We start from the raw sequence: 288,358 nt of genomic DNA, 5'->3' as shown, positions 1-288,358 counted from the left end.
CAGATTTTTGAAACATAATAGCAAAATGCCGCCTCAACATTTCGTTTAAGCTTGGCTTTCGGAATTATAAGCAGACCTCCGTTCGAAGATCTAAGGTTACAACTTGGAGTGTAGGGGTACAAGCATTCCAAAATATAGGATGGGGGAAGCTTATTTAAAGCTTTAGAAACCATTTAGCACTATTTTAAAGTCAATTCTGAACAACACAGGCAACCAATGTAACAACATTTAAACTGATAAGATGTATCAGATTTTCTTTTTCTGGTTAAGATTCTGGCTGCTGCATTCTGCACTAATCTGATCGACTAAAAACAAAAGTACCAATTCATTTTTCAACATCTTGAAAAGTTATAGGAGGTCTAACTTTTGCTATGTTCCTTAAGTGAAAAAATGCAGTCTTCGTAATCTGGTTACTATGTGATATAAAGTCTAGGCCAAAGTCAATGATTACCCCTAAATTCTTTGCCTCCACCCTGATTTTAAGCCTAAGGGACAAGTTTATTTCTAATGCCCTCACTTTAGCCATGTTTGCCACTCAATAAGATTTCTGTTTTTTCCTAATTTAGTTAGAAAAAGTTACTACTCATCCATTCGGAATTACTTCTAAGACATTGGATCAGAGAGCCAAGAACAATAGGGTCATCAGGAGTTATTGATAAAGCTATGTGTCATCTGCATAGCTGTGGCAACTCACCTTGTGCTTTGAGATAATCTGACCATATGCAAGAAGATGGATTGAAAAGAGCAGCTGACCCAGAATAGATACTTGTAGTACATGATATATTATATCATGTATATCTGAAGTACAATCACCACAACTAAAAAAAAATTTTCTGCCTGTTAAGTAAGACTGAAAGAAATTTAAGATGCTGCTTGAGAGGCCTACCACTTGTCTATGGCAATTTATAAGAATATTGTGGTCTATGGTGTCAAATGCTGCACTAAGTCTAAGAGAACAAGAACAGTTACAGTTGTGCTTGAAAGTTTGTGAACCCTTTAGAATTTTCTATATTTCTGCATAAATATGACCTAAAACATCATCAGTTTTTCACTCAAGTCCTAAAAGTAGATAAAGAGAAACCAGTTAAACAAATGAGACAAAAATATTATACTTGGTCATTTATTTATTAAGGAAAATAATCGAATATTACATAATTGTGAGTGTCTGTTCGAAAACCTGTCAAGAGTATAATGCTTATTCAAGTAATAATTAAACTGCTTAATTACTGCCTTTTCTAGAATTTCACTTAACAAAGACAGGATAGAAATTGGTCTAAAATTGTTAAAGACAGAGGAGTCAAGATTATCTTTCTTGGGCAGAGGTTTAACAACTGCAGTCTTTAGACAGTCAAGGAAGACTCCCATATCTAATGATGAGTTCACTATGTCAAGCACACTATCAGTAAGGACAACAGAGACTTCTTTAAAAAAGCCTGCTGGTATTGGGTCAAGGATGCAGGTGGAGGGTTTCAGCTATGAAATTATTCTTCATGATTTTGGGTGATCTATTCCATTGAAAGAATTTAACTCATTTAAAGGGCATGCTTAGATTCAATTGGATTAACTTTGGAGGAATATACTATATTATGTCTAATAGAATTTACTTTGTGTTTAGCAAATATAGCAAAAGCCTCACAAGTTTCAGTAGTAGTTTTTAGGAAGCATTCCATTGAGTGAGGAGGAGGAGGAGGAGTGGTGAGCTCGATTTAAAAGACGATCAATAGTTGAAATAATTTTAGAGAAATAGGACTGCTCTCAAGGTGAACTGCATTGTTATATTCAGTTATTTTTGCCTTCAATACTTTATAGTGGATTATCAGTTTAGTTGTTCTCCATGTATGCTTAGTTCTCCGGCATGTTCCTTTAAATCAGACACACTTTTGGTTTTCTAAAGTATATTAGTGCTGGAGGATTTCTTAGCTGTCTTTTCAGTGGCAACTATGTCAATTGCAGATCTCACCTTAGCATTAAAATTTTCTACCTTAATATTTATACAGTACTATTAGCACTATTGAGGAGCACTACAATTGGACTAAGTATTTATAATATTAGCAAATACTGAAGCTGCAGATGTATCAAAATAAACTTTTTTAATAATATGCTTCTGCCTAGTGGAAGTTATCAGTATTTCTTCATTAAATAATATGCAAAAATGGTCCGATATACATACATCCATGAGCTGCCTCACTTCAACCTTTAGTCCTTTTGAAATCAAAAAAATCCTCCCTTGTGTGTGGGTTGGCTGACATTATAACTAAGATCAAAGGAGTGTAGTAAGTTCAGGAAGACTCTTGCTTTCAGGTCCCACTGGTAGTCCACATGAAAATTAAATTGCCTACAATTAGGAACCTGTAATTCCTCAAAAAGAGTATATCGTGGAGGTCTATAAATAGTCAATACAAGATATTGGGAGACTCCTTGAGTAATAACGGCAATGTACTCGAAAGATGTGAAAGTACCAAAACCAGGCATTTTTAATGTTTAATCGACTTGTCTAAATAATCACTAAACCGTTGCCTTTTATTCCTTGGTGAACTAACTGAAATAAGCTGTAATTCAGAGGTGTGCTTCAATTAACACTACTGTACCATCTCAGCTGAGCCACTTAGTGAGAGATTTTCCTATCACTGACAAAATCGTTAATATAAAAATTCTTGCTGGCTAACGCTGTAATATTTAGCACAGCCACATTTAAGGTCTCAGAAGAGCAGAACTGAATCAGAGTATTACGAAAGCTTGAAATGGTAATAAAGTCATTTGTATTAATGTAGCTTTCTGCAGATTTTTTTCTTTAATCTTTAGTCTGTTGTTATAGTTTTAATACAGAGCACATCTATGGGTGAAATGGTAATTAAATTATAAACATTTATAATGCTTGTCCGGGTTTTTAGTTAGACTGTGGCTAGTTATTATAGTGCTAATACAGTGTACAGGCAGTCCCCGGGTTACGTACGAGATAGGGACTGTAGGTTTGTACTTAAGTTGAATTTGTATGTAAGTCGCAACAGGTACATTATTTTAATAAATGCTGTTGTTGACCGACTGTAACCAAGTGCTCTGCCAATGAATGATAGAGTTTCACCTCTTTCCGACCTTTTTATTATTTCTATTTTATTTTCAATGGTGATGGTTTTTGTCTTCTTTAGTGTATCACCAGCACTTGCATCAGAGTTATGTTTCAGAAACATTCCTGAAGGGTGAAGACAAAAGGTTAAGATGAGCTCTTCTGCACAGCACTGTACACGTTATCACAGCAGGAAGACACCCGTCCTCAGCACGTCTGATGTATAGGGTGGGCCAGATATAATTATGCAATTTTCATTACGCTATAACTTACTCAGTTTATTATATAGAAAATCACCTGAAAAATCACGGACCATCGAGAAGTGTGAGAACTGAAGACATGAAGAATCATCTTTGCACCGAACTGGAATCGTCCCTGCATAAATCAAAGTCATTCAGAAGATCTGGATCTGCATTATTAGATCTGGGCCACCCTGGACTGACAAGAGACAACTTCCTGCTATGTGCGTAACAGTACAAGTAGGCTTGCTCTTGAGAATGAATGGGGGCAGCGATGGGCGGGTTATCACCAGCCCACCTCATAGTCACCTCCACTACAGCATGCTTCCTGCGTCTGCAACACCACCGCCCCCATTCAACACGCAGCCATCCGAGGCACACTACAATGCTACCCCCCGCCGCACTGTTCACCCTCAATGGCCTCTGTTCAGCCACAACCGGGTCACCACTTGTAGCATTACCAACAGCCCACCTAGAACGAATGGGGCAGCCGTGTGTGGTGGGCAGGCAGTGAAACCACTTGCCGCCGGGAGCCACCCGAGGGACACTACACTGCGCAAGCAGCCAAATCGCCCCCCTCCAGCCTCCATCCAGTCACCGCTTGCAGCATCCCATACCGAAGATGGCGGAGCAACAGTTACTGAGGCGCATGCGTTGCAGCTGAGGCTCCGTTCGTATGTCGTAGGTCGGATGTACGTAACCTGGGGACTACCTGTACTTCTAAAGGTGAACTCACTACTGAATTACCACATCATAACACATTACAGAAAACATTTAAAAATAAAATTATGTAGTCAGGAAAGACATATTACCTTTTAGATGTTGACGGAAAGGACCTGGGCACTGAATTTGTTAGGATGCAGACCATCTCATCTGAAGAAACACGGTCTTTCCCAGAAAAGATCCCAGTTGCCCATGAAACCAATGTTTTATCTCTTGAAGAAGCCTCTCAACCTGTGTGACCCATCGTTCAAAGACAGTAGTTGACTGTATTCTTCATTCAACCTTCTAACCAATGGCAAAGGACCTGAAATGATGATTCTCGCCTCTCTTTCGTGGCAGGAATTAGTGCTGCAGTCAATATCGAATGTCGTTTACGCCCACATGGACTACGAATGTCCCAACAAACCTACCCTTGTGCTTTCCGAAGACTGTTGGTGCTCTTGTGAATTTCTCATACTCATGCATTGGGAAAACAAGAAACAAAAGATTTCTGTTTAGGGCATGAAATATTGAGGTTGTGTACAATTGAAGTTATGATAACAATTACATCACCAAAGTCTGTCAGCACTGTAGGGGAACGGAGAGAAATGCTTGCCTGAGATGACAAAGATGATCTTGTCTTGAGCCTGGCCTGCAACGCTGAAACAAACAGATTCCATTGTCGTCATGTTGAGTAGGAACAGGGGTAAAACTCACTTGGCCTAGTGAGCAAGTGATACAGCTTGGGGTTGATACTGTCTTGTCAAGATGAGTTACGTCAATCTCAGATGCTAAGGTGCTCTTTTTTCATAACACACACCCTGAGGTGTTTGGCAAGGATTTACTGAATCTGGGTCTTAAGGACCCGGAGTTCTTTGTCAACACGTTGCAGCTCACATTTGTCCATCTTCCACTTCACATCATAGGATAGAGAGAGAGAGCTATAGAGAGGTTCAGTTGGAACCTTTAAAGTTACTTTTATAGATCATGATGGCCAGAAGACACTTTTCATCACATAAGTCTTCTTTGGCTCCTTTCTGACCGTTTCCCCTTAAACAGTAATGCCCTTTAAAGGATGCTGCAATCCAGGTCTCCTCCCATCAACCCCTGCTCAACCCTGCTGACTACTAAGAATTGGAGTCCTCTTCGTAGCACTACAACAGCTTCATCTCAAAAATGTTTATAGAAAAAAACAATATGCAGCAACACTCCACTCTAAAAGTGTAACAAAATGATGATTTAACTTTTTACACCACAATAAACCATTCAATATCAGACCTCACTGCTAGATACCACAAGTGCCTGGAAATGAGGGCTTCACAAGGAGCAATTAAATGGACACTAGGGGCCTCACGTATAAACAGTGTGTATGTACAAAAATTTTGCATACTCCCATTTCAACGCTCAAATCGCAATGTATAAAACCTAAACTTGGCGTAATACCGCATACACTTTCACGGTAGCTCAAACCCTGGCGTACGCAAGTTCTCTCTTTGGTTTTGCAAACTGGCAGCACCCAGCATCAAAGCAGTGCTTTTGTTCCAGTGTGGCTTCCCTTTCTTTTTTAGATCCACATCCCTGATGCAGCTTTATCATATACACTGAAATTAACCGCATATTGTTTATTAGTTTAAGGCATCTGATTGTAATTAACCTGTACTAATATAATGGTCCACAGAATAGCAAAACTATTCCAAATACCATAGCTGTTTAAGCATTATTACTCTCACGGCACCTTCTTCTTTCAGCTGCTCTCGTTAGGGGTTGCCACAGCAGATAATTTTTTTCCATATTACTCTCACTGCACCACTCGGAGTATTTATATCACTGTATCTGAGTGTGGAATCACAGCACAGCAGCTGATCTGAAAGTGAATTATCAGTATACAGCATCAAGCACACGCTGCCTCAGCCATGCTGCCTATTTGAACTGCTCTCATACAGCAATTACTTCAGAGCCTTTCCTGTACTGACTTCGCAGTTCAAAAACAGTTTCATCCCAAGAACTATAAACTCACTCAATCAGTCCATCAAGTGTTCCTTGTAGAACTGTTTGTACTTATAAGTACAATTACCTCACTGTAAACTTGCAATACAGTTATAATATTGCACAACCAGAGCCACTTTATAAAGCGCGTATTTACATATGATGATAATATCATTTTTAAGATGAAATGCAGCAAAATATGTTTATTATATTATACAGATAAAACTTTAACTTCATTTAAATAATCTATATTGTTAATAATTAAACATGGGAACACGGTGGCGCAGTGATAGTGACGAGCTGGCGCCTCATCCAGGGATTGTTCCTGCTTCGCGCTATATTCTTGCTGGGGCTGGGGCGACACTGGAAGGACAGATGGATAAAATAATTAAACATGTACTACAAAGATATTTCAATGTTCCTTAAAAGTTTTTAAAAATCTGCGTTCTCAGCTTTCAAATGGCTTTACATATATTACAGAGCTGATTATGTGGTGATTGGGTATTTGGAAAAAGAAAAGGAAGGACAGGAATTGGGGGTTAGTATGTTTGAAAGAGACAGTACTGCTGCAATAAATTATTTCATTGAAGGTCGCACAAAGTGCAGCAAGTATCTTGCGTGAGACATGAAAATGTCATCTCTGGATGAGGCGCCAGCTCATCACTATCACTTCACCATCGTGTTCCCATGTTTAATACATGCTTTAATTACTATCATCATGAAAATGATAACATGTATACATCCCAGTATTTAAATTATTCAGAGAGCTGTAATATCACAAATGTAATGGATTCTGTGTCCTGTCGGAGGAAGAGAAAGCCAGTTTAGGAAACATGTAGTGATTCACACACATAGAGCACATAGAAAAACACATACAATACAAAGCATTTAATGTGCTACTTTAATTACGATGAGATTTGAGAAACTAGTAAATTAAACGATTTTAAGATGAAGTTGATGATGTTCTACTTTAATGACAAAATAAACTATGTGATTAAAGTGGAAATTTCAAGATTAAAGTTGGCATTTCGTGCTTTTTTTCCCACTGTGTGCCTATTTTTCTTTTCTCTGTACCCTAATAAGCTTTCATATGACACTCAGACGGTGGGCTATGACTCGCCTTTTCACTGCAACTTTGATATCTGACACCTTCTTTTTTATTCCAGGCACTGTGCGACTTTGTGAACTTGAGCTTTCGAGTTTCTCTGACACTCTATGCCACTCGATCAACTTCCTTATGTTTTTTATACCACTGTTTAAACCAACAAATAGTATGTTTTTCCTTGCCTCCTCTTGGTATTCGCTGAAATTCAATTTTCCCCCGTGCTTTTCCCATTGCCTTTTCACAGAACGCTGAGCTTAAGGGCTATTTATATTGACTGGGAGGAGTTTGGGGTGGGGCAGCAGGCACGTGCTTGGATTGGATTGGAGTGGAAGAACGTGGAAGTTGGCAAACGCATAGATTTATGCATCTGGATTTTTTTTTGCATATGAACATTTCCGCTTTTAACTGTACGCTGTGTTTTAGTGTGAATTCTACGCCTGGCATTATGCATGAGGCCCTGCTCATTAAGCACCTTAAACAGTGATACAGTATGAAACAGTGGAAATAATGAACTCATCACAAGGCAAATGGGCTCAATATCAGATTCTGATTCTATAAGACTCTTTTGCCTGATTAATATTTTAACTTTTGTGGATCTTTTCCCTAGACAGAATGATCTAACAAAATTTTAACAATAAAACTTGGGCCCTGTGGTCTTTCCAAGGATTATGTTATTTAGACAGTTAAAGATATGACAAATTTTTATTGACAGTAAAGACTATTAAAAACTGTTTTGCTCTCCTTAACAAAAAATGCAATCTACCAGTGAAAAACTAATTACCAATGTTATAATTTCTTTAAGCAAGTAACACCTTTTGAGATAAAAAAGGACAATTTATTTTGGAGTGTCTCCAGACACCTCTGAAGCAGAATAGTATCAAATTTAATATCTAATGTACCCACTTCAACTTAGAAAAGAGGGTTTAATCATCCTTGCTACAGAATGGGAGCTGGATAACAAGGGGGGTGTTTGTCTGGTGCGCACGCCCATTCAGTAGCTCAGACTGCATCCCTTTGTTTATATAAAGCAATTTTTAAGGAGCACAAGTCCCTTGGCGTATAGAGCATGCACACTTTTAATTTTATAAATGGCACCTGGTGGGTAACAGTACTTAGTATCATCAGAGTTTGATGACTTGGGGCCTACTGTATCCGTAAACGCAGTCTTTATCAAATACACTGAAATTAACCACATATTGTTTAGAAATTTAGAAACACAGCTGCTTTAGTGTTGTTACTCCCAGTGCACCAAAGTATTTTAGCTCATTGTATATGAGTGTGGAATCACAGCTCTACAGTAGCTGATCGGAAAGCTGTACGCGTGCAGAGAATATTATTGGAATACAGCATCTTTCCCTGGAGAACATTTATATACCAGCAGCATTTGCATTGATTTCACTCAGCCATGCACACATTCTATTTGAATTTCTCCCATTCTTCAAATGCTTCAGAGCCTTTCCTGCACGGACCTCGAGGCACAGAAACAGTTTCATCCCAAGAGCTATAAATACACTCAATCAGTCCATCAACTTCTTCCGGTAGAACTGTTTGTACTGATAATTATCTCACTGTAAACTTGCACTACAACTGTAACATTGTACAACCTGAGCCACTTTTTGAACCATTTGCACTATTTATACTTATGTACGTATACTGTATATTGTACTTATGCTTTCATACAGTATATTTTTCAGCATTTTGTATCGTATTATTAGTGTTATTTTATTATTTTATACAAAAATAAGTTTATGGAGGATTTGAATATTGAATCTCATTATACCATACAATGACAATAAAGGATTTCAATTCAATTCAATTCAATAGAAAAGAGTGCATATTTACAGATGATGATAACTGGTTTCTAAGTCGATTTAGATTTCCAAGAGCTGTCCTCCTGGAGCGCTGTGCTGCTATAATACTAGGATGAATACTTAATATCATTTTTATGATGAAATTCGTTAAAATATGCATATTACATTTTACAGATAAATTGTTAACTTCATGTAAATAATGTATACTGTTAATAATTAAACATATGGGGCACGGTGGCACAGTGGTAGCAATGAGCTGGCTCTTTATCCAGGGATTGTTCCTGCCTCGCACTTGATGCTTGCTTGGACTGGCAAGACCCTGAATGGATAGAAGGATGGAATAATTAAACATGTACAGTGGAACCTCGGTTCACGAGCATCTCAGAACACGTACAAATCAGTTTACGAGCAAAAAGATTTCCAAACTTTTGCATCTGTTCATGACTACAGACTCGGTATACGAACAAGCCTATTTCCCTTTTGGTTTGTGCTCGTCGATGATTTCCGCACGTGTTCAGTCTCTTCCTGTGCATTCCCTGTGCAGTGAGAGAGAGAGAGAGACACACACACACACACGTGAGAGAGAGAGACAAACACGCAAGAGAGAGACACACACACACGCACATGAGAGACACACACACGCGCACATGAGAGAGACAGACACACACACACACGTGCGCACGAGAGAGAGAGAGAGAGACACACACACACACGAGAGAGAGAGAGAGAGAGAGACGGCTGGACGCATAAGGCTTGTTTTTAAAGAGACAGATCCGAGCATTGTTTTAACCTTGTTGTATTTAATGAAGACTTTTTTCTATTGGATTTTAACCTCCGCTTCTGTTTACAGCAATCGGTTCGTAGCGTGCATTGTTGCAATGTTACTTTTCTTGGTGGTTTATTAAACTAAGGATTTTTCAAATGTTCATTTTTTTCCCTGTGCTTAAAACTCATTTAAAAAAAAGTGTTTTTAGTGAGCGGCTAGTAGCGCTACAGCGCAAACTCTTGCAGTGTTACTTTTCTCTGTTGTTCAAGGTTTTCTCAGTGTTATTCAATGTTTTTACATTTAGTTTACTATTATGCTGTGCATTCTATGGTTAAATTAACTATATTTGTGCTTAAAAATCTTTAAAAAAATATATTTACATACAGTTCGTATGGTCTGGAACGGATTAATTGTATTTACATACAATCCTATGGGGGAAATTACTTTGGTTCACGACCAGAGTTTTGGAACGAATTATGGTCGTGAACCGAGGTTCCACTGTATTATGAAGATTTTTAGTCTACAAAAAAACTTGTAATCCCGGCCCACCTTAAATTCCTTCACACCTCTATTAACAGTGCAAGCAGCAAGCAGCCTGCTGTCCCATCCCCCACCTTGACAGAGCTCAGGTCAGGCAAAAAGTTCTCCCAGCTAAAGCCAAGGCTCCTTATCTGCGTGTGAGGTGATGTGCCTGTTGTATAGGATAAATAATATAGTATTTTGTTATTTGGAAAACATGCATTTCATGCGTGTTCCATGTCTTCAAAGATCGAGTAACTGCAGGATGAAAGGAAATGCAAGAAATGCTGAACATATACCTAAAGCAGAAACGTTTTCCATGTTATACTAATAATGACAAGAACTGTATAATGTGTATAAGACTTTTGTCTAAATATCACAAAAATACAGTGTATCCGGAAAGTATTCACAGCGCATCACCTTTTCCACATTTTGTTGAGCCCCTGAGACCAGTTATCATTGAGGGTGTGGAAGTGGTGCAGAGATGCAAGTTCCTTGGGGTTCACATACAGTGCATCCGAAAAGTATTCACAGCGCATCACTTTTTCCACATTTTGTTATGTTGCAGCCTTTTTCCAAAATGGATTAAATTCATTTTTTTCCTAAGAATTCTACACACAACACCCCATAATGACAACGTGGTAAAAAGTTTACTTAAGGTTTTTGGAAATTTATTAAAAATAAAAAAACTGAGAAAGCGCATGTACATAAGTATTCACAGCCTTTGCCATGAAGTTCAAAATTGAGCTCAGGTGCATCCTTCCGGATGCACTGTATGTGTGCTTTTATTTCAAGAATATAACCAAAGTAAAAAAAAAACATTTCATGTACAAGTGGCTGTCAATGAGTTAAAAACTTAAGCCCAAATGTCAATGGACAGGGAGTTTACACATATTCTTGAATGGTGTAGAGGTAAGAACTGCTGCATTATAACCCGAAGGTCCCGGGTTCGAGTTCGGGCGCTCTGTGTTTTGAGTAGTGAGCTACTTATTGTTATAATTTCTACAATATAATAAAAACATACATTTGATTTGAGTCTGTAACACTCTGTGTAAATGTTGGCTACTTGTAAAAGTTACCGCTTGTTTTTTTATTCAGTTTTATTCTCTCAGTGGTGTTCAAGTGGTACCACGAACTTCCCTCTTCCTCTCCGAGTTGATGGCATTTATCTCCATTCAAGAGCAGTGATGTGGCAGATGCCTGCTCAGAACTGTTTATTGCAGTGGCAATCAAAGATATGATGTCTTGTGACCGCTATCAGACTGGACAAAGACAGGACCATGGCAACAGACAGCTTCTTCACAGTGTTTTTCCTGGTTAATAAACTGCTCTGCATCACAACACAGTGATGAGACACACACACTGCTTGGCACCAGAAGTAAAATGGGACTTCCACCTGCAGCTAAAGTCACTTCAGTATGCAAGCAATTCACCATGCTAGTGTGTAGATCTGACAGCACCGTGCTGATGGTGTATAGTCCCAAACTTTACACCAGCTGTTACAGATGAAAAGGCGTCTTCTTTTTGATAACTTAGTTGTAATCTTATAAAATAAGAATATTTAATCCATGTTTTCCTAGTGACCACTTATCGTTTTTTATCGTCATTGTTTTCAAAAGTTTTTTTTTATGTTTGTTGTATGTGATTGTGCCCTGTGTTGGCTGGGATTGGCTCCAGCAGACCCCCGTGACCCTGTGTTCGGATTCAGCGGGTTGGAAAATGGATGGATGGATGGATGGATGTGATTTATTAAGTTCCTGACATGAAACACCTCAGGCACTCAGCATTTCAGTTTATGGTTCATAATGCTATTCAGGAAAATTAAAATAATACAGTTCTGTTCATTTGTAAATACTAAATATGGGCAGGTGCTATTGCATAGTCATGTTCCGTTGAGAAACTGAGCTGTTTTCTATCAGCACGCACGCTTACACATTATCTCCAAGTAAACCTATTTGCCCTTTCAAAAACCTGTTCCCATGTCAGTACAATAATAATATTATTCAAGTCAAATAGGCATAGCATCAGTCCTAAGGCTATTGGTTTTGCTTTTCTTGGGCCCGGCTCCCCCTCTCCCATTTTGCAGTTGGCCAAATTAAAGGTTCAGGCCCAGATCTGCTTTGTGTTTTATGGCCAGGTATACTTTGAGGTTTCAGGCCTATTTTTGAGTTTTGTATACCCATGTGTCACAGCAGTATTTTGTCAGCTGTATTATTTGATTAATTAATTGCCTTCGTTACTGTAATTAGGTCACACTATAGTACTTGAGGTGCTTAAATCAGGTAAACTAAGGTGCAAAATAATTCTCAGGTGGCCTCTGTCTTCTTGCAGTGGCATTAACTTTTCATTTTCTGTACGCCTTGAAGTTCATTGACCATTTCATTTACTTTCTCCAGTTTTGGATTTCTTGATTTGTTTTTCATTTGTTAGTCATTTTTGGATAGATTTTAATTAATTGTTTATCTATTTTTCTTTATTATACTGTATTTTGTTTTTGCTTTTACAATTTATTTTTAGGTCTTGCCTTTTCATTTTTTTTCATTTATTTTTAAACTTTCTTATTTAATTATTTATTTTTTGTTACTAACACTGTTTTTGGAATATTCTTTGTTAATGAAGTAGCTTAATAATCAAGTTTTCTTTGTGTGACTAGAATTTTTTTTGGCAGTTTAATTCTTCGCTTGTGGTTTATTCATGATATTGGCTCAGTTAATTTCAATTTTCTACTCATCCCCTTTGTGATCTGATGAAGAATATAGACAATCTATTATATATGCAATGCTATGCATGTATTTTTGCATTTATAAATGTTTTTGTATACAGTTTATAGAGTTTAATATGTCCCGTGTTTTACATTTTGAATAGAAATGAATGAAGTCATTATTTCTTATTGTCTTGATTTGTATTATATTTATGCAATTTCTTACTACCCATCACATACAAATATGACAGTAATCATGCTAGATTACCCCTAGTTCGATACAAAAACCCTCTCATTACTACTTGTAGTTAGCTTCAAAACAAGTTGGCCCTAGCGCCAGGTTTTAATTTGGTTTTGAGCCATTTGCTCATTGTTTCTCAAACACTGTCTTGTCTCTTTGGTTTTCGTTGCTTGGATGCTGTAACATACAAAGTGGAATTATTTTCCTGTAGGACTCATAGAAAAGAAACAAATCCTAAGTTTATATGAGTGTTTTATTTTTGGAATCTAATCATGGTGGCATGATGGTTTCATCTTCAGACTTCGGCAATGAAACATTAGGAACTGGCATCTAAACTGGCGTTCTAGTTCCCCACTAGTACACCATTTCAGAAATTGCCGTACTCAGTTTCAAAGCACTAGAACAACATTCGCAAATAATCTGGCCACATCTTAATTAGCTATTTCATGTTTAATCGTTTCCTTGAATACCAAAAATGAGGGTGCTTTGTGCTGTTACGTTTCTATTGAAATTCACAACAGTTACTTTTAGTAATATTCACCATTTTTAAAATGTGCCTTTGCTGCAAATACTCTGTCAGAAGGTAAGTGCATATATACATAATTGTAGCAAAGTGTACACATAGTAATATGTAACATTACATTAGCATTTTATTCAATTAAAGAGAGTGTCAACTCCTCTGATTTGTATTAGAAAGCCACATACTTTTAGCTCAGTTTTCCATCAGTACCTCACAGTATACATAAAAGTACCAGAGTAGTTAGTGCTGCTACATTAATGTTTATATTGATCCTGAATGAGAAGAAACAAAATGCATGTCTCCGTTGAAAAATGTTGTGGTGCCAACCCAGTCATCCATGTTTAATTTCAACAAAATTCTAAGTAAAGTCAATGAAAATTAGGGCTGCTATGCATGCCAACAGAATGGAAGGATTCTAAAGTCAGATTGCTGTCAGGCTGCTTAATAGAGAAAGGAACTCCATCCTGAGGTGGGTTTGGTAGAAGACTGAGCACCAAATTCTGACAGCAACAGGATTTAAAGATCTCTCACTTGGCATCTTCTCTGTGCTGTGGAGGGAAACAGAGATGAAAAGGTTAGTGTCAGCACCCCATTTCGACTCGAAGCGGTGTTACATATACCCTAGATGACCCCAGAGAGTGGTCCACAGAGGTGCATACGTGACTGGGCCTTCTGATAGACTGTTATTACTTTGTGCCAAGTGTTTCTGGGATAGGCTCCAGTACCTGTGACTCAGAGTTGGGTTAAGCAGTTTATGTTTCTCTGCTTGTTAATAGTTTCATTCTTTGTTCTCTAGCACATGGGCGGGGGCGTTGCCTAAAAATTACTCATTTATGTCTATTTTTAAGTCCTTTCTAACACTGTTGTGTTTCTTACGCTCAATAAAAGCTAGTTTGTGTAAACAGACACCGACTGTAACCATTTACGATGAAGTTAGCAATACAATAGCTTGAAGGCTCCTCCATAGGTCTTTTAGTTTATCGTTTTCTGCAGGCTAATTTTAAATCTGTTACCAAAAATGTGGTAGGCTTCAAATTAAAAATCAGACTTCTACTGCCACAGAGTTCTGAATACATAGGGTAGGCATCATCTACACAAATGTACACAAAAATACATTGTTAGCAATTGGCAGAAATTCACAAATCTATACCAGCTTGGTTTGCAATGAAAATTAATTCCTCTTCTAAATCTTTTTTGTATGCTCCATTCTGTGCTCCAGTAAGTACCATCATTAATTTACCAGCAACCAAGTTGTCCACCAATTACTAAAAATATGGAAAAAATGTAGGACATGTTTCGAGGTAGAGAATACTGTATATTTTGCTCCTAATACATGCTAGTCACCATTTTATCCTTCTCAAACTACTCAGTGTTTACTTATGGAAAATATTCAGGATTATTTAGAGATATCTACATTGACAGTGTACAGTATTTGCATCTTATGAACATTTATGTTCTAAATTTAAACTTACAGCTACACATTTTTTTCCTATATACAAATTAAAATCTGTTAAAAGCAACCTACACAGTTTTCCATATCTATTTCTGAGTTAATACTGGCTAGTCTGTATGAAGATTCAGGTTGCTTTTCTACAATATCTAAATAAAAAATGTAGGTAATTTACACTTTAATTATTCCCTTAAATGATCATATGGATTAATAAAATAGATACTTTTTAATTAAAATCTCAGAAAAGGAGTGGAACTTGGCCATTCATAGAATATATTCTTGTTCAATATGTGTCACATCTGCCCAACAATTTAGCTAAAAATCTTTCATTGATCACATATTTCTTGTTAAAAATTGTCTAAAATATACCCAGGGCAATAGCCAACCTGTGAGCGTTATCATATAGCCCATGCATCACCAGGCCATATGTTTCCTGAATGCTTTACACTAACATCATTTTGGGCAAAAATCCCTGCATGTTTCTTAGATAACATTGGAATTAAAATCACTCCTAATGCATTAATGGTGATATGTGGCGTATTACCAGGTGGGGTTAGGGTTAGTGTGTAATGAGAAATCAGTTGTCATATCATATCCTATGCCATAGCCTGTAGGCTAATTTTGCTCAACTGGAAAAATCCCAATTCACCTTCTATAACTCAGAGGGAAAGTGATGTTCTGTATTATCTTACATCAGAAAAGATCAAATTCTCTTGAAGACGTTGTTTATCCAAAAACTGGCAAGAACTCTATGTATGACCTCTTATGCTATTTAGCGTTTTATCTGTTATAAAGTACTATGTTATAGGGTGCTCTCTATGTGTGTTGCTTTTTTTGTGTTGAAGAATTAATGTTGATTTCTCTATTTTTCTTTTACTTTCTTTGGATTGATTTTGAAGCATTGTACTTGTTATTTGTTTGAGCTGTGCTGTTTGTAAAAATAAAACAAAATGAATCACGGCCTGATCACTGAGTGGAGTTTGCACAGTTCCAGCCCTGTAATGTACTTTTTATGGGAGCATAGTTCAATCCCATGTTCCAAACATATTCTAGCAAATGATGCTAATCAAGCTCAGAACACTAAAAATTGGAATCTGAAGTTGTTTGGATGTGTTACTCCATCCATGCATCTGTCCATTTTCTTAACATCTTTACTGAGGCATGTTGGCGGAGCAGCTAGAGCCAATAGCAATGATCATTAGGCACGAGGCAGGAACAATCACTGGATTGATTCCAGGGTGAACACACTCACACACACAATAAGGCTTATTTAACAGCACCAATTCACCTAACTTGCAAGTCTTTGGACTGTGGGAGGAAACCAGGGAGAGCATACAAACTCCAAGCAGGCAGCACTGTGGAATATGTTAATAATAATAATAATGTTTTGTCATTTACTATTCATTGATGTAATGTTAAGTAAATGTAAACATGATTCAAAGAATTGTCTTTAAGTTTATCTACATATGAATACATGTATTTTACATGGATAAACGTGCAGCCATGTTCATCACGTTATATTATAAACTGGTAGCATGGTCAAAAAGCACCTGGGGAACAAATCATTAGTCTAAAGGTTATCATTTTGCAAAATCTAAGAAGCTTCTTTATAAAAAATGCCTTAGAATGAAATTAAATGGCAGCAACCTTTGAGGAACCCTTGTACATTGATTTCAGAAAAGTTTTGAATTCAGGGTGGTGACATGGAAGTGAAACAGATAAATTTAAAATGTAGTCAAGAGGGTCTTGTAATCTGAGTCATATTTTGTGAAATAGCTGCTGATTAGCACAGTCCACATTTTAATATACAGTGCAATTTAGGGTAGCCTTTAAACAAATGTACAAAGCAATGAAAATAAAATAAACAGATGTTTTAAATAGGTAATGCTTGTTTTACTGAGTCTATACAGTGTGTTCTATATAATAATGAAGTCGCAATTACAGTTTCAGATAATTTACGCAGTGTTGTGATCTGTAAGCATTAGTATCTACTTATTTTAAGCAAAAAAAACAAACAAAAAGCGCATACTTTGTTAACATAATTAAGGCAAATTTACTAAAAGCAAGATTTACACAAAAATAATAGCAAAGTGCCATGAAAAATCCTCTAAAAACTGTTTATCTTACAGCCAAAGTAAGGCTAGGAAGTGGTGAACATTTCTATAAAATAGGTTGTAAACGTCAAAGTGAGTGGGATTTAAGTCAAAAGCACAAATAAACAATATTTTTACCCATATTCAAAATTTACTTATTATTTATAATATTCCAGATTAACACGTATATTTTTAAGCATCTGTACTTACTTGATTGGTTAATTCAAATATAAACAACTATAAAGGTAGCGGATGAGATTCTGAGAAGGGTGCTAGAAGGTAACAAGCAGAAACTAACACCTTTACAAAGATGTGTGCCTTGTTTCACCTCATTTCCACTTTACCTGTTATGAAATGTAGGGCTCACAAACCACTGTAACAGGCTTTATTTCGAAAATTTGTCCACAAGTGTTGTGATTCTGCCACATAAACCTCAAAAATGGGTCGCAGCCCTTCACCTAGATCTGATTTCCCCAGAGTAGGCCTTACCACAGGGATCCTGACCCCACATCAAAATGAAGAGGCTAGACTGCCTGTGGTGAGGCCTACTCTTGTGATCGGTTTCAGACATTTCTAAATAACAAAAGTTTAAGACATCAATTAAAAACAGAGTAGAAACCCATAACCATCTGGTCTGAATATATTTAAAAATTACTTTGAAAATTTCAAAAATGTAAAGAGAAAATCAAGTCAGGAACAAAAATGAGCAAACTGAAAAGCAACCTACTCCAAGAAAACACAATCCAGAACCAGTACCTTAAAGCGATAGCATTGTTCAAAAGCCAGGTAATCCCAAATTCAAAAAGTAACTGCAAATTGAAAAAACTGGAATCAAAACACTACATAATCTGATGGCCCCACCTCCTTGGGGTCCACAAAAAGTAGACAGGACTGTTAATAAAAAACATTACACACAACATGAGAAATGTGCTACAAAATAGCAAAATTAATAAATAACAGTTATTAAATACACAAAATACATACAGGACAAAACCATAAACATAAATCATTAAAATAACATTCAAAATTATACAGCCATGCACTGATTTTATGGCCAACCAAAATGAGGACATTTATAAATACGGTCAAGAGACAACAGACTAAGAATGTTCTAAAAATGGCCAAAACCAGCCACTGGTTACACTTACGCTGCAAAGTTTATCACATGCTTGCAGCAGCGCTACCAGCCATAGTATTATACATTTGTTGTGGAAAAAAATGTTCTCTATCTTCAAAGAAGACAGTTACAGAGTACAGATGAGAATGCAGAAAAAAATGTTATTTGCACAGAGTTATGCACAAATGTATCAGTCCCTGAAGTGAGTCCTGAATTAAACTTGTATTCTGTTTTCCAATTACCAATTCCAATTTAATACATCACATCATCTGACTCTTAATATGCAGAACTTTATCACCTTCTCCATTCAACTAACGTCACCAGTAATTTCTGATTCTTGTTGGTTCTAACATTATTCTGAACACCACTTTGTTAAGAGGGGTGTTTAGTGGATTCTCCTATTGATTTTAGAAATATTTCATAGGTGGGGTGTAAGCCACTCCCATCACTTTATTCACGCGTTTATCTCATTCTGACCTTGGAAAATTATGTTAGTGGCTTCTCTAACACAAAGCAGAGACCTCATGCCCTTAAGCTTTAAGATACATTTAGTTAACCCTTGATTTACATTCAATAATTTTTCTTATGTTTAATTCTTTCTGTTATAGCTTCATATATATATATATATTTTAACTACCGTATATATTCACGTATGAGTCAAGGTCTTGAAACGTGAAAAATTGATCGTAAAATCAGACCCCGACTTATACGCCTGAAAATCGATCATAAAATCAGGTTACAACTTATATGCCCATTCAAAAACACAACACTTACATTTTTTTTTTTACATCTTCTTGTTTCATCCAATCTCGCAATAGTTTCTCAGACACATCGAATTTTGTTTTTCAGCAGCGCAGTTACCAATTTCTTTCGCCATTTCAATGACTTTTAATTTAGATAAGTAGATAAGGTGTGTATAAAGGTGTGAGATACAAAAAACACAAAAGAGTGCAAACATCGCTTCAGAGTAGTTTGGGTATTACCGTGTGGTCATGTAGGCACAATACATAGAAAAAATAGGAAGTGTGCTCCATGGTTACTGTCTCAGGTGGGCATTAGCATATCGTAATCTTTTTTGACCAATAGCGTGAGTTTTCCACATTCGACTTATACGACCGACATTATAAAATACTAGAAATTATACGGTAAAATCAAGCCCTGACTTATACACTTAGACTTAGGAGAACTTAGACGTGAGTATATATGGTAAATATTCTATACACTGCATGGAATTAGTGAAAGAAGCTGTGGTGGACCTGTAGAGGTAGCAGTCCTCTTGGCAGTCTGTGTTCCTGTACTGATGCTGTAACCCACAAATGGTCACAAACTACTAATAACAAAAAAAGAAAGAAGTGTCATTATTTTCACAGAGCTCCAGTCTTTGGGGCACTGATTGTCCATAACACTCACCATTTTTTTGAAGTTGCACTTCATGCAGTTAGCTCATCTTTTTCTCCGATTGGTAAAGATGATTTATACTTTTTTCTTCCGTCAAGAACATAGAAACTCCTTGTAAACAGTAATAAATATTTTATTATTATTACTATTATTTCATAGAGTTGCATATGTTCCCTATTTCTGGGTGGACTATTTAAGTTTTTTTTTTTTGCTCCACATGGATAATTTTTGTGCATTAAGCCTTCTGGAAGATCAGTTAGTGCTATTCTGTATCAGCAGTTAAAGTGACCCACAGAGCTTCTATTGCAGTGACCTATACACTTTCTGAACAACATAAAGAAAAAGAATGTAACAGAAGTGCAAATTCAAAATCCAAGTACAGCAGAAAGGAGCTGAAACAACTGTCAGTACCTTAGTAACCATCTTGCGGCATGCTGGCTTTTAAATAAAAGTAGGGACTAACTGTGTCAGAGTCCTGCAATGAACATAACTCAAAGTTAAAATATGAACTGAAGTATAAAAAAAGAATAAATACATAAACATAAATACACAAAATTCTTCTTGAAGAATAATAAACTGCAAAAAAGGAGGTCAAATTAAAAAAAAATTTACAAAGGAAAACTCAAAGAACAATAAAATAAAGAACCAAAAAGAAAATACACTTGAGCTCAAGTTGAAACTGTACCACAACATAACCAATTGCAGCTTATAATGTCTCCTTGTCTGTAAACCACCTAAATAAAAGAAATATATGATGACATTGTCTTCTTCATATCCTTCTAATTGGGTTATTTTGGCTGTTCTTAGTGGAATTTGTAAGAGATCAATATTAAAACTGAAACAAGTTAACTACAATTCTTTATTTGAGCTTTATTTTGTTATTACCAGTTATTGCTAGCTTGCATCTTTCTAAAGGACCCTGTATTTCACAAGAGAGTTTCACTACCTGCTGGATACAAGGCCATTCAACCTTCATAAAATGTAGTGGGACTGCACTTCTGAAGGTTAGAGGATGTGTTTTCCTGGGCACCTTTCTTTCATGTTTCTAGCGCCCTTCACCTGATTTCTCAACAGAATTTTTCCCTAACTTTATTTATTGTTGTATTGTGTTTTCTGTTAATTGTTAGTAATTATTTTTAGTTTTATGCAACCTCTGCTATTTGTATTTATGATTTAACACTTATATCTTTAAATGTTTGTCCATATCATGTGTTCTGTGGGGGGAATCTCGAGAGGAAGGGCCACCCTTATGTCACTGCTGCTGGAACTTCTCTGGATGTATATCGAGTCAGACAGAAGATCTCAACAGTGTATCACTGAGTTTGTGTTGGACTCATTGTGAGTACTGCTTTTTCTTTGGATGTACTGTTTTTTATATATTTATTTAATTTTTGTCATGTGACAATGGCTCACAACACTGGAGTCAATTCAGTTGTGATGGCTGATGATAGCAGCTCTACCTTTCACAGGCTTAAAGTCAAATCTTGTATAATTGCACTGATATTTAAAGGGGTTTTGTAATTATCTTAAATATAAACGTTTAGGCGTGAAAGTGTGTGTGTGTTTGTCCGGCCAGGAAATGGGAGGTGGAGTCGGGGTAATGGCTCTGCCTCCGAGGAAACAGAAGCCATTATGAAGGTAAACAGAATGTTAGTTTATATAGCATGATGTGTGGAGTACAAGTCCAAGGAGGTTATGTTCAACCTTTATAACTCACTATTGAGGCCTAATCTGGACTACTGTGTGCAGTTTTGGTCTCCAGGTTAAAAAAAAAGACATAGCAGAAACAAGAAAAAATCTAGAGAAGAGTGACTAGGCTGATTCCAGGGCTACAGGGGATGAATTTTGAGGAAATATTAAAAGAGCTGAACCTTTTCAGTTTAAGCAAAAGGAGATTAGGAGGTGGCATGACTGAAGTGTTTAAAATTATGAAGGGAATTAGTACAGTGTATTGAGACTTATTTTAAAATGAGTCCATCAAGAATGTTGGGGGTAATGTTTCACGCCAATATTAGGATCATCACCAGCGTATGAATGTGTGTGTGAATGGGTGAATGACTGTTGTGTTGTAAAGCGCCTAGGGGGGTTCTTGAACTCTAGTTAGGCGCTATATCAAATACAGGCCATTTACCAAGTTTTTCTTTAGACACAGAACTGTAGACACATAGAATAAGCTACCAAGTAGTGTGGTAGACAGTAAACTTTTTAGAGGCTTTCAAAAGTAGACTTGATGTTATTTTGAATGGCCTGATTTATCTAGATTGTTCTAATGTGACTCTTTACAATGAGGCAGCAGCACTATCGCTAATTTGTTGATTAACCTGTTAACATTAACTGTGGCCTTAAAAATTGAGGAATAAATCCCCATTATTTGACACTTAGTAACATAGTGCATTTGGGGGGCGAGCCCATCTGGCAACTTCTTAAACTCTGCCAAATATTTTTGATTCCTCTGGTTCATATTCAGTGAGTTTTATGTGTTCTCCCATGATTTGAAAGTAAAGGTGCTATTCAGGAACATGACCAAATGTATATGGTAATTAGCTCAGGAATATTCAAACAGGGTGTTTTATTTAAGCCATACATGGTTACTGGTAGGAGATGACGAAGACTGGCTAAAAGCACATGGGATCAAGTGTACGTAGGTTTTATAAATTCTTTTATTTTTTGTGCAAATGCTGTTTTTGCCTTTCTAGCATGAGCAAAATTTTAGTATGGAATCAAATTTAAACATGAAGCCCCAAAATTCTTCATATAATTTAAGGGAAGTTCTGTGATGAATGAGACTTTAAAATTGCATTTCAGCATACAAGTAATAATGGAATGACTCTGCTAGCTGCAGCAGGAGCAAAAGAAAAAAAAGTCACGGATTGTTAAATTGTACTGCTTAGTCACATACTGTAAATCAGTATTTTTTTAACTGATAATATGAGGAATGAGCTCTGAAACATGTTAAAGAAAATATACTCTATGACAAACAAATCTGGACAGCTCACAAAGGTTTTATCCCAAAAGAATGTTGCAGCATTTGCAAAAAATGGGTACTAAACATTTATAGCAAAAAGAGTCCTACCCATTCAAGTCAAACATATTTTACATCCTTACTGTATTTTAATTATAGAGATGTCCAGTTTAAATATGTACACTACATGATGTAGTAATTTAGTTTCTTCTAGTATTTGTCTGTCATTTTGCTTTGTGGTCAGCTCAGATGGAATAGCATCATTTTTCACAAGCCTTTAGATCCCAGGCCATCCCTTTGACTATTTGTGTATGCTCACCCTATGTGGGAGTTTTCCCAGGGTCCTAAGATATGTTGATAACTTGATTGGACAAGCCAGATTGACCCATTGCAAGTTGCTGCTGTAATTGGCCCAGACTCCTTTTCAACGATTTCAAAACATGGAAGGGTCAGATTGATTGATTGCTCCAAAAGTGAGCTACTCAGCAGCAGTCTTCCAGCAAAATGCTGCAAAATGTCGTGCTGTCTGCATAGGAGCAAAAGCAATTTTCCAGGAATGCTTTTAGCAAATTCAGTCAAGCTTTTTTCAGTTGATATAAATTGTAAATTGCAAATCTGTAAAAAGTATGACCGCATGAGCAAATAAATTTAAGTATACCTGTTCTTTTAATGCCCAGCATGGTTCACTGAAAAGATTTACTCTTAAAAATCAGAAAGGCACAGGAAAAAGGTTTATAGGTGTCAAGAATGGGGATTTTTTTCTACCTACTGTACATTGCATTTATAATAATATGTGCATTATATAAAGAAGTGAAAAGTAATAAAAATATTCAGTAAGAATGGCATGAAAGGTAAAATGTCTACTGGCATTGTATCTTTTGTCTGTTGTATTAGATGGTGATTTTTAAGAATATATTTATTCACTTCATTTACTGATCCTACTCATTCCGATACAGGGGTTGTGGGAATAAAGTCTATAGTTTATATAGAACCCCTGGCCATTTCATGGCATAAACATGCACATGCTCATATTGGGCCAGATCAGCATTGCCCCTTTAAACTCATCTCTTCAGAGCTCATCATATTTCAGTAGGCAGAATGTCATGGCTTCTCTGATTCATAATTCATCCAGTTTCTGGTGTTCAGTAGTTTATTCTGCACACGTCCACTATACAGTATTATAATTATTTATAAAGTGCATACAGTAGACTCAGTAGTCTAATGATACTAATTGTCACAAGCCACCTGCAGAAGTAGGCATCTGCTAGTAGTTTCTGACTGATCAGGACCGGGAATTGATACTATCGGAGGCAAAACCAAAGAATGACGGCATGAAGAAAAAAGTAAAACAGTAGTTTATTGTTTCAATCCATTGGCAAGTAAAGTTCTGGGGCAGTAATATATAAAGTGTCCATACTCACACACAAAAATTTTACAAAAAAATAAATAAATAAAATAACCCATAAACATCTGCACCACAAACGTTGTCAAACAAAAAATAGGAAAAAACAACAAAAAAAAACCAAAACAAAATAATCTAAATATGGCCTTATCTTTGAGGCAACTTTCACTTTCTCACAAGCAGCCCATACACAACTCTGCAATCCTCAATTAGGTAAACATTCCCCAGCCCCCCAGTGGCCCATGTCCAACCCCTTATAAAGCCGCTCTCATTTCTTTCCTGGAGCCGACTGTTGTAGGATGACACTAACCATATTCTGTTTCGGTGGGGGGGAGAAACACCCAAAGGCTCCACAACCACACTAACCTAACCCTGCTCACAAGAAGCAATAACAATAAACCAATAGCACTTTCCTATATTTGAAATCCGAAATAAATAACAAAAAAAAAACATTAAACCAACAAAACTCAATGACTTTTAAAAAAAAAATAACTTTCATCCCCACAGCCATCTCTTCCCAGATTCCTAAGCACGGCGCAAGCACCTGATCAAAGCGCCACGTTTAAAATGGCATCTGGACTGGCGCTCACGTCCTTAGTTGTAAGGAGATAGCTGGCGAATAAGGAACTACAATAACCCTCTCCCTTCACACGCTACCGAATGACGGTAAGTTCTCTTATTTAAAACCTTTTGTTCTCAGTATATATACAGTATATATATATAGCAAAATACCCGCTCTTCGCAGCGGCGAAGTACTGCATTAAAATTTTTATTAAAAAGAAAAGTAAAATTTTTTAAACTGAGGGAAAATATGGCAATAATTATTTGTTAAGGCTCTCTTTGTATACCATGTTGTCAGTTCGGCCCTCCGGTTGTAACATGACCAAGCTGTGCGCTGAGCTTACTCTTAAGGATGCAACGTACAGTTGGCCATGTGAACAGTAATCTTGTCTCAAATCTCACAGCTTGGAATGCTGCTGTCATAATCGGTTTGAGTTTCATGGTTTGTTTCAATTGCAACAGTATTTGCAGGATTTGTTGTGTTGAAGTGACATTCGGCATCTGTCAAGCGTTGTAAGCACACAACCGGTTTCATCGATAAAATCACATTCAGCTTTTGAGAGTTTAAACATTCATAAACATCAAAGTGTCCACTACTGAAATCATCACCTGTGAATCTAAGATGTTTAAGAGGCATTGGTGGTTGTCGAAAGGTGTAAAATATTTGGCCATTTCAGTACACTTGAAAGCAACAACCCGAACAATTCAATGGCAGCCATCAACTTACATGCAGAACCATAGGTGAAGGGCTTAAGCATTTCACTCTTCTAGTACTCCTGTGTAGTATAATTATCTCCTGTACCGTCATCAGTCCACACCTTGAACCTGTCCCAGTCATTCAATACATAAGACACAATATTCCTCCGGATATCAAGAGTGAGACTGATATGGCCGTGCAATAAGATCATCTCGATAGACATGGTAATGGGGGTTGGAATGATAAAGGAAATGGGTACCTGAGCAATGTAAAGTAAGTGTCAAATACCTACACAATAACTATAATTGTAATAAACAAACAATAAAACAGCAAAGAAGTCGTGGATTAAACAAAAAGGCTGTAGTTATCAGTAGGGAGACGTGAATCCCGTGGCGAAGCAAGGAAGGGAATGTAGAGACCGGAGCGATGGACGGCCTTATATAGGCAGGCAGCCAACAACGTGGGAGGCATTGGGATGGGGGACCCAACGCTGCCTCACACGGCGACCGAGCTGCAGGCTATGGACGTATATATGTACGTAAGTAGGATTCAGTTAGCGTTGGAAACCCGTGTACCAAAATTCTTGAAGATGGGCCCATAAGTAACAAAGACTGTTAAAAAGTTCAATATGGAGGCCGACAGTGGCATCATACCACCGAAATAAGTACGTACATTGGTTTCGGTTAGCTCAGGGAAGCCGCCTACCAAATTTCGAGAAGATGGGGCCATAAATAAGAAAGTTCAACATGGCGTACGTTGTTGACCATTATGACCGTTACGCGTATAATTTCGAAATGAAACCTGCTAAACTTTTGTAAGTAAACTGTAAGGAATGAGCCTGCCAAATTTCAGCCTTCTACCTACACGGGAAGTTGGAGAATTAGTGATGTTGGAAAATTCAATATGGCGGCTGACAGTGGCGTCATACCACCGAAATAAGTACATACATTGGTTTCGGTTAGCTCAGGGAAGCCACCTACCAAATTTCGTGAAGATGGGGCTGTAAATAAGAAAGTTCAACATGACAGACGTTGTTGACCGTTATGACCGTTACGAGTAGAATTTCGAAATGAAACCTGCCCAACTTTTGTAAGTAAGCTGTAAGGAATGAGCCTGCCAAATTTCAGCCTTCTACCTACACGGGAAGTTGGAGAATTAGTGTTGAGTCAGTGAGTGAGTGAGTGAGTGAGTGAGTGAGTGAGGGCTTTGCCTTTTATTAGTATAGATACGAAGCATTTAACATGCTACTTTAGTTACAATGGGATTTGAGAAATTAGTAAATTAAACAATTGTAACATGAAGTTATGACGTTCTACTTTACTGACAAAATAAACTACATGATTAAAGTGGAAATTTCGATATTATAGTTGACATTTGGACATTTTTTCAACTGTGTCCCTATTTTGTTTTTCTTTTCTTTGTACCATAATATGCTTCCATATGACACTCAGACGGTGGGGTATGACTCAACTTTTCACAGCGACTTTGATATCTGACCAGTTCTTATTTATTTCAGCCTCTTTGCAACTTTCTGAACGTGTACTTTTAAGTTTCTTCACCACTCTGTTACTCAATCAACTTCCTTTTGTTGTTTATATCACTGTTTAAACTAACAAATAGTATATATTTTTTTGCCTTTACTTGGTATTCACTGAAATTCTTCTATTTTTCCCCTGTGCTTTTGCCATTGTCTTTTCACAGAACGTAAAACATAAGAGGCTATTTATATTCATTTCATATTCAAAGAGGCATAATTCTGGGAGGGGCGGCAGGTGCATGCACAAGCGTTACTTTTCACACAGTCCGGGATTTATGGAGCGGAAGAACGTGGAAGTTGGCGTACTCACAGATTTATGCAACTGGATTTTGTTGTGTCTACGCACATTTCCGCTTTTGTCCGTACGCCATGTTTTAGTATGAATTCTACGCACGGTGTTATGCATGAGGCCCCTAAAGATGAAAAATTGGAGGGGAAAGCAAAAGAATAGACGAGAAAACCTATAAATAATGAAACATTTTCATAACAAAATCTTTTAAAAACAAGCATCGTAAAGTTGTTTAAAATATCCAAAACCTTGGATGCTGCACACTGGCATCTTTTATAAGGGCTGCATAATGATGTCACTGACCACACCAAGTAATGTCATTTGTCGCATCCACATGAAAAGCAACAGACATCATGAAACCTGCCTTGAAAACAGACAGAAAATGATGATATCATTAAAATATTGAATGTAAAAATGGTGCTGATATATTAATTATTTTATATTATTAATATATTATTATATATTAATTTATACAAAAAGTATTATGTATTCCCCACTCCTTTTATTAGTTCAATTGCTTTCCTTCTGTATGCTCTTAACTGCAGTTTAAGCTTTAGTCCCATGGTGCACCTGTTGATTATTTCATGTCTATTTTGACATCACATTGTTGTAGTAGCATTAACTTAGTTTTATGTTCTTCTGCTTTTTCTTCTGTTTGTATTTTTAAAAAACTGAATTTGACTTTTTCAGTTGTTGTCTTTGTAATTTCAATGTGATTTTTGCTTTTTTGTAATGAACTACTTTTGATTTTGCAAGCAAAGTAAGAGAGAAGATTGAAGTCTTCGTCCACTGGGAGAAAAAGAGACACAGAAAGAGAGAGTTATAACAAGGTAAAAGGACAAAGCAAGGGTCAAAAGCTAGTAAGGGAAAGTCAAAAATATAAAGTCTTGTCTACCTTAAATATTTTGAAATAACTAAACTTATGAGAAATTATTTTAGAAAAGGGGTTCCCCAGTTCAGTCCTGTGGCACCACCGTGGGCAGTGGGTTTTCATTCCAACTTGTTTCTTAAATCAGTGGGTCACCCTTAAGTCTCATTGATATCATTGTTTAACTGACCTTTTATCTTTTTTTATTCTGTATTTAACAGTGAATGCCTGTTTTAGAATATCCGGAAGCTTCAAACTTGGACAATGAAAAAGAAAGCTAAGAAGCAACGACATAATGTGTTATGTGACATCTCAAGTCACATGACCAATATTAGCCATAACAACCATAAACAATAAGTCTGGAGGGTATTCCATGATGTGTGTTTAACGAGAAAGCCTTGCCTAAATCGAGATGCCAGGCTCACCTAATCCAGTTTTGGTTCTAGCAAAGAGGATTAGGGCAAGTCACACTTGGTAACTGACAGTAGCTGACACTGCCTCACAATGCAGGTAGTGTGCCTCATTCAGGTCTCCATGAGCAACCGCTTATTCGACACAAAGTCAAACCAGCGGTACACTAAGAGTCCCCAAGAGACATAGTACCAAAGGAGTCCAGACTTCGTTTCAGGTCACTGGATAGCGTCCATGTCTAGCTAGACAGAAAGCACCAGGACACTAAAGACTAGGTCCTTCGCCATTTTGCACAGATATCAGGAGGGACACACACCCCTTTCCAGTGACCTCATGCTCCCCAAATCCGTCTACTGATTTCCTAGGAAGAGTCACAAGAGACATGAATGTCATTGCCGAGGTAAGTAAACCTCTCAACAAGGTTGATGCTGTTTCCACAGACAGACACAATGCTGATGGCTGTGCCTAAGAGGCCATTAAAGGCCTGGATCTTGGTTTTTATCCAGGACAATTGCAAGCCCAGACACTTAGACTCCTCGCTCATTTTCTCGAGAGCCCCGATCAGAGCCTCAATTAATCTGACTTTTTTTGCAAACTAGTAAAACATTTCAAGCTGTAGTGTTTATTGAAAAATGGCAAAATTAGTAATATATCACACTTGAATTATTAACGTCATTTGTATTCATTGCCTTTTTAGTCAGTGAAACACAAAAAGAAAATATGGTAATAAAAAAAAAGTTAAAAATGGGGTGTTCCATAATGTTAAAATTGAAAAGTTCCAATTCTAATTCAGTAAACCTCTAACATTAACGTAGTTCAGTGAGGTGTAATGTACAAAATGAAAATGCCACAGTTAAAGAGCTTTTAGATCAACCACGATGTGCTGCTGCATAAAAAAAGTCAGTGTGCTTTCATCAACCCTGTGGGTTTATCCATGGATGTCTCCATTCCTAAAAATCTGATGAATAAGGGAGCTGGGATTACCTGTAACAAATACTTAAAGGACAGAAGAGATTCCTTGGCTTTTCTTGATGACTGTATAATTGCAAAAAACAACTTTATCTGCAATTAGCTAAAGTCAACTCACCTGAGGAAATGCCTGACTATTGTGCAAACCATTTGCATCAATCTGTCTTTTTTTTGGAAAGTAAATCTCTGTAAAATGCTTCTATCCAAATCTGTATCATTGGCAGTAGAAAATGTTATTTAAGCTTCCCAAATGTTATAGGTGCAAATCATTCTGTAGCATCAACGCACTGGCCAGTCCTTTGAAATGACAATAACGTGTATAACCCCTTGTATTGGGCAATGTGACATTCTGATTAGGGCAGACTCCTTCAGCAGGACTGACAATGGGGCATTTCACCAATGATAGAATCTACTCCTTTATCTGACTGATAAATGCACAATATTATGTTTGCATATAACTGTACTATATTACCTAGTAAATCTGAACTATGTTCTTATATCCTTCTTATTATTACTGCTTTTCATCTTTTCCCACTTCTATGTGGGGTTGAGTGCTTGATCAACCTTGGTCCTGCACCTTCTCCCCAGTCCAGCCCTTTCGGTTCAGGTCTTCTTTTTTTTTGATCCATCCAACTCTGCCTTGGCCTTCCTTGCTATCTATTCCCCTGTGTACATCAAGTCCTACTACTTCAATCTGTTTTCCTGCACTTTCTTATATAACTCTTACCACTTTTGTTGTACCTTTTATTGTCTCATTTCTTATACTGTCCTTTTTTTATCTCCAAATATCCATCTCAATGTTCTCATTTTTGCTACATTTGTATCTTCTTCTGTGCTCAGTTTACTGCCCATGTCTCAGCTCTATAAACCATTGCTGGCCTTACCACTGTCTTCAAAACCTCACCTTTAATCTTGATCTTAATTCTTCAAGCACACAATACTTCTGATACCTTCTTCCAATTGTTCCATCCACACTGCACTCTATGGGTTATCTTTGCATCTAGATTTCCATCATGGGCTATCACTGTTCTTGTATAATGTGCTTCATATTGCTATTGAATTCTTACTTCTTTTAAATATTTTAAGTATGATGTTCACATGAATAATGCCATTGATATTTAATTAGACAATGCACAAATTTAGAACTGTAATGTACTTAGACATTGGTCTGATTCCCTTGCAACCTCTCTGACTTTTTGTGTTGTTATAGATTAAGTATTATTTCTTGATGAACTGCAGAAAAGACTGCCATTGTCACTGTTACTTATTCTTCTGTTTTATAACAATTAAATAAAACTATTTCACTTTTCAAAGCTGCCCGGTAATAGACAATTACATGCATACGTTTCATGTTTTCAGTCACCAGTATTCCATTCTGCTGATAACGTACCCTTCTCTGTACTTTTTAAGCCCTGAATTATGTTATCTACAATCGGGTGTTGGGGCTCACTAGTGTGCGCATAATCATAGATTGCCAAAGACCACCTTGAGTTAACAAGAAACACTTAGCATTTGTGAAACCAACTGAGCCTCAGTTGCAAAAGTAGGCTTATTCAAGCGAGGTGTACTAAGCTAAGTGTCAATTTCGAGTAATAGCCCAAAGTGCCATGAAAACACAAGTTATGATACAAATTACATTAAGATTATGACAAAAAAAATACAATAATCAGATAAAAAATGTAATGATCAAAATGGGGTGAAGATGAATTCTGAAGGGTAAAAAAAACCAATTATGACAGTAAGTTTCTTTAACTTTTTTTCTTTGGATTTTCTTTTGTATTTCCTTTTTTGCATTTTGTTCTTCCGAACTTAGTAATTTTGAATTTTAGTTTGCATTTAAATTCTTTATTGTTTTCTTCTGTTTAGTATTTTGTGTTCTGCATTCTTTTTTGATTTGTGTTTTTATAATTGTTATTGTTTTAAAGATATACATATAATTAAATATATTTAACAGTAATTTTATTTGTAGCCTAGGTTTATGTTTCCTTTTTCTTTCTAAATGCATTAATTGATTAATCTGAAACACCATTCCACCCTTTATTTTTTTGAGGGTTTTATGAAGTTGAAGTTTAATTTTAGGTCAGTTTTTAATAATGATTTTCATAAAATCTAAAAATCTATCATACTTTAGGTGGTGTATGTCTTCTTTTCATAATATCTTCACTGTTTGCTATTTTAACGTCTGCACCTCACAATTCTTACTTTATGCTGTACACATTTATGCTCAAACACAGTAAGTTCTACAGCTCTACTAAACTCCATTATACAAACTTCAATTAGCCAACCTTGGTGAACACAGAAAAGGACCATTAAACTGGCAGAGAGCGAGAGAGAAGGTTCCTGGCAACAGTGTGAGAATCTTTTATCCCTCATATAGAATTAAGCAGGTTGAGACATAAGCACTTTTCAACTCATTCTTGCTCTTCAGGGTGCTATTACTATTGGAAATCTCTCTTTGTGTTTGGAAGGGTTACATTTTACAGAACACTTTGTAAACCGTCACAAAGAAAATGTTTGTTTACTTCATTGTTTTTAAGTTTTAATGTTTTTTCTAAGAATTATAACCAATATCATGTATTTTTTATTTATGTGTTTGCTATCTACATCACTAAATTTGATTCCCCACTGCCCTGAGTTAGATTAAGCAGGTTTGATAATGAATCAAAGCTTAAATTGTGATTCCCAGTGAGCCCACTCAGAGGTTTCAGATGTTTATTGTAAGTAATTTAATGAGAATCAATATCAAGAGCTATAATTTCCACGTGAAAGGTTACTCATTCAGTTTATAAATGAATGGTGTATTTGCAAAAATCTAACAACTTGTTGGAAAAGTGTTATATGAATAAAATGTATTATTATTATTATTATTATTATTATTATTATTATTATTATTTGTTTTCCCTAAAACACATATTTCTTAAAACTGTTGTGTTTTTCAAAGTCTTGTGTGGGGATTCATCTAGAAAGTTGAAATGTTTATTACCTATTGTAATGATGTAAATTTCTAGTTTGAAATGGAAGCACTTTTATATTGCGTTTTTCCACAGTACATTGTTTATATTCATTTTACAACTGGAAATTAATTTTATTTTGGGGCCATTAGGTTATTAGGATTGGCAAGCTTTGTTCTGCTGAATGGCCTGTTCTCATCAAATTTGTCTAATGTATGTACTTTTGCAGGTGGTAGTTTAACATAGTGAGGCAGTGGTGTGTTTGAACCTCAACCTTGCAGTTTAAAGGTTATTATTTTAGGTAAAAGGCTGTAAATCCTGCCAGGCATGCTTTGGTCACAATTATCTTTTCCCTTGATTTCTTGAATTCATGGAGATATTGTTTTGCACATTTTAGTGATATTTATTGGTCACATTTTTTTTTTACTTTGGATGTTGTTTATGAAATATCTTTCTGTGGGGCTGTTTTATTTTTAGCATGGGTGCCACCGTTTTGTGCTGTCTGTGATGTAGGGTGACCAGAAATATCATTACTGCAGTCAGTGGTTAGTGTCGTACACTTTCTGGTTGTCCAGGTTTGTGGATTTGACAGAAGAATTAAAATGTAGGACTCAGGGGATATTCAGGTAACTCCTGGGGCCTCATGCATAACACCGTGCATAGAATTCACACTAAAACATGGCGTACGGACAAAAGCAGAAATGTGTGTACACACAAAATGCATAAATCTGTGCATACGCCAACTTCCATGTTCTTCCGCTACATAAATCCCGGTCAGCGTGAAAAGTAACTTATGTGCATGTGCCTCCTGTCCCACCCTATCTCCTCCCAGAATTAATCCTCTTTGAATATGCAAATCAATATAAATAGCCCTTAAGCTCAGCGTTCTGTGAAAAGACAATGGCAAAACACGAGGGAAATAGAAGAATTTAAGTGAATACCAAGTGGAGGCAAGGAAAAACATACTATTTGTTGGTTTAACAATGGTTTAAGCAACAAAAGGAAGTTGATTGAGTGACATAGTCGGAGAAACTTGAAAGTTCAAAAAAAGAAGCTGTCAGATAACAAAGTTGCTGTGAAAAGGCAAGTCATAGCCCACAGTCTGAGTGTCATATGGAAGCTTATTAGGGTACAGAGAAAAGAAAAACAAATAGGCACACAGTGGGGGAAAAAAGCTTGAAATGTCAACTTTAATCCCAAAATTCAACTTTAATCACATAGCTTATTTTGTCATTAAAGTAGAACGTCATAAACTTCACCTAAAAATTTTTCAATTTACTAGTTTCTCAAATACCATCGTAACTAAAGTAGCATGTTAAATGCTTAAATGCTTGTGTTCTTCTATGTGTTCTATGTGTGTGAATCACCACGTGCTTCTTAAACGGGCTTTCTCTTTTTCCGACAGGACACGGACTCCATTACATTCGTGATATTACAGCTCTATAAATAATTTAATTACTGAGATGTATACTTGATATCATTTTCACGATTATAGGAATTAAAGCATGTTATTAAACATGGGAACACAATGGCGCAGTGATAGTGATGAACTGGCGCCCCGTCTAGAGATTGCTCCTGCCTTCCGCAAGATTCTTGCTGTGCCATGCATGACCTTCGATGAAATAATTTACTGCAGCAGTACTGTCTCCCTCAAATGTACTAACCTCCAATTCCTGTCCTTCTTTTTTTCTTTCTCCAAGTACCCAGCTCTGTAATAGATGTCAAGCCACCTAAGCTTAGAACGCTGATTATTCAAAAATTCTGAGAAACATTGAAATATCTTCTTAGTACATGTTTAATTATTCTATCCATCCAGTGTCGCGCCAGCCCCAGCAAGAGGCAGGAACAATCCCTGAACGGGGAACCAGCTTATTGCTAGTGCTGTGACACTGTGTCCTCACATGTTTAATTATTAACAATATGGATTATTAAGTGATGTTAAAATTTTGTCTGTATAATGTAATAAACATTTTGCTGCATTTTATCTTAATATGATATTGTCATCATATGTAAATACATGCTTTATAAAGTGGCTCAGGTTGTGCAATTTTATGAGTTGTGCAAGTTTACAGTGAGGTAATTGTACTAATAAGTACAAACAGTTGTACAAGGAGCTTACGAGTATATAGTTTATAGTTCTTGCGATGAGTCTGTTTCTGAGCTGCGAGGTCCCTACAGGAAAGGCTCTGAAGTGTTTGCCATATGGAAGCAGTTCAATCGACTGTGAGCATGGCTGAGGCAGCGTGTGCTTGATGCTGTATCCCGATAATTCTCTTTCCAGTCAGCTGCTTTAGGACTGGGATTTCACACTCAGATACAGTGGGATAAATACTCTGAGTGGTGCATTGAGAGGCACAATGCTAAAGCAGCTATTGTATTTGGAATAGTTTGCCCATTCCGTGGACCACTATATTGTTACAGGTTAATTACAATCAGATGCCTTGAACTAATAAACAATATGCAGTTAATTTCAGTGTATTTGGTAAAGTCGCATCAGAGATGTGGATCTAAAAAAGAAAGGGAACCCAGCACTGTAACAAAAGCATTGCTTTGACACTGGGTGCCGCCAGTTTGCAAAACCGAGCGGAGAATTTGCGTACACCAAGGATTTAGCTAGCATGAAAATGTGGATGGCTTTACGTCAAGTTTAGGTTTTATACATCGCGATGTGAGTTTTGAAATGGGCGTATGCAACATTTTTGTGCGTATGCACCGTTTATACATGAGGCCCCTGGTCACAAATGACTTTCTGTTGACCGAATGATTATTTCGATTTGGCCCCTGTTTCTTTATCCTCATTAGTATTTGACACTCTCACTACCTAGTTTGATACACAACTTTGATTTCTCATCCTAAACCTGTTTACATCTCTGACTTCCCGATTACTATCCTTTCCTTATTTTGTTTTTGTGCTCGTCTCGTAATTCCACTATTCACCTCTGTGACCTAGTAGTGTGGTAATTACAGTTTTCACTTAAGCATACTTCAAATATACTGTATAGGCTACATTTTCGTAGTTAACCTTAGGACTAGGTGAATATTTTTGAAATATCTCAGTCTAAGAACAATAGTCAATTTACACTGTTTTCTTTTACATGTTTTTAGGTCGTATTACTCCTAATGCATGTGACCTTCTTCTTTTCCATCTTTAGTTTAGACAAACATTGTGCAACAATAAATTGAGTGTTATTTCCTTAAATCTTTAATTTTAGATGTTAAATCCTAAATTAGGTGATGTAAGAATTTTTAATTTATAATAATACTGCAAAATGTACATGCTAAACCTATAAAATACTATACTAATACTTTAAGTAAATACCATAAATACTGTACTAATTGGGCAGTTTTCCAGAAATAATGAATGCAATTTCCAAAATAAATATGTAAGCCTGTTTTGCCTAAAACTTTCAATTTATTGGTTGAGCAGTCATGGTTCCTACAGGGTGAAGTGATGGAGTAAAAATGAATGAAAAGAAAGGCTTCATGGACTGTTGGGCAGTACTCTCAGTAAACAGTTTGACTTTTACTTTTAACAGTAGCATGTCTTTCTCATCTTAATATCAAATTAATAAAGATTTAACACTTTAATTGTTGTTTACTGTTTGTCATAAAAACATTTCAAGCCATGAGTTACCCTAATTGTCTTTCTTTCTGAAGGCACGATTTCAAATGTATGGCTTCTCTCTCTCTGATATTACAGAGTTTCCAATCTTTTTTTCTCCACGCATAGGCAATCCTGTTTCTACTGTATCTGCATGACTTTCTCTAAATGTTCCTCGCTGTTAACCTGCCACTGTGACGTTGACTGTAATTATATCTCAAACTGAAATGCGCAAATCCTGCAATGATAATCGTCCTAATTCAAGCTGTTGCAAATTTATACTCAGTCATGAGCTTTCACTCAGGTCCATTTTTAAATCCTAATAATTAGGCTTACCAGAACTTTATTTCCTTAATTCTGTAGTGGAGTTCAGGTATTTATTTTTAATCTGCCATTTTCATTTTTGTGTAAGTATTAATTTTTTAAGATGACGTCACACAACTAATGACAATCATTTCAAACAAAAGAAAAAAATGACCCCTTCTCTAAATGATGGGAATGAAGTATGTCTACTGTATTGTAATTCAACAGATCTGCTTTCCTTAGTTTATCCTGATTCAAGTTTGTAGTTTGTGTGTTTACTGTTGGAATGATATGTGCAAAAGAAGAAGTTAATGTAAACTGTTAAATTAATGAATTGCATTGAACTCCCACTAGAATGTAATATTTAAAAATTAAAGTAACACTGAATATATTCTAAGGACAGAATAAGGCTTACCTCAATGCCAACTTTGTCTTTACACTGTATCTTGCTGTAAAAGCATTTTATACTGTACGTCATCCTTTTCTAACTTACAGGGAAAACTTTGGGGTTGATGGCAGGATTGACACTCCAGCCACCTCAAAAAAACTCGCACTGTCCCAGTGTGGTGCTGAGGTGTCACCCAGTGCACTTGGGTCCCAATTCAGTTGGATCATCATGTAGTGGATGTGGCAATGTGCTATCAGTGCATGCCCCCAACCTTCTCCTCCTTTTCTGTCTCTTCTGTTGTAGACTTCTTCACTTCATTTTACTGTTTGAATGTTTATAAACTAAGGGTAACCTAGCTGCAACATGAAGTCAAACTTGTCTTAATTTTGAAATATTAAATATTGTATTGTTTCTTCTATTGAAAAGACTTTCTTAGAGTGTCTCAGTAGAAAAAAAAAACACATACAGTACAGTGGTGCTTCAAAAGTTACCGGAAACATTTAGTTGCAGTTATTGCTGCAAAGGGGGGGTCACTCCAGATACAGAAAGCAAAGGTTCACATACTTTTGCCACTCACAAATATGTAATATTCAATCATTTTCCTCAATAAATAAATGTCCAAGTATAATATTTTTGTCTCATTTGTTTAACTGGTTTCTCTTTATCTACTTTTAGGACTTGAGTGAAAATCTGATGATGTTTTAGGTCATATTTATGCAGAAATATAGAAAATTCTAAAGGGTTCACAAACTTTCAAGCACTACTGTACAGGACATCTGATAGAAAATGTAATAATTGAAGATAAAATGTATTAGTTCCATGAGGAAATTCGGATGCATACAGCAGCAGAAACATAAAAACAAGGATACAGATTTACAGGAAAAATAATGCAGCCAATCAATCAATAAATAAATGAATATATAAATGTATATTGTACAGATATTTCAAAATTAACTCAATGAGTACATCGAGGGGAAGCATTGGAATGCCTGATAGCAGTGTGCAGAAAGACCCTCGGAGGCACTTCTTAGCACATAGTTTTGTTGTTAAATTAGTCTCAGCCAGCCTGGGAAAGACCCAAAAGGTACAACAAATGTGCTCAATGAACAGTGCAGTGATTTCACCACTCCACAAATGGCAATACTTGGAGTTCAAAAATTCACTATTGACTTTGTCTCTTTCTCTTTCATGCCCCTGAATGAAGCAGATTTAAGATCAGGTCGTCTTGGGTTTTGTTCTTAGATGGGAAAAGAGTCCTGGTGGCCACTAAGGATAAAGGATAATGTCACTGCTGGACACCTTACACTTTCTGAGTTGTGTAATAATGTGAGTGACACTTGGAACATGCTGCATTGAGGTACGAAAACTGGATTTTACAGTTTGTTAAGTAGAACTCATAATATTTAATTTTGCATGATATGTCTATATAGAAATATACAAGGTTATATAGATATACAGGGTTATATAGGTAAGATACAGCTTTAAACTGAATAAACTATGTACACAAGATTGTATTGTAAATCTTGTGGAGGAAGACTCACAATAATTTTTGATTGTACTTAAATAGGAGTTAAACAGGCAAGTGCCTTTTTGGATGGAAGGTTTGGTCAGTGGCCATATATATGACAAGAATGTGCTAATGGAAATGAGTAAGTGTTTTTCAAGATGAATAGATTGATGGGTTGTATGCAAACAGAATGAAGGATATCGGTTATATTGCAATATAAAAGCAAATACTGATTTAATGTTATAATTATTAGATTATGGAAAGCTTTAATCTCAGATAACATAACCAGTTGTGTGTGTGTTAGCAAGAAGATATGAAATAAGTGTTTACAATACTACATGTTGTTCTATTTATATAAAAGTAGCTACTGTGACAAGCAACAAGACCATGGAAATTATCAGATGCCCTATTTTAGCTGATGTAACTATTCCTAGCTCTTGGTTGATGAACCCCCATGGCATCATATAAAGGAAAGGATATGAAAGCATATCTTCAACATCATTGTCAGAGTAGCCACCTACAATAGCATCCCAAAACCATCAAACATCACAACTGGCCTATGAGGGATAACACTGTTCAATGGCTTGCTCTTAGTTGGATTAAGAAAATAACTGCAATAGCAAAAAAGCCCTTAAACTATTTTTTACTGTCTGAGCACAAGTTATAGAAAGACAATGTGAAAGAAATGTGGAATGGGTTGAAGACTGTATCTGACCACAAGCAGACTGTAAAACTTGCAGAGGAAAGGCACAAGTATAGAACAAATAAAATGAACCAGTCCTTCAATAGGTTTTACTCAGTCTTTGCCAGTCCAGACCTCCCCAAACACTGCTAATCTCTGTGCCCAAATCGAGAAAGTTCTGGAATCCCACCTTCTATCTCTTCCCTGCACAATCTTTCCCTACAATGACATCATACCCGTGGTCTCCAGCTCCCTTCCACTTCCTCGACTGGCAATCTCTCTGAGGAGAGAGCTGGGAAAACTCTGAAACAAGGCTGGATGAAATCTGCTTTAGGGTGCTGATAAGATGTGCCAGTCAACTCTGTGGAGTCATTCAGCACCTATTTTCCCTTTCAATAAGTTTGCAGTAGGTTCCCCAGCTGTGGTAAAATGTATTCTCAGCGCCAAAGAAAAAGCATTCCAGTGATCCCAAGGACTTAAGGTCAGTTGCTCTAACTTTATACGTCATGAACACTTTTGAGAGACTGGTCTTGAAACAGTTCCAACTGTTTTCAGACTGGTTTCAGAACATCATGATCCTCTGTAATTTGCATATCATGTACATATAGATATGGAAGAAACTCTGATCTACATGCTCCACAGAGCCCACTTGGACAAAGCCCACTCCAAAGTCAGGATAATATTCTTTAAATCTTTCAGAGCCTTTAACACATCTTAATGCCCCTACAGTCTCCTGGATCATGGACTACCTGACTGACTAACAGAAGATTGTGAGGTTCAGGTACTGTGTGTCAGAAATGGTGGTTTGTAATACTGGAATGCCAGAGGGAAATGTTCAGTCACCCTTTCTGTTTACCCACTACACAATAATACTAATGCTTGCTATCCGCAGAAATGTTCAGATGACTCCTCCATCACAGTCTCTATTAATAATGAAGACAGGTCAGACTACAAGAGTCTTGTGGAGGACGTTGTCTTGTGGTGCAGAAAGAACCTCCTGCTACTTTGCAAGACAAAAGAGTTGGTGATATCATTCCGGCATGCCAAAGAGCCCCTGAGACCAGTTATCATTGAGGGTGTGGAAGTGGTGCAGAGATGCAAGTTCCTTGGGGTTCACATACAGTGCATCCGAAAAGTATTCACAGCGCATCACTTTTTCCACATTTTGTTATGTTGCAGCCTTTTTCCAAAATGGATTAAATTCATTTTTTTCCTTAGAATTCTACACACAACACCCCATAATGACAACGTGAAAAAAGTTTACTTGAGGTTTTTGCAAATTTATTAAAAATAAAAAAATTGAGAAAGCACATGTACATAAGTATTCACAGCCTTTGCTCAACACTTTGTCGATGCACCTTTGGGAGCAATTACAGCCTCAAGTCTTTTTGAATATGATGCCACAAGCTTGGCACACCTATCCTTGGCCAGTTTCGCCCATTCCTCTGCGTGGCCAATCTCTTTAGTCTCGTGGGTCTTTTTAAGTATCGTCTGTGATCTTAAAGTGAAAATCACGTCTCGTTGCCCTACTGTTTCTCTCCAGGATTTTTTTTATAATAGAGAGATATCTGTCTATTGTTTTATTGTATTATTTGTTCTGCGATTATCGTTTTGGGTTTTTTTGTGCATTTGTCTGTGTATGTATTTAAATTAGAAAAAATAAAGTTTCTCTAAACATTAATATTATTATCCAGTTTATCAAATTCTGTTCTAATTTTTTTAAATCTAATCTGGCATGAAGTTTTCTGTAACTTTGGTTTGAATCATTCAGGTTGTATGTTTTCTTGTATTTTAACTAATAGTGTTTCATAGGTCTGGTTTCCCTGCAAATAATATATACTGGAAGCAAGGGAACTCACATATATGTCTGATTTCTCCATACCTCTGAAATCACCAGCCCTGAGGAAGATTCATGATCCTTGCCTGAGTCTGCCTATGGCTACACCCTCTGCCAGTTCCTGGTCCTTTAAAAGGACTCCACAAGTCTCCAGAAGCAAATCTGTTGCAGGGTGAATGATTTATATTGTGCTATTCTTTTATGTGCGTTTTGCAATGCTGCCAATGTCTTAATGCACCTCATTGTGTTCTTCACTTATTAATTTGTAGTTTTGTTGTAATTTGGTGTTCTGGTAAAAAACATTCACTTAGATTTTGTATTTTTGCCTTTAAAATTTGCTTTGCCATTTGGTTGTTAATTAAAAATGATTCATTATGTCTTAAAAGTGTCTGGTTAAGGGGCTGAATGTGAAATTGCAGTATAACTCCACTTCTGCCATCTGTGAAATTAAATATTATTGTTTAGAAATAAGTATCCTTTTTTGCTGAGCCATTCAGAATATATGTGTGTACAGTACTGTTCTGAAGGCATGGAGAGCTAGTGTTTAACCACAGGTAGAGGATGAGCCATATTGCTATAATGAGTGCTTTTCATTAATTTAGTGCAGGTTTAACTGGATGAATATTTAATAAGTATGTATCGATTTAGAGGTTTTGAAACTGTAGGATTATTAATACGGTGTGTTTTTTGTTTCAAGCCATTCTGACAAAGTTGTAAATTGTATCATTACTTTGAGATGCCATTTTGTATTACTTTGGGCATCACTACAGTTAGCATCCGGTTTGCATAGTTTAAGTGCCTTGCACATTGGAATGGCCATATAAACTTCATCATGTATATCCCTTAAGCATCCAAGTTTTGGATGAAAGCAGTGTTGGTGTTTGATTCTATTTGTAGCTGAAATACTCCCTATTACTGAAGTATTCTTGGTTTCTTTAGAGCTTTAATTTTACTTTTCTTTTTGAACTTGACAATAGATTGGTTTGCATTCTATGATAACTACCCCAGCACAAGCTCTCAACAAAATCTCATCTCCTGAAGAAATCTTCACTATGTTGGCTGTTGCTTTGTTTTCCAACTCATTAATCAGTTCAGTCATTACCAGAAATGTTTAGATCATACCACTTTTTGTTTCCTACTAAGCCTTCCTTTTTCTGTCAGCATGCGTTTGTTCATATTCATTTCACAGTCCAACACATCACCACAGATAAATATTGCTTTTTGAGGTCAGATCTTTCTCATTACTGATCTTAATAATATTTATAGTAGGAAAAATATTAACTGAGATAACAGTTTAAAATAGCATGAAATGATAAAGACATAATCTGATTTATCATCACAGAAGAGAGTCCACTCATTAAAGTGGGAAGGAGACAGCTTCAGTATTCAAGCAAATGTTGCAGCTCAGAAATATGCTTCTGCTGCCGTTTACTAGCTTCTCAACATTGGCTTGCTGCAGTGTTGCAAGGTTTCAAGCCTTAATTGAGGGAATGTCCCATGTAAGTCTACATCCTAAAATACTTCATGATCCCTTAACAAGACATACATGTAAATTTTTAAAATTACTAAAAATAATATCAAAATCTTATTGAAAAGTTAAACTTATAATAATAGTTATCTTTGATTAGTTCATTCCAGTTTTATAGAGGTACCATTGAAAATACTTTTGCATTTTTTATAATGGTTTAATTTGGCAATGCTTCTGCCAACACAAACACAAAGTGTAACAAATGAAGAACTGGGAATTTATATTTTCTTGAGGTGGTTAGTATGAATTGTCATAAATGCAACCATTAGTACCACCAGAAGGGTGGAGCTGCTTATAGAGAAATCCCCTAAAGTGAAGCAAAAGCCCCATCCACTGGTAAAAGTGGCACTTATCAGATTAACAAAGGGAACACCCCATGAAACACTAGCAACTAATGAGAGAAATTTATACTTGGACCATGGCCATTTCCAGGTGCTTCTTTTATTGAACCGTTGTAATGTTGCACCAGTGAATATCACATCCTGGTCTTCCCTCCTTCCCTCTGACTTCTCATACCCTTCACTTTCGAACTTGTTCTCACCTGTGTTTCTCTCCATCCATGTTCTTGCACCCAGTCCTCTTTTTTTGATATACTTTGTTAATCCCAGAGGGGTCGTTGTCTTCTCATATGACTTTTGGGGTTTAGGCTGCAGGGTCAGTCATTGTACAGTGAGCAGGAGCAATGTTCAGGTTAAGGGCTTTGCTCAATCCCAACAGAGTTAGCAGTCTCCCTTTTTCCTCACTTTTTCTTCTCTCTATCTCCTCTGGGTGTCCAGCTCCTTGAACTGTATATAGTAATTAAGCTGCCCAGAACGTCTTGTATGTCTACAACAGGGAGCAAGCAACCTTTAGTTTCATCATTATAAGACATCATCATGTTACTCCAAGTCTCACCTAACTAGTTTAATGACACAGAAAGGAGAAGGCATAAACTTTTGTCTAAGAGAAGAAACCTTTTCAAACATGCAGGAATTTCCTGGTAAATTCCTGGTGAAGTGCATTTGTGAAAAAGAATCCCAAAAAAGTTAAATTGGTAATTTTCAATGTCAACACTTTATGTAATTAGTAAAGTTTTTTGCATTTTGACAACTGATTAAACAAAGCTAAAACATTGTAAGGTAAATTCTAGGACCTTAATTTATAATGCACTAACATTAATGCAAGTAAGGGAATCATAATAGAGTCAGATAATGATGTATCAAATGCAGTTGTTTAGAATTTCGTTTTCTCGTGTTAGTTTTTAGAACAGTGTAAGGTAAGATTAGTGCAGCTTTCAGGAATATTAAAATTAAAGTTTCATACAGTTCATCTTTGTATCCTTCTTCCTTCATGTTAGACTCTGCTTTTATTAAATTTCCAATCAATACCCATGTGTATTCTAATCAAATTCAGAATTGCAGGAGAGCAGAGTATGTTTGCAGTACTTGGTACAAAGCAGGACAGCAGTCCTTTGCAGTCAAGTACATTATACAGAATAATGCATGTCTTCTTATAATAATATGCTATCGTCGCTGTCCATTTGTCTGTCCAGGATTTTAAATCACCTATAGCTCACAAACCTAAAATTTGGTACACATATACTATGTGACATCTACTATCCACTTTCAAGGTGATGATTGACTATTTTATCTTAATGTAGAATCAACTCTTGGCAGTGGCCATCAGGGCAGCCATGTGGCACATGCGTATGGGCTCCGTTCTTATCCCTACCACCTTCACCGTCACTTCCCCTACCTCTACATATTTTAAATCATTCTAGAGGCAGATTGAAGACTTAAGTGCCTGCTTAAGTGAAAAATTAAAGAAAACGTACTAAATAATTGCAACACAAACATTGACTTAATCAGTTTTAACATGAAAAGATGCAGACGAAAGAAGAGAAGAAGCAGGCCACTGGGGGGAGAAAAGAAGAGCTGCTCAGGAAGCAGCAAGCACATCAACCTCTGAGCAAACAAATGCTAAACGTACAGAGAAAGAGTATGAAAACTAGGAATGCTCAAGTCAAGTGTATTCACTGCACGTTACCATGCTGTGCGCCGTTACTGGTATACAAATGATGCAACATATGATCATTGCTTCCAGCCTATATACCTGTATATATTTTAGGCAAGAAAAAACAATACTTAGTGTATCTAAAAGTCTTGCAAACTTTATAGTGTCCATATTCCCTTACCTGGAATGAAATGTTCAGCTTTGAATGAACCTGGTTATTTCCTGGGTAAAGAAACAAATGTTTTATGTGTGAAAGAAACTATGGAAGGATAAGGCATGAAACTCCTACTTCAACCTTTTCTTGAGTTATTGATTTTGTCTGCACTTGTACCATACCACAAAATATGCAGTGGATTGATGGTCTCTCCATCATGTCTTGCCATTAACCTGCCACACTATAAACAGACAGACAGATAATTACTTATTGAAAAAATAATCAACCATACAAAAACCTACACAGCTTATTAGACATATTTATGTTAAATATTTCACAAAACATACTCAAATAGACAAACTATCCTGTAAAACATTATTACAGTCACATTATATATAGGGTGGTCCAGATCTAATTATGCAGATCCAGATCGTCTGGATGACTTTGATTTATGCAGGGACGATTCCAGTTTGGCGCAAAGACAATTCTTCATGTCGTCAGTTTGCACACTTCTCGATAGTCCGGGATTTTTCAAGTGATTTTCTATGTAATAAACTTAATAAGTTATAACATAATGAAAATTGCATAATTAGATCTGGACCACCCTATATAATTCACACACTATACAGTTTTAAACTTTTCGAAATTCTTTTTAATTTGTAAAAATCAAAATCTGCTAATATTCTATTATTTTTCACAGTACTTTAGAAACACAATTGAGACCTGCAGACCTCACTCCCCACTCCCCAGTTTTCCATTTACTCACCGAAGCCGGGTGACACATCTAATTTTTCATTTGGCTAATTTACTTTGTCGAATAATAAAGTTTTGCATTGCTTTCTTTTCTTTTTATTATTTTAAACCCAAGCAGGAAGCCGCCCTTGAGTACACAATTCCTGGTCCCTCAATAAGCTTCTCCATTAAATCAAACATAAAACAATGAAGAATTGTGTCTCTTTCTCCACAAAAAAGACAGGCACTAAAAACCCCGTTTAATAAATGATGAAGGAAATCACAGATAAGATTCCATGCTAGACCCTCCACTGAAAATCGCCCATTCTAGTGGTCAATGGTCGCTTGTACAGCAACCTTCAGGTTGGTACCATGCATTTAGTCTTTTTCCTCCATGGTCAGGTAGTGTTTTCAGTGAATCTCAAAGTTTAACATTCGCACAGATCCTTTATATTTGCTTTCCTGTAGTTGTTGGAAAAAGGCAGTTCCATAAGCCCATCAAATGAAATTAATTTGTCCTGTTCAGCCATTCTCCGGTCTTCTGCAGGAAGCACCAGAAGTATAAGAAACTCATAATGTTTGGATAGATAAGTCAGTTCACTAAACATATTTCTCAGGAGGGTGAAGCTCTCAGCTGACAGTGTTGTCTTGCACCAAAAATGCCTCTGCCACTATCACAGTGAATGCTGTTTGATCTCTTTGGCAACTTATTCTACATTCTTACAACAGAATTTTTCGCAATCAATGACATGTTCAATTTAAGTACTTCCACCACTTTTATGGTGATTAGTAAAGTTCTGAGAGAGTCCCATTGAAGTGTTGACCTTTAGGTACCTGACAATGAGCTCTTCACAAACCAAGAATAATGAGAGACTGTCCTTATGTCTGTCTGTTAGCTGAGTGACAACCTCCAGGCTCTAAAGAGGCTCTTATATAACTCAGGTATGTCAGACATATTACATTTATTCACCTGACACAGAAACAAAGCTTTTTCAGATTTTCCTTATTTTCAATGTGATCAAAAAAACTTGTGCAAAATCCATCCAAGGCTATTGTTCAGATGAATCCAGCCACTTCTCTATGGTCTTTTGCTGGAATGCAGCAAATCTCCTGACCACATCTCTGAGTCCTTGCCCACATTCCTCCCGTGGCTGAAACAGAACACTTCTCCAGAGCCAATATAGGCCAGCCAAAAAAAAAACCAAATCAACTAAAACTTCCAGTATACAGTGAAGTGTCTGTAAAGGAGGCTCTAAACAAATGCACTTATACCACAAGCATGAGGCTGCAAGGTTATTAATGATTAGAATCCTACCCCTGTAAGACAACTAAAGAACAATCAACCTCCGCTGTAAAAGCCAATATTTTACTTTCTATATTATTCTATCCAAGTTCTTATGTATAAATTGTTTTTCCCAAAGAAACCCCCCTAAATATAATCCTCTAATGGCCCTGTGTAGGCCACCAACAAGGTGTGGTGCTCTTAAACCAGTCTAGTTTCCCACTAAGGCAATTTATTTCAGCAGAAGACACTCTTTCAGAAGATCTCTGGCATTGAAACAAGTTGTCAATGCCCCCCTAGTTTTTATTTTCTATAATGACGTCATCAGTATATGCTGAAATTTTAATAGGCTCCTCCGTACAATTAATTTAACTAGAAAAGGCAGCATGAAGAACATCTAAAATAAGGAGCATCCTAGTCTGAATCCTCTTCTGACATTAAAAGGTGCACTACTATTGACCTTAACTACACCAGAAAAAGTCACTACATAAAAGCCTAATATATTTAACAAACTGGTCTCCAAACCCAACATTCTTCATCATATCAAATAAACAGGAATGCCTGACCTTGTCAAAAGTCTTCTCCTGGTCCCTAGAAACAAAGCAAGTTCTAGCTATAGCTCTGATCACTTCATTCTTTCGGCCAGTGCTTTTGATTAAAATGTGTAATCAGCACAAAGAAAAGATACAGGTCACCAGTTTGTTGTATTGTGTAAGTTTTTGTTTGGCAGAAGTGTTATGACTGCTGTTCTGCAACTCTGAGGTAACACATACATTTTAATGAAATGAAAACATCTAATAAATCTGCGCCAATGACATCACAAAATTATTTATCCAATTCTATTGGAATGCCATCAGTGCCTGGGAGTTTATTTTTTCCATCATTGAACTTTTTAATTGCAGCAGCAAGTTCTCCTAAGCACAACTCCTTATCCAACTCCTTGGAGTCTCTATTAAGAAGCTGAAGCAAATCTTTCCAAAAAGACTGGTGTTCTTCATCATCACCTCCCTATGCAGCAAACAGAGTATCAAAGAACCCTTGGACAAGCTGTCTTATCTGACAAGGGTTTTATGAATCCTCACCGTTTTCTTTTCTTATACAATAATAGATTTAATACCGACAACTCATTTTCATAAGCCCAAAAAAAAGTATTATTTTGGTGCATCCTTGTTAATATTCTGTTGGAACTGAGGTCCTGCTAGAGCCCCATGAACTCTTATTGCCAATAAGTGGGTAAGTCTCAACTTTTTTACTATGAGAGTACCCAAGAGTTGTTCTTCTGAACCCTGCTCTAAAGGCTGCTGAATCTGAATTACTACTGATTTTAACTGCAGTTTCAGTTTGTAATGACTTAATGATATTTTTGCTGTACTCTTCACATAATAAATGAATGTGGGTCTTCCCAAAATCCACACTTTGCAAACTGATGAACTACTTCTTCATATATCTCCACCCTTCCCAAAGATAAATAAATAAGTATTTATAACTTTGGTCTTGAAGGAGAAACATATTAAAATGTCAGTAGGTCATTTAAATACAAGGCTTGTACAGTGTGTACTTAATAGAAAAGTACAATACACTGTGATCTGAAAAGCTAAATAAGCCTATATGGTACTTAAAACATGCAATTGAAATAACTTCTTCCATTCATCCTCCACCATCCTCATTTTTAACCTCCCACAGATCTTCTAGTCCTGTTCATTGCTTTCTCCACTTCCTGCGCTGAGCATATGTGCGATTCTTGCCCATTATTTCTATCCTTCTGTGAAACAAGTGTACAATTAAAATCCCCACCCAGAACCACAACTTCATTTGTATGACATTGTGCTAAAACACCTGTCAACTTAAAAAAAAAAACATTTTTCATCTTCAACGTTAGGAACATATACATTAATAAAAGTAAATAAATTTTGACCCACAATTTAAGCAGTCATCTCTTTACTATTTCTTTAAAATTACAAAAAAACTGTTTGTAAATTTCATGAAAATAAAGCAGCCACCCCATCATACCAATACAACCAACTAACCAGCACTGTTATCTATATGCTTTTTGTGTGAAAGAGTAACTTTTACATTTGTTTGCTTTATAAACAAATATGGCCAACTTCTTGCTGCTCCATCAGTAGTATCCAGGCTTCCTACATTAAAATGAGCCATAATAACAGAATGTAAAACTCAAGACAAACTGCAGATCTCAGTATAAAAAGCAACCCTGGAGATTTTCTAGTTGTCCTATCCATAATTACTTATTTTCTATTATTTGCTTCTTCAGAATTTTTAAATTTGTTAGCTATTTGGCACTACACATTACAGAAGTGGATTTTTATTTTCATTGAGATGAGAAGCTCCACATCTGGAAAAAAACATAGAAACATATAGGCCTTTGTTACCACCTGCAGTTTCCATCAAAATATGTTTGAGCATTGTACCCTACTCTTCTTTAGAGTCCTGCAGGTTAGGCACAGTAAAACAATTAGACATGTTTCCCTCCTCCTCTTCTCCCTCACTTATCCCAGCTAAATTCTTATCAGTAGCCTCAGCGAGGTCCACACAGCTCCCCTTTTTAATGTGCAGAGCTGCGACAGGACCCTCGCTTTTCTCAACAGTGCATTCTGTGACATTAATGTGTTTCCGCACAGTTCCTTCTGCCCCGCACCTTGCCTTTTTTCAGTTGGACATTTAAACCCATCTTGTTTCTCATGGGCATTACGGTCCCTTTCTTCCAGTTTAATTTTTTCTCCACACACTTTCCGGTACTGTACTGTAATCCTGCAGTGTATGTTCAATCCCACAGCCACTCATTGATGGTGTTCTGTCCACTACCATATAGCAGTTTCTTCAATTTATTTTTTCACTTTCCTTACTCCTCACCTTTGTTGGTGTCTCTGTTTTTTCTTCAACATTAGCAACTAAAAGGAGATCTTGTATCTCACCATCCTTTTCATCTTGTTCTACATGCTCAGCAGCCCTATTCTCTCTCTTTGGGCAGTTTGGGTCTCACCCCAAAAACATTTAATTTCATATAAGCTCACAAAAATCACATAATCAAAACAATCTACTTCCAACCTTATCGCAGCATTTAAACTCTCATCCATTATGTTAAGGACTATATAAACTTGCCTCCTAAAAGACATAACATTTTTTAGCTCTGGGGATTTGGACCCCCATAGAATATACAGTATTTTTGACACTAATATGATGTAACGTTCCAGTTATTCTCAAAAATGGGTGTGCATTTGATAATGTTACCAAATGAGCCGATGCTGCCAACGGAGACACCTGCATGAAAAAACTATCGATGCCTTTTTCACTGCTTTCAGTACCAGATCTACTGAGCTTAAACATAATATAATTGAGTTGTTTATTTGTGAAGAAGATTAATATTCTTACATCCGATCACATTCCCCACCGCACTGAAAGAATGAAATCCCCACAGAGAAGTTTTATCCCACGACATTAGCTCAGTCATTGTAGAACAAAAGACTTTATTTAAAGGACCCTAAAGTCCTACTGTCTACCACATTACTTGGTAACTTATTCCATGTGTCTCTGGTTCTTTTTCTGAAGAAAAAAGTCCTAATGTTTGTGTGAAACTGGCCCTTAACAAGTTTTCATCTGTGTCCCCATATTCATGATGAACTCATTTTAAAGTAACAGTCTCAATCCCATGTACTAATTTCCTTCATAATTTTAAACAATCATGTCTTCTCTTAATCTTCTTTTGCTTAATCTGTAAAGGCTTAGCTCTTTTAATCTTTCCTCATAATTCATCAGCTGAAGCTTTGGAGTCAGCCTAGTTGCTCTTCCCTGTGCTTTTTCCAGTGCTGCTATGTCTTTTTTGTTGTCTGGAGACCAAACCTGTACACAGTACTCCAGATGTGGTGTAACCAGAGAGTTCTAAAGCATTCTAAAGCTTAAGCATCACCTCCTTGAACTTGTACTCCACACATCGTGCTATATAACCTAACATTCTATTTATCTTCTTAATGGCTTCTGATCACTGTCTGGAAGTTAATAGTGTACAGTCCACTATAACACCTAAGCTGTTCTCATAAGGTATTCTTTTGATTTTTAGACCTCCCATTGTGCATTCAAACCTCATAATGTTACTTTCTTTGTGTAATACTTTACATAATACACAAAGCACATATATGATACAAAAAACACACATAATACACAAAATAACTACAGAAGTGAAGAAGACTTTGGACTTGGCTAAAGATAAAAGAGAAGTAATAGTTACACATTATAAATGTGTATTGCCTTAGGAATGAAGGAGTCCCAGCAGCATTTCTTGATGCACATCTACTGAAAAAATCATTGGCAGAAAGGACTCCATGTTAGTATGTAAGAGAGAAAATTTGCAGAACCATTCAAAATGGCACTCAGGTTTGTCTTCATTCTGTGATTCACTGTTACCTCCAGTGAATCAAGAGTTTGTCTTATCACTGAGCCTTTTTACTTAATAAGGTTATTGACTCGGTGGGACTCTCTTCAAGTGATGTTATGCCATTGTGTAGAAAATTGCACCGGCCATCACAGAATCATGTAAAGGATATCAGGACACATAGTAAAGGAATGCAGTGGCTACATAAAGGGCCTATAAAAATTATTCTCCTCTTTGGAAGTCTTCACATTTTGTTGTTATACAACTTTGAAACACAGTGGATTTAATTTCGTTTTTTTAGGTCAAACTAAAAACAGATATCTAAATCATTTATAAGTGTTTGTAAAATATATGTCTTTTAACAGTTATGACATAGCAAGTAATGGCTTCAATAATGCTCATTTGAAATCAGTCAAGCCATGTTTCACAATGAGAATACCACACATCAAGAACAATATTATATAATATATTATAAAACAGATGGAAAAAGCTGCAGCAAATATTGGCAATTGATTTAATGTATCTAAACACAATGCATTATTAGAAAAACAGAAAGAGAAAATGAGTCATAAAATTAGGTATCTGTTTTTAATGATAATAACAGAGTCTCAACCAATATTATATGTTTCACGCAGCATCGAATAAGTGGGAGAGTTTATTTGGGCATTTATAGGACATTCTTATTTTGGTAAAGGGACACAGAGAGCCACATCCTATCACCCACACTGGGCACAAGACAGGACCAACACTGAACAGGATAGCGGTCATCATGGCACATTTACCTATAGTAGGCTAACTTAGAGTTGCAAATCCACCTTGCTTACACATTTGTGATGTGAATATTTTTTAAAAGTATTATTACATTAAATGTTTGAATTGTATTACTCTACTGTACATATTTCTTTATGAAATATAACTGAAATAATTAATGGGAGTATTTTCTGCTGAAATGACAGCAAGGAAACTTCAGCATTTTTGTCACTAAAGACTAATTTTGCTGTTCTGTGTATGATGTGTGCAGTTTCTTCATTTTATTATTTTTTTTTTACTTAAGGTCGTAAAGATTTGTTGACCAGGAAGTGATTAAGAAAATTTCTGTGTGTGACTTTGAAATAAGTAAAGAAACACCATGAATTAAGCTGAACAACTACTAGTATTTAAACCATCTTTTTCACATTAAAAAATCACAAAGTGGCTTTACTTGCACGACTGTAGCAAGGCTGGAAAATGAAGTGCTTCATTACAAGACAGTAACAAACCATATATTAATATTATGAGAAAATTTAAAAAAGCCCTAGTGGGTCTGTTCTTTTTCCTATTTATTTTTGCAAACTCTTATATTTTTGGGGATTTTTAATAATATTATACAAATACTACTAAATATGACCTTTACAGCCCTTTGACATAATCAACAAACATTTCTAAACCACTAAACTTAAACCACTAGATTATAATTAAATGTTTAACTCAAGAGGGATCAAATTTGCTGTTGTTGTGCTAATAAAAATAGGACTTACTGGAATGATATATTGATAGAAAATGAAATAACTGTGCCTTCACAGCAGCTCAAAATATTCCCGCAAGCTAGAAAAAAATCACTTTATTGGTTAACCACATAAAATTGGCCATCTGTGAACAAAAGATTCATTATCTCAGACACAATCATTGTGAAAAAGAAAGTGACTAATCTCATAAGCCACTGGGTCCTAATTATAACATATAGTTCTTATGTAGGTACTTGATGTCAGGAGCAATTATGGTACCAGGAAGAATCACTTTCATACATGAAGCAAATGTCTTTGGGTGTTAATTAAAAATCTGTTGGTAGTAATAAAACTCCTTGTTCCCTGAGTACTTAGAATCTGAGGTATGAAGGGGCACCGACTCACTGCTGCATCTACTTCACTTCCTGCCACACTTAACTGGAATTAAACCACCAACAGAAAAAGTAGAGCTTAACTGCCGATCAGCACCACCTACAATATTATTAATGTACTTTCTTTTGTCAACGACTGGCCTTCATTTCCTGTGAAAACATCCTACAATTTCAGGAAAGTTCACTGCTGCCCTTAATTCACCTCTAAATGACTGTCTAAAAAGTACCATCCTCTTGTTGTGTCCTTCTTGATTCTTTCATATAAATTAAGCAATAAATTCTCAGAAGGAGATAGGGTTCCTTTTAGATTTTTAATTTCCCACCTGCTTTTATCTATAAAAAACAAAAAAATGTAAAATATTAGAGAACCTGATGAATAATTTGGCTTTGGAAAGCATCTGTGAAGAAACCATTATCCTAAAATTAAAATAAAAAATAACGGTGTAAGTACAACTGTATTTCTCAAATAAATTAGCTTAAATATCATCTGAGAGAGAGGTTAGGAGCACGCACTGACATTGCTGCACCCACCACACGACAAATTAACTCAGGATCCCAGATTGGGACCCGAGTGCAGCCTTGCAACGGGTGGCACCTCAGCACCACACTAGTTCAGATGGAGTGGAACAGTGTGAGGTTTTTTTGTGGTGGCTGGAGTGCCAATTCTGCCACCAACCCGAAGGTGTTTCCCTGCAGGTTGGAGGTCCTTCATGCAGGGGTGGATGCATATTAACCTCATACCCAGGATGGAGCATTTGCTGGTTAAGGGCCTTGCTCAAGGGCCCAACAGAGCAGAGTCCCTTTTGGCATTTTACGGGATTCAAACCCGCAACCTTCCGATTGCCAGTGCAGATCCCTAGCCTCCGAGCCACCACTACGCCCAAACATCATCAGGCCTACATTATATTTGCCAAACCTTAAAAGGGTGCGCAAAATTCTGAAAAGAAAAAGATGAGAGAAAATAACTATAAGTATAGTAAATGATTATGCATACAATCTTTCACATGTAACACTTACAGTAGATACAGTGACATTACTTATGAATAAATTGACCAGACTTTCAGGGCTTGTGTTTCATCTCACCTCTGCAATGTCTGAGTGAGTTGCATGGCTGCACATGTCAGTATTGCAGTACCCATTCTTTTGAGTTATTGTACAGTATTTTGAAGCTGTACTGTGGCTTGTGGAACTATGCAAGGATCATAAATCATAAAGTAAAATTGAACAATACGTTTAAAGAACAATGAGGTATGACCAGCTTTGTGTGCACTTCTCAGAAAAAATTATTTTGCAAGTCATTCTGCAGCCCTCACTATCAAGTTGATTCTCTGGCTTGATTTTTTCCTCACATGTATGTGGACCCCTTCTGAAGTTCTTAAAAGACATAAAAATGATTGTGCTTGAATATCCTCCTCACTACCTCAGAACTTGGTTGAAACTTTAAACAAAAAAATATCAGAACTAAAAATAACAATGTACTGCTTATTACTCTTCAAATGCAGTCTAATCATGCACACCAATATCTATCTATCTATCTATCTATCTATCTATCTATCTATCTATCTTATCATTTTTACCGTAAGAGTTAACATTTACAGCATTTCCCTTAAATTCACTTCAGGAATGCAAAGTCAATGCCTGGATTGCTAGGGGCTGAATGTAACAATGCAAGTGTAAAACTGGCAGATTGCCAACAACAGTCTTCGACTTGATGTATAAATTGTTGTCGTTACCAAGGTAAAATAAATTTGTGAGCAAAAAAGTAAAACATTCAAATATTTTCCAAACACCCTCATATGTGCTTTCAACTCAGTCGCCGGCTCCATGATGTTTTAAAATATGATTTCTAACAGATGTATAGTTTGACATATAAACCCCTACAGAAGGGCTGTGATATAATAAGCAGTTAGACTACTTGTCCAATCTTTGCAAACTGACATGATGGTGGAACTAGTAACAGATGGAAGTTTTTTAATATAAAAAACACTGTATTCAATGCAGATGCCGACAAGTAACGACTCTCAATACCTCCTTGTGTGAAGAAGGAAGGGATCCACTTGATGAAATAGCCGGCTTTTTAAAAAATCCTTAGCTGCTACATTTAGGAAATAATGTGAAGGAAAGGGAATTTAGAGGAAATGCAAAATTTACCAAAATATAAATCAAATCATGTTTGCCAAAATAAGACATTTCTAACATTTAGGTACATGTTAAAATTAATATTTTGTATTTTTGCTTTTATGAAATTTTGTAAGGCTTACTATTCCAGTGCAATTACACTAATAAGCTGATAAAATTTAAGGAGCTAATGTAAGTGCTACTTAGTCATTCATAATAATCTTACCTTAGTACAAAATATCATGAATAAAAAAATGTTTGTCAGTTAGACTAAATCCTTCAAAGCAGAGGAGGCCATTCAGCTCCTCAAGTTTGTTGTGAACTATTCTGTAGTATCTCATGTGCAATTAGAGGATAACTACTGAACTTGGCTGACTGTAATTATACTCCAAACCAGGGGTTGGCGCTGTCACTTAATTCCTCTTCTCTTCCTGCTTCTACAGATAGGACAATTTGCAGACTATCCACTGATGATGTTACTTCCAGATTCAGGCTACTCACATTTATTTAGTGTATTTTCCCTTGAGATCTTGCAGTTATATGGAGATCACTTCGGTACCCCAAACTTTCATGAGCATTCTTGTTTTTGTTCTTGCAACCGTAGATGCCCTGATGTTGCTTTAGGGTCTCTGTTTCAGCTGCAAAACTTCTTATGACTCTTTTTGTGAACTAGTCCTTACAGATTTCTGTCCTGAAAACATGACTAGATCAAGTTATTGATGTTTAGAAGGGTTGTGAAATCCTGGATTAGATCCTAGATGGCACTGGATTGCAATAGTTAATACTGCTGCATCAAGGATTCAAAGATTTGACTTTCAGCCAGGTTGTTATCTGTGTGAGGTTTTCACAATTTTTCCCTTTGTTGACTTTCCTCCATATAAAAAGACATTCAGGTTAATCTAATGGACATTTACAAACTGACATGATGTGAGTGGATGTGAGTGTGAGCATGAGTGTGTTCTGTGACTTTCTGATAATAAAAGCTGAATTCTGTTCTGCCTTACTCTCTAAATTGCAGGTACAACTTTCTAAGTGTCTGAAGTGAAAACTAAGGTTTAGAAAACAGATGGATGAAGAGTTAAGGCCCCTCACGGAGCCTTCTATGTTCAACACTGAAGAGGTTTATTTCCCTTAACCGGTTGGAGCGCAATATACCCTTTGTTTGGTTGATCTTTTCTGCACAGCTTCTATAGATGCTGTATCTTTTTTTGTAGTTACCACAGCTAAACTTCGGTTTGTTATCATCAGAATAGTATAGTGTCTAAACATAATATACTTTTATTTTAATGATTAACAGTCTTACAAGTTTATTTGCTTTCATTGTTATTTCTTGGAAGGAATGCTGTATGAAAATAACTCCCTATGTTAGCGTCATCTTTTAAATGTTTCTTTGCTTGTCTGTTCCACTTTGCACTTCTGTATGCTAAAGGTGAATACCACTTTTAAAGACTTTGTCTTTCTGAATTACCTTTTTGCTACTTCCTTAATATTTGCTATCCCATTTCTCTTTAGAGATGTCTGCATATACTGATCAGACGCAACATTACAACCACCTGCCTAATATTGTGGACTCCAGAAGGACTTTGATGGTGTCCTATGGTATCCGGCACCAATATGTTATCAGCAGATCCTTTAAGTCCTGTAAATTACAAGGTGGGGTCTCCATGGATCTGACTTGTTTTTCTAGTACATCTCACAGATGTTTGATTGCTTTAAGATTTGGGGGTTTTGGAGGCCAAATTAACATAATAAAGTTTTTGTCATGTTGGTTGTCCTTCCTTGGACCACTTTTGATAGGTGCTAACCACTGCAAACTGGGAACACCATGAAAGGCCTGGCACTGTTGTGCTGGTGCAGTCATGAAGCCATCACAATTTTAATATAAATTATGAAGAGAAACAGTTTAAGAACAAACCCCAAGAGAAACTCCACAGATAGCTTAACTTCATGTAGAGCATTTATATCTTAGCTGAATTTGAAATTCAGTTTTATAAATTACCAATGTCTTACCACTTCACAATTAACCTTTGGTATGGATCCAATTCAAAACAGTTTTTTTCAGGTCAAAGCAAATTATATTAAAAGCATTGCTTTTGTGTACTGTTCAAATAGCCTTAACTAGCATGAATGACTGAATCTACAGATCTAAACCCATGCTAGATACCATGATAAGATTTAAGTAATTCTTCAATCCTTTGTTTATTGGGGTGTCCCAATTTATTTTAAGATAACAGTCTATTGCCAAAAACGGTTATGAAAATAGTTTCAGAAGTTAACTTAACTTAAATTCTTTTGGAAAGATAATTTTCTAGTTAATATGTGACTATAGCGTCCATTAGTTGGCACTGGGTAGATGTAAGACTTTTACTGGGACCCATTTCATCTTCCTCATTTATGATTTGGATCCATTGTACAGCATTTCATCTGTTACATCATTAGTAATAAATGATTTGCAGCTGAAAGGGACAAAGTTAACTGGATGATTTTCAAAAACTAACTGTAGGATTTTAGTAGTTATTAAAAAATAATAATAATTAAATAATAATAATAATAATAGTTTAAATTGTTACCATCTTAAACTTTTTCAGACTTCATTGCACTGTTTTATCAGATCACGTCACTGCAAAAAGCTTTCCCTCAATTGCATAATTCAAATTAATTAATCCCACCCCCACCAATTACAAACTATAGAATGTTTTTAAACTGTAAAACTGAGTCTTCAAATGGGATATGAAAAGGAATATTATAATATAAAAAAAAAATCCACTGCTTAGGAAAGGCCACACACAAGCAACTGGACTGATTTTGGGACTGCAGGGTATGGTCTATGATAAATGATTGAATAAGTAGAATCTTTCACTTTAATCTAAGAAAGATTAAGATTTGAAATCACAGATGTATTTTAAATTATGAAGGGAATTAGTATTGTACTGTTACTTTGAAATGATTTGGTTAAGCGTAAATTTCACACAAACCTTAGAAAGAATTATCACACCGAGAGCCACATGGAATAAATTAACAAGAAATGCAGTAGATAGTACTTTGGGGACCTTAAAATCTCAGCTTGACACTATTTTGCATAAATTAGCTAAAAGGGTGTACAATTAATTTATTTGTTTATTAATGTTTACTCAGACTGTTTACTATATATGTGTTATTCTCACTTAGCATTAGTTATAGCACACGAGAATCACATATATAATTTATATACATTACAAATATACAATAAAATCAGTTAAAAGTTGTATTCTAAAAAAGTATAATTCAGTCTTTTCTGAAATATATGAAGTAATTGAATGTCTTTCCATTTTGTAAATAGCTGAAGCCTGTTCTGGTAGCACCTACACTACCTGGACTGCATGTCTCTGCTGATTAAGTGTGGAGAGAGCTGGGAAAACTCTACATAAACAAGCTTTCAGTGTTGCATGTAATCAGTCCCAGGGTGTTAAAAATATGTGTCAGCCAGCTCTTCTGGGTCTTTCAACACCCGTTTCCCTTTTAGGAGAAAGTTCCTTAAGAGAACATCCTGTGTGATCCCAGTGCCAAAGAAAGGGTATGCCAGTTATCCCAGGGACTTCAGACAGTTGCTCTTTACTTCATACATCATGAAGACCTTTGAGAGGCTGGTCCTAAAATGGTTGTGACCCCTGGTTTCAGAACATCTGGATCTTATGCAGTTTGTCTATCAGGCACATATAAGTGTGGAGGATGCTCTACACTGAGTCTACTCCCACTTGGACAAAGTCGGTACCACAGTCAGGATAATGGTCTTTGACTTTTCCATTGCTTTTAACACTATTCTGCCTCATTGACAGGGGAAAAAGCTCAAGTCTTTGAATCTTGATGCTCCCTCAATCTCCTGGATCATGAACTTCCTGACCAACAGACAGCAATTTGTGAGGATGAGGGACTGTGTGTCAGAAAAGTTGGTGTGTAATACTGGAGCATCTAAGGGAACTGTCCTTTCTCCCTTCCTGTTTACCCTCAACACAAGACTTCCAGCAAATACCAGTGCTTGCCATCTACAAAGATGGCTCAATCATCAAAGGCTGCATTAATAATGGAGACAGGTCAGCTTACAGGAAAGTTGTGGAGGACTTTATCTTGTGGTGCAGGGATAGCAATCTGCAACTCGACATCAGCAAGACTAAAGAACTGGGGCCTCATGTATAAATGGTGCGCTTGAACAAAAATGTTCGTTACAGATGTTTCCACGTTCAAATCACGATGTACAGTATAAAACGTAAACTTGGTGTAAAGCCACACACATTTCCATGGTACCTCATACCCTGGTGTACGCAAGTTCTCTGCTCGGTTTTGCAGACTGGCAGCACCAGCAGCACCAGCTTTAGTTCCTGTTTGGTTACCCTTTCTTTTTCAGATCCACATCCCTGACGCGGCTTTATAAATACACTGAAATTAACCGCATATTGTTTATTAGTTTAATGCATCTGATTAACCAGTAACAATATAATGGTCCACGGAATGGCCAAATTATTCTAAATACAATAACTGCTTTGGCATTGTTGCTCTCACTGCACCTTTCTTCTTCTTTCAGCTGCTACCGTTAGGGGTTGCCACAGCAGATCATCTTTTTCCATATTACTCTCACTGCACCACTCAGTGCACACAGTATTTATATCACTGTATCTGAGTGGGGAATCAAAGATCTACAGAAGCTGAGAAAGAGAAGTATTGGTATACAGCATCAAGCACACGCTGCCTCAGCCATGCTATCTATTGAACCGTTCTCAAACAGCAAAGCGTATTTAAATATGATGACGATATCATTTTTAAGATGAAATGCAGAAAAATAGGTTTATTATATTATACAGATAAAACTTTAACTTCATTTAAATAATCTATATTGTTAATAATTAAACATGCCAGGACACGGTGCTGCAGTACTAGCTCCTGCCTCGCGCTGTATTCTTGCTTGTGCTGACACGACACTGGAAGGATAGAAGGATAGAATAATTAAACATGTACTACAAAGATATTTCAATGTTCCTTAAAAGTTTTGAAGAATCGGCATTCTAAGTTTACAGATGGCTTAACATGTATTACAGAGCTTATTGTGTGGCAATTGGGTATTTGAAGAAAGAAAAGTAAGGACAGGAATTAGGGGTTAGTATGTTTGAAAGAGACAGTACTGCTCCAATAAAGTATTTCATTGAAGGCTGCGCATGGCGCAGCAAGCATCTTGCGTGAGACATGAACAATCACTGTGCCACCTTGTTCCCATGTTTAATAGCATGATTTAACTCCTATCATCATAAAAATGATATCACGTATACATCTCAGTATTTTAATTATTCAGACAACTGTAATATCACGAATGTAATGGATTCTGTGTCCTGTCGGAGGAAGAGCACGTACTGATTCACACACATAGAGCACATAGAAGATCAAAAACAAAACAAAGTATTTAACGTGCTACTTTAGTTACGATGGGATTATAGAAACTAGTAAATTAAACAATTTTACGATGAAGTGTTTGATGTTCAACTTTAATGACAAAATAAAATATTTGATTAAAATGGAAATTTTTAAATTAAAATGACATTTCGTGCTTTTTTCCCCACTGTGTGCCTATTTTTTTAATGTCTGTACCCTAGAAAGCTTTCATATGACACTCAGACAGTGGGCTACGACTCGCCTTTTCACGGAGACTTTGATATGTGACAACTTCTTTTTTATTTCGGGCACTGTGCAACTTTGTGAACTTGAGCTTTCGAGATTCTCTGACACTGTCACTCGATCAACTTCCTTTTGTTGATTATATCACTGTTTTTCCTTGCCTCCACTTGATATTCGCTGAAATTCTTCTATTTCCCCCATCCTTTTCCAATTGTCTTTTCACAGAAGGCTGAGCTTAAGGGCTATTTATATTGATTTGCATATTCAAAGAGGCATAATTCTGGGAGGAGTTGGGGCGGGACAGCAGGCGCGTGCGATTGCGTTAATTTTCACGCTGACCTGGATTTATGTAGAGGATGAACATGGAAGTTTGCATACGCACAGATTTATGTATCTGGATTTTTCTCTGCATACACACATTCCCGCTTTTGTGCTTACGCCATGGTATAGTGTGAATTCTACGCACGGCGTTATATATGAGGCCCCTGGTGATGGATGTCTGAGGTACAAGAAGCCTTTGAGATCTGTCACCATTTGTTGGGGGGTTGGGGGACATGAGTACCTGGGGGTTCACATAAACAACAAATTGAACTGGTCAGGCACCACAGTGGTGCTGTACAAAAAGAGCCAGAGCAGATTGTACTTGCTAAGCTGCTGGAAATGTTCTACCAGTCCATAGAAGCCAGTGTAGTGTTCTGTGCTGCAATCTCCTGGGGAAGCAACCAGAGTACAAAAAGAAACATTATTCCTGAACAAATCTATCAAGAAAGCCTGCTCCACCACACGGCGAACCCTGGACACACAGGAAGCTGTTATGGAAAGAATGATGATAAAAACTGGATGCCATCATGAAAAATCCCCTCCATCTCCTCCAGGAGATGCTTTCTTGAAGTATTAGCCATAGGCTCATTTCACCATGGTGTTTCTAAGATGTGCCTTTGGGAGTGTTTCCTGCCCACTGCTATCAGGCAATTCAATACCTTCACCTGATGTACTTGTTGAGTTTATTTATTATTTATTTGTCATTTGATTAATTGATTAATCGCCTATGTTTATCTGTCCTGTGAGTCTGTATTCTTGTTCTTTATGTTTCTACTGCTGAACTGAATTTTCCCATGGGATTAACAAAGTTTTATTTTATTTTATCTAATCTAATTTAATCTAAACACCATATAGGTGCCAAACCTGGATGGGACACAACACTTGCTCTGGCCAGCAATATTCACATTTGTCAACTAAATTTGCCCTGCTTTCAGATATGGGAGAAATCTCAGACAGCACCTACATGATTAGAAGAGAAATAGGCTAAAAAGTAGGCGAGAACTGAACATTGGTTCTTGTAGCTGTGAGGCAGCAGCGCAAATTTAAAACTTTACCTTAATTTATACTGCACGTTTATAGTTTTCTTCAAAAGAATGTACTGTAGCTTTGTACACTGCACAGATTATTGAGATGCAAAGGAACAAAAACTTTAAAATTGTCATGTAAAATATTGTACAATCCAAATTATTCAATGAGTCATTCATTAGTTTTCTTAACTGATATTTTCACATACTGGCTCACAATGTAACACAGCTTCAATGGATACAAGGCAGGAATCAGTTCTGGATGGAAGGGCCAGTCCAATTTACAGTTACCAGTAATCCTAATCTACAACTTTTTTGGATTTCTAGAGCTCAAGAAGTTCTTGTAGAAACTGAATACCTCAAATACCTAATCCATCCAGTTCACTACAGTGTAAAAGCATTTGCCAATCATTTTTAAAAGGTGTTGTCTGGGAAATAAACAGCAATTTGACTCAACAACAACAATAATAATAAAGCATTTTATTTTTTAGCACCTTTCCTATTCTCTGAGTGCTTCACAAATATTCAAAGGGTACAATAACAGTAAAAGGACAGAAGTAACAAAAACTAGCACTAAATAAAATTAATATCAGATACAGAAAGAGTAGAAGGACCAAAGTAACAGTAACTTATATTAATTAAAACTAGTGTTAAACAACATGTCATAGATTCTACAAACTAATGGATATCTATTGTGTGGCTACATGCATTAGTTTGGAAAGATTACTTGTCCAATGTAATGCTGAAGTGATATACAATGAAAACTGCATTTCTCTTCATATTTTTACATAAATTTAGAAATTTCATAGTTATTTTTTAAACTATGACAAGATGACAATACCAAAAAACTGCACTCTTTTTACAGTATGGGCTACTTCAAGCTGTCATCAGGCAGTATGAAGTTGGTGGAGATTTAATGTCTGAGTTACTCAAGGAGCTTAATTGTTCCTTGAATTCTAAGTCCTGAGCAGAATCTGCCCATCAAAATGCACCTCAGTGAACCCCATGTGCCTACCCTAGATGGCTTCCGCAAAGCCACATGGATATAAGAGTGTTTTTTTACTTTTGCTTTCAAAGATTATACAAAAAATGTCTATATAGAATATATGCCAAGAGGCAAGAAAAGGCATTTTTGTGTGTATGGAGAGTAATGCACATTCAAGTGCTTACTAACTATACCACCCTATCTGGGAGCTCCCTTTGGAAGAAAATGCCTGTGAAAACGAAGGAAGACGGTCTATTAACTCTTTTCATTCATTCCATCTATTTCTTTCTCTCCTATTTTCTCTTGAGTTGTATATGATTTAATCAGGTAATTGGTGACTGTTATAGTGATTCTGGGGTACCATCACATGAGAAAAGACCATATATTAGTAATTCTAGTACATGACTACACCCTCTTCATTTCCAATGAAATGTGGCTACAGTAAAGTGAAGAGTGGTTTTTAGATGTGGACATTATCTGGTCCCTCTCTGTCTGTGTGTGTTTTTTTTCCTAGTATTTCAGTTTCTTTCTATATACCCAAAAATGTGCATGTTAAGCTAGTCTGCATCTCTGACTTGGCCAGTTTGATGGTGAATATGCCCAGGGATGGGCTGTAAGACTGGTGTCCATTCTCAAGGTAGTGTCAGCATTGTATTTGATTATACCTTGACAGTCTCTGGCTCTGCCCAACCTTCTATCTATCTATCTATCTATCTATCTATCTATCTATCTATCTATCTATCTATCTATCTATCTATCTATCTATCTATCTATCTATCTATTGTATTTGACTCACATTTTCCTAAATTCACAATATATACTGTGTAATGGACAGCACGCATGGGCTAGCATCTCTGCCAGAATAGGTTCCTTTCCATTTCCTGGCTGGGAGACCATAGGAAGGAAAAAGCAGGAAAGAAAAAAGAAAGGAAGTTCACTACAAGACATCTGCTTATGCTAATATCCCTGCTGGTGCCTTACCTGGCTGGTAGGAGAATATAATGATAGAATTGGGAAGTTAACCAGCTCAGACTATTTTCTCTCCTGATATACTAGATGGCAGCCCTATTAGGTTCTGTGATTAGTAATCCCAACTTTCAGAAACTTCCATTTGAAATTCTTCTCGCAGGCTATACCCTAGAACTGGAAGTGCTCCCGGATCATACAACATAAAAGAAGCTGATTGACTTCATCCAGATGAGTTGTAGTTGGGTGTGGCAGATGAACAAGGCTCGCCTGGGAAGAGTGGAGGAAAAGAAAGAAAGAAAGAAAGAAAGAGCTAATTTTATTGTACTTGTGCCACTCTTACAAGGAAGACTTTATAAGGTATTTTAATTATAATAAAAATCTTGCAATTGCACCTAAGACTTGTGTCTGTGCTGCTGTGTCTGGGCTACGGGGTTCTGCAACGCACCCTTCTTGACACATCTAATTGATCTTTTTTAAAACTTTTCCATCTAAATTAAAGTATTGTCTTTTGCATAGGAAAAATCCTTATTAGAATATGGACAATTGGAGTTTAGACTTAAAACATTTCTTTATAATAGTATTTTTGATGTTTGTCTGTTTATGCTTTAATATTATCCGTAGTGTTTTGTTGCATCTCTTTTTTATACTTTATTTCTAATTTTTATATCGGATTCTGGTCACTTAAGTGAAAGTTTGCTTAATAAAAATAAACTAAATTGAACTGAAGATACACACACAGGCACTTGCACACACACACACACACACACACACACATACTATATGTATAACATTTTTCTTTTCACTCTCTCCCTGTGTCCAATATAATTGTAGTATATGTAGTGTCGTTTACTTTGCCTCCCTGAATGGGAACACATTAGTAAAGTGGTATGCTTTTAGCATGCCTTAAAACCTGTTCTTTTCTTTCAGGATGGAGCCAAAGTGCATCACACCTGGAGTACCCTTGGATAACACCAGTAATCCAGTCCAATCCATGAAAGTGAAGAAAGAGACGTTCACTTAAAATATAAAAGGGATTAAGAGCAGCAGAAAAACAGTTAATTTAAGACTATCAATCCGGGTAGACCTCTGAGATCTTATTCTATGTATTACTTTAAACATAATAAGAGAGCAATTTTCTAGTCTGTTAACTGGAAGTGAACTTTGATTGTTTTGCTGTCTTACAGATATTAACACATTAAAGAAGACCTACCTGAATTTGGAAGAATTACAACAAAAATGTCAATAAAAGAAACTGCAAATAAAGGCATCTTGCATGTCTGGGATAGTACAGTTTCATTGCAGCCCCAAATCTTTGACTTTCTTTAGCCATTATCAATTCTCAGACTTGGTCTGCCATATCAATATACATCCTATATGCAGGAACTGAACATGGTGGGGGATTGGAGCATGTGCATTAGTAAACACTGTGATACATTGCCATTTCATCCAGGATGAGTTTGTTCCTGCCTATCACCGGATACAGGCAAGATAGAATCAGACACTTAGTGACCCTGTAATGTCAGATTCCAAAATTGGATGTAAGGGCAAATTGAAGCATATTTGCCAAGTAATAGTCTGCTACTTATGAAATGGCAAATGATCTCACTATTGTGAGCATCTTCTAGCCAGCATTGGTTCTCCGAATTCATATCTACAGAAGAATGGATGCTAAAATTGTGGAATGTGAGACTGTTGAATTTCCAGGTCATCTTCTCTACAGCTAAGAAGGAAGAACTTTGTAGATTTTTTTCTGCTCAAAATGATAACCTTTTCTGTTTAATTATTGTAAGTATGCATTGGAAAGTAGCAAGATCTGAGAAATAAAGCCCACTTACTGGTTTTGATAAGCAAAGTTGACTGTTACTTATTACCGGATGATCTTACAGCTTTAAATTGAGACTTAACAAGGAGTTCCACTCTATGCTGGTATAATACTACGTATCTTCACAACTCAGTGTGTGCTTACATTATAATTACACGCCACAGGGTGCCACTAGCTGCTAAAAGCCTTTCAATCTGTAACACTATATAGTTAGAAAAAATATATAATGCACTAAAATCAAAAGAAGAATTAATCTGTACAAAAACCATGGAGATCTTTCCCTTTTTTTTTCTTCCCCACAAAGCACTTCAAAAATCGGGGGCAAAAACAAAATTACAAAGTCACATAAAATGTGATCCAACATTTTCTTTTGCTCACCAACCTCTGCTTTTATTAATCGTAGAAACTGTGATTTTAAAATATAGAAAGAGGCCATTCTGTCACCCCCGCTGCTCTTCAAAGAATCATAAGCACTACCTGACAGGCAGCTGAATGTGTCACACTGAACATTGTGGCCATTTTTAGTGTATTAGTTGAGACAGTTTACTGCTTCTTTTGCATTACATACAGCAAGTCAAACTGCATTTGCTGCACCATGAAACTGGGGTCATTTTCGTGTAGATGGCTGCTGGATTGATGAACAATTTTAATAAATTATTGAATTATGTGTAATATTTATTACTTCATTCATCCAGCGTTTTGCTATTATTGTGCCACAGGCAGCGGGAGCCTTTTCATGCTGTATCAGGCACAAGGCAGAAAAACAGGACATCCGCATTCTCATGCCCTGGCTAATTTACACTTTGCCAGTTTAAAGTTAAAGTTGTCAATTAAACTAAAACACATAGCTTCAGGACTTTAGCAAAAATATAGCAGCAGAAAACCCACATTTACAGCATACAAACTCGATCAGACCAGGAACTGAACTCATGTCCTTTAAGCTGTGAGACATGAGTCTAACTACTGCATCATCATGTTACAAAATTTAGTAAATCTGAATTAATGAAATTATAATTGATTTATATTTTATACTAATCAGATGTGTCCTGTGCCTGTAACAAGTCAGAGATACAGCCAACCCTAAATTATGCACTCCTCTACTTTCTGAAAAGCTTAATCTAATTTGGTTATACAGTCCACCCTAAACCACAGAAAACTGGATCTTTTAAATAATGAGCTTTGCCTAACTTTGCTGATTCAAAGAGCTCCGACTCTGGTCTGATTTCCTGTGTTCATGTTCAATTGGGTTTCCAATAAGTAGTTTGCTTTCTTTACACGCACCTTCTGGCACATTTCTGGGTTAAAATGCTGTCCCTGCACAGACTTCTTCTACAGTAGCTGATTGTGGCAGTTGTCTGCCTGATTCATATATTTCCTGTTGATTTTATCAACTCTATGTCTCGTCACTTGCATTCTTCCACCCCACTAACTATGCCAGCTAGAAAGTACACTTTCGTTTCTTCACTAAAGCTTGAAAAATGAAAGGCTTCACTTATTTTAGGTATGAACTCTTGAAATTCAAGAATGGAGATTCAGCACTTCTCTTTAAACCTCACCCCTCATTTTTCTTTTTTATCTTTCCAGCTTATTGTGAATTTGCCATTTTTCTATTTCTTTCACTAGGGAACTGCTGCTCAACACATTTGTGTTTTGTAGACTGAATCTTCAGTAAGCAATGCTGTGGATTCTCCCTGTTCTCCTCTCCATGAGAAAATCCACATTTACAAAAAAAAAAAAGAAAAAACACATTCTGAATGTTTTTCACCATCTTGTATAGTATCTTTGCTATCCAATGTTTTATTTAGCAGCAAATCCACCAAGTATGAGAATGAAAATGATTATTTGGAAATCCTTGACACTGAAACATTTGTCACCGAAGTGTGAAAACATTAATCATTATGTTGTGCTAAAACTGGAGCTTCCGACTTCAGAAATGTCATATTTCATACAATTTGTAAGTTCATTTTTTAAATATTTCATACTAATAATGTTCAGTCACAATTAATTGGGGGACCAAAGGTTTGTTGATTGTAATTTCTTCCAAAAGATACTATAGAAATGTGTGCAATATTTTAAAAAATAATAAACTACACTGTAGCTTTTTTTTACAACTTTTAGTATTTTAAATTTAGTTATAATTTATGTTATTTAATGAAAACTGAGGGGTTGCCATTGTAATCTTGTTGATTACTGTCCTTAGTAAAAATAATAATAATTCTTATAAAATAAATAAAATAATAATAAAATTTATATCGAGCTTTTCTCACTATTCAAAAAGCACTTTCATAGTGAGTGGGGAGCCATATCAGCCACTATAAATGTGCAGCAACCACCTGGATGATGTGATGACAGCCATTTTGTACCAGTATGCTCGCCATTATTAGGAGGTGAACGGCTCAGAGGGATAGATAACCAATTAGAGACAGGGGATGATCAGAGGGCCAGAATGTCTAGGCCATGGAGGGAAGTTTAGCCAGGACATTGGGATACACCCTGCTTTTTATGAAGGATGCCCAGGTGTCTTTTATGATCACAGAGAGTCAAGACCTCAGTTTAATCTGAAGAACGACATCTGAATGACGACAATACTTTTTTACAGCATATTACTCCCGTCACTGCACTGGGGTGGTTTGATCTACACACAGATGGCCCCGCCAACACCTCTTCCTTCAGTAATCCAAGCTTTTCCTAAATTGCCTGCCATTCAAATACTGGCCAGGCCTGAACATGCTTAGATTCAGATAGATTACCTGCTCTGAAGTGCATGTGGTATGGCTGCTGGACAAAAAAAATAGCAAGAAACTCTTTTACAGGCTAGCTATTCAGGCAAAGTCATGTGTAGACTGAAATAAGAAAGGTAGAAACAATAAGCAAGTCATACTAGCAATAAAACAAACAATAATAATGTATTTCAAAGATAATTTTTATGTAATTCTGCACTGGGACAGTTTGTACATTTGAATGTGGGACTAATTGCTTTTGAGGGCTGGATTTTTGGATCAGGATATAACTATAAACAGTGGTGATGTAATGTAAGACATTTGTGTGAATTTAATGCATAGTGTAAATGACATTTGAAGGGCTAAGACAAAGATCCATGAAATAAATAAAAAAGTGAATATGAGCTATCTTTGGGTGAAACTGGGAACTGGAAGTTCATGATGCTTTTTTTGTCCTAGTATAAAGGATCATGTACATACAGTGGCTAAGAGTTAATTTGTTTACAATGTACAGTACATCATTGATAAGCACTTTTTTAGGAGGAGCTCTGAAAGAAAATGAAAGCTGCCCGAAGTCCATTACTCATAAATTATGTGCCTGTGGAGAGGATCTCCTGCTTCACATTCTCATGGGTGAACATCACAGAGAACCTCTCTTGGGCCACACACATACATCAATCACCTTTCCTTCCTTAGAAGACTGAAGAGAGCAAGGCCTGCCCCAGCACCATCTTGTGAACTTCTGTCTATGTTCTAAGAAAAGTGTACTGATATACTGCATCACAGTCCATTTGCACGAGAGAACAGAAGTCCCTGCAACAGATCATCTGAACTGCCTAAAACATCATGTTCAAGTTCAAGTTCAAAGTTTATTGTGATATGCACAGTAAGGACACACTGTGCTGTCCACCCCAAATGACAAAACCAACGTATAAAGATAAACATAAATAATAAGTAGCAGATAGATAATAAGTAACAGAGGCAGCATAAAGTATAAAAACAGAATAGAAGAATAAAGTGTATGTGCAGGTAGGAGTGTGATAGACAAGTCAAATACAGTTGTGTGAGGTAGATAGAATAAGGTGAACCATGGTTATAAACTCCAGTCAGTTATTTAGAAGTCTAATGGCCTTGGGAAAGAAAGTGTTCTTTAGCCTGGAAGTCCTGCATTTCATACTTCTATACCTCCTGCCTGAGGGTAGAAGTGTGAACAACAATAACATTTATTTATATAGCACATTTTCATACAAATAATGCAACTCAAAGTGCTTTACATGATGAAGAAAAGAGAAAAAACAGACACAGTCAGAATGAAAATAAGACAACACTACTTAACATAGAATAAGAGCAAGGTCCGATGGCCAGGGAGGACAGAAAAAAAAAAAAAAACTCCAGACGGCTGGAGAGAAAAAAAATTAAATCTGCAGGGGTCCCAGACCATAAGACCGCCTAGCCCCCTCTGACAATTCTACCTAACATAAATGAAGTAGTCCTCCTTGTATTTAGGGTTCTTATGGAAAGACTAGATGATGATGGTCATGTAGACTTCTGGCTTTTAATCCATCAATGTAGGAACATCATGGTGCTTTGATTAGGTGGTGGTGGCACAGGTAACCACCACAGAAAACCGGGAAAAGAAACAGAAGTGAGAGTAGGGGTGAACAGTTTGTGTTGGGGGTGGGTGATGTCCCTGAGGATCGAGGCAGTTCTCCTGCGGACTCTGCAGTTGTAGATGCTCTGCAGAGAGGGCAGTGGGGTCCTAGTGATCTTCTCAGCAGTCTTTACCACTCTCTGCAGGTGTTTGCAGTCCATAGCAGCAGTGTTGCCATACCACACAGTGATGCAGCTGGCCAAGATGCTCTCAACAATGCAGCTGTAAATGTTGCCGAGGATCTTAGTCGACATACCAAACTTCCTCAGCCTCCTCAGAAAATACAGCTCTCTTGACCAGCTGTGTGGTGTTAAGTGTCCAAGTGAGGTTCTCACTGATGTAGACGCCCAGGCACATAGTTGCCGCAGCTGAAGACATTTACCTGGCCAGGTCTCCTTACCATTCCGGCACATTGTTTCTTTAAACTGTTCCCTTCTGGGAAACAATGCAGGACTATTCATACATGCACAACACAACTGAAAAGTAGCTTATTTCCCAAAGTTGTCAAATTACTGTATATGTTATCATGACAATTAACCCCTCTCATGTGCTATATTGTAATGTAATATATAGTATGTGCAATATATTTTTAAGTTAAATCAATTCTATAATGTTAAACACCGATTACACTGTAGCTTTTTTTTATACCTCTTAGTATTTAAGACTTAGACATAATATATGTTAAGGAAAACACTGGGAATGCCATTGTAATCTCATTTATTGCTGTCCTTAATGTTTCTGGTTTGAATCCTGCAAATGCTAGAAGTGACTCTACTCCATTGGGCCCTTGAGCAAGGCCTTTAACCTGCAATTGCTTCATCCTTGGTATGACATTAATCTACAGTACAATTAGCCCTGCAAGCAGGTCCTCCAACTTGCATGGAAAACTTGGAGATTAGGCAGGATTGGCACTCCAGCCACCGTAAAAAAAACATCATACTGTTCCATTGTGGGGCTGAGGTGTCCCCCATTGCACGGCTGCACTTGGATCGCAATCCAGGTGGTTCATCCTTCAGTGGATGCGGCAACATGCTGTATCAGCATATGCTCTCAACCTTCACGATACAATGGCATGTAAGTCTTCTTCTCTCATCTCATCTCATCTCAAATCTTGTCTTGTCTTGTCTTACCGTGTCTTGTCTTTTGAAACAAACATGCAGAAGAGCTAATCAGGCAAAGTCAAGAGTGGCCTAAATGTGTTTGAGGGTTTAAAATGTGAAAGGTGGAAACACTAAGCAAAGCATCCTAACATTCAGACAAACCGTAAACACACTTGTAAAAGTTTACATCATTATGCATGAAAGAGTAAGAACATTTAATCTGGAGTGTAGGCAAGCACATGAAGTACTGAGGTAAGTGGACTACTTGTTGTAATTCTGAAGTGAATGAGATATTATGCTGTCAGAAGAAAGTTAGACTGGTTTAACAAATTTGCCATACACTAAACTAGAAAAATCTAATTGTTGGTGCATCATATAATATAATTTTAAGATTGGCATGGTAATACACTGGGTAGTGCAATGGTTTCATTGATCCAGCATCATTACTCTGATTCCCACATCCTGTCATAGTCCAATTGGTGTTTGCATGTTCTACTCATGTCTTTGTGGATTTTTCTGCAACATTCTGAAAGACACACTGATATTAGGCTGATTGGCAATATCAAACTGGCACTGTGGGAGTGTGTGCTTGAGTGGACTCTTTCACTGTCTTGCGCTCAGTGCTGCTGAGATAGGCTGTGACAAGACTAAACCAAGTAAGTTTGATAATATTGCAATGTTATTAATAGTTGCTTTTTCAGATTAGTGTGTCAACAAGAGAGAACCCTTTTGACTTGCTATAATAATTAAAAAATAAATTAGAATATAGATACTATCAAGCCATTAATCTACAGTGAACATTTCATAGATTTTACTAAAAGAATTAGATTTAATTTCAAAATGGCAACACTTTAAATCAGCTTTTCCCAAAGTGTGGGTCGCCATAGTGTTCTAAGGGAGGTCTCCAAGAGCTTCCAACATTTGTAAATTCTATGTTAAAAATGTCTAGGTATTTAATGAAATAATATTACAAAAAAGATTACATGTCAGTGTGTCATATGTGCTTGTTTTTCGTCAACCATCTCTGTATTTGAAACACAACATTTTGAAGTCGATTTCTGAATTTTGTTTTAATTGCAGCCATAGGTGAAAAGCATAGCCCACATAAATACTGTGCAATCTTGCAAATGGTATCAGATATTTTAAGATTGAATATTCTTGCTTTCTTTTCTCCAAAATTGATCTACACTATATGAGAAAAAATAAAGTTTTAATACATCTGCAGATATTTCAATAAGCTTTTCTTTCATATTTGTTTGCATTATGGCCAGTTCAGTATACCCCTGTGATTATCGTTGCAGTTTTGCATTTCTTCAAGAAACTATTCCAAAAGCTCCTGTTTTAAATGTTGCAAACTAAGTCCCATATTTGAAAATAGAAGCATTACATCTATTATAACATCCATATCTATTATCTCATTAATTTGTTCAATGCAGCTTAATGATTCTAATTCCTTTTCTTTAAGTGCTGTTGACCAGAAGTTCATTTTCCTTAGAAATCCATTGATTCTGAAGTGCTTTTCCTTTGATAGAATTTACCAAATTGTTGACAGTTTTTAAAATACATTTCAGTCCAAAGGTTAGAGGTTCTGCTGTGACACCATATAGCATTTGGGTATGTTCTCATTAAATCTTCCAATGAGTACACTTCAACATGCCATCCTTGGCGCCATTGGAGCAAAAAGCAATGCATTTTCTTCAGTCAATAAGGTAATCATTTGCACTCAGCATAAAGTCTTAAATAAACACTTCCTAGTAGTATTTGTTACTAGCTGTTTGCAAAACATTATGTCTTCTGTAACTGTGTTCTCTATTGTATAAAGACTACAAATTAGAAATATAGAAATATAGATTGATCAGTTTGAAATTGGCAAGATTTTAAATTTTTTCAAAAATTTTGTCATGCATATCTTCTGCCATATCAAATATTCTTCTTTGAGTCATATTATTAAAGGGAGGTATAGTCTTCAGTTTTTTCTCCATTCATTATTTGGACAATGTCAGCAGCAGCCAGTAAAATAGATTTTCAGGAATTGTGTCTGGCTTCCTGGCTTTTGCAATTGAATCACAACTAAATAACTTACTAATAATGCATTTTCACTAAAACTGGCTAGATGAGTAAACTGTGCTTGTTCTTTAAGAAGATTTTTAACTTTTCTTTCAAAGAATTCCAAAAGCTTGTCTTTTTCATTTGGATGTTTTGTTATTAAACGTGAAAGTGACGCTGATGGCTATATGCTTTCTTGTGACAGCACTTTGCTACAAGCTACACCATGAAGTTTATTATTAGAAATAATGGTGAAAACACACTTGAGATATTCTTAACTGTAAATTCTGTTTTTCATTTCATTCTGATCATTTCCAGAAGTAGAAGCCACCAACGGCCTTTTTAAAAATATTTCAATCGTCAATTAGTTGGGTGTATTTATGAGTGCACTAGAACACTTATAACTCAAGAATGCTACCTTGCCATTATTTTCAGCTAGTCTAAAGCTGCTGTCAGATTTCCAGATGATTCTACTACTATCTAATATAACTATTACGCAATAGATGGCAGGAACATGCAGAGATGCCACTAGGATTGCTATTCTAGTGACTGGGGTTGTGAAAAAAGGGGTTGTGACATCAAAAAATTTGGGAAACACTAACTTAAATAAGCAACCTGGGGAAAATGTATAACTAACCAGACTTATACACTTCCAGAATTATGTAAAGTGTAGGAGAAATGAGGATGATATAACAGAATACTCTACAGTACACTTAGATAGATAGATAGATAGATAGATAGATAGATAGATAGATAGATAGATAGATAGATAGATAGATAGATAGATAGATAGATAGATAGATAGATAGATAGATAGATAGATACTCTATTAATCCCCAAGGAGAAATTCACATTATTGCAATAGTTGGAAACCATGGGGTAACTAAAAGACATCCTCAGTGGATAAGTAGTAAGAAGAACAACTTATTGATGTAAATAAAATAAAATAAAATAAAAAAAGTTCAGTTGACACTTATGACATGGTCACTATACTCTAGTAATGAACAGCCCAGATGGGTGCAGATTTTCACTTTAAAAGTCAATTATTCATAGTGTAAACTGTATCACAAGGAATATCTTGTTTTGATGTTTTATTTCCAGTTCCTATTGACCATAGAGTTGTCGCTGTGTTTTTAGATCATTTATTTTTATTCACTCAGCTATATTCTGCCTCTTTGCTGTGCCTGCTATGTTTTCATTATAAATCTTTACAGTGTCATTGCAATGAACAGATATGGCAACAATAAATGAGCCCTGCAGCGATGCTGCTCCTTCATTGTCTCCAACAACAGAGCTTATTTCACACACATTTCCTGGCATTTTAGTAAGAGAACTTGTCTCTGATTAGCAGAATTCTTGTAATTTAACCTCCAGCCAGTACAATCCACCAAGAACCAAACTATATTGCCCAGCCCTATTACATGAGAAAAATAACTGAGTTTACTCTACAGCCTATTAACACATTAAAGCAGATATTAAAATGATACATCAAATATATAAGAAACAGTTACAGAAAAATATTGCTAACTTTACAAAACACTGCCCTTAAGGGGACTTAATGTTGGGTTTTTTAGCAGCTAGATAATAGTCAAGAAGGAGATATTAGGAATAATGATGAATGAACCCTGCGTAGTTCACTTCTCTATAAGTTTGACAAAATCACAGAAATGTTCAGGAACTTTGCTGAATTCTGCAAAATGCATTGAAGTCAGTAGGAAAGGAGGAAATGGACTAGCTGTGAGTGGATTTTAATGGTTCAGTAGTCTTTTGGGTGTCTGCGAGGGCTAGAGAAATGTCTGTTAATTATGCAGGACTGATAAATGTGACCTAAACTGTGAGGCAGGAGTGCTAACCAATGCGCAACCCCGCTTCAAATATCAAAACACACAGACGGAACGATAATCACAAATAAAAACACAACAAATAGCCACAAACTGCCCACTATATATATATATATATATATATATACATATATATATATATATATTGTGTCCAGTTTGTGGCTATTTGTTGTATTTTTATTTGTGATTATCATTACATGTCCAGCGATATACATCGGACAAACTTCAAAAAACACTTTGCAACACTTATAAAGGAACATCACAATGCAGTCAGAAGGACGCACACACATTTAAATGGCTAACGTGGTTATCCAATGAAAACTCCATTAACAGACATTTGAACATGAACCCAGCATACGCAGGCTTAAAGGAAGAACATACAAATAATAAATAAGACTTTATGACCAACACCCTCTGAACACCACCTCACCATTCCCCCACCCCACATCCACCTATCCCCACCTTCCTTATTTGCTATGTATTGCCTTGGGTTCCTGTAAGTTTAATTATTTTCCTGTGATGATGATTGCTGGTAGGAATCTAAATCTTAGGAATAAAAAATTACTTTAAGATACTTGATTAATTTGCTTCCTTTTTTGATTTCCAGCTACAAATTTGCAAACAAATATATATATTAAATTAAATCAAAGGAACACTTTGAAAACATATTAGATCTCAATGGGAAAAAGATCATGCTCGATATCTCTACTGATATGGACTGGGTAATGTGTTAGGACCCAAAGCATGCTACATTATTTGTGGGAAATAAAAATTATCAACCTACAGAGGGTTGATTTCAAACACAACTTGAATATCAACGTGAAAAAATGATACGACAGGCTAGTCCAAAATCATACTCAGTAGTTTGTATGGCCCCCACGTGCTTGTATGCATGCCTGACAACATCGGGACAGGCTTCTAATGAGACAACAGATGGTGTCCTGGGGGATCTCCTCCCAGATCTGCACCAGGGCATCACTAAGCTCCTGGACAGTCTGAGGTGCAACTTGGTGGGGTTGGATGGATCGAAACATAGTGTCCCAGAGGTGTTCTATTGAATTTAGGTCAGGCGAGGGCGCCAGTGGTAGACCTACCAATTCTGGTATTCTACGGCAAATACCAATCAAGCTCCATGGTGTAGGGCAGTGAGCACAGGGCCTACTTGAGGATGTCGGGCCCTCAGGCCACCCTCATGAAGTCTGCTTTTGGTCAGAGACATTCACACCAGTGGCCTGCTGCAGGTCATTTTGTAGGGCTCTGGCAGGGCTCATCCTGTTCCTTCTTGCCCACAGGAGCAGATACCAGTCCTGCTGATGGGTGAAGGAACTTCTACAGCCCTGTCCAGCTCTCCTAGTGTAACTGCCTGTCTCCTGGAATCTCCTTCATGCCCTTGAGACTGTGTTGGGAGACACAGCAAATCTCCTGGCAATGGGTGCCATCCTGGAGAAGACTATCTGTGCAACCTCTGTATGGTCCAGGTATCGCCTCATGCTACCAGTAGTGACACTGACTGTAGCCAAATGCAAAACTAGTGACAAAATAGTCAGAAAAGATGAAGAGGGAGAAATGTCAGTCGCCTCCATCTGTTAAACCATTCCATTTTGGGGGTTATCTCATTGTTGCCCCTCTAGTGCACCTGTTAATTTCATTAACACCAAAGCAGCTGAAATTGATTAACAACCCCTCTGCTACTTAACTGACCAGATTAATATCCCATAAGTTTCATTGACTTGATGCTATACTCTTATTAAAAAGTGTACCTTTAATTTTTTTCAGCAGTATACGTATATATATATATGTATATGTATATATACAGTATATATATAATTGTACTCACAGAGTTGCAGTGTTCAGGGTACTGATTGACCATGTGAAGCAAGTAGCACAAACTGATCTTCTGAGTTCTGATTAACAACTGCTTGCCAGCTGCATGCTGGGTTCATATAAGGGAAGGGGGCATTGACTGAGTGCATGTGCAAGGAACCATAAACACTGTGAAACAATAATAATAATAAAAGATTACTATGTACAGGGCATTTCTGTGTTTTTGAACTAACAAAAATATATGCACCTGTGTGCATACTCCCAAACTATTTTAAATTTATTGCCTATACTCTCATACAAACTTTGTAAACACACTGGAAGTTACAGTTCATGCTGTTAAGAATTGGATTGCTTTAGATAAATTTTTTCAGTTAATGAGACTTAAGCTGAATTTTCAAAATGTATTCTCATGTGTGTGTTTTAATTTTATCTCTTTGCTTGAGAAAGATTTTTTTTCATTTAATTTTTAAGTGTGTCATACCACCATTCTACAGTTTCTATGGATAAATAAAGGGTAAGTGGTTGCTAAGAGACCATGTCCCATTGTTAGAGAGCAACTGCCAGGAGTCACAACTCTTTTTGTCATGAAGACTCACTTAAAAATTCCAACACAGCATCAAAAGCCATTTGTCCAAGATTACGGATTTGACTTGTAAACAAGTGTTGTTTAGTGATTTAGGTTCTGGCATTCTGGTTTACAATTCTCAGCTTTAATCTTGATTCCATTCTTCGTCTTTTTGGCTCCAGTTGAATAATAGTTCTCTAATTAAAGACTCCTTGCAATTTGAAACAGTATAATGGTTTAGATGTCTGGTTATTCATTGCATATCACAGTCACTTGAGAAACCTATTTGTTTTTAGTTTCTTTGTTAAGTGACACATAGAGCTCCTGATCTGTTGCTAGTTACATCTTAGAAATTGGAATCTCTTTCTCTTTTTTTGTCAGCAAACTATTTGAAGGGGGCTAGCTGAACATAAAAAGATATTCAGTTAGCATGTGTATGTGCTGCATAACACTTGTAAATTCAGTGTCAGCAATTTTTCCTTTAAGCAATGCATCAAAGTGATATCTTCATAAATGCCTTGACTAGTTAACTAACTATAAGAGCATTATGTAAATTGTTTATGAAAATAGGCATCATCATGGCCTAAGTAACCAGCACCTTGGGAACAGCCAAAATGTTCCAACAGTAAGCATGTTTGTAGGCTTTTGATAAGGGCTGCATAAGAGGCTAGAGACCAAATTAAAAGATGTAGGAATTGAAAGTGTAGTGTATAGATGGGTCCATAATTGGCTTAAGCACCAGAAGCAAAAGGTTATGCTGAGAGAAATGTTTTCAGAATTAGGTGATGATAGAAATTGTGTCTCTCAGGGAACACTGTTAGAGCAACTTCTCATTTTAATATATATAAATGATCTGGATAAGAATATAAATGACAAGCTGGTTACATTTTCAAATGATACAGAGCTACAAAGTTTGGTAGAATGGCAGATAATGCAGAATCGGCTTAGACAGATGTGTAGAATATAAAACCTAATGTAAGTAAATAAACATAAGGGTTTATACATAGTAGTACAAATGTTGGATTTGAATGCACAATGGGAGTTTTAAAGCTTGAAGGTACACTTTATGAGAAGGGCCTATTAGTCATAGTGGACTCATCACTGTCAAAATTAAGGCAGTGTACAAAAGAGATCAAGAAGACTATTAGTTGGTTATATAACATTATGTGTAGAGTACAAGTCAGAGAAGTTATGCCTAAGTTATTTAACACACTAGTGAGACCTGGAGTGAGATTTATAAAGCTTGCATACACAAAAAAGAGGCTCAAAATGTATGTATGTAGCTTTCCACACAAACATCAGAAATCTTGGCAGAGGAACTTGGGTAGATCTACAGCAACTCTGACCCACCTGTACACAATATTTTTGAGAAACATCCGTGATAATATAAGAAATGCAACCAAACCATCTAAATTATAACTTTCATTTTTAATAATTCTTATCACTGAGCAATGAGTGACTGAGTCATGTGCATTGACATGACAATCATATTAAACATCAAATTTGATAAATATGACATATATACTTCATTGTACTTTACTTTTAAAAGGGTCAATGCTGTATATTTTTATTGAAGAACACTTTTGTTCATATCAGCTACCTGTCATCACTTCCCAGGATTGAAAACCAAAGCGCAGTAAAGACACAGATGTGATGTACTCCTGCGTACAAAAAGCTCTAACTGTCATGCCCTAGAGCTTATTTATAGCTTAAACGTTTGAGACAACATGACTTGTTTGGTGCTGCTTGAAGACTTTGCACATAGTCAGATAGGAATGAAACAAGCTTTTAAGAATGGGTCATATTTTTTCCCATGATGATGACTGGCTTATGAGTCAATTTAGACTTTCAAAAGACCTTCTCTTGGAATTATATGTTGAGTAGGCCCTAGCATTATAAAGACTGAGTGCCTGAAATTGGACTACACTTGTTCCTATGCAGGTTTTAATAACAGATGGTTTTCTAGCAACAGGCACCTACTAGGGGGAACTGATGACAAGTCAGGAATATCACCGCCAAGCTTCACCTCTGTTGTGAACATTGTGCTGGAAGCCATAAATGACTTGAGGTACTGCTGCTGCAAGAATTATAACAAGAACAAGAAACTACAAACACATAACTCCAGTTCTTAAGTCCTTACACTGGCTGTCAGTTAAGTTTAGAGCAGATTTCAGAATCCTCCTTTTAGCATATAAAGCTTTAAATGGCCAAGGCCCTGCTTACTTATCTGGACTTATCCTTACTTACAAACTAGACTGCACATTAAGATCTCAAGATGCTGGCCTGTGTGGACATTAGAGGGCGCTCCAGCTCCCCCAAACCCAACACAACAGACACAAGACATAAGTTAAAAGCACAAAGATCTGGTTTTAGGAACTCTTTCATCGGAGCATTTCCCACCACCACAGCCACAAGTACACTACAGCACATTTGTAATTCTTTGTTCTCTCTGTCTCTTGGTATCTACCTCCTCCGATCCTCCCAACAAGCTTCGTCCACCTTTCACTCGACTCTGGCTTGCCTCTTTCAGGCTAGCAAGTCCTCCTATACTGGCCAACCCAGAAGTGCTTGTGCTTCTCCCCCCAAGCGGTCTGTAAGCATTTCCGGATAAGGCGGAAATCCCATGCCATATGTCTCCTCAGTCTTTACAGCTACACCCTGGCAGCACTCATGGTACCCAACAGGGCTGAGGTAAAGCACTTCAAGTCCCATGATGCCCTATGGGAATCCAGAGCACTGCTGTAGCACGGGGAGCTGCCATTTATCAGCCGTCCCTTATATTGCCCTTCCCTCAGCTGAGGACTGTGGGGCAAAGCGTCCTGTCCCGCAAGGGCTGTCATTCTCCAGGAGGGACTGTCTGCACTGGCACATTAATTACTTTGCCCTGAAAAACACGAACAAGAGGTCAACAAGAAGATGCTATACTGCTGTGGTCTCCTTGCGTTTACCCTGGCTTCATAAGTGCAACTCCTCCATATGTGGCCTGGCTGGCAGCATTCATAGCATAGTTGCTTCCCTCCTAACATGCATGTCTTATAGGTTCAGAAGCAGAATGGAAACACCTGCTCTGCCTCACACCCAGCTGAGGGTGGATTGTCTTGCCGCCCCTGAGGAGAGCAGCCCAACGACACACGTGAGCACATGGGCTCACTCGCTGTGATATCAGGAGATCCTTGCTTTCCATCACATATCTGTTTTTTATTCTGGGGTGTAGTGACAGTATGGTCTCTCTATGAGAGAGAGAGAGACTCCGTAATGTCTGCACCCCTTTCGATATTTGAGTGACCGATGCCAGTGTAGCAAGGGTCTGGACATCCCAGAAGTCGATACTACCCAGCCGTTCCAAATCATCTGACACCTCCACCAGGTGATCGGTCATCACACCCATGTCAACTGTAAGGCTCGAGGCTACTTGGTACCCAATACTGATTAGTCACTGGACCCCTTTGCTCTGTGTCCCTCTTTCTTGAATGGTACCAGTGACATTTACCTCTATCGTCAAATTCACCTTATTAGGGAGTTCAAGGCTAAGTTATTTCAGATACTGTTCTGCGCGTTGCAAGGGCGCCTCAGGTGTCATCCCCAGCTGCTCAATTATCTTCTTGATATTAACAATAATCTGTAAAAAAGCCTGTATGGGCTGGAGCAACCTTTCCAGCTCCTGCATATCAACATCTTTAATTTGATTCATTAGCCCCGTCTCCGGGCTGTGAGCTGGCAAACATGTGGCTTTCCTGCACATGCACCATCAGGTCTTGTGTATGCTCATGGTCGTTGGAGTTTCAGGGTTTGGTCACCTTTTTCAATTTGTTGGCAGACTGTTTAGTCACCCCGATCCTTCTTACCTTCATTCACAGTGGCTCAACCACCGCCACTCGCTTTCTGGGAATCCAAGTCCATCATGTTGAGTCCCAGGGAGACTACAGGCCTCCGTTGACCTTCTCTGTCCCACACGTCCTTGAGGCAGTTCATGTGTCACTCTTCTGCAAACAGCTGGTTTGGGTCTTTGGCGCTTGGACACCATTCAAAGTCGTCTTCATCTTCAGGTGCATAGCTTGCTTCCTAATGGGTCTCCAGATATTCTTTCTCTAGGAGGTATAAGCACTGTACACACTTTGAGACCTTTCAATCCCCTCCCTGGCACATACCTCTTTCAGGACACCATTATCCATAGCTCCTTCTTTCTGATAGATGCGATCGCTCCCCATCTTGGGTCAAACGCTGACAATCTCAGGTGCCTAACTCCTCAGCATGTCTTTGGTCTACCTGTTCTTCCTTTTTCCCATCTCAGACTGACAAGGGTTTTCTGGCGGGCTGTGTCCAGAAGAAATTTATTAAAGCAGGTTCCTGCCAATAAGTGATCGGTAATCCTGCCAAATACACGACTTGTGGACACTAGAGGGCACTCCAGCTCCCCCAAACCCAACACACCAGACACATGGGACAAGTTAAAAGTACAAAGATCTGCATCCCAGCCAGGTTGGGCTGCCGGCCTGCCATTACAACTACTTATAATCACAAGGTTTAACAAAATAACAATGGGATGTCGAACTTTTAGTTACAGGGCCCCAAAACTGTGAAATGGTCTGCCTTCTACTGTAAGAAGTGCCTCTTTAGTATCAGTTTTTAAAATTCAGGCTGAAGACTCACTCTTTCAGTTTAGCATACCCTGAATAAAGCTGCTGATTAGCTGTGCATGCTGCATCTCTGTTGTTAGTCAATAGTAATAAAATATAGGTAATACAATATTTATAAACTCTTACTAACACTCCCCTATTCTGCTTCTCTTCTCCATATTGTCATGTGGCACTTGGTGCCACTGCCCCTGCTGCCAAGTTGTTTGCCTGGCTATGGAAAAGTCATCTCTGAGGAGCGTCGGGTAGAAGGGCCCTTTCATCAGATTGGCTGAACCAACACTGATTCAGACAGCTTATTGGCCGAGGTTTCCAGGATTCTGACTGAGTCTGGCTTATCTGACTCCTTTCCTACAATCTGGCTGTGGTTCTACAATTAACTGATGGGCAGATATTGTTGTTTTGCATTTAAGTTAATTAGTTTTTGATGTATTATAACAAAGCTGTATCCTTATATAGTGATAGTTCTGTATTTATTGAGTGAAATAATGTATACTAGCTCTGTGTAGAGGATTAATTGTATTCTGTTTGGTGTATTGTGTTTATCTAATATTTTGGCACCCAATTAATGCCTGACCTACCTGGAAGGGGGTTTGTCTCTGGATTGCCTTTCCCAAGATTTCTTCCATTTTTTCCCCTACCAGATTTTTGGGAAGTTTTTCCTTATCTGTTTAGATAGTCAAAGCTTGTTGGGATGGGCTGTCAAATAACTCATTGAGGCATTTCTTTTGTGTTTTTGGACTAAACAAGAAATAAATACAGTAATCCCTCCTCGATCGCAGGAGTTGCGTTCCAGAACCCCCCGCAATAGGTGAAAATCCGCGAAGTAGAAACCATATATTTGTATGGTTATTTTTATATATTTTAAGCCCTTATAAACTCTCCCAAACTGTTAACATTATTAGAGCCCTCTAGACATGAAATAACACCGTTTAGTCAAAAGTTTAAACTGTGCTCCATGACAAGACAGAGATGACAGTTTTTTCTCACAGTTAAAAGAATGCAAACATATCTTCTCTTCAAAGGAGCGCTGTCAGGAGCAGAGAATGTCAGTAAGTGAGAGAGAGAGAGTTACAGAGAAGCAAACAATCAAAAAATCAATACGTGCTGTTGAGTATGCGCACCGCGATAAAGCAGCTGCAAAGAAGGGAGCAATGTGAAGGTAGTCTTTCAGCATTTTTAGAGTAGCGTCTGTATCTTCTAGGCAAACAGCCTCTGTGCAAACAGCCCCTCTGCTCACACCCCCTCCGTCAGGCGCAGAGAAAGTCAGAGAGTGAGAGAGAACGAGAAAAGCAAACAATCAAGCACCGCTCGGGCAAGCACATCGTATATCATTGAGGAGTTTTATTTAATACGTAATACATGCTCTGATTGGGTAGCTTCTAAGCCATCCGCCAATAGTGTCCCTTGTATGAAATCAACTGGGCAAACAAACTGAGGAAGCATGTACTTTAAATTAAAAGACCCATTGTCCACAGAAAGCCGCGAACCAGCGAAAAATCCTTGATATATATTTAGATATGCTTACATTTAAAATCTGCGATAGGGTGAAGCCGCGAAAGTCGAAGCGCGTTATCGCGAGGGATCACTGTAGTTGTTGTACCACATTCAAAATCCACTTGGTTTTGGTAGTAAAGCTCATTTTCAGCTGTATCCATTTTTTGTAATGTAATTGTGGCATTTGACAGCACTCTTACTGCAATATGTGTACCTAGCTAGAATGGCACTGTTTTCATTAACTCTAAGCAGTGTCATTCCATTAACGCACAAGTCATCTGTGATGCCAAATTGAGGCAGAAAAACGTCGAGGCTTAGTTGGCTGGATCAACCGATGATTATTTTGAAGCAAAGTGGCGTTGACAAACAACTTGCTGCTGTACATGATAGCTAGCTTGTTGGTAAGGTAACTGACTGAACTCTCAGTGTTTCATATGGCTTATTCTATTCATGGTAACAGACATTTTGTCACTACACGTGCCAGATGATAGTGGCTACCCACTCAGACGCTGGCACCTTACTTCTTTGTCTGACACCCAGAACGCAGAGGAGTGACGCGTTAATGCAATGTGGACAGTGGCATCGGACTCTTCAAATTCAATTGGCAGTAGCAGGATGTGTCAGGTGTAAACCTGCTCTACTAGCTAATGAAGGTCTGCAGCATTGTGGTTGCATATGTATATGGTTTATTATCATATTACATGTATGATTGTTCCAGGGTGACAACCTAGCGAGGTTCAAGACACATTCACATATGTACATTTTCAAGATGACTGTAATTTATAATGGTAAATTATGCAGAAATATGTCTGTAGTACTAGGGTGTTGTACCGTGTTAGCCATTATGAATGTAGAGAAAAGCCTACATCTACATCCTGCCTGAAGAAGGGGCCTGAGTTGCCTCGAAAGCTTGCATATGGTAATCTTTTTAGTTAGCCAATAAAAGGTGTCATTTTGCTTGGCTTTTCTCTATAGAAATATGTGTATGCCAGGTTTTATAAATTTAAGTTTTTGGGACAGATGTATTTTCCTGTTTTTTAGCATGAGTATATTTTCAAGCTCAAATGTTTGTAAAGTTTTTTAAATGACCCCTCTGGAGTGCTATGTACAGATTTGGTCTCATAGTAGAAAAAAAGACATAGTAGCACTAGACAAAGTCCAGAAAAGAGTGAAGAAGAGATCTGAGCTATGAGGAGAGACTGAAAGAGTTGCACCTTTTCTGTTTGAAACAAACAGAGATTAAGATGTGATGTAATTGAAGTTTTTAAATGTATTAGCAGAAGTAGCATAGTGGATCCCAGCCATTCAAAATGAACATGAGGGACACTGATGTAAATGTTTAAAGGGAAATTCTTCACAAACGTTAGAAAGTTTTTCTTCACACAAAGAGGCGTAGAATAAGCTGTCAACAAGAAAGCGATACTCTACTGACCTTCTAAACCTAATTTAATATTATTAAACAGAAATTAGGTGAACAGGGCTGGTAAACTTGTTGGACTGAATGGCCTGTTCTTATCAAGTTGTAATAATTTCCTCTGGATGCTGGTAATGGCCTCCTAATGCCAGCACAATATTCATTAAACAAAATGAAAAGCATTCTTATTCCATGTATGTTTTTTACTTACACATTGCAGTTGTACTTTGTTTTCCAAGTGCTCTGCTGTCAAATATTTTCAAGTACATAGTGTCCTCTAACCTTCTGGCAGCCTCTGTACTGCTGATGTCATATAGCTATGTCCACTCAGTAACATCATGGACTCTTTGTATCTCTTTATATCACACAGGGATAGTGTAGCATGCAGATGAGTGAAAAACGGGCTTCAATACCAGAAACAAAAGGCTATGGTAAGAGGAATATTTTCAGAATTAAGTGATTTTCTGGGAAACACTTCTTGAACATTGAACATCTTGAATGATTGTTGCTTGCATATTTATTTTATTTTTATGCTTTTCGTTCTTTCTAGCTTTCATTTTTAGAAATCTTGCCTGAGTGACCTTACACCCTTTAGTATGATTCCATGATTCTCATGGGTGTTCATTCTGAATTGGTTGTGTTAAGTATAAGAAAAAATGTTTTCTTTATACAGCCTACAACTACATATTGGGAAGGGGAAAGACATTTTGATCTCTGACAACCAAAAGTTGCTGAAGAATATCTTCATGGTGCTTTTCTTCATCCATTTCTCGCATAGGCAACACAAGCATCGCATGTTCCCCATCGTAATGACACAATACATTTAAAAAGTCTCACAAACTGTCTCGACATTGTATGTCACTGTTGCCGTCTTTAACTTTTTTTATTTTTACTTTTTGCACCACAACATGATCAGAATGCAAAGAATTTTTATTTTTAAAATCTTTCTTCCCTCAACTTACAACACAGCGAAACTGGACGTTGTTATCTCACTGTGATGATTTCTCACTCTGCCATCTAGTGGAATCCTCCATATTTACTTAAAATATGCACACAAGTATAGTCAGTACACTGCTTGCATAGTAACAGTGTCCTCACGCTCACACATCACATAGTGTTAAGTATATCCCCGGCCTTAGATTAGCTGTGATGGACTCACAGTGGGATATGCCACAGAATGAAGAATGAAAAAGCAGGAGCTACTGCGGGATAGAGAATGTGATAAAAAAAAATGAAACACAGCATTCATATTCACATTTTTATTTGTTTTAAACAGAAAAAAAGGTTAACAAATGTAAGAAATTTCAAGAATTGAAAACAAACTGGATAAAAAAACGAAAGCACCTTAGTTTAGAATACCAATCCTCTAGCCCACTTATGCAGTTCAGAGTCTCAGGTCCCTGAGTTAAATATTATACTCTAATCAATTATAATACCTTCTTTGCAAAATCTTCTTGTCCTCTTTATGCCTATATGAGTTTTTCCTGGGAACTGCTATATTTCACTAACAGTAACACAACAATAAAATTCACGTACACAAAAAAAAAGGCAGTGATCAACATAGGAGACACCGAAAAATTGGAATCAGGTTTCAGTGACATTAGTACTGTGAGACTTTGAAATAGGGAGACCTCATCTTCTCAGGTTTATTTACGCAGTGCAGGTAGCATTTGGTGCTTTCTGAGTAAACATTAGGGATTTTTTACAAGGCTCTCAAATTAACAAATTCAGGACAGCTGATGGGAGATACACTTGTAGTATTTGCTACAGTATGAGTCAGGGCTTGAATAGCAGTATTGTCTTGAGGAATGACCAGTGGGGGAAGAATTGCAGTAATTCAGGGAATGGATACCATCCCAGCTTAAGGTGTGTGTATGTACTGGATAGTTGGAGTCAGAAGGAAAGTACCTTTTATATTTGCCAATCAACTTTTATTAAAGCGCTCTATTTAAAAATGATCCCTTCCGCAATAAACACCTTCCTCACTGATTTTTTTTCTCACTTATCCTTAGCTGATTCAGTTAATCATTTTAGTTTCTTATTACTTTATGCTGCATAGGTTTTTTCAGTAACGGTATCTTCACTTTCTTATGCAGTTTATAGATGAATGAGCTTCAGCATTAAAACCAGGTTGGGGAGCATGCACTGGTACACCACACAACAAAACAGCTTGGGGTCCTTTTTGGCAACCCCCAGGCAAACACGTGGCCCAATCCCACCCTCCGGAAATGACTCTCTATCTGCCATAGCCAGGTGTTACGTGGGCGTCCCCTTATCCTGGTGCACCACTGGGGAATCATGCCACATGGCCGTAGTGCTGCAACTGACACTCCCTCACAATGCAGGTAATGTGCCTCATTCGGGACTCCAACATCAACCGCTCCTTCGATACAAAGTCAAACCAGCGGTACCAGGATTCTCTGAAGAGACACAGTACCAAAGGAGTCCAGTCTTCATTTCAGGTCAATTGATAGAGTCCATGTCTCACAACTGTATTGCAAGAAAGGAAGCACCAGGACTCTAAAGACTTGGATTTTCATCCTTTTGTATAGATATTGGGAGCGCCACACACCCCTTTCCAGTGACTTCATGACTCCCCTCCCCCCGATGCTATCCCAATCCATCTGCTGACTTCATAGGAAGAGTCACCAGAGACATGAATGTCACTGCCGAGGTAAGTAAACCTCTCGACAAGGCTGACCCTCACTTCACAGACAGAAACACTGCTGATGGCTGTGGTTTTTATCCAGGACATTCGCAAGCCTAGACACTCAGACTCCTCACTCAGTGTCTTCAGAGCCCCAATCAGAGCCTCCATTCATTCTGCGAAGATTACAACATCGTCAGCAAAGTCAAGATCAGTGAATCTTTCTTTGCCAACAAATGCCCCACAGCCACTGGACCCCACAACCTTGCCCAACACCCAGTCCATGCAAGCCTTGACGAACCCCAGAATCAACTTGGAAAAATGCAGAGGTTCTACCTGCACTCTGCACCGCACTCACAGTACCAGTGTACAGACCAGCCATGATATCCAGCAACCTTGAGGGGATCCCGCATAGTCTCAGAATGACCCAAAGGACAACACTGAAACCACTTGCCTAATATTGTGTAGGTCCCCTTCATGCCACCAAAACAGCTCTGACCCATTAAAGCATTAACTCCACAAGACTTCTGAAGGTTTCATATGGTATCTGATACCCAGAAATTAGTAGCAGATACTTTAAAGTTGCGAGGCAAGGCCTCCATGGATTGTACTTGTCTTTCTGGCACATCCTACAGATGCTCCATCAGATTGAGCTCTGGGGAATTTGGAGTACAATTGGAGCACCTTGAACATTCCTGAACTATTTTTGCAGTGTGGCAGGGTGCATTATCCTATTGAAAGAGGCTTCCTCCATCAAGGAATACCATTGCCATGAAGGGGTATACGTGGTCTGCAACAATGCTTAGGTAGGTAGTACATATCAAAGTAACATCCACACGAATGCCAGCACCCAAGTTTTCCCAGAAGAACATTGCCCAAAGCATCACACTGCCTCTTCCGGCTTGACTTCCCCCCATAGTGTATCCTGTTGTTATTTCTTCCCCCGGTAAACAACGCGCACCTGGCCATCCATACAATCTAAAAGAGAACGTGAATCATCAGACCAGGCCTCCTTCTCCATTGTTGCATGATCCAGTTCTGATGCTCACTTGCCCATTGTAGACGCCTTTGGCTGTGGACAGGGGTCAACATGGTCACTCTGACCAGTCTAATATACAGAAAGCTGTAAAGCACTGTGGGTTCTGAATTTAGTGTTTTAAACAAAATACTAGAGTATTGTACTGCTGGTAGGATTAAGAAAAACAAATTAGCTTTTGAAACTTTGGTTCCTTCGTTGGCTACGACTTTGGTTTGTATTCTGGCTTTGATGTTTGGTTTGCTCCTCTTAGTACTTAGTTCCATGTGTGCATATTAGACTGTGTGCTTTGATCCCTTAATCTCCTGGGGCCTCATGTATAAACGGTGCGTATGCACAAAAATGCTGCATAAGAACGTTTCCACATTCAAATCCGGATGTATAAAACCTAAATTTGGCGTAAAGCCGCGCACATTTCCACGGTAGCTCATACCCTGTCGTATGCAAGTTCTCCGCTCGGTTTTCCAGACTGGCGGCACCCAGCGTCAAAGCAGTGCTACTGTTCCTGTGTGGTTTATCTTTCTTTTTCAGATCCATATCCCTGACGCGGCTTTATAAATACACTGAAATTAACTGCATATTGCTTATTAGTTTAATGCATCTGATTGTAATTAACCTGTAACAATATAATGGTCCACAGAATGTCAAACTATTCCAAATACCATAACTTCGTTGTTACTCTCACTGCACCTTCTTCTTCTCCTTTCAGCTGCTTCCGTTAGGGGTTGCCACATCAGATCATCTTTTTCCATATTACACTCACTGCACCACTCGGAGTATTAATATCACTGTATCATGGTTCAGAAACAGTTTCATCACAAGAACTTTAAATGCACTCCATCAGTCCATCAAGTGCTTCTTGTAGAACTGTCACCTCACTGTAAATTTGCGATATAGTTATAATATTGCACAACCTGAGCCACTTTATAAAGCGCATATTTACATATGATGACGATATCATTTTTAAGATAAAATGCAGCAAAATATGTTTATTATATTATACAGATAAAACTTTAACTTTAACTACATGGTGCTGCAGTGCAAGCCAGGAGCTGGAACTTTGTTCATGGATTGTTGCTGCCTCGCACTGTATTCTTGCTGTAGCTGGCGCGACACAGCAAGAATACAGATGGATAGAATAATTAAACATTACGAAGATATTTCAATGTTCCTTAAAAGTTCTTAAGAATCTGTGTTCTTACAGATGGCTTAACATCTATTACAGAGCTGATTGTGTGGCGATTGGGTATTTAGAGAAAGAAAAGTAAGGACAGAAATTGGGGTTTATTACATTTGAAAGAGACAGTACTTCTGTAATAAAGTATTTCATCGAAGGTCACGCATGGTGCAGCAAGCATCTTGCGTGAGACATGAACAATCACTGCGCCCCATGTTCCCATGTTTAATAACATGCTTTAACTCCTATCATCATGAAAAAGATAACACATATACATCTCAGTATTTTAATTCTTCAGAGAGCTGTAATATCACAAATGTAATGGTTTCTGTGTCCTGTTGGAGGAAGAGAAAGCCTGGAAGCACGTAGTGATTCACACACATAGAGCACATAGAAGATCAAATACAAAACAAAGCATTTAACGTGCTACTTTAGTTACGATGGGATTCGATAAACTAGTAAATTCATCGATTTTAAGATGAACTTTATGATGTTCTACTTTAATGACAAAATAAACTATGTGATTAAAGTGGAAATTTTGAGATTAAAGTTGATATTTCATGCTTTTTCCCCACTGTGTGCCTTTTTTTTTCTCTGTACCCTAATAAGCTTTCATATGAAACTCAGACGGTGGGCTACGACTCACCTTTTCATGGCGACTTTGATATGTGACAACTTCTTTTTTTTTTGGGCACTGTGCAACTTTATGAACTTGAGCTTTCGAGTTTCTCCGACATCTATGTCACTCAATCAACTTTCTTTTGTTGTTTATATCACTGTTTAAACCAACAAATAGTAAGTTTTTCCTTGCCTCCACTTGGTATTCGCTGAAATTCTTATATTTTCCCTCGTACTTTTGCAATTGTCTTTTCACAGAAGGCTGATCTTAAGGGCTATTTATATTGATTTGCATATTCAAAGAGGCCTAATTCTGGGAGGAGACGGGGCGGGACAGCAGGTGCGTCCATGTGTTTTCAGGCTGACCAGGATTTATGTAGTGGAAGAACGTTGAAGTTGGCGAACGCACAGATTTATGCATCTGGATTTTTTTGTGCGTAAGCACATCTCCGCTTTTGTGCTTACATCATGTTATAGTGCGAATTCTACGCAGAGCGTTATGCATGAGGCCCTTGGACCTTTTCATTCAAAATAAAAAGAAAATTACACAGAGCACCTGCCCTTCCCTAGGTGTTCAGTACCTTTTATTACAAATGATAAATTATACTATTTCTTCTATTTTTGGCTATTCCAATTATCACCCTCTTTTCTTGATGAAATGTGATACTAAGCTTATCATGAAAGTGTTTGCTCTGCGTCTGCAGTGCGTCGTCCATAAATTAATACCCCTTAGCCATTAGCATGTATATTTTCATCTTATCTGCAATAAACAATAAACAAAAGCATGGGAATATTTATCCAGCAGTGGAGTGTGAAAATTAGGAGGAGGTGGCTAGTGAGCACTTATCTGCAAGAACGTCACAGACAGTTCTCTGCTCCTGAAGTTCATTGGCATGGGAGAATGTGCAGAAGCAAGTCTACAGAAAGATCCTTCCATGGGTCAACTTATGGAACTGGGGATTGTGTGCTCCAATAGTGTTATCTCAAATAAAGGCAGCAAAATGATTTTAGGGGCAATTTCACAAAACTCTACAGTATGTGAAATCAAACTTGGCTGTTTCATTCATCACTAATTGTAATCATTTTATTGATATGTGGAAATCTTTTACAATATTTGTGTTCAAACAATAATTCCTAGCGATGGCTGCAATGAGGAAGGAAGCCCAGAAAAAAAGAACAAATTATGACCAGTCTCGGGCCAGAACTATGCTGATCCACTTGGTACTTAACACCCTTTGTACTTGTGAGACAATCCTACATAGTAATGCAAGTCTTGCTGAAGCCCCTTCTTACCGTTTGAGTTATGGTAAGCTCAGATGCCCCACATTTATACCAGGACAATAGTTGCAGTGAACATTAATTGTTCACAGATATATAACCCTTTTTATTTCATGAGAAGCATATCATCAAAACCAACTCTGGTACTCAAGGGTATAACTAGAACTGCTAATTACTTGAAAGGAATTTGGGTTGTGCAGTGGTTCCCAGTTTTGGCAGCCACGAATCCACCTGCTAAGGATGCCAGTTGCTTTGTTTTTCTTTAACTTTCTATTGTAGTGCTTGTCTTTTTTGTCATTTTTTTTCAGAAACCACCCACCTACAATTTATCCAGGCCAGCTATATGACAAAAACACGCAAATAGTGTTTTTCCACCAGAGAAGCTATTATGTTAATTGACTTCAAACCTAAAAAGTCTGCTCTGTTTACCTGGTTGTTTCAACACCCCCACCCCATTATGTCTCTCAACTATTTAAAGCCATTTATTTCAAGGCAAATGCAGCCAATGAGTGAAAGCGAAAGATAAATAAGCCTTTAATTATCACTGGTGCCTCGGAACTAAATATTGTGCTGGAAACATTCTCAACATGAATGAGCCCCGGAATCTCACGCTGCTGAATTTCAGCTTTAGAGGTTTCTGTGAGTCTCCGCTGTGAATAGGCCCCATGCAGAAACACCTCAGGCATCCATTGTCTTACCAAACAATAGAATGAAACTTGAAATAGTAGACTACACGCTACAAGTAAATGAATTAGGATAGAGCACAGGGAACGAAAGAAAGAGAAAAACATTTAGGTACTGGTATGTAGAGGTTATCCTGTTGTCTTTGAAGTGCTTGATCTTTGAGCACAAAGCGCAAACAGGTCGTAGGCTGAGTTGTGTGACTGTGTGCAGGCGTGGGTGCCTGCGTGTGTGTCTGTCTGTAGTGTGGGGGTGTCTGGTCAGGTGACAGCATTTGTTGGGTAGGTTTCATGTGTGGGCAGATATTGCTGTGCCTCTGTGTGGGCAGGAGTCTTTAATATACTCTCCATATGACAAGGGAGTGGGGGAGTGTTCTCTAGTTAAGCCGAGCTTGCAGTGAAGTGATCATTTGCACCGTGACACAGTAAGATAAGTCCTGGTGTGTTCGGCAGCAAAAGCTTCAGGCGGAGAGGGAGCGAGAGAAAAGTGTAAGCAAGAAAAGAGCAGAGCTCTGTGGGAACAGCCAGACAGGCAGCACTGCACCAGAAGCCTGCCATATGGAGGAGACTGGGAGCACTCACAGCAAAGCCTTTGGACACAGGTAGGAGCCCACAAATACATTACATGTGTTCTGACTGAGCCACTGTAGTGAGCTGTACAAGATCAACAACTGTAGGGCTTGCTTTCTGTTTTGCTTTATTCTGGATTTTTTTCATGCTTAGAGAGAGACTCAGAGTTTCTGATCATGGAACTTTGTAGCTCATAAATGCCTGAGAGTGAAGTCTTTATTTCTTTAGGTGATTTCATTCAAAGCAAGATTTTGCAACTTATATGACTGTCTGTAGCTTTCTGATCCCTTATACTATAACATACATGGACAAGTGATTTCAGCACTCACTTTACTGTCCAGTTTTTAATTGTGCGTAAGTGTGTGAACGCACGTAAAATGATTCATAGTAACCTGAGTATGTCTTTCAAGGTGTCGGATATTAATATCTAGTGGCTAACCAGTGTACACGAACAGCAACTTGTAAGGAGTAACTAAATGTAAACATTACAAACCTCATGCTTTTATCTGATTCATAGCACATGGAGTCAAAAAGTTGGGTTTCCTGGTGACCTACCTTACTTTGCTTTTTACTTTTGCAACAGTACAGGATACATTTTGAGACAAACATTTTAATTTATAATAATGAAAGAGTTCCAAGTGCATTGGTTTGTAAGTACGTAATAACAAAACACTTACTAAATACAAGCACTTCAGGTCATTTAGGAAGTAAGAAAAGGTAATTTTTCACCCAAGAATCACTTTGCAAAGACCATTCCCCAAAAAATACTCTACATCTAACACAAGAGGGAAAACCCAGCGGTTGAGTTTGTATTTCAGGTTGTTAAAATGTCTGTTACTGACAGGGGGATTTCCCAACACAGAGAAATCCATATAGATTGTTTACTGATATAGATATACAGTATATTTCAGTATTATGCTCCTGGCCTAATGTTTCATTCTTTTCCTTACAGTAAATATAGGTCCATTAAATATTTTTGCTAAGATATATTAATTTTTGCTTCACCAGTATTAGCAAAGTAGAGACCAATATTATATGTTTTATGAATATCAATTGTTATTGTTAGGTTTTATTTTTTCTCTCAATGCTTGTACTCTATTACTGCCTTGACAGCCCAGCTGCGTGAACTGCCATTATTTTATATATTAGCATGTTTAATTATTGAATTGAATAATGTAGCATGTTAAAAATTGTAAACTCAAAAAGTATTTATTGGTTGTTTATCCATTTCATCTATCTATCTATCTATCTATCTATCTATCTATCTATCTATCTATCTATCTATCTATCTATCTATCTATCTATCTATCTGATTAGTCACTCTTTTATCTATCTATCTATCTATCTATCTATCTATCTATCTATCTATCTATCTATCTATCTAAGAAAGATGTTACAGAATTTAATTTTGAGATTCTTCATTTACTGATTAGTTTTTTCAAAGCAAATATTAACAATAAAACTGATCTGGTCATGTGCATTGGCAGTGTCTTACCGTACAGCTGTACAGAGCTTAATCCAGCATATTAAGTTTTATCCTTGTAAAATGTTTTATTTCAAGATAATGTATGCTTACTTCTGAAAATATTTGAAGAATATGAAGTTCTGATATTATGAATAAATGTGCAGCAAATACCATTATAACAGTGTATTTCATAGTATGTACATGCAATACTTAAAAAAAGAACATGGAATATAGTGCCTTTTAGTTTGATTCTATACCGTGAAAAGTATTGAAGTGCTTTAAGCCCAAAACCTGGGCACTCATATGTGCAAATAGCCCTGCATAACCAGCAGAAGCTATTCACAGACCTTTTTTTCATCTGTTAGACCACCAACAGTCAGCCTGCCATGACAGCGCCTCTTAATAATTTTTAAGCTCATTTGTGGGGGAGAGCTTGGGGAGGGCTAGAAATCACCTCCACTTTATTCATGCTTTAAGATTTAGCTAAATGATTAAATGAACCAAACCGATGACCATTATGAAAAGGTTAACTGAATCAACAGCTTGTAAGAGCAATGATACCCTCAAACCTGAAGTGTTGACTCTTTTTCTGCATTTTGAGTCTGAATAAGTTGTACCTTATATCATGTTGTCTGCATCACTTTTACACTTTGCTTCTCAAATTTAATTTCTCTGTTTGGCTGGTTTAAAAGCTCTTGATTCAAAGTAATTTCTTCTGAAAGCTTTTGAAGAGACAACTCCATCTTTTTCAGTTATGAAGACAATTAGGGATTGCTCTCTCTCTTTCCGTCACTTTATTCTTCTACTCGACAGATACATCTCTTTAGGGTTATTAATTGCATTTTCTAGCTACTGCCTCCATTTTTAATAATTGTAACAGGCAAAATCTGGATCACTTTTAACGTGCTGTGGTATGGACATACTTTTAGAAAGAAGTCACTTTGACAGCACACCTAACATAAGCTGCAGCCACGATGATATAATAGTTACAATACTAGCTTGTTGTGAAAATTGCTAATCAGTTTATTTTCCTGCCCTAGAAATCTGACAAGCCAGTCATTTAAGCAGATGTTGTTTACATTTCGTACCATTGAAATGATACGCATACAACAGTATGAATAACATAGCAACATATATGTAGGTTTAAGCATAAATTATTTATTAGTCTTGCAGATACAAAATTATTCATTATGTTCTTTTCACAACAGAGGAAATCAGTGAAGACATTAGTGCATTACTAATGTATTATATTATCCATCCATCCACATTCCTGATGTGCTTATTCTGGGTAGAGTCGTGGAGCAGCTGGAGCCTACCCCAGTATGCATTGGGCAAAAGGCAAGAACAAAAAGTGGTGCCAGTCCATCGCAGGTTGATCTCCAATCCATCTAACTTTCATGTCTTTCGACCATGGACTATGAAAACAGGAACACTTTGAAGAACTCAAAAGGACATGAGGAGAACACGCAAGCTCCACATAGGGAGTACCCAGGACATGAAATCTAGTCATCTTACTGCAAGACAGCAGCGCTGCCTGTACCACCCCATAATATAATATAATATAATATAATATAATATAATATAATATAATATAATATAATATAAGAGTGACACAGTGGCTAGGTGGCTCAGTGGTAGCACTGCCACCTTGCAATAAAGACCAGGATTCACATCCCAGATCCTCCCTGACTGGAGTTTGCATTTTCTCTCCTTGTCTGAACTGGGTTTCCTCTGGGTGCTATGTTTTCCTCCCACAGTCCAAAGACATGCAGGTCATGTGAATTGGAGATGCTAAATTGTCCCTAGTGGGGGTCTAATGTGTTCACCTTACAATGGACTTGAACCCTGATCAGGGTTTGTTCCTGCCTTGCGCCCAACGCTAGCTGCTGAGATAGGCTCCATCCATTTGACCCTGGTCTAGAATAAGTGGGTTAGATAATGACATAATGTAATATAATACAATTTTCTAGGCCTACTTAATCCTGAGTAGGGCAGTGTGAACCTGAAGTATTGTGCACAATGTAAGAACAATACCTGGACACTGTGCCAGTCCATCACACAGTGAACACACTAAAGGGCCAATTTAGCAATGTCAATTCACCTAACTTGCATGTCTTTGGACTTTGGCATGAAACCAGAGCACTCAGAAGAAATCCATACAGACACAGGGAGAACATGCAAGCTCCATTTAGGGAGTACCCATTACGTGAACCCTGTCTCCTTACAGTGTGACAGCAGTGCTACTGTGCCACCCAATAATATAATATAATATAATATAATATAATATAATATAATATAATATAATATAATATAATATAATATAATATAATATAATATTAGCAATGGACTAGTTTTCCATCTGGGACTGGTTCCTGCTCTTTGACTTGATGCTGGGACAGACCTTGGCCCCCAGCTATCCTCAACTGGATTAATAATAAGTGGGGCAATGTGCCACTTTTTGATCAGAAAATGCACATAATAATGACCCTATAACCTCATAAGCTTAGAAATATAATATAATATAATATATAATATAAAATGTATCTTACATAGATAGATGTTTATTGTCACTTTTTCAAAGGAACAACGAAATTGAAGGTGCTTAGCTAGTGAACGAGAGAACTACTTAACGGATTTAGATCAGGGTTTTTTTTTCTAGAATTTGCTTGAACATTCCGCTTGATTTTGTGACTTCTCTCATTGAGCTAAGAATCATAGTTCGCTTACAGGAGCGATATATTCAAGCTAATCCGAGACAGGGGCTGTGTGCCAAGGGGAGGAGGAAGCGTGACGTCAGGAGTGGGGAATCAGTCTACCTCTGCGTTTTGGAGCATAACTTGCCTCCACTTAGCTAGCAATACCTTTTTGTTTTTTGATTTTTAAAGTTCGTCCTGTTTCATTACTACACGGGCAGAGCCATGGGGAATGGCTAGTATAATATAATATAATATATCCATCATCCAACCCACTATATCCTAACTACAGGGTCACGGGGGTCTGCTGGAGCCATTCACAGCCAACACAGAGTGCAAGGCAGGAAACAGGGCACACACACACACACTAGGGACAATTTAGAATCGCCAATGCACCTAACCTGCATGTCTTTGGACTGCAGGAGGAAACCGGAGCACACCCACAGAGAGAGCATGCAAACTACATGCAGGGAGGACCCGGGAAGCGAACCCAGGTCTCCTCAGTTTGAATCCTGCAGTTTACCTTTCATATCACCAAAGAATTGCAGGCTGGTTAACTGGCCAGTGTGTGACTGATGGTGCAGCCCGCAATGGACTGGAGTTCTGACCAGGGCTAATTTCTACCTTGTGTTACGGCAGTAGGCTCCAGCCAGCCACAAGTTTGCACTGGATTAACTGGGTTTGAAATTTTTTATAATATAATATAATATAATATAATATAATATAATATAATATAATATAATATAATATAGCAGACCCCGTGACCCTGTGTTCGGATTCAGCGGGTTGGATAATATAATATAATATAATATAATATAATATAATATAATATAATATAATATAATATAATATAATATAATATAACTAGCCGAAGCCCGCCGTAGCATACGGCAGTCTAAGAATAGGAACGTAAAACGGTGAGAAAGGAATTCAGAAATCAAGAAGAAATAAATACTTCTTGAAAGACGCAGTTGTGAATAGGTGTTTTGGTTGTGACGACAGATAATGAGTCGAAAGATAGAAAAAGCCACGTACAACTGACCGTGGCTGAAGACTGGTTGTTAGAATTATTGTGAAGAGTAAACAGCATGTGGGTATGAGGAAGGCCGTGCTTCTGAAATTCGATTACGTAAATATAATCAATTACAACCTCAATAAGATGTTGTTGAAGAATGTGTCTAAGTAATTCCTGCAGCTAAATCCAAAAGACTCATAATACAATATCAGGTCTGTGCTCCGGTCTTTGGGTATCTGACAGTGCATGTAGAATTTCCAGCCAAGCAGGATTACATGTGAAAGTGATAAATAAATGAGGCTGTCCAAATGTACGTACTATGGCCATGGCATCCTGCTAGTTTTGTTGCATGTATCTTGGACTTCCTGGAAATGTGGACGGTAATATGATCATTTTGCCTACACGTACGTTGTTATTTTCAGCATTTGCTTGCAGTGCGTCTGACAGTCCTTTGTATTGTTCCAAGCACAAAACTTGTTGATCTAATCTGAGATAGTTGAGACGTGCGCCCTCTGTTTTAACATACACATCTATGACGTACCATTGGAATAGTTCGCCGCTGGAGTGCAAAATACTAAATTTATTCCTCGTTGCTAATCTGTACGTGTAAAATTGGCATTGAGTAAGCCTTATTTGCTTACCGGTTCTTTTATCGGGAACATGTTGTAAATCTTTGTGCCAGCCAATGTCTCTGTAAGGGAATAAAAGTGGGAAAACCATAGGATCACAATTCATATTGAGCATAGAAATCTATTTACAGGAGTTGCCTATGGGACAGATGCAAATGTCCCTTTTGGCAGGCGGAGTGACATGTCGGGGCATTGTATTGTCGTAAATCCTGTCTTGGGTTTTCCTCAAAAAGCATTTGTACAGCTGCTGTTGGATTGGACTGAGCGATTTCATGCATGTATTTGCATGATTTAGCGAAGGGTTTGATGGTTCTGAGCATGAAATCTAGCTGGAGAAGTAAAGTTTCACTGCATGCAGAGTTTGCTTTATTTTGTAAGCGTACTTCAGAAGCTTGGTGAGAAATGCCATGTCGGCTGCGTGTGGGCAGGACCGGTTTTGAAGAGGAGCTGCTGGCAGCATGGGGAGGGGTTTGGAAGAGGACGAATAGGAACCGAGAAATGCCGTGTCGGCTGCGTGTGGGCGGGACCGGTTTTGAGGTGGAAGCAGGACAAACCAGAAAAGAAATATATATAAGAGATATAATATAATATAATAAACCAGGAAATCGATTGACTTGACTCTGAAGGCTTCATAGTTCTAAAAAATATTGTTTTAGAGAAAACAATGACTAGCTGCTGAAAAGCGGTGTCTCTAAAACAGCCTGGTTTGAGCATAAATGTGCTGCGTGTGCCATCACATTTACTGGCATCCCATCTAGAGTTGGTTTCTGTATTGAAATTACTCCTGTCAAGGTCCCAGATCCTCAAAAATATGAAGAGTTAAAAGTGACTTTAAAAAGAGGATAAAAGGATGGATGGCAGAGTCAAGTGGTTTGTAATTTAACATTTGTGAAGGAGTTGCATTAATCAGTGTACTCAAATCATCCCAAAGAAGAACAGCACTCAATATAATAGCACATTTTGTGGGTGGCTGAAAGTTTAAAGTCATAGCCATGATCATATGTGAAAATTTTATAATACAATTCAAACTAATGTGTCTTCATGCAGACAATAATTGGTAAAGGGAGCAACATCCAAGTAGAATGTACCTTAGACATGAATCTAAATGAGTTCTTTCATCAATTATCAGGGTGCACCATATAATTTTAAAGCACTATAGTGTTGGTTTTAGTTGACCAGTTTCTGATCATTGAACATGTGGCACATATTACCAAATGTGTCTTGTTTTCTTTGTACTGTGAGCTCAGGATACATCTTCTAAATAATAATAATAATTTTTCAAGGGAAATTCAGTCACTGCATGTGTACTCTGTCCACAGTGATTGAATTAATAATTAATTGACTGGTTTTCTCAACATATCCATTCATCACTTCATAAACCTTTAACTATGTTCACAGGTAGAAGTTACTCTGATCTGAATTTGTTGCCTTAATGTGACACTAATCTGATGAATTTAGAGCTATGTGGACACAGAAATCCCATCTGCAGCAAAGTACAATGCATATACCAACTACTATTACATGCATTGTTTTTGGTTTTAGTACCACGAGTCATCAAAAAAATATAACTTTTTTGTTGTTGGTGACACATGACTTGTCCACAAATGTATCAGTGTGCTCATGCGTGTCATTTCAGAGGACAGATCTGTTCACATTACAGTTATATACAGGTCACCTGTACTTATGAAGGTGAATCGTCAAGATAGGCAAATCTGATCTGAGCAAAAAATCGGAATTGAGCAATGAGGCTCATAATGTGAATATCGCGTTAGTAATTCAGTCTTAAGGGTTACGAGGAGCTGAATTCTTTCCTTGCAGTGGTTAATGCAAAGCACAGACCAAATGTGGATGCCAGTCTATATTAGATTCCACTCAGACACCCATCCTCATGGATAATAGTTTACACTGTACCTGTACTGACAAAAAAAACACACAGAGAAACAATGGATGAGCTTTTAGATTATTATACTTTCAGTTATCCATTAATTTTCCATTACAAGGCTCAGGTAAGCAGAAGCCTATCCCAGTAGGTCAAATGTGCAAGAGGATAACCATAGACATTCCATCACAGAACATTCACAGGCACACACTCAGTCTCACTCATACTGGTCCAATTTAAAAGTCACCAAGTAGCCATGGATTATCATTGGAAAACCTGCTGTATGTAGACACAGGACAAATGTGTCAACTCAACCCAGCTAATCGGGCCAAAAATGAAATTCAAGGCTGTTGCCTTTGTTAATCGTTTTTACCAAATGAAAATACATATCAACGGCCATCACTCTTTTTGTCAGCCTCTTGAAGTATTTAGCTCAAAAAAACAGTTAGATAAACACCATGACATTTAGATTCATCTTTGGTTTACTAAATCATGTATGCAAGATCTTTCTAGCTATTAGGACAGAAGATATTAAAAGGGGAAACCATTTAATGAAGTCATTTAAGAGATGTTTGTTAAACATCCAGGCACTGTTTATTCTTTCTGGTTTCACAATTCAAATATATTTAATAGAGTGATTATGTCTTAGTCTATTAGTAAAAGTGTGAAATAGAGATTCTGAATGCTGCTTTTACATATCTACATAAGGGATTGTGTCATAAATGTATTTGCAACATAGATTTGATCATTCTTACCCATGGAATACCCCATCTGCTTTTGGAAAACTATATACACCCCCACAGCACAATAGAACACAAATCTTTTCAGACAGTCAGTGCCATCCAGCTTCCTATTATCATAAATGCCAGGCTGCATTACGTTATGTAGTATAACAGAGATGCAATCCCAAATGAAACATGTTTAGCACATTGCCTCCTACAATGACAAATCCCCATAGAAAGTTTGCATTTGAACGAAGGTGCCATGAGTCACTCTACAAACATGCCATTGATCAGAAAGATGACAATTTCAACATTAATTCTTCTCATTAGATATCAGTTGTCTTGACTGTGTGTAAATAGTGAACTACTAAAGCTGAAATGATTCTGCACAAACCTAAGGCTACATGATGTAAAAATGTACCTGCTCCACTCAAAGAGCTGTGTAGTATTCCAAAAGTCCAAGTGAGTGCAGCTTGTAAGAGGTCACTTTACTTTTTTTGGACTATAATATAATACAAGGTTGGTTATTTTAAAAGTGTCCTTATAAGCACAGTGATACATTATCTTATTTTTCTGAGTTAATTTATCAACACTATAATAAAGTACTATCTATCTATCTATCTATCTATCTATCTATCTATCTATCTATCTATCTATCTATCTATCTATCTATCTATCTATCTATCTATCTATCTATCTATCTATCTATCTATCTATCTACAGTATCTCACAAAAGTGAGAACACCCCTAACATTTTATTATATCTTTTCATGGGACAACACTGAAGATATAACACTTTAATACAATGTAAAGTAGTTAGTGTACAGCTTGTATAACAGTGTGAATTTGCTGTCCCCTCAAAATAACTCAACACACGGCCATTAATGTCTAAACCACTGGCACCAAAAGTGACTACACCCCTAAGTGAAACATGTCCAAATTGTGCCCAAAGTCTCAATATTTTATGTGGCCACCATTATTTTCCAGCACTGCCTTAACTCTCATGGGCATGGAATTTACTAGAGCTTCACAGGTTGCCACTGGAATTGTCTTCCATTCCTCCATGATGACATCACGGAGCTGGTGGATGTTAGAGACCTTGCGTTCCTCCACCTTCCATTTGAGGATGCCTCACAAATGCTCAATAATGTTTAGGTCTGGAGACATGTGTTCACATTTTTTCCAAAAACAATATTTTTTTATCTTATGTTCCAAGGATGCACTAAAAATGAAGCCTGAATCGCAGTATGTATTGTATATTGATGAAGTGTGCTGTCTAGTACGTTAATATGAAGGGGTCAGCAAAATTGCACCTTGCCTCAGGTGTCATTTTTTTATGAGCTGGCTTGGTTAGTATTCATAAAGCATTCTTTCCCTTTATCTTCATGTGCTTCATTTGTGTAGGCCCAGTAGAATCCCTGGCAATGCCAGCCTTTAAGTGCTCCTCATTACCAACGCACAATTCCTGATCCTAAGAAGTAATGTCACCTACCACCTTAGCTAATGATGATGTCTGTCTGTGTTAATATCAGACCCTGATACACTGATTACATGCTTGTTGTGTGATTTGTAGTTTTGTTCCATTGACAGACGCATACAGGCACAGGCATGCATTTGTTCTGGAAGTTAAATCAGCTTAAGGCAACAGCAGCCGTTTTAGGAATTGTGAGAATTTAAATACTACTGTTCAAATGAGATATGCTTGAACCTAACTTAAAAAAAAATAGAAGCTATTCAGGAAACATGTTTTGTTTGTTTTGCTACTCTCTGATTCATATTTTCACATGTTTTGTTCTTTGGTTTTGGTATTAAAAAGATCTGTATCAACATGTAAGAAAGAGAAAATAAAAAAAAGCTTGACTGTAACTTAAAAAGAAGTATTAGATTTTGGATGAAACTTTCATGAGCTCCTTTTAGCAATTACTGTGAATCATAACCTGTGCTTAACAATCATCATACCCAAGATCCTTTGAGTCACTAACAATGTGGCTTGCAGTCCGCTGTTATCTCTGCATGCAGGTACTTCTTAGATTATGAGACAATGCTGCTCCTGGTTTCTTAGTGTATTGATATCAGTGGGGTGGTTTGCCCTTCTGATAAATATACCTGTGATTTTAGGACTTCGTCACTACAGTCTCTGTGAAGCAATGGCAGCACTTTGCCTTTCTTTGACAATCTCACCATTGACTGCTCTTTCCCTATTGTGATCTCAATAGTTGCTAGCCTTGGTGCCATGCCAAGGTCACAACCTCTTTCTCTTGCAAAATATGATTGGGATTCAGTCTTACTTCCTGCCATTTTTGGCCTGCCACTATTTAGACACCAGAGCAGTCAAAGTGTGGGAGAAGGATCCTGTGTTAACATTTGTCATTCTAACCTTCTTTCTGTGCATACAAAACATTATATAACTTCAAATGAGTGGTTTCCAAAGTTTTTCTTCACACTTGTTTCTATCTTTCTCCATTATACCCAATCAGTAGCTGTGAGATGTCATTTATTTTAAGCCAAAAACAAAACTCATAGGTACATGAGTCAATTTATTCCAGAAATGAGTGCAAACAAGAAGAAGAAGTATACTGTAAGCAGAAAAAAATTTTCACATTGCAAACTATTCTTCCACCTCCATCACTTGACTGTGGACAAAACATCTGTGGTACAATTAGAAGGCCAACACAGCACTAGAACCATGTTATGTATGGTTGTGTATTTTATTTTTTATTGTTGTCTTTACATTTTGTCCAATTATTATTTTAAATATATTATTTTCCATTTAGTTTATATATATGTCCTGTTACTTTTAATAAGCCTCCATTCCTTGCACTTTGCGGGTGGAGCTCCAGGAGGCGGGTCTACCATGATATCACCACATCAGACCCCTCCCACTGGCTATTTAGAACAGAGCAGAGCTGAGAAGGTTCAGGTCAGGAGATTATTGTGTTTGTTTTTGTAACATTACTTTCGTCTGGGATTCTCTGATTTTTGATTATTTTCTGCTCTGTATTTGAATTTTGCTTATGGATTATGAATTGGACTTTCTACTTTTTGCAACATTTTAGTCAACTCCTTTTTGTTCTTTTCTGTCATTTGCTATTTCTGTGCATAAGTCTTCTATTTATAAAAATCCTTTATTTACACTTCTGTCTACAACCTGCCAGTTTACAGTCATTGCCACACTTCTGGGGCTTTTGCTATATTTTGGTAATTTTCTAATTATTTTGCGAGCTATTTTAGTTTGGGGGCCTGCTAGGCCTAAACCTGCAGACAGCAGTAAGGAATAAACTGAACTTGGTGAGCCTCATCTGTGATGGGAAGTGAAGGTCTTGGCTGGCTTTGTGGCTATGTTTCGGAGGTCTTGCACCCATTTTGCAATGTTTCAGACTCCATTTCATAAGAGAGAAACTATTAGATTAATTCTGGGATGAAAGGGTTCAGGTTAAAAAAAAAATAAAGAACATGAATCTTTCCAGATTAGACAAGCAAAGATTGAAGAGCAATGTGATAAACATTTAAAAATTAAAAACAACAACAACAACAACAACAATCATTCTATAGCACATTTTCATACAAAAAGTAGCTCAAAGTGCTTTACATAATGAAGAAAAGAAAAATAAAAGACAAAATAAGAAATTAAAATAAGACAACATTAGTTAACATAGAAAAGGAGTAAGGTCCGATGGCAGAAAAAAACAAACAAAAAAAAAAACTCCGGACGGCTGGAGAAAAAAATAAAATCTGCAGGGGTTCCAGGCCACGGGACCGCCCAGTCTGCTCTAGAAGTAAAAAAAAGGAAGTAAGAAGAATACAGGCCAGATGTTGCCTAAAATAAATTGAATTAAAATATGATGTAACAGGCAGGATCCCTTTATCATTCCAGTGTTGGTTAATCACTGAAATCCTGTTCTTGTCCTATGGCATATGCAATACATCAGGTTTGCAGAATGCCATCACCTACGATAATAACAAATTTAAGTACATAAATCACACCAAGTAACCTGCAAACAAAAGCCACTACATATTTTACTTCTGAGTGACATTGTGCAAAACAAACACTTTTCATAACATATATACTTGGGCAATACCAAAAAATAAATGTTTTGTCATGTGAAATAAGTTCATTTTATATTGCAAATTAATGTGCCTCCCAGCCACAGAACAAGGAACACAAACTGCAGATGCAGGTCATGTCACACGCAAAACACTGTTTAATCAATCAGTATCATGGTATGAGCAGTCTCCTTCACTTTTTGTTCTCCACCAACATTCTCTTCATAATTGTAGTGAATCCCTCCACCATTAAGCACAAAAAGGGGCTGCAGGCTTCTTAACCACCAGCCAGACCTTACTTCACTTTGGCCTGGCTCCCAAGAGTTGACCTTTAACCACTGGCAACCAAGCTCCAAACTCAACATAGGCCTCAGACCCACCCATTCCTAAAAACTGGGGTAATGGCTTTTAGCATACAAATATCAAATCAAATCCATGAAAGAGGAAGATGGAAATTAATTAAAAGATTTAACCCAAAAACACAAGTTCCTTTAATAAAGGAAAAGACATTCCTTATGTTGTGACCCATATTAATGGTCTATGGCCCCATAGTAAGCACTTCCAGAGTTCTAGGTGAATGCTGCCACACCAGGTATTCCTGAATGATCCCGGAACCACAAAGATGTAATGCAAAAGACCAGTTTGTTTTCCCTTCCCATTGCAAACTTGTGAGGTTACAGCATGTTGCCCTCTCTAGAAGTCCTTGGAACCTCAAACACACAAATAGGATTTCTGCTTTTGAAAGTAGGGTTTTACTTGACTCCCCTGCTCTGGCGGTAGTGTCCTCTGTTGAGCAATTAGGGTATCATTGCTAGGTTAGCTTAATATAATATAATATAATATTATATTATATTATATTATATTATATTATATTATATTATATTATATTATATTATATTATAAGTATTGTTTGTCAACAAATATCAGGGATTCAGAGCCCTATTATTTATTTAACAGAAGATTTTTTCTAAATTACCTGAAGAATTATGTTGAATTGACTAGAGGAATTGTATGTATATATGTGATACTATGGATGTATTTACAATGCAGCAACCATCCAGTGTTGTCCTCAACGAACTGTGAATGTTTGGCTTCTGTTCAATGTCTACTTGTATCTATTAATCCGGTGTAAGATTTGAGTGTGTGAGTGTGTCCTATAGTGTATTGGAGCCTTATTCAGGACTGGTTCCTCCCTTGTTCTTAGTGCTGCTGGAATTGGCACCTCGTAACTAGATAAGCAGATCAAAAAATGGTTGAAAGGAACAACTTTAATTTGCTAATTACTTTTGTTTTAGTTCTTTTTTTGTTTTGTTTTTTGAGGTAGCTTCATTCTCATTCCTCTGAGTCTCTCCTGCTCCTTTTTTATCTAGTGTTTGCTTTCTATTCTTACCTGCTTCTCTTTAAAGATAACAGCACTTTAATTCACAAATTGCTTTTATTCTTACTGTAAATGGTTTTCCAAGGGAGACTTAAACTTTTCTTCCAAAACTATCACCTGTGTTATCTTTTACTGATCACTCTTTAATTTATTAGATGTTGTTGTTTATACAATAAGTGCTGTGTATGAGAGTATCCTGTGTGGAACTTGAACCCCAGACACAGACAGACACAACACCAGATGTCCACAAAGACACGCTTTTATTCTCCTCTTCACAACACAGTGCCCAAAGACTCACAGTGCTTTTCCACTCCTTTCTCTTTTCCTTCTCTTCTGCTGCCTCCACTCCTCCCATCGCAAGCTCCATCCTCTGCCTCCTGACTCCGGCTCCCTGAATGGAGTGAGGTAGCCCCTTTTATGTTATACCTGGATGTGCTCCAAGTGCTCCCTGATGATCTTCTTGCAGCACTTCCTGGTGTGGCAGGAGTGCTGCATGGACACGCAGATGCACTCCAGATGTGGGTGGTTCCTCTTCTGGAGGTGCTGCTGTCCAGCACTCTGAGATGGTCCATGCACCCCTGGCAGTGAGTTTCCAAGCTCTCCATCCATGACCCTGATGTAATCCAGGGGGGCTACCTCTTGCACCCCGAGGAAGACATTGCCCCTCTCCTGGTCCTCCCCTTCTCCAGGCGTCCCGGTGGGGCAAGGTCCCCGGTCGTCTGCCACACCTGTGATGGACTGACATCCTTACCAGGGATGGTTGCTGTCTTGTGACTGTTGCTACCAGGATATGTTCATGCTTTGTTTAATTCATAAATGGAAAAGGAGCATTAAAAATGGAAACATAGAAAGAAGAGTTTGCTCAACATCTGTTTGTTTTTTAAGATATAATTTTATTGAAGTAATTGCAGTTGGTCATTTTGCAATTTTGAACTATGAATATGATTTCACTACTGTACACATGTATAGAAAACACAGGCTAGTCAATTAGACAAATCATACAGTAGATATGGAATGGATCATACAATATGTATGGAATGGAATGTCTTTTTCTCATCAGTTGAACTTTTACTTCCACTTCTACTATGGATACGTCTATTTTAACATATCTTCTCACTAATTTATGCATGTGTTCGAGGCAAATTCATTTCATAGTTAGGTTGGCTTCTACCAATATTGCACGACTCATTGTACTTAGCTGGTTGGCTGTATTTTTGCCTGGAGTGGATTGTATTTTGTTTCATTTAATCACCTATGCATTTACCTTTTCCTTTTATAAGCTCAATATAATTCTAATCAGCTTCTCTTGTGTATCCAATTTCATTTTATTTTGTCTTTGGCTGAGCAAATACAGTAAGTGAAGATTTAAATTCACTGTTGGATTTGCTCTTGGTCTGCACAGTGGCCCTAGCAGGTAGTATTTGATTCCCAGCTGGCATGCCATCTGTGTGGAGTTTGCTCATGTTTTTTTTTTCTAGTGATGCCAGTTTCCTCCCTTACTCCAACAACACTTGGTTAGACTGATTGATGGCTCTAAATTGGCCCAGAATAAAGGAATGTCTTTGTGTGCATTACAGCATCCATTGAAAGTTGCATCCTGCCTTAAACTGTCTGATTTAGTTCCCCTTGACCTTGAAATAGATAAAGAGGGCTTTTAAAATGAATGGATGGATGAGGAAGTGTGAGTGTGAGTGCCCTGTGATAGACTGGCATGCTAACCAGGGTTGGTTTCTATCTCTTATGTTGACTGGTGACTCTAAAATGATGAGGTATTGTGAATTCGCTTCATATCCCGGACTGGTTACTACCTTGTGACTGTTGCTACCAAGATAGGCTTTGGCTCCTCTTGCCTTGTAATCGTTTAAGCAAGCTTGTAAGATGAATGGATGAGATAGGGTGAGTGTGTAGAGATGTCCCTGCACCCCAGGGCATTACATTTAGGGTAGTTCCTGACTTGAGCCTATTGCAGTTGGAAACGACTCAGTCTTTCTTTATAGTCAAATATTACAAACTGTTGATTTTTCTAGCTGCAGTTTTCTTTAATAGCTGTAGTTGATTGTAATTTTTCAAACATAGTTTTGATTTTACTTCTGTGGAACATATAGAAGGCACAAGCTGATCAATTAGACAAATCATGCATATGTGCTGTGTTTGTTTCAGATCTCTGTAGTTGTTAAAGTGAAAAACGCAAACTTTTCCTTGTTTGTCTCTAATGTATGCCTATATGGAGCCATTCTGATGAGGTCTTACCTATGGTAATTGCATGAACTGAGAGTTTAGTATGATTATAGAACACTGATCCGTGAATACTGAAAACTGACTGACAAAGGACCTATAAAAATAGGAGAAATTTCCTTTTATGGTATAATTTAGTGGCCATGAATGAGAGAAATCCAGCTTTTCATTCATAAGGGTCTTACTCAGTACCCAGCCAGGATTGGATAATTGCTCTTTAAAATGGCTTCTTTATAAATGCTAGTCATAGGCAGTGGGTACAATAAAATCATGTTTTTGAAATTTACATAAAATGCATTAACAGCTAAGGACTTCAGGATATGATGGCATTTAATCAATCCCTGTAAAAAGCATTTGACGATGCACTCTGCACTCTATAATTCTATTGAACTAAAAAAAAAAAAACGAGCCAGTACAATTCTCTTAACTGTAAATTATTTTGAAACCTGTCAGGTATGTCCAAGCAAACACCAGGGGGTGTATGAATATCTTTATAAAAATATTCTTATTTCAGATCACCATTTCCTGAATGTGACAATCATTTTGTTTCTTTCACCAAGCTCATTGTGAGCTATTTGATATCGTAACATCAAAACAAAGGAAATATCAAACAAAAAAGATATCACAACACAAAATCAATGTTAGATTTTACAAGATTGCTTTGTTTGAAGTTATTTTTATGTTTTAATAATGCTTTGTTAATATATACCATACCTGTTATTAACATAAATCGGTAAAGCTGAAGTAGCAAATAGGATGAAAGTTGAATGTTAAGTTGTAGAGAGGTGTCCAAAAATAAGACAAGATAAATGGTATGAGAGGTTCCCATAATTAGGCAAAAAATATTGAAAAGGTAAACTTTCACTTTCATCATTTTCCTTATTGTGCTATTATATTACAGTATCATGCTTTGCTCCAGATATCCACATAAAACCCTATTTGTAATTTGTGCTTCCAAACTAAAATCTCTAACATGATAGAGGATTAATAGGAGACTAATACAGCTCATCCAGGATGGCATGTGGTAGCAGTGAATCCTTGCTGCTAAACAAAGAACTCAGGCAGACTGGTGATTAGGACACTAGACTTTTAACCAAACTGTCACTAGCTCAGTCCCAAATTTTGACTCTCATTACAACAAATCATTAACTGTACTGTGATCAGTCAGGTCAGGTCAGGTTGGGGAGCAACACAACGATTCTGGCTGGCAGCCTACCCAGGCAGACATGTAGACCCTCCGGAAATGACCATCTATTTGCCACAGCGAGGTGTTACGTGGGTGTCCCCTTGGCCTGGTCCAGCCACTTAGGTCCACAACAATGTGGATCCTGCGAGCTGGATTATCCTCAGGCTGTACTGCTGTAACTGATACTCCCTCACAATACAAGCAATGTGCCTCATTCGGGACTCCGGGAGCAACCAATCATTCAACACAAAGTCAAACCAGCGGTACCTAAGGATTCTCCGAAGAGACACAGTACTGAAGGAGTCCAGTTTTTGTCTGAGGTCACTGGATATCGTCCATGTCTCGCAACCATATAGCAAGACAAGAAGCTCTAGGAGTCTAAACACTTGGACCTTCATCCTTTTGCATAGATATCGGGAGCACCACACATCCCATTCCAGTGACCTCATGACCACCCATGTTCTCCCAATCTGTCTACTGACTTCATAGGATCCAATTGTTAAAAATATGTAGAATCAAATGTTTTGTGGCCAACCTCAGCAATTATGTCTAATAAATAATAACAACAACAACTGCAACAACAACAACAATAATAATAATAATAATAATAATAATAATAATAATAATAATTAGAAGAAGAATGGGAACTCAGAGGAGAAGCAACAACACCAGTAGCCACCAGAAAGAGTTTTAGCCTGGTTCCCATGTAGTTACAAAATAATTCTGAGGCTCGACCTAGAAGTGACCTGATATGGGATTTTAAAGTTTCTCTTCTTACAGGAAAAATGAACATTGGTGTCAGGAAGTGAGAAAAGAGAGTGCTTAAAGATATTGTACTCTGGAGGGGAGAAAGCACCTAACCTAGCAGCTTCTTTTTTTTTCTTTTTTTGTGTCCATGGTATAATTGTTTCCCCCCAGTGTATTCTATACTAATAAAAGGCAAAGCCCTCACTGACTGACTCACTCATCACTAATTCTCCAACTTCACATGTACGTAGAAGGCTGAAATTTGGCAGGCTCATTACTTACAGCTTACTTACAAAAGCTGGGCAGGTTTCATTTTGAAATAACTAGAACCTATTTTTCTCAATATACTGTAATGGACATTAGCTCAATGGCCGTGGGGGGCGGAGCTGCGTGTGACATCATCACGCCTCCCACGTAATCACGTGAACTGACTGTGACCGCAGTACGTAGAAAAGAAGGAAGAGCTCCAAAAGAGCGCTGAAGAAAAACGATGAATACTTTATTCGCGAGATACAAGTTTAATAAGAAGACACGAGGTATAAACGAGACTTTGGATCACTTGAGTTAAAATTGCTGTAGTGAGAAACTTTTAAGTGCTGGGTCTTAGCTAACATTAAATAAAGCCGTGGACATCGCGAGATCGCATGAGATAGCACAGGCACAGCTCAGAAGCTTTGATGCATGTACTCCGTGAATTGACTATGAACGCAGTACGCAGAGAAAGCAAGACCTCTAAAGAGCGTGGAGACTTTTGATCACGTGAACGTGGATGCAAAAAGTGGCGTTTCCTGCACTGCAAAAATACTACAAAAGTCGGGCATCCGGCGCGCGCACGCGTGTGTAGCTGTGCTGGCCTTTGAGACGCTAACTGCGCTTCTACCTTAAGTCAAAGTGAGCACTTTTCATTTTTTTCCTCCTCTCCCTGAGTTATAGCCCAGACAAGTGCAAACACGGGATCCCTTTTCTACACCGCGGCAAACTAATATTAAGGTGCTTCGCACTTTCTTTTGCACGTATACGATTATGAGGTCGTCAGCTCGGATTATGAAGACACGCACAGGAGTGGAGGACCAACAGTGCCATCACAGCCGATTAATGACAGGGATGTCTCACCAGTCTACACACGACCCACCGCGACTGTCCCCAAAAGGCGCTCATATCGTCAGCGAAGACATCTCTCTACACTATATAAAAGAAAAAGGCAACTTTCCTTTCTTTACACCTTTTTTCCTTTTATCCCAAACCAAAGCCTTTCTCTCTTAACACTGCAGAAGACACAAAACTAATTTTCTTTAATTGCTGGTAATGCCAGTAAGGCACATTACCAGAGGCAGAAATTTGGATGTTCACATAGAAAATGTTATTTCTATACCACAGCCATCGTATAGCACCTTTCAAAAGGGATCTACTACCGAGAGATCATCCATATACATTTTAGTTGCTGTTAGTACTACTTACCTGTTGTGTTACACCGTCTTTAAAATGTAGTTTACCCAAAACCACTCCAGTAGTGCTCAATGTAGCTTTACTTCTTAAAACGTTAACGTTTTACTGTTTAATAACTTATAGACTACATTTTATTATTTTTCCCTTGCACTCAGTGACCAAAGCTATACACACATAGACACATACATATATATATACACATATATATGCCTGTGTGTATGTATGTGTATGCATATATATATATATATATATACACACACACCTATCTACATTATATATACACACACACACATATATATAATTTGTGTGTGTGTATGTATGTATGTGTGTGTATATATGATGTAGATAGGTATGTATATATATATATGTGTATATGTAGATTTGTATATATGTAAATATATATAAAGATATATATGTGTATATATATGTATATATGTATGTATATATATATATATATGTAGACTCAAACCAATTATAACAGCAGCAATCCAAGCTGTGAGAAAACAGTAAAAAGGAGGTGTGTCAGACGTCGTGGTACATTTTCTGATGCAGCTAGACGAAAACAACTTTGTGACGCTGCCGCCAAATACGCAAAACAATTACTTTGACAATCATGTTACGTTATTTTTAAAATGTTTCTTTTTCTTTTTCATAACTTCTTTAACACACGACTTCTCCGCTTCGGAGCGCGGGTATTTTGCTATATATGTATATCACAGCAACACTCATAACAGTGACAAAACAATTACATTGACAATCATGTTACTTTATTTTCAAAATGTTTCCTTTTCTTTTTCTTTACTTCTTTAACACACTACTTTTCCGCTGCGAAGCGTGGGTATTTTGCTAGTTAAGTAATAAATGCACCAGCTATCATACCTAAGAGTTCATTTTGGCAATATTCTGGAGAGGTTCCCTCTCATGAGCTCATAATCTCCTGTTAAAATATATAAATATATAGTAATGGCAATTAGGCCTGCGATAAAAGATATAGGATGATACATTCTGTAGATATGGTGAAATGACAAGGTAACAGATCCTTGGCTGGTGATGCCCTATAAAAATGCCAAAAAAAACACAAGGCATTAGTTACAGCAGCAGTTCTTATGTGTTTATGTTCTACCAGTGTTTTTGGAGCTGACGGTCTAAATTGTGGGAAAAATTGTTGATTTATTAGCTGGTCTGCCAAAAAAAAATAATTTGAGTTAAACTAAGAATAAAAAGCAAATGTATTAAAGGTGTATCACATTGATTCAAATATAATTCAACCACAAATATGCTATTTCTGCCTGCCTGAATACTATTGACTGAGGTGAAATATCAGCATTACATCACAACTTGAAGAATTCAGGTAACTTTTTCCAACTCAGCACTTTGATTTCTTAGGATATTTGTGGGAAACTTCAAAATGTGAATGTAGCAGTAGCTGCAAGAGTCCAGAATACTTCAAAGGCTTCTGGAGGTACTTTCTGTCAGAGTGGAAAGGCACTAGAAGTTCTCCCAGTTCTAGGCTTATGATGGTCTTCAACTCATAATAAGATGAGCCTGGAGTCAGAAGAATGGCAAGGATAGGCAAGGAGCAAGAGACCAATATATTCAGTAGTAGGAAGGCTGGGAGTTAAGAAGGAGTGTTTTAATGAAACTCTATTAAATAGTCCATATGAGTATAAGAAAGGTGTCATAGACCATTTTATATTCCATTTGTATTTTCTTTACATTTTTAATATGGACCCTAACCTTCACCACCCCTTGTATATTATGAGTTAGTCAATAAAAAGTCCTAACCCTTATATTTAGAATTAAGGTTTAGGTAGACTTATTTTATCCAAGAAGGAAATTTGTTTGCATAAGGAAAGTACAAAAACAGAAGACATTGTTACAGAAATCCAAAAGAGAAACAAAAACACAACATTTGACAACCATTGTATAAACATATACTCAATATCAATGCAAAAAACAATAACTACTGGGTACATGGTCAAATATATAACACACTCCCTGTTTAACAGATGATTAAGAGGTCTTGAGAACTTGAATCGAGTTGACAACAACTTCACCAACTGCGTCAGTCTTTTAGGGAGCTCCTGTTGAAATCTTACCAATTCTGAGAAGAGTCTGGTTTTAAGGAGTTGCCTCCATTTTCTTTTCATGATTTCATTTTTGAATGCAGCCTCCAGGTCATTGAAGATGCTGACAGAATATCGTAAGGTTCCTTTTAAATTTTACATTGTGTGTGGGGATCAGTATCCTAAAGTTATTCCACTGAAAAACAGAAAGAGTAGTGAAACTTCAACCTTTCAATGCTAAATGTTCCCAAGAAACACAACCTCACTGAACATTTTTAGAATACAACAAATAACTTTCTGTAGATTGCTTTAAGTACCAAAAAGACCTCAGATATATTAGATAATTTTCTTACTAAAACAAAAGGTGCAAATCAAGGAATAGATTAGTAGATAGGAATACAAAACCCAAAATAAAGCCACTGGTCCAGTGTTCAAATAAAGCCACTGGTCCAGTGTTCACGTCACTGCAGGTGTTGTCTTAGCTGGCATTTGTGAAAACTTTTTCATATTGCTTCTGGTTCTTTCTCCCTATACTTAGTCCACATAACCTGTTCTTAACTTAAAGGCTGTTACCTCTGGTGATTATCCTGGGCACATTTTACAAATGGCTTACCTGCTTACCAACACCTGCATTTAAAGTAGTTCTCAATTCAACACTGCAGATTATTTTAACTTACAATGAATATCTCTGGTTTTTACAGTATCTTGAACATCTTCCAGCCCCTTCTGACCTTGACAATTATTGCTCTTTCAAAGTCACCAAGGTTTTATCTTTTCCCCATGCTAGCAATAAATACAGAGAACACTGCCCACATTGTATTATTAAACACACCAATGAAAATGATATTTAATTAAGTTGGGGCACACTGGTTTCAACATACTTTGTGTCTACTGAATGCCCAAGTGATTTAGCCTTTTTGGCCATGAAAAGTACAGATGGAAAGATTGATAAGGAATGAATATAGATAGATAGATAGATAGATAGATAGATAGATAGATAGATAGATAGATAGATAGATAGATAGATAGATAGATAAGGAGTGTCTAATCAGATAGAAAAATAGATTTGGGATGAGAATTTCCAGGAACACCATGTTATAATTTTATCTCCATAACTTTTTGCAAAATATCAAAATATTGTTATTCAGTTTGATATTGTACAATTTATATTTCCTTTTTATTTTACTTAAGTTAAACATTAAATTCAATTCAATTCAGTTTATTTTTGTATAGCAGTCTTTACTGAATGCAGACTCAGAGTGCTGAAATCTTGTCCCATAGGCAAAAATGTATCAAACTGTTACACATAGCAAAAAAAAAAACCTTAATTCAATCCATCCCATGTGTGTAGAAATACATTTTTCATTGCATAAGTGGATTTCAAGTATTTCAATAGTATTCACACACATTGGCAATTCTTCCATTGTTAGCTCAGAGTGATCCCTTGTGAGATGAGCTTGTACATTTATATTAAGGCTGACAGCCTAAGTTGAAAGTGGAATGTGTAATATTCAAGATGTATTGCCTGAATATACAGTACATATATACAGTGAATTCAGAAAGACCCTTTTACTTTCTGCATGCTTTATTGTGTTGTAGATTTTATTTTAAAAATATATATTTGCCTTTTTTTGCCTATTAATCTATACTCAATAACCCATAATGATAAAGAGAAAACATGTTTGTAGAAAGGTGTGCTGAAATCTCCTATTTATAAGAGTATTTAAACCCTTTTCTGTGGCATTCCAAATTGTGGTCAGGTGTATCATCTTTGCATTAATTATCCTTGAGCTGGGTCTTTAACTTGATTGGATTCCACTTGTGTCAGACTGAATTGATTAGAAGGTTTAGAAAGGCAAACACCTGTGTATGTAAGGTTCCACAATCCCCACTCCATGTCAGGCCATCAACCAAGTCATGAAGTCCAAGGAACTCCTTGTATATCTCTACCATAAAATTATGGGAAGGGCATTGATGAGGGCAAGGCTATAAACCCATTTCTAAAGCTCTCAGTATTCCCTGGAGCACAGGAGCCTCAATAATTGTACAATGGAAGAGGGTTAGAACCACCAGGACGCTTCCTAGATTTGGCTGTCTGGCCAAACTGAGTAACTGGTCAAAAAGTGCCTTTGCTAGGGAGGTGTCCACAGCAGTACCTCTAACAGAGCTTCAAAGGTCCTTTGCTGAGATGGTAGAACATATTGGAATAGCAAACTTGCACTTGGAGTTTGCTAAACGGCATTTAAAGGACTCTTGAAGCAAAAGTAAAAAGGTTCTGGTGTAATGAGACTAAAACTGAACTCTTTGTGCAGAACTCCAATCACTGTGTGAACTGCAGACCTGGTACTGCTCATTATCTGCATAAGACCACCCTTACAGAGAAGCATGGTGATGGCTGCATTATGCCATGTGGTGCTTCTCAACAGCAGGGTCAAGGAGGCTGGTCAGAATGGAGGAAATGATGAATGCAGCCAAATAGACAGAGGTCTTTGAAGAAAACCTGCTCCAGGGTGAATGTTACCTCAGACTCGGGTGACGGTTCACCTTTCAGCATGACAATGACCAAAAGCACTCTGTCTTGAGCTACCCAGCTAAAACTCAGGCGTTAACTCCATGAAGCATGTGTGGTGAGACTTGAAGATGGCAATTTACAGACACTTCCCATTCAATCTATAGCACTTGAGGGGATCCGCTTGGAAGAATGGGATAAACTGTTCAAATCCAGATATGCAAAGCTTGTGGAGAGAGTTACCCAAGAAGACTTGATAGTGTAACCGCTGCCAAAAGGGCTTCTACAAAGTAATGAATTAAGGGTCTGAATATTTATATAAAAGAAAGAGTTCAGTTTTTGATGTTTAATAAATTTCAATAAACCTTATTGAAAACATGATTTCAATTTGTCACTATGAGTTATTTACAGTTTTGTGGGTGGTGTCTATGTATGTTCCCATAGGATGTATCAACAGACCATTAATTGTGCTCTTTTCAAAATAATTTGTTTATTAAACTTTTCATGTTGAAAGTGTCCAGTTCTTAGATACAACTGTGTGTGCAGGGTGAGTGACCTAGATAGATTTGCTGAGATTTATTCGTAAGTGAGGACTGTCAGAGAATAAATGTAAGCAACCTTACTGACAGAATATGGGGTAGGGGGAATTTGGATTTGCGTTCATCAGACTGGAGACGCAGCATTTTATATCATTGTCCACTGAGAATGTTTTAGAGGAAGAGTGCAAAAGTTCAGCATACTTTTATTTATTGATTCATAGTTTGTTAGAATCGGAAGTCTGATTTTAGAATGAGCTGATATTTTACTGGCACAATATCTACTGTGCTCAACTCTGTATTATCCACTGCTTCAGACTGATGTATTTGACGTTTACTGCATAGGTGGTAGGAGAACTGATTAGTTCAAATAGCTAAAACACATATAAGGAAACATCACTTTCAATTATGAATTTAAAATTAGAAAAGTAAAAAAAAGTTTGCTGGAAACATTTATGAGAATATCCATCCATTATCCAACCCGCTACATCCTTAAAAAGGGTCATTGGGGTCTGCTAGAGCAAATCCCAGCCAACACAGGGTGCAAACCCCGGGCAGGGCGCAAGCCCACCACAGTATGAGTATATTATATTTTTATATTAATCATTGGTTTTATTATTATTAAAAGCAGTAAAAAAAATTTTTTTTCTTTAGTAACAAATACTGTACGCTATTGTGACCATGTCTTTCATACACTGTGTGTGAATTATTACCATTTATGAATTTTTTCTAGCAGCATTATTTTTTATAAGATTTGGGATATTTAAAATCATTAAGACACAGCTTTAACGAATTTAATGCAAGGTAAAGAAATATAGACTTTACTTATGTTTTAAATAAGCCTTTACGACTTTATCATTATCTTTCACTTCATGTTACCTGTCCAATTCACAGTTTCCTAGTTTTTAAATCTACTGCCATTTGAAATTGAAGAACTGTCGCTTGTTTCTCTGCTGAAGTGTAAAGGTCATAAAATGCTGCTGTAGTCACAGGTCATGGAACTCATTCTTCAGCATAACCTTTAAAAATGATCTTTTACTTGTAGACACAGTGACAAGAGATATTGCTTTGCATTAGAAATTATCACCCAATTATGAATATGTTAGTATCATGGTGCCATAGTCAGTTAAGCAAAATGATTGAACTGAACACCTTCCCTCTACTGTGTGCACAGGAAACTCAAATTATCTTGTTATTGTTACAAATTTGGATTTCATTCTTTCTAGAACCTGTTTTGATTTTCCATAATGTTTTCTAAAGTTAGTAATTTTTAAGATTATCATTTACATTTTTGCCACCATTTTGGTTATTGCTACTTACTGTGAGTTACACCATTTTATGATTCTTAGGGCTGTTGCCAAAACATGTTGACAGGAAGTTGCACTGTTTGATGTCAACATACTAACAGTATGAAACATAGTGGCACTCTCTCCTCTGTGTCCAAGGTGGTGGATTTTTGTGTGTGTTTTTTAACAACGATTTTGGGTTTCAAATTTTGACTTCTGGATTTAACCTTGGCCCATTTTTGACTTTGTTTATTCTCTTCTCACAGTTCTGCTGTTTTGTGGTCTATTGTTTCACTGTGACAGAACATGTACCGGATTTTTTTTTTTAATTCTTAATATTTGCAATGCATTCATAGATTTTTCCCATCACCACAAGGATTAAGTAGTTATGTGTTTTTTATACATTCTATTTATGAAGACTTTTCATTTACACTCTTAAAAAATCGTGAGTGGTCTCCACTAGGCTTTCTTGTATACTCAGATTTGGGGATCAATATATGAGAAGTATACCACAAGACAATGATTATATTTTTATATTAAGTACATTAAAGAACCATCAATAACAAATCAAATTAATAATATATTGAACATATTATACAAGTAAAGTTGAATAAATCTGACTCTGCAGCTGCATGCATAAAAGGTGAAGTAGCACTTACAGTTAACAGAAATCGGCCAAAAGTTTATAGAAATCTATGTTTTGTACCTAATACATGTATGCAAAATTTGATTAACCTAAGTGAAAGTGTACTCAAGTTATTGTGTTTACACACACACACACACACACACACCGACATAATCATGGACTCATCAAAATCTTGAAATGGAATTTTTGGAGGATTCCAATACTTTCCCTGTACTTTGTATACAAGAAAGTCAGGGAGGTATAAAAACGTCAAAATTCATCAAAATCTCAACATCGAATCTTTGGACGATTAGAATACTTTCCCTATAATTTGTATATGAGAAAGTAAAAAAAGGAGCCAGAGTAGTTCTTCAGATCAATGCCATTAGGGTTCCCAAAATTACCCATCCACATGAAGGTTCCAGAAAGAACCTTTATTTACTTACTCGTAACTAGCTCCATAATGTAAATAACAATAAATAAATAGATGGTTACAGATTTGTGAAATACCAATGCGTCATTATTTTAAAAGGACTCTTGCTGCACACAATCTAATCTATTTGTGTCCTGCAGCCTCCCATACATTAAACATTTTTAGTTTTTCAAAGTACAAACAACCAGCTTCATATGCAAAGAACCATTCCTAGAATGGAATGGTGCTTTGTCAAGCAATAGTTCCATGAGGAACCACACAACCCAATAAAGAATTATAAAATGCCATGAAATAAATATTATTTTTAAGAGTGTACTGCACATATATGCTAACTGAAGATATTCAATGTAAAAATTATTTCAAATTTTAAAACTTTTATTCTTTATAAAGAACTTTACTAATCATTTCACGAGATCACAAAAACTGAATTAAAACAAAATGATTAATACATTGTTACAGAAATAAAGAAACATAGATATTAAAGGAATATGAACTCCGTAGAACTATTAATTTGTGACATTCCAAAAAGCTTGAACTATTAATAAAATATATCAATACATTGGCCACAGTTCAGAGCAAATATATATGACAAATGTTGAAGTGCACTTCTAGCTGGCTCATCGTGTATTTTAGTCTTGATGTGTCATGTTTATTAAAACTAATCTCAAATTCACATGCTTATTCTGTCCATATTTCTATGCAGTTGATAAAAACATTTTAAATGACTTCTTCTTACCCCCCAAAATTTTTATCTGTATGATTTAAAACTACATATTGACAACTTATTTATTCTATTCCCTTGACTAAAATTGAAGTGAATACTCCAAAATTCAGTTTTATAATTAAAGCAGGAAACAAAATTGTTTTATTTTATTTTGCATTTTAATTAAATGCTCATTTAGTGGGTCTTACTACCTCACCCATAAAAGCTATACAAAGTGAAACTAGTGATGGGCATTGCAATTCCCTTTACTGATTCATTTTTTTCTGATCCATTTAACTGAATCTTTCTGATTGTCGTTACTCATTTGAATCACCAATTTGGCTGGTCCTTGGGAGGTAGGGATGGGGCTTTGGAAAATTTAAACTATTATATTGTTCTCATAGTGAATATCCATATAAATGAAATCGTAATCTGTTTGTTTCTCTGTCTGTTTGTTCACCGATTACACAAAATGAGTGAACCAATTTTCATGAAATTTTCCATGTGAGTTACTGTTGGTCAAACTCAAAATACAGGCTACAGTATATGGCATATTGAGTAGAGAGGTTGTAATAGGAGGGACAACTCAAAAAACAGTGCCAATGCAGCAACGACAGTTCCAAAATATTCCTGCTGCCTGATGGGAGGACATCTTTATCAATGTCAAAGTGTTGGTGTACAAAGTTTTCCACCGGACAAAGCAGGATCTCTTCTAAGCTCACAGGTATGATGTTTTGCTCTTTGATATTTTGGATAACAATTTTATTGCCTTGATGAATTACAGCTTTTGCCTAAGATAATCTGTTTTTTTTTCTCATTGTGGTTTGTGTTTATCCCCGCTAATTTTACAAAAAGAGAGTTTTTCCCATTTATTTTCATCTACATACTTTACTGAGAAATGTATGGATGCGAAATGTCTGTATGGTGTTCCCACACCCTAAAGGAGCAGTTTCTCACTATCACCCTGTCAAAAAAATGTAAACTCTAAAAACCCTTTTTAGTGAATTCATCAGTTTGAAATCGCTTACCACCACCTATTATTTAGTGATGTTGTATTATACATGTTCAACTGAGCAAGATAGAGGACAAGGATAAGGACAGTGGCAGTGTGGTCCATGTTGGTCAACTGTGTGGATTGGAATTTCATTGGATTGTGTACATATAAAAATAGCTCTGAAATTAATCTTTGATCTGTTTTTTTATCAAACCAAAACCTTGCATTTACATCTGCATATCTTTACTAAGTACAATAGAAATAAGCCACAATGAAACAGAGTACAAATGTGTTTTTTGTGCATGCCAAGTCACTTTTCAGAATATGGTAGAAAGAGAACAACTGAGGACAGTGTTAGCAACTTTTACTGTTTCTTGATGGTAGACATTTATTCAAGTTTAGTTTATGTTCAGGCAGTTGTATTTATAAGCTTTGCCAGTACAGCTTTATGATTTGTAGCAAATTTAAATTAATATTGAATGAATCAACTTTGAATTATATTTTTAACATTGAATAAAACCACTGGGGCTGTCTTCTTTAATAACAGAGAGACCTGCACCGATGTGAACTTCAGTCCTCTGGCCACCCTACTGTAGATGCTTAGATTCAGTTATTCAATATGCCATTCACTTTATTAATGTGAGATTAAATATAAATTCGCAAAATCACACTACAATGGGAAATAGAAAGAAGCAATAATCATGATTCCAACCCAGCAAAAAGCTAAAGTAATCATGAAAACCAACCTTAAATAAAAAGAGCAGAGAAATTGGCAGTTATCAGAGAGATAGTGTAGATGACAGATGGGACAATGGTATTTCAACCAGCAATAACAAAAGGGTCACCGTGTTAAAAACACATAATTTCTTTCTTTAATCGATCGAAAAATATGCCCAAACAACGCTAGGTAGTTCGGCTTTTAGTTATATTTGTATGTATTGCTTATAAACAAGCTTCCTATTCCAACATCCCCAAACCCCCCAGAATCCACTTTACACCTTTTTGACAATCAAGTAGAATAGAATTGTGAGACTCCTTTATGACTAATGGTTCATAGAATCACGTAACTCACACGTGGATAATATGATTGAGTTTGAGAATAAAGTGGATGAGAATTTTTAGGTAATGATTCAGTTTAAGGATTGTGTAAATGAGAATCAGAAAACCCATTCAGTGATTCAGTTAGAACTTGAAAAAGTCGGTAAACGCTATTTTCTGGGTGCAGTCACTGAGCCTCAGAAAAGTTTGCACTAAGATGCTTATGAACAATGCAAGGCTGAAAACAGCAAGTGATTGTTAGAAATTGGAATAATAATTTTTGATAATGTTCAGTTTTGTTTGACTGTCGCTTATTTTGTTGAATGCACAAAGAGTTATAAAACACAATTGTTATTTAACATTCTGTTTATATTTAGAGGATTGCAAAACATTTAATATAAGCATACTCAGAGAATCATGGGAATCACATATCAGATGAGCAGAACTTACATATGTGCTGTAAACATTTACCAGCAAAACAAAAAATGCTGACAACATCTCACAGGCACTAGTGTTGCACTCTACCGAATCTATTGGCATGTGCCTGCAAATCAGTTTGCATGATTAACTAAAAGGAGTTGTTCAAAATGAATGATTCATTTGTTATTTGCCCATCACCAAGAAGTACCATAACTACCCTTTTTGAGTGGATAAAGTTGATGTTTGTAAATAAAAGATGAGCAACAGGAAAAATGATGAATTGTGTCACAGTCAGAAAAAGAAAAAAATAATGAAATAAAGGAAGATGTGTTACACGTTTGTGTCATTACTTGCGACATGTATTATACTCCACCCAAAAATTATATTTTTTTGTATGTTACTTACCCTATGTACTTTTGTAGTTGTGGACAAGAAAAATTTTCATCTGACATTTTCATGCAGAATTTATGAAATAAGAGAACTCAATGCTGGCCAGTGCTTTAAAACTGCAAACTATATGAAAAACGTCCATGGACGTTATACAACTCACATTGTATAAGCCATTTGTTTGCTAGGGGGCAAGGCAGGTCTTCAAGTCAATAGTTACTTCGGTGAGTCTTTGGATTTTATTTTTGTATTAATGCTGATAATTTCGGAAGTAAATAGTTAACAATATTTTAGCAAGCATTAATCTTGCATGCTCTGTACAAACAACTGGATAACAGACATAATAATAATTTAAGATTTGTTTATTCGTTTTCAATGGATATTTTTCACATTGTTTGCCATTGTACAGCACTAGCCAGCATTGAGTTCTGTTATGATATAAATTTATTTCTCTCCGTTCTTCTTGAAAACGTGAAATTTGAAATATTTCTCGGCCACAACTTCAAAGTACAAACAATACAGTATATCATTTTTGGGTGAAGTATTCCTTTAAGTTGTTTCACATTTTTGCTGTTGTCATAGTTAATTTATTTTTCCTCTTGTTCCAATACTGTTGCACCATAGGCTCTTCTCTTTTCATTTTTTTATGTTCGTTTGACCATTTTTCAATTTGTAGATCGAAGCTCATTATCCTCTGTACCGCTAAAGGTTTTGCTGTATTATAAACTGAACACTTAAACTATTATAAACAGTAATAGAACAGGCAAATGCAATAGAAGGCTAAAACCAAACTCTAGTTTTTTTTGGCATTAGATACACATTACTTATTAGTTGTGTGACTGTCTGATTAAATAAGCTGCTTAGCAATATTAATTAGGAGGGAGGATTAAGGGCCTGATTACTGTAAGGCATGCAACAACCGATAACACCACTAGAGAACACAGCAGAACAGTGGCCAGTCACTTTGTATCTCTATGTGTTCTTATTATGCAATTAGTTATTTGTAAAGATTGTAATTGTATTTATCTGGAAACTTGTCACAGCACTTTGTGACTGTACTCAGTGAAGAGCACTGTACAAAAAAACTGAAACTGAAACCTTCGGTAGGCAATGCAAGTCATACTGAAAATGAGCATTGATGTGAAAAGGAGAAGTGATAAAGTCAATTAAAAATAAATTAATTTATATTAAAAGATCTCAATCAAAAACAGACAGCCAATTATATTGAAAAAGGCAGATAAAACAAAGAACAGATGTATCCAAATCACTAATAAGAATGCAAAGTGTAAATTAGGCATAAGAAGTCAAAAAGCAAAAATACTAAACAAATCCTATCATCTAGCAGTTCTGCAAAGACTTATGTGGCATAATGTAAAAGTACAGGGCTGATTAAGTGCTCCCTTTTTATTCCTTCTCCTCCCAACATTTGACTGTGCATAATTATTGTTATTAGGCAACGTGCAAAAACAAACAGCACATGGATGGAGGGTGCAAGGTGAAGCCTTTCCCAATCCAGACAATTAGCAACTCAGAATACATGAAAAGAGGGAACAAAATAGGAGTTCAAAGCAAAACCTGTCAGACATTAATGGAGGATGGAAGAAGTATGTTGAGGTATTCTATTGATCGAGATGCAGAGATTAATATAAATTGGATTAAAAAGAAAGTCTTGAAATAGTCGCTGCAGCAGGTAAAATGATTACAGTAATAAAATAGTAAATAATTAGTAACATAGGAAGAGTAGAAACTACTTCACCAGAATACATACAGAAGAGTATGGGCAGAGTATGGAAAGAAAAAAATTATCAGAAGAAGAGATTTTCCAGAAAGCCACAGCTGAAAAATAATAACATTTAAAGTAAAAGCAAATAAAATTGAAAATGGAAATCATAGATTATCATAGATGGTTCTCAGGAGTCCTTTTCTTGTAACGGTATGAGCAATAATGAGTACTGGTACCTCAACCGTGACAACTGGTCTACAGTTATCTGAAAGAGATGTGATTTATGAATTCCATGAGTACCTCATTGAAAAATAGTCAAAAAAACCACAGCCTCTATTGCATGCTCATAATTGCATTCCAATTTCATCAAGTGAGTGCGAACGTGGGTTTTCCTAAGTTAATCTAATTGTCACTCTACCGAGTGCCTCATTATTGACAAGCATTGTCTCCCTACTTCTCTTTATATGATTAGTTGTCCCTCAACTTACACGCTTCTATCCTGTGAGATATTTTAATTCACGGTTGTTACAAAGTCGACAATCAGCCATTGGCACTCAAAGCAAAGAAATAATAATAATTCTTTACACTTCTTCACTACTTAAAGTGCTTTGCAAACTCCACACAGAGAGGACCAGGAACAAAATCCCATGTTTTCCTTACTGTGTAGTAACAGTGCTCAGCGCTACCACTGCACCTCCATGGAATTAGGAAGACTGCATCTGATGAAAACATGCCAAAAGTTTGGAGTTTTCTTTAAAACTCAAACAGATTAATCATTGATTGCTTTGCAAGACTACATAAGAACTTTTTTTGCAGAATGTAGAGCTCATTGTTAACTTGGTGTTGATATTCTTTAATTTTGGAAATCATGTGTATGTAATTTAAAGCTGTTATGCAGTGTGATACACTTGACAATTTGTCAATTTTAAATGTTATGCTACACCAAATAAACAAAACATGCAGTGCTAGGACTTTTGGCCTCTATATACCTTCACAGTACCTCAAACCTGATCCAAATGCAATGAACGCGTATGTCTACTGACAAATTTTTGTTATTAATTAATGGCTCTATGACCGATTATTTCCAGATATAACTTAAACAGTGGAAGATATTTTATTTTTCAGTACCCTAGGTGAATTCAAAGGGAGCAACCACATTAAAAGAATGGAGAATAACTAGGTGAAAAACTGAAGAACAGTGAGGTGTTTTAGAGAATCAGGAGGCTCATTAGTGTGGTAGACACCAGTAAAAGATAAGTTGTCAAGAAATGATGACCAGAAAAATGAGGTACAAAAAAAGAGCAGGCAAACTCATTATATAAAAGTGGTGAGGAAATACTAGGAGCAAAGAATTGAAACCAATCGTCACAACCAATACCAAAAAAAAAACAGTCAAAGTTTCTTCAAATAATTTGTTTTCTTCCCCTAATATAAGCTATATATTTGTTAGCTGTTTTGAGTTTAAACCATTGTTTAGATAATGAGATTCAGTAGATTACTGTCTTAAATAGTACTGGTCTGCTTAAAAATGTTTAGGTGTTCTTTACAGACTTGAGGGTGCTGAATCCACATCTAGCAACAGCAAATCTATCACATTCATTTTTTGAGAGTTGAAGGTTACATGTGTAATTGGCTTAAAAATAATTATCTATACTAATAAAAGGCAAAGCCCTCACTCACTCACTGACTCACTCACTCATCACTAATTCTCCAACGTCCCGTGCAGATAGAAGGCTGAAATTTGGCAGGCTCATTTCTTACAGCTTACTTACAAAAGTTGGGCAAGTTTCATTTTGAAATTCTACGCGTAATGGTCATAAATGGAACCTATTTTTCTCCATATACTGTAATGGACGTTAGCTCGATGGCCGTGGGGGGCGGAGCTGCGTGTGACATCATCACGCCTCCCACGTAATCATGTGAACTGACTGTGATCGCGGTACGTAGAAAAGAAGGAAGAGCTCCCAAAGAGCGCTGAAGAAAAACACGAATACTTTATTTGCGAGATACAAGCTTAATGAGAAGACACGAGGTATAAACGAGACTTTGGATCACTTTGTAACGGAGTTAAAATTGCTGTAGCGAGAAACTTTTAAGTGCCAGGTCTTAGCTAACATTAAATAAAGCCGTGGACATCGCAACATCACACAAGAAAGCAGCTCACATGAACTGACTAAACGCAGTACGATTGATCACTTCCATGCATCAAACCTGTTCAAAAAATGCATTATACAATTGACAAGGTAGGAAAAGAATATGCTCCAAGTTGAGCTTTACAGCTAATGCGGTCTTGCAGAAGCAACTTCGTCACCCTGCCACCAAATACTCACAGAAAAATCCACAAGTTAATACAAACCCTGTCTCTAGAGTTTCTCTACACTCAATGTATTCCTCGCGTCCCCTTTATCCCCTCTGATCTCCCATTTCAATTCAGATGCCTCCAATTGCCAGTAAGGCTCTGCTGCGCGATGACAAGTAATAAGTCTCAGGGACAGACCCCACCAAACCATGCCATTGATTTCAGGCAAGATTGCTTTTCTCCTGGACAACTATACTTGCATTCCCAAAAGTGACCTCGCACAGCTTCGTCATATTACAACCGGAGTGCAGCCAGAAACTTTTAAGTGCCGGGTCTTAGCTAACATTAAATAAAGCCGTGGACATCGCAACATTACACAAGAGAGCAGCTCACGTGAACTGACTGAACGCAGTACGAGTGATCACTTCCATGCATCAAACCTGTTCAAAAAACGCATTACACAATTGACAAGGTGATGGCTTTATATGTCGTTCGTTTATAAAACAGCAGAGAAGCTGTGTAAAGGCTGTTTCACAAAAAACCAGCGGAGCGTCTTATATGAGCAGGCAGTCAGCTAAAGAAGGGAATCAATAAATATCTATAATCGTAATAAACAAACAAAAAATAACGTATAAGCCGCGGATTAAATAAAGGAAATGGGTACCTGAACAGTAAAGTAAGTCTCGATTAGCTACACAATAACTATAACAACCGTAATAAACGAACAATAAAACAATACAGAACCGCGAAGCAAGAAGAAACGAAGGCCTTATATGGCGTTCGTTTATAAAGCAGCGGAGAAGCTGTGTGAAGGCAGCTACACAAAAAAACAGCAGAGCGCCACACTCTGAATGTATTCCTGGCATCACCGTTATACCCTCTGATCTTCCATTTCAATTGAAATGACTCAAATTTCCAGTAAGGCTCTGCTTTGCGATGACAATTAATAAGTCTCAGGGACACACCCTACAAAAGGTTGCCATTGATTTGAGGCAACATTGCTTTCCTCCTGGACAAAACTATACGTTGCATTCTCAAAAGTAATCTCAGTGCACAGCTTGGTCATATTACAACCAGACTGCTGAACTGACAACGTGGTATACAAAGAGATCCTTAACAGATAGTTATTGGTATATTTTCCCTCAGTTTAAAAAGGTTTTCTTTTCTTCTTAATAAAAATTTAAAAGCAGTTCTTCGTCGCTGCAAAGCGCGGGGATTTTGCTATATACAGTATATATATATGTAGATATATATGTATGTATGTATGTTTATATATACAGTACAGGCCAAAAGTTTGGACACACCTCCTCATTCAATGTGTTTTCTTTATTTTCATGACCATTTACATTGGTAGATTCTCACTGAAGGCATCAAAACTATGAATGAACACATGTGGAGTTATGTACTTAACAAAAAAAGGTGAAATAACTGAAAACATGTTTTATATTCTAGTTTCTTCAAAATAGCCACCCTTTGCTCTGATTACTGCTTTGCACACTCTTGGCATTCTCTCGATGAGCTGCAACAGCTGAAATAAAACAATTTTATAATGGTATCAAAAAGGGTGGCTATTTTGAAGAAACTAGAATATAAAACATGTTTTCAGTTATTTCACCTTTTTTTGTTAAGTACATAACTCCACATGTGTTCATTCATAGTTTTGATGCCTTCAGTGAGAATCTACCAATGTAAATGGTCATGAAAATAAAGAAAACACATTGAACGAGGAGGTGTGTCCAAACTTTTGGCCTGTACTGTATATATATATATATATATATATATATGTGTGTGTATGTATGTATGTATGTATGTATGTATGTGTATATATATATATATATATGTATATTTGTATGTATTTCTGTATATGTATGTGTGTATATATGTAGATGTGTATATGTATATATATATATAGATATGTGTATGTGTAGATATGTTTATATGTATATATGTTTATATGTGTGTCTGCCTGTGTGTATATATATATATATGACAGCAACACTCAGTGACAAAACAATTACATTGACAATCATGTTACGTTATTTTTAAAGTGTTTCCTTTTCTTTTTCATAACTTCTTTAACACACTACTTCTCCGATGTGAAGCTGGTATTTTGCTAGTATATGTATATATGTATATGTATCTTTATATGTGTGTGTGTGTGTGTATATATATATATATATATATATATATATATATATATATATATATATATATATATATATATATATATATATATATATATATATATATGACAGCAACTCTCATAACAGGGACAAAACAATTACATTGACAATCATGTTACGTTATTTTTAAAATGTTTCCTTTTCTTTTTCATATCATAACTTCTTTAACATACTACTTCTCCACTGCAAAGCGTGGGTATTTTGCTAGTTAATTATAAAATTTAATCACTTAGTAGTGTTTTCCTCTTATAATCCTCTGAAGGTGTTTCATGATGTAATGGTCAACAGTTGTCTGCTAACATAGACGCACTCCACTTTCCACTATAATGTCTCTCTACTTGACTTCCCCATGTTCAGACCATTCAAACAACACAGTTCTCTCTTCTGAACATTAAAAAGGTGTCTTTCTAATTGTCTGAATATATATTTCTGGCTATTTTGAATAAATAAGAAGAGAAAAAAAATAAATATTAATCAAGAACAAAAAATGTGTAACAATTTTGATTTTGGAATGTTTCCACTTCAACTAGCCTTAAGAATGAGGAAGACTGCCATTTGCAGCTCAAAGTATACTTCAAATAATATTTATTTTATTCTTATTTTTCTCCAGCTTTTGGAGTTTTTTTTTTTTTTTGTTATTTCTGTCCACCCTGGCCATCGGACCTTACTTATTCTATGTTAATTAATGTTGACTTATGTTTATTTTTTATTGTGTCTTCTATTTTTCTATTCATTTTGTAAAGCACTTTGAGCTACATTTTTTGTATGAAAATGTGCTATATAAATAAATGTTGATTGATTGATTGATTCTAAACATACAAAATGCTTATGCCATATAACAAACAAAGCTTATTTTTATAAAATAAACATTTTTTTTTCAAAACTGCATTTTTCACCAAACCCAGTATCTCACAGAAACAGTTTGTGGTAGAGAAATTCCGGTTTAACAGATCTAAATCTAGAGGACTTGTACAAAACTTTTTCAAAACCTGGCAGTATCTAATCAATAACATTTAAATTGAGGAAGTCATATTCTCTTCCCTTTTTTACTCTATTTATTTTTATTTATTTACTTATTTTTCCTTCTATTAAAGTTTTACTCTGTTGGCCTAGCTCTTTTTCTCATAGGTGGGGGTTGATTTACTTCAAACCTAGTTTTGTAAAACATGACTTGCTTGTATGGAATGTTATTTGATTGTAATAAATTCAATAAAATAAAATGTTTTTAAAAAAATCCAAATCTAGTACGTGACTTTTTGCGCTGGAAGATTTTGGTGCAGTATAATATTAATGATTGGCATTATGAATGCAACCACATCTGGTTTGTGTGGCTAACAACAGGCTCCACTTAAAATCATCCAAACCTCACAAAATGGTGACACCCATCACAAGACTTTAAAACAAACAAGGCATATTAAGAAACACCTAAACATTTGAAAAATGCAATAAACATTCCTTGGGTGTCACAACAAAATTTTAAGACAATTAGAAAGGTATACTATGCCGTACGCCTGAAAGCAAAATACAGTAAATGACAGAAAGGGGAAAAGCTGAACCTAGCCAGAAATCAGAACCTGAATAAAACGCAAGTGCCTGATTTTTCTCTTAATATTCTTGATCTTATGATTTCGGAGCTATTAATGGTAGTTTGATGACTGAAGTAACAGACGATGTTCCGAAAGTAGTGAGTGTAGTATACAATCTTCAAAAGGACATATGAGCAGTCTCTAAGCAAGCATTTAATGTAGAGATGAATGCAGACAAGTATGATAAGGAGATCAATGTGAAGAAGTCATGAAAAGAAGGAAAGGAGTAAATCAGAGTAGAAATAGTTTTACACTCCTCCCTTTTAACAAGGTAAAGCACAAAACTTACAACGAAATAAGGTTTTTAACATGGAACAAGAACTAGTAGGTTAATTGTAGTGCCGACTCTAGCTTTTTTGCTGGCCTAGGCAACAGTGAATGTGTTGTGCCTAAATCATGGTGCCTTGAAGGCAATAGCTTTCCATATTATTGGAAAGTGATGAGAGAAGTGGAGCGGTCATAGTTTACCTATATGGTAGAGCCAGACCTGACTAAATGTATGAGTATTTAGGTAAAGGAAAAAGCTATTAAGATAGCAGTGTGGAGTGTAATGAAAAACAGTTCAGATACTTGAGTGGTGAAGAAGGGTGGAACAGTCAGGTTAAGGACTTGGGAATGTAGATAATCATGTGGCTAGACCTTTGAGATCTTTGAGATGAACTGATTAAAACCTGTTGAATCATTTTCCAAGTCAGAAAAAAATGGATTGACACATTCTTAAAAGCAAATGTCTACAGAGAAAAATATTTGTAAAAAAAGAGAACAAGAAGGAAATAAATAAAAATCTAAATGGAGGTCACTTATATGCTGAAATCAATTGAAGTGTCATAGATGAGGTAGGTTTGTTGAAGTCCCATTGGGTTAAAAAACACTAAAGATGATGACCATATATCCTGTCTGCTTACTGAACCCATTTTAATCAATTCCTAGGGTCACTAAAAGTAAAAGCCAAGCCCACTGTGGAGTTCTGGATGAAGAATGGGCAGTTATCTGGAATGCAAATTACTGCTCAGTTTTTGCTGCAAACACCCCCTTCTTTCTGCAATCAGAAAAGTGCTTAGCTGTGTAGAGTGTGACTCTGTGCTCCTTTCATGCTGGATAAATTAGTCGCTTTCACTGTTTTAGAAGAGAAAAAAATAAAGGTCCTACTTACTAAAATTTTTACTTTAATTCACATTATTTTCCAGCAATGAGAGCTCAGTTGCTATGATACCATGCAAAACTAGTGGCTTATAAGAACCTGAGCTGAGAAGCACAGCTCAAGAAAAGACACATCATAACTTTTAACACGAAAAAATGGTTTATATACTGTGTGACTATTTAGTATACAGTGTATTATTATACAGTGTTTAAAAACACATTTAGTGTATACCTGTTTAAAATAAATACACATCCATCCACTTTCAGAACCTATTTTTTCCAATAACTGTCATTCATTTCTCTTACTCTGTAATGAAAAATGAGAATTCAATAAATCAATGAATGAACAGAGGTAAATACTCAATAAAAAGCATTTTCATTTTGGTAAAAACACATTTATTTCTCATAATGTAGCAGACAGCCTTTTGCAGGGTCATCCAGCCTGAAATGGAATGGAAAAAAGCAGCCTAAAAGCAAATCAAAATTAAATATTAAATACCAAAGTACCACATTAATCTCTACTTATTTGGATGAGTTAATCTAAACAGTAGATTTAACCCTTATCAATCAGAAAATGTGCCTTGGCAAGAGACTCTACACTCACTTAAACTCACCAGGGCAATCTCAACATGAGCTGTAGGGTATTGGTATGCCATAGGATGCCCCAAGACCATCTTAGAATGAGGTCTTTTAGCACCTCCATGTTTCACTACACTTTGGAAGACTAACCCATATTTGAAGCAACAGCTGTCCTTAAGTTATTTCAAGACTGGCTGCTTACCATCAAGGAGAAAATACTCTGTATTATATGAGACTGCGTTGGGCATACTGCCAGAGAGTCACTGCCGATCCTTTATCCTGGTTCCCATTTTGTGGCACCCTACTAACTGGAGAAGAGAACCTTTTCCATAAATGCTCTATCTGGCACCATTCTATGTCTCTTGGTCTCTTTGTATCTATTCCTCTCACAGTAAACCTTTTCTCTGCCAGGTAATCCATCACCCAATATGAGTAATGTAATTATCACATAACAACTCTAGCAGTGCTTTAGCACTGAACTGCAAATCTTCAAACTTGCAAAGATTTTCTTTTTTATGAAAATGTACAACACTTTAAAACTGAAAAATGTCCACATCAAATGGAGTGATGGATTAGAAGTACAGAATTCAAGCATTCTGAATACTAGTTAAGCATTGTGATATATTTTGCTTTTATTTTTATATGACAAGCTTCCTAATGCACCACAGCTACAAAAAAAAAAAAAAAAGAAGCGAGAGAGAACTGTATGAAATGTAAGTGGGTGGTTCATATACATAGCCAAGTCAGTCTTCTTAAAAATCCAAGCGTGAAAATTTTCACTTGAACAGGTTTTTTATTTCACATTTCCAAGCTAAGATCTCAAATCTCCATGTAAACCAGGTTTCAAGCCAGTGTGTGACTGTGAAGCTTTTTTGGAATGGCTACAGACCTATTTACATATTTTTTGCTGTGCATTTATTAATAAAAGGCATTTTTTTGGAAAGTACAAAATTTCCTTCATTTTCAGAAAATATTTCCTAGGTATATTTCAGAATAACATATTATAGTGCTGAAGTGCTAAAAATGAGAGATTAAACTATAAATATATTGTATATACACACACGCACACACACACACACACACATATATATATATATATATATATATATATAGTTTGTATATTGTAGGTTTCGAAGAGTAGAGTGTGTCAGAGAGCATCTGGGCAAGAAATTAATACGAATCCCGGCCAGGAGGCCATAGTGGAAGAACAATGACAGTTGAGACTTGACCTAGTAAAATGCATTACATTCATTCTTCATCCCCACATGGCAGGAGGTAGTGTTCCTCCAGGCTAAACCCAACAGGGGCACCCGCTGAGTCTGGCAGGAAGTGAAAGGAGAGAAAATCCATTTAATGTAAAGTATTTTGAGTGGTGCCTGTGTGAAACTATAAGAAAATTAAAAACGTTTTATTCAAACCTGGAGTAATTTTGGATAATATTGTGATTGTAATCTGATATTTTTTTGGTTACCTACCAGATAACGCTTGCAGTTGGTCAGCCAGTCCACAAACATCCACCAGTCCCTCTCATTTGTGAGAAGCAGATCATAGATATGTTAAATAATATGTACCAAATAAAACAAAGGGTACAAGCCTTGCCTGCCTGCTCCTGACTCCAAATCCTTAATTGAGATTTAACTTAACTTCTTTTAAAATGGACCCAGGTGTACTTCCAGTGCCACAGTATTGTAAAGTGAAAGCTGCAGAGAACAGGGATGATCTTCTTTCAACAACATCCCCTGGCGTCACCCTAGGACCCCAACAGGGCTTCCCCCTGACCTACAAGTCCAATCCAACTTGTGGGTGTCCAAGGTTAGACTGTGCTAGAGGAGCACTGCTTATCTATCGAACTGGGGGATGAACTATTTCTGGTAAGTTCCATCCCCGATAGGTCTTTCTTCCCCGACTAGGGTATGTTTATATATATCTATACTAATAAAAGGCAAAGCCCTCACTGACTGACTGACTCACTCACTGACTCATCACTAATTCTCCAACTTCCCGTGTAGATAGAAGGCTGAAATTTGGCAGACTCATTCCTTACAAAAGTTGGGCAGGTTTCATTTTGAAATTCTAGATGTAATGGTCATAACTGGAAGCTATTTTTCTCCATATACTGTAATGGAGTTGAGCTTGAAAGCCGTGGGGGGTGGAGTTTCGAGTAACATCATCATGCCTCCCACGTAATCACGTGAAATGACTGTCAACGCAGTACGTAGAAAACCAAGAAGAGCTCCAAAAAGCGCTGAAGAAAACATGTATTATATAATTGAGAAGGCAGCAAAACAATAAGAAGTGAGCGAGTGACATATACAACCATATTCATGAGTGCTGCTACTTCGGAAACAAAGCATGGTGTAAACCAAAAGTTTAAATTAAGTTCATAGACACGCTTCTGCCGGCGTTTGTCATGCCCACGGGTAATGCAGGATACAAGTTTAATGAGAGGACGCAGGATATAAACGAGAGTTTTGATCACTTTGTAACTAAGTTAAAATTGCAGGTGAAGGGCTGTGCTTATGCAAATTCCGAGAAACTGCGTTTGTGGGGGATTGACAGTTAAGGCGGGTGGGGGAGTCACGTCATCATCTCCCCTCCCATTCACCTCATTTCGCTCTGAGCTGAGGTCCGCAGCTAACGCAGTCTTACAGAAGTGACTTTGTGACGCTGCTAAGTTAATACACACGCTGTCTCTAGAGTTTCTCCACACTGAATCCTTCAGGCACTACTTACAAAAGGTTACATTGACAATCGTGTTACGTTATTTTTTAAAATGTTTCCTTTTCTTAGCACAAACACAGCTAAGAAGCTTCGATGCATGTGCTCCATAACGCATTAAAAAATAATGCATTTAATCACACTTTCAATTCCAAGCAAAGGGGAACTTCTGTCAATGCATGATTTCCTGGTACACCGATTACATTGATCAGCGCTTCCCGATTCATTTTACCCTCGCACCCCCTTGGTTTGAGAAGAAGTATGAAAAAATATGAGGTTAACACAGAAAACCAGATCACCAATTGAATCTTTATGAATAATCGATTCGCCATCAATAATTGTTTTGGTAAAGCCATACTTGGTGTAATCCTTCTTCCATTTTATAAATTTTCCGCCACTAGCCATGATTAAATGAACGGTAAAAATGTAAGAGCGAAGCGAGGGTGACTTATTCAGGCAGGCAGGTGACAGCTCAATAGCTCGAATTTAAATATAAGCAGGTTCTATTTAGTCCCCAGAAATATCTTTGGTAGGAATGGAAGTTGAATTTAGTCTTTAAATTTCTATGGTAAAGAAAAAGTTATGCAATGATGACTAAATTTAATTACATAAAGTCAAAACTTATATATATAAAGTCATTCCCGAATATATAAAGTCAAAACTTGATTATATACAGTCACTGTCGGAATAAATAAAGTCAAAACTTGAATATATAAATTCAGCGTCGGTATATATAAAGTCAAATCTTGTTTCTGAATATATAAAGTCAAAACTTGAATATATAAAGTCAAAACTTGAATATATAAAGTCATTTCCAAATATATAAAGTCAAAACCTGAGTATATAAAGACGGTGTTGGAATATTTCGGAATATATAAACTCAGCGCTGGAATATATAAAGTCAAAACTTCAATATTTAAAGTCAGCGTCGGAATATACAAAGTCAGCGCTGGAATATCCATCCATTTCCCAACCCGTTGAATCCGACCACAGGGTCACGGGGGTCTGCTGGAGCCAATCCCAGCCAACACTGGGCGCAAGGCAGGAACCAATCCTGGGCAGGGCACATGCATCATTTTCAAAACATTAACCGAACGGTGTTTTTTTAATTTATTTTTCTGAATACGTTTTTGTTAACTTAGTTCAGTTCAGAGTCGTTTCAATCAATAGATTTTGACTTTGACTTTATATGTTCAGGAATGAGTTTATATACTCCGATGTTGACTTTATATAATCAGGAATGACTTTATAAATTCCAGTGCTGACTTTATATATTCCGACGCTGACTTTATATATTCAAGTTTTGACTTTATATATTCGGGAATGATTTTATATATTCAAGTTTTGACTTTATATATTCCAGCGCTGACTTTATATATTCTGACGCTGACTTTATATATTCAATTTTTGACTTTATATATTCCGACAGTGACTTTATATATTCAAGTTTTGACTTTATATATTCTGACACCGACTTTATATATTCAGAAAATCAATGTATTTGCCTGTTTGGCACCCCATAGTATATGTGTGTGTGTATATATGTACACATGTATGTACAAACCGAAGACACAGTATCACTCAACACAATTCCAGGTTCAATTAAAGGATATGTATTTCTCACCAACACTTTTTAGGAAATACAGCCTAAAACACAATTATAACCACAAGATTCTTTTGCCCCATTCTCCCTCCAGATGAGTGTCACCTGCTGACACCCAGTTTGACTCCACAAGTTGAGTTGAAGCAGCTCCTTTTATATTAGACCTGGAAGTACTTTTGTTGCTAGGTCATGGTCTTTTGGAAGCACTTCCAGGTCTGGTGGAAGTCCCATGAAGCTGTGATTTTAAACCCCTGCATCCCCCCTTGGCAACACCCACGGAATCAACATGGCTCTATTCTGGGACTTCAGCTCCCAGCATGTCTTGTGGGAATCTGAGTAGGTACCAAAGCCCATGGATGCCTCCATCTAACCTACTGGTGGAGAAAATTTTCATCAGTCATATCTTCTCCCAAACCTTCCATTATACTGACCTCCCATCTGGATAAGGGTCCCTTTATAATCCTGCCCAGGATGCCAGCCTATTTACACACTAATGTTCAAACGACTGGAATCACCTAGTAATCTTCATGTTTTGGATAGAAATTGATACTTTTAGCAAGATACCATTAAATTAATTTTAAAATACATCCACTAAATTACTAGTGCTACTAATACCTCATCAAACTCTGCTCCTGACTTTAACGTCAAAGGAACTCTTGCTCTGGGGTGGCTCCAGTTTGTTGCTATTTCAAGGACAATTCCCGTGATCATTTCTGGGGTAGGAACACTCTAAGAAAGCCCTGGGGCTTTCTTCCCAAAGTTCTCTGTGGAGTTCTCCGAGTAGGTCTTATATATGCCCAAAACCATAATCCGTAATGTTTGTTTGAAGGACCAACAACATTCTGGCATATATGCCCTGGATGTGCAGTAGACAAGGGTTGCAGTAGAAATTATTCCACTTTGGGCAGAAGTGTGCAGGACAGTAGATTGCCGGTAACTGCACATTTGTCAGGATTGCTTGGCCCACTGACTAGAGACAGAGATTAAGGGAGAGAAGAAGATGCCTTGGTGCATTCCCAAAAACATACAGGTGGCAGTCTTGGGTGTTCTGGTCATAAGGGCCAAAGCAATAGCAAAGTGACCTTTTGTAAGAGACGGGAGAAGTCAAGGACATTTTGGTGATGAAAGACGGGGACATAGGGCCTTCATAGGGAGTGCTAAGTGAAGACCACTGGACTTTCATTGGAAACTCCTTGCTCTTGAAGTAGTCCTAGGTTTGCCACAGGAGCAGTCCTAGAGATCTGAATAAAGGTCTAAGCCGAATGAGTGTGGCATTGAGATGTAAGTTCGGACAAATTCTCAATAGAAGGAGGCCAAGGCTAAGAGTTAGGGACAGAGTAGAAAAAATAAGAGTACTGTTTATTGTAGATAAGGTATGGGTACAAGCATGTTAACAAGACCCAGAGAGGCATCAGGATTTGTTTTCTATTTATTCATTTGGAATTTTGTGTTCATGTTTTTGTCATCCTCTCTCTTGTACCTATTCTTTGTATAGTAAATATACTCATTAATGTCTCATCTTGTGGTTTAAGGCACTGCAAGAGCCCCCCAGTACTCACACTATATATATTCCCACTTATAGTTAATTTATGTTAATAAAGTCAAATTAATACTGGCTGAAACCATTAAGATAAAGGGACATAATATCACAAGGGAACGTGAAACCCCAATCATGATTCCACAAATCCCTATGATGCCATTTTGTCTGGAAGGCAGTGTTTGACACAGATTTTTGTCCTAAAAGTACCAATCTGCCAGCAAATGGTTGACATATTTTCCCTTTCTATAAAAACAAGTTAATTGCACACTTTCAAACAATAAGTTTATTGTGCTGTTCCTTCACAAAAGACAGCTCCATGCACTTCAGGAACTACAGTACATACCTGTTTATTTTGTTATCTTTGTAATCTACAGTACTCAACTCCTTCTGACAGGATTTTCTGTAATGTGTAGTGGTACTAAATGAATAAATCTTTCTCTCTGTCTAGTTTGTATATCTCATAGCCGTCTGCTGAGAAACATTCATGACCTAATGAAGTGCTTACACAATGCAAAAATAATGGCAGAGATTCAGATGTGATATAGGAGTTCCAAGTTTACAATATGTTATAAAAGACATAGAATAGACAGTTACTGGTGCATGTGTGGTCATTTAGACAGGAGATCAAATGAGCATTTTTGGACATTGCATAAAACACTTTAAGCAACAAAAAGAAAAAGCAATATGGAAGATGCACAAAGCTCCCCTAAGTGATCCAGTTTTGTGTTAAAGAAAACTAAGAGTGAGTGACTCTTTAGTCTAGGTCAGTCAGTCCATAAAGTCATTGAATAAGATGACATGTTTCACTAGCATAGAGGATTTTTACATAAAGACAGCTTGCACTTTAAGGCACTCTTTGGACTTCAGAAGTGTTTTTCCAGTTTTGGTTGTGACTAGGTAAACTATTTTAACACTTGACTTGAAGACTTATGTAAATAGATGACCTTCCATGGAATAACTTAGTTAGTAATAAGCCAGAGAGTTATTTTCTTCTGTTCCACAGGTCCAAGACTTGGTTAATGATATCATGTTATTTTGGAATGCTATTTGTCAACAACTTTGAAAAACTCCAATGTAAAGTCATGAAAGTGATTAAATTTGCAATGGTATAATACAGTTCAGTGAGCAAACTGTTACCATTAATGTGATGAGACTAAAAAACAATTTTTCATAGTATCAAAATATCAGTATCAGCTCTTTTTCATGTCAGGCAATGAGCAAAACCCACATTATTTTCCTTTTATCAGGCATCTGTTAAACTGCTTTAAAAGAAAACATACAGTACTATACTTCCCTAATTCTGTCTTCCATATTTGGCTCAAGGGATGCCAAAGTTCTGGCACCAACAGGTGCAAATATGGAACTCATTTTCCAAGGAACATCAGCCCATCAGAGTGATAATTTTTAAAATGAACACTTAATTCAGATACGTCTGATAAATGAAAAAAGCTAAAACCACTCTAGCTTACCTAAACGAGACAGGGGAAACAAAAAACAAATTACTGAATGAGCTACTGTATTTATGTTGAGATGCTGATTAATTAAACTGTTAGAACTTTCAGTTACTCAGTCAATCAATCATGATTTAATGTTCTGAATTTCCTACTTTGCACCATTAAATGCATTTAACAACACAATTCACATTAGAGCATACAAAGAAAATATGCATCTGTACTCTAGACACTTTAATGGTGCCTAAAAGCAATTTTTAAAAAGTGGAACAGGAGAAATGCAGTACGTGCTTCTTAAATACACGCATGTCACATAACTTCTGCTGATTTGTAAAGACATAAAAGATCTATTCTCTGTAGAGTCACGCAAATATGACCTCTCAGATTTAAGCAGAGTAAAGAGTTGTTACTTATAAGGGCAGAGTGGTCCCTACCACAGGACTTCTTTCATTCCTTAGGTAAATGAGTGAACTTACTTAGCTATCTATTAATTCAAAACAACATTAGAAATCTCCTTCTGTGATCAGTGCCTCATCATTGTAGTTCAAAGCTGGCTAAATAATGTAAGGGGCCAGTGAACACAACTACACAAGCTCACTGCATCAGGTTGAATATTTTACAAAGCCTTAACACAATATGAAAAACACAGAATGGAAGGTTTTCTTCCTACCTTTTAAAAGAAATAAGGTGTTTCAATGTATGTTAGATATAGAACAAATTAAGTCATTGTAGTCATTTTCAGAACATCAATGAAGCTATTCATCTATTCATTTCCAAATCTGCTTAATTTGATTTTAAAGTTGTAGGTAACCAGGGCATATCCAAACAGCACTGGGTGTGAGAGAAGTGCTAGTTCTGGATGGAGTGGCAGTCCATTGCAAGCCAGCAACTACAAACGTTTTATAAAGTTGTAAAGTCACAGTAAAGATTTTAATTGAGTTTCAAGGACAAGCAGAATCCAACAAGATCAAAACTAGGAATATTAAATCATACCCCAGAATCCTAATTGTTAAAATAAAACTCATGGTCAGTAAAAATTGCAAAAGCATTTTTTACAGAGACAGTTAACACTAACTCTAATTCTAAACAAAAAGACAGTTAAAAATTGCATAGCCATAATTTCAAGAATCAAGATTGCTAACTAAAATACCAAAATGTGTTCCACAGAGATTATGAAGTGTTCTCCAGTGACCTTGTTTACCAAATATTTTCATGGAAATTCCTGTAAAAGACTATCTTTCTTTTTTCCCCAGTGCCCCATGATTTGTTTTAAAGTGGGCAAAAGCATATAACTAATTCTAGTGTTAAAATTATCTGAAAATGTACAAATATATTTAAGCGCAAACTGAGCATGCAGAAGGAAACTGGAAATGTGCATTCATGTGTTTCAGGTAATGTCTTTTTGTATGAGACCTGTGCGAAATATATGAGCCTACTCCTTTAATAGTATTAGTCAGAGTGCCATGAAGTTGATGCAGTCAGGTAGAAGAGAAAAATCGATTGATTTGTTTCGAACATAGTTTTGTACAACTTTACTTATTTGTATGGAATGTCATTTGATTCTAATAAAATCCCCCCAAAAAATCCATATGCTTTAGTATTATGTATATATTTGGTAGCAGCAGCAGTGAATGAGCATAAACGTCATGGGAAAAATAAAAAACAAGGAAATTATATTTTTCATTTCAAGAAGGGTGAGGAGCATCCGATTTTTTTAAGTAAATTTATGCTGCCCCTTTCGCTCTTCTGACATCTATTTCATTCTATTCATTTTATCTCAGGTATGCACTTGGTGCAGTGGTTAGCACTGCTGCCTTACAGCTCAGATCACATTTATGGCCACAATCATCAGTCCAGCATTGTCCAGACATTTCCCAAGGCACCTGGGACTCATAAAATACCATTGCACCTTTATAATCAATTCTGTTTCTTCTTCTCTGTTGACTTCAACGTATTTTGCTGAGTTCAGCAAAGTTCCAGAACATTTCCATGATTTTGCCAAACTCAAGGCAAGGCAAATTCAGCATCACTAGAATCAACAAACTCGCAAAACATGGTAGGGTTCAATGCTGACATTTATACCATCACAATGATGATGTCATCAGGTCATTGGTTGACTTCACATTATCCACCTGGTCTATAGTAGAAACCATAAAGAAATAACCACAAAATGGCAGCAACCACAGAAAACAACAAAAAACAAAATGTTAAAATTAAGCCAAAAATAAAAATGAATAAAAAAATGAATTCTTAATTTAAAAAAAGACCTTTTAATGAAGCAACAACACATGAAAATGAACAAAAGGGAGTACAAAAGAAAATACAATCTAAACATAATTGTAGCACATTACAATTGCAAATGGCTATTTTCAATGTTGTAGTTTTGGCCATGCAAGTAATTGTGAAGTTTACTGCATTCTGTCAGTGCTCTCATTCGGTTGCTCTGATTTTGAAAAGCAAAATGAGTTGTTTATTCTGATTTATTTTGATTCTCTCATTTATTTTCTAGCTTCCAGGGTATTATCATGTTCACTATGTTGCTTAAAAATATTTCCTTTTGCTGTCTGCTAAATGGTAAAAGTCAAGCTAGGAAGACATCAATATACGGCAGATTATTTCAATGTCAAAGTTGTTATTTGTTGTGGCAAAGCAAAATGCCCAAGAATAATACTGAGCACAACAAAAGCAGGAGATAATTAAGCAACAAGAAGTCATGTTCAGGACAAGCAAGAGTTCAGAATATCGAGGAATCTAATCAAAATCGAGTAACCAGAAACTGAAAAGGCAAGATGAAATTGAAGGTGAAATGTAGAAATGAAATTGTTACCAGAACACAAATCCTAACACTAGCACCTACTTGTTTAAGAACTAACTACCACTAAAAATATCCAAGGGATTTGTATCCAATGAGGAATAAAGTAATGCACAACTGCTTTCGAATTTATACCTTTGTATCCTGTGACACCTACAGCGTGAGGATAGTGGTCATGACCAAATTCAAAGACATCACATAAATAAAGAAAACTAACAAATTATTCAAAATATATTTTGGAATTATCATGTTTTAACATGAAATAAACCTGAGGAATAGAATTCTTATAGACAAACATCTCAAAATAGACAAAATTATAAATATAAAAGTGGCTAGATACTACACCGGTAAACAGCTCAGTCCACCAATTAGTGTGAGAACTTAGACCAAGTTACGTTAATCTATGTCTATCGCATCTTTTATTCAAGAAAATTTCAATAATGCTAAACAAAACAAAACAAAAATATTTTTGTTTTCTAGTTTTAAGAACCTTGTCCTCTGTATTGAGTAGATCCACATGAAAAGAAATGTTTCAGGGACCTTTTGCTTTGTTATATCCTGCACTCTGTTTTAGTTTAGTTTGTTTGCTGCAGTGCTGTAGTAAGCACCAAACAAATTGTTCTTGTTTACAAACCTTACTGGATTGTCTGGATCCAGTTTTGATCATTCTTTGATGTGTTTTTTGATTTTTCATGAATATTTTGTTAAATAATTTTGCTGCCATTTTGTTGTGTGTTGTTTTCTCAGATGCCACCATTTTCTTCATTGTCAGGCAACCTGCGTGTCACAGTGCACTGGTGCGCCATGGAATTTTCTAGGGGCGCCGCGAAAACTTTTGTAAAATATTTAAAATTGCTAGTGTTTTTGTACTTTTGGTTGATTAAAAAGATGATGTTTAAAAAAAAAAATTATGTTGGAAAAACAGATAACGGTTAATCAGATTGTTGAATAAACGAATATTTATTTTGAATGCAAGTTAAAATTTTCGCTGTTCACCATTCATCATATCAACACCAGCGGTGTCAAAAACACATCTCGTGAGTCTTAAAAAATCTCGTTGTTAGAAGATCTCGCTCACTGTACGGATAGAAGAAGGCGGAGCAAATATAGAACAAGAAAATGCGAATGCTACATTTCGGCTCTTGCCAACGAGAGAGTATCGCTGTAGCTGCAGCTCTCAAATCTTAATCGTCTGAGTATTACTATGGAAAAATTAACCTTATTTTCGCTCTGACACCGCTAATCAACACAGTAAACTTTATAAACTCAGTGACGTTTTCCAGTTCTTTGCGGTGAAAAACATTTTGTTGTGACGCAAGTATTCGATACTTCCTTGTAATTTAATTCTCAACGATTATCACTTTTTATATACGATAGTTTTAATTAAACTTTATCTAGATAAATTCATGCATAGTTTATTCTCGTCACGACTTTAGTTATGGGCATTCCCTCAGGTGCACCACGAAAGAAAATTTTTGGACGCCGCAGCTTGAAAAAGGTTGCCTTTCACTGATTTTCTGCATTGTTTATAAAAGATTGTTGTGTACAAAACTGTACTGAAAGGCTCAGTGTTGTGTGAATTTCCCCTGGGATTAATAAAGTATCTATCTATCTATCTATCTATCTATCTATCTATCTATCTATCTATCTATCTATCTATCTATCTATCTATCTATCTATCTATCTATCTATTTCTTCACTACATTTCTCAAAAGACATTTAGGAATGTGATCAGGAATAAATCTTTGCTTTGTTTATATACAGTATTTCATTTGTGTTTTGGTTGTAGTATTAGGTGTATTGACTTGCAGTGTGCAGAATTTGGCCTGTCCTTTGACTATTCTTCTGATTTCTTTCCGGGTCAATTTATTTATTTAAACATGCACGTGTTTCACTTGATCTTAAGATGCCAAAAATACCCACTTGCCTACCTAGATTTTTATTAATGCTTCAAAAAGTGTTATGTAACATACCTTTCAATGGCTGTTTTGCAGAAGATTGCAATAGCTGGCAGCTATATTGACACTTAACACAGAGAGTTTCATGGTATTCATGATGCAGAGTTTACAACAAAGGCTACCAGATGATAATTATTATAAATGACCATATTCAATAATATCATAGTAGCTTTTTGTCTTATAGTTATTTTATGTCTGCATAGTCACAGAGTATAGTGTTGCCAGCCAGCATAAATGAACCAAGCCAGCTGGGGAGAAGACCAACCTTCCTAAACACAGCAAACCTACCCAAAATATTGCATCACATGGTGCAAGTTTAATGCAGCCATTAGGAGGAATACAATGGTTAAATGTTGCAGTGCTGAGATTGTAATTAGAAAATGGACAATACAGTGTTATTTTCTGATTAGAGAATGTGAGTCTGTCATGAAGAGCTGCTGAGTCATTTGTTGTAAAACCTTAATGTTGTTTGTGCCCTTGAGGTGTGATTATGAAAGAGTGGGTCAGGACAAAGAAAGATATCTGGGTACTCAACCAGGATTTTAGTGGAGGGTAAGTAAAAAAGAGGAGCAACAACATCTGGTTGGAAGTGTGTAAAACATGCCGTGTCAGCTTTTCTGGATGATCACTCCCTCTCTTTTTGAAATGTACTCCTCCTAAATCTCAGGTTATCAAATTCTAGACAGAATCTGGACAGAATGTAGATATGAGATGGACCCATAGTAACATATTGTCTTTGTCACGAAGGAGACAAATGAAAGGCAGACTTCAGGTCAGAGACTTCACGTGTTTTTGAGTTTCCATGATAACAACTCCCATAAAAGGTGATTGATAGTCACATTAATAAACAGTGGAAAACAACAGCTTGATCTATTGTCCTTGCTTGGGCATTGGATGCCCATTTTCAGAAGTTGTTAGTCTTACTCTAGGAAAGCAGTTAATGGTAAAATTTTGGTGGTGAGTTGCAGAAACATTAAAACATCCAGATTACACACAAGAGAATCTCAGGGCCATATGGTCATATTTTCTAATTACCACAGTTAGGTTAATTGTGATATAGGGTAGCTGTGGACTACCAATATTTTCAGGATTATAAAATTAGTATTAGCTTTGGGCAGTTGGCAATCTGCCCATCTTTTGTGTTGTAAATCATTATTTTTTATACTTGTAGAATTTATTTTAGGCACTTTTTAATTAAATTGTACATATTGCTGTTATTTTTTGTCATTTGCTTGTGACATCACCACCATATTGTGAAGTTTTATATGGCTATGGCCATATTGGTTATGGTTGTTATATACACTGCTGGTTAAAAGACTTGGGAGTCACATAACATAGTGAGTCATCTTTTCCTGTCATTATGAGATGGTGCCATTTATTTCCAAATGCCCCAATTTTTGGGTAAACTAAGACTTTATCAGACTTTTTTTCTTTTAGAATTATTGTAGTTATGGAGAGTACACATTATCTACAGTATGTTTAGGTTTATAGGTTTTATTTATTTATATAGCATGTTTAAAACAAGTAGAAGTTGACCAAAGTGCTTTACATATAAAGGTAATAGTATGAAATAAATTATTATAAAGAAAAACAAAAAGAAAACATTATATACAGTATATATGAACACACATATATACCAACACACAAACATAAATAGTTTATATAAAATTGTGTAAAATAAAAATGCATTAGGACCCATTACTTTGAATTTTTGACTGTATTAGAACTCTGTTTTGGTTTTGGCAATCAATCTTTTGCCTTTTCTGGACTCAGATCTTTGCGTGTTGTTAATAATTATTCCTTTGTGTGTCCACCAAACATTTTTTTTTTCTTCTCCTGATACTTTGTCTGATATATCAAAGCTGAACAGTATTTTTTGAATACAGAAGAAAATCAGTGTGCCCAGAGAAAACTACCTGATATCTCTCAGAAAATATGCAAGCAGCGGTGATTTGGTCAGGAGCTGTCATACAAGCAGAGACAGCCATTGTATTACCCTGGCATGTTAGCAAATGTTTAGTTAAAAATGTAAAGGAAATTTTACTAAAAAAGAATTTCAAATATATGTTCATATAGACATGGTGAAACAAACAAGCTAGTATAGGCTCCTTTCAGGATAATATAAAATCAAAAAATGTGTTATAACATGAATGTAGTTTCAACATACAATTGACTGCAACTGAGTTTTGTTCTGGAATTGAATGGGTCAAAAGGAGACAGCCTCCTGAGGGTAAAATAAATAACACTGAAGAAGAGCTTCCAGAGTAGTAGCAAAGTGAGGCCTCACACAAAGATTAGCTTTAGTAAGTCTATTTTCCAGTTAGAAATTCTCAAGTATGAAATTTCTGTGCTCGGCCAGAAGGCCTTTAAAGATGATTGTGAAGTGAACATGAAGTAAGGGCGTCCATGCTGGATGATGGATTATATTGTCATGACATTGACTATTAAACAGGTCTCTAGCAACTATATTTTAGAGAAATCGGAATGTGTTAATAGTTGAATGATAGTAATCATGTTGGGAAAAATGGATGTAAGGTAAATGGAAAGATATCCAAAAGATAAATGATATAGTTGTAATGGAAACAGCTCATCATCATTGTAATGATAGTTGATGTTGATCTGTGAACTCGACAGCTAATAGTAATGTCTTAATTTACATACAAGAAGTTGTAAGAGGATTTGGTGTTTTGCAGAAGTTGTTGTATATGTTTAGGACTGTTCAAGTAAAGAGTTACTCTTTTCCAAAAAATGTGTCACTGAGTTATTGGAACCTGCAATAAAAAACAATACACAGTGTCAGAAGTGTGGGTTTGGAAAAGACAGTTTGAGACAAGGACTTGGAAAAAAAAATGACACTAAAGAAGAAATGGAAAGTCTGCAGCCGCCTCCAAAGCTTCAGTTGACTGGTAATGTAGCTGAAATCTGGAGAAGATTCAAACAGCGCTTTGAACTCTACTTGTCTGCAATTGACAAAGATCGTAAAGCGGAAAAAATGAAAGCTTCGTTATTTTTACATGTTGTTGAGGATGAAGAGCTTGAAATTTATAATAATTTTGTTTTTGAAGATGGGGACGAATTAAAACTGAAGCCAATTATGGACAAGTGTGAGGCATACTGTATCCCTAAAAGAAATGTGAAAGACATCGATTTTTTACATGCATACAGAAAGCCGGGGAAACAATTGATCAATATGTGACGGAGCTGAGAAACCGCAGCAAAACGTGCAAATTTTGTGAGCTTACAGACTCTTTGATCAAAGACAGAACTGAATGTGGAATACCTGATAATGCGCTAAGAGAGAGGTTGCTTAGAGAACAAGACCTAGATTTAGACAAAGCTTTAGTGCTAAGCAGGGCTGCTAAAACGGTAGAGTCACAAGCCAGAGAACTGATAAGTTAAAACTGCACTGTAGATATTCTAAAAAAGAGTGATAAACAAAAGGCGTCTTGAAGAGAAGAAAGCGACACGAACAGAAAGTTCCAGAAACGAGGCAGACAGAAAGTATCGCTCAAAGTGTAAATGATGTGGAACATTTCATATACCATTTTAGTGGTAAGATCTATGGTAAGACCTACAATAACTGTGGCATTTACACGATGCTGTAGAAAACAAGAACAGCAAAGTAAAGTGAACAGTGTTACAGAAACTGATATAGAAGAATTCTTTGTAAATGTCTTGTCAGAGAAAGGACAAAATAGAAAAGATTGGACTATTCCGTTGCAGGTGAATGGTGTAACTGTTGTGTTTAATCTTACACTGGAGCACAAGTAAATGTTATTTCAGAGAATGTATTTAATGCTTTGAAGCCAAAACCAAAACTACATAATGCACATGTGAAAGTAACAGGTTATGCAGACGCTGATATCCATTGTGAACGTAACCCGGGCAACAGACAGGCAGACATGTTGTTTCTCACCCACCACACGTTTATTTACAATACTATTATTTACAAAGTTCAAGTGCACACAAACCCCAAGTCCCCAAAGTCCTGGCCAACACACAATGCCTCCACTCTTCAGGCCGCCTCCACTCTCCTCTGCTTAGTCCTTCTTCAACCCGACTCCAGCCTCGAATGAAGGGAGGCGGCCCCTTTTATCCTCACCCGGATATGCTCCAGGTGCTCCCCGTCTATCACCCGCCGACACGCCCCTGTGTGGCAGAAGTGCCGGCTGTACTCCCGGAAACATTCCAGGTGTCCCTGCTTCTCTTCCCCCCAGCACTTCCTGGTGTGGCGGAAGTACTGACATCCAGGGTTCCCAAGGCATTGGGGCACCCCCTGGCAGTGACATCGGGCCTCTACAGGGTTGGGCTTCCATGGAAAATGTGTGGCAAAGGTGACATATAAGGGTACAGTGCACATGCTAACTTTTATTATAGTGCCAAAAGATGTACAAGCACTATTGGGTTTAACTGCTTGTGAGAGACTAAATCTAGTAAAGAGAGTTTTAGTCCTTGAAAGTGAAAACCCTGATTATGATCAGCTGATAGAAGAATACAGTGATTTGTTTGAAGGACTAGGATGTCTCCCAGGAGAGCACATTATAAAAATTGACAGAAATACACCTCCCGTCATCCATCCGTGCAGAAAAGTTAAATTTTCTATGAAAAAAACCTTTAAAAGCTGAGCTTGACAGAATGGAACACCTAGGGGTAATTGAGAAAGTAGATACTCCAACTGAATGGGTTAATTCTTTGGTAATCTTAGACAAGAAAAATAAAAATTTAAGAATTTGTCTGGATCCAAGAGATCTGAATAGAGCAATTAAGAGAGAGCATTTTAAACTCCTTACACATGAAGAAATAATGTCTCAATTTGCAAATGCCAGCTATTTTAGTAAACTGGGTGCATCTTCAGGATTTTGGCAGCTAAAATTGGATGATGCCAGTGCAAAATTGTGTACTTTTAATACCTCTTTTGCCAGATACCAGTTTTTGAGACTTCCTTTTGGGATTGCTTCTGCACCAGAGGTATACCATAAAACTATGCATATGATTTATGAGCACATTGAAGGTGTTGATACTTCCATGGATGATATAATTATATGGGGAGCTAACAAGGAAGAACATGATGAGAGACTCAGAAAGGTATTTGAAGCTACACGCAGAGCCAATTTAAAGCTGAATAAAAGCAAATGTAAAATAGGGGTGTCTGAACTGACATTCCTAGGCGATACAATCAGCAGTAGGGGTGTCCATCCTGATCCAATGAAAGTGTCAGCTATTGAAAATATGTAAAAACCACAAAGTAAAAAAGATGTTCAGAGGTTTATCGGAATGATTAATTATATGGGAAAATTCATACCCAACTTTTCTGAAAAAATAGTTCCACCAAGAAGGCTAACTGAAAAGAAAAATGAGTGGGAATGGAATCACGAGCAAGAAATGGCATGGCAACATTTAAAGAAAGTACTTACAAAAGAACCAGCACTGAAATTTTATGATCTGGCAAGACCAATCACAATTTCAGCTGATGCATCTCAAACAGGTCTGGGAGCCATTTTACTTCAGAAATATGATGATAACTGGCAACCAGTGGCATATGCATCTCGCTCTATAACAGGTGCAGAAACCAGATATGCCCAAAGAGAAAAAGAGCTGCTTAGCATTGTATTTGCATGTAATAGATTTCCTCAGTTTGTTGCAGGACAACTGGTCATTGTAGAAACCGATCATAAGCCATTAAAATCATTATTTGTAAAACCCCTCAATGAATGTCCATTACGAATTCAAAGGATGATGATCAAACTTCAGAGTTATGCACTAAATGTTGTATATACACCGGGAAAGCAGATGTATACAGCAGATACACTGTCCAGAGCAACTGATCCAAAGTCTCCACCTGATTATCAAGTATTTGAAGATATCCAGGCGTATGTAAACCTGATTACAGAAGCTATACCTGTAGCAAATGCCAAAAGGCATCTAATTACGTGGGAGACTGAGAAAGGTAAGACACTTATGCTATGGTAACTGGTTGGCCTAATGTGAAAAAAGACTGTAGTATTGATCTTAGTGGGTTTGGAACTACAGGGCTGAATTGACTGTTATTGATGGTATTATACAAAGGCAGTAAAATAGTGATTCCACAAAGATTAAGAAAATACATGCTAAAGAAAATTCATGAAGGTCACCTGGGAGTTGAGAAATGTAAAAGAAGGGCTCCTGAAGTAATTTATTGGCCAAGAATAAAACCAAGACATTTCAGATGAGGTGTCAAATTGTCCAACGTGCATCCGGTACCAGCCCAAAAATCCCAGAGAGTCACTAAAACCACATCCAGTACCTCAGAAACCTTATCAAAAGGTAGGTGCTGATCTTTTCTCTTGTGACCAGAAGGATTATCTTATTGTAACTGATTATTACTCCCTGTATCCAGAAGTACTGTATGTGGAATGAGTAAAGCAACAGCAGAGAATGTCATTGTGTGCATGAAATCCATTTTTTTAAGGCGTGGTGTGCCAGAGGAAGTTTTTACAGACAATGGTCCACAATTTTCGAATGCAAGTTTTAAAGCCTTTGCAGATAGCTGGGAATTTTTTCCTAATACTTCTAGTCCTCATTTTCCACAATCCAATGGTCTAGTAGAAAAGTCTGGGGGCATTGTTAAAAAACTAATGTGCAAAGCAAAGGATTGTGGAGATGATTTTTATAAGGCTCTTTTAGCATATCGCAGTTCACCACTAGAATGTGGTTATTCACCAGCTTATCTCCTAATGGGTCGACATATTCGTTCCAATCTGCCAGTAAAAGATGATCTTTTGAACACGCGGGATGGTGAGGAGATGAGACAGTTTAAAGAACAACAACAAACTAAACAAAAGATGTATTTTGACAGAGGCACACAACAGTTGCCAGAGCAATGGGTAGGAGACATTGTAAGATTCAAAGATAACACAAGTACATGGACACAAAAAGGGATTGTAATAAAACAAGCGCAACCCAGATCTTACCATATACAAACAGAAGAAGGTAGAGTTATACGGAGGAATCGACAGCATCTTCTGAAGGAAACAAAATTTTAATCAGCAGGAATATTCTAATAATGAGCAGGAGAATGTTGTGGAAGAAAATTTAAAGGAACAACAAGAAGTACAACTCAGGAAATCTGCTCGTCACAGGAAATGCCCTGAATGACTGATTGAGCCATGTTAAAACAATTTGAAAATATGAAAATTCTTGGGTGTTGGCTATTGTGCATAATTTGAAACAGTGAAATTTAAAATACTGAAAATATGTTGATAACCATGTTTTAAGAAATTACAGTATTGGAGTTTATAAAGAAAGAAAGATGTAATGACAGTTGATGTTGATCTGTGAACTCGACAGCTAATAGTAATGTCTTAATTTACATACAAGAAGTTGTAAGAGGATTTGGTGTTTTGCAAAAGTTGTTGTACATGTTTAGAATATAATAAAGATAAATAAAATGTTTAGGACTGTTCAAGTAAAGAGTTACTCTTTTCCAAACAACGTGTTACTGAGTTATTGGAACTCACAATAAAAAGTAAACCCTTGTTTATCGCGGTTAATCCAGACTCTTACCGCAATAAATGAATTTCCACGAAGTAGGATTCTTTATTTATAAATCGAATATTTTCGCAGTTAAGGCATAGAAAACCTGTTTACGACCTTCTAAATACGTTTTTTAACATTATTAGAGCCCTCTAGACATGAAATAACACCATTTAGTTAAAAGTTTAAACTGGGCTCCATGATAAGACAGAGATGACAGTTCCGTCTCACAATTAAAAGAATGCAAATATATCTTCTTCTTCAAAGGAGTGCGCATCAGGAGCAGAGAATGTCAGAGAGAGAGTGAAAGAAAGAGAGAGAGAGAGCGAGAAAAGTAAACAATCAAAAATCTATAGGGCTGTTCGGGCTTTTAAGTATGCGAAGCACCGCTAGATAAAGCAGCTACTCACACCCCCTCCGTCAGGAGCAGAGAATGTCAGAGAGAGTGAGAGAGACAGAGAAAAGCAAACAATCAAAAATCAATACATGCTGTTCGGGCCTTCAAGTATGCGAAGCACCGCGTGGGAAGCATATCGTATATCATTGAGGATTGGGTAGCTTCTCAGCCATCTGCCAATAGCGTCCCTTGTATGAAATCAACTGGGGAAAACAACTGAGGAAACATGTACCATTAATTAAAAGACCCATTGTCTGCAGAAATCCGCGAACCAGTGAAAAATCCGTGATATATATTTAGATATGCTTACATTTAAAATCCGCGATGGACTGAAGCCGCGAAAGTCGAATCACGATATAGTGAGGGATCAAAGTACAATCATCAATTGATAATCCTGATGATAAGCCTTGATAAGCTGATGCTTTTATCCAAAGCAACTTACAAAAGTGATCAACATAATTGAATAAACCTCAGCCTGGAGGACTGTGCAGGAACAACTGTTACAGGACAAGGTTATAAAATTGATCATCACAAGTGAAGAGATCGAAACAAAACACCAGCATGTTACAATTCCTAGGTTACACTAATACTAATATTACTAAACAGAAATTCACCAAACAAGAGAGTCTTGAAATACTTACTAAATACAATGAGGGAGTCAGCATTTTGAATAGAGATAGGCCGCTCATTTCACCAGCCAGGAGCTGATCATGAAAGGAGTCTTGATTAAAATTTCATACCATGCAAAAGGGAGCCTAGGTCCTCTCAAGTGTCTCCATTTATATAAGTGCTGATCAATTGACTACACTGGATTTGAACTTAATATGTGCCACTACAGGAAGCCAATGTAGTTATCTGAAAAGAGGAGTGACATGTGTCTGTATAATGATACATGTCAGGGGTTTGTGACAGTCTAAAGGGTTTAAGATAAATCAATGTGTGCCTCGGGCTCTGTGAGTGTATGTGGCTACAGTGGATTGCTCAGTGTGAAAGTAAGTTTACCTGTTAACTTGCAGGCGAGATCAGCTCCGCTGTTCCACATTGGCAATCCGCAGGCCATAAACAGGGTGCTACACCCACATGAGTATATAGACAGCCTAAGTAGGAAAAACAGGAAACAAAAGATTGAAAGAAGGAAAGATGTCTAGGTTAAATTGAAAGTAAAAGAAAAGAAGAGGGCCAGGATTTTTACAGAACCAGTGCTGTGTATAAAAGGCAATCCATTGGGGATGATGCCCTGTATGGAGTGAGCAAATGTCTTGGCTGGTTCAACATATTCAATGAAATGTATCAAAATATCATCAAATGGCGATCTAACACTCCATAGAATACCACTTAGTAACTTACTCCATGTATATATGTTGTGTTAAGAAATACTTTCCAATATTTGGGCAAAATGTATTCATAACAATCATGTATCTGTGGTCCTATAAGACCTCATTTTAAAGTAATAGAGAGAATCTACCCAATTATTCTGTTTATAATAACATTTCTATCATGTTACCTCTTATCTGTTTTCTTCAGCCTTCAGTTAGAGTAAATCTAGGAACTCTTCCCTTAACTTTTCTGCAGAGCTGTTAAATTATTTTTGCAACATGGAAAACAAACTATACAAACACAATATTCCAGGTAAGGTCTCAAAAGTGCATTGTACATCTTAACCATAATTTCCTTCATATCTGGCCTAGCTTACATTATATCCAGCATCCTATTAGCCTTCTTAATGTTGGGAATGATGATCCCAGTAGGACTCTGAAGTCATTCTTGTAAGGACTAATTCAAGTTTCAGGCTTCCCCACTGTGTAATTGTATTTAAAATGCTATTTTTATATATTTTTTTTGTTTTATTTTTGTATTTTTTATTTTTATGTACTATTTTCATGTACATACAAACATTACCCCTCACATATCTACTCATGTCTAGTCTAGTTTAATCTGCAGGTTTAGTCTGTGTATTAGTTATATTCTATCTAGATCATGAAATTTAAAAGCATAGCGGGCTCAGCACTGATCTTTGAGAGGCCCTACTTTTAATGTTAAGTCGTCAGAATGATCCCAACAGTCCCTTTTCAGGTTAGGACTGATATTATATATATATATATATATATACATACACATATGTGTGTGTATATATATATATATATATATATATATATATATATATATATATATATATATATATATATATATATATATATACAGTATATAAATATATGAACACATAAAGTATATGTATATGTGTACTGTATATGTATCTATACTTAAGCAGTACATATCAAGGATGTTTAAAAAGTGTTAATTGTTAAAGCACACATAAGCTAAGAAAATATTAACCTTTAAAGAAAGGAGTTGGATTAGTCACTCTATTTTCCATTCATTGTGGTTTAGTGAGCACTGGAATGTTTCAAACAAATTCCAAAAGAGTCATATATAGGAAATGAGATGCTGCTATCAATTTATTTTGTGTTACCTTTTGTTAGATGCTATTGCCAATTTCACATAATCACAAAAAATAACACAACAAGTGCTTTCTTTTTCCTCTTTTACTTAACACTCCTTTACACTGAATTGGACTGAGCAGGTTTATAAAATGACAGCACTTTAGAACCAGAGATACCATTAGTAAGTTTTAAAAGTAAAGTACCGAAATATAAAGTAAAAGGAACCAAGCTCAGCAGAATAGCAGGATTGATGTACACTTTGTGCTGTAATGGTTTACTTTTCTAAAAAATGCATCAAGCAAAAAAACCCTGAAATATTGCAGAAACCGTTCTTGATTTTTTTTTTTTTTTCATTTAGATGGATGATAGGCTATATTTTAGAACAGTGTCTCTAGGAAAGTGGAAAATCAATAAGTGACTAAGTGAGTGAATTTAGCTGCCCCCATCCCAACCCAACCAAACTGTGTTTATTTGAGTGTCAGTGGAGCTGCCATTTTCTTAAAATTTAAATTTAGAATGAAAAAAAGTCTTTTATCTAAAATGCAGTGCACATTCTTTTATTGACTCAGTGACATTTCATTTTTGCAGCTTCGTAAATGTATTGTTCTGTCTATAATTGCTAATATGTACTTTCAATTCATACTCTCATGTACTTTAATGTAAATTGTTTTTAAAGTGCTTTCTGACAGTCCTCATACATTTTGTGATCACCCTTTAATGGTACTATCATTTTTGTCATTAATAAACAACTGTAACCCCTGAATGATACTACAGTATAGAATTGGTTTGATTGGTTGACATCTAATTTGTAAAAATAGCATGTAATTGTAAATTTGCAGCCGGATATGATGCCCCAGTGCCCACAGCCATAGGCACCACCCTCTTTTGGGATGTCTAATATCCATGACCGAGATGGACCAGGGCAAGTGAGGCAGACAAGACTTTCATGTCAAAAGTAAAGCAAAGGTTTATCAGAAAAACAAAGAGTCAAAATGTCAAACGTGAGTGCATTCCCAGATATTCCATAAATAAAACTTCTTAAATCTGTGTGGCCATGAAGACAGTCTTTGGGTGTGCAAAATAAATACTCACATACTCCAGCATCAGCATACTGATAAAAAACAATAAAAAGTAGTAAAGTGTCCAGGGAATGTTTTCCCCTCATCGGGATATGATAACGTAGCCCACTGCATTACAATCTGCCACCTCACTTGGTGCACTGGAGGCCTGAACTGCAACCTCAATCAGTGCCCCATAGCTCACCTGGCTTCTTGCACTATATATGGATGCAAGTACAATTTGGATGCTTCTTTCTACTAATTGTTCCTGTTGTCTCTCTCCACTGTCATTTGCTCACTGAAAGCTAGCAGACTTGAACATAGCCGCACTTCAGAATCTCTATGCCAGCCATTGGTCCTAATCCCTTTTCATATCTCAACAGAGTTGAAGCTGCATGTCCTCCCAACAATGAACACCTCTCGCCAAAACAGATCGGGCAATCACTCCTTCTTGTGTTCTTTTCGTTCTCGTCCTTCTTCCTAAGCACTAGCCCACCCTTTTATTTTGTGGCATTTCCAGCTGTGCTGACTCACAGTAATTGCTCCGTTTCTCTCATAATTAACTTAATGCAGGTGATTGTGCACCTCACCTGAAGGAATTCTAAAACCTGAAAACATCAAATAAAAGTATTCCTTTAAATCACCACACAACACAATGTACAACAACAGAGCAATCATATTTTATGAAACAGCAGAAAGTGAAGATTCACTTTATGATCAAAGCAGAACAACAATGCACTACTATGCTGTTTGTTAATCAGACATGCAAGTAAGAGTTTCACTCAGTACACATAATAGTATCACTACTGCTATACCCGATCTGTCTTTGGTGTTTGCAGGTTCTTTTTGAATCCATTTGGCCTCCTTCTGGGTGCATTGCTCTTCTTCCCATATATTAATGATGTACTGTATATCTTATTTACCAACTCACCAATATCTTGTATTAGCTTAGGTGAGATGGGAAAATGGATGGTCAACTGTAAACTATGACTAGGGCACATTCTGTGTTGCATTATTTTATATTTTCTTGTGTTCTATAATTCTCTTTAGCAAAAAACCATTACAGCTCTAACATTGAGTGGTGATTCACACTTTTTTGTAGCACCTACAAGTTACAACAATCTTCTTTTATTTGAATAGGGCTTTGAAAATTTGTCATTCATTGCTCAGAAGGGTGCGTCCCTTTTTGTCTATTTCTCATCTGCATAATTTCACGTTGAATATGCATTAGTCCTGGTTTGTCATAATGTATGTAGATTTTCTTAAATTGTTTCTTTGGCACAATTCCTAGAGAGAAATTGCAGGGCTTTTCAATCATTTGAATAAATGAGCTCATTTGATTTTGCACTTAATAGTAAAAACTAAATTCTGGGGAAAATAATACGTAGGAAAAAAAGTTCTAGGAAAAGATCAAATGACTAGACTGGAGATTAACATCAGGGTCATTTGAATTTAGAATTTATTCCTAGAGCAATGGGCATATGGCAGAAACCTTGAGAGGAACATTTTGCCCAGTTTTATAGAAAGTTCACATAGAAACATATCTGATGGTGTATTGCTATAAAAAAGTAAAATGTTTATTAATTTTTGTGATGAATTCAGTTCATCACACAGTCACAATAGTGTGGAGAACATCTTCTCTGCCGTGGGCAAAAGGCAGGAACTGGCTCTGGTTAAGATGCCATTCAATTGACAGACACACTAAGCCATAGAACTAGACCAACACATACTGCACCAATTCAGAGAATATAAAAATACCAAAGAGAAAGTGGCATGGCCAAGACTGGAATCATAATAGTGCACCACATACTGCCAAATACTTTTAATAAATATCCTACTGATATAAATGATTAACTATCATGATAATATGTTAATGAAGTACTGTATGAATTTGCTCACGTAGATCGATGTTTACATATCAAGTCCATATACTTCCTTTTATTGAACAGAACAAGGATGTTTTGTATTAGGGTGAGATGAACAAATATTTACACTTCTAAAATATTAAGAATAAATAAGTTTTTGACGGTTTACTGTTGGTGTAGATGAACAGAAAACAATATCTGCTACTCTGTAGAACAATTTCAGATTTTTCGTGCATTAAGTAAAGCATTAAACCTCATAATTACAGAATGACCACCAGTATTGCTTATTTTTGATATTAAAAGTAAAAACTTTTTACAATACAAAACAGTCAAGATAAATAATTCTGTAGAATTAAGCCACCAGTAGTAAAAATTAAATTATCTAAATATCACTTTGTTAATATCCAGATTTTAAAGGAAGATTACAGCATTCCTCTTTAAGACAAGGGACTGTTTGACTATCCAGCATTTCAGAGTTAACATTAATAAATTATTTGCTATTGGTACACTTTCAGGTTTGTTACAGAGTGCTAAATAGAAATGTTATTTTTGAAAAGCATAGTTTTGCTAGCTAAACACAGAATGTTCTGTTCTCTATACTGTATAACACAAAATACCTAGCACAAAGCACTTTGTTGTAACATCTACAACTGATGAATATTTTGCAGATTTTAGGCATTACAAATTTATTATTTATGTATGTTGCTCATGGTTTAACTTTAGCTTTTCATGTAACATTAAATTTTCAAAAATACATGGAGTACAACTAAAAGGAAATATTCAACTCAGTTATACAGTACAAGTCATATCCTCGAATATTCATCTTCAAATTGATAAAATAGTTGACATTTTCTTCCAATGAATGATTGTAGAGACTGATGAAAGAACCAATGCAACTTCATAAAGGTGGATTAGGGCATCACTATTAAGCATTTCAAATTCTTCAAGAGTAAAAGTGCCATTGTTACATCCTTAGAATGCTGACTCTAAAATATAAATATACGAAGTGAGACACAAAAATAACTGACCTGGGGTTGGAGCTTTCCTGGAAAACCATCTGGAGGTCGGCCGGACATAAATCATAGAACTATATCCCCTCCTACACGCCCTTTCAAGCCGCTGACTGGCTAGGTATATCCTGTGAATAGACCAGTCAGTATTTGCACAACAATCGCTGTCGGGTGGAAAAAATCGAACAGCGAATCAACATCAAATTTCTCACGAAATTGAACAAAACGGCCGCAGGAATTTATGAAATGATAAAGACAGTCTACGGTGATAACAGTTTGTCTCGCATGCAAGTTTTTGAGGGGCACAAATGTTTCAAGGAAGGACAAGAAAATGTGGAGGACGTTCAACACCCAGGTCGCCCGCACTCATCTTGGACAGATGAAAACATCAAAACAGTGAATCAGATTATTCAAAATGATTGTACTGCTTTTTCTGTAAAGCAGTTATTAACAGACAAAAACATTCCTGTCCTCGATCATCCTCCCTTTTCGCCCGGTTTAGCTCCCTGTGATTTTTACTTGTTCCTGAAAATCAAAAGTGACCTGAAGGGAACACGTTTCTTCAATGGATGAAGTGAAGACAGAAAAAGCAAGCCTGTTGAAGAGCCTCAAGCAAGAAGACTTCCAGCATTGTCTGAATCAATGGAAGATATATATGGAGCGGTGTAGAGATCGGGAGGAAGAGTATATAGAAGATGACAATGTTTAGAATGCTGTAATTCATCAATTTTATTTTTTTTACCAATCTGGTTATTTTTGTGTCTTACCTTGTATGTTTTCACTTCTTTATTACACCTTCTCTAAGCAGTGACTGATATGCTACTCTGACTTTTGTAGGTATCTTTAACAGGTCTGTGCTTTTCACTCATATAATTAAAACCCAAACAAAGATTTTAACAGCATGCATAAAGTCAGTTGCATCCTCTCACAAATTGTGAAGGGACTCACAGTTTAAATCTTAAACCCGAATGAACTCAGCTCTACACACAACAAAAGAGGAAACTGAGTGTAGAAAAAGCTTCCTTAATTCAGATTGTGACCATACACAATATATCATATCACCAAACTGAACAACACCAAGCTACATCCTACCAATAGGCTGTGACCCTTCAATAGCAGGGGCTCTTCTACTTCTCCCCTATAAGTGGCAGCCTCAGACCTGAACACACGCTTGCAGCATTTAACTGATTTGCAGTATAAATCCCTAACATTATCCTGTAAACAGCAGCTGCTATATTCTAGGCCTGGAAATGGAAAAGGCGCATCAGCAGGAGTCTTCATTTTGTTTCCCAGGATAAGAAACACAGGCATGAACCTTATGGACTCTTTCCTTAGATGTCATGAGTGTTAGCTAATCTTCCAGTGTGTGACTTAACCATTCCACTAATCTGTCACTTAGCCAGTTCAATTAGATAGTCTGAGCCTCCTGAATCTACAGTTGCTGGCACGTTAGCTGGAAAAGCTGGCTATCCCAATTGCATTCCTGAAAAAAACAGAGCTCTTCCAGAATTTCAAAACAACTAGAAAATCCCCTGTAAAACCAATGTGCCAATTGCCTTGCCCTAATCAGACAGAACATAGGCTCACAAATACTTTATAGAATATTTCAGTACTACAGTAATAATTCTGTCATATCATTGATGAACTATTAATAAGACTTTTCACCTGTTTGAACCACTGCTTCACAACATTTAGATTTCTACTTTAGGGTCCACATGTCTTGACTGACCTAGACAGGAAGGAAACTAATCTCAACATACAATGTCTGTGACTGTACTCTTCTGTAAAATATCCCTTAGATACTCATATTCATCACTGAAATAATTTCCATAACCCTAGATGATATGCATGCAAACCAGATGAAGTGCATCGGAACACCAAAAAGGACCTGCTTCATTAAATGATTTAAAATAGCAATGTCATTGTACAACCCAAAGAGCATGAGCCAAGATACATGTAGACTATCACATGGAAATAGCATAGTAATCCTGGCTTTACAGGTTAGGGTAGAAAAACCTGAGATTAAACAAGAGATTGTGAAATTGTCATGTTTTGCTGCCTCTCGTCAAATGGCAGTGCAACTAGAAGTTGAGATGCATTATGTCATTTGACACTGGTATAAAGTTTAGCATCGTGGATCTCTGGGTTGTCCATGATTGTGGATAATTTCAAGACAAATAGTGTGTGAACTTAACTTTTGGTTTTCATAGCTACGTTTATTTAAGTTTGAAGTGAGGTTTACATATTGGGTTTATGTGCAAGACATAATAATATTATGGGGTTTCAACTCTGAATTGCAGATTGGGTTTTGGTGCAAGACATTAATATTATGGGGTTTCAAATCTGAATTGGTGAAGTATGTGTTGGTCTTGCTCTATGACTGAATGAGTCTTTCAATTGAATGGCATCTTAACCATAGCAAGTTCCTCCCTTTAGCCTACTGCAGACAAGATGTTCTCCACACTATGTTTAAAGATCTACGAGTGGGTTTAATGTTTAGGATTTGGTATAGGATTGTTAGTTTTCTTGGTTAATGAATTCTAGCCTGATGCTTTAATTTCCTTTATATACAACTGCTGTTTTTTTTTACATATTACTCTGTTTTCTGGTCAGAATAACAACTAGTCTATATATTGAGGAGAACTATTAGCAAACACACAAAAGTCTTTTTGACTAAATCCATAATCTTGGATGTCTCATAGCATGGGGTGTCAACTTATTAAGCATTAACTTATAAGTGACATCATGCAACTTCAAGGAACTACGCCTTTAGCAATACAGCATTATATAATGGCAGTGCAGCCATAAAATGGTGGCACCCACAAAGATCAAGATGGCCTACAAAAAATAAAAAAATAACAGAAACAAATTTCAATATTGCTGTAGAGTAAAGATATAGTGAAAAATAGATGTATCTAAAGTCACTGAGTTCCAAACTCCTCACCAAACTATAATAAATACATTTTGTATTTCAGCTAAGTTTTTCTAAAAGCAAGGTACCTCTATTAAGAAACAAAGTTTGTAAGGTAGGAGGTTTGAACCTTGATTTGCCAAATATTTGCACAGTCTAAATTCTGTCCAGGGCTATCTGTACTAATTCAACTGATTTTAGATTACCGTATATATTGAAACCTGAAACATTGATCATAAAATCAGACCCTGACTTATACGACCATTCAAAATTACGACACTTAAATCTTTTTTTTTTTACATCTTCCTGCTTCCTCCAGTCTCGCACCAGTTTCTCAGATACTTCGAATTTTGTTGCAGCAGCACAGTTACTAGTTTCTTTTGTCACTTCAACAGCTTTTAAGTTAAAACCAGGTTTATATTTTCTTCTGATCGAATGCTCCATCATAGATAAAGGATGCTCTTACGATAAAGGTATATGAGGGCATAAGATACAAAAAAACACAAATCAGTGCAAACTGCAGTGTGGAATAGTTTGGGTATTACTTTGTGGTCACATATGCATAATGCATAGAAAAAAAAGGCAGTGTGCTCCGTGGTTACTCTCTCAGGTGGGTGTTAGCATATTATAATCTCTTGGACCAATAGCATGAGTTTTCCGCATTAAACCTATATGACTGACATGATAAAATACCGGAAATTATATGGTAAACTAAAGCCACGACTTATCCGCGGGAGAACTTAAACGCGAGTGTATACAGTATCTGCCCTTAGACCTAGTTTGGTATCATCTGCAATATTAGCAGGTTTTTTATTTATATTCTCATGTAGCTTAGAGTTTCTTAAGCTTTCTTTCCATGATGATCAACAGATTGGTGGGCAGCCCCTCTTGGAGAATCGCTGACAAAAAGAATAATGGGAAGATCATAAGTTCCCTTTGGACAATCATTGCCAATAGTCATAGTGGAGCAGTGTCTATTGCATTAACTGCCCTCTGCAAACAATTGTGAGACACTTCCCAAACCATATGTGACTCATTCCCACTGAATACAATGGTGAGTCACTACCGTGTGTGACCCAAAAGGCAACACCCATTAGTTTAAGAAACTATGATCTAGATTATTTATGTATAGTAAAAAGTCACATGCATATTACAAATATAGGCAATATATATTAAAACCATTTACACTCCAATGAACACAAATTATTTAAAATGTATAATGCCAAAAAGTGCAGCCTCGCAGTTAGGAGACCCAGGTTCACTTCTCAGGTCCTCCCTGTGTGGAGTTTGCATGTTCTCCCCATGTCTGCGTGGGTTTCCTCCGGGTACTCAGGACAACTTTCGATCAAGTGACGCATGCTTCTGGAGGTTGTACCTTTAAAGTCCAGGGACCGGAAACGGCAGGGACAGTTGCCCTCACTAGGTGATTTCTCAGCACTGTGGAGAAAGAAAATGACAAAACAGTTGCTAGCAGTGCCTACTGTTGGCCTGGGGTAGTATCACATACCTGGGAAGAGCTTGAAGGTGGATCTTCAGATGCACATTTGTGAGATTGTGAATGGATCCAAGTTTATTGGTTTTTGCAGCTCCTTACAAGTTAAGAGTATTTTTGGGTTTTTCTAATTTTAAGATAACTACATAAGTAAATACACTCTCAGAATCACTCAATCCGTTTCAAAGTCTAACACTGGGAGCAAGGTGGAAACCAACACTGGACGGAGTTCATGACTGATCTTTAAAATTATTTATTTACATTTTTTATACAGTATTTAAACAGGAATATTTCACAAATTATAATAGGTGACTTGAAAATAACTTTATAATACCAGGAATTCCTGGACTATTCACATTCTCTCTCATTTTCAAAGATATGCAGTTTGTATCAATAATGATTCTAAAGTGGTCCCATGTAAGTGAGAATGTGTATATTTGTGAGTTGCCCCTACGATGGACTGGTGTCCCATACATGATTGGCTCCTGCCTTATACCCACCTTTCAGTGACCTTGAATTGGAATAAGTGGTTTCAGAATGTTATACTAGTCTGGAAGCGTGTAGCAATGGAATTAAAGAAGAATATTGCAGGCTGGCTGAGGAAGTAATATTTTCTGTTTTATTTAGATATTTTGATATATTTTACTTAAATATATAGCTTTTCCTGTAACAACAGGATTCAAGTAATATTTGCCAATATATGTTTCACATAAAAACACAATTTGCAGAAACTCTAAAATTGTTGACATGCTGTGGTGGTGTATTGGCAGGTGTGGTGAATTATATATAAGGCTCTTCTTGACAGGTTTTATAGCTTTTAATTTTGCACAAGAGATCCAGCCTTCAGGCTGTGGGTAAAATACCAAGAGCTCTAGCTAGGATTTGTATGACAGTTAAAAACCATTACCTTCTGGCATCCATCCTTGAACATTCAGGAGTTAAACATCTGTATGATTTCAAGAATGAAAAAGTGACATCAGTCCATCCAATTATCTGTACCTCCATTATCCCATCAGGGCTTTTGGGATAACAGGGTGCATGACTGAAAATTTCCTTGGCTATGGCTATGTTGATCCTCAAATGTTTGAGGTAATATGCTTAAACATACTCTAAGATACCTAAAATGGAAATATTGTTATGATGTATTTGTTTGACTAGATGAACTTAATAAATGGGATTGGTAAGGAAAATAGAGAAGATCATAAGTAAAATTAGCATTTTTTTAATTTTGTAAGCCCACATCATTAATTATAAATTCACATTCCTGCCTCGGCAGATTTTGGGCCAAACTAAAATCTGTCCTGCATATGACACCAGGTCATTCAAATCATACCAGGCAACAATAGCACCTCCAGTTAGCATCACATGCATAGGACAAGGAAACAATGTAGTGAATCAACATAGAAAGTGACAGCAGCACACTAAGTGGAACCAGAAACACTAACCACTGTGCCACTATAATAATAATAATAATAACACTACCATCATGTGGGACATGGCAGTGCAAACCAATCATACCGTTTCAGCGCACCATCCTGATAGTGGTCCATTACAAGAAGGAGAGCCAATGCCAGCTGATCAATATAGCAGTCCCAGATGTCAACATCATCTTACTCAAAGAAGCTGAATAGCGAAGCAAATCTAAATATCTGGATTTTGAGATGAGCAGGATGTGGTGCACCAAAATTAGAGTTGTGCCAGAGGTTTTAGGGGATCTAGGTACCATTATTTAAAGAGAATCTGCAGGATCTGCCAGGACACTATACAGATCAAGAATACAGAAGATAGCGCTGCTGGAAATCACTTACATTCTTTGTAAAATGCTGAATTAAACCATAGGTCCCTGTTCAGGACATGGACAATGCTGACAAATTGCCGAGATAAATAAATATAGTGATAACTAGCTGTGCTACCCTTCTAAGATGGGTTGAAATCTAAGTAATCAATGTAAACTTCATTGTTAAAATCTGAAGTGCACCATGCAATGCATTTGTCTCTGTTAAATGTCATTTGTCATGAGATTTGTAAAAGCAGTGTTAATGTTTCTGATATGCCATCTGTTGGAATTACAAATGCAATGCATTTTGTTACTAACAATGTTTGTGATGCGCCAGTTTTAGGAATGACAGAGACATACCAACCATATGGACACACAGATAGACACACGGATACTTATTCTTTTATTAAAGTGGATAATAATAGTTGATGACATTTACATTGCACTTTTCTAACCTACAAAAATACTAGCTGATATGTCCATAAAAAAGGTTGTAATTGATAGAATTTCTTCATTTAGTATTTTTTTTTCATATTGACATTAGCTACATGGGTGGATCACCATATCTGGATATTAAAATACTATGGCATGTGAGCACACCATCAATGAATAATGAAGCAACTATCACTATAGTTATATATCTCATTGTTATGATGTTTTAGACTTTAGGAAGCTTTCCTAGTTATAACAAATTTTACCTTGCAATGAACGTAAATCTTTTTAGGGTTTTGGATACTGGAGATTCCAAATGTATGATTGCCTTCCTTATATTTTTCACTGAATTATTGTTACATTTATTTAACGTTAATGTTGTTGCATTCTGGGTATGACATTAATCTGCATCCAGCCCTGCAAGCAGGTCCTCCAACTTATAGAGAAAAATTGGGGGTTGGTGGCAGGATTGACACTCACACTATTCCAGTATGGGGCTGAGGTGTTACACGCTACACTCAGGTCCAGATGGTTTGTCATGTGGGGGTGAAGTGCCATCAGAGCATGCTCCCAACCTTCAGCTTCAATGTTGTTGCTGTCATGTTGTAGTTCAGTTGCTTTAATGCAACAATCTTTTGCTAGGGAAGAATTTTCAGCAGCCATGCCCAGTGATGTCGTCCATGTAACTTGTTAAATGCCAGTGCCAAATGTACCACAACAATGGAGGTCAAGGTACTGTACTTGCAAAACAACAAAGTATGCATTTGATTCTTGTTTACTCTGCTTTGCATCTTCTGGATGGATTCTTTTGGCTCTTTTTTTAAATGATGTTTTTGGCCCCTTGCATGTTTATTGGTAAAAAATTGATCTCTTGGTTCTTCTTAAATGTCCTACTGGCCTGTCATCCTTCCATCTTGTGCATTGATCTTTTGAGGAAAATGAGGATTAATGGAATTTAGTCAGAACAATTACATATGCCGTTTTCAAATATGATAAGTTGTTTTATCAGAGAAGTCTCAGTGGTGAGTGGTAAGTTGTGATCCTATTCCTAGCTCAGCTTTCAATTGTTCAGTTTTCATTTGCATCCTCTGTACAGATATGTTAGACATATTGGGAGGTAAATTAGAGAATCTTGTACTTAAAGTAGCAGATTACTTGACTACTACTGATGTTTTTCTCCAGCACTTTAGGACTGAACATTTTTATTATAACAGTTAGTTGTATGCAGAGTACATTTTAAATGAATTTTGCTTTTGGTAAAATAAATGTTTTCCAAGAATGTGGTTATATATTATAACAGCAAAGCATTTTGAAATACTGTTGTTTTTAATGTTTCAAAACATGATAACCTTAGAGCCTCAAAGGATTTGCATTCTGCAACTTTAGACAAATGCAAAAGGACAAAATATTACTGCTGATTTAGATCAATGATCTCACACGCACAGCAGAAGGGCCCAAAGAAACAAGACTAATACGTAAACAGATGGCCTAACAATAGATCACAACCTGGAAAAATTTATTTGGAATTTCCACTGGTTAACAAAGATACCAAAAGACATAACAGACAGTTGTTAAAAAAAAAAAGACTCCGTTTTTACACAGTCATAATTACCACAGGCATCAGCAGCCTGCAAACCACATCACTGTAGGTTCTCAGGGATGAATAAAGAAACTAAAAAGCAGTTGAGAGGCTAGACATGCAATGGATAACAGGACATATCACACAGCACCATCATTTTAAATATACATGTAACAGGATCAGAATGGTACAGGAGTATTAACAGAGAGCACATCATCTGGGGTCAAGTAGGGGATGCACGTAAGTCAACCCTAAACCAGAATACACAAAGAAAGCAAAGGTAAATTGAAAAAAGTAATGGAAGTAGATAAATAATGAAGGAGTAACAAAACACATAGCAATAACAAAATAAATAAATCCTAAGCACATCTATACAATACAGAGTATCTGCTAATCCAGGAAGTGGAACCAAAGATTAGGCACCCCTTTTTACCGCATTATTAGTTCTTTCCCCTGGCAGTACTGGTATCTTTTGGTCTTAGTGCCATATTCTAAGCCCACAAATTATGACCTAGAAAATAATAATGAACAAAGCTTATGGAAGTCTATTTTTTTAATTTTCAGGTCTAATGGTAATTGGCCTAGGTGTGCCCTAGTGAGTTAATAAAACCTTAAAACATATTTCACATTACATAGAAAAGGAAAATTGATGGAAAAATACATATATACAAGTGACAATGACCACAAGAATTAAAGTGTTGGACACAAATGAAAGGTTATCTTGAATAACCAAAATAAGCACAGAAGGTTCATGAGCATATGTGAAAGACAAAAAAAAAAATCAGTACAGTACAGACTGTGCTGAGCTATGCCATGTTTTTATGACAATGGTGTTGAAAAGGATAGCATGTTGATAGGTTTCACAGAGTATCATGACTGTGTCTCAAATTAAAAGGGAGCAATAAACTAACCTCATAATAAACCTAGGACAGTAGAGGTAAAGTAGGGATCCAAAACAGGCAGTATGTGAATATCACTAACTCTCTTTAATTTCTCTTCATCATACAGTGGAATAAAATTAACTTAATATTCCTAGTTGATTTTATTACTGTATCAGGCATCAAGATGGGAGAGACACAGAGACTGAGCAGATTGGGCCCTTGGTCAAATTGGACGTATTTATTGTTTAATTCCACAATAGAACAGGAAAACTGCTGTACCCTCTCGCACGGTTGCAAAATTCCCTGCCATTTAAAGCTACCAGAACACCTCCAGAACTACACATGCTCACCTAAACACCAGGACAAATTACAATTCAATTCACCTTGTCCTCTCCTCGCACACTCAAGATGATGGTGGGCCATGTTCCATTGCGTACCTACAGACATGTGGCTGGCTTGTCACAATGCCTTTACCAGAACGTGAATTCTCAGGGCTCTTGAATGCTGTTTTCTCAGCCACTGTGCTAGTCTCTCCTTGTTACAGTACACACACACTGTGGTGTTCCTGAACAGTGCCCTCTAAAAAAGCTGTGGAATAGACAGGATTCTTCTAGGGAGTTCACCATCAATCAGGCAACTTCCTTCACTTCATTAATACTGTCCCTGATAGTAATCCCTCCAATCAGTTGGCCCCAGTTGATTAATAGGTGCTTCTGTCTGTTGGCCACTACATTTGTATCTCGATTCCTATATTTTCTAAACCACTAATTATGATGGGGATCGTAGATTGATATTATTAAAATATAATTTTTAATAAGCCTTCAAATTTCCATATGCAGAGGTAAAATGTTTTTTTTAATGATTTCAGCTAGTCGATCAAATTTTTGTTCAGATTTCTCTAACATAGTGTTGCATTGAGGTAGAACTTATTCTGAAAATGACGGACACAAGACAAAAACCAAAGGATTTAAGTCTATCATAGGACTCAATGATGTACACATATAGCCGAACACTCACTTAAACAGGCCCAAATAGAAATGCTATTCAACCTATCATTGTGTTTATGGATTGAAGGAGAGAATCAGGCTCCCTGGAGTAAATTAGCATGAGCAGAGGAGAAATTGCCTGACTAACCATCAGGTTGATCTCTATTAAAAATCTAAGAGGAATATAAGGTTGCACATGTACCTGGGTATGTAGTAAATTTAGCAGTGTTTGACCCAGGGCCTTAGATTGTTATCACATAAGTGATTTATCTCCTTATAAACATTATCGTTCTTTCTGTTATATGTTTGAGGGCTGTCCAAAAAGGTCAGCAACACTGTAGTGATAGTAATTTATTACTGAATTATTTGAGCATAATGATAGAATAACTGGCTGTATTTGCCACCCTTCTCATTTTCTGTGTAGCAGAGCTAAAGTGGAATGAGCCCACTAAAAACAAGAGACCTGTTCCCAGTTAAAAGCCTGGTTAGTCATTTGAGTAAATTTCTGCTTTCTGTTTACCATGTGTAGTGCTAAACTGTACTTGTGTCGTGGAAAATTAGTGGAGATGCTTTATTAAGGTTTTGGAAACTGGTTACATCTAAAGTGGCTCCATCAACTTCATAAGCATTGTGTACCTGAGAAGCAACAAGATAATTCCCGTTAAATGTTCCACTTGCAGGCTTTTCTTCTTTTCTTCAGCATCCTTGTCATCACTCATTAACCTTCTCCCACACATGGTATCTTTGAAGGCTCCAAAGAGTTGAAGATCTGAGAAGGCAAAATATGGGCTATAGGATAAAAGATGAGCAACAGTTTAGTTCAAGTTTGTGATGATTTATGGGGTTTTCAAGGATTTCAGCAACATTTTTGTAAGGCTGTGCTCTCCTTAAATAGTTCTGCAATTTTTTAAGAGTTTGAATGGACAAATATGACCCCTTAACAAAACGTTTACCAAAATCACCACTTCCGCGCCTAAAAAAAAAAGTTGGCCATGATTTTTGCTGTGGAAGGGGTAACCTTAAACTTCTACTTCCAAGGTGAAGTTGGATGATATCATTCCATCAACTGTCGTTTAGTCTCAATTCAAACTGACAGATTCATATTTTACTCCCTATTATGATCCATTAAACAAAGCTTTCACTCACAGCTGTATAATGGGTGAATCAGAACATAAATTGTTTGCACATTTTTTGTGATTGACAGTTAGGTTTTGTGGAACCCAGTATCCATACTCTTTTAACTATACTAAGGCATCAATAGCGTTGTTCACATTTCCATTGGTTAATGACAACTCAATTGCAAGGTTTCTAGTCATAACCTATTAGTCCTCTTGGAAGAGTTCATCAGCATATTGAAGCAATGCTTGGTCTTTTCAGGATCAATAATTTGTGAAACCCAACAACTTACAGTACTTTTATCATCAGCATTTTAACCACCTGTTGTATATTCATGACTTTTTTTTTACAGAAATTCTGTAGCAGTCTGTTATACATTGCAGCACTGTGCCATATTAAGAGCCAATTGTGCATACACTTGAAAATGCATTGTTTTGTGCCGCTGCAGTAGCAATAGGACATTTCAAATTAACGAAAGAATAAATTGTAGATATTCCTAGATAGTTCTGAGGGAAGTATAGAAATTGCTGCTAAATGTTTTGTTTGATTCTCTTTTTAATTACAGAGCCAAAGATTCCTTATTAACTCAATTACTTTTTTTTCCATAGTGAACTGATATCACTGGACTCCATTTCTATGCTGTTTACTAAAATGAGACTCATTACAACCTTACACTTCTTATCTGAAAGACAAGTACAGACTACTTGACCCTATCATCTACTTTGTGCTCAATAACTTACCTTTTTATATTTAATCTGCACTTTTTAAAGTAACTGATTTCCTTCGTCTTTGGTGTTATGTATAATTCGAGTTAATTTTACAATGTGCATGTCATTCTTTGTTAATTTAATGACTAAGTTGGTTCACATTGTTCACATCAATACATGCATAGTTTCATTGTAGTGCTCAGGATAAACGATACAAAAGAAAATAAAGATTGAATTGAAGAAAGCAAGAGCATAATATTGCAATTAATTTCGGAACATTTATGTGAAGTGGTAGAATTTTGAATTGAGTTTGATTCCCAGCAGAGGTGCCTTCATTGTTGAATTGGTGTCCACTCCAAAACTCGGTAGAAGCTTATAATGGAGCCTTTTATTTATTAGCATAATTCAAACATATGCAGTTGATAAATTATTAAAAATTGACTGGGTGAATGTGAACATGGGTACTAGTGTATCCTGCACTGGACTAGTGTTTCAGTGCTCATACTGCAAAGGTGGATTACTCATCCATCTATCTACTATGTACTGGAAAAACAGATTCAGAAAATGACTGGATGATAAAAACAGTTATACTAAGAGCAGGTGCCATATATAATACTAGCCATCCCCCGTGGCTTCGCCCTTGGAGTAATGAAACAGGACAGTGAGGAGGGCCCTGCCCAGCTCTCTACTCCTGACGTCACTCTTCCCCCTTCCCTCGGCCCTCAGCCTCTGTCTCAGATCAGCGCGAATATTTCTCTCCTGCAAATGAACTATGATTTTTAGCGCAATGAGAAAAGTCACAAAATCAACCGAAATGTTCAAGCAAATTATAGAAAAAAAAAGATCTAAATCCATTAAGTAGTTCTCTTGTTCGCTAACTAAGCAGAGTTAAGGTTACCTCCCGAGGCAGAAGAGTGAGTGAGGAGAGCCCACGCCCCTCCCCTCAGTCCAATGAGTCTCTCTCAGATTCGCACTAATAAATCAGTACCGCAAGTGAACCATGATGCTCAAGCAAATTATAGAAAAAGACCCAATCTAAATCCATTAGGTACATCTCTCGTGAAAAGCGGACAGACATACAAACTGGTCTAAAAAACTAAAAGGAATTTTGTTCTTGGACCATGAAATTTTTAAAACCATTTCTTAGCAAGCACCTATGGGCCAAGGGTAACCTACATTCCAAATTTCAAGTCCTAAGTGCTCATGGTTTGGGAGATTTCGTTGTGAGTTAGTCAGTGGTATTTGGCTTTTATATATATATAGATAAATAAAGTATAGTCCACAGAAGCATCTTGTCCCTTATGTTTGGAGTGAATAACCTCTTTATGTTTAGGGGTGGTAATATAACCTTAACTACTGTATAACTGGTAGTTTTGGATAATCAGTCATTTAATACTGAAAACAGAATATCGAAGGAATTAATCGCAGCCTCTGAAGTTTTTGCAGTACCTTCTGATTATAAATGATCTCACACCACATTATATATTGTAGCTCCCACAGAATATTTAAGACCATAGAGGTAAGATATGTTAGTCAAGAACTGACTGTTTAGCCATATTTTGACTAGCTTTGCAAAGAGTACTTTGTTTTATGATTTGATGTATAAATTGGCTAAGAAACTTATATGTACTGTATGAATATTATATTTATTTATTGATAAGGTCCAAAAAAAGATATTAGTAGTGTTTTTTATCGCTTTTTATTATTTGTTATTTATTAGCGAAAAACCACTTTGTTCCATGTCAAGATTAACTAATTGTGCCTTTAATAAGAAATGTTTAAAAGAAAATGTTATCTTAACTTTTATTTATTGTCTGGACCTACATATGATAGTTGGTATACTTAAGTAACTAATAACTAATAATGCTTACTAACAATAGCAGCAGTTTATTAAATTTAGAAGGTAGTCATTTTCTAGTGTTTTGCTTATACATAACTTCCATTAATATTTCTTCACTTCTTATATTAAGTAAAAAAAAAAAGCTGTTAAAAGAAAAGCTGACACAAACCACTGATATTTTATAGATAAACAGTGGGGAACATTCATTTATTAAGGGTGTAATTTGCCATGCATTGATATACTGAAAGTACATCATGTAATTCACAAGAATTAGGTACTTCTAAAGTAATTCCTGGTAAGAGTGTATATGTTAAAATGAACTAAACATTCAGTGAGTAATTGTTACAGGAAATGGCAAAAACATCAAGAATTTTCTATGTCCAGTTCTATTTACAAGAAAGATCCTTTCATCCTGGAATGTAGTGGACAAAGTACTGATAAGAGAAAAAAGTTTAAAAGTATTTTAAAACTTTTATCAAATTTTTGTTTTGTTTTTATTTAAGATTTACTTGTATTATTTCAACAAAAACTGAAGCATTATGCCAATCATTGTCTTCTATGCACCTTCTCACGCTCCATTTGAGATCTTTCCCTGACTTCTAGGGAGTTTCTTTGAAAGTTGTTCCTGTGCATCCTCACATGTCCAAGGATATACACAGTTTAGGTTGACTGACTGATTGATTGACTGATTGGTTGTCTCATTGTAAATGAGTGCCTCCTGAAATTAATGGCAGTTCATCCTGGTCTTGCACCCACTTAGAGTGTGGCTACCTAATGGTCTGAATGAAAGAGGAAAATTAAAGGGCTGGATGGATGTTACAGTTTAGATTTTATAAAGGAAAACCAAAATGCATTAGTACAATTAAATGTCAGTCTGCTAATTTGTCAAAGAAAGGATTACAGAATAAAACTAATATAAATCATCTGTTTTGTCAGTGTTAGCAAAAACACAATACGTGTACATTTTTGAAAAACTATTTTTTCACATTCTGGAAATTTCTGTAGATATAAAGAAGTCACACCCACTAACTTACTTTTTCCTCCAATTTCCCAACAATTACACTTCATGTCTCATCTGAGATAAACTCAGTAAAAGCATTCACATCAAGACTGTTGCTTAGGTAAACTCCAGTGGTAATCATTTCCTGCCATTGACTTTAAAGTGGTGAAACCCCAAGAACTACTGTAAAATTCACCATGCTATGTTTTCACATATTTTGATGTGTTTTGTTTTTCCCCTAAGTATAGAAATATTTGTATTAATAAATATTGAAATGATAGAAATGAGTCACTTTTTTAATTCATATATTCACAATTCCAGGTACTAGAGAGGAGGCTAAAGCTGAATGTCTGACACTTCTTCTCAGATGTCTCTTAAACCAAATATATGAAAGGAGGTCATATCAGTGTACAGTATTCCAGATTTTGCATCCTTAAGGTAAGATGTTCATAAATTAACTCCTTTAGTGATAAAACTAATATGCTCTTGTTTACATTTTTGATGTGTTTAATATTTTTTCAAATACAAAATATATGCATAATATAAAACATTATTTTTCCTCTGTGTCAATCAAATCATATCACATTGTTTGTTAAAAAAAAGTTTATCTTATATTTTAACAGCAAATACATCTATACCTGGCTGTAGATTTTAGGAATTTGTGTTGAAAAAAATAATGTTGCTTTTTCTGTTATGTAAGTAATGTAGAATATGGCCTAAAAAAACTGAATGCCTAGGCACACTAAAAAGAAGAGCAAAACATTTTTTCCATCTAGTCTTCATATTACACATTACCTTTTAGAGTTTATAGAACTCACTTTAAAATCAATTTATATTACAAAGCTACAAGAAACAATGACATGCAGAGCATACCTAACTGAAAGCATGTCTGTGTAGGTAAGCTAGTACAATTATTTACATTAGGGTTCAGTAATTTGTCTTTTTGTTACTATTACAATTACCACTGCATCAACTGTAAGTATAACAGGAACACTTTATACCTAGAAAAACATATTACTATTCAAAATGACTTCATGGCTAAATAAAACATACGTTAGTTTGCCATATGTACCTGTCTATCAACACGTCATTAGCAATTCAATGGTTTGTTAGAGGAATTGAATAAAACTTTCTTAAGAACAAACCTCTGAATATCAGCTTAGCCTGACTAAGCATTGTTTGCCAAAAATTAACCCCCTCAAATATTGTCTGAAGTTTATTAGGTTTTTTTTTAAAGTAGGCTTTAATACTTTATCTAGTGTGCAATACAGTATAGTATTGTAAAACTGCATGCATTTCAGTTTATATACTTTGCCATTTAGAAAAGGTCTATCTATCTATCTATCTATCTATCTATCTATCTATCTATCTATCTATCTATCTATCTATCTATCTATCTATAAATATTAATAATTATTTTAATGATGTATTAAAAACAAATTTATACTCTAATAAAGGATGAAACTTAAATATAATCCCATAGCTATCCAGTCTCAAAATCCTGGGTAAATAAAAAGCAATGTTGTAATCAGCAATGAAGTGTCATGCAGTTTTAAATAATGTTCTTTCATTGTGGAGGAAGTAATTTCAACAATGTCAAAATGTGTTTCCTTTAACATTTTAAACAACAGTTCATCAGTCTCCTACAGTTATTACCTGACATACTGAGAAAGTAAAGCAGTGAATGATGGCCTTGACAAATTTTAATAATATCACAGGGTGAACAATTTAGAAAAATCATGACCAAGGGTACAGGTAAAAATATGCAAGCCTATTGTAGGAATCCTAAAGAATAGTTTAAGTATGTATAAAGTTTGTACTTCCACAAATAGAACTGCCATGCTGATCATTAAGGTGAAACAATGACATTTTAATAAGTCAGGATAACACCATCTATCTATCTATCTATCTATCTATCTATCTATCTATCTATCTATCTATCTATCTATCTATCTATCTATCTATCTATCTATCTATCTATCTATCTATCATTAGTCATTCCTTATCTATCTATCTATCTATCTATCTATCTATCTATCTATCTATCTATCTATCCTGTGTTTATAAAGGTGTGAATGGGGGCTAAGTTAATTAACCTAAAAACTACTGGATGTAATTATAATTTGTCAAAATCATGCAGAAAAGGAAACATTATGTTTCCTTTATCACAACTATAGGCAAACAATTACATTTTAGTAAAGCAGGTTCCAATCATTATAATCCATTCATTTATGATCAGGGTGCAACATAAATAAACTCAGAAAAAAATTAAATGGGATTTTTCTGTCTAATTTTTCTCTCACTGTAAAATTTCCATGCTATTATCCACTATGCCTTATACTATAGGCCAAACTTCCAATTAACTGAGACCCTGACATTACTATTGTTAATCTGATGCTTTTATCGACCCTCTCGTGGTCTGCAAAGAGTAACCCTGTTTTCCTCTCTGGTGCTCGTTTTATTGTATTCAGTTTTTTCTTTTTCTGTGTTGTAATAAATTACACTTCATTTCTGCTTTATGTGACACAACTAGACTCAGTACTGTGTCTTTCTAAAGATGGAATTTCACATCATAATTTAAAGTCGGCACCTAGTTCCCAATACTGTGAAGACATCACCCCCTTCTTTTGTCTCTGCATCATATTACCGGTTCTATCATCATTGTGAAGTTGATTTTAATACTAGAGCTTCTCTGCTCTTTGCCTTAGCATCCAGATCTAACTAATACAAAACACTTACGCAGAACTCCACAGCTAAAATACTACAGTAATCATAGATAGATAGATAGATAGATAGATAGATAGATAGATAGATAGATAGATAGATAGATAGATAGATAGATAGATAATTTTTTTGTGTTCTCTTGTGTCTTTGGCAATCAATTACAATTAAACTGGCAGAAAGTAGCCAGGGAAGTATTTAAACATGTACATTTTAAAAGGTACATAACCTTACAACATTTTCTGAGTGTTTGAAATTAATAGCTATGATGTACAGAATACACTCTGAAATGTGAAAGTGAAAATGCTTAATAAGGCAATGTTAATAAAAGTATCTATAAGGCAGCAAAGTGCCTGGATCCACATGTGCTCCAAACCACCCATAACCTCATTCACTGCCCTGATCAAAAAATAAAAAACAATTGCCAAATGTATTAATACTTTGTGCTACCCACTGGTCAGTGAGATATCAGATGACAGATTAGAAAGTGAAACACAGCCTAAACATCAACTGCAGCAACCAAAAAATATATGCCTAATACAAATTATGAAATTAAAATAAAATATTCACAATCCCTGCCAAGCATGGTTAGAGACTTGTAGTTAGGAAATTTGAGCAAACACACAGTATAATGGGCTCAAACAGATCTCGGAAATAGGCATTTAAGAATGAACTGCCAAGTAAAAAACATTTGCAATATAAAGAATATTTGGCTTACTGTACTGGCAGTAGAGGAGTACTGTAAATCACAAATTGACAGAAGCAGTGTCAGCCTCTGGTGGGTTTGTGTAATTACAGCATATGGCCAGGACAAGGCAGCCTCTTTGAGGGCTGTTTACTGTCAACAAGTGTGGTAGAGTCACAATATTAAAACTCTGCACTCAATAACTACAGAAAATATAGTAAACTGGAAATCTTTCAAGGTATTTTCATTTAAGAAAAGAAAAAAAAAACAGATATAATATGTTTGCCTAATGATATAGGTTGATAGGATAATTATTGTCACAGAGTAAAGTGAAATTCTTACTTGCATGTGCCAATCAACATGCAACACTTTGCCACACTCTGGTGCCATGATTAATGAGTAGGACAACCTTGCCTTAAAACTTCCGTCTATATGATGCATAGATTGAGAAAATAAATAATCAGTCAATCAATATTTACCATTGACAGCATCTTCCACAGAGCACTATTATAACATACCGTACTAATGCTTTATAATAATGCTTTATAATACAAAAGTAAAAGCAAATAAGAATGAATTCAGACTGAACCCCCAAATCAAAGTGAGGAAGTCTTGCAGTAACTTGTACATTTTAGGAGACTATGAGGGTTTGTCTGCAGAATTAAAAACCTTAACAGCGTCGGATCACATCCCACTTTTCTCTCACCATAGGCTTTCTCTACTGTAGTTTTTCCACTATTACTGTACCTATTACAGAAAGAGAAGAAAATCAATAAAGCAGAGTATTGTAGTAATTTCATCATGATATTCTGATTACGATTTATTTTTCACTGTTGGGAATTTAGAAGCCTTGTAGTCTTTTTATACATAAACAAACCATTTTTCTGGTCTGTTTGCTCGTGAAGTATAAATCTGCTTGGAACTACTAGGAGCAAGAAGAGAAAATGGTTAAAGTTCTTGATAAAGAAAGAGATTTGCTTAATTAACATTGAACTTTTGTTAGTATTTTAGAACCAAGCAGTTTCAACACATGTTTATGTAAGAAATGTCCAACCCGCTATATCCTAATTACAGGGTTACGGGGGTCTGCTGAAGCCAATCCCAGCCAACACAGGGCACAAGGCAGGAAACAAACTCCAGGCAGGGCGCCAGCCCACCACAGGGCACACACAATCCAAGCACAAACTAGGGACAAGTTAGATTCGCCAATGCACCTAACCTGCATGTCTTTGGACTGTGGAAGGAAACCGAGGCACCCGGAGGAAACCCACGCAGGAAACCCACGCAGGCACGGGGAGAACATGCAAACTCCACGCAGGGAGGACCCGGGAAGTGAACCCAGGTCTCCTAAGTGCGAGGCAGCAGCACCACCGTGCCGCCCCTATGTAAGAAATCTTAATATATAATTTGGTAATAACCTATAATGAATATAAACTAATGCTATGTACCACATTTAGGAATATACATGCCCTCAGAATTTGAAGTGTATACTGTACAGTATATTTATTGGAATTATATATTTTAAACAAGAAACTTTATAATATCAATTATTGCCTGACTGCTCTTTCACAAGCTTGTGGGCTCATCTCACAAGGAATCACCCAGAGTTAAGGCTAGACAATAGACTGATATGTGTTGTGTACCATAACTGAGTGCTCACTGATCTTGATATGGAGGCAGCTTAAATGTTTCAAATACAACTCCAAAATTAAAAAAAATAAATAATTGAGTTGAATTGAGTGAAGGGTTTATCTTATTCGCTGAAACATTTTTACCTATAAGGATCTGATTTTACTTCATTCCAAACAAATCACAATATTATCGTACGGTGGCCAAACCACTGTACATCATGATAATATCCTATTGAGGTGTCCTCAGAAATTCTCATGCCTCATATGCACTCAGAAGGAAGCATCTCTGTTTTTTTTTTATATTTTGTTTGGTAGATTAACTCACTTTATTCAACTGGTAGCATACGTGAGGCGAGGCAAGGTGATAAATGGAGATCTGTACTCCCATTGTAGTATTGTTAACTTGTGCTCTTAACTTGTACATATTTAATTTACTTTTTACTTTTCATTTATATGGTGTCTTATTTATTTCTGCAATAAAACCCTGTTCTGTTCAAAGGCTGGTAAAGAACTAACAACCATTATGGGCTTGATGAATTTATTGCTACACTGTTAATGCTGTGATTAAAAAGGACAATGAGTAGAAATAACTATTAAAGTTATTTTGAATTATAAATCTTCTTACAGTGCTCCTTTAAAGTCAAACATCTCAGTACAACACTTGGAATGTGAATTGATTCATTACAAGTGTCTACTTAGACACTATACAGTTCAGTCTGTAGCATAGCAGAAGGCTGTGCACCTGCAATTATTGTGGTTTCCAGGCCCCCATCATTGCCTACTGCTATCAGTACTCAAACAGTTCATGAGGTGGTGCTTAGATTACACTATATAGTCTAAAGGGGATGTCTAACAAGATGTCAAAGGTTTAAGCTAGTCATCTGTGAAGAGCATTATATAAAAATAATTTGTTGTTGCTGTGCTACTTCTGTACGGCTTCAGAAAAATGTACTATATAAAGAATGCTCTTGGTACGTTAACTGCATCTTTAAATGTTAAGAAGGCATGACAAAAGAAAATAAAATGTTCCCTTTATGATTATCATTGTCTTGAAATAAAATAGCTTCTTGTCATATTTAACTTAATTGGAAATTTGACAGCATTGTGGTTTCTTTTGTATTGATAAAATTACTTAGCAATTATATAATCAGATGACATATTTCTGTAGACAGCCATTATGATAATAGCCAAGCAAATAATGATCAGAGCCTGGAAGTCAATCTCCTTGTCCCATATACTTTTAACACTTGAATTAATATGATGGTGGTTTTCATCTCTTACTTTGCTACAGTAATCACTGCAATAAAAAGATAACATATTTCATTATTTATTTAAAATATGCTAAACTAACAGCTGCAGGCAAAAATTATAAATACCGTGAAACTGGAATATTGGTTAAGGTTTGCTTGAATGCTTGCCTGCTCAAAAAAGAGACACCCATCTCCCTTTCTCTTCTCAAAACAGTTACAAAGGTGATAATTTGGGGTTGCAATGGGGGGATAAAATGATGAGCTGCTCATCAGTTTATGTAGAGGCTTGTGTGTGTGTGGGATATTTTTTGCTCTTAAAAATCCCCTTTAGGTTTATAGACACATTTATTACACTGTTAGTGCTGTGATTAGAAAAAAAAAGAAAGTTCCGGTGCAGCTGTGCAGGGAACTCACAGCATCCTTGCGTCCACCCAGACAATCTGTTATTGAAAGTTTGAGTCTGAATGCTAAAAGCTGGATATCCTAATACCAAGTGTGGAGTTTTGATTATTGATTTTCAATGTACAGTTTGGCTCAAATTCACTGCAATGATAGGCACACCTATTCTTTCAGATCACAATAAAACCCATTGATAGGTCATTACCATGACTTAGCACATTAGGAATGGGAATAAAATACCTTGTATCACTAAAGGGGCTAACTTCATTTTTGCATAATGTCCTTGACCAGTCAATTCGTTACGAATGCTATAATGATCTCATGCTAAAATAATTACCAATACCCTATCATAGTGAATAGATCATCAAAATGAAGTTAGCACATTCTTTTCAGAATAACTTGAGGTTTTTGTTCCAGGGACATACTGTGGGGTTGTTCTGTAAATTCCTTTAGTTTGCTTATACCCTGTTTTTGGGTTGGTGCGTTACATACAACTGATTCCTTGGAGTATTTGTTGCTGGGATAAGGTCTAGCTGAAGACAATCCAGGAAAATTAGAAGACGAAAAAAAATATTTCACCACTATTGATATGATAATGCTGAATTTTCTCGCAGTTATTAAACATAACTGAATTTCTGGTGGAATTCTTCATCACCACACAATTGACACACATTTTTATCAGCTACATTATAATGCATTGACTTTGTACCTCTTCATAATTTGAGCATTTATTTCAGTCTCTAAGTACCTATTAGCATTAAAATGATGCCTTAATGTTCAGTTGCTTGTTTTTCACCTAACTGAGGTAACTGCTAAGATGTATTTTAATGGATATGCTGTTTACTGTTCATATTTGATGAAGATGTGTTTACTGCAGTGCTGAAACCAAGAAGGTGCATCTGATGGGAACAAATGACACACAGCTGTGGCATTTAGCTATTTATGGAGATCGCATTGAACATGTACTGAAAAAAATTCTCCACACGCCAAGGATGGAAACCAGGCCTGAGAAACAGCATTACTGGATAACAGAAAGTTACAGGATATGTAATAGAAGTGTGCATTTATTGCATTGGTGGCAAAGGAAGCCTCATTAAAGTCCTTTCTGAAATATCCGTTTTCTTCAGCGTCCCTTACTCAGACTTCCTAGAATACCCCTGGAAGTTCAAGCTCTCATCCGTCCCACTACCCCCTGAAACAACACATTTAATTATAACTGCCAGAATCACCTTCACGACTTCTGCTGGGAAGAAATAATGTAGACACCAGAAACCAAATTAAAGGAGGTCATTTACTGAGTTGAGAGTGGAGAAACAAGGCAGAAAATTTGTAACAAAGATACCCTCAGGCAGGAGTTGTTGTTTGATCAAACAGCTTGATCAGTGGAAGAATGGGCACATTGGAAAGTCCTGATGAAAAGGTTATCCTTTTTGAACCATTGTGATTTTGTTGGGGACATAGATGAACACATCATCATGGGTATTTCAGATAAATAATTCTCTCAAAGGTTTCAGTAAATATCACAGCTTATAATAGCTCACATTATTGAAATGATATGTCTGTCAGAAAACATCACAATGGAGATTAATCTACAATGATATGCAAAAACAGAAGAAACAGCTGTACATGCCAAATTGATGCAAAATGGTTGCTGAATGAATATGTCACCAACATGTGTTCATGCATTTAAAGCCAGAAAGTACTACTCCAGCTGCAGAAAAAGAATGGACTTTAGAGGCATACATTCCAGGTATTTCTAGATTCGTCCAAATAAATGTCCATGAGCAGTATGGGCTTGTGAGATATTGGAAAGTTACAATATTAGTATTAGCATTAGTATTAGTGTCATTATTAGTATTAGTAAGAACAACAGAAACCATTGATCCCACTAACATACAATAAAGACTACCTATGGAGCTTATGCAATTCACACATCAAGCAGAACTTGCACAAGTTTAGTATTGGTAAACTGATTGCACAGAATCACAGAATAATGACAAAGAGTCTGGCTTATAGAAATGGAATGCCATATTGCTGCACAATATACCAGCTGAAATTTGAAAATGTTGCTGAAGGTAATATAATCGCAATGACTACTTCAGAAGATTAACATGCTTATTTCAGCCATACTTCTTACATTTTAAAATTGAGGTGCCCAAGCAAAAATGTATTATTAATGGGAAAAACTGCAGTTAATCTCACAACGCTTTGATTTCTTGCAGATATTCATGGCAGAATACTTAATGAACCTTAAAATCTCACATTATGTGCATAGCCAGTAATGGCGCATTGCACATAACGTGCAATGAATACACTTGACTTGAGAATTCATAGTTTTCATACTTTTTGTATGTTTACCATTTGTTTGCTCAGAGGTTGATGCTCTTGTAGTTTCCTGAGAAGCTCTTCTTTTCTCCACCCTAATGGCCCACTTCTTCTCTTCTTTCGTCTGCATCTTTTCGCGTTAAAACTGATTAAGTCAGTGTTTCTGTTGCAATTACTTAGTACGTTTTCCTTACTTTTTCACTTAAGCTGGCACTTAAGTCTTCAATCTGCCTTAAGAATGATTTAAGATATGAAGAGGTAGGGGAAGTAACGGCGAAGGTGGTAGAAATGAGAATGCATGTACCACATGGCTGCCCTGCTGGCCGCTGCCGAGAGTTGATTCTACAATAAACTAAATTAAAAATAAAAAGAAAAATAACATTGGAGGTCAATCATCACCCCGAATGTGGATAGTAGAAGTCATATAGTATATGTGTACCAACTTTCAGACCAATAGGTCAAACGGTTTGCGAGCTATAGGTGGTTTAAAATCCTGGACAGACAAATAAACAGCCATGACAGCGTATTATATATAAGAATATGGCAGATTATCTGTACAGTGGTCTACCATTTCATCTTAGAAAAAATGTATCTAATCTATGAGAAGAGATGTTCAGACCAAATGCAGCCACATATCACTGCACCCTTACCTCTTTATTCATGACTAGACTTTTCTGACATAGTATACTATTTTTATTCCAGGTTCCTAGAAATATTTGACAGGTCAACCATAATAAATGTTTGCTTTGAAACTGAAGGGAATTTTTTCAGGATTTGGAATTCCTGATTAGGTTATCACAGAATGGGGTGGGTTTGATTGTGTTTCATTTGGAATTTTTTTCTATCTTATTCTTTACTTTTTTATTTTCATATCATAAAATTAATTCTGTCAATTATTTTCACTTTCTGTCTAATTTTAATCAAGGTTTACTTTTTTTCACATCCTACCCCAGTACCATTGTGTTTTCTATCAGTGCTGTGGTTCTAAATTTTGATTGTTCATGTGTGCTACCACAATGTTACTGTGTAAAGGTATAAATGTCATTGCTGTGCACTTCCTGGTTGTCCAAACCTTCTTGCACGCTTTTTGTGATTTTGAGTTCAGGTTCTTGATTTATCTGCTTTTGACTTCTGACAATAATTTAGTTTAGTTTTTTAGACTTAGTGTCTTGATCAATTGATTTCCTGTTTATACTTTTGTCTCATTTCATATTTTTCATCTCCTTATTCTTTAATCGTGCCATGTTACCCTGGTTTGGCAGAATAGCGGTCAACAACTTGCAAGATTAGAGTTACAAGAGTTTGTGATTCCATATGACTTTAAACATAAAACTTGAAAACCTTACAGTGTACAGAAAAAGTGCATGAAGATGAAGTATGGCTCAAGTTAACATTGAGCAGACACAGTCAAACAGTCATCAGAACAAAAGAAGTTCATTTTAGCTCAGTTGGGTAAGAGGGTTGATTTTTGCTTTTGGTTGATGGTGTCAAGGAAGTGAAGCAAATGCTGGATGAAGCCATATCAAATGACCCCGATACAAAGAAAAATAAGTCCAATGGGCAAAGAAAATCTAAAAACAAAAAGATTCAATATCTTGCTCTAATTTGTTTCAAATGAAAGCAAGACTCAGCCTCTAATGGAACCCAAAATCAATCCAACATTTTCAACAAGTATTTATTTCTCATTCTTCAGCCTAGATTACAGAATCTGAAGGTAATCACATGAAACAATGGAGTAAGGTTATGGTTCAGATCATAAACAAGTAACTAAAGTAACTTTAGTTTTCCAAAGCAAACAACTTTGAAAATGGTAGATATTGGGATAGATGTATGTACAGTAGATACTCCTTATTCGCTTGGTCTTATAGCATGCTGATGAAGGAAGATCGATATGTACGTCAAGTTCTACAGTGTGTCCAAAGTTTGGTTTTAGCTTCAGTCCAGGAGAGGAAACTGATGAAACTTCATTGGATGAGAATGGCCACTACTAAATACAGGTAATGTGATCTTTACGAATTTAGAGTGTGTAATAAATTGTATTGAAAAATATGACTAAATTATTTTGTTTATTATGAAAGATAAGAGCATCATATTAAAAATCAAAGAAAGTCCTTAGGAAAAAGGTGTTTTCGTGATCCTATCTCCAAAATTAGGAAGCTCATTCATATTTTGTCCTGTTCTTCTTTTAGTGCATTTCCAGTTGTTTACTCAGACCTCTGTACGCATTAATTGTCTAAGGTACCTCATGGATTCTGCCAAATTCTGCATTGTTATAGGCTTTAGCTTAGTATTAATTCGGTTGAATTCGACAGGTGATCTCACTTCTCAATTGCCACCTAAAGTCCCTTCTACAACATCCCACTTGATCAACTAATGTACAAGGGACGTTCAAATATAAACAGGAATTTATGAGCTACACTTTATTTATTGAATACAGTGAAATAACCTACATACTATTTTTCTATGTAGTCTCCTGTAACTCACTGGTCCCAGTGCTCAGGAAGCTTGTTCATCCCAGAAGAGTAGAAGTCTTTTGACAGCCTGTTGACCCATTCTTGTACAGCGTCAATAACCTCCTCATTCGACTTGAATTTCTTCCCTCCTAAAAATTCCTTAAGTGGACCAAAGAGATGATGGTCCCTCTCTGAATGACTTGCACCAATCATACACTCTAGACCAGGGGTTCTCAAACTCGGTCCTGGGGGACCCCTGTGCCTGCAGGTTTTTGTTCCAACCAGCCTCTGTTTTCATTTGGACTCCTGGGCTAATTAAGTGAACTGTTGTTTCCCAGATTCCCTGTTTTGAGAACAATATACAAATTAGAAAACTAAGTTTGGTAAAAAAAAAAAAAAGTATTAAAATGTACTAAGCAGTTATATGTATTTTTTTCTTTTTAACAGTATTTTCATCTTGATTGTCATTCTACTTTTCTAGGTGTTCTAATTGTTTAATTAATCCGTTATTTACTACTTTGTGGGGCTGACGCTAAAGTAGTTGCAGCCTTTCACGATTGAGTGTTGTTTGCTTGGGCTTCTGCTCTTTTTTTTTTTTTTGCTCTGTTTTTAATTGTCATTATTAAAATTCAATGAAGGGAGCAAACTGCACAGAGAAAGGGCGAAATATAATAAAAAGAGAGTTAAGCATTTAAATCCATAGCAAAAAGAGAAATATTTCTAATGTAAATGTAAAAATCACGCTGCTGTGCTTTTCTGAATGTAGAATAAAAGATAAATAATAAATAAATAACATCAGCTAATTAAATGAGATCAGTGCTATCAGGTTTTGTCACTGATTAGGAATCTGGTTGGAACAAAAACCTGCAGCCGCAGGGGTCCCACAGGACTGAGTTTGAGAACCCCTGCTCTAGACTAAAAGAGAAACTCATCCCCAAACTGATTTTTAAGTCTTGAATAAATCTGGGATGAAATGACTTCTTCATTTGTCAAAAGTGTAATAATAATTTTCGGCACCCCACTACTGTGTACCTCCTGCTCTGACATGTTGATTACAACTGGCAGGAAGGGAGGAAAGAGCAGCTAGCACTACTAACGACAAATTCAAACATGCATGTGTTTGACCAAAGAGTCATGTATACCTTGCACTCTATATAAGAATAGAGCATGAAAATTCCTGTTTATAACTGAACGTCCTTCGTAATTCAATTTGACTTTTATGGAAGGATCCAAAAGGGTATGACACCATTATTTCGGGTTACCATAAAATTATTTTACAATAAACTGATTGGAGTTCTTTTAGGGAAGAAAATAGTAAATGTAAGTATTCTGGAATTGTGGCTTTATTGCATGGTGAGTATGGGAAAAAAAAACATGGTTTTAGATAACAGCACATTTACATGCACTTCAATAACCTAATTATTTGCAGAAACCTGATTTCTAAAGTGCCATGTAAACCCTTATTCACAATAATTGTTGAGAAATTGGGTTATTTGCCTTTGAGATTCCTGATTAACAGAGATAGATTTCTCAGTGAATAATCTGATTACGTGGCCATGTAAACCAATAACCGAATACTCTTTTTTTTAAACATTTTATTAATTTTATTAAAATGAAATAACATTCCATACAAGCAAGTCAAATTTAACAAAACTAGGTTCGAAACAAATCATCCCCAACCATAAGAAAGAGAGCTAACCGAACAGAGTAAAACTTTAATAATAGTAAAAATATGTAAATAATTAAATGAATCAAAATAAATAGAATAAAAAAGAGGAGAGAGAATCTGCTTCCTCAATTTAAATGCTTATTCTAAAATGTTACCGATTAGATCCTGTATAAGTTTTGAAAACATTTTGTACAGATCCTATAAGTAAGATTTAGATTTTTTCCTATTTTAGATAATATATAACATCAGTTATCCAGTGACCTAAAAGAAGTGAGTTTGGATTCTTCCGGTTGAGCAAGATAAGTCTACATGCCAATAGTGTAGTAAAAGCAATTACAGTTTGTTTGTCCTTCTCCACTTTAAGCCCATCTTGAAGTACACCAAACATAGCTGTTAATGGGTTAGGAGGGATTGTGACACCAAGGTTGTCTTATAGGCATTTAAAGATTTTGGTCCAGAATTATGTTAATTTGGTGCAGGCCCAAAACATGTGACCCAGTGAGGCTGGAACTTGATTGCAATGTTCACAGGTTGGACCTTGCCCTGGAAACATTCCGGACAATTTTAAATGAGAGAGATGTGCTCGATAAATAATTTTAAGTTGAATAATTGTATGCTTTTCGCATATGGAGCTCGAGTGAATTCTGTGCATTGCTACCTTCCACTCCTTTTCTGAGATGTTGAGAGATCCTTTTTCCACTGTACTCTTGGATCTTTGAATGGGAAGAACAGTAAAATGTTTTTATATATTATGTATTATGGAGATGCTGTCTGAGTTCTTAGGAATGATCAGTATTTTTTTCAAAATAGCGGTAGGTGGGAGGTGAGGAATATTGGGCAGGTTTTGTTTAACAAAGTTTCTAATTTGAAGGTAGTGAAAGAAATGTATTGCTGGAAAGTTAAGTTTAGAGTGTAATTGTTCGTAGGATGCAAAGACGTTGTCTATGTACAGATTTCTAAGTGATTTAATCCCAAATGTTTTCCAGACATTAAAAACTGCATACGTTTCAGAGGGCGGTAATAGATGTGTAGTTTGATTACTAGCCTATTTGGATTTCATTTTTAAATACATGATATTGCAAAAGCCATGTACATTTTACATTCTCTGCTAATACATATAATTCTGTTATCTATATTATTGCTAAATATAACTCATATGTAATATATATATATATATATATATATATATATATATATATATATATAATATAACAGAATTTAATACACAAAAATGTGTTGTCTTTGTCTCAGATGATGTAAATAAACAAAAATGAAAAGGCTCCATATTTCAAAACAGTTAACTATGCACTTGAATGTCATACCATGTGTATATCTTCTAATTTGTCTTAATATTGTGATGTTAGTATTACCTCTGTGTTGAGAAACTCTATGTCTGTAAGCTGCATGGAGATGTGTGATATGTTTAATTGCTGTTCCAAGTTAAAATTTGCTGACATTCTGTGTGTTAGTTTAACTGCAGATCATAAATTTGAACGTAAACCTTTGATATTTCCAATACAATATACCATTTATGAGCTTTTTAGTACTTCGCCTTTTGGAGTAAACTGGGAATGAATACTATTTAGCAGCTTTAGCTTTGATTTCAGGCATTTGCTATGTTTTTGTTTTGGAGAGTGTTCACTTTTAATTTTTGTTTGTTTTTATTTGTTTCAGACAAATATTAAAAAATAGCTGTGCTATCTAAGAGGGTTGAAATTTAAGTAATCAGTGTTAATGTTTGTAGTGCACCATCTATTGGAATATATTTTGTAATGTGTATAGTAATAAAATACATTACTACAAATGTTTGTAATGCACCATCTGTTGGAATGATAAATGCAAAGCATTTTATTACTGAAAATGTTTGTGATGCACCATCTTTTGGAATGACAGAGACATCGCAACTGGAGGGACGTATAGAAAGACACACAGACACTTATCCTTTTATTAAGGTGAACGGGTATCAATCAGTCTGTAGTTTTTACCAAATTATTTTTCTAACACATTTCTTATGTCCTTTATTTTTCTTCTTAGCACACACCAGAAATTAACTACATGCTTTTATTGTGCTGTTCACAAAATTATGTTTCATAAAATCATCTTAAAAAAAAATTATATGCCAGACACTATAATGATAATTATACCTGCAGAATTATTGTTGGAAAATCTTTATTGACCAGCTGTGAGATTGCAACATAAAACAATCATATATAACTTGATATATAAATAACTATGCATTTACACATATGGATGGCAACATTACTCTAAAGAAATGATGTTAGATCAGTTGTGCCTCTGAATTGCCTAAATGGAAATATGAATGTATTATGCATAGTACTAGGATGGGTGTTGTTCCAGCCCCAGTTTATGACCATGAACTGGAAGAAGACGCTCAAAATATGTATGGATGATGGATAGATGGCTGGACATACATGGCTCCCAAAATCCTAATAAGCTGAAATATTGCAAAGATAATTATATTTGCATATCTCCAGTTAAAAATGTTCAATATTTGAGCTAATGACTGTTTAGTTGCATAACAATATTTTAGCTAACTATGCCACAGTACACCGATGTCCTTTGTTAAAAGATAATCTACAAACTCATTTCATAAAATTCATAAAACAAAACATATGTCAATACTTAAGACCTCTATTAACAATATGTAAACATTACAGCAATCATTCAAAATGTGGCTTATATCAATTGTATGGATATTGAAGTGAAATGCCTTACATATTTAACTCCTTACTCTGATAACAACTTTAGAAACGCCAGAGATCATCAAGGTCATATTGTTAGGAACCTTGTGCTGCTGAGAAGCTTACAATAGTCATTTCTTTTTACTGGGTGAGGGCAAGAAATTGTTCAAACAGCAATCTAAAGAATCACTCAAATGGTGGTTCAGCAAAATATCACAATAAATATGCAGGGATTAGAGATATTGCGACCCACTCTTAAATGCAAGTCAGGTAGTGTTCTCCAGCAAACACCTTTAGACAAGATGACATTGTAGACCAACCCAAGCTCAGTATGAAGAAACTGAATGGAGCAGAAGCCTAATGCATTACACAAGTTGATTACAATATAAAAATGGATTATTTTATGGAGGCAACGATCTCAGTCTCTGTCAATATGACAGTCTTATAGTGTTATGAAAATTTTACTTTACTCAACATATTCCATCTGATGTTTTATAATTTTGAACAATATATAAAATGGTTTGTAGTACTAGAGTGTTGTACCATGTTAGCCATTATGAATGTAGAGAAAAAACAAGCAAAATGCCACCTTTTATTGGCTAACTAAAAAGATTACAATATATGCAAGCTTTCAAGGTAACTCGGGCCCCTTCTTCAGGCAAGATGTAATCATTTCATCGTGCCTGTGATGGGCTGGTGTGATGTTGATGGTTGCTTCCTGCCTTATGTACTGAGGGTGCCAGGGCAGGCTCTGGCTCCTAAGTTCGAAAAAGCATGTTTGATAATAGATGGATGGATGGTAATTACTGATTTGATATATATCCCTACTTGCAGTACAAAGTGCCTTATAATGGTGTATTCTGACAATGGCACAATTAAACAATTGATGTTAATTTTGTAGTCTTTAATTCATAGATGGATGGGCATGATTCTTAAAGTTACTTGCAAGAACTATTGTAAACGCTTGGGTGGACAACTGATACTGTACCCTGAGAAAATAAGGAAACTGCTGGATAGATAGATAGATAGATAGATAGATAGATAGATAGATAGATAGATAGATAGATAGATTAGTTATTGGCATGTGATGTAACTCCTGAGTCTCCAGTTTTTTTTTAAAAAAAACGACCGTTCACCTATGTGAAGAATGGGTATCTGCGTTCTTGCATAGGCACGCCTAGTGTGCGGCTGTGAAACTCAAACTCCAGATCTACCGCTCCATCTCCAGGTGACAGTGGAAATTGACTTCAACGAATCAACAATACATTACTGAAACAATACACGCGTTGCCGAATGTGGATATATTTTAAACGTTATATCGACGCGATTGCACACATCTTCGTTGTAATCTTTAACGAGGATGCAACTGCAGCATCTGAACCAAGTCGAGCGCAGAGTTCGGACTTCATTCAAAGGCGCTGCTGAGCTGCTACAGATGGTTGTGACCAGATGCACAATTGTGGCTAAACTGAACAAACCGGTAGGCTTGGTGAAACCGCAAATCACACATAATTTGGTTTTAACTTAATGCATGCATTTGTCTTTGTTCACTGCTTTAAGAAGTTTTTCCATGAATGTTTTATTTAGTTGTATTTTCCTGCCTCGAATGTTAGTATACAGCTTTCTTTCCTTCTTTCTTTCTTTTCTGCCTGCCTGTCTAGTTCCTATGCTCTGTGTCGCACGCTGCACGCACGTCGCGCTTTTGCTATCTGAATCAGTAGGGACGGTCCCCAACCTAGTGGGGATTTCAGCGGCTCGGGGGCTGAGCTTCGCTCGTTTTGAATGGACAGCAGTGAGTTGAGGCTTTCTCAGAGAGCATTAAAAAGAGTGGCATTTCCTACTGAGATGGTATGCGCAAAGTGTAAAAGCCTTGAGGCAGCAGATAAGGGGAAAGGGAAATGACAAGCAGATGAATGAATGATGAGATCATTAAGATTAAGCGCCTATGCAATTGATTTTCTTTCCTTCTTCTTCCACTTTCCCTTCGTGAACAACTTGTTCACTGCGGCTTTTTTGTACACTTTTTGCTCTTCTTTGATGATCCTGAAAGAAATTGCAGATGGGAAATGAAAAGTGTGAAGAACACCAGAGTCCTGTTGCTTCTGTGGCGATAGAAGAGCGAGAGCACAAGGTTAGCGGCGGTCTTCATGGGGCATTCAGAAGAGTAGCGCTGTTCTTGAAGCGGTAATTCAGGGTGGGGTATTAATACAGTTCCGATTTTGCTAAGATACGTTGTCGCATTTGTTGCACTTTAATTAGGAATGGTTATATTAACATTGATGGTTTGAATTGCACAAGCATCTGCATGGTGTTTTCCTTTCTATTTTTATTTTTAATGAAAACTTCGATGTGCTTCGCAGAGGGTCTCTCACCGGGTGACCTGAACCATTCCGAATCGCGTTTCCCAGGGAAGTGCCCTCGCGCCGCGAAGTGTGTGGTCTAGAGCTCGCCTGCTGGAAATGTCTCATAAGCTGGCAAAGTTGTATGAAACCTGTGGAATGCGCTGCCTTCTTCTTTGCATTACCGTTTGACCGAGGCAAAAAGAAGGACTGAAACTGGAATAGTGAGGCGAGGGTCCATAAATTATAATCTAGCGTGTTTAGCAATCGGTACGATCTAGCTGCTGTTGTCGCACCGCCGAGCTGCATTTTTCATTATATCCCCTTCCCCCCTCTTTTCGGCTTCCCCCTCTCCCTCTCTCTTTCTCAACTCGAAAAATTCAGCGCAAGGGGAGGAAATTCTTGTGTGTTTTGGAATGCGATTACCCCTCGGAGACCTCAGCAGTCTGGCAGACAGGGGAAGAATGGGCGAGGGGAAAGCACGGCGTAGGGGCCCGTTTCCCTTCTTTTTTCTCTTTCTTTCTTTCTTTTTTTTTGACTTTTTTAATGACAGCTGGTGCTATCCTGACTCACATGAAACAGCGCTATGGAAACAAGCTGTTTAGCTGAAGCCAGCCAAGGCGGCAGGTCAGCTGATAGTTGAGGCATTTAGTCAGGTGATCAGCTGATGTTGACTAATTACACACACACACACACATTCACATACATGCATACATACAGATGGGCAAGTAAGCCAGGGTACGGCTACTTCACATCTACAGGTAGGAGGAGTTCATCATTATCTAGCATGGCTCTCCGCACGTTCTAACACGTATTCCGTGCACTGTGTCATAAACCTGCAGTTCATGTGTCGAGCGTACGTGCATACAGGCTATTGATCGCTCACCAGCTGCGTGGAATCTGACGATTGACGCTGGATTACTCGTACCTCAGTCTCTTCTGTAACGCAAGTGATGCGCTGCATTTCAAATCGCCGAAGCTTTGGCGCATCCCCGCGGAATTCCCCGTGTCAAGTTACCAGCTTTTCATGCAAAGCCGCCAGCTTCTCGCAAAGCTCATGGCGTGATGACAGTCAAACTGCGATCACGGTGTTCTCCCTTGCAAATTTAAATTCTCCCGAAGTGGACAGTCGACCCCAAAACCTTTTGCACCGCAGACATTTAAAGTAATCCTCAAACAGGTGTCAGGAACTCCAGATGCAATTGTTGCTTAGATATTCCAGAAGGCAGCGCAGCGCCGGCTTCGTTTTAAGACAGATTTGAGTTGCCAGGGGCATTTTCACGCGTTACACGTCGCTGTTTGCCTTCCAGCATATTTTCGCCGGGGTTTTATTGATATGCTTGGCATCAGACGCGATTAAATTAAAAAAAAAAAATCATTAGTAAATTTCAAATGAAAAAATGTAATTGCAGCGGTACGATTGCAAGACTTGGGTGTTGCAACGTTGTACATAAAGTTTAATAACAGGAGAGATCATTAATTCAACTTTGAACGTAACCCATTAGCCGGCATGGCTGCCCGCAAGCCTTTCTTGACAGGACCAGAAACTAAATAACCCGAAAGCACAATAAGTTTGGCTACGCAAACTATTTCGCTCGCTTACGCTAATATGCAATTTCATAATGTACCCATTTTGGGGCACTTTTCCAAATGCACTAAAAACGAAAAGGCTTGTCTGTTTTGCGAGGGTGGCTTTGGGGCTCTCTTGTGATGGTGTGAATCAGCCATCTCATTTCACTTTTACATGCTGAAGAGTGCAATCTGCTAATAAGGTGACTCACTGAAATATGTAATGCACTGAGTCATTGTTCTTGTGGAGTGTGCCTAAGCTGCTCATGGAGCTTAACCTCGGTAGTTCTGACCCAGAAAGCACTGGCATAGCTTCAGGCTACACCTGCAGTGTCTGTTACTGTCAAGGCTCCCTTTTCTGGACATCTGATGTGTAAGTAAGCTCTACTCCAACTGTATTTTCATCCCTATTGCATTTTAACTGGCATTCATCATTGTTTTCAGTATAAGCAAACTTTATTTTCTGTAGTTTAGTAACTTTGTTCTTTTTTATCTATTGACATGTTTCATTAATGAAAAAATTAAGTAAGAAACATACTTTTTAAATTTTGCACCATACAATTTTGAATATTACGTAAGATAGCAATGTTAAAGCATACCCAGAGTATCAGCAGGGTTCAGGTATAACAATTTTAATCAATAATTTAAAAACTGATACCAATTTATCATGGATTATCGCTGTAGAAATGAAGTGTCTGTCCCTTATACCTGAAGTGGCACAGCTACTACCAACTGGCATTAAATCCACTGTTTTAGGTATGCACACGTGTGCCATCTGTGAAATTCTGCAGAGATGTTCATTTTGCATTTTTTTGGAGTTTCCCAGACTCCTTTTTAACCCCGTGGTATTAACTTGGCACATGCTTATCGAAGAGAATTTGGCTCGGCATGCTGACTAAATTGTTGCGTGTGTGTGCTGCTTTCATTTTGATTTTGAGGAAAAAAAAAATAACTTGATTTAGCTTATTATTTTAAACATGTTCTCCAACCTACTTTTTTTATTTTCTGCTGGTGGAAAATTAATACATCATCAAAATTACCTGCAATATGCTGTCTGTGCTATTAGTTGGTTTGATAGTGTCAGTTGTGAAAAAAGGCATACATACCTTGCTTTTTCAAAATTAAAACTAAAATAAGTGAGGAATACTTCCCAGTATTATGGTAATAGTTAAGAAAAATACAGATTGTCTCTTTTATGATGTACAGTTTCTGATATAATTGTATTATTATGCATATACAGCATGAATGCAATTCTTGATTTTCATCCATGTATCCACCTAATATGCATGCCAGTTCAATGCATATTCTTACCAGTTTCCCATACTGAAGATTTTTCTTACACATATAAAAATGAAAACTGTCATGCAATACATTTTCCTATCTTTAGGCTGCAAAGCCATTCAAGATGTTTTAAATTTACTGTGTTCATTTTAATTAATACATTCAGTGGGTGTAACCCAAAAGATTGTGCTCCATAATGTGTACGATAAAGTCATGCACAACTAACCTTGTTTTGTATATTCTCACACAAATTAGTGTGAAAGGTTAATTCTTGGTTTAGCTTCTGAAATTATTTACAGATATTGCTGGTAACATTTTTCTGTAAAAGGCAAGCATATACAGTAGAACAGAAATGACATTTCACAGTCTGGCCTTTCCTTCGAATGAATCTAAAACAATTGGGCAGTTTTAAATACATCTTCTTGTTTGTTTTAAATATACAATTAGCATTTATTATATTTAACATAATTGTAAAAAAGGAGTGAATTTCCCCCAGTGAGGTTACATTTCCTAAAATTGTAGTTTGTTGTAATTCCCCTCTTGTAGTGAAACGGAAAGTCAACAATTAAAACATCTTGTATTTAAGAAACTGCAAGTGTTGTGCATTGATTTGTCATTTTTATTTATCGTGTATTTGGGATAAGCAAATCCATCCATAGCTTTTCCAAAGCAGTTTTAATGGAATCATGGTGTTTGAGAGCCAGAAGCTGTGAATCCGATCCCAAGCTCCAGTCCATTATTGAAAACACTCATTTTAAAGATGCCAGCTAGTCTAACAGCCCTTGGGGGCTATTGGAGAAAACCAGTAAGACGTGCTAACATAACACAAGAGTGGTGAATCCAGCAGGACTGCAAGTGTGTGAAGCAGCAGTACACCACCATGCTGCTGCTTGAATTAGAAGGAGTGCCTGAAAATGGCAAGACAGTAGGGAGTCCTCAGGACCAGAAGAGTGTTACTCCCAGAGGATTTCTGTTCCAGAAGAGAATTAATTTTGCTTACATTTCTATTGCATTTGGGAAAGTTGCATATTTTATACATCCATTAATTCAATTACACCAATTAAAATTGGAAAAGAATACTTTGAAGATTTTAACTTCTAGTCAAAAGAGTGTAAAGAAATGTAGCCGATCCAAAAGCAAAACAATAAAGATGACAAAATATTCTGAGAAAATATACTGAGAAATGTTTGTAATTGTGTAGGTGCAGTATTGATAAAAGCGCCATAGCTAGTAGAACCAAGTCAGACTAAAAAGGTGAGGGGTCATACATGCTCAGGGGATACTCACTCCTCTTTATGTAACAAGTTCTAGATCATGTCACTAAAAATGAAGCAAAAAGATTGAATGGTTGTATATGGTCTAGATTAAAACAGAATTACAAATACTTGGCTAGCATCATCATTGGATATATCCACAAACAAGCAATCAACTGTATTTTATATAAGCTGGAGTGATCCATTGTTAGTCTAATTACAGGAGCATCAGCTAAACTCTCTTTAATTGTAACCAAGTTGCTTTCACTCCGATACAAGTTTTGTTTAACTTTAGCCAAGGGACAGACAGAAATCATCTTATATTCTATAAAGAGTGACTTTCGGTAGTGAAAGACCATCCTTTTACAAATACAGAGGCAGAGTACAGCTATTTACATCTAGCAAGTGGGTTAACTCTTAGGCTCATGGCCATGCAGTGAGGAGAAAGATAGAAATGACCCTGCAATCCTGCTCTTTAAAGTTCAGTGCACAAGACCACCCTGCTTAACCTCGACCCACCCATTGAATCCAATTTCCGTGTGCAGTATCAGCTGAAACTACTGCTGGATGCGACACTAGTATTGCTGTATATAAGAACTGTTAATTTCACTTATATGTGAAATGTTCAGGTATGTATAGTGTAGATCAGCCACAATACTGAATACTTCAGAGCATAGAAAGGGGCTGAATGTAAAAACTGTTATGTCAGTTCTTTAAAATAATATTAATTTGGTTAAGTGGTACATACAATATGGTTCAAGGACAAAACTCAAAGAAATTACTTCTTAGTCCAGTAGGCTGAACATCATAGTTATGTAAACTCCTCCTAATTTTAAATCCCACATTCTTAAAAATTATGGTTCTTTAATGGCAAAACAAGGATCTCTACTCATAGAACTATTGCTTGTCAAAGCACCATTTAATTCTGGAAGTGGTTCTTTGTGCTTTCAAAAACCTCCTTATATGTAGAAAAAAACAGAACCTTTAATGTATGGTAGGCCAACTAGCTGGACAGTACAGATTAAGAAAACCTGGACGTAACTGTACATATGAAGCCAGAGTAGTTTTCAAATCATGGCCCATTGGTATTTCACAAATCTGTTACCATTTATTCATGGTCATTTACTGCATGGAGCCTGCTACAGATCTAAATATGCAATGGTTCTTTCTGGAACCTTCATTTGGTTGGGTCTTTTGGGGACCAAATATTGTTCTCCTGTGGCATTGCTCTGAAGAACCACTCTGACACCTTTATTTTTAAGAGTGGTGCACTCACTCCATTATCAGTTTCAAGGACTGGACTGATAGTCCTGTTTAACTTTATTTTATCCATTTTGGGGACATCCCCTAATTTTAGGCTTTAAAATGTATACCATACATAAAATTGTCTGTTCTGTAGTGTTTGAGATTAATTGCGTTGAAAGTAAAGAGCTTTTTAAAAGTTCTTCTTTTCTAAAATCTGAATATACAATGAGAAACTGCTTACTGCATTCTGTTTCTGTCAGCTACTATCTTGGAAATGGCCCACAGTAAAATTGTCCTGCTTTCTAGCTATCTCATCTCTTACAATCCTTTGTGATTTCCTCAAAAAATATAAACGTGGACATAATACCCATCCATCTACCCATTCTTCCATTAATTTTCCAGAACAGGTATCCAGTCAGGTTGAGCTGGAGTCTATAGAGGCAGCACAGGGAACCAGGCTTGGACTAAGTACCAGCCCATCACAAAGGTGTAATGGACGTGCTTAGTCATTTGCATATCTAGAATTGCTGATCTCACATGTTGCTTTTCATGCATTGAGGACAAATATTCCTGGTTGCAATCATTTTTTGTTACAGTGTTTATATTTACCTTTTGCTGATGCAAGCTAATGCATGAGAAGTTTGTTCTGATATGTTTTATATGAGCATAATGTACTGAACTGAAAATAGGCTTTTCTTGAAAATTAAGAATACGGTGTAATTTTAAAAATCAAGAGAAAATAAATTCTGCAACACTTTTAGTTTGGACACTGTAGCAGCCTGGAATCCCTTCCGGGTATGGGGCAAGGTTTGCACCAATAAAGCACTGGTTCCTAGCCTTCTTAACACTGCATTGAGGGAGTTCAGTGAGTGAGTGAATGGATTGTAATTGGCAGAGTTGCACAGAATCCTAGCAGGAACTGATTATACGGTCGATAAGTTTTGCAGTCAGACATGCTTTAGTTATTGAGTTTCTATTTAATTCTGTTGTTTTGCTGACCTTATTATATTGCATCAAAGTTCCTGAAGCGTGGATGCAAAATTCAGTCCAGTCACTGTCTGTGTCAGATTTCTCTGAGCACTCTAGTTTAAATTTACACTCGGATGTGCTGTACGTTATAATTATTAACCAGCCACATTACCTGTGAAAGACACGTGATATAATAAATGTCAAAATGTTTGATATCTTTTACCCTGCGTATACCTTCAATGCCTTTCCTCTGTATCCTTGTGTGTCTAAACCTCTCTTTGACCAGGGCTCCCTCTCACAAGCTCATTCCTGTAAAGTCTACTTCTCAGACTGTCATTTAATAGCATCATGCTTGCCCCCGTCTGCTTTTATTCTTTCTATTTTGATGGTGACTCTCAGCATTACTCTTACACATTTACTACACTCTCATCTTTTCTGTTTTAATTGTGTCACCAAAGCCAAACTGACTAATGACCCCAAAGCCAGATTCAACAATCTAATGGCTTAGAGCACGGATTTCAAACTCCAGTCCTGGAGGGCTGCAGTGTCTGCAGGTTTTCATTCTAACCATCTTCTTAATTTCTGACCATTTTTGTGCTGCTAATTACCTTCTTTTGCCTTAATTTTACCTTGACCCAGGCCCCTTAGTTGCTTCCTTTTTCTTAATTAGCAGCCAAACAATAACGAGACACATAGCAAGAATCCAAATGACCATGTTACCTGTGCCCATCACAAAATATGTGAAAATTAAGAAAGGTAGAGGTCTCAGTAAGGCTGATCTCTCAGCTCACCAAAACATTGTGACGGTGGCCTTAGAAAAAACAGAAAAATCAACAGTTCTGGAAATGTCTGCTGTGGTAGAATGAGAGCACCAACAAGCCATGGAATTAAATAATGAGTTTAATTAATTAACAGCAAGAATCTGCTTCTCATTGTGAAACTGGTTGGAGTCTGAAGCCCCGATTTAGCTGGTCATCTGTTGTCTCGTTTCATGTCTCATATCTATTTGGCTGCCATTTAAAGAAGAAAGGGATCAATTCAGATGAATGAATCCTTAAGAACAGGGCTATTAAAATGAAAGGAACAGGAGATAATTAGCAGTGAAACTGGTCACTGATTAGGGAAATAGGTTAGAATGAAAACCTGAAGCTACTGCGGCCCGCCAGGCCTGGAGTTCGACACCCCGGGCTTAGAGAGACTGGACACACACACACACACACACGCACACACAGACCTTTAGCGTTTTATTTTATAGTAGATAGTTACTGATATTATTTAGCAGACACATTTATCCAAGATTACTTACAAAATCCAGCCATAATACTTACAAGTTAAATAATGAATCAATCAATCTATCTATCTATCTATCTATCTATCTATCTATCTATCTATCTATCTATCTATCTATCTATCTATCTGAGTATATTTGTGCCTTGTACAATGTACAGTGTATTTAAATACATGTGCCTTTATGTACTGTATATTTAAATACTGTACATGTCAATGGGTGTATACTAGATGATTATGTAGCGGTGCCCAACTTTGATTCTTGAGGGCCACTGTGGCTGCAGGTTTTACTTCTTGTGACTTTTTTTTATCATTTCTGCTGTTACTTAAATTTTATTTCCATTCATTTTGATCAATATGTTTTAAGTCTCAGTCCTCTGAATTGCTTCTTTTCTCCTTAAATGGCAGCCAATGAAAAATGAGATGTGAAGTGAACCAACAGATGACCAGATCATTTGAGACTTTAAACTCCAACCAATTCCACTTAGTCAGAAGCCAATTCTTGTTAATTAAACCTGTTATTTAATGCCATGGCTTGCTTGTTGGTGCTCTCATTCAACCACACCAGACATTTCCAGAACTGTTGGTTTTCTGGACCACTGTCAGGGTGGTTTGTGGGCCTGAACAGATCAGCATGACTGAGCCCTTCACCTTTCTTTATTTTAAGGTATTGTATGATGGACACTGGTTAGCTGGTCACATGTTGGCTTACTTTGTATCTCATTATTGCTGCTAATCAAGGAAAAAAGCAATAATTAAGGGGTCTAAGAAACGTTTAAGAAAAGGGTTAGAATGAAAACCTGCAGCCACTTAGCCCTCAAGGATTAGAGCTGGACACCCCCGGTTTGTAGGTCCTTATTGATATGCTGTATGTACAGGGAATGTGTGTATAAAAAAAACAGTTTTCTTTTAGGTTATTCCTATAATTTATACATCTTCTTAGAAGGGCACAGAACACCCTGCATATTTATAAAACACTTAGTTATACATTGTAAAATACATCTGTTTAAACTGACTATGTAAACAGAGATGGTTTATTTTAAGTTTTTCAGTCTTTCTGGTTGTTAAGGCTCCTCATTGTAGTAATGTCAGTAAATGGTAATGTATTGGAAAATAAATTAAGGTAAGCAAAGCTAAAACCATTTGGTGGAGACAGAGGCAGAGCGAAACTCTAGCTGATAAAAAAAAAAAAGCTGGAGGAAATGAACATTTAAGAGCCCACTGTCCATAGGAAAAAGTTAACGTCTTCTTGCTCTTAATCAAGTGGCCATCCATTTATAAATATATGTGTGTGTGTGCTGTTAGCACTGCTGATTTCATGTCATTCATGTACTGCTTGCATATCTGCTATGCCAACAATGTTCACATGACAAGGGAATTTAATGGAAGTAAATGGTGTATAAAATCCATTACGAAAAGGGCTGCCTTTGTAAAGAATTTGTCTTAATTGTGGGCATTATCACATGAGAGATTCAACAGAACAAAAGTGCCTGCTTTAATGCTTCCAATTTCCCTGACATAAAAGATGATTGTATGATTTTATCTTACAGTAAATGTGTAGAGAACTAAATTGTGTTTCTTGATGCCAAGGCTGCCATGGGCTGTTGCGTAGAACAAGAGATTTTAACTATTACCAGTAAAAATGATAGAATATAGAAATGTCAGGTATTAGAAGTGTAGAGAAACATATCATCTGAAACATCAGAAGGTAGATTTCTTTAGAAGTCCTTATCATTTTATACTTGCTACTTTTGCTTGTTAAAAGATAAGGGGAGAATAGCAAAATAGGAGTTTGCTTATTCTTTAGTACTTTTAAGCATAATGTTTTTTATTTTTTGTCCATTTTAATATAATATATAAATGATATAATACTGCATTGTACTGTATGAAGACCGGTGCCCAGCCCAGGGTTTGCTCCTGTTTTGTGCCCTTTACTGTCCAGAGAGGCTCTTACCCCCTTCCCATACTCTACAGTTGGATTAAGTCGGTTCTAATAGTAAATGTCAAAGTGGCATGATGCATTATTTAACAGGGACACCAGCCTCCACAGTTCAGCTGCTTAAGAGTGTTAGCTTGCAAATCGACATTACTTTTCCATTTTAAGTTTATGGTAACCACTATAAAGCTTTATTATAGCATAAACATGTAAATGTGTGACACATGAAAAGTGACTAAATTAGTCTTGTATTATCATATTTGGAACTGAAAGGTTTTTCCCCTTCTTTCCACTTTTGTGCTTTATTGGCATTTCTGGTGAAAATCGACATACTTTTAGAATCACTGCCCTCTAGAGCAAGATCTATGTAATTACATCTAGTTTAAGCTCAGGATCAACTTCTTCATTTTCTAAGTTTGATGCGAAGTAGTAGGTCAGTAATGAATGCAGCAAAAAAATAAATTGTTGGCATTTTAAAATTTCTGAAGTAACACACAGAGTTACTTTAATGTCAAATCACTTAAGTAATTTATTTGATGTCAAATTATGTTTTCTAAGAACATAGTGAGAATGTCTTTAGTAAGCAATTTGATCTAGGCATCCATTGTTAGTGTTCCCAAGTCTATTTACTGAATTTGATCATCCAATTCAAGATCACAGGGAGGCACAGCTTATGAGGGCATCACTACTTGCACAGGGCACTCTCAGGCACACATTCATGCTCTTTTATATCTAATCCATAGAGCAAAGCAATATGGACCCTTTGTAGGAAGGGACTGAAAAAGATTGAGAAATTAGCTGAACTCTTTTTAAGCAGTTAAAATAGCTGTTGCATTGTCACGTGTACAGAGTACGGTGAAATTCTTACTTGCGTGTATGATCATTGTGCATTAGGTTGCAACTTTCATTCATCCTCACTAGAACGCAATCATGGCATTCCACTTCTACCAAAGAAATATAAATAAATGGTGATGCATAAATGCAACTATTCACTGGGAAGCATCCCTCTGATTGTAAATAAACAAAGGCTAAGTGCACACACATGTCCGCCATTGCTTCTTCCAGTCAGTGTCTTTCTGATCAGTGGCTGCAGAATGCCTTTTTGAAATTCAATGGAAGTATTTCTCTGCTCCAGTTACGTCTACACCCAGGGAGCCCCTACATATAAGGATTAATTTGCAGTAGGGATGTCAAATTCAGTGATACATATTATGAGAAAGGAAAAAAAAAATCTCTTTATAAAATGCCATAGCCTGTACTCCGTGGGCTGTCAGCCAGCGGCTCATGAGAGGAAGCTGTATACATTTTTTCTTTCAAATTACTCTTGATTACATGCTTACCATTTGTAAAGTCAGAAATCTTTTCATCTTTCCCAGTGAAGCTTTAAAAGGCTTACAATTTGTCTTCAGTAAAATACAGAGTATTAAGTGGCCATGATTTAATTCCAGGTCATAACATTTTTTTGCATGTACGTATGTGATTGTCCACATGAAAGCTTGTGGTCTTCACCTTTATACCTTCAGCAGGCAATAATATTACAGACCCTTTTATTTCAGAGATAGCATGTATGCTATATTTTTGCACCTAAACCAAAATAGAGTGCATTATGCAAAAAGGTGCAGATAATTCAGTTTACATAAAGCTTTTCCTTGGTGTTTATTTAATTAGAATGTCTAGGTCCCAGTGCCTGGGCTTCAGAGTTAATCCTGAGTAAGGGTGGTGTGCTTGTAGAGCCTGTCTTCTTGTGTGAACTTAGGAAACCTCTGGAGAATCCAATTTCCTCCCGCCGAGGAGGAATTAGTTCACTTTTTTTTTTTTAGTAAGCTGACCTTACAGTAGATGTGTGTGTATGTGTGAGACAAGCTGTGGCTGAATTTGCAATACCTGAAACGGATTTGTGCAGCCACTGGTGCTATCAGGCAGTGCATTAATTGGCTGTGAAAATACACTGAGTTTGCGACGTTTTGGAAATTTCAGCCAGCATCATACTACAAAATTTTGAGTACACAGAGCATGTTACACTTAATCTCTGAAGGTTTTGGATCTTGTTGAATTACAGATGTTCAATTATACAACTAAGAGCTGCAGAGAATGATGAATTGCAGGACTCCCTCATAACTTTTCAGTACAGTTTCAAATTTTCTACTGTGCCATACAAGCATTGCAAGCTTATGTTGTTTTGATAACTTCTGATCAAACCTCTATGTTGCGGCTTATTGCTATGGATATCACACTATACTTGTGGCCTTCACAAGAGTGCGTCACAATTGTCCAGAAATTTTTATGACAATCTAAATGAAGCCTACAACTGAAAATCGCCAGAAAACACATGTAGTGTGAAGTCAACCTTAGCTCTCCAAACGAGCAAGATGGGGTGAATTCTCTTCTCAACCTTCTATCAACCTTCTTATGTTCTAAAACGCATCACATCTTTGGTCTGAATTTAATGGAGTATGACTTTATTTCCCACCTTGGAAGCAAATGTCTAGTTAGGTTCACTAAACAAGTTGCTCACCCACATATACATTCAATTTCTGCATCTGCTTTTTATTTTGTAGGATCAAATGAAGCTGGGCCTGTTCTGTTTGGCAGGCCAGTTCACCGATTGGTGTACTGATGCACTTACAATTACTCGTCTGTGCAACAGATTCCATTAAATGACAAAAATTTGGAAGTTGTATTTAGAATTTTTAATGCTTCACTTTGGAAGTTATCACTATATCACATCAGCCATGATGGACAACTTTTACTAGTTTTAATTTGACTTAATCATATTTTAGGTACATTTATTACATTAAAAAGTAGTTTCTCAAAGCAGTTTAGTATGCAAGGAATAAGTGGTAGGAAAAGTAAACTGTGAAAGTGCTTTAGTGTTGCCCATCTGCACTCATAATAGCTGTTCTAGTGTATTTTTACTTTGAGGGTTTGGAAAGAGACAAGTTTGAAATGATTTTCCCAAACATTTATGTCTGTATTCCCTTGTGTGCTAGTTGTAGCAGACCTCTGCCTCTTCTTTTGTCAATGTGACAAAAAAATAAAATACCAATTGGACACATGAAACTTGTCTGTCTATTAAGTAACGAGACTGTGTTTCTTTCTCTTAAAAAAAGCAGTGAGAACTGATTATGAGCACTTGCCATGCAGGTTTAAATCTGTACAAACGTGCACAACAAACGACACCACTCTCTGCCGTTTAATGCAGTTGTGTTTCCCCTTGTATGCTGGAATCATAATAAGTTTAAAAGGTGAGCAATGTGTCAATTTGAAATTTTTAATAAAATTGAACAAAACACCAACAGAATCTTTTCAAATGCTTACTGTGGCTTACAGGGAAGACTCCATGTCTTGTGCGCATGTTTTTCATAAATTGAAATGGGTGCTCGAAGAACACATTTTGAGTCAATGGATGCAGTAAAGAAGTAATGAAGAAAACGTCAGATGTCTTGAAGCAGCTGACAGAAACTTGACTGCCCCACATCTTCAACTAGTGGAAACCAAGACTGCATCGGTGCGTAATTGCGAATGGGGAGTATATTGAAGGGGACAAGGGTTAGAATTGTTATATAAATAAAAGTGAGTTATTGTGTCAATCTCGTTTTTTAATAGACAGATCTTGCATTGTATACACACTGATACTAGGCGTGAGGCAAAACATTTCATCAACTGTCACTAACTCACAAAATACAAAAACAATGCAGCTACAGCAACAACCACATTTAAAGGTAGTGGGGATTAATTTGACAAGATGTTGGTATAAATAAAATTACAAGATAAATTATTACCAATAAATTAATGTATGAGAGTACAAGATCATATTTATCTATGCTTTATGTATCATTTCTAAATTTTATTATGTACACCTTTTTCCAATGAAGTTCCTTTCATGTACCACCTAAGACAGTACAAAAATGAATATGTTGAAAGACAATAGCATTTAACGTAGTTGTCCAGATCATTTTTTCAGTTTATGCATTTTTAGTGAAGAACTTCAATAATATTCTTCTTCTTCTTCTTTTTTGCACATTACAGGACAAAGAATGGTTTGCATGTACTGTACCTGAGAAAATAATCTATCTATCTATCTATCTATCTATCTATCTATCTATCTATCTATCTATCTATCTATCTATCTATCTATCTATCTATCATTTCCAGACTCATGCTAGAGGTAGCAACATGCTTAGTACTTTTTTATTTTCTTTGGTTTTGATTGATTGTTTATATGTCTTGTGGAGCTGAACTTAACAATGGCATTATTCAGACTTGTACTCTTTATGTGTGTTTGCATGCCCTTCGTAGAATAAATATATTTATATTCTCAAACCCATAAAATGCGTTGTACTCATTGTTATAATATCTGACTGTCTGCCTGTCCACATGAAAGAACTCAACTCCCATAGGGCCAATTTTATTGAAATTTGGTGCACTGAATCTTTGAGACAATTTGCCAGGGAATTTTTTGTTTTTTGTTTTTTTTTTATTTTATAGAGCTATCTCAAATATGCTGGACATATTTTTGAAATATCCAAAACTCCAACTTAAAAGGTGTCACTGAATTTTTGAAAATGATGAAACCTTTTGTGCCATCTCAATTGCAAATTATTTTGCAGTTTATAGTTTATTGTACCTTGAGAGAAGTTATTTCATGATATGTATTTTTATCTGTCTTAATCATATAAAACATATAAAATATCAAATAAAAGAAAAAAATAAAAATGCTGTAAGTTTGAAAACAGTTAGCTAAGTCCCCGAATGCACCTGAATGTTATGGCTTGTGAACATTTTGTAACTTCTTGTGTTTGCTGTGTCATGTCAGAGGGCCACGCAAATGGACAGCGGTTAGTCTGGCTGCCTCACAGCTCGTCACAATCAGTGTTAAGTTTGCATGTTCATCCAACATCTATGTAAGTACCTTGCAATGGACTGATACCCCATCCTTAATAATAATAATAATAATAATTCTTTGCATTTATATAGCACATTTCTCACTACTCAAAGCACTTAGCAATTGCAGGTTAAGGGCTTTGCTCAAGGGCCCAACAGAGCAGAGTCCCTTTTGGCATTTACAGGATTCGAACTGCCAACCTTCCGATTGCCAGTGCAGCTCTCCACCCTCAGAGCCACCACTCTGCCTACTCCATCCTTAACTTGCTTCTGGCACAGGCACCTTCTTTTTGTGAGTTAGAATATCTGATGATTAGAATAGTTAGAATATCTGATGATTATTATGTGTGAGATAGCTAGTGTTATTGATTAACTGTTTGTGGCGTCATGTCACATGTGCAAAGTTGTTGTTGGCTAGCAGCAGTATAGCAGTGGCTTGATGCTGACTAATAGTGGTTTAATTAGAGTTGCAAATGATTCATTCACATATTCTAGTCACTTGCTTCCACAGACTTTACATGTTGTATAAATATATACATATATTCTCATGCCCACTTAATCCAATTCAAGGTAATGGGGAAGCCAGATATTATCCAGCAGCATTTAATACAATGCACGAGACAACACTAGATTTAATTGTCAATCATTAAAGCACCCACTCTCATGTTTAATTTTTTTTCCTTTTTATTCTGTATTTATTGTAACATCAGGCTCAAGAATGCTATTAACTAACAAGTGTCTGTGTAGTCCTCAGTATAAAACATGTTCACTTCCAATTGATTTCTTACAAAAGTGAAGCAAGCTGTGCAGAAAATTACACAATTGAGAGCCTGAGTGCAGAAAGGCAATAGCTATTAAAATTATTAGCACACATTTGTTTTTAAATTAAACTAGAACTATAGCAGTTTCAGAAAGTGTTCAGACCCCTTCACTTTTTTAATATTTTGTTATGTTGCAGCTTTATGCTAGAATCACTTAAATTATTTTTCCCCCACAATAAAGCAATATTCAGTACTATTGAATGACAAAGCCAAAACAGGATTTTAGAAATTTTTGCAAGTCTATGAAAAATGAAAAACTGAAATATCATATTGACACAAGCTTTCAGACCCTTTGCTATAATACTTGAAAGCAGGCTTAGGTACATCCCATTGTATTGATTATCATTGAGATGTTTCAACACCTGACCAAACTGAACAATTGTGGAAGATGGGTCATAAGCACTCTCAGCATGGTAAATGTGCTAAATAAATAAAATCTATTAATATTATGGTAAGTGAGGTAAACAAGAACCTAATGGTCACTCTGTCTGACCTCCAGAGAACATGTGTGGAGATTGGCAGAACTTCCAGAAGGACAACCATCACTGCAACACTACACAGATCTGGCCTTTATTACAGAGTGGCCAGACATTTCCTCAGTAAATAACACCTTAAAGCTCACTTCAAGTATCTACAAGACTCTCAAACTTTGAGAATCAAGATTCTCTGGACTGATGAAAAAATATTAGCATTATCTATAGAGGAAATCAGGCACTGCTCATCACCTGCACAATAATATTCCAACAGTGAAGCATGGCATTGACTTCCTCATGTTTGGGGTTGTGTTTCAGTGGCAGGGACTGGGAGACTGGACAGGATTGAGGGAAAACTGAACAGAGAGAAGTACAGAGATATCCATAGTGCAAAACAGCTCCTTAGCATTCTGTACCTCAGAATGGACTGAAGGTTCACCTTCCTACAGGATGATGACCCTAAACACAAAGCAAAGATAATACATGAATAGTTAAGGGACAACTCTGGGAATGTCCTTTAATGTCACAATCACAGCCCACTGAAACATCTCTGGAAAGACCTAAAAATAGTTGTCCACCAGTGTTCTCTATGCAACCTCACAGAGCTTGAGACAATCTGCAGAGAAGAATGGTCCAAAAATGGCCCAGTCTAATAAGACTGTGTAGGCTGTAATCGTGTCTAAAGTATAGAACAATTTGATATTTCAGTTTTTTTTTATTTTTAATAAATTTGCAAAAAATTCTTAAATCCTTTTTTGGCTTTGTCATTCTTGTATATTGAGTGTTACTTTATTAGGGAAAAAATTAAAGCACAAAGCTGGAACATAACAAAATGTAAAAAAAATGAGATACTTTCCTGATAGGTATCTCACAAAGCAGCCATTCAGCCTGGTTCAGGCCTATTAATGCTCTGTGAGGCCATTTGTGTAAGTGTAGTATATAACAGCTAGAGTGTGCTACACATGTCGTGAGATGCAGCAGGTTTTGGGAAGTCACATTGTTTGTATGTATGCTGCAATAGCTGCTTTCATGTCAGTCTACTTGTTACATGTCCAGGGTGTAGTACAGATTACTTTAAATTACATTACATTTTTCAGTGGCTTCTATAGTTAAATAGCCGAGAAACCAAAATTTGAAGTCAGACAAAAACGCATTCTGAGTTTTTCTTTATTATAATTGCTTGCTGGAAGACTCAAGCATCATGAAGCTTGAAATGTGAAAGTGACAGAGAAGCCACATCACCTGCTTCTGTGTTAGAGGGAGGTGGAGCTGGTCACGGTTTATTTCATATATGTACAAGGTGAGACACAAAAATAACCGGACTGGGCTTGGGGCTTCCCCGGAAAACCATCTGGAGGTCGGCCGGACGTGAATCATAAAACTATATCCCCTCCTACATGCTCTCTCATACTGCCGACTGGATAGGTATATCCTGTGAATAGTCCAGTCAGTATTTGCAAAACAATAACTACCTAAGTTGTCGCAATAATGTCGGGTGAAAAAATCTTAACAGCGAATCAACATCAAATTTCTAGCAAATTTTCTCTTATTCCATAAAGGAGTTTTTGACTGACAAAAACATTCCTGTCCTTGACCATCCACCCTATTAGCTGATTTAGCTCCCTGTGATTTTTACTTGTTCCCGAAAGTCAAAAGTGACCTGAAGGGAACACGTTTTTCTTCAATGGATGAAATGAAGACAAAAATGGCAAGCGTGTTGAAAAGCCTCAGGCAAAAAGACTTCCAGCACTGTTTCTATCAATGGAAGATACATATGGAGCAGTGTAGAGATCGGGAGGGGGAGTATATAGAAGGTGACAATGTTTAGAATGCTGTAATTCATCAGTAAATATTTTTTTTACCAATCCGGTTATTTTTGTGTCTCACCTCCTATCTATACTGCACAACTGTGGAAGCTATTAATTCCCCATTATGGAGACAGAGAGAGAGTGATCCAGTGGCAAAACCTACACAAAGCAAAGACTGTATACTCTGTTAAGAAATCAAATCCTGGATAAAATATGCCAGCTCATGTTAAATGTAGTCAGAAATGATACTTGAGTAAAAGTCAAAGTACTCTGTCACATTTTTGCTTTCACTAAAGTAAGAAGTATTTCAGTTTAAAAATACTTTAGTAAAAGGAAAAAAGTATCTGCTTTCAAAAGTACTTAAGCACCAGAAGTAAAAGTTCATTTTATAATACTGAGAAGGTGCAAGGCTTTCTCCAAAAAAACACAGTATATTTATTTTATTTTTAAACAACACTCACCCAATATTTTTTCTATAGAAATGCACTACAGAATGCATGCAAATGCAATTATGCCTTTGATCACTACATTAACTGCAGTCAGGGTCACGGTGATGACCTGAAGTGTGATGGTAGTGAGTGTGGATATGACTTACAATGTGCCTCCCCTATTGGGATACTCGGCAGTAATAAATGAGGCATCCCTACTCCAGACAGAAGAATAATAAAATAAAATGTAAATATAAGTAAAAAAAGACTAAGTGAACAACTCATAACCTTTTCATTTTAATAGATAAACAATATAAAATAACTGAGTAAACGTCAAGACAGATTGGGTTTATTACACTTCACTGAAGTAAAGATTCATTTTGGGAGGGTAATTATTACATTAAATAGTAATACAACTATTCAGGAGTTGTTTATCTTTAACAAGAATTTTCTTGAGAAAGCTGTAGTTTCCTTTGCTCAGTTTTGTACCCAATTTTATCTTTAAATTACTGAGCACTCATGTAACTCAAGGCATACTAATAACTTTCCAACATTACCCAATTTATACCAGTTGGTTGCATCATAGTATATATTTATATTTATAAAATTTTCCCGGATGTATAAGCATTAAACCAATCTGAATTAATATTACACCACAATAACTCAACTTCATGAAATACAGCATAATAAAATGGCAATTACAAATCTGAGAGTCACTTTTTACTGAAGAATGTTCTGAACTTGAGTAAGTTCTGTAAAATAGTACTGCTTTCTCCTGAACTGTGTAAAGGACTATTAAAAAGGACAGCTCAGAGAAAATATAAGTCACACACTTTGCATTTCAGTGTAAGAGAGAATAACAGATGTGCAGCAATTATCCAATAATTTACCAAGACAAATTATATCGCTCAAAGTTCACCCTTGAACACAAAACTAGAATATTCACTTAATAAGCCAACTATTTTTTTCCTTAATCATTGTGGTTCGTGTAGATTCTAGTCAGTAGGGTAGTGTTCTGTTAGCTTTCCCTAAGGTCAAATACCATAAGGTAGCAACAAAAAATACTTCTCTCTGTTTGAAGGAAAGCTGACACCCCTTTTATTAGCTCTCACATAACAAGAGACAGCAAGACCTTGGCATCACTCTTTTTACTCCTTGCAGTCCATGAGATCTTGCTTCAATCCCGAGTCTGTCTTCTCAAGTTAACCAGCGACATTACGGTTAGGCTCACTCTATCATTTCAGAAATTGGGCTCTCTGTCTTTTGCATCCACCATATGGATATTGTTTGGACAATATATAACTTGTGGTCTCAAGATGTTACTAATGCTCATTAAATCTTGATTGTACAAGATTAAAAAGACACTGATTTTTGGGACTTCAGGGGCTCCAGATAAGAAAAAGGAAAATGTTCCACTTCAACATTAGGGTTAGGGTTCAACAAATTGTTGAAAGCAGAGATTTCTTTAGGTGCTGTTTTCAAATGCAATCGTGAGGAAAGTGCCCATTCAGTTTCCACATCTCAACAGTGAGTAGGAAGCATGGAAACATCCTACCATTTTTTAATGATATTCGGCATTCTATCAGCTGTGTCTGAGCAATGCTGAACTATAACCTAAGTTGACAACACACCTCATAGGTCTCTTTTATGAATTTATACTTTGGATCTGTGTAACAAGAGGACTTGCTAAAAATTGTAATGGAGTACAAAGTAATCTATTTGACCTAAAATGTAGTGGGGTAACAGTAAAAGTAGCTATACATGAAATTTACATTGTTATTTTACACCTCTGTTTGGCTTTGACATAAAACGTAAAGATGTGCATTTATAGAGTAAAGCAGTCATCTCAACAGGACATCAAAAGGGTAGTTAGGAAGTAGAAGGAAAACACTAAAGACACTATTAAAAATGAAGCTTGATACATAGTAGTTTGACTAACTATAGTTGTTCAGAATTAATTTAATATATGTACAGTATGTGTTTATACTTTGATTTACTATAATTATTTTCTAGCTCCAGTGGGCTTTTAATGATGCTCTGTGTGCAGACCAAAGCAGTTAGACATTAGAAAATTTGGGAGAAACTGTACAACAGAATCTGTGGTGGGCTGGCACCCTGTCCGGGATTTGTTCCTGCCTTGTGCCCTGTGCTGGCTCCAGCAAACCCCCGTGACCCTATGTTAGGATATAGCAGGTTGGACGATGACTGACTGACTGACTGTACAACAGAATTCAAAGTTCCCTTTATAGCAATCCATAAAACTACTTGTAAGTGAGTAGAATTAGCAACAGGATATTGCCTGTGATGTGTTAACCTATTTTTAGAAATTGATCTCTTGGTCCAGATGGAAGATGATGATCCACTGTGGCATCCCCTAACGGGAGCAGCCAAAGAAAGAAGAAGAAGATCAATCCATAATTGATTTTTTTTTCTGCAAAATCTCCATATCAACTGATACAAATTTGCCACTGTAAGATTTTTTTTCCAAAACAATTCTCTCTTAGTTAACATCCACATCATTCACATCATCTTTCATCTTGTCATCAATGGTTTGTGTTATAACTGTTTCAACACAAGAGAAAGCAAATGAGCTGGGACTATAAGCACTGTGCTCCAGGATTGCCCATTTAATTTTTTTCTGTTTCTTTTCATGTGTTATTTCCTACAGATTGTCCAGTGAACCTGCTCAAAGAACACTGGGAAGTATGTAGCTGAATACAGTTCAGTCTTCCGTTCAATTCAATTTACTGTCGTGATGCCCAACACTACACTGAAATGTACTGTATTTGTTGGTGGTACTGCTGATGCAGACACATAAAATATAAGTGACAATATGGCAGATGGTGTAACAAAATAGTGCATCAGACATAGATCATTAAACAAAGAAATGACAATAAACATTAGCATTGACCGATATGCATTAATATCAAATAAAAATATAAATATCAGACATAATCATACAACTTTTAGCAAACAGGTCAAGTAACTGATTAGTAAATGATTAGTAGCACTGAATCAGTAGCAGTTTGTTAAAATTAAAATCCTGACATCTATCATCATGGATATTAACTTATTAAACTGGAGTGTCTTTGCGTTACGATATGGTCTACCTGTAAATGATTTTCAGTCCATTGACTTGTGATCTAGAGAAGTGTTCATGTGGGAAGCTAATATGAAAGGCTTTATTAAATGTAACATCCGTCCATTCATTTTCCCATCCACATTATCCAGGGAATGGGTCAGGGGCTTGCTGGAGCTTATTCCAGCAGTCATTGAGCATATGGCAGGATTGTAATATTAATGTACTGTATTTCACAGTCATTCACTTAATATATATCATTTAGCAAATTTAATGTTAAAGAAAATGTTTGATAGTACAGAATCTATAGTATTTACTTACTTATTAAAATATAATTTGAAGTTCTTAAAATACAACTAACTATGTTAAGAATAGTTTCAAACTCCATGTCGGAAAATGAATGTGTGCATAACTTGCCATGACTAAAACGTTTCATTTCATAAAATGGATACATGAGCTTTGCGCTCTTAATTGCATGCTGTGTATTTATGTTTTGTCTTCTATAGTCTTCTGTATTACTGTTTCATCATCATTTCATGCATTTGTCGTATATCCTTCCATCCACCTTCTAATTGCACTAAAAGATCTCTGTAATGTGTTCATTGTCTTTATAACGGCTCTGCAATACATCCATATTGACAGTTTTAATGTAATACTTTTAGGTCAAAAAGTCATCCAACCTCACAAACAGGTGGGATTTATTGTAATTTAGATTATGCAATCAAACATCCCTGAGCATCCATCTACGCTATTCCCTCTGCTTAGACCTGAAGATAAGTGAGACTTTCTAACATTTTTGCCCTTTCATTATGTCACATTGTCTTTTGGCAAATGCTCATTCATCACTGTGACATCTGCTATGTGGAATCCTTTGTGTTTCTTTATGACAGCCCTCTAGATTAAAGGCCTACTTTATCTCTTTTGCTTGCTTTCTAAAGTCTGTGATTTTTATTTCTGGTAATGCCTGCTTTTAGGGGAGCTACATGATACTGAGAGTGGTTAAATGCATACTGGAATGAATTTAATTGGAGGGTGGTATTGCTAGTAAAGGGCAGTATAAAAAATAAATATTGGTTAACTGATGACATGCTAGGTGGTTACTTGGCCCAGTCCTGCTGTCTCTCAGCTCCACAACCTTGGGTTTAAATCCTGGTTTGGTCACTGTCTTAGTGAAATAGACATTTTTGTCCCATCTATGCATGGGTTTTCTCGGAGTGCTCTAGTTTTTCTCCCACACCCTATGAACTTACATGATTGGTTAATTGACAAATTTAAATTGGGTCAATATGTGATTGTGGGTGAATGAATGAATGAATGAGTGTGGTCTGTGATGGATTGACACCACCTTCAGGTTTGGTTCTGGCCTTGCTACTGTAATAGACCCATCATGCTCCCATATCTGACTAAACAAGATTGAACTGAATTATATTGAAGGGTGAATGACTGCTTTTTCAGGTGGCAAGGTGGCACAGTTGTGCTAGCACTTTGAGAGACTGTGTTTTAATCTGGGCCCAGTCACTATTTGGGTTAAAAATGTTCTCTTTGTGTGTATGTGGTGTTTCTCTGTTTCCATGTTCTAAAGATATACAAGGTAAATTATTTTGTGACTCAAAATTGAAATAGAATGAGTGATTGTGGATGTGTGAGTGATCGAGTGTACCTTATAATGGATTTTTGGTATTGAACCTTGCTCAATGCCCCCACAAGCCTGTTCTGGAGTAAGCATACTGATGATGATTTCAAGGTAATGTTAAGTACACCTGATAGAACTTTGGCACAGGGAGCTGAGTTTATACATCTGACTCAGTCACTGTCTGTGTGTGGTTTGCAGGTTCTACCTGTTTTTGGGTGGGATTTCTATAACATGGCGCACTGCCAGTGAGCATGGTTGTGTGTGTGTGTGTGTGTCCTGTGGTTGATTGGTAACCTAAACAGATATGTAATACCTGGTGCTGCCATGCTAGGCTATGGTCCTGACACTGAACTGGATGAAGGAAATCCTATAATGGTTGACTGAAAGAAACAGACCATAAACCAGCAACTATAGCCTGGGAATAAATTACAAAGAATGTAACTGGTGCCCTATTTAGGGAATTTACCTGCCTTGCACCATGAGCCTGCTGGAGTAGACTTCAAACTTCCCCACAACCCAGCTCTGGTTAAAGTGGGTGTAGAAGATGGATGGAACTGTGGTGTGCTTCGTAGCTTATTGTTATTTTCAGTCATGGAAAATAAAATGTCCTATAGCAATTTAAAAATTGATGAATGGATTAGGATTTCTGTTTGGTATTGTTATACAGCATCCTGGCTTGAACCCAGCTTCGTCACTATGTAGTTCTTGGGGCTTTGTTCAACATACTCTGGTTTCCTCCCACATCCCAAAGAGATGCGTGTCCCTAAATCGCCCAAATATGATGAGTGACAGAAGTTAAATCCAGGGTTGGTGTCTGCCTTGAAACTATTACTGCCAGGATAGACTTCATCTCCCTGTGGCCTTGAAAGAATAATCAAAATATCACTAAAAAGTCCAGATGGTTGATGCCAGTTTGCACTTAAATAATCCCATTTTAATTTTCTTCACCTTAAATGAATCTGAATGTCTCTCCTGTTGACTATACAGCATATTGTATTTGGCATAAAGGAAAAAAGATTTGTATTTGACGAAGAGAAGCCAGAGTTTATTATTGCAGGGTTCAACAGAGTACAAGGATAACCAAACAAATAAAAACAAAGCCTGCAGTGGGTGAATGCGAAACAACTCCATTGGAGAATGATGGCGTAAAATAAAGTGTGGCTTATGTATGTAGTTTGCTACCTCCAAAGTAGGTGCTAAAATGATTTCTGTGGTTTTGTTTTTTTTTTTTCTAGTGAGCACTGATTTAAACCTTTTAATGACCAAACAAATGAAGAAATGATAGTAACTGTTTCTTTCTCTTGAATATTAGAGGTTTTATTTTTTTGTAGTTGTGTAAATGCTAACAGCAGGCATTTGCAAATGAACCTCTTGAGTAAAACAAAACAGACGGTGATTCACAAAGAAGGTCGGGACTGTGAAGTGGCACCCTCATCCCCAGCCCTCCATAAGAGCAGGACACATGACATCATACAAGAACACTCATTCCGTGTAGGCTGCCCCGCATGTGGGAAGGGAGGGTGCGTGGGCGCTTTCAAATGAAGAATGGGCGTCCTCCCATGAGCTTGTGGTTTTAATGTGCAGAACACAGCAGCGGGATGTCAAGTTTCAATGTCTGGCCGCGCCGGCAGAATGAACGGCCCTCCTACCTGATTAGACAGGCGAGTGAATGGGGGCGGAGTGGGGGGCCTGGTTGAGACAGGAGGTCCAAACTGGGGAGGGCTTCTGTAAAATCCTTCAACTAAGGCACAAGTGTTGTATTTCATGTCGCAATACTGTGAAACTGATTTTTTTTTTTTTTGCTTCAAGCTAGAGGCACTCTTTTTTTTTTGTCTTGTATCATGGACATTACAGGCCATGAGGCAATATGTTTCCTCTTAGAATGTGTTTTTTATTTCACTAAAATGTGATATCTATTATAAATATCCAAATGATGAATTCTATGACTATATGCATGCTGAAACATGGAGAAAAGGGGAAGTAAAAGACAGAAATTTGAAATGCCACACTAGTCGTTTGACATCTGTATACCCAATAAGTTTAGAACACGCAGTAAGTGAGCTTGAGCACCTTCATCTCCGTCCTCATCAGATTGACAAAGGCTGCCAGTAAGGTCATTGGTGTGAAGTTTATATTGCCTACCCAGATATGTCGTATAAGGTCAGCACTTCCTTCTTCTGCAACACAGCCACAGGGAAAAATGGTTTGAAAAAGTAGACACGCTTGTTAAAGTAAGACACTTTTTCACCTTTTCTAAAATATGGCCATAGTCTCCTGGGGTTTTAACACAACTCTCTCTGGAATCCAGGGGAAAACTAAGCTGGCCTACCTCAACGTCTGTTTGAGAGTTTGATCTTGCACACTTCCTGTTCACCTTTACACATCCTTCTGCTTTTTGCTTACTGCATCCCTGTCGAGTGTTTAGTCATACATTAGAAGTGATATGACCTGACAAAAGAATCCCTCTTTGTGCACAACTGTAGCCAATTAGTGGCAGAAAGTCCCTGCCCATTACTACTAAAAGTTAGCTTCTGCCTTTAGAAGATAGAGGGCCCCAAAGCTATGCAGAAGCCAGCTCCTTTAGAGTATTGTGGGTAAAAAACTGAAAAATGTTCAGCAGGAGGACCCTCGCTAATGCCTTTGATTCTTGGACTGGTGGGCCGAGCTGGATCTCCCTGAACGTTTTGTGTGCCTTTCCTTTCATCCCCTTCTTTGCTTTGTTATAAAGGCAAGTGCTACTCAGAGCATTACCTGTTCTGCAATTTAATGATATATTTGTCTTCGTATCTCACTAGACTTGGACTGCAACTTGAGATATTCCCAGTGGGTTCAGCATTTATTCAGTTAAATGTTTAACTGATGCTTATTATATCACTAAAATGGCTACATGTGATGCCATTTTTAATGATGTTAATCATAAATTAACAAGTGTGGATTTTCATATGGCAGGTTATCACACATCATATACAAAATGTATAAATGTGGGTTGTCTATACTTCTAAATGATGTGGATTTTAATAAATAATACAGTTACTATTATTATTGTATAATACACAATATTGTTATTCAAGGACACATGAAGGCAAAATAACAATTGTTTGAATACATTGTTTTACAACTGAAGCACACAGTGAGTCACAAGCAGAAAGTGAAAGGACTGGCTTGTGGTTAGAAGCCCAATGAGTTATCCACAACTATACTGCCTGCCTATGGCTTATCTCTAAATTACTTATTTTTCTGGGGTCACTGCACTCTCCATTTTCATGGTGTATGTTATTTACATAGCACATATGATCACAGGGAGGATGCTTATCCAATCAGAACATAACTTGTTTAGTTTTCCTTCCCCACCATATTAAATACCTTTATTAAAGGCAATAAAGTAATAATCAACCATTAATAGTATGTTTTCAAGCAGCATACACCAAAGTTTCCCATAGTTTCTCTCATTTATCACAGCTGAATTCTTGAGCATCAAAACGCTACACATTGGTCAGACATGCAGGTAAGAATTTCACTATCATGTGTACACTTGACAATACCACTACTACTGCAATACAAATGCGGTTCCACCCTTATTTTGTTATCAGGCTCTAAAGCAGGCTGTGTACCAGCTGACATAGTAAGGTTTCTCTTTGCTTCTGTTCATATACATTTTGGACTTTGCTCTTGCCAATGAGAAGTAAACCATCTTCTTGATTCTCATCATCCTTCTAACCTGACTGGAAGGTTTTAATCTCCAGTTCCTATTGTGGACCTCACTAGGTTGGGTAAAACTTTTTTGGAGTCCCCAAAACATTCAAAGATGTCTGCCCTTCTCCAAATGTTTCCAGTTCTCCCTCGAAAACATGGAAAAACATACTGTGGGGTTTCTGGAGTTCCCCATCTCTTCCACTTAGGTTTTTTCCAGTGGTGTAGAATAGAAATAAATTTAAAAAATGTTCATCTTAACTCTAATCCACTCCTGGTTTGTGTATTGGCAGGGTCTTTCCGAACTAAGGTAGCTAGACAGTTTTGTTTACTGACCCTATCAGACAGCAAAACACCTTTTAATGAAAGGCCTGCCTTTCAAAATCTACAAGGTGAGATTTGTTTTTTTATTGTCTACAGTGTTGCCTTTCCTGCACCACTTACCCCACATTTAGTGTGCTGACTTTTTAACCCACTTCTTCATGTACCTTTTTTAAAGAAAAAGAGGTCAACCTAAACCACTGTGAGTTTTACCAAAGCACGTTAAGAATAGCTGAAATGATTTAGGCAAAAAAGCCCTTTAAAAAGCTAAGGTGCAGAGTAACCCTTATGTTGCTCATCTCCTGACAGAATATTCAAGGCCTAGCACCACAAGAGGTAGCCTCACTCTAAATGCCAACCTAAACCTGACTGCTTTCTGTATTTACCATTGTCTATAATCCTAATAGGCCATCTTTAACAACATTTTACATTTTTCCAGCAACTCAACTGTTTTCTCCTTCTTCTCTTATTTCTCCTCTTCCCCCTATTCTGTTTTTCTTATGCATTCCTTTACTGGAAGTTTATCATCATCAGAGTTTTTAAAGGTAATGCCATATTGACATACGGTAGTGGCCACAGGTGCATTTTTTGTAGGTCCTCCAGTCATAAAGTAACCCATGGCTCTGTAATTCCAATCAAGGGCCTGCAGTAAAGTTTGACTTGGTGTTTGCAATGCTGATTCTTAAGTGTGGCCGTAGAGGGTGGAATGACAAAAGTTCTTGTATAAGTAATAGTGTACACATGTATGTCATTGTTCAAAAGAGGGTTATGATAAAACTGTGCATTGAAATATACATTTTACCATATATAATTATTGGAAAATCTATTACAAACTCAATGATATCCAATTTGATGGAAGAATCAGGAAGGATCCAGAAGATCTCAAGACATAACATTGTGAGAGAGCCATTTGTTTGCACAAGTGTCTATCACAGCACCTGTATAAATACTTTCCATATAAATTAGAGGTTTGTGGCCTAATACTTCAAACCATGGGCCTTCAACTCACATAGGCAGTACTCCATTCACACCATTGACCACTGACAGCTCGCCCCCAAAAACTGTGTCTGGGCTGATATTGAGCTCTGACTGTCAGTATTCAGTAACTAGTCCCCACTATTCCTATGGGGCAGATGATCTCCAGATTCGAAACATGGAGATGATATGCAATGCAGCTAACATTCCTGAGTAGTACACCAGTAAAGTGGCCGTCCTGGTAGCGGTGCCATCTCCTGTTATAACCATTTAGCAAGGAGCAGTTTGGCCACGTGATTATATATTGAAAATATCTTTCTTTCATTACATTTTTAAATTAGATATCATCCAGCCATGCATGACTGACACCTCCAGGGAATGCCTACATGTCTTTAGTACCCTCCTCTCTCAGTTCTCCAATAGAGCATATGTGGGGCATGCAGGGATGGTATAACAGTCCTTGGTAGAACATTGCCTGTCTCATCTTGAGGAGTAATCTAGCAGGTTTGTTTTATGCCTCCGAGGAAACCATTCAACACCAGTATGATCCCATACCTCAAGATTCAAGTATTTTTGCCTAATACGTACCACCCCAACATGTAATTCTGGGTTCTTTCTTAACCTTCCATCAAATATTTCTTACCCTGGCTGTCATACAAATGAGATTACTGTTTATGGATTGAAACAACTTTTTTGCTGCAAAATATGTGAAAGAGCTTGTTATTTTAATGTGTACCTTTATTGTACAACGTATTTAGCAAACTCTTAACTTATTTCTCCTTGGGCTTCACCAGTTCAGGATCGACCCCAACCCTTGTGCTTCTTGTGAGTAACAGTACATGTGGTTTGATTTTTGATTCCTTTTTATTTCTGAGTTTTTTTCATTAAATTAATTTGCTAAAAACATAATGGCTAACTACTAACATTGATGTCACCAGTTGTGAAATTAATGAATACCCTGCAAAAACATAGAAGAAAACTGGGTACGTATGAACAGTTAAGTGTGCTTATTTTCTGAACTTTTGTGTAGTGCAGCAGTTTCTTGATATATCTGTCCATGTGTTTAATAATATTAATTCAGTCATTTTTTGCAAATTAGCCAGATGTGGGTATGAACGTGAGTGGGCACTGTGGTGGACTGGCTTGGATATCCAGGCTGTTTCCTTCCTTGAGTTCAAGCTCCAGTCTTCACAACCCTGATTTTAAAGTAGTGAGTTGTTAGAATGTTATGTTATGTTATGTTAATATGTAATTAAGGCCTAAAATGTCATTTTTCTGACGTATTGTGGAATAATGGTAGGTGGGTTGTCAGGACTGCTGGTGGCACAGTTCCGCACATCTCCAGAAGGCTGGCTTGGGCACAACATGAGCAAATATTACATGTTCTCCCCATATCTGTCCTCATGTAGGTTTTGCTAGTTAGTGTCTCTAAAGTGGCCTGCTGCCAGGCCATATCTCTACATGTCTCATTTCCTCCGGTTTGATGATTTATTATATAGAGTATATTTTCAGGCTTTACATCTCTAAGTAAAAAAAAATTAAAAAAATTCAATCAGTGTTCTGAGCTATGGGGACATTATTTATGAATGTATCAGGGTCAAAGCAGCTTATATCTCATATGAGTGTTATATGTAGTGATGGGTTGAGTGTTTATTACTGCTAGCTAACAGGATGGAAATGCTTGGGCTCACCTCTATACGCAGAATGATCCTTGCCAACCTATAAATCTATCGTGGCTCAGTACTTCAGATATCATGTCATTCATGAACCCTTCATTTGCAGCCACTTTTCTAGTCCCTTCTTTGACATCCAGCTTAGAAAACATTTTTTTGGATGAATTCTACCAAATACCTTAAATTGCCTTGAATGGCTTTAGTGTTATGGTTGTACTGTGGTGAGCACTGTGTCTTCAGAGAGCCTTGGAGACTCTTCGGTCATTCCCTGCCTGGAATTTGCAAATTCCCTGTGTCACGTTTCTTCTGGTTGATCCAGACACAAGCATGTTTGTTTAAAAGACGACTCTAAAGTGACCTAGTATATGTGAGTGTACTCTGTGATGTGTCACTTTACAGGGTTCAATCCTACTTGATGAACCCTGGCATTTTGAAATTTACCCTTTATAGTTCCAAGCTTATGTGTACATTGTGTGTTATAACAGGTCTTCGTCTGAATGAGGTCCCGGCATCACTGTGACATTCCTTTTAAAAGAGCATTCTTTTTAGTGAGAAGATGGACAACAAACTAATGATGTGGTTAGTGCTGCTTCCCCAGGGCATGAATCCTGTTTCCCATCATTATCTGTCTCTGCACATTCCATAATATAATAATCATAATAATTCCTTACATTTATATAGCGCTTTTCTCACTACTCAACGCACTTTACATAGTCAATGGGAAGCTGCTTCAACCACCATCAATGGGAAGCATCTGCATGGATGATGTGATGGCAGCCATTTTGCGCCAGTACGGTCACCACACATTAGCTATTAAGGTTAAGGGGTGAGAGAGACAGCAAACTAGAGACAGGGGATTATTAAGGGGCCATAATCACTAGGCCTGCCTTGTAGGGCAATTTAGCCTGAACATTGGGATACACCTTACTGTTTATGAAGTATGACCAGGGATCTTTAATGACCGCAGAGAGTCAGGACATTCATTGACCATTCCATTTTTATAGCTCAGTGTCCCTGTCAATACACTGAGGCATTGGGATCCACACATAGATCATAGGGTAAGTGCCCCCTGTTAGTCTCAACAACATTTCTTCCTGCAGCAACCCAAGCTTTTCCTAGATGATCTCCTATCCAAGTGCTGGCCAGGCCCAGACATGCTTTGCTTCAAGTAGATGATCTGATCTGAAATGTATTCCTCCTAAAGATGTGCAGGTTAAGTGAATTGACAACTCCAAATTGGCACCAGTGTAGTTGTGAGTGGCTTCTGTGTGGACTGACAGCCTCTCCAAGGCTGTTTCCTCTATCCAGTGCTGCTGGGATAGGCTCTGGCATTTTGCAATTCAGTTTTGAGAAGGTACTGTTTAGTGTAGAAATAAACCTTCCAGGGGGTAGCCACAATTGGCGACAAAATCCCATGTTATGTGTAAATGCAAATCCAGGGTTTTGTCCATTGTGCTGGTGGCATTGCCCTGGGTGTGCAGATCACCTTCATGTCTTATTAACACAAAACTATTACCATGAATGGAACAGATAGAGGAAATTTGACATTATTTTGGAAAACTATTGACATAATATTTGTATTCCACCCTTTTTTATTAACAAGTAAATTAAGTAATCTGTGTTGTGAGAGAAAAAAAAACTAAACAAAAACATTCACTGTTAATTTTAGGAATGGCTTTGGTTATTGCATCATAACTTGCTAAAATATTTACCACAGAACAGATTAAAACATGTATTAGCAGTTGCACCTTTGAACTGTTCCACTCGTGCTGTATGAGTAAATGACGACTGCAGTGAAATGGCTGTTCAGCAGTAACTTTCACTATCCAGGCTGAGTGCACACTGAGCTCAGCATGTGAGGCAGGACTTTAGTAGAGCCACAGTGATGTCATTAGTTTTCATACAAGGGGAAAGTATTTATTTATTTATTTTTTTGGGAGGCCTTATCTCTAGTTGAAAAGCACTCATTCGCAGATATCCAAGATAATGAAAGGTGGTACCCTAGGAAGACTGAAAGAGACCCCTTGTTCAGCAGCGTAGTGGGGTGGGGGGCTGGTGAGGGGTGGAGGGGGATGACGAGGGCCGGGCGTGAACAGGAAACCTTGGTGGTGTCGGAGGAGAATGGAATGTTTAAAAAGAACAGGCTTGGAACTTCCAGGATAAGGGTGGCGGCGGCTGTCGCTGCTGCTGCAGTCAGTCTGGTGGAGCACTGGGAAGCTCTGACTCTAGCAGGCGGCCCACTCACAGGATATGCAAAGGGGAAATATGACCAAGTGGGCAGAGGTCAGAGAATTGCTGCGTGGTAGGATGGTCAGGGGCTTCTCAGGGGCTGGTGTGGTTGTGCATCCCAAGTTTCCGTGCCCAGAAGCGTGTGGGCTGCCGCTGCCGAGGGGAGGGCGGCTCACAGGATGCTGGGTGTGTGTGGAGTGTGTAGGCCAAAGAAGAAAGCTAAACAGCTGTGGGTGGAGATTGCCGCATTTTCATCTGCTTTTCCTCCGACACCTTTTAAAGACACAGCCCACAGGCAGACTAGCTGTCTCTGGCTCTGAAGTAACGCTCCTTTAATAGTATTACAATGCTGATGATTTACTTCTCAGGCTTTTGGGTGGAGGAGCAAACAAAAATGCAGGAGGTACACAAACAGGGCATCTAAATATTTTTTTTATTACAATCGCCTGTGTTATGAAGGTTAAAGCTGTACACAAGCTTATTTGTTTATTTTGTTATAGAGCAAAATACTAACTGAAATAAAAAATACTAAGTTTTATTGTAATCGCCTATTAAATATGATTTTTTAAAATAAACTCATTACTGAAAATGTATCTTCATTGTATTTAAACTAGAGAAGAAATCTGAATTTAATTAAGAAAAAAGACGCAATGCACAGAAATAGCGTAACACATAACAGTCTCAAACCAGTACGGTTTGGGCTTTTTTTGACCAGTACTCATTCTTTCCACTTACACAAACATACATAGAATCAGTCTAGGCATGCATGGGCCAACTGGACTCAGCACCTTGAGACCCTGTCTGGAAATAATGTAAGCACATTTAGTTATGATCAGTTTAAATCAAGTGTTTCTTGAATAATTATTTACACCTTCTTTATTGGAAAACAAAGTACTATGGTAAGGCGTTTTCAAAATCAAGTATAAATTGTGTGGTTGGCACTGTATGTGAAGCCTTTAATCTTTAGATGACAACACCAGTCCTCATTTTTTTGTGTTGTATCTCATTTTAACTGCCAGATTACAACATCAAGATACATAACTTGTTTGATTAGTCTTTCTTTAATGACAGCATCTGTCAAGAAGACCAGACATTGTTTGAATATCTAGGAAGCACCACTCACTAACAGTTCCAAAAAAAAAATGAGGTCTGTCTTGAACTTTGGGCATGTTAGTACCTCTCAGTAAGCATTTTCATATTCCTCAAGTAGGTCTTTGACACTAGTGTCACATGCTCTAGACTATGCTACATCAGCGGGAAATCAACAGACTTTAAGCTTTTGGTTTTCAGTCTAAAAAAATCACTCAATAATAATTTCCTAAGCAGTTTAGATCCAAAGAAAAATCAGTTAGGTTGCAGGTTATTCACTCTGTTTCTCTTTGCCTATTGATCAGAACCCTGACCTAACATTAGATTTCTACAGTTTGTTTGTTAATGTCTTTATATAGACATAGAAATCAATACTGTATATTATTGTGTGGCATTTGGGTAAGAGTACACTGAAATGCTGTTTAATCTGTCAGGATAATTATTGTTAGAGTTAAAAGAAAATGACATGCAGTATACATAGAGCTACACATGCAGTTATAGCTTTTCAAAATGTTACACCTTTTTAAATAGAATATGTATGCAAAAAGCTTAAGATATAATGCATGCCTAGTTATAGGAGCAAGTTTGTGGCAGAGTAGCTAGAGGCGTTGACCTTAGTTTGAGTTTGCAGTAATAGTCCATGTGGTGTTTGAACAGCTTCCCTGTGTCCATGTGGGACTTTTTTCCAAGGTACGCCTTTTTTCTCCCACCTCCCAAAGTCCTGAATGTTAGTTAGCCATTCAGTTATAAACTGACGCCATATAATTGTGAATGTCTATGTCAGTAGGCTTTTCTGTTGGTTAAGCAGTTCTGATAATATTATGTTGTAATATTTAGATGTGGCCATTTGTATCTCTGAAAGCAGTCAAATAAAGCTGCACAATATATCTGTGTGTTAGTGTATGGAAAATATAGGTTTATGTACAGTATATGAAGTATATAAACACTATATATACAGTATTATATAGTATTTATATATATTGTGGTAGATAGGGGGCGCTGTCGTCGCCTTGAACCCTCAGAGTTGACTCCAGACACCAGGTAAAAGTCCAAAGTTTGGATTTATTATAATAATCCAATGCACAAAGCACCCTACACTCCACTATATTCATAAACCAATTCACAATAATAAACAATAAACAAATCAATCCTCCTACTCCCAGACGCATTGCCACCCTTCCTCCCGACTCAGCTCGTTTGTCTGGGATTTCCCATAGTCCTTTATAGTCCTTGACCCAGAAGTGTTTCGCTCCTCTCAGTCCATGTGATTGGTAATACTTCTGGGTCAGATAAAAACTCTTCTTTTTCATCCCGGAAATACGTCATTTCCTCTGTCCCAGTGACCAGGATGTACTTCCGGGGTATAGGGCAAATGCAAGACTTTGAGCCTCCCTGCAGCGTCCCCTTGTGGCTCCCATGGTATCCAGCAGGGCTGTGAAGGAAAACTCCAATATACATGATGTCCTGCTGGAATTCGGGACACCTCTATGCTGTCGGAAGGGCTCCATCTAGCGGCGTGGGGGTATTGGCCGGGATGAACGGCCGTAGATCACAGTATATAGTATATATATATACTGTATATGTGTGTGTGTGTGTGTGTGTATATATATATATATATATATATATATATATATATATATATATATATATATATATATAATGTAGATAGTCTAATATGATACGGGTTGGCTGGCATCCCGGTCAGGATGGTTGCTGGCACCTTTCCTGGTCATGGAGCTTTTATATTGAAAAGACAGTGGAAGAAATCCTCACATGAATTCCCTCTATATGCTGGGTGGCAGCATACTTGTGGTGCGCACACAGGGTAGCATAAGAACTGTGGTTCCAATGGACAGTCCTGTTGGGGTATCTGGGTGCCACCAAGGGGAGATGTCCAAATGACACATCTCTATCCTAGGGAGGTTCCCTCTGACCCATTATGTGCATCTTAGTGGCAATACTGTTGCACCAGAAATACTCCCAGGTCCTGGCTGGTAAGGAGACGCTCCACCTTCACTAGGGGTGTCAGAGTTGGGGCAAAACTCACTTGGGAGGAGTGAAGGAGATAGAGTCAAACGAATTAAGAAAGAATGAGAAATGTGAAAAGGGGAAGCCTGGGAGAAGGTATTTTGATTAAACAAATTCACTTTGTCTTAACCTGCGACTTGTAAGTATGGTTGTGTCTGACTGTTTGGGGTGCTGTCATGTCCCCTACAGCTAACGTACATATATATATATATATAATGGAAGGTACTACTGTACAAAAAGAATGACTCTCCTGGAAGCCCAAACTGACCTGGGATGCCTTAGCTGTAAATGCTGAGAACTGTTTACCAAATAATGGTTTAGTGCATTCATCTTGAACAAGATGCATGTCACACAGAAAAACATGAACAGTGTGTCAGCATATGATGGTAAAAACACATTTCATGAAGTAGAACATGACAAAACTCTTCTCATAGTCAAGTGGTTATCCATTTATATTTTGCTGTCACAGGTAGCCCTGGGTGCCATGATGTACCCCACCACACTTACTGTATAGGGCTTACATGCCCCACATGGTTAAATATTCCAGTAAAGACTTTCCAACATTTTGTACAAAAATGAATGTTTACTCCCTTCTCACAGTCTTGCCAATGATCTGCTGGCAAACATGGACCGTGTTCTGTGCATTTTATTTGTGGTGGCATACTAAAATGCTCTTTGGTAAACAATTCAAAACATTTCAACCAGCATCCCACAAGCATTCTCATCGTCACGGTTTGGCTGTGTAATTCGGTTTATTTTTTACTATACCTCATATTTAAACAGCATGTATTGCAGACTTGGCATGGAATGAATATCCACACATACATGCAGTTTATTCTTACAAAGCACTCATCAAGGAGTACGGGCTTGAAGCTACTTATACAGCTTTCCAGATACAAAGCAGTAACACCAACGAGCATCGCCATTCAACAGACTTAAAATCACCAGTTTATTTAATGAATAGCAATAGAAATATCCAGAAACAATGCCCAAAACTTTATGCGAATGATGCTAAAAAGGATTTGGCTTATAGACATATGGCTTGTTATCAATTGAGAATGTTTGACCGAAACTGGAGTGCTTGGATGAAAACCCACATAAACTTAGGAAGAAGCTGACAACAATCTCAGCTAAGATTTGAGTCGCCTGGGACCCTGGAACAGTGAGGCAGCTCTGGTGAATGGCGATGTGTTTCATGACAAGTAAGCATTTTGCTGTACTCTGTACTGCTACTACTGCTAAAAGAGAGAAAAATGAGAGTTCCATTTAGTTTAATGACATTTTTGGAAAAAATCAACCTCTGCTCCAATACACCAATAGTGCATCCTACAACATCATGCAATCTCTGTTTCTTTTTTAATACTAATATTGTTAACTCACCCCAGTCCTCCTCTGTCCCTTCAGCAGGATCAGGCACCTCAAACAAAACGATCAGATAGTCTTTAGATAGGGGGTGCAGTGCTTTGCATTACCGTGGTACAGATCTTGTGTATTGAAGGTATTGAATCCTTAGTTCTGTTATGAACATGTTTATCCTGTTGATATGATGATTTTTCATCTGCATCTCAAATACATGATAATCATGTTAATTGACCTCTTAAGTATAAATAAATAACAATAAGAAGAAATGTGGCTGTGTGTAAGTTTGCTCTGCAGTGGACTGCCACTCATAACAGGTTTGCTCTAAGATAAGCAAAAACTTCCTGAAACGCTGAACTGGATGAACAGGTTAGAAAATGGTTGGATGAATGGCTGTTTGTTATGTTGTCTTCATTTCACGCCATATTATGAGAAGTTGCACTTGGTCTTGACTTTTGAAGATACACCTCTCTCATTGTTTTCTTTATTTTAACTATTAATGAAGTACAAATTACTGTGACACATAAAGTACATTTATACATATGTGTTATGTCATTTTATTAGTTTCTTATGGATGCCCCAATTTTCCTACTTGGTGTCCTTGTAGATGTAGCTGCTTAGCTGGTTGCGACTCAGTGCTTTTTCTGGAAGGGTTTACTTTATGGGAGTATAATGAAGAGTTCAAAAGAGCACCGGCCTGCTATTTGCAACCTACTGTGTCTTTAATAGCAGAGGAAGTCAAGCTTTCCCTGTTTGGGAATGCCATTAAAAGGAATGTGAAACAGAGCTATCTTGACAACGCAGGACGCTCAGTCATGCATGAGCGACATGACTGTGACATCATGGGTCTCTGTCTCTGTACTGTACTGTACACCCCCCATATATAGCCATTATAATGTCAATTATTTCAGCTCAGCCCAGTTTGCTGCCTCGAGCTTGGCATCTGACTAACGGCACTGACATATACGGCTGCTTCATGGAAACTGATTTGTGTTAGGTTAGGTACTAGCTCCTGCAAAGTGTGACAAATTCATAATGTGTCAGACTCCAGATATATAAACATTTTGTTAATGTATGTCAACAATCATTTATTTTAATATACAGAGAAAATGTAACATTTGATCAAATGTAAAATCAAAGGAATGATAGCATCCCCAAATGTGGATATGTCATAGATCAGATATTAGTTTACCGCATATATTAGAGGCACATCTGAAAAGAGATGGAAGAATTTTAAGTGTTCCTAGTCATGTGTGTTTCAGTCATGTGAGTTTCCCTTTATAGCACAAAAATTCTGCATCTACTGTTGGTCTTTAAAATTCCATACCCTAGCCTTACGAGATCCGCAAGTGTTACCAGTATTTTCTCCTCTGACCGTCCCTTATCAAGTCTACTTAACCTAGACAAAAGATAATAATCAACCCAGAACAGTGTACTTGTTCTTTATAACTTTCTGATGTCCTGCAAAATCAAGCCATCTGCTGATTTCTTCCCAGTTAGCTATATAATACTGCATGTAGGGCAGAAATTGACACTAGATTGACTGCAATTTTCCAATCACACATATTCATACAGGGGCAAAACAGAACACCAGCTAACATAGGCATTAGTTTGTGGCATTAATTCAAGAACACCCATGTGAGCACCAGCGGAGCATTCAAATTATACATAGAAGTCACTGTGGCACAGAATCAAGCTTGGGTCCAAAGTGTGACAAGCCAGAGATCCCTATATCATGTCGGATTTTAGTACGAGAGAATGTTGGTTATGTCTGTCTTTGTTAATTATTTGTCTATCAGCACAGTTTGAATCATATTTGTGGACAATCCTAGAAGCAATTGTTGCAATTTGCAAAACCTCTATGGAATGTCAATACACAGTATTGTGGGCTTATGGGCCATGTAGAGCACCTGACAGTCCCATTTGGGAGAGGGAATGTAAGTTCTGTACTGGAAATTGAATGTGTTGCAGGGTATGGGTGTAATTTTTATAAGTAATTTTCATTTCTTTCACAAACAATATAAAAAATAAAATTAGCTTGTCAACCTTGCAATGGATATCTGCATTCCATTCAGAAAGACTTTTCCTGCAGTGATTTACTTGAAATTTTCATAGAGGAAAGAAAAAGTGAGAGAAAGCTGTGACAATTAAAAAGCAGGAAAATTTGGGTAGGCAAAATATGGACCAAATACTAATAAATAAAAAATACCGCTTGCTTGATGCAAGGAATTAAATGTTTCTGTGTAGGCGTGCCATTTGTTGGTGTCTCTCACAAAATAAGATCGAAGGCAAGTCACACATCTGTGCATTTCTGTTTTACACACGTTAATTGCCAGACTCATCCCATTGCTGTTAGGATTGATTTAAGAGTTACTATGACCCTGACTTGAATTAAATAACCAAGGCACGTAAATGATTATGAAAAACGAAAAATTAATCTTATACAGGATGAGCCTGTAAATGGCCTCTCCTGACTTGAGTTTTATTAGGTATTTCCGCCCTATTTATTGTATGATTCTGCAGCATCAATAAAGGATCAATTTATATTAGAAGATATATCAGCTATTGAGCCAGTTCAAAAATTTTTACTGCCCTAAGCAAAGCTTATTTATTCTCATCTACTCCAAGTAAACCTCAGCATTGCAGGTTTATAAAAATAAATTTAAAAAATGTCCAAATGGTTTCTTTGTGATTATTCTGGTTTTCTTCCCATACCCCAAGGATACGATTATTTGGTAAATTGGTGACTCTTACTTGGCCAGCCCCGCATCCCTTAACCGGACAAAGCAAGTATAATAAGTCAATGAATGTGATTTATTCCAAAATGAAGAAAATGTTTTATTTAATTGGCCCATTCTAAAGCATACAAGGGTTATTTTTGGTATACTTGTTAAATAACATAACATTCACAAATCTGTTTAATTCAGTCCTGGGTTGCGCAGTGCCAGAGCCTATCCCAGCAGCACAATGCATATGGCAGGTACGAGCCCTGGACAAGATGCCAGCCCATCAAGAGGCCCCATTAAACACACAAACACTGAAGCCATTTGGAACTACCAAGTTACTTAATATGCACATTTTTTGGGTATGAAAACCCACATGAAGACACAGGAAGACTGTCCAGACTCTACATGGGAAGGGGAAGTGGGTAATGTTCTAGTTGTAAGACTATTTCTTAAATGTTCAGTTTAAATTGCATATATTTTTAGTTCTCCCACAATTTTAGAAAATGGATGGATGAATCAATATAAGTTCAAAGGGAATGCAGTCTGATTTTAGACTCATTATAATACCGCTAAGTATTTGCCTTTAGCTCACATCTAGCATCTAGGCATTGTTTGGTGTCACTTCTGGGGTTATAGTTAGGCCCTTAATGGCAGCCTTTTGTCTTTTTACTCTTGGGCAGCCCAATTCCAGGCATTTTATCTGTGCTGCCACATGCCAGCCTGGAAATGTTTGCCTAGCCTCTTGCTAGTTTCCCATGTGAGCCTTGATCAATAGGCAGCAAAATCCCTGTAACTTCTGTCCAAATTAAGAGACTAAACTACTGGACCAGGCAGGCTTATTTTCAACAGCTCAGATTACAAAGATGCTTGCCTTTTGTTTGTCTTATGTTTATACTAACCAATGTGATTTCTGCAAATCTAGCAAAATTCGTTTTTTTACCTTTACTTTTCAATCATGCAGCCATCTAGGTAAATGCTGTATTATTTGTGTTATTATACTGAAGAAGTGAAACTTTATAATTTCTATAGAACTTTCTTCCCATGAAAGTTATATACCTGTATATAACAGTTATATGTAACTTAATGCTTATCAGTAACCCTGTAAAAGTACCTTTTTCTCTGGTGGTGGGAAGTTTGATATCAAATACCATATGAATATGCTGAGATACAACCTCATTTCAGCAACTAGCAATTGGAGTGGCTTAGAGAAACTTGTGTAAAACTAAAAATAAAAGGGGCTTAGGCAAGACTTTACATAATGCAAACTGGTATTTATGTTCAGTATGTTCAAACTGTGATTATCCCTTCAAGTTATCTGTATGTGCGATCAAATGCAAGTGGTCCTACCTTGAAGCAGGAGAGCATCCTGAAGAGTGCCGTCATTTAGCGTCTTCTGCATATTCGGTGGCAAAACTGCAACCACAATTGTCATGACGGGTCTTGGGAAGCAGAGGGTGAGCAAGTCATGCTTACTGTGTACTACCAAGCCTAGGCCTGATAGCAGTAGCTGCAGCTGTAAGACCCAAGGCAGCAATACTACTCCAGCTTGAGTTATTTTGAATTTAAAAATGAAATATTTGAATGCACTTCTGCCTCAGAGGTGCATAGTCCTTGTTTTGTTTTCTGGCCTACCCACCTCATATGTGTTTTTGCACTGTCTTCCTGTGTCAATATTGGTTCCTCTGCAGATACTTTGGTTTTTTTTCTGCATTCCAAATGCATGCAGGTTAAGTAATCAGTGAAATTGTCTCTGTGGGCATAAGTATAGTAGTGCGACCTGTAATAGACAGACCCCTGCTTAGATTTGGTTATATTCTTGTATCTAGTGTGAGTCCCAGAACTGGATAAGTATGTGAGAAACTGGATAGATGGGTGGTTCTTTCATAGCACCCACTAATACAAAGCATTGAGTAGAAAAATAATATACTCTTAACATAAACCAATGTTATCAGAGCAATATAGATGATAAAGCTGAAAAATCAAATGATACGGGTGAAGAGTTAAAACGGTGTCACAAATTAAGTACTTTTAACATTTAGTAGAAAAATGATGACTCTTTGACCTGAGTTATCCATCCATCCATCCGTTATCCAACCCGCTATATCTTAACTACAGGGTCACGGGGGGTCTGCTGGAGCCAATCCCAGCCAACACAGGGTGCAAGGCCTGGGCGCCAGCCCAATGTAGGGCACGCACTCCCACACACCAAGCACACACTAGAGGCAATTTAGAACTGCCAATGCACCTAACCTGCGTGTCTTTGGACTGTGGGAGGAAACCGGAGCATCCGGAGGAAATCCACGGAGAACAGGCAAACTCTACGCAAGGAGGACCTGGGAAGCAAACATGGGTCTTCTAACTGCGAGGCAGCAGCGCTGCCCACTGCGCCACCGTGCCACCCTGACCTGAGCTAAACACACTTAATACAGGTGCTGCGGCTGATTAAGGCATAACTGAGAGCTTTGTTGTGAGACATTACAAGAGGGTGTTGTCTGGTATCCAAAGATTGCATGCCCTGTAGGCAGATACACAATTTTTAACATTAAACCTAAAGAGGATTAGTGGAAAGATTCTTAACTATTTTTTGCAGATAGAGATATCACAAATTATATTGACTGCTTGCTTGCGAACAAGATTTAATAACAATGATGCACAATTAAAGCAGATTAAACAGAATCACAGAGAAAATAAGATAAAAAAAATATAGCAGTTCAAGAGAGTACCTGCTAATAAATGTATAGGATAGGTTGAATCAAAAGTGGACGAGCATTTTTCATAACATCCTCGACCGGTTCACACCAATTCAGGATCACAGGGGATGATAAGGATTCCTTCTAGTTTTAAATTTAGTAAGTGTATCAGATTCTCTGAATAAGTGAGGTAGCTCAGCCAGTACTTGATACAGTTACTATTAAATATTCCCAAGCATTAATATGGTGGGAAAGGAGAAAATCATTCTGACAAAGACAAGACCATAGTAAACTATAGAAAAAATACAAACCTATTAGATAAAAATTGTGTGATTAGGTAAGTGTTTAAATTAGTTCTGCCCCTTCATTGCAAGATTCATTCCATTGCAGTCTTGCAAAATGGTCAAATGTATAACATTTCGAAACATCTCATTATCAGCGTGCACATATTTGCTGTACAGAAAGTAAATGTAAGATTTGCTTCGCTAAAATCTTCAGGAGTCACTTGTATAAATGCCCTGGCAACAGTTATAATTACTCGTCACCGGGTGTTGCAGCTTGTTCTAATTTGAGCTTAATTTTAGGCAACACTTTTTTAAACACAACTTAACTCTATGGAATGCGAAGAATGTCCTTGTCTTGTAAGGGAAACCTCTGAATTTTCTGAGGAGGCACTCTGTGTGTGTGTGTGTGTGTGTGTGTGTGTGTGTGTTGCGGGAACAGACACTACAGCCACCCCCATGCACAAGCTGTAACACACTCACACATAGGTAATGAGCACTAAGGGACCTTTTTATGTCATAAAACTGCAGGCTTGTAATTCCTGCATTGAAAAGCCTACCAGCTGCCGTGAAATAGTTAAAAAAAGCAAGCAAGCTGTACGATGCTGACAACTGTTTAGCTTACTATTTCTCACATTTTGGAAAATAAATATTCAAATGAGGCAAGCCTGTTGGAACTGTCTCCACATCACCCACTCCTCCCACTTAGCAAACAAATACTGTTTCCCTTAACTGTGTAATTATATAATGACAGGATGTGCGGCATGGTATTTGACCATATGTCTGACAGATTGATGTTTTTTACTTTATATTGTGCAAGTCTGACATGCATATTAATTTTTAAAATGCAGATTTGGTTTATGTGGATGTATTTTCAGGGTCAAGGTATCAATAACTTAAAAGTACGATTTTTTTTTCACTTTCAATAAAATTAGAGACCGGTAAAGGTGTCCCTGGTGTTGGTACCACCATACTTGTGTTGGCTTTGATCGAATGGCTGGTCAGTAATCAGTCCTTTTCTTGACAGGCATGTGAAAGAATTGAGGCAGTCGATGTCTGGCAAGGATGTAATGCTGTTTGCAAAAGTAGGTCTTGTGGAAAAAATGTTAGAAACACTACAGATGGGAAGTACATCAAGACTGCAGACTTGTGCTCTCTTTATCTGATTACATTTTTTTTACATTTTTTCTTTTCTTGTTGTGTAGTTTTGGCATGCTTGAGGGTGCAATTTGACTGTTCTTAGATTTTAAATATGTATTTTTTGAAACATTATTATCTTATGCATTATTCTCATTGATGCCTTGTCCGTTCTTAATTGTTGCCTTGCAGCCGGTAGTGCTAGCCACCATATACTGTACATCAGGTTGGACAGATTCAGCAAATGATGGACCACAGACTTTTAGAGTTCGATATAAATGGACTGCTTTGTGTGTTTTTGTGTCTGAAGTTCACTTAATGTGAATTCTCTATTTTGTTAAAGGCTATCCAAGTACAGCTTGTGTTAAGATTCCAGCACATCCTATAAAGACATTATATGTTTTAAATTTCACTTGTTCAGGATTATATGGTAACATAGTGAGTAGGGTCTCAAACATGTGATTCTGCCATTTCAAGACTGCTTTTCTTCACACTAGGCTTCAGCACTTGACTATGGTTTTAAGAAGTTAAAGCAAATTAAGCACCACTTTTGGCTACCTTACTTGCTAAATCAAAACCATAGTTTCTCATTTGCAAATTTCCTGTTGCAAGTTAAAAATTTCACATTGAACAATGACAGGGCTGTGAACGACTGGTGTCTCATTCAATGCGTCCATTGTTGGTGACTGAGTTTGGACACCAGCATCACCTTGAGAGTGAGTTAGCACATATAAAAAAATGTACCTGTAATGAAGGTTGAGGAGAAGGCACAGAGTTTGCAGGTTTAGCAAAATGTAATGGATTTTAAGGAGAGAGGGTAAGAGGAGCAGCTAATAATGGCATTACAGGCACAACAAACACACTTACTACAGCTTTCTTGCATCTGATGTGATCAGAATTTCACAGAGTTACCTGATAGCTAGTCTTTGAACTTGGATGCAATCAAGTCATTCTTCATTTTAGTGCGGTACACAAATATTTATAAAAACAGACATGTTAGTTTTACTAAATTAAGTACAATCTTGTGTGCATTTTATTCAATATTCCAACCCTATTTGCGTAAAAAACAAAGATGGTATTTAACTTGGACTGTTGTGAATCATCAGTGTAGCAAACCACATCTTGCTTCTTTTATGCACTGGAGGGGGAAAAGAAAATATTCATCCATTAAAAGAACCTCAGAATTGCTCTGTGACACATTCAAAATATGATTCAGCTCCCAGCCCAAATTTATCCACCTCCATCACTTTGTGCTCTGTGTCAGACTTTGTTAAAGTAATGATTCCTAAGTGGCTGGCCAAAACTGTGTGCTTTTTACAGCCGCTAAGAATCGGCAGCAGAGTGGCTGACTATAAAGATTTCATCTTAGCTACTTGTTGTGGTGCTGTTTCCAGCAACAAAAGAAGATGGACAGAAATATTCAAAATAAAAAGAAGTGCAACTAAAGAGATTAACACAGTGTTGCCAGTGCATGGCTCTACATTTGATTTATGGTCCAGTCACTGTCAGTGTGAAGCTAATACATTGTCCTCAGGTTTTTGGGATAGTCCATCTTCTTCCTGCATCCTAATACAGCAAATATTCATATTAGTATACCTACACTTATTTTGAATAATTTTTTTTTCCTATTATGTTATGTTGAGTGTTTGTTGTGTATTGATCAAACATCACAGCCAAACCTATAACATTTATTTATTTCTACTAAATATGCTCTATGGAAGTTCTTTAGCCTGCTACAGGTATGATCCTTACAGTAATTTCTCAGTTGTTAGACTCCCAAGCAGACTGCACAATTTTCTGCCTTTAATAAGCTCGTTCTTGCTGTTAGTTAAGGTTCACACACACAATTATCTTACTTCAGTTGCATTGAAAAATTCAAAGATATCTAAAAGGCAAACCACGAAGAATATAAAGGACAGAAATCAAAGTGTGGAGCCACTGCCACAGAGAACTTACAAGAGGTAGTTCATTGCTAAAGAATAGCAGGTGCACAAACATGCCTCAGAAAACAAATGAAGACTATGCGCAACAAAAGAGTTTATTTAACGAAAAGGTACAAATGTAATGCCAGAGCTGTTGGCACATTCAGTAGTGTTTTCTTTCCCTCAACGAACCTAGCATACATGTCTTTGGAATATGGAGGCTGAATTTGTGTTTTTGGGAATTTTTTTTTTTCAGAAACAGATTCACTGTATCTACCAAATTAATGAACATTTGTCATTCCTAACTTGTGCAGTATATTACATAAACAATAATGTAAAAACAGGCATAATCTTCATATGCAAGAAATTCAATACAGAACAATACCATTTGAACTACAAGGTTCATTCTTTTTCTACGCTTGATCCAATAGGTGTGCTGCAGTCATCACCAAAATGAAAGAAAAGAAAAGCTGTCCAGTTATTCTACTGTATGCTATCAGTTACTTTTTAAATCATTCCAATATTCCCACTCAATGACTGGGTCCCAGCAGTACATTTCAGAGCTTAACAGTCCACAAGTGTTTAAAGACATTTACCTTTACTTTGCCCTAAATGTGTTTTTCCTTCATGCTTATCCTATTACTCTTGGTGCTGCTCCAAGCCTTCTGAAAGACAAACTTTCCTAATGGAATCTACATGCTTCTCTTATGTTTTCCTTCATCTTGTTTTTCAGGCTGTCCAGATTTAGCATGTCTGTTCATATAGTTCTCTTCTAAAACCTTTTAGGACTATAAGAGGCCGCACCAGTGCATCTATTGCTGTAGATGACCCTTCTGGTGCATCACCTTGAGACGGCTTAACATTTAACCTTCAAAACATCTGTGATTTTAACAATTGTCGGTATAGTCTATGGCATGACCCGTCTCTGGAGATCATCAGTCTCATCCCTGTATTGTGGTGATCCAAAATGTAACCTGTTATCTTGATGAAATCTAACGTTAAGTAAAATTAAGTAAAGTGTTAAGTAAAATCGAAAACATGTATTTAGCCCACTAGCACCCTGTCTGCTGAAGATAACAATCAGACCACATTAATTGCTAAAGCATTGTCATATTGTTTATGGAAGATTATTAGCCCTGTGATACACTAAGAAAATCTTTTATGATGATGCTTTATATTATGCATATAAATGTCAGATTTAACCAGCCAATCCCCACAAGTGTATATATACAGTGTCCAAATAACTGGAAATGTAAACAATGCGCCCACTAAACCACCAAACTTCGTATCTTCAGTACATGTTAGCATATTTAGTGTAACACTTCAGTATAATATAGAGAACAACAGAGATCGGTTATTATTAAGACAGAAGCAGATAACGTGAGCAATGACAGGTAACTAGATAAGTAATGATTGTTAGTAGATTAAGGAGAATTGTCTATTAATAGACAGAGATAGAATGATTAATGAGAAAGAGATATAGGAAGGTGAGTATAAATAGATGAATAGTAAATCTGTAGGAAGATGAGTATTAGATAGATAGATAGATAGATAGATAGTAAAGTATGTACTAAGAGGTAAATCATTAAAAGTGTATTGATAGGTGTTAGTTTAATTCAGCATTTATTGTCCCATGAAGGAAATTAAAGTTAGACATAATATGATATAAACTCAGTAATCAAAATACTCTTCCGCATAATAAATAACAGCACATGTAGTTGATAGGTGAGCATTAGAAAATACACAGACTGCTAGATTTAGCATATTTATAATGCAAAGCAATTGAATATAACATAATTTAACACTCTCACTGCACTTCAATAATATGTAACTCACTTTAACCCATTATTTAAGCTGCTTTGAAGCCATAAAAATGATCTCCTTGGTTACTTTGAATCGCCAGAAGTTTGTGTTTAATTGCGGTGTGAAGTACAAATTCATAATATTAAAAGGAATTACCTGAGTATAGGAGTGAGTGTCTTATTTCCAGCCTAAAGTGATGTACTATAAGAACATAAGAAGGTTTACAGAAATGAGGAGTCCATTGCGGTTAGATGGCTTATTTGGCTAGCCAGTACCTAATTCATTCTGGTGTCTTCCCCAGTGCTGCTTACCTCTGAAGTGTAATCTGTTGAACTACATAACTGAGAAGTCTGTTTGTGACCTTCACTACCCACATATACAGTATGTAACTTTTCATGATTTTGTTGTTTTAACTCCTGCTATAACAGCTACTGCCTTATTCTTTTCAGGGAAAGTAGAATATCAGGTAAAAAAAAAAAAGAAAATTGTGTCTGCCTAGAAAGAAAACACCTGATATAATGGTCAGATGCTTAGCAGTTTAATCACAATATAAACTGTTTATTTTGTAATTAATCTACTGAGTAACTCATGATAGTAGACACTTTATTCTGTGTGCCGTTCTCAGGAGAAGAAAGAAATTCTGAGGGGCCCTCCTGTGTTGGAGAAACCCCCATTTAAAATCGTCTCTTTCATTTCCCTTTCGTTTTCTCATTACTCGCCGTAAAGCCTCTAAGACGTAAACCTGTGTTTACTTGTCTGAAATGCCAAGCTGTGCTAATCATGTTTTAACATATCTGTATGGATACCATAAATGCCTAAAAAAAAAAAAACAAACTCCTAATTTTCAGAAAATGTTTAATTCTGCTCAGTGAAATGGTGTAACTGTGTTATAATTATTTTTTCCATTTTATATTTCACTATTTGTATAGTTTCTTTTTTTTACTTTTCAATTAGAAATTATGACAATATTAAAGGGCACACACTTTACGTGGCTGATGCTTGTTTCCCCTTTCCTTGGAGTCACCTCAGTTTTTAGGCAGGGGAGTTTCCTGCTTTTAAGGAGACTAAAGGCACGGCCTAGGCGTTTTCATATGTGTTGCATGCTTTTTTTTTTGAATGGATGGCCTTTCTCTAACCTCTCAATTCAGAAGTAATAAGAGCCAGCCCCCCTCGTGACAAGTAGCGTGCAATTGGCCAGCCCCTTGGCGGGCTCTCTTATAAGAACTCCCGGTATCTGTCTCCTGTGTGACTTGCCTGGAGCTTTTACTCCTTAAGCTGAGCTAGGACCAGTCTCAGTCGAGCACAGCTCAGTGGCTTGTGATAACGTTATCTGTGGGCTCGGCCTCCTCTCGCAGAAAGACAATGAATGAGCTGTGAAAAAGAAACTGACTTGGGCATGGACTATTGAGTGACTGAGCTGCAAACTGGTACTGTAACTGCCACTTTAAGATTGTTTACTGATTAAACGGCGAAGAATGCAGCTCACAGCTCTCTGCCAGAAACTTGTATGGACTGATTTTTCTTGTCTTTGTCTTACAGCACAGGAATGAAATGCTGACAACTGCTCAGATCCTTCTCAGATGGGACTGGTCTATGGATGTGTGGGGGAAAAAGGGGAGGAGGAGCAGGCATGAAAAGAGAGAGACACACAGACAGAGAGCGAGAGAAAGAAAGAGAGAGAGAGAGAGAGAGAGAGAGAGACTTTAATTCCAATTTCTGCTGCAAATAGAAAGAAGGAACTACCAAGTCTCACACTCGGCGGCAAGCATCAGGAAGAACTGCTCAGCTCAGACAGAGTAAGTGAAAAAAGGCCATTGGCTACTAATGGATATCATCTGTTGCATGCTGAAATTGTTTGCAGATTGGCAATAAGTTTAGCGGCAGCACACCTCTATATAGGCTTGCTTCCACGAAAATGATAGAGGCGACCTCTGCTGCTAACGTCATTTTTTTTTTTCTTGTGAATGATGAAGTGCAAGACACTAATCTGAATGAAATTATAGGGTGTATTTTGTAAGTTTCTATGCTAGCTGCATTGTAAGAGCCTCAGCCATAAAGTCCAGTATATTATGCACAGTGGACAGGTAACATGTTTGCCTCACCTCCATTCATTGATTGTGAAAGACCATTAAGTTGGTGTGCGCAGCTGCAATCTACTTGATGGTCAGTTTGTATGACGCTCACCCATCATGCCCATCTCATTGGATGGGCATTGTGAATGGGCCCGCGATTGGCTGAGCCATTGAGTAAATGCACACACGTTGGTTGGTTTATCATCCTGTTGAGGCTTGCCAATGTGATGAATCACCAGCATGTGGTTTCACCTACTTTCAGAAGTATAAATGCAGCCACATGTCATTCATTTCCCTGAGTTTAAGCTATGCAGAGTGACTGAATAATGACTCAGGGGCACTCGTAATGTAGATTAGGGGGTATCTGTGTATCTTCTGTTTCCCTTTTTTTTCCTTTAAACGGTGGCTTAGTCACCAAATATATAAACATCAACATCTTGTAAAGTGAGACCTGCTGGCCAGCTGTTGCCTTTCAGAGAACATCAATAAATAAAATTTCAACAGACATTACGCAGCATTGGCTCTGAGGGAGTGAGTATGTATTTAACACCTGTATGCCTGATAGAACTGCAGTAGCAGGGCACATAAGAAAAGTGAATTAGAAAAAATACAATTATTTCAGCTAGTCCTTAAGAAAGGTTTATAAGTCAGAGTAAGGGAATTTTTCCGCACATTCAGGTTTACACCCACAGTGTCCTACCAGGTTTAAAGTTTGGTTTTTCTACAGTCCTGGCTTGAGGCAAAAATGCTTGGTTCAGAATTTGAATACATTGGGGCTCTGGCATCTCGTCTAGGGGTTCATTCTTTGTGTCCATTGCTGCCAGATTACACACGCATTGCTAGAGCATTTGAAATCTGAGCACTCTCTTTAAAATTCATTAATAGTGGACTACTGGTGACAAACACAGAAAAAGTTTCTAAAGTCAAGTTAAACCAGTGCAGTGTGTTTGCTCACTGTTGGCCAGGTGTGATCATGTGGGTGCGGGGCAAAATATCTGATTCTGAGGCGGTAAGCAGTTCAAACTGTCACATATGCTAACCTAATCATTTTATTGCTGTTTAAATATAGCTTTCGGAAACTTGTCAGAACTCTGACTTCCCTAAAAATAGCTTTCAAGGCTACCTGTCTTTTTTATCTTTAGTGAATGAACAGGGAAGCAGAGGAAAAATAAAAAGTGTAAAAAGCTGAGCGTGACAGTTGAAAGGGTAGTTTGAGATAAGTCTGTCCCATTGAGGAACTGACTTTCCCGCCAAGCCCAGAGGGGCGGAAGCAGGCCCTGGCACGGAAGAAGTTGGCCTTGTTTCACGAAAGGTGTGGCATGTCTCAGCCTCAGGCGAAAAAGGTGATTGTAGCCATTCAAACACGTGCCACTTAGGGGAACTCAAGTGCTCTTGCCACACTAAACAGGAATCTTTCCCCATGTCTGTCTGAGCTGCTAATGTAGAGTACTAACATAAAGTCAAAGAAGAAAATCAGTGGAGTCTGGGGACTCTCAGAAGCAAGTTACAAGTCTGAACAATTTTGTAAGTAGGAACTGAAATAAATGCTATGGGCTCTGGCATATGGCACATGTGGAGAAGAAAACGTCTAGGGAATCATGTTTCAACAAAGCAAATGGTTTCCCCTGACCTCAGCACGTGGTTTTTTAGAACTGAACTGTGACATTTGCACGTTGCTCTTTGCTTTTGAGAAATGTGTGATAACCTTTTCATTTTGTGTAGAAAACGTGGAAACTTTAGCAATGTTGTTTTCATACATTTTTTACTGTGTAACATGATTTGCAGTATGATTTGAAACAGGGGTTGTGTTCAGTTGCACCAGGTTGTTTGGCAAGTGCAATATGTTTCAGAGGAGTGTTCATCTTAAAAAAAAAAAAAAAAAAAAGCTCTGCTCATTAGAAAGAGTGCGTGTAGAGATATGCATTGAGCAGCAATGACTGAAGAAGAGTGGCCAGCCCATTATAATGCTGCACTTATCAGGGTAGCAAGAGATAAGTTCTCACATTTTTTCAATGAATAGGCGCTTCAAGGTTTTAAATATACAAATTTTCTTCACTTTCAAGATTAAAAAGCCTACTAAATGTGTTTGGGTTGAAATTGTTAAATAATGAAAGCAGCAAAAAAATCAGGCCTGCTTTATCATTTCAGTTCCTTTCCACCTGCTACAGAAAGCCTTTTTTTCTGCCATTTTGCTGCCATCTGCCACTATCTGCTCTCACGCTGGCACTCCCTTTGCCTTCAACAGTTCCGTTTATGCACTGCCGTACTCTCTCACTCTTTCCCATTCATCTAGTGCCAAGTCACTGTTAAAGTTTTTAGAGTCGCACATCCCAGCCCTTCACCTTCACGTCTCGTTTACCCTGTTTGGAAGGTAGTAGGAGGTGCCACTCCTAACACCCACGTGTACAGTCCAAATGTGTCATCGCTTAGAAACGCTGCTCCCAGACACATTTACTCACTGCTTCACCAACACCCACGCTATAGGCATGCATTTAAACCACATGTTGCCGTTTCTGCAGGACAATTGATTATCAGGTGGTATGTGTGGATATGCTTTAGCTCGATAATTACTATGTGCTTGCTGGATAAATAGCAGGTTATGTCAAATTTTCAGGTATGGTCTGTAATTTTCTCATAATAATATGTAACATACATGGCACATGTTAAGTGTTTTGTAAGTGCTGAGTAGTGAGGAACAATTGAAGGAGAGGAATCTTTTCACTTAAAGTATAAAATGAAGGGAGGCATGAGGGAAAAAAATAGTAAACTACAAGGGGAATATGTAAGGTTTAGTAGATGCCAGCTGTTTCTTTAAAATAAGTTAATAAACAAGGAGAAAAGGGCAAAGATGGAAGCTGGGCAAAAGTAAATTCCATTCAAAAATTTTGAACACATTTCTTTAGATCAATGGCTCTCAAATTCAGATGAAAGTGGATTCGCTTGTTCATTCCAGCCAGTTCCTGATTTTTACTGAACGATATCAGAATTTAACAAGCTTATTTGCCAGTTTCCAACTTTATTCTGTCAGGCAAGACATTTCCAACAGGATCTGTGAACTGTATTTGTTATTTATACAGAACAACAAATTTCCCCCAATCTTAAGAGTTGCAGTTTTGCTATCATATTTATTTGTTTTTCCCATCTTATAAATTACAATTTCTTTTTTCTAATAATGTTTTGGTTATTTAAACATTGCTTGCAAAAGACCACACAGATGGGTGTGACACTCAAACTGTTGCTCCTCATTAGTATTCTTTGTTATAGGGTTTCATTTTTAATTGTCACTGTTGAAACAGAATTAATAAACCAATAGTGTGACTCAAGTTATTAGAGCTGACAAAAATGCAAATATTTCTACATTTCTTATGAAAGAAATTGCACAGTGTGACATCTTTCCATCTACAAAATACAGTAAGAAGAGAAATGGCTATCTGATTAAACAATTGAAAACAATAATCAACACCAATTATGAAATCTGTTTGAGGTCCACCAAGACTGAGCTTGGTGTAGATGAAAACAGCTCATCAAGAACCTTCACACCTACACTCTACATTGTGGAAGTATTAGGTAAGCAGGAGTTGATGAGCTACATCCTATTGAATGGCGTGTTCCACCATAACATCTTTTTGTATTCCTATAGTGCAGCATGGTGTATCTAAAATGACTAGTGCAAAATAAAATACAGATTGATTTATTAATAAATAAACTACTTGTTTTTGTGATAGTACTAAATATAGCAATTGTAGCTGTTTAGAAATATACTGCATTTTGAATTAAATTTGCCACTAGTGAAATATTTAGCATCTGCATACAGTCATTATGATGCTCCCTTGCAGCTTAAATTGTATCCTTTGCTGATCACTCTATCTCTGACATGGCAGCAGTGCCCACATTAGTCTTCTTATGAAGTCTTCATTAAAAAGAAAGCTATAAGAAGAAGAATATACTAAGTAAAAATAATCATTAATGACTATCTGTCATTTAAGGTTGCTTGGTATACTGGTACTGGAAATAAAAACAATATTTTAAACATTATGGTATTAGAATTTTGGAATTTTCAGAACTGGAAGTAAATGTCAGCTTTCCACTCAAATCTTGTTTCCTGTGACTGGAGGCTGCACGAAGCCGCATGCTTTTACATGATCTTAACTTCATTGGGAAGCCAATAGCTTCAACAGAATCAAGAAATGCCTCCTTTACTTTGATGTAATTAAGACTTCACAGGGAACATTACGCTGCCATCTCTATTGCTCCGACACACACTTTAGACTATCAGGAGGGAAGTAATGCATACTGCAGTACAATGGAGTAAGATGGAGGGCTTTGGAGTTATCTGTTATTTTCTTCTGAACTATTTTGGTACCGGTACTGAAGTTCAAAAGCTGGTACTAATACCGAATTTAAAATTTTAGTACCAATCCAACACCACTACTAGTAGGTTACAGAAGGTACAGTGACTGCATGGCTCCATATTAATGGGGCAAGAAAATCTCAAATTGACTCTAGTGTTTATAACATTAAATGAACCACAACAAAGGGAACAATTGGCTTTTCACAAACCACTCTCACATTACCTGTTTTGTTGAAGGGAAAGTGCTGTTTATATGACATTCATGCTTGTCAGGGTTAAACTTGAACTGACTGCCTGACTGGGTACTCAGAATCATGCAATATGAAAGAACTCATTCCCCAAGTCAGTAGGGGATGTAAAGTGGGTGCACTAATAGTTATGAACTGTATCTTTATGTTTCTAATGCTTCATTCTGATTCAGTGAAGTGCAGTGTTGTAGATAACTTCTTTGACATAAGCAATATGTTTTTATTAGAATATCTAGCATTCCTAAATGTTCATCATAGAGACTGTTAAAACTTGGGCAGTACTGTCCCAAAGTTATTATCCAGTAGGGGAAGTCCCATAGAGGCCTGATTCATAGAGGTCTGATTCTAGGACATTTTAATTTAGTCATATTGCTTGATGATAGCAGTGAGCCTTATACAAGCATTTGGGGCCCTACTGATAACAGCAATGGTCACAAACATCTTATGAGTACCTCTCAAAAGGCTTTGGAGTGAGATGGAGCTAGGGTCAGCCAGTGAACATTTTAATCTAGAGGCCCTTTTGGTACATCCCCTGACCTTGGAAGTGATTTTGTGGGTGGCGCAGAAGGAATTCCCAGGAGAGGAGAGTGGAGTGGGATGCGAAACGTCTCAGCATTTACTGAGTGTACATTAAGGTAGCAAGCTGTGTGAAGGCTCACCATGCATGATATGGATATCTAAAAAAAGTTCTTCTTGTATTTTGGTCCTGCTTGTTTAGGCAGGTGAAGTAGGGCAAATTCTGTAAAGTGAAGCTCCAGGGGCAGCTACATTTATTTTTTCATTCTTCTTTGTTCTCCCTTTTGTGTTTGCTTAATTAAAAACATGGGAATTTTTAGGCTAATAATTTTAATTCTATGTTACGTTTCCATCCATCCATCTAAGACAGATGTTATAAGAGTTTTATTTAGTGTTCCTGATGTCTGTGCTACTGTATGGAGAGTGGTGACATGTTGCATGTTGATTAGCATGTAAGATTTTCACTGTACTGTGTACACATAACAGTACATAGAAATAAAATGGTGGTGGTGTTTCAATGCCTGAAGGTTTCTTCAAAGAAACTATGTAATTAATTCAAAAGGTGTATTCAAAATGAAAATGAAAGTCAAGATTGAGTTACTGAATATATTTAAAGGACAACTAAAACAATTCCAAGAAAATCAATTGGTTGTGTTACAAAATCAGCTTTTTGTTCTCAGAAGATGGTCTTAATTCAGTTTACTTTCATTGTAGCCAATTCATATCAAATATTACCTGTTAAAATAGTATGAAAGATTTCACTATTTTGCAAACTGAAAAGTAGAAGTCATTCTAATGTTGAGATCACGCTGAGATAAAATGTATCATTATTATTGTTATTATTATTAGTAGTAGTAGTAGTAGTATTAAAATGCAAGACTATTATGGGGAGAGATTGTTTAAAAAATCAGTAGGTTTCAGGGGTTCAGGTCCAAGGCCAGTAGCAATGTGAATTAAAATGTTAGTATTATTTGAAGAATGAGATTAGGATGTGACTTAATATTTTTGAACACTTGCAAAGAATTTAAAGCAAAACACACACAGTACCAAATCTGCTAATTTTTAAGTTTTTTAAAAAATTGTATAAACAAGTGATATTAACAAAGCAATCTGTGGAAAAGTGTCAGTCACATCAGTAATCCAAGCACTGTTGAATATTCCTACTGCCTTGTTTAAATGAATACATTTCAGGCACTGTTCAGTAGTTCCCAGAATTCAACTCAGATGCTCTATGTCAAGTGTTTAAAAAATTCTACCAGAGTTGATGCCCATTTCCCCAAGAATTGCAGATTGCATCGAGTTGTGTCTTTTAATTGCCTGAGTGGGAGTTAACATGAACGTACCTTAAGTTGGATGGGTATCCACTTCAGAGTTGATGCCTACTCAAGTGCTGCCAACATAGGCTTTGGCTTCTTGTGACAGGAGAGAACAATTAACTTTAAATTTCCTTAGGAGAAGACTATTAAATTGTTATTTTGTGCCCGTTCTTTTTCTTTTTTGTTAATGGATGAAATTATATTGTTTGAATTTTGTTAATGTGGTTGTAGTTCATTCAAACTACTGGCACTGTCAAGTTAATTTATATTTTATGCTGTCAGTATGGACTCCTTTATGTAACCCTGAATCGATTTAATGATTCAACAATGGATGGATAGATGGATAGATGGATGGATGGATTGGTGGGTGGTATAGTTCAGGAGTACAATGGTTAATTTTGAAAAAATCTACAGACATTTCTGAATTTTAAAGAGAGCTATGTTTATCGGCACATTTGGCAATGTTTGTTCAACATGGCCAAGACTTGCCATCAGACAACATGGCCAGTGTAGCAGGTCTTTGCACAACAGTGTTACAAAGCAGCCTGAATCTTAATCTGGGCAACAATATCTCTATATACTATACAGTTGTTATACTTTGTCCCTGCTTTGCTGTTTCAAATTTCTTTTTGCTACGATATATTTTACAGGACTCCATATCTTGTTATAGAACTTACCATAACATGCCTGTGACATTGAGACCCTAAGTGTTTTTATACTACATATTTGAATTTACTGTATATATGGCACAGTTTCTAGAGAGCATCCTAAAGACTTTGTGAAAGTTTGTGTGTGGTATGTAGTTAAGAAGATGTTCAATATGTAAAGATTTCCTTGGACAGCTAATTGATTTCAAATTTACTTTCTATTTCCAATCAACAGATGGGATTACTACCTACTCTGTCCTTAGCCAGCACTTAATAGGTTCTCTTCAAATCATCCCCATTCTTTCTTTGGTTAATTCTTCTTTCATAGCTTCCATTTCATCAAATGCCATTTTACTTGGCAAAGCTCACTTCTACACAGTTCACTCCAAATACTCCTCTTCCAATGTGTGATCCTCAAAACAGAGCCAAGAGAATGACAAAAGAGAGAGCTGAGATAATGCAACATTTTCTATTGCCACACTGAAACTTATTACTGAAGCACCATTCTTGTATATAATATGTAAATATAGTTTTATCTGTCTGTGTTACCTGCTCATGTTGGTCATGACTGTATTAAGTGAAAGCCTTTCCTCCAATAAGACAAAGACTTGCCCTGAGGTGTACTCCAGACTACATTCTGACAAGCGGGCATTCCTGAGTAAGCAGCCAGCCCAAAATCTCTGGACTATAGGAAGAAATGCATATGAGCATACAGTCAGATGAGGATGACCCACGTGAAGTAATAGTTTAATAGCGTATGTTATATATAAACGTTTATGCGTGGAAGTGTGCGTGTCTGTCCAGCCCGAAAGTGAGAGGTGGAGCCAGGGTAAGGTCTCCACCACCGAGGAAACACAAACACGCTTAGCCGCTAATAACATAAGCAGAACCAGCATGTCAGCAAAACGAAACGTCCAAAGAAAGGCAAAGTTGTTTGGCTGCTAACATCGGCAAAACGGTATCTATTTTACTTTTCCTCCCACCGCTAATACAAAAGGAAGGTGAGCACGTTGGCAAAAGAAAATCTCCAAGGAGAGAGATGCCCAGAGTAGTTTCTTTCAATTACCTGAAATCTCTATATTTGAATTTTTTTGCTGGCAATTTCAATAGTTTCTAGGAACCCAGGCTTTTTCCAGCATGGGCTTACACAGCTAGTTTCTCCATAAATGTTCATTGTACTGCAACTGTCTCTTAACACATCTAATTCCCATTCTAAATTCACTGACCAAAGACAACAAATGAACAGTGATAACGACTGATGAATGAGTTTCACATGCTAGACAACTTTTTTTTAAGCCTACTTTAAATCATTTCCTTTTCTGTGACATTAAACTTCAATCCTATAATTCAAAGCCCCCTTTTTCACAGTGCTGGGTGGCAGAAAGAGTGGCATTATGAGCAGTTAGCATCCAGGCCCAGGGCACTCACTGCGTGCGGAGGGGCAAGTTCTTCTCCATGTCGGTGAATCCCCAATTTTCCAAAGATGTCTGGGTTAGGTTGATTTTTGACTGTAACTTGGCAGGCTATTAATGAGTTTACTATAATTAAAGTAAACTGCATAAGGGAGGTATGATGAGACAGTGGCTACTATAGCTGCCTCATTAATCCAGGAGACAGGGTTTCACAGCTTCATCACACATTGCAAAGAAATGCACAATAGGCTGGTGGTTTTAAATTGAAACGGCAGGTGAATGGTGAGTGTGCGTAGTGTTTGACAGACGGCTCACGCAGCGTTAACGTTCTCGATATTAACAGCATTTACTCTGGTTACGTTAATCACTGTAGAGGGAGAAGCTGGGTCAATAAATGGACAGCTTTTACCAAGGCACTCTAATTTATAGCACTAAACATGGAAACCAAGCTGGATAGAACAAAAATCTGTGTGATTAAACCAAAATACACTTAATTCAGCTCGCTTTAGACTGGCTTGTCGTCTAGTGGTTAAGATGCCAGGCCTGTAAACCACAAGGTTGGCAGTTCCATCATCAACAGTGACTCATTCTGTGACCCTGAGCTAGTCTCATAAGCTGTCAGTGCCACCACCATGGAACAATGAAAGCATTCAGGCCCCAATCTGTAGAGGAAATTCACTGAATACATCAACTGCAATCTAAAATGTTTTAAAATTCAATTTAAAATGTTTGGTCACTATTAAGTTGTAGTTTTCTGAAAGTAATTAATGCATTGCACTTCAGGAGTTGTATCACATTTTTCTCTCATCGTAGAGTTCGGTCTAAGTAAAACACCATAATGTGACCATGGTATGATAGGCTACCCTGTGGCTAATGTTGCTTACCAAATGAAAGTGAGAAAAAAGTTGTATTTCTACACAGAATAACTACCAAAAGGTTAATGCATATTGCTTTAGTGAACTATGCTTTTTAAGATGACTAGGCAATGTCGAATTAAAGTAAACATGTGACCTTAATTTGAGCATTGACTAAATTAAATGGTCTCCCCCTCTGTCGATTCACACTGAGTTCTTGTTTCAAATTGTGGCTCAAGAAATCGATGTGTCTGTTAAAGTGGTACTCCATTCAGGGATAATTCCTACCGTTTGGCCCCACCATCCATGATTCTATATTGGGTTGAGTGTGTTGGGAAAAGAAATGTATTGATTTCTACTTCATTAAAGCATGTTTTATACAGAAATGCACTAACTTACAAGTGATTTCCTTAGAGTCACATGGAGAGGAAACATGGAGGGGACTGTTGACGCCATCCCTTTTTTTTAACCAACACCTCATTGTTTGATGTCACTGCATTTTCTGCATATTGTAGGTGCAGAAATCTGTTTGTAAATGTTTTGTTTAAATCCAAAATGTAGACTTGTCACTGTGCATAGTAAAAATAAGCTGAATTAATTTATTATCAGTCCCTATCTATCTATCTATCTATCTATCTATCTATCTATCTATCTATCTATCTATCTATCTATCTATCTATCTATCTATCTATCTATCTATCTATCTATCTATCTACGTGTAGTAGGACTCATATGGAATGATCCCAAAGGTTCGACTAGGTAAGACTGTCCAGCAGAAGTGACCAGTGAAGAGAATGCCACCCAAGTGAAAAGAACCCAGTTACATATAAAAAATGTTAATCTACGTATATTTTATGTAGCGCTGTAGAGTAAACGATCATAGGGAACTTTACAAACAAATCTACATATTCACTGACATACAGTAACACACATGTATACAAGCTATCTATCCATCCATCCATCCATTATCCAACCCGCTATATCCTAACTACAGGGTCACGGGGGTCTGCTGGAGCCAATCCCAGCCAACACAGGGCGCAAGGCAGGAAATAAACCCCAGGGCAGGGCGCCAGCCCACCGCAGTATACAAGCTATAATGACATTATTTTACATTTATTAAAAAGTATGTTTGCTTCCGTATGATTGTATGAATAGATTATTGAAGTGAGAAATTATCAAGGACAGCTACAGAAATAAAGTTATTCCTTTTATTATTTCCAAAGTCATTGGTGATATGAGGCGCAAACCGGTGTTACAGAATCACAGGGAGGACACTCATGCATACACCTGCTCTCATTTATAGCCCAAAAAAATGTTGTCCCCAAGAGTTACCAAGAAGCAATGGAACAGTCAGAGCACATTGTTCTTCCCCTGCTCATCTCTGCCTTGTATCTTCAACTTAGTAAATGTGCAGTATTCTGATCACAGGAGGTGGCAAAATCTATGTTATTCCCAATGTGTTAACAGGTTTCCTCTCATTCTCTGCAGACATGGCCATTAAGATGATTAATACAGTAGCTCTAAATTCCCAAGGTGGGTGGCCTGTTTTATATTCTCATCTGGGGAAAATTTTGACCCCATATTTTCATAATGCATGGCAAATTAAAAATATTGTACTATGGTTGTTATTCCACCTTTTCTGAGAAATCATCGAAAATAATAAATTAATCAAGGAATCAATCACTTGCTACCAGGAGACAAAACTCAGAGTCATTTAAACAGACAGAAGCTTAGTTAAAGGTGGTGCTGCTTTGCAACATATAGACTGCCAGCTCACATTTCTTGAGAATTGTCAGAATTGCCAGTTCACCGCAAGTTTGCAAGCATTTCCCCTAAAAAATCTCCACAGTTCTATGCTGGTACCCTTTTACTATTACATTAGTCTCTATCTTCTAAGAAGTCCATCAAGGAAGGATGAACACACCATACATTTGTGCTGGTATCAAGTTTTCTTTTTTCCTGTAGATTGAAAAACATACAAACTGCCAAGACTGACATCTAATATTTGCAGTGTCAAAGGCACTAAAGCCTCACCTGAGGAAAGTTCAAGGCAAATATGTATTTATTACCACCCCCATCTAGGCTGAGCTGATACCTTTAAAGAAGTTAAAGTTCAAAACTGGAAATGTGGAATGCTTCTCACACATATCACAAATGAGCTCTCTTGTAACCCATCCTGATATGAAAAACTATTATTGAGGCCCAGTCTAGATCTGCAAATGTGAATTGTAGATGAATATGACATTTGGTTTATTTAAAAACAAATGAAGTGGCATAGCAGAACTGGTGTGGCTCACAGATTTACTTCAGCTGATATACTCTGTCCTGGCAGAATAGGGGCAGCGCAGTACTTAGTGTGGATACCACAAAGATCTCTGTTCAGACCTTGTCCTGCTTACCATCTGCCTAGTGTCTGCATGTTCTCGCTAGGCCCATGTGGCCTTTCTCTGGGTACTCCAGTCTTCTCTTCCTTCATCATCCCAAAAGCGTGCAAGTTGTCTGGACTGGCGAGTTGATTTGACCAGGTTATATTGTGAGCAAGTGCAGGAGTGTGCCCTGTGATTTAGTGATGTTCCCATTCTGGGTTTGGCTCCACTAACACTCTTAAATAAGTTAAATGAGACAGTAAATGGATGTGTTTTGAAAAACATAAATAATGATACAAACATTATTATTAAGACTATTTATTAATACTACTGTTACTACTATAATAATAGAAATAAGTCATCACTGATTTACCCAGTTGCTAGGATTCATTGTCTTGCTTGAATAAGAATAGTAATAAGCTAGTATAAATCATCATACTAAGTTAATAAATTTATATGTAACCCTCAGGCTTCTGAAGGCGTTTCTGGAATCATGCTGAGCTGGACAGGATAGGGTGTTAGACAGGTGGCAGAACTCTCGTCCACCTCCTTGCACGTTCACACTTATTAATGTGGGCCATTTTAAAGTCATCAATTGATTTAAACTCTGCAAATTTTGGGATTTGAAAGAAAACCAAAAAACCTAGAGAAAACAAATAAATAAAAAACACGAGAGACAAACAAACTGCAAACTGCAAGCTCCAAACATATACTAATCAAGCAATATCTTACTATTAGCTCTGAAAGCAAGTTTCCCATGAAATGCATGCCCCTTAGCATTTTGGGCTTTGTTGCCAAGACATTGGACTTCTAACTGCAAGGTTGCTGGCTTAGCTGTGGGATGTGAGGTAGGTGAGGCTCAGGCACACCCACACTTAGATACTGTATGCCATAATGGTGCAAAGTCCCCATTTTCTGGTAAAAATAACCTAGGGGAAAATGACTTGTCTTTCCACTGAAATTGTTTTATTATCTCAACTTGCTGCTTTTGTTCATACTTGCGTGACTTTGTGGGCGTCATTTAACCTGCCTGAGCTCCAGTTGTAAAATATATGTAAACAATTATATTGTAGGTCTGTGCCTGTTGGCACTATATGATTGTTCTCAGTGTTCCAGTATTGTAGTGTTATTGCAGACACTTCTGCTTGTTCCTTTTGGGATTTTCAGTTAGCTGCGTGATGCTATGACATAACAATGGGGTGAATATGTTTCCCCTTTATTCAGCGAGTGCTGTCATAGCTGTGAGCATGCAGACTGAAAAACTGTAGACCTCACCTTTGTTACACTTAATATGCTACAGAAACATAAAGAGTAGGATTTCTGTTTTTGGAAAGAGCCCTGGTGTGATAGATCCACCCTATTTCTAAGAAAACAGTAGACGTGTTAAGAACTGGCGGTTGAAATTAGGGTGGCCTCCTTTATTGCCTTAAAAAAAAAAAAGTGACCTTTAAACTCCACTAACTACCTTCCCCCTCCTCACCAACCCTGTTCCTGAAATCATTAAGCCAGTCTTCGAACAAGCCCATATTGTACGGCTTCCTTCAAAGAGGAAGTAGGGTCGTGGGGTGTGACAGAGTTAATGATACATTTTAGAATTGAAATATTCCGTTTAGTGAACATTCTTCAGTTTGCAACTTTACAGCCGGTCATACCTGTGTATTTGTGCCACTGATGCCTGTTTCATAGGCTCCTTCAGTGTTGCCTCTTAATGTTATATCAGCCCGACTGGAGTGAGGAATCCATTTATACTGTACATGCTGTATAAAATATGTGTGTGCCTATGTAAAGACTGCACATTCCTCCTATGTCTCTGGTGGGTCTCTGGCTAGGCTGATTTACAACTGTAATGGACCCAGAAAATAATCTTTTTTTTGTGATTGAGTGTTTGAGTGTCACCACCTGGGTATGCTGCAAGTAAGTACCCAAACGTGTCCACCGCAATCCGAAACGGAGCTAGCGGTGGTTTAGGCAGTGGATGGAGTATAAAAATTGTATGCAATATAAGTCAATAGCATAATTCTAATAGTCTTACTAAAAGGAAACTTTTAAATGCCAGCTTAAGCAAATTGCCATGTCCTAGTACCTAAATTTTTGGACTATAGTACACAAGATCAGCAATTAAGTCCCCATTATCTGACTCTGTGACCGGGAAGTCACATAACCTACCAGGGCCCCAAATATTGTAAACACATTTTTGGTCATAATGGTTCTTGACTCAAACTGTAGAAGTGATTTAGGATGATCACTATAGCAGAGGTGCCTAATCAAATATTGTGGAAATGTGTTTCCCATTTGTATTCTGTAATTTTTATTTCTTGGTGTCTTCATGATTAGTCATCCACTTGATTTCTGTCACTGTGCAAAGAGATTTTGCTGGATTAATATATGTTTGTAATTGTAAGTATATTGTGTGTGTTCTTCATTGTAATACCTTATGATGGATAGTGGTTCGATCTGGGTCTGGTTTCTGGCCTGTGCCCATCTTCAGCTCCCTGCTATATTTTAAGACAAAGTGGATCGGTGAATGGATTGGTAAACTTCCATATCTTAATGTCTGGCCAGTTCTAAACATGTCAGAATGAACAGGCGAGAAAATATGATTTAAATTAGAGACAAAACCAAGAATATAATAACGTAGTATAGTATGCCCATCCAACTTGATCAACCGAACAACTTAATCTCATTCAGAGACCTTCAGAATCTTGACAGTGCCTTTCTCAAGATGCCGTACTGTAGGTACTTGCCCAGGACCTTTCCACAATGTCAAACCACTACATTTAAAGAACCAAAAATGTGAACTAATAAACCTATGGCACAAAGATTCACAAAATATACTTCTGATAATGAAAGTCTGAACCCTCAAAACCTTGACATCAAGTTACACAAAACCGTGTATCATATGTGGGAGTTTGCTCGTACCGGTGAATCAGGAAACACTGGACAATAAAACTGAAGTCATTTCAAAGTGTTTTTAAGTAATACCGCTCTCCAGATTCTGAATGCCTGTTGCCAAGTGATGCTGATGACCTGTTTCTTCCTCAATGTCATCTTATCCCCAGGCCTCACTCTTTCTAAACCAAGATTCTGGGAATCTGCTATTCATTCTCAGATTGTTGCCTTAACTCAGAGTGTGGTATGGAGTTGGAGGTGGGTGGCATTGGAGAGAAGCAAGTGCTGGGTTGGTGTCTTTCATTCTTAACCCAGTTGGTTAGGAGCATTATGAACCTATGCTGAAACCTAAAAGTTGAATAAGCAGTTAGTCACAAAAAGGTGTATAATCCATCCATTTTTGCAACCATCTTAGTGAGAATTATTAGGGAGTCAAAGTCTAATCTGGGTTTATAACTTGTATGAAAGAAACTTACCCTGGATGGGACACCAGTTAATCAAATGAGCTTGTTAATCTTTGATATTGCAAGTTCACATCATGAAATACAGTTGGTAAATATTGAATGGTGCTTGCTTTGAGATACTGTATGTGTACAATACATTTAGAATGCCTACATATGTGTAGGATACATATCCTTGTATACTTCATAAAAGTTAGATTTGTTGTATAGGTAGTAGAGAGGCTCCAAGAAACTGGGTCTGGTCACTGTTAGTGTTTAGTTTGTATGTGGTCTCTGTGCCCAAGCACTCCAGTATTCCTTGTAAATGATGACAATGTTATGTAAATTGGTGATTGTACATTGGTGACCTTCAAAGAACTAGGACCTTAACATGTCATTCAGTGCATTTTAATCTTTACCACATTTAGGCTCATAGGTACTAAACCTTGCAAAATTTACATCAATAAATGAATTTCAGTGATCAAACATAACAGAATCATGTCAATATAAAGGCCTGTTAACATAACAATTGAATGATGGTCATTTGACAAAGTAGTGGAGGACAACAAAGACTCTAATGGACAAGATTCCTGGAGAAAATAAATCTCAGGGGATCCATGCTTGGTTACTTATGGCACAATATGACAACTTAGGCTAACTGGCTGACTATTCTAGTATATCAGAAACAAATCCTGAAATCTATAACATGATAAAAAATCCTGAAATCTGCTCTGGTCTAAATTAGGTTTTGTCCAAAGCCACAAAAATAAGTTACAGTAACTAAAACTAGATGAACAGATGCACAAAAGCAATGGTGGGATGTATAGTGTGATATCCCATCCGAGCAAGGAACAGCCACCTTTAAACTCCCAGTTGTTTTGATAAATTTGTGATCAGGTCAAGATGAGAAAAAATTGTGGGATTTATGTTACGATAGTAATATAATAATCGTAGGTTAGCTACGTGGAAATATATACACAATCATCAAAAGGTGGTATTATTCCTCCTGTTATTTCCTAGTCCTTTAAGTAGGCATTATAATAATTCCCCTCTTACTCGCTCTGTCTTGGCTATCACAACAGTAATAAACGGTCACCTGCAAGCGGGTACCACACATGTTAAAAGTTGCACTAAAAGCATTATGAGAAAGTAGCAGAACTTCCTGATTAAATATAAGCTCTTCAAAGCAAAGCAGGGTGGTCCCGAGAGTGAATACAGTCAGCAGAGTATGGCACGAACTGTTCAGTGATTAGCCCCAGTATCCATTATGTGGCCATGAGTGTGGTTACTTATCTACTACAATGTGAAATAACTGATGTACTCTTCCCAGCCTACCTGTTAAGAAAGAGATTGTATTTTCTCAATTAGCACTGGCCGCAGGCAACAGTGATTCAGCATAAGGTCCTGGCATGAGAACACTTTTGCCATATTATCTGCAACAGTGCTTACCTCTCTAACGAGGGCTCAGGCGGTGTAAATGATTCAGTTCCTGCTGGGCTAACCATGTTGACAGCAATTTAGTTTGGGGTTCGACAAAAAAAAGGTTTCAGATGGTGGATGTGGTCAGCCTAGTCATCCTTGAGGCATCTTGGAGGAAACCCACATCAACTGTAGAAAAATTTACTTTGAACCACGTGTACTCCAATTATAACTTTTGGCATAACTTGTTTGGGAAGAATATCACTCTTTTATTTTTGTAAACTATCCCCCTCAATTTAATTATAAACTCAAATACAAATTTTTCTCCTTTTGAGCACCTGCACCTGAAATGTAATCGTGATATTATTATGTTAACAAGTGCCCACTGTATTTTTATTTTTTATCTATGGTTTGCTGCCATTCACTTCAGTCAGGTTTTTGAATTCTGTGCTTAATTCAACACAAGCAAATGTGTGGTGGAGCCCAGCAGAGCAAATGTCACTCAATTAAAGCCAGCAGTGATCAAAATGATCTAGGATAAGAATCCTTGGCATTCTAACATCATGTCTGCCAGGTGAAAACTGGCAGGGATATTTGTTAACAACAGCCTGCCAACCACACTGGCTAGGATTATGTTGGATTACCCCCAATTAGTTAAATGATGTAAAATTTATAATTTTCCTGTTCTCTTCCGTAACCTTCTGGGGTTGTCTTTGGTCTTGCTCCCAATGTTGCCACCATGGACCCCAGTTCATTGCACTATGAACCTGATATATGATTTAGCGAGGGCCGAAAATCAACAGCACAATGGACACTTACTTTCTGTATAATCGCCTACTCATTTTAGGAGTGTGCTATAAGAACCACAGGCAGGCTGGCGCTAAAAGATGACCCACTTTTTAATCAGAAAGCATCCATACCCATCTCGCACAGACTTGTACTTAGGCAGTTTAGTGTGACCAATGTGGCAGGAAAATCACTTCAGTGTAAATATAATCCAGGAATTTAAGACATGAATTTCATCTGTTCATTTTCTGATCCCGCTTTTTCATTTCAGCATTGAAGAAGGATAGAACTTATTCCTGAAACATTACATGCAAGAAAACCACCATCCATGGGTGGGACTACAGTAGAACTCAGTCCATTGGGCAACTAACACAGTAATTTAGGGAATACAAAGTTGAGTTTGTATGATGAGATGATTTACTAGAAATGTCAAATTGTGACTGCTAATATTTAAGAAGCTTTTAGTTGTTCTTTTTTTTTATATGTTACCAGCAATGTGTGAAAAGGAGGTATTGTACAGAATGCCTAGGGAATCTATCAAATGCATGACATTTTTAGGCAAAGTATGAAATATCTGTGTTACTTTAATATGCTATATACTTTCCCTCGGCATTGTACAGAATGACTTGCCAGTTTGCTTCTTGGCATTGCATAGAATGCCTAGGAAATGTTTGAAATTTTAACCGTTTCATACTTTGATGTCCCTTTTTCGGCATTCTATAGATTTCTTAGGCATTCCATACAATGCCTGATTTCACATACTGACGGTATCATTTACACTGAAACAGTGACATGGTAAATATTTTTCAATGCTGTCCTCTTTCAGAAGATCACTCAATAACTCTTTATATTATACTAATAATTCTTAATGGGAGCAGTTTAGAATTAAAGGAATATGAGTTCAAATAAACAGATCTATGTTTCACAAGTCATCACAAAACTCAAGAAAAATCCCAAATCGGAGTGCATTTCTGACAAACTGAGATGAGAAATGAGACTTCAGGTTAACTAAGAGGTTTGAAGAAATCAGGATTCAGAATAAAATTTGAAAATGGTCAATATCAAAGTCAGTAACCACAGTGACCAGACAAAAGCGCTGTTATGTTGTATAGCATCTAACTATAGTGAATCTTATTTATCTGCTGGTACTTTACAGGTTCAGAACTACATTAAATATATCTTTAAGAATCAGAGTAGCAAGAGGCTGTCTTAGGATTGTGTGTCTGAGGTATGAACAGACAATCTTGTCTGTAGTTTCTGAACTGGCCCTGACTAATCATGAGTGAGGTTGTGCATGTGAGCTTTTCCTGTTCTGTGACTCTGACTACAACTCAGCAGATGTGACAACATTATGTTACGTTCTGTTATATTAATCATCTAGCCATACTGTTGAAAGACAATTTGCTTCCAATTCGTAGCAGTGCATGATCTCATCATAGGGTGCATGAAAACCAATCTTCTACAGTAACACATTCAAGAAGAGGCAAACTTAAACATACACACTATGACCTTGGATTTACAAACACTCTCTCCCTTATCTTCTATAGACAGTGTCTTCTACATATTATGTACTCGTCAAAGGCTTTTTCATGTTTGTTGAGCCTTAAATCATTAGAGGTTAATCAGCCATCTAATGTTGCTATTAACAGGCAGTTTTGTCACTTTGGTGGCTGGTGATGACATTGGTCAGGGTCAATGTATCATTCATTAAATGTCTAATGCGCAGAAGCCACAAAGAGATATGATAGCTCTGAAATAATTAAACAGATATGTACAACTCACACACAACTATTACACAGTTGATTGGAGATGTCTTGTGTCTTGTGTTCCCCTCTTTAAAGAGCTTCACCCATTGTTTTGCACCACTAGGACCCATGTTGCTTTCTTCCCAATATGTATAGAAGTACAGCAGAAGAACCTCTTATTTTGCAAGAAATTCATTCCCCCAAACATAAAACATCATGTCCTTGTCTCCGCTCTGGTGACGTCTTTCGTCTTCATTTTTTCTCCAGATGCTTTAGCGTCTGTCTCAGGGATGTGTTTGTTCAGCTCAATGCCCGCTATCAGCTGTTCCAGTTTGAGAGTGTGTACCCTGCAATGTTCAAGCGAGGTTGGCCTCAGCTTGTGTCCATTTCTGCCAAGATAGATTTTGGCTCTCAGTTCCACTGAATTTTAAAAATGTGCAGTGTTTTGTAAAGATGTCTGCTAAACAGAGAATAATAAGGAGCGCTACTCGCTCACTCCTTAAAGATGTTTAGTTATATTGTCTTTGGCTGTTAACTGACCTTGTAATAGTAACCCAGGTAATCTTTTTTACACTACAATGAAATAAGGCTTACATGTGGCACAAAAGAAACCTTTTTGATGTGCAGAATGAAATGTCTATGGCAGGGAACAATAAAAGGCCATTTTAGTTTGGGTTTACTACTATAAGGGTGAATTAAAAATAATAATTGCCAAAAGCATTGTACACAAAGATAATGTATACAGAAAAAACAAGTTTTGCTCTTGTCAAATCTGTTAAAAAATCTTAATATTTTCTTTCTATTGCAGCTGATCATTATGGCCCAAGCGCAGAATTATGGAGGAGAATGCTTACCTTTCTTTATTCACGTAAGTTCATTTTTGTTAAGTTTGACAAAGAGAGGAAATGGAAGATGGGAGGCAGAACCCATGAAACAATTTTCTTGTTTCACAACAAGTTTATTGTACAGGACTGAGGATCCATTAAGTGATACTGATGTAGACTGCCACTAATCCTGTCGAAGAGAGAGTAAAGTAAGTGACCAGTCATGACAGTCATTGGAGTGTTAAAGCCTCCAAGGAATTAGTGTCATATGGCACAGCATTAAGCAGTGGTGATGAACGATTTAGGGATAAATTAGAGTCTTGAGTCCTTTCAATGCCAGATCAGTTTTGTAATTCATTGCAAATACACCTAACTGCATGTCACAGAAGCCACCGCCTATACAGTGGCACTGGCAACTTCCAGAAACCTGTTCCTGTTTCATCTTCCCATCTGTGGCATTGGCAGGCCTGTTCATACTAGAATTCTCCAGCAAAACTGCTCCAAGAGGCCTTGGCAAGGCATTCTCTGGAGCGTTTACCAGCAGCCAGCTCAATTACTAATCTGACTTGGAGGGAGCAATTTACTTAATAGGGGAATATGAGAGTCAAGTGACCCTCAGCTGGCCTGAGTGTGTTTGATCAATGCAGCAGTCACAAGGCAGGAACACACAGGTACACTAAGTAGAACTGCTACAAGGGGACACCCTTTGTGGAGGCTAATCATTTCATGTATCAGGTGCTTTTATTCTGCATTTCACCTGATAATAACATGCATTATTTCACAAAGAGATGTGCCAAGGAGCTCTCAGCTGTATCTACTCATTCCCCCTTTGTAGACAATGTGCTTTTTTAATGTCTGAACCTGAAATTTTCAAGCTTTGGTATCTCCCCTACTAAGAATATTATCCAAGCAATAAATGATCTTGCTATTCCAGTTATTTTCTAGCTAATGAACTGGAGAATTGGGAGCACTGGGCATATGGGTGCCATTCTAACACAGAGCATACTTACTCGTTCTGGGTCAATTTAGAGACATCTTTTCTTACAAGTCAAGTGTCTTTGGACTCTAAGAATAAAAACAAGGTACCCTGAGTTCACCTGTTTAGTCTGCTGTAGCTGTGAGGTAGCAGTGCTATCTATCCACAAAGGAAGTTGTGGTGATGCTAATTTAAATATTTTTATAAAAGCAACAACACAGATATGGCAACATTTGTAGAAATTTAATGTATACATTGCAAAAAATGCATATGCAAAAACTAGACAAAAAAACTTCAAATGGGATTTGCTTTGATTTTATTTAGCAGAAAAATCTGCCAATGAGGTAAGCAAAATAATCATAAATACAATTTTTTTTGATAAGTCAATAATTCTTACAATGAAGAACACAAGATTAAATGTCATGATATAAATACTTTTCACTTGCTAAGATTTCATTTTTTGCAGTGTAATTCCTAAATCATATCAATATGGTTGAAAAAAATTTGAGAAGAACTGAATCTTGTAATCTTATTGACTTTTCTTTTCACGATTTACCATAGTCTGCTAAATATTGGCTGTCCAATAATCCTGAAAGTTCAATTCAATATAGTTCAATTCATTTTTTATAGCACCCTTCAACTGGTGCAGACTCAAAGTTTATGGGTAAAATATACAGTAATTACATACAGTACTTTACAAATTAAACTGATCTGTACTTTTATGTGTGTGCATATAAATACACAGTAAAACAAAGCAAAACTCTTTGATGTCAAATGATCCCAACAATGTATGTCCATTAATATTAAAATTGAAGTATGGCCAGTAGACAGTGGAAGAGAGGAGATCAAAAACTCCAGTCAGCTAAGGATCTGGGCATCTCTGATGTCTTTCACAGCTTGAAGATAAAGTAGTGTCATGTGCCACAGAAGGGTCCCAAGAAGACAAACAGATGAGAGTTGGGTTATTATTATTTATAGTCATAATTATTTATAGTCATTTTAAACCTTAGATTTTTGTACAGTTGTCTAAATATCAGAGATGCAACGTGCACAATTAATCAGATTCTCTAATCAGGGTATGCAAAACTAAAGTAGTTAAGTCTTCATGCTGAGACCAAGGGAGGATTTCTTATACAAGATTGACAGACTCTTCCACAGCTTTGTGATCCTGTACCTGAAAGTGTGGCCTTCTACTATAATTTAATAATCCTTGAAATCTCTAGTAGACCAGCCTCTTAAATTGTTACGAACAATCTGGTTTGTAAGTAATGATAAGTTCAGATAATTAAGCAAGGCCTTGGCCATTTAAAGTCTTGTATATAAGTAGGAGAATTTTGAAGTCAGCCTTTCGCTTAATTGGTTATTGTATTGAGTTCAGAACAGGAGTGATGTGGTCATACTTTCTAGTTGTTGTAATGATTATTGGAGCAGCATTTTGATCTAACTTAAAGCATGTGAATGTTACATATGTTAGGATTTAGTTGTTCACCCATGCTCATAGTGTGTGTCTTATCTATCTGCTGTTCACCTGTACAGAAGAAGAGCAACATGCTTGCTCTCAGTCATTTTTGATAGGACTGTAGTCAGGGTGAATGTCAAGGGTCAGTCTAACCTCGTCTACAATTGTGTCAAAAGTGAGATACCCTCTGCCAAAGATGACATATTTAGAATAGTGGTAGAATGTACCCGGTGAGTTTTTGTAATGGTGCAGTGACATCACCAGCCTTGCAGAATAGCTTTAAGTATAGCCACCTTGCAGTTACAAAAGGCCACCATTAGCCCTGTAAGCTAGGGTCAGGGTCCTGTCTCAGAAAGGTATTGCATTTAGCAACCCAGATGTCATTCTCTCATATGAGCCATTCTGTAAATTGTTCTTTTTACCACAAAGATGTGCATTCTGCTAAATAGTGTATAGAAGTTAGTTCAGCATGGTTGATTGTGTGTCTTTCTATATCAATATCCCATGCAATGGACTAGTTTTTCCTCCCTCCCTTACTGTTCATGCAGTATAGGCACCAGGTCTCTGCTATACTGAAATGAAATAAGTGAGTTCAAATAATTAGATAGATGTGCATGAAGTCGGCAATAACCGAAAACTTACTTAATTCTTCAGTATTGTGTTAATAGATTTTATTGGTGTGATTTCAAATTTTTTTTTTGTGGAAGTCATGTTTTGGCAGTATCTTAACAATGACCCCAGATTTCCCAAGAATGCAAGAAACAGAGGCTAACAGTGAATAAGAAGATGTGATGATGCTTCAGGCCATTGAAAGAAGAATGACAAAAATCTGGGCGTGCAAATGAAAAAAAATGCCTTTGAGCTGTCACTTGATCCATAAGTAGAGAAACATCATCTGCTGCTTTACTATTTTTGGGTTTGTGCCTTGCATGTGTGCGTGAATTTTGTGTTTTGTTTTTGTAAAATTATTCTTGTCTTTCCGCAGCTGCTGACGGAGGTGCCAGCTCTTATGGTGCCCATGAGGTGCTCAGTAGTCAGTGTAGATTCTGTAATATTAATCAGCAGCTACATCTGGCTACTGGGTCTCTTATGGCATTTCACACTTCATGTTGGCACATTCCTGCCATGCTGTATATCACATAATCGCAATGTGGGCTCCATCCTGTCATCTGTGCAAACTTGATTTTCTGAATGAAGCAAGCATTAAGTATGCTGTTTTTTTTTAACAGTTTATTGGATTCGTGTTGAAGCTTCCTAATGTAAATGTTATCTTTTTCCATTAATATGCTCTATCGCTGTAAAACTCCACCACCAGCTGAAACTAGTGTGCAGTAAACTAACCAATTGCAGTAAAATGTAATGACCTTAATGGTTATAAAAATAAACTTGCTGTGTTTTTAAATGTCAAATTATCTAATATAGTTTTGTATATAGCCCTGAAATGTTTACTAAGACAAATATATTTCTCCTGCAATACATAATGCAACAGCTTGGAAAAATAGCAAAATAAAACTAAGCATGATATTTAAATTGACGCATTATGAACACATGTTAAACATAATTGCAAAAATGTAGAAATCATTAAAGTAATGTTTTATTGATATAGCACCTCTCCCATCAAGAGTTAACTGATGACTAGCCTGTAATCTTTATTTGAGGATACCATATGAGTGAAGAGAAAGGGTACAGCCATAAGATGAAGCCGTTTGTAACAGGTTGAGTAATGATAAACATGGGCACATGTAATGATGAAAGGTTTGGTGTTTATGCCAGGCTTTATTCCTATCTTATACCCTACTGGGCCTGAAGAGTCTTGTTAAATTCCACTGATTTCAGTCACTGTTTTAATTAACAGCACCATGCTTTCTTCGAGCGAATGCTTTTAGCCAGAGTCGCACCATCATAACCAGCATGAACGGGTTAGCAATAAAAATATGGATACATTATAACTGGAGCTTTATGCAGAAAGTTTTGAAAGGAAGGGCACTTAATCAATCAATTAACCATCAGCCATTTATTCCTAGAAACATCCATAACCTCCACATCCTTGTACCCTTGTTATCCCTACAGGATACAATGCACTACAATGTTTCATGACCAACTAAAAACATACAAGCTGTACATATTTCAAAAATACTTAGTCAAATTACTGAAAATTATAGTTTGAAGCAAAGAATCAATGTGACAAGAAAGTACGTCTTTCCTTAAAGAACAAAATAGATATTTGGTTACAGACTATAGCAGTTAGTGCATTTTGCTATTTTTTTTTTTTGATGCTGCCACAGCTGCTTGTGTTTCCTAACATGGTAGTCTCCATTATCTAAGAGCAATCGATGCTCCCCTTCTCAAGTTTGTGATGAGTTAAGGGAACTCTCTTCACGGTTCCTTCATGAAACAATAAAAATTACGAATTTCAGGTTTTGATCTCTCTATTTCCCTCCCCTTGAGTTTAGATTTACCATTTCAGGAGTGTTCGCTTGATTGTATGGCATCTGCCTCTTCAACGTTCCTGATTCCTGACTTTCCAATCTGACTTTTAAGACAGCAAATATCATTTAAGTGTTTTAAAATGAGTTCATTGATCGCAGTATCCCAATGGATTGATTATTTTCCGAAAGCAGTAAGGATTGAGGAAAAATGCAAGATCGAATCATAGGTGTGTGTTAAGTATACTGTATGTTGGTTGATTTGTTTATGCACTTGGGACAGTAAGGAACAAAATTTTGTTCAACTATATACTTACTATACATGTGGACAATAAAGTAAAGTTGAGTTGAGTTAGGAGCAGTAACGTCCATAATAGACAATCCCTCTGGTGTCAACAATAGAAAGAAAGGCAAGGCAAGAAACCAAGTTGGGGCTGAGCAGAATATGAGTTCTTATTTACCGTATTATTTTGTTTATTATTCTTTATGTAAAGCTGTCACAAAACCCGTACACGTCTTTATGAAACTTGGCAGCGATAGACATATTACTGCAGACAACAATTGTAGCTGAATATCTGGACAACTAAAATATGTCCAAAATAATTGCTGTTACACAGAAAAGGTGAAAACAAAATAGTGAAGTAAATTACTATTACCACAGTAAAAGGGAAAAAACAACAACATTACACAGCCAGAATCTGACAAAATGACAGTAACCACCAACATTATTCAATGGAATCTTATTAAAAAACAAACTAGTCCCACCATGGGCTCAAACACTGGACAGTTTCTGTAAAAGTCGTGTAAGAGGAGGGGTAACATGGAGGTTAAGTGTGACATTTCTTGCAAATTTTGTATTTAGATGTATAAAAAATTTTCAAAACTCAGTACTTGACAGACCTTTTCATACATTAAAAAGAAAATGTTACTGCAAGGTTGTGGGTTTATATTAAACACCAAAAGGTCATTCATTATTTTGTACATCATATTGGGTTTTTTTTTTTTGCTTGTCTAATTTAACTGTTTCAGAAATTTGTAAAAATGTATGATATATGCCTTGTTTTTAAAATTAGCTAGATTATTGCTTGATTCTTTACAACAAAATGTAATATACTATGTAGTGTATATTTTACGATGGATGCTTCATGGGTATAATCTTACCCTACTGATCTCATTATTGATATTTTAACATGCAGTGTGAAATTGTAATTCAGCTAATCATTTCTGAAAATGTTGACCTTTTTCTTTCTTTTCATACTCATGTATTTTAGCATGTTCTTGTTTTTATCATTACTATGTGATTGTTGGTATTTTTTCAACTGCTGCAAAATGCTGTATCACTTAAATGGATACAATTGGATTTATTTTGCAAACTTTGGTGGCCTCATTGCCCCTGTTCTCAGTAATTAGCACTTAGTATGAGGAAAGCACCATCTAAAAGACGTAAATTGAAACTATAAAATGCCTTTTTTTGCTCATTTTACATTTTCTCCTCATTGTATTGCCCAGCTGATAAATCACACATAATGTATTAAACAGAGTATATTTAAAAGGTTGGTGTTAATTCACACATCCTCATAGCCCTCAGATATGCAGTAAGCAAAGGATGCAAAAAGAGTTCATTAACAAATATAATTGAATAAATGACTGAAACATAATTATAGCAATTTTTACATTAAAGAACACTGCAACAAAATTAAAACCAGAAGCTTGATTGACAGTTTTTGTTGACCTTCATCTGTGTAAAAAAAAATAATTGCTTTACAAAACAAAAAAAAAATGACTATATGGCATAGGAGATGATAGCAATCTAAATAATGGAGGGCACATACAGTCCCACTGGAATAACAACGACTGAGTTTGCAAAGTGCGCATCCAGGACTTTGCTGCTATCACTCTGCTGCATTTGATGGATGGATGGAAGCCTAGAAGATGTTCATTGTGCCTCTGGGTTTGGCGTGCACCTGGCATACAATGTAGATTTCTGTGTTATTCTACTAACAGCTACATTGTCTGCTGGGTTTCATGCTTCCTAGTTCTAAACAAGGGACTGCTTCACACAAGGGTCGTGCTGATGTTCAAATGGTAAGCAATAAAAAATCAGTCATAATTGTACATTGAATATTTGAAATAAAAGGTTTTTATTATATTTTGAGTTTTCCATTTTTATTGACACTCTATACTTATACTTTTGTTTTAATGTTTTTATGTGTATCAGATGACAATGAGGCATTTCTAGAAGACAAGTCCAACTAACCTTTTTTATACTGTATGTAGCAAACACCATTCTAGAGCAGATACAGAGCTGTAGGGCAAATGTGATGATTTTTTTCTTACTGAAACACATTCACATAATAACTCGGAGGCAGGCATAGAAGTGACGTCCTCTTACAGGTAGTTTGAAGTCCAGTACTGAGCTAGTGAATATACCATTCATTCAAGATCGTACACCATTCCAAAAGAAAACTGACAGCTGGGGAGAACTTCCCAGCCCCTCACCTTACACTTTGTTTAGGCCCCATGCACAGTATAGTCCCTTTTTTTAGTTTGGAGTGACTTGTATTCTGTATTTTTGCATTTGGCATACCATTCTGTATTTCGACTCCTTCAGTTGTCAGATTTCAATCATTTAAATGTCATATTCTACAGCAAATAAAGATACCACTGAAAAGCCTTTTTTGATCTGATCATTGGATATTCATCCTTACATGTAAAAAGCAGCACCACAGACATAAAGGTGGAAATGTACGACGGTCAGTTTTCTCTAGCTTGTTGTGTAAAATGTTGCCTAGATTATACAAATAAATATAATGCACATGTTTGCAGTGTCACAAGTTATCTTTCTAAAATGGATGATTTTAAAATCCCACTCTAACAAGTTGAAATGCTGAGGGATAGATCAATCAGCACAGCGCTTCAGGGTATATTAATGCATTGATTTAGAATGTGATTATCTAAAAATAGTTCCTGTACAGTCCCTAACACAGAGCTTGTGGCCACCTCAACTCTGTATGTGTGTGTGTGTGTGTGGGTTCACCCTGCAATGGGCTGGAGTCCTGGCCAAGGTTTGCTCTTGCCTTGTAAGCCCGGTGCTAGCTGGGATAGGCTGCAGCACCCTGTTCAGGACTAAGCGGGTTAAACAATGACCGACTGACTGAAACCAATGAAAAGATCCACATAATTCAGATTGACTGTCCCCAACGGAACCATTTTCAGAAGCATCCATTTATAGATCAGAAGCAAAAACCTGCACTTTAACAGAAATTAAGCTGACAGAAGGTATGGCCAATTGTCAGGTGAACAGAGGAAGACAAAAATGTGATTTGACAACATTGAAGGAGAAATTAAACTTGTAGAGGGGCCTGTGATTGAATTTAAACAGGTAAAAAAAAGAATGCTGACTGGGAGAGCTGTAATGGAATTTTCTGTATGCTTAAGCCGTAAAGATGGTTTCATCTGTAACACCTTGTGAAGGAGACAGTATATTTACAAAGCTCTACCTTTGTCTCGATTGTAAACTCAGGAAGTGCATAGTTTTTTTAAGAAATATCGATGGATGCAAATAGCTCACTGATGAAGAGGACTTGTAAAAGCCTGAGAATAGTTAAAGGCTGTTTTAAAATTGTAAGCTAAGAAAAGACAAAAGGCTCTTCTATGGCAGCTCCAGCTAGGTTTCTACCAGAACAATAAAATGCCTCTTGCTGTGTAAAATTGCCATATCACTCATTCTACTGCTGTGTGTTACATCAGACATATTAAGTAATTGCTGGATTAGCCAGTGCTATGCAATATTTCGTAAGAGTTACAGTTTCTTAAAATGCTGGCTCGACTCTTTCATGCACACTCTATTTAATCTTGGAGAGTTGCATCAGAGCTTTGAGAGTTACTGTAAGAACTAAATACAATTACATTTAACATGTCCTTGCATTCCCAACGGGCATCAGCGGGGAAATTGTGCACTTGGAGTTTTCTTTACAGGCTTAAATAAAACGGGACTGTGATGCTTAGCACGTGATGGGTGTGAGCAATAATACAGTACTAAGCAAGTCTTCATCCATTTCCCTAGCATGTTTAGGTATTCTGTAAGTCTGAGTTGGCCAACAGCCTGATGGGTGAAAGGCTGAGACCCACCATAGATGGGACACCAGTCTCTTGCAGAACACAAACTCACTGTTTTAAGTTAGTGCAGCCAAATAAACTTGATGGGCAGAGGGACAAAACAGGAGGCTTGAGAGAAACAAACATGGGGCAAATCTGCAAGTTCCGGTGCTTATGGAATTAAACCAAATATTTTGTGCTGTACAATCATTTTATCCCCAGAATAGAATCCTTCAAATGCATTTCCAAGAAGCATATATCAGTAGCAGGTGGCCCAGTGGATAGTCCTGTTTCTGTATTCTATAGCTCTGTGTGTTTGCTTTTCCAACATGGACACACTTTCTGCTTATTCTCTCTATTTTTACAAGGATTTTTTGTGTACTCTGCTTACATCCTATATCCTAAAGAGTTTGTTGAATTGATTTTGTGCTTGATGTGTGCATAAGTGTGTAATCCGTAAGGAAAAACACATCTCAACCTGCAGCTTTGTTTATTGCTTCTTGGATAGGGTTTGACTACCTGCCTCTCTACTGGAAATTAATATAAATGGATATACGAGGGATATCCAGAAAAAAAGGTTACAAGTGCCCTGGAGGGTGCAGGGAATTTTTTTTTTTCGAAGGTTGGCATACCTGTGTGTAGGGGGGTCCTAACGGTCCAAATAAGCCCGGGACCACGTCAGTCAGTTGTGAAATGTCATCACAGCAAGCGAGTTCGTCAACCTCTGCTGAGGCCGTTTGCTCCACCTACCACCGATGCGAGATTCGTTCGGTCATCAAGTTCCTCACTTTGCGTCGCGAATCCGCGGCCGAGATCCATTGTCAGCTTGTGGAAACTTATGGACCTGAGGTAATGTTACGTCAGCATGTTTCCAACGATGAGGAGGTGAAGGAGACAGTGGAGAAATGGCTTTCGGAGGTGGAGCGGAGCGTCTTCGACGAGGGTATAAAAAAGCTGGTGCCCAGGCTGAAGAAGTGCATCGAAGTTGACAGCGATTATGTTGAGAAATAAACACATATTTTGGAACATACCCTGTAAATTTGGTTGAAATATATTAATTTTTCGATTTTTAACAGCTGTTGTAACCTTTTTTTCTGGATATCCCTCGTATAAATGCTGGCTGTTTGCATTAAAAGTGTGGAGCCCATTGAATTTCACGCAATTGCAATGTGCAATTTCTTCCAGCACTCTTTAAAATTCTGTATGGGTTTAAGGGTGTACTCACACTAGGCACATTTGTTCTGTGCTATGCCCAAGCATGATTGTCCCCATTCCCTACTCCCTTGTTGGCCTGCACTCACACTGTGCTTAACATTCTGGGCCTAGGAAAGCTTTCGTCATGACCATGTGACTTTTTGTAAAGCCAAAACATGATCCGAACATGGTGTAAGAACATGCATATCGAAATGATTTTACTTATTTTGTGGTTGTTCTGGACTCGTGTAGGGCAGGATAACGCTCTACCCTCTTACATATTTATTGAGTATGTAGCGCAGCATTTTGCTGTTAATCGTGCTGTGCACGTACAAGAAGATTCTTACGAAGACAAATGATGTTAAGGGAGGAATTTGCAGCTTTTCTTGCCCACTACAATTCACGTTCATGTGTAAGATGAGAATAAAAACCTGTTTTAACTCAAATAGTATTGAATGAGATGAGAATTGCACCATCTGACTTGTCGCATCTTTGACGTCATGTCTGTTTTCCATGCTTGGGCACGTTTAACAATCATGCTGTTCCCGAATGCTACTGAACCGTGCTTGGGCCCATCTCTTCCAAGCGGGCCAGGGCACGGTTTGGTTGACCCAGCATGGAGCAATCACACTAGTCAAACGAACTTGACTTTGCAGGGACAAACATGCTCAGTCAGGCATGGAACAAATTGCCAGTGTGAGTACACCCATAAACTTATCAATCAACTGATTTCTTTTATACAACCCCTTTTTATAGTGAGCAATGCATTGTGAAAAGCAACTAACATATCCATATCCAGTTTATCAAAGAGTGCATTTTATGAACATTGGAGCAGTACAGTTACCAAGAGCAAATAAAACCAGAGATGCACGGGTTAGATACTGTAGCTGAGTTTAGAAGATGTTCTTGTAGAGCTTGTAAGTCTTATAAGTCAGACAACATTTGTTCTCTCTTTGAATCTCCCAAATGTTGAACTTGGAAGGCATGGGTGTAAAAAATGTGTAGGTGGATCATGAACACCATCTCACCTGCCATTATACTGAATCTCTGGCTATTATAAAATCTAGATTCAAAATACAGTATAAAGTGCATTTTAACTGTCCATATACATTATACTACGTAAACTGGCATTATGTGCCAACCTGGGCAGGAAACCACAAATCCATAAATGACTTCACCCTTTGCCACTCAGTGATTCCAATCTTTTAAAGTGAAGAGAGAGATACATCTGTTAAAAAGTATGTGTTGGAGTTTACATGTGAAAGGAGTTTACTATGTATGGAAGCAGATCAAGTTTCGAAGTATTAAAAAGATTGAAATTGGAAAAAAAAAAGTTTTCCATGGTAAAAAAAAAAGAATGGGATAATAAAGCTGTTTATCAAAATTGTCTTATAAAGAATGTGGCTAAAAAAAACATGGATTCAAAAAAAATCACAGCATCAATAAGATGTGTGTACATAAAGTATTAACTACTTTTGAATTATGTTAAAGAAGAAACCACCATCATCATTATGGAACACTTTAATTTGCCTGACGACCTCCGTAACATTCTTCATCATATCTCAGCTGTCTGTGGCATGGGCAGTCAGGTATGTGTCGGCCAGGCCAATCAAACTCATGAACACTTCAAGAACATATAGATAAGGGTGAAAGAGGTAAAGGTCAGTTCCAAATTGAAAATTTAAATAGAATGGCAGAAGAATATTTAATCAATTGAGTCCTGCTCATATATATACATATATATATGGTACTGTACCTAAAAGTTCACACCTGACTAACAGAAAATTCTGTCAGCATGTTTAATCTCTAAATCCAGAGTGTATTCCTCTCTGCGGCTATATGCACACACACACAGATATATTTGAGAAAGTCTTACATACTTTCTCAAACCCACCTGGTTCATTTCACAATTTCAGAGGCCATGGCCTTTATCAGCAGCACTGGGCACAAGGCAGGATTCATTGTAAGAATGGATGGTAGGCATCACAAGACAGATACATACACACACCCATAATCACACTCATGCTGGGTCCTATTTAGAACTGCCAATTAACTTAACATGCACATCTATGGGAATGTCCGGGAAACCTGGAACAGGCCTGGAGAGAATATGCAACACAGATAACAGCCTGACATGGAATCTGAACTCAGGATGCTTTATCTGTGAGGAAGCAGTGCTAATAACTGTGCCACCTTGTAATAAGTGGAAGAGTGAGTGGTGTACAGACACTGTTGCTGTTTCAAGGACCTTCTATAGAACTGCTTATTTAGATCTTGAGCTTCATGATCCCAAACCAACTTCCCAGCCCTAGGATATGGCAAATTTCTACCCCAGTATTGCCATTGTATCCGCAGAAGATATTAACTGTATATACAGCTCTCATTGTTGTTGTCCCAAATTGTTCCCTCCTGACACTTACAATGCTACTGGTCTTATGCTTATGTCTCTCTCATTCGCACTCCAGTTCAAATGTGTCTCACTGTTCCATGGAGATCCTTTTATGCCACTCAGTCTCTGACTCTGCATGACTTAGCAGTCTCTTGACGTTCCCCCGTATTGTTTTCACTCAGTTCCAGTCAACCAAATAACATTCAATTCCATCTCTGGGCACTATATGTGCAGTTCATTGTTGTAATTTGCCTTGGATAAAGGTGTCAGACAAATAAGTTATTGTAAATGTAAATGAAGAATCATGAGGTTACAATACAGTATATTAGGCCTGGCTGATCCCACGAGTATATGTGAGTTCACGCTGCTTTATTTTACGGAGAAGTTTCTTAAACTGAATAATAGGAAAATTACATTTCAACTCTTTGCTCTCTTTCCCATGGGTGGGGGTTGATTTGAACTTAGTTTTGTCAAGTTTGACTTGCTTGTATGGAATGTTACTTGCTTTTAATAAATTCAATAAAAACTGATTGAACTTTAAATGCAGGAATTGTACAGTATATGCTGTAGGTCCTCATGATACTAAAATTAGACTGAGCATGTGCCATAAATAGGTTTAATGGATGAAGATGAATGAATGAATATACCTTGTTTACAAGCAGGTGAAATAACCTGCTTACCGTTTAGACTGAATAAAGAGTATGCTGCAGTTGTCCAACCTCTTCGTTTAAGTAATGTTATAAGCTAAGTCTAAGTGCATGTTTTTATATTATCAGCTGGCGATGCTATATTGGTCTGGTCCGAGCATGTTTATGCGTGTGTCCTGTCATGGACAGACATAGTATCCACAGATGGTTCCTTTCTTGCATCCAATGGTGTACCCTCAACTCTTCATTTTGAATAAGCAGGTTTAATAAGGTGATGAATGAAGGTACGCTTATTAGGCAATTCATTTTAATGCTCTGGAAGAAGAGTCAAGTCTTCAAGTCATTAATAATTAGGGCTAGAAATGTCCAAAAAGTCAACAAACTGTAGAGAGAAATGTTAATAACCTACTCCCAACTGTAAAACAGAAAAAAGTCCCTAATTTACATTTTCTTAAGCTGACTGTCCAAGTTGATTGAGGAGTGATTTGATCGCTATCAGAGCTTCTGCTCCTCCACTAACAAGCCTACCTGTCCCATCGGGGTATGCTGACTGATGCACTGATAATGAGTATTCATTCAGGCATGCTCAGCGGTCCGCCTCTCAGATAGCACCTTAGAAAACAAAGACAAAGGAACTGCAGCCTTTCTTCCTTCTATTATCCTTTGCAAACCCAGCTTTTAGGATTTTGGGTCAGAGTACACGGGAAAATCCCCCATTCATGGTGCTGTATTTGAATTTCAAAGGGGCTTTAACAAAAGAAAAGCTGTTTCCCAGTCCCAAGAGCACCAGGAAACTGCCCATCTAAAGGCCAATTTACACTTAAGGCTGTTTCGGATTTGGAGCAATTTAACAAAGATTTTTTTCTCCCTAGATTTTGATGTTGAACACAGCTTTCATGGCAGTCTATGCTTAAAGTTTTGTACAATAGAGTTTTTTTTTTTTGCGCTTTGAAGATTAGCTACTGTGTGAGTGAATAAATTTTGTATGTACAGTACGAATAGCTAAGCCACATATTGAATGTTTTTTCTCTATATTACGGAGGTCATCATTGTAGTTTAATACAGTGTTAAGTGCACAATAGAGGTGCAGATAAAAATTTTGGAATGCACGCATGATCAAATATATCTTTCTCCAATTCGAAAGCAAGGCAGAGGGGGAAAAAAGGATGTCAAGTCTTTGTGCAATCCGAACATGACAACTCAAGCATCTGTATAAACCAGGGGGTTGCCATGGTGACAACAAAATAACAAAGATACATGCACCCAACCAGGATGAATTCTTAAGAGACAGCACTGACATAATAATTCTAACGTTGATAAAAGAGTGAATAAGCTTTTAAAACACTTAAATGGACCCTTAAGAGTTTTAAAACAAATGCTGTGCATGCTTTCAACTATAAATGAGCAATCATGGAGCTATCTGTCAACCAGGACACTTGATTTTTTTTTCATTGCTTTTTCAAAAATCTGGCTTTCAAATGGATGATAGGATAAATAAATAACAACGAAGTTGGCTTTAGTCAGGTATCTGATTGTTTTTACTGATTTTAGGGATTCATTTTTATCAGAATTACTTTGCACAAACTGGTATTCTTCAGTAGTGGTCAACTTCTGATTTATGGTACGTCAAACCATAAAAGCAGTCCTTCGATCTTTCAGTTGGTGTTGCGTTCTTAAGAAATCAAAACAACTGTTTTCCTTTTAATGCATTGGAAGGCAGTACAATCAATGGAGTAATGCTGGGCAGTGCAGTGGTTATCATTGCTACCACTCAGCTCCAGGACACTAGACTCAAATTCCAGCATTTGTGTGAAGTTTGCTTGGGTTTGAGTTAATGGGTGACTGAGAGTGGGCCTGGAGTTTGTGAGTGTGGGTGTGTGCATAAGGCTCCCCGTCAAAAATTTGTTTGTGCATTGCTGGGATAGGTTAAGGGGTGAAGGTAATGGACACTGAATTCATGTTACTATTACACTCCCACCTAATGTATTTTTTGCAGATGCACATGCGTGTAATTACCAGTAAAATTATAATCAAATATAATAAAAGAAACATTTGGGGAAGTGTTTCTGTATGTTTTTCCATACATTAAGTTGAATTCTTTTCATTCTGGAATGGCGTATTAGCACATGCTCCCTACCTTAAGAGTAAAGTCACAGCAATTAAAGCTGGCAGTAAGGACAGCTATGAAGAGGATGAAAAATGGAAAGGCCGTTGGTCCGATGACATACCTATGGAAACATGGAGCTGTTTAGGAGAGATGGCAGTGGAGTTTTTAACTAGATTGTTTAATGAAATCTTGTAAAGTGAGAGGATGCCTGAGGAGTGGAGAAGAAGTGTACTGGTGCTGATATTTATGAATAAGGAGGATGTGCAAGACTATAGTAACTACAGGGGAATAAAATTGATGAGCCAAAGCATGAAATTATGGGAAAGAACAGTGGAAGCTAGGTTAAGAAGTGAGGTGATGATTAGTGAGCAACAGTATGGTTTTATGCTAAGAAAGAGCACCACAGATGCAATGTTTGAGGATGAGGATGTTGATGGAGAAATTTGGAGAAGTTTAGAGAAGGCCAGAAGGAGTTGCATTGCGTCTTTGTGGACCTGGAAAACGCATATGATAGGGTGCCTTGAGAGGAGCTGTGGTATTGTATGAGGAAGTTGGGAGTAGCAGAGAAGTACGTAAGAGTTGTACAGGATATGTACAAGGAAAGTGTGACTGTGGTGAGGTCTGCGGTAGGAGTGACGGATGCATTTGGTGATGGGATTACATCAGGGATCGGCTCTGAGCCCTTTATTATTTACAATGGTGATGGACAGGCGAACAGACGAGATTAGACAGGAGTCCCCGTGGACTATGATGTTTGCTGATGACATTGTGATCTGTAGCGATAGTAGGGAGCAGGTTGAGGAGAACCTGGAGAGGTGGAGATATGCTCTAGAGAGTAGAGGAATGAAGGTCAGTAGGAACAAGACAGAATACATGTGTGTAAATGAGAGGGAGGTCAGTGGAATGGTGAGGATGCAGGGAGTAGAGTTGGCGAAGGTAGATGAGTTTAAATACTTGGGATCAACAGTACAGAGTAATGGGGATTGTGAAAGAGAGGTGAAGAAGAGAGTGCTGGCAGGGTGGAATGGGTGGAGAAGAGTGTCAGGAGTGATTTGTAACAGACGGATATCAGCAAGAGTGAAAGGGAAGATCTACAGGACGGTAGTGAGACCAGCTATGTTATATGAGTTGGAGATGGTGGCACTGACCAGAACTCAGGAGACAGAGCTGGAGGTGGCAGAATTACAGATGCTAAGAGTTGCACTCATTGTGACGAGGGGGGGATAGGATTAGAAATGAGTACATTAGAGGGTCAGCTCAAGTTGGACGGTTGGGACACAGTCAGAGAGGCGAGATTGCCTTGGTTTGAACATGTGCAGAGGAGAGATGCTGGGTATATTGGGAGAAGGATGCTAAGGATAGAGCTGCCAGGGAAGAGGAAAAGAGGAAGGCCTAAGCGAAGGTTTATGCATATGGCGAGAGAGGACATGCAGGTGATGGGTGTAACAGAACAAGATGCAGAGGACAGCAAGATATGGAAAAGGATGATCCGCTGTGGCAACTCCTAATGGGAGCAGCTGATAGTTGAAGAAAGAAGTATATTACATGAATTCTAGTTGGAGAGCATGTCAAACTTAATAACTACCCTTGCAGGATTCTCATCACCTTGAGGATTTCAGATTACATGACTTGTTATCATAATGAATGACAGATTACGTGACTTCTCAGCACAGTTTAAAGCTTGCAAAGAGTCATGGTTTGTCGCATTTTGACAGCCAGTTGACACACTGTCTGGCAGCTCCAATGGCTGTGTAAATGTTTTCCCAGGTATGTTGAGCTCAGACTCAGTCTCAGCTCATTTTTTTTTCTGTTTTCACTCCATCATAGTATGACAAAGATGAGGCATCAGATAGACAAGACTCTTTTCTGTTTCCAAGATGCAAAATACCAATTACCTTCTTCCTTTGCAGTTGGATTTTTTGGTTGATACTTATAGATGAGTGCTCATTGGTTCTTAGCTCTCTCAAGTGCCTGCCATTATGACGTGAGTGTTTGATTTTGTCTTATTAAGTCACAAACTGATCAGACTGAGTCTCTGGAGATGTTCAACTGCACAATTGTAGTTAGATTTTCTAAGTTACAGGTTCTGTTTTACACTGGAAGACAGCTAAGGGTAATGTAGAAATCATTTTAGACTCAACTCTGAAAGCAATAAGTGTTACATCATACAATATTTTAATAGTTTGTGTTAAAACAACATTTAAAACTGAGGAGCTCTAATTCAAAGAAGTAAAAGAGTCATTTAAAATGGTCAGACATTACTTGAATTTTCTTGAATAAAGATGTCTGCTTTGACTGGTGCAATTCAATGCCAATTTGATTGAATGAGTTAGCAACATCCCCAGTTCAGTAAGAAAGAGTGAAACTAGTTCAACTGAATATTAGATCCTGCAAGAAACAGTTCTGTTTTATTTGAGGACAAATCTATGTTTACAATTGTGTGAACATTAGTTTATTTTCACAAGTTTTCCCACCATTAACAAGTTGGCATTGATTAGAAATTGACCAATTATATTTGTCATTAACAGAGACAGACGGCACAAACATGAGTGAAGGAACAGATTAGGTGGTACATAACAGTTCTTCAGGGGTTTCAACCATGTGGTTTGATCAAAAGATCCAACTTTAGTAGGTTGGATATCAAAATGAATTAGCATCACTGGAGACCCAGCAACAGTATTATAGGGGTGAAGGTATCCAAATGAGAAAGGTTATAGAATAAACCAAAATCATTCAGAGGTTCTAGGCAAAAAAGATCGATATATAATTAAAGAAATTTAATTGGTTTCTTAATTTACAATCTTCAAGGAAGCAGGAATCAATACGGAACAGCATAAACATAATTTGTCACATTTAGGCAACATTTGTAGATACCCGCCTACAGACAGGAGACATTGAAATCACAAAGTCTGTGTATAAATGGGACTTGAGCCCATTGGCTCGATTATATTGATAAATACCAAACAAAAATTCAGATGTTTATGTGCCCACTTTATTTTTGACATAACAAAGACCTCCTAAATATCATAGAAGGATAAGATCTGCACATGCAAAAACAATAGCAAAAGTATAAATAAGTTAGAAGCAGGAGAAAAATATTTTACTGAGATAAATAACTGTAGCAAAGAGTATAAAATGTATTTGCTCTTTACCAGCATAATTCATAGGGAATCAGGCAGTAACAAAAATAGCAATAAATAGTCAGACCTGTAGCCAGTTGACCCTGTTGAACCAGTTGTATTACTCTCTAACCATTTTCTCCACTTTATGTGTTTTGGCTGTCACTTCCATAAAGGAGTGGTACATTGGTACTATAATAAGCACCAAGACTGAAAAGTTACAGAGACTTCTTTTGGGATGAGCCCTTAGACAAAAAGGAGATATTTATTGTTTTATACAGAACTGGGAAGTGGCTGAACCCAATATTAGAAACCATAGAAAGTACTTCCAAAAGAACAATGCACCCAGACACAAAGGACAAGTCACAGCTCATTTGGCCTTGTCACCTCTCTCCATGCACTTGTGGTGGTTATGTCACACACTCCATCTCAGATCGTCTGGCTTTTGGCTAACTTTCATTATCCCTTCTCCAGCATCTGAATTTGCAGGGCATCTCCATTATTTCACTGCAAGGGTGGCCAACTCCGATACTGGAGAGTCGCAATGGCTATTGGTTTTTGATCCAAACCAGTTGCTTAATTTGAAGCCAATCCTCACCAAGAACAGATCTTATTTAATTTCATGGCTTGCTAGTGTTTAAGTCTACCATGTCAGTTCATTCTTAAATCATAGATTTGTTTTTATTTTCTAATGATACGTGTATCATTCAAGTGATTTGAAGCCTAAAATAAATGAGTAATTTCCAGTGCTTCACTTTCTTTTCAGTTTCCTTCTGAGTATTTAATTAAACCAAACAGTGAATTGTGAATACACATGGGTGGAAATGGAGAAAAGCTAGATGTAGAACTGCTGGTTCCTTTATCACTTGTTAATAAGGAACAATGAATACAGCAATTTAAGATGAAAATAAGCAATTAAGGGTTCAAAACCTTAACAAGCGAGACAACTAAAATAAACCATAAAAATTTCATTTGAGCAATAAGTGCTTCATCACCAATGAATGATTTGTCATGAAGCAATTGGGTTGGATCAAGAACCTGAAGCCACTAATCAGCCCTGATTTGAAGGGTCTGAGTTTTAAATAGCAACTAAATTAAATATGGTTATTAAGTAGCAAAAAACTAGACACTAATTAAGAAAATAGAGTGAAAACCTGTAAGCACCCCTGGTGTATCGTTTCTATCAAATCACATGACGTGTGCCGGCTCTCCTCATTCTCCACTCCAGTATTTCAGGTCATCACATAGGCTCTCCTTCTCATCTCCTGCTGTTTGAAATGCTAGGCCACCTGATAATCACGTCACTTCAGCCTCCAGGCAGTATTTCCTAAAAAGATGTGGAATAGATTGGAATCTTCTAGACAATGTACACTCAGTCAGGTAGCTGTATCCACTTTGGCTGTGAGTTCTAAGTCCTACTCAGTAAATTAATATGTGCTCTTCAATAACAACAACAACAACATTTATTTATATAGCACATTTTCATACAACAAGTAGCTCAAAGTGCTTTACATAATGAAGAAAAGAAAAATAAAAGAAAAAATAAAAAATTAAAATAAGACATTAGTTAACATAGAAAAGGAGTAAGGTCCGATGGCCAGGGTGGACAGAAAAAACAAAAAAAAAAAACTGGAGAAAAAAAAATAAAATCTGCAGGGGTTCTAGGCCACGGGACCACCCATTCCCCTCTGGGCATTCTACCTAACATAAATGAAATAGTCCTCTTTGTAGTTAGGGTTCTCACGGAGTCAATTGATGTTGATGGTCATACAGACTTCTGGCTTTTAATACATCCATCATTGTTCGAACATCACGACTCTTGACTGCTGCCCACTAAAGTAATGGATTAGAAATGGTCCACAGAGAACAGGAATTGTGCAAATAAAGAAGGTCTGCGTTTTCTCTCACCCAAATTTTCTCCTTCAGATTACTAAAGAAAGGTATGATTCAGTCTTGTTAAATAGATCATGTAGCTAGTAAGTTATTAAAATTTCCTACAGTACAGTATTTATATACTTATTTATTTACATTTATTATATTTATTACTCAAATATTTTCAAAAGTCTCAAGATTGCCTGTATTTTGTGTCAGGTGCCTCCTGTGAATGTGGAAGGTCAGCATGCCCCCTTCATGAAGGAAAACTGCACTTTAAAAACTTATTAGAAATTTATAAAACAACTGTTTTACACAGTGCACAGAATAACCACAGATACAGTATCTGTAAGAGTGCATCTCCGTGTCTGCATGTGAGGAAAACAGACGGACCAACGTCAGGTTCAGGTTTTAGATTGGACAGTACCATTTGAGTTCAGTTGGCTCAGGTTTACTAACAGAACTCAGTATTTCATTCTATATACATCTGCCAAAGCAATGCCCAGCATATTCAGAGTCTTTCTGACACTGTTTCAGTTGCTGAGAATATATGCCACATTTGCCTGTATCAACAGCAATGGATGAATTTGGTTAAGTTCAGGTACTGAAATCTATGTAGACAATGAGAGTTCTCTGAAAAAGATATCACAATTAACAAAGATGAAGTCATTGAAATCTATCAAAAAATGAGATATTAAAGGAAGAATTTGCTGTAAGACACAAAACATGTATACAGTTGAACCTCGGTTTGCGAGCATAATTTGTTCCCGAAACGTGCTTGCAGTCCAAAGCACTCGTATATCAAAGTGTTTTTCCCCATAAGAAATAATGCAAACTCAGATGATTCGTTCCACAAACCAAAACTATTCATATAAAAATGATTAATACAAAATATAAAGTAAAAATACATAAAACAAATTAACCTGCACTTTACCTTTAAAAAGAATCATGGCTGGTGTGAGTGAGTTTCGAAACTCTTGTGGGATTCCACCCAATGGGACGACATGCGGAAGAGCGTCCCAAAGCAATCGCAGTCTCCCAGCGCTGTAGCAGTTCGCCGTAGAAGCGTACCCAAAAAGATCGCGGACATGCTATAAGCTCCTGCCGTCGATGGGTGATTCAAGGAATATTATAAAGATCCCGCTACAATAAATAACCGTACCGTTGCTGTTTCAAGCTGAATAAAGCTGGTGTTGTTAAAGTACTGAGACTCAGCTTCATGTTTTGGGGCGCAAGACGGGGACTCGCACTTCACAGCACACACGTCCGCACGCACACACACACACACACAGTCACAATGCTGTAGTAAACAGTATACGCTCGTACTGATGTTGACTATATAAGTGATGCACGCAGACTCAGACGGAGAATAGGAGATGATTGCCCTCAAGAGAAGAGAGAGAGAGAGAGAGAGGGAGGGAGACGTGCGCGTGAGCAAGAGAGATAGGGGGAGAGAGAGAGAGAGAGAGACGCGCGAGCGAGAGAGAAGAACCAGCAGCTCAGATGTGATCACAAGACGCTAAGCTGACGAAGTGTATCCACACTACTCATAATGCCAGACATCGCTCGTTTATCAAGTCAAAATTTATTAAAAAATATAGCCTGTCTTGCAAAACACTAGTAAACCAAGTTAATCGCAAACCGAGGTTCCACTGTATATGGTATAGTTGTTTTACACATTGTACAAACTAACTGGTCAACTCATCAGTTATTATACCTGGGGTTATAAGGTGTTCCAGGTCAATAAATATGCACTCTCACCCAGGTAACCAACCTGGGATGGATCAGGTCTCCACTTGTGACCAACCAACACCTGTTGTCCACAGATCCCCTCTCTTGATCCACAACCATCTTGAGACTTTCTTTGCAACTGCTCCAATATCCCTGATAGCTTTCCAATAGAGTGATTGCACTGCAAAGATCCTTGGCAGACACTGTGCATGCTACTGCCTTTACTAACGCAAAACAAAACAGTATAGTTTTAATGGTGACTGCATTCATGGATACACATGTCTTGTCAAGTTTGTTAATACTGTAATGACCCTGAAATTATGTCCTAATTTCCAGTGAAATTAAAAGACACATAACTATAAAAGTAACTTAATTTTCAGTTCGTGTCCCATAAAGGGTACACTGTTCCCTTTTAAGCCACTGCGTACCAAAAGGTCTATATATATATCACTGCATGGAACAATTTAACTAATCCACGCTGATGCATCCGCCCATACTTGATTCATTTAGAGTCAATGCATAATAACTTAGTACACATGTCTTTGGAATGTCAGAGTAAACTGAGAGTTCCTGGGGAAAAAAAAACCCACACACAGAAAAAAGGAGTCCACATTCTTAAAGACAGCTACTGGGCTCAGAATTTGAACCTCCTCTCCCGAAAGGTTGAGGCAGGAGTGCAAATAGCCAGGTCATCATATTGCCCTTAAATGTATTTGATGTAAAAACAATCTAAAGAATATTTCAAAATATGTATCAAATATTATCCTGGGCTCCACCCCTCATTCATCCTTTCACTTGCTATCCAATTTTTTCATGTGCCAGGGCCACAATAACTATGGACAGTCATGAGATAGAAGGGCAGGGAAAATAAAAGGAAAGCACACCCAAAAAGCTATGCTCGAACATGCTGCCATGCTTCATTGGTGTATTATACACCCAAACCCAAGTTATCTATTTTCGGCAAAGCTCTAAAAATGGCTTTCACTGAACAGGAAACCATCTTTAAAACAATGGATGAACTACAGTGATCCCTCGCTATATCACGCTACGACTTTCGCGGATTCACTCCATCACGGATTTTATATGTAAGCATATCTAAATATATATCACAGATTTTTCTCTGGTTCGCGAATTTCTGCGGACAATTTTAATTTATGGTACATGCTTCCTCAATTTGTTTTGCCCAGTTGATTTCATACAAGGGACGCTATTGGCGGATGGCTGAGAAGCTACTCAATCAGAGCACGTACGCAGTGCTTAAAAGCCAAAACAGCGCCTATTGATTTTTGATTGTTTGCCTTTCTTTCTCTGTCTCTCTTTGTCTCTCTCTCTCTCTGTCTGACATTCTCTGCTCCTGACGCGCACTCCTTTGAAGAGGAAGATATGTTTGCATTCTTTTAATTGTGAGATGTAACTGTCATCTCTGTCTTGTCATGGAGCACTGTTTAAACTTTTGAAAAAGAGCCAAATGTTTGTTTGCAGTGTTTTAAAGTCATTGTCTCTAGAACCTCCTGTGTTTCTGTGCAAATCTGTGACCCAAGCATGACAATATAAAAATAACAATATAAACATATGGTTTTTACTTCGCAGATTTTTTGTTCTGGAACGCAATCCCCGCAATCGAAGAGGGATCACTGTATATCTAGAAATCACAGAGCTAGGAGGCATAAGGAACAATAGTAAATTCTAACTGGTGTGATTCCCACTTTCAAAAATATGTACAGACCCACAAAATGCCACAAAAGGTCAGACCTGACTTTTTACAGGCCTGGACTCAACCTAGGCAGCCTAGCCCCAACCTCAAAAGGCAGGCTTACTGTCTGCACAATCCCAAAAGTAGGAGAGAAGGTTTTTAAAGTTCAGAAATGCTATAGTGTCCACCACCAACATGAAGAGAGGGAAACTGTAAAAGCCTCTAGTCAAAGGATGAAACAGAGTTCCTTTAATATTTAAAGAACACATTAACAAGAATTCAAAATCCATCCATCCATGTTCTAACCCGCTGAATCCGAATACAGGGTCACGGGGGTCTGCTGGAGCCAATCGCAGCCAACACAGGGCACAAGGCAGGAACCAATCCTGGGCAGGGTGCCAACCCACCACAGGACACGCACAAACACACCCATACACTAGGGCCAATTTAGAATCGCCAATCCACCTAACCTGCATGTCTTTGGATTGTGGGAAGAAACCCACGCAGACACGGGGAGAACATGCAAACTCCACGCAGGGAGGACCCGGGAAGCGAACCCGGGTCTCCTAACTGCGAGGCAGCAGCGCTACCACTGCGCCTCCAGAATTCAAAATGATAAACAAAAATAAGACAGAAACAACATAAAGAGCAAAAATAAGTCTGCCTAAAAGGCACACCTAAAAGCAAACTAATCCAGAAATACAAAACTGGTAGCAATACCTTGAAATTAGGGCAGGGGTCGAAGCCAGTAAATCCAACAAAGAAAAAATGTCAAATCAAAAAACAGGAATCACAGAGAGAAGCAATGGTGAAGCAACCATTTCATCAGTTACTTTGTCTTAAATACCACTGGCAGCAGTTTCTCAGCTGCAACATCAGATGGCCCTGCCTCCCTAGGTTCCACAGGCAGACTACAAGTAACATAACTTAGAAAGCTAGACACCACAATACTTACATTTCTGATAGACACAAAATTGCCAATGAGAAAATGTTTGTTAAAATCAACAATATTTGCAAAATAATATTTTAAAGAAATAAAAATTGAAATAATTGAGGCCAGTGGGAAAAAACAAATCATGACACTAACTGCTTTGTTAACCCATTTAGTTAAAAGTTGCTATCAACAGCAAACATAATCTGAACCAAACTGTAAAGCAGGTGTCACAAAAACGACACAAAGTCATCAAGAAGGTTTGGGGTAGCCATCCATATATTGTTCCTTGGCTGCAAAAATGCATTAAATTGATCAGAGCTGTTCACAGATATGAGTCCAAAACAGAACTAAATGCATAGTATCAAAGACAGTGGCTTTATTAGCCAATCACGGAAGTGACATCATCAGCGGCGCCAGTACAGGAAGTGACATCATCAGTGGTGCCAGTGCTGGAAGTGACGTCTTCAGTGGCGCCGTGACCCTGCGGGATTTCTCTTGGATGGTCTGCAAGGGATTGAGAGAGACAGTCAGTGTACCTTGCTGCCCCCTGGTCTGGCATATGATTACTATCATTCAGGTTCTTTAGCTGTCTCTCAATCACACGTGTATGACACAGGTTATACAGACAAAGGTAAGAAAATAAAGTGCTAAGCAAAGCAAAATCCGTTTAATGCAGCCATACAGCAATATAGCAATACAGCCTATGGGGTAGGATTCGTGTTTTTCTCCACCTTATATATTATGTGGTTTTTGTCCTTATATTATTGACATTTGTCTATTTCCAAAGAACTAAATCTTCTTTGGAAAAAGATTTTGAATACCAAAAAATACTTATGAACAATTTACAGTATATATAAATCAGTGCTGGAAGTGAAATCAAATTACTGGTGGTAGACTTTTTATTTGGAGAAAGGTTCCCTGTGAAGCTTTGAGCCTTGGGATACCTCAACACATGATCAGAGATTGAGGTGCATCAGTACACTGGTACATTAAGAAAAGATGTCAGTATTTTGGGATACACTGATAGTTAGTTGAAGACTTCTTCAACTTCATGAATTCATTATGAGTGTGAAGAGATCAAAGATTATTTAGGGGTCTCCATGAAGTTGAAAAGGTGGTGGTACTCACCAGTACACTAAAGGAAGGTGCCAGTACTCTATGTTGAAATTGGAAGAGGCACTAGTACTGCATACTGGTGAGTACCGGCCCACTTCAAGCACTGATAGAAATGAAAAATGAACAGTGTAAGGATCAAGGGATTAGAAATAAAAGAGAAGATCAGAGATATCTGATGACGATATGAGTGACAAAATGGGATCAGTGTAGGGGAAAGAGTCACGGTGACCCAAATATTTTGTTAAACCTTTCTCTGTTTTTTTCATTATAAAGCAATATTTCACTAAAAAAAGTTTTTCCTATCCATTATGTAGATTTTTAGATTTCAATATGTTCCCTGTTTATTTGGCACTGGTAATCCAGGCTATGCAGAATCAATCTGATCTAATGGTCACTCTACATCTCAAGTGCATCAAAGCTTAAAACAAAGCAGTCACTTGATCTAAGGGCAGCATGGTGGTGCAGTGATTAGAGCTGTTTCACCTTGTGTCTGTGTGGATTTTTTTCTGCTTGCACTATAAGACCAATAGGGGTGTGTATGAGTCAGCGTGGCACCCCATACTGCTGGGTTAGGCACTAGCTCCACCATAAAGTGAACCCTTCTAACCCAATTGGTTACAAAAAGGATGAAGCAATTTATTTAAATACTAAGCAGGTTTGTAAAACTGGAAGCGGTGTAAAATTATTGTAAGCTGTGACTGCATACCAGTTTGAAGAATTAGCATTATGTACGTCGGGTTTATTAAAGAAGAGAAGAAATAAAGAAGTCTTGTTTTAAAAACGATTCCTATTGCCTTTTATTCTCATCCTTTCTTAGTCTTGTTTTCTTCTCCTGTCACCTTGATCATGTATTGTTAGAACGATTCTGTTCTGTTTCTAAGCTTCAGTGACAATGTTTTATCCAGTCTAAAATGCAAATAGGGTTGGCAGCTTTCCTGCAGTCAAGAATAAAATATTCCCGGTGTGGCAGGGGATAACACTTCAGCTGAGGAGGCTGAAGCATGACTATGCCACATGGTTGTGTCAAGATGGAGAGTGGCTAGCCTGTCTAACCCCACTGACCTGTAGTAAATAATACAGCATCATTATGTTGTTGGGTAAATGAAGAATGTTGTCTTCAATTAGCTAATCAAAAAATCAGATTTCCTGGTATAAAATGAATCACATAATAAGCTCTTTTACGAAGTGTTTTACAACATAATGCTGAACAGTATTGTTCAAGTAGGTTTGGGGCAGAGTTCATAATGGTCTTCCTTTTAAGAGCAAAACAAAAGAGCAGTCAAGGTTAGCAATGGTCTTCATACTAAAGTCGTAAGATCATTTAACAGTGTTTGTAGGCAAGACCATAGATGCATCATAATATTTTTCATTGTTAGCTTGCTTGCTCAATTTTAGTGTTTCACAGGGTCTTCCTTTAAATTGCTCAAAGTTTGGACACAATTAAAAGCAGGTATCCATGCTTTATATCATGGCTGTCATCATATCATGGGTTACATCCAAAGAAACACATACAATGGCAATGTGAAGACGTCAAAAAAAAAATAAAAATAACAAAGTATGAAGTTTTGACAATTTCTGGGGTGTTGTGTCGGGTGGTGAGTGAATAAAGTAGAAGTGTTCAGTTATAGTGGTGGGGCACTCTTGTTCGCCAAATCCAGTTTTCAGTGGCCATGGACAACTGGTTCTTTTGTTTTGTTTTTTTTTTTTGTTCTTTATTTCACCTTATACAAGTTCTTGTATTAGGAATTTGTTAGTTTTCGCATACCCCTTGGGGTCAGAGCGCAGGGTCAGCCATTGTACAGTGACCCTGGAGCAATTGAAGGTTAAGGGTCTTGCTCAAGGAGTAGGATCGCTTTTGGCAGTGATGGGGATTTGAACTGGCAACCTTCTAGATACCAGCACAGATCCTTAGCCTCAGAGCCACCACTCCAGTCAGGGCATGATTGTACATTTGCCATTACGGCATTCATTGAATTCAAATCTGTATCAGAGGTGCAAGGAGTAATTAAGTTTAATGTGTTTTGCATTATAATCGTGTTCATTATTAACTTTTTGTTCACTTTCCTAAAGATATTCTGGGTTACTTTATATGCAAATACAGGATTTTTTCC

The 288,358-nt window shown here is 37.0% G+C and overlaps 1 long non-coding RNA gene across 2 annotated transcripts; it reads left to right on the top strand.

The window, feature by feature from the left end:
* The first annotated feature begins 92,672 nt into the window (after positions 1-92,672).
* LOC120523649 lies at positions 92,673-266,385 on the top strand. 2 transcript variants are annotated; one of them, XR_005632675.1, is made up of 5 exons: positions 92,673-92,838; positions 174,160-174,276; positions 240,141-240,397; positions 260,471-260,530; positions 264,119-266,385. It is a non-coding gene; the product is annotated as an uncharacterized LOC120523649 (long non-coding RNA). The 2 variants fall into 2 exon arrangements; XR_005632676.1 differs by lacking the exons at positions 92,673-92,838; positions 174,160-174,276 and adding an exon at positions 239,868-240,028.
* The last annotated feature ends 21,973 nt before the right edge of the window (positions 266,386-288,358 follow it).

This window comes from Polypterus senegalus, chromosome 2 (genome assembly GCF_016835505.1).
Source record: "Polypterus senegalus isolate Bchr_013 chromosome 2, ASM1683550v1, whole genome shotgun sequence".
Lineage (NCBI taxonomy): Eukaryota > Metazoa > Chordata > Cladistia > Polypteriformes > Polypteridae > Polypterus > Polypterus senegalus.
This window is presented reverse-complemented; position numbering and strand designations above follow the sequence as displayed.